Source organism: Planococcus citri, chromosome 1 (assembly GCF_950023065.1).
Source record: "Planococcus citri chromosome 1, ihPlaCitr1.1, whole genome shotgun sequence".
Taxonomy (NCBI): Eukaryota; Metazoa; Arthropoda; class Insecta; order Hemiptera; family Pseudococcidae; genus Planococcus; species Planococcus citri.
The window spans coordinates 33073812-33342284 of record NC_088677.1 but is presented as its reverse complement, the minus strand read 5'-3'; the positions used below and the strand labels follow the sequence as shown (position 1 = coordinate 33342284).

Below are 268473 nucleotides of genomic sequence, written 5' to 3'. Positions count from 1 at the left end.
AATAAAGAGATATATTTGTTTTTAATGAAATACCCGACGCAAATTCATCGAATTATTATGTTCTACTATTTCTTTTCTTTCTCCTTTTTTTTTTTTTTTAGATGTTGTATGATGTTGTATTGTTTCTTTCTTTCTACATAATATATTTGAAATACATTCCAGTATCGTTGTTTAGATTAATTAATAAGTAATTTTATGATTGAAAAAATTAGCAAAAAAAAATATATAAAAACACCGAGGATAAAAATTTGATGTTTATTATTAAATAATTAAGTATGTTAGAATATTATTGTTTTTTAATATGTGTAAATTTTTAAGAAAAAAAAAATGAAAATAAGTGTACGAATTTGATGTGATTAATTTATTTACCATTTTACACTTAACTGTGCAATATATTATGTAAATTATTAGAGATAGTCGAATACCTAAATTTATTTTGTTTTTATGTTTAATGAAAAAAATTGATATTAAATTATTGAAACGTAATGTGGCGTTTTACATTTTATTGCATTATTCAGACAATTAACCTATGAACCATATTTTTATACGTTTCTCATATGTACTTGTAAATACTGGATGTTTTAAGTTTCTGTTATAGGTTTAATTGCATTCATTGTGACTTTTCATCAAATAAAAAGTTGAAAATATACGAGAGTTTGGTTCGTTCATTATGTTTTTTGGTTTTGTTTTTTTTTCAAATTAATTATTTTCTTTTCAACGGTGGGAATTGGGAAAATAATGAAACATAATATTAGCCATTTTTATTAATAATTTTTTTAATAAGATTAAATTTAATAACAAGAAGAAATATATTATTAAATTTGTTACGTCACGTACTAAACTGTAGTCTTGAAGCAATGCACAAAAAAATCTTAAACTATTAAACTCTATCGTAGAATTATCAAAATAAAATACGCTTGAGCAAATTTTTTTAAAATTATAACTAAAAGTAATGAAATTGAAGATAAGTATTTTCTTCTCGCAAAAAAGTTCATTTTCAAATTGCTGTAGGAAGCATCTTCTTCTTTCATAGAAGGTAAGGAGGATTTGGAAATTTCAACAGAAACAGAAAAAAGTGTTCAATTTTTCGAATATTCCATCATTCTTTACTCATTTATTCCTCCAATTAATAAAGCCCTTGCTTTGTGAAAAAAGTTGATTACGGAGGTGATAAGACAACTTTTTTAATGGGAATAATAAAGAATATAATTAATCTGTTTGTGCGAATAAGGTTCACGATTTAATGAAATTTTAAAAAACTTAAACTAATTTTTTTTTGATACATGAAAATTTTTGAATTGATGATTGCATATTCGACTTGAAAAAATGTCATTTTTAAATGAAAATGTGAGGGATATTGATCAGGGAGGAGGGTACTTTTTCAGACAACATCGAAATTACAAAAGCTGCTATTTACTTATTGTAATACATATTTATTGCAAAATTTACAAGTGTGCGAGTGAGAAAGAAGGAGGGAGAAAGTTTGAAAACATATCCAATGCAATGACAAAAGCGTATTAGTTTCAGTTTTAAGAAATCCAAAGGTTTATTACTTATAAGTAGATAGGTATCAAAAATTATTTTTGCTTTGAGAATGTTTTCAACTTTCATTAAATATTACCTAAATTAAATAGGAATTTCAATACCTAGGTGAATAACGAATTGGATTTTTTTTCTTGGGAATTGGGATAGTTAGGTAGGTATTAGGTAACGAGTGCAATTCAGCATACCTTTTAGAAAATTCTATACAAAATAAGAATGAATAAAAACATGAGCATTTTCATATTCACAAGAAGTAGGTCTAGTTTCATAAGGTATCAAATCTTTAAAATTTGAAGTCCTAGGTTTTATTACATCTTTACCCATTTACAATATGAAATTATCAAATATCCAGTATCCATTGAGCAAAATAATTAGATAAATTGAATCATTTGTTTTTAAAACATGACAAATTCAAGTTTTCAATTATACAGGCGACCAAAAAATTAATTGTAGTCCAAGTATTAAATAATGAAATGTAATGGAGCAGTGATCACGTTTTATAAGAGGAGTTGACTTATGAGATTACTGATAAGTGATGAATGAGAATGGTATTGCATAGGTAGGTACTTGGGTTTTTATTTCTTGGTAATTTCATGACACATTTTTGTTTGTCATGTTTTTAAAATACGTAAACGATTCAATTCGTAATCCATACATACTTATGAATTTCAAAATACATAGGTAGGTAAGTAGTAGGTTGGTACTTGAAGTAATATTTTCAATTTCCAATAGTAAATATCACATTTCTTAATTCAGAGTTTCCCTTTACTCTAAAAATGTATTCAAAAAATGTACAACTATACTTAATAATCTCGCGAAAATGCAAATTTAAATTCATTTAATATCTATCATCCTATCATAATCATTTGTATAGTGTAAGTAATACTCCCTCGCAGTACGTTCAAACTGAGAAAAAATTGAATTAAAAATAATGTACATATCAAGTAGGTATAGATCCTATGTAAATTGTAAGTATATATATATAAAAAAAAAAAAAAAAAAAAAAAATATTAAAAGAAGGAACGCATTCTATTTATAAAAATGAGCAAAATTATGTAGAAAACAACTTAATAAATTTTTACATTCATCAAGAAGTAAAAATTAGGAAAAAAAGAAAATGGCGAATTAAATTACACACATCCAGATTCTTAAAGATTCTTAAATGGCGGTTTTCTCCCTCACACCCTGCAAAAAAAGATTTGAAAAATAAAAATGTATTAGTCTTATCATCAGTAAGTAGGTATTTGTATGTTAATTAATTATTTTGCTTCTTTTTTCACATCTACAATATAGCTAAATCATTCGACTACGACTATTTTAAATCTATTACATCGACGAATAATAAGTATTGCGAACTCTAATTTTGAAAACTAACTTCGTATTTGTTAATTAAAGAAGAGCTATGCATAAACGCGTCATCTTGTATAGCTTCGATCCTTTGTATCAATATGAACTTCAACAATGTGTCATTTTCGTACATGTATTGATTATAGTGTTCGGATTTTATATTACATAAATTATGGCAAACGTTTTCCTCGTAATTTGGTCTTTTCTTATATTCGAAAATGACTGAATTGGAAATGATTGATCCGCTTGACACTACTTGTATTGAAACCAGTCCAGCAGCATGTTCTACGCAACAAATGATTACAATTTGAATTTTTTTAACTGCCGCAAACCACAAGCGATTACGTACCAAAAAAAAAAAAAAATGCAAACCTGGACAATAACATCTTAGGACACCTGCTTGTATCAATGTTGCTGGCACCGAATAACTATCAAAAAGAACCGAATAGTCTGATTGGAAATACCATGGGCCAATAATTAATAATTTGGTTCCCCCCTGCAAAAAAAATAATAATAATGTACCTAAATGATTTACGTACCTACTTAAAAAAATGAAAAATAAAAAAAAATGAAGCATGAAAATGAAACTTACTTCACAATAAGACCATTCGGGTGCTAAATCGATAATAACGCAAGGTGATTCATTTTGTCTTGAATCCTGTTCAGATTGATTGGACGCTGATCTATCACCAGATGCGAATGCTGACGACGTATTTATAAAATTCGTCTCCATTTCAGCTGCGTCAAAATTGAACATATTTTTAATTAGTGGGTAAGTCAAGCACTAGGTATGTAGATGAGATGCTAAGGCAGGCAAGTCTTTAAAAAAAAACGTTCAAACTAACTTGAATAATTTTCCATGTGATTATCTTCAATTCTGGTGAAATCTGTTGACAAAGCATTGCTCATATTCACATTCTCAACCTCGGTGGTCGAAGTGTACCTCGAATAAGAATTTAAAAAATTTCCATTCGCATCCGATATCGATTGTGCATTACTTTCGTAAATTGGTTCGCAATGATCCGCATTCTCACTGTGTAAACTATAACACCATATTAAATACGAGACTTGGTAGGTACCTATGTAGAACTTAACACACTCACGATATTTTGATTTAAAAATATACTCACCCATACTGTTGTAATTTTTCGTAAGAAAGTAACGAATTCGTAGAGCTCGACTTTTTTTCTTTCTGAGTTAATTGTATTATCAATTCGTAAAGGCTTCTGTCAGCATTGTAATCCCCATTTTCATAATTGTAGCACTGATTAACGTTCATAATCAAATCGTCGAGAACATCGCCGTTAGGATAGACTTCTGTGTCCTCTAAACTGGTGAAGCTTTCGTCTGGACTGGCTTGATGATGGATTGTGGAATAACTGTTGCATTCAGAACCATCGGTAGTATCACTTTGGTATTTATCAGTAACATATTCATTATCTTCATTTTGGTACGGAATTAAGTTAACGTTCGAGTTGGATGAGACATTTTCTTGAGAGCTTATATCCTACAAACCCAAAATAAATAAAAATTGCATGCCTACGTTTTGAGTAACAAAAACGAAATATAAATAAATAAATAAATAAGTAAATAAATAAATAAATAAATAAATAAATTAAATTAAATTAAATTAAAAAATTAAAAAAAAGAACTGAAAACATTAGAGAAAATATTTAGAAAATAGGTAGGTATGGTAATAGTGGTCAATGAAATATTACTTGTTTATCGTCAATCATTTCGTTATTAGGTACATATTGGTCCACTAACTGACAGGAATAGTTTGACTGATAATGTTGATTTTCTCCGCTGACAAATTCAACATTTGGTAAATAGCCTTCCACTCTCATATCAGTTCTCGAATAATTTGTTAGTATTTCTTTCGAATTAACTGTTTGCATCAACTAAAATAATACAAAATACACTTTATTCGAAATGGTTTTTCTTCTCTTTTTTTGTGCATTTTCCCCTCATCTTTGTACCCAACGTTATGCAGGTACATATAGGAAAAGGTAGGTAAATTAAGACTGTGATCTGTTTTTGATAAAATCATATTGACATACGTGTTCATTTTGTGTTTGTTGTGGTTGTGTGAGTAACTGCTGTAATTGAGATTGCTCACTTTCATTATGATGGGTTTGACTCGAATAAAAAGTAGAACTAGTGGATTGAGTACAAGAACGATTTTCAATTTTCAATCCACTCAGTTTTCTGAACGCCGTCGTTTTCAAAACGTTTCGCTAAAATAAAATAACAATTATAGGCTCAGGTACAAAGTTACAATTTTTCCATCAACGATCACAAAAGTAGGAACAAATTATCACCTCGTTATTATTAACGGCGGCACGTTTTTCTTGTAATTTGGTGTTTAAATTGGATCTTTTGCCTTGTTTTTTGGCCGATGATATGCGTCGTATCGGACGAGTACATCTGGTTGCTCCCATACATTTACGACTTCCACAGCCGCATTCTAAAGAATTTGCCAACGCTGTTCTGACGTAGCGTTGTTTTTCCAGAAGTTGTGCGATCATAGATTCGATGAAAGATGAAACTTGCTGAAATATGATACATACATTTTTTAGCAGAGATATTTGGTCAATTTGTGGTTCCAGTATATTATTCAGATTAAAGATTATGATCTCTTAAAATGTTGACTAATTTTCTTGAAAACCAAAAGTAGAATAATTCAAATAGTTAGGTACCTATCTAGATCTATATAAATAGCTTTACTTACATCGACACGATTCATTTTCAATTCCTCTCTTTCGTTTTCTTTGCTATCTGAAAAAAGTAACGAAATTATTAAATAATCTCAAGTAGGTACAGGAATAAAACTCCCAAAAACTTCTCACATTATCGATTCTTTATTTTCGTGAACAATAGAAAAAAAAGCCAAGCAAAAGCGATGTAAACTTTCACAAGTTATTTCTCACACGGGATGTATAATTTACTGGTAATTCGATGTTAATATTTCATTATAATTGGGGTTAGGGTGAAAACTTAAAACTTTTCCAAACTTCATAATTAATAAGAAAAAAAAGTTGAAAAGTCGGCGTAAAATAATTCACACTGATCATTATGTTTTAATGAAAATACAACAAACCACTGATGTCAAACGTAATCAGCGGATGAAAACAAATACACATGGGTAAAATCTAAATTTAACATTGAAAGTTTTCTCGTTCGAGTTCTTTTTTCAAATGTTTTTTTTTTTTTTTTGAAAAGAAGAACCATTATTAGTTTTTATTTTTATTTTTTTAAAATCATACTTAGCCAAGGTAAAATTTTTTAGAAACGATGTATCGTTTGGGAATAGTTTACCTACCAAGTACATTTGTATATTCGTATTTTTTTTTTTTTTCGTAAAATTTTAATCCCATCGCGTTTTGATGGGATTTCATACCTAGGTACTTTTGTAACCAGTCGTTGGTAAAATTTTTATTTTTGTCGCATCATCGAAGCATTTTTGTGTAAAAAAAAATTAGATATCTCCATAAAAATTTTCATATTTACTTACTTTCTAAACTGGGATTCTCATACATCGGTTTTAATTGTAAGAGTAACTCTTCTCGAGTCCATTCCTTCTTCTCGGTCCAAAACGCAATATTCGGAATAAGAGCTGCTAATTTACTATCATCCGGATACGGAACATTCAGATAATGTACCAAAACTATATCAGGATTCTGCAAATGTAAATTTTCAATTAATTATTGGAGCTAAGATAATTTAGGTAGGTAAGTAGATACAGTGTTATTTTACGAGATTTGTTCCGGACATTTTTATTTCTTACCTGCAATAACCAATAGCATCGGCGATGGAAGGTTGGTAATACGGCTGAATGGACGTAACAACCGTAAATGCACTGAAACAATTATTAATCATGCATTAATCATGAAAAATGAGAATTTTTACAGTTTGAAATTATAAAGTACGTGCGTGTGGGCCACTGTGATACACTCAAAAAATCGGGTATTTGCGGTACAGGTGGGGGAGGGGGAAAGGTTACAAATATGAGATAGGTACAAATAAAACAACAATTTGTATGGATAGCGTGAAGGATCCTCTTCAAGTTCTCATAATGTAAAGCTTCGTAAAATATCAACAGATAAATGAGGAGGGGGAAAAACTGAGACGACTTTTTTTTGGTCTGAAAAACTTTTGAATTTCTTTTAAAAACTTTTGCTCCATTGCTCCAGCACCCTCTAATGTAAATTTTTACGGGAAATATATAATCGCACGACAGAAAAGGGTGTTTGAACGACACCAGCAAACGACAATAAATGCTGTGGTAGCGACAAGTTAGGTCTTCACAACGACAGGTTTTCAACGACAAAATAATGAGTCAGAGCGACTATTTTTAATTATTAATCACGACAAGTCCTCCCGACAAAAAAGGATGTCTAAGCGACAGAATAAAATTTTAAACGACAGAACAATTTATCCAATTGCAAATCTGAAAATACACGAAAAAGCGATAAATAAAATGTTGGATTGGGAAGCTAGCAAAAATACTTACTTAAAAATTGCTCTAAAATTGGTGCAAAAACTGTGTGACAATTTTCAAATGTAAAATGTGAAGTTCCTATGAACTTATTGAGATTGCAATTTGCAGAATAATACAGTACCTTTGCATTCTATGATAATGAGAATTCATCAATTTTTTCAACGAAAAAAATGAAGATCATTACACTTTATATATCATTCATTTTCAAAAACATGGCACGTGACACAAGTCGAAGGACATTTTGTGGTATAAAACCGAATGTACACTAATGAAAGGAGGTAAAAATCTCAATACCAAATGTAAAATGTGATGCTTGCGTAGATAAAAAAAATAAAATAAAAATTATGCCAAAACCGTTGAGAAATTTACTGTGTACACAAAATTTACCACTTTTTGAGAATTACCCTCCTATAATTTTATGAAAATTTATATATTTTTTTTCCTTTTTATTCGATTTGTAACTTTTTTGGTAAAAATATACGCGTTGATGGATTTAAAAAAAATTAAAAATAGACGTGTTAATGGATATTTCTGTCGTGATTTTTTTTTTACTATTGTCGTTCAATTTTTTTTTCACTGTCGTTCAATTTTTTATTTGTCGTGGACATTTTTTATCTGTCGTGCAAACATATGATTGTCGTTTAACTTTTTTTTCTGTCGTTCAATTTCTTTTTTGGTCGGGCATTTCTTTTATTTGTCGGGCCTGTCGTTTAGACCACCTTTTCTGTCGTGCGATTCACCTATTCTGTCGTAACGATAAATCATACCCAATTTTTACCACTTCCGAAGAATTCATCGAATAATAGAATCTAATCCACATTGTTTGAGCGCGAAACGTTCTCTAGAAAATGCTCAGAAAGGAAATGATGAATTAATAAGCCAGGAATGTAGCACAGGTTGAGCGAATTTGACTTCGAGGTTTGGTTTTGTCAAAGACCAAAAGGTTGACCAAACTCCATGTTGAAAACTCGACTTTAGTCGAGTTTCCTGGAGTTGGGGGACAATTTCGAATTTACAAATCTGAGAGAGTATTTTTTGGGCCCAACATTTTCGTGAAGTTGCTCAAAAGTGGTTAAAAAATGGTCGGGATCAAAAAATACCCATTCGAATGCACAGATTTTCGACTTGTAACTATAAAACACGATTCCCAAAATTATAACTGCCTATCAATCGTATTTTTCGAACTTTTTGAGCAATTTTTTGAAAATTTTGAGCCCAAAAAATACCCTATGGACCCCATAAGACTTTTTGATATTTCATATGTTTAATGGGAATCACAATTTAATTGTTAGGAACATTTTTCAATTTTTTTATGTAATTGGCCAAAAATTGCAGAAGTTTCAAGACCTTTGGATCCTTTGGATCCCGAAAGGGACTCGTAGTTTTGCGATTTGGCAGCTATACATTTTGAGATAAACTATCCTAGGGGGTTTCTTCTTAAAAAAATAAAAAAATAAAAAAAATAGGTTAAATTGGTTACTGCACACTCGTGAGATTCCCTTCGTTAGGTAGTAAGCTAATTAGAATAGTACCTATAAAATTTCAGAAAAGTTTTTTTTTTTTACCTACCTATATGTTAAGAAATATTCTTGGAATGATTATTTATTAATGAAAATGGAAGATATTATTCGAAAAATGAAATCTTTTATTGCCTATACTTGATCTATCTACTTTCATCGCCATTTTCGTGAAACATTTAAACCACCAAATTACGATTCACATACGTATCTATCACCAAGTAGGTACCTAACTAGATATGTAAAGCTCGTCTATCAAAAATATGAAAAAAAAATGAAAATGAAAAATGACCCTATTTATAGTTTTATATCGACGTGATAGGTATTTTTCTGTATTCCGTGTACAATGTAGCACTTTACGTGGGTAGGTCTAGGTATATATAAATGTTTAATATAAAATATGTAGTATTTCAGCCGTAAAACAAATTTTGTTGCGGCGAAAAAGGCGTCAATCGCGACTCGATTTTAAAATATACCTACAATTTCTATTTAGATGTAAATTATGTGTCGCTTTGAGAAATTAGCGCTTGAATGAAAACGTAAATTTCAAGCCTTTATGTAATAGCGTTGTAATAATATACGTTTTATTAAACGAAATTAGACGTTGTTACGAAAGCTATTAGTTTCCACATCATATCGGTGATATTCTCTGCTATAAAGCTTATTGTTATCAGTTTATTTAAACCGTCTTGTATGGTATCTAGTTGTAGAAGACTCTGCTTTGCTGGATAGCCTGTGTACATAACAATTTGTTAATTAAAAACCTGTCTGTAGGTTATCGCGATTCGCGAATGTGTAATGGAGGGTATCAGAAGAGCAATGGCTATATACATGGTGACTGAAAAAATAAATTATAAGATACCAAAGAGGTTTCAGTAATGTCGGAATCTATTTATTTAATTAGGTAGTTAATTGTAGCAATATATTAGAAAATAAAAATGATGAAATCATCGAAATGAAATGAAACAAAATCAAATTTATGGACAATAAAATCATAAGTTTTAAAATAAACATGTAAAAATTGATTGAATTTTTAAAATCAACCTATGACTTTAGTTTTATTCAGTAAAATTAACTGAAATACATAATTATTATAACTTTTCGGAAATTCAGAAATTCGTAGGCAAATTTGCAGAATCATTTTGACCATCATGATGAAAAATAAGTCAGGTATTGAGTTACGTTCGAAATGAATTAAAATTTATCACGCGGATGCCTCGATATACTTATTTATTCGTGCCTCGCTCGAAAAATTATTCTACTTTAAGATTTAAGGTACATATTTATAATTAGAATATAATCATCTCACATTATTCCACCGTAAGTACCTACATATCGATCCAAACACACTGTATATCAAGTACCTACCTATATCTTTATATAAAAATAAAAAATAATATTTTCCTCGTAGAGAAAGCGCAACATTGAAAAATACCTACCTAATACCATTTAAGTTTACCGAGCATTGAAATTAGCTCCTGGCGCAGAAATATAAAAAAAAAAGTAGACCGCTTTAATTCGTTAAACGTCGAGTAGTTTGTTAAAATTTCACCGTTTTTGTGAAATTTTATAATATTGACAAACATTGCTCGTATTTTTTAACATTTTCATTTACGCTTATTTACAAAGAGGAAGAGAAGCACAATTACAATTCTTCTTTAGGTTCATAATTTAATTAAAATTCGCGGCGAAAGAAGTTTTTTTTTCTAATGTTTTTTCGAGCTGTCTCTAATTAGAATATTTGTCTTTTGCCAATAAGTATTCTTCCCTCATGTCAAGCTTTAAAGCCGATATATATACCACCTTCATTAACAAAACTTTAAATAACTACGGCGTAACTTTACTAATTAGCGAAGTACGATAATTTAACTTTTTACTTCATAAACGATTCTTACTCTCTCTCTTACGACTTAAGCTCGTTCAGATTAAAATTCAACTCAAATCTGGCGGATCGTAAGTGTACTTATTCTTCAGTTTATTTATGAGAAAAATTCCGCTGAAATGTAACTATAATTACATTTCCAATTTGATGTTAACGAGTTTCGAAGGCCGAAGGGTGGCGGAGGGAAAAAACTTGGATTGTTTTAGTATCTGTGCATGAATATAACAAGACTGATATTGTGACGAGGAAGAAATTTTTCAAATTATAGGTACCTGTTTATAATTTTTTTTTTTTTAAATATCACCATAATTTCAATGAAATCAAACGTTTTATTGTTATCAGAAATATACGCGTAATATCTACACTTTATTCGGCGACGAATTTCCCTTCTCTTGTAACTTTTAAGTCTTAATTACGACTCGTCCCCTTTTTTTTTTTTTTTATCAAAAGTGTTATTTTTTCGAAGGTTTAAAAATAGCCAACTTTATATTATGAACTTACTTTGATTATATAATTACGTGCATCGTCATTCATCGTCGAGGGAAAAAAAGTAGACTCTTGGGAAATAATATCGAGGAATCAATTTTTTTCGATAATTCTCGTTCATTAATGTAGGACACCTTTAACTAAAATTATTGTCTTCATATCACCAAAACTTCAGATACAATAATTACAGTAGGTATCTTTTGATATTTTTAACACAAAAAAGTGTTACTACATTGATAATAGCTTCTTTGTAATATTCGACTAGTGTGAAAATTTTGCAAAGCAATTCGTTTTTAAAGTACTTATTGCTTCATGCCAACGTATGAAGTTTTCTTTCAATATCGTTTGATGTTAGGTAGTTCTCGAAGGTGGTTTTTTTTTTTACTGTTCAACATTATTTATTCAAGTACTTGGAACTTTGATTTTTCGAACAAGTGTAGTTTGCGTTTTAAACAAAAATTTTGCAGCAATCACAATTTTACATATCTGGCTTTTCAGTGTTTACTACTTGTTGATATTTACCTAAGTAACATACCTATCTGGTAATAACAAAGTGTATTCTACGATTCGTTACGTATGGGCTGGTAATTTAACAAGTTATGAGAATAGTTGGATAAGTATTGTGGGTTTATGGTGAAAAGTAGGTAAGTATTTTGATAATAAGTACGATTTTTTGAAAGCAAAAAAATTACATGTACCTATGCAGATTTTTATGATGAAATACATCAACGTAAAATTATATATTTTCTTGTTTACATGAAATACCCAAATATTGACTTTCAGATTCAATAAGTAATATTTTCTCCAAAAATTTCAATTTTCAGTGAAAAAATTTTAAGGACAGAATTGAGCGTTGCGCAGTCATAGAAGTATTTTCTTATAACATTTCGACTTTGAGGATATTTACTAGATCTATAGTTTGAAAAATATCAGCTTGATTGATTTGCTCATACGTATACTGGAAGAGATAAGTTGGATTTTTCAGCTTTCAAAGTTTCAGTGCAGGGCCTTTAGAAATGTAGGTATTCATAAACAGAGAATCTCAAAACATCAGGTGTTCCATAAAAAATATTGAATAAATATAATATCAGCGTAAATTAGCCTGCTGATCCTAGAAATGTAAGGGTAAAAATTTATTCAACCTTGAGAAAACATTTGATTTCACAAAACTGAATAAATTGTAGGAAGGCGGAATGTGATTAACCCTGTGTTTTATGACACTTCGAAGCCATGGTGAAAATGATTGAATCTGATCCTGATCAAGTCTGGTCGTACCTATCCATTCAGTTCTCTCCAACTAGAAGCGATCAAGACTAAACAGATCTGATCTGATAAAACTTTGAGGTGACCAGATATGTAAACTGGGCTCCCTGACGATTTTGATCTAAAAAAAAAGTTTTTTCTACAATTTTAGCAAAAACAACTTTTTTGCAAATTTTTGTGAAAACAGGCTTTTTGGAAATTTTGACCAAACATGAGTCTTATTTTTTATAATTTTTACAAAAAAGTAGGACTTTTTGCAATTTTAACAAAAAAGTAAATTTTTGGAAATTTTGATTTTAAAAAAATCATTGAAGCGATACAGAAGATGAGACTGATGAAGAGGAAATCAATTTGATACCTGATCAGGATGACACCATTAGCGAAATCATTGTAAGCAATAAAGATTTCAAACGAGCATCGGAAGCTGTTATGAAAGAGGTCACAAAAGCAGCAGGAGAATACTGCTCAAAAGGTCGCACCGAATGTGCTGCACTTACTGAATTTGACTCCCGACTCCCAGATGGTACTACACTTGCAAAACCACCTCCTTCCTCCTCTTCTGGGGCAGTTGTACTCGACAACTCGCCAATGAAAAAGCCAAGAGGAAGACTGAGGAAGAAACCTCCAACTGATTTGCAAGAAACAACTGACAGCCAGTCCTCTCAAAAAGAAGACAATCAATCCTCTCAAGGAACATCTGAGAATTCACCTCCTACTCCAACCAAAAAGTGAGGAATACGCCCAAGAAGGAAAAGGAGAGTGATTCTCAATACAACACGACACCGTCAGATTCTCAACAGAATTCAGGTAATAATTACACTCAGGAAGTATTACCTAGTGGAATCCCAGAATCGTACGTCGGCGGCGTCAACCCCAGTTGTAATCACTAAAATTAAAAAATCACAAAACACTCCATCAGACTCCAGATTCGTGGAATCACAGCAGCCAGCCTCACAATCCAAACGAGATTCACAGACAGGGGCATGCCAAAAAACAAGATTTTTTTTAAATTTTTGTTTTGAAATAGCAATTTTGACAAAACATAGGCTTAGGTCCTTTTACAGTTTTTACAAAAAGTATGATATCACAATTATGGTAAAAAAAATAAGATTTTTTTGATAATTTTGATTTAAAAAACTGATTTTTTGTGCAAGTTTAGCAATAAGAACAAAATTTTCTGAAAATTTTGTCCAAAAAATGTTTTTCTGCAATTTTGATTTAAAATATGTACCCAGGCTTTGTGGTAATTTCGATGAAAACAGAAAATGTTTTTTTTTTGCAACTTTGATAACAATAAAACTTAAATTTTGACCAAAAACTAAACAGAAGAGTTATTTTGAAGTTTGGAAAAAAACAAAACGGACTTCTTAATTAGCAACTCTGACAAAACATGGGTCCTTTTCACAGTTTCTATGTACAAAAAAGTACAATTTTCTCAATTTTGGCCAAATAGTTACCTACATTTTTTAGTAATTTTGATTTTCAAAAAAAGAGGGAGGTATTCTGCAATTTGGATGAAAAACAAGACTCTATGGCAATTTTGATAAGAAAGAACCAGCCATTTTAATAAGAAACGAGACTTTTTTTTGGGAGAGTTGACCAAAAAAACCAATCTTTTCTGCAGTTTTGGAAAAAAAACTGAACTTTTGCCCACTTTTGTGAATGTGAAAAAATGTGGTTTGGGGAAAGTGGGTTTGGAAAATTGGTCGTTTGGAAAAATAGCAATCCGTTTTCCATTCGAGAAATGGTATTCGGAGAAATGTCCAGTATCTGAATCCGATCTTTCTTAAGCAGATCTGATGAAATTTTCGATTTTGGTCAGGGTAGGTTCAGATAAGTTCTTAAAAAATCAAACCTGCTCAGAATGATACGGTCCATTTTCTGATGAAAATCTGATCAAATCTAATCATTTCTCTTCTTCAAGACATCTAACTTGAAGAATTAAAAAAAAAATATAGTTTTTTAAACTCGACTCTCGAATCATCCACGTATGGAATGGCAGATTGTTTCCGAAGGCCTGAAGTTATCTACTTAATCTTGGCCTGTTCATGAAAATTAATTTCATTAGGGAAATTGGACAATATCGAATCATTGGGTAGGTGTATCTAAGATTTAAGAATTAATCATTTCTTTTCGACATCTTTACGCTTACATAGTTCACTTAATATAACGGGAGGGGGGGATACCAAATCTGTATCAGCTTAGGTACATGTGGATTACTCGAGCTACGAGTATGATACCCACAAAAAATATGCATGCAATACATTTATAGATATATAGGAAAAAAGAACTCATAAAACAAATCGAGCACTATAACTAAATACTCATCACCATTTATACGTTCTACCTACATAAAAACTCGATACTAAATAACACAAATCGAATTAAAAATACTATAACACATACCTCAACGCCTTGTACTTTAAGCTTCATGTGATCCTCTCTGGTCGTTTTACCATCTTTTCTTTTTTTCCAGCAATATCCATCTCGTCTATATCGTACTTTTTTCCGACTGTACATTAACATCGATCCGCTTTCTGGCCTGGAATTCAAAACTAGCTCAGAGACGGAGTTTATATATTGAAATATTAATAATAAATATATCACGAAATGTACGCTATTAGTGATTTATGTATTTTCAATACCGATGAAATCTGTTGCCTTTTAGTAGGTTTGAAACGACGATTCGTCGACCATTTGATATGATTTATTTTAATGCGAAACCATTACACTTCCCTAAAGTGAAAATATATAAAGTCCTTAAGTAGGACATTTTCTTTTGCTTCTATATAAACAACAATATTTTTCGGAATTTTGCTAAATTCCTAAATTATGAAAAGCCCGGATGTTTAAATATTAGGTAAGAATTACAGAAATTTTGACTTACTCGGTGCTTTGACAATTTTAGGGTTTAGAAAAAAGTATGAGTTTAAAAAATTTGTTCGAGCAGCTGAAATTCTGGAAATAGTTTTTTTTCTGTCTTATTAATACCTATTTTTTCTAGACTTTGATGTATATTAATATCAGTAATTAAGATAGGAAATAGGTACCTACAGTAGATTTTGAGATGAAAACTTTTCAAAAAAAAATTTAGGAAAAGTTCAAAAAATTAAATTGAACTGATGCAACTTGCATACGCTTGTTTTTAAATTTTTTGAACATTCATACCTGTGGATCTCCTATATATAACCTTCATAGCCTAATTTCAAAGTGATTGAACGTGGTCAAAAAAATTACTCTGAATCGAGGTGTACGTGTTGGTATGGTATAATCTGACAGAATTTATTTTTACCAAAAAAAAAAACTAAAAAACTAAAATAAATAATCTCTAAAAAAAACATCTATTTTATCCATCACCCATAAACTCACGTTCAAAAGCAAAACCTAAAAAAAGGGAGTATTAAAATTAGCAGAGTTAAATTTGCTCCACTAATTAACTGGCAAAAGTAATTGCGAATGTTTTTTTTGTTGCGCGAAAAAATAATTAAAGTCGTTAAAGTTTTAAAGTACAGTACACATGTAATAAATATGTTGTAAAGTATAACAATGGTTAATTTCATGCTGTGTAATTCGGAAATTAGCATTGGCGGTAATGTGTAAAAGCCTTACGTGAGTTAAACCTATGACTAGTGTTGCTTGCGGTTGAGGTGTGAACAAGCGACGGCGAAGTAAATGCCACAATGTAATTAGTTCCACCTTACGAAGCAAGCCACTATTGTAACAGTATCCTACCAATATAACAGATAATGACTTTGGCTCGCATCGTTTAGGTATTTGTCGTTTGGGTCTGTTTGACAGGTCTTTTCTTAGTTGAAAATAGCCAATCGTTGAATAAGTTCCTTCGTATATTTGTACCATAAATTTTTAGAATCAGTAAAAAAATTTATAGTGGAGTTTAAAGCGCGATTGTCGAAAAAGCATTGAAAATTGTTTTTTTTCCAATTTTTTCAAGGTTGTGGTAAAATGATCGTGTTTATTGAAATATATGTACTATACATTCTAAAAATGAGTTTTAATTTCAGACTTTTTTACTGTATGGACATACGTACGTAATTTAGAATAAATTAATGACAAAATATTTCAATAAAATTTGATGATATTATTTCAAAATAAGCACATATAGCCCTGCAATTAATTTGATTAGGCACCTCCAGTTGAAAGCTCAAATTTCTCATCAGTAATCATAATCATCACAATATCAATTGTCGTTCCATTTAAGTAAATATCAACGCATCACTGACCTACATTTACCTAAAATAATTTTAGAAATCTCAAATCATAAGCGAAAATCAAAAGGGTTCACCTATAATCATTCAAATATCAAAGTGCTTGCACCTTGATGCAACAATTCTTCCATTAATCATTCGTAAACGATAAATTTTTGAAGTAATAATACGAAAAGCTGCGAAGGTATAGGTAGGTACTACAGTAAATAGCAAAGGGTGTTTTTTTTCTCTATCGTCTGCAAATAAATTATTACGTTCTGGTTTTGTAGTCTAATTAACACGACCCTTTTAAATACTAAATGTCTCGTTTCAAAAGTATTTACCGGTGGAAGTACACGGCTGCCTTCTTAACAATATTTGGAAAGCCATTCATTCTTAACTGTGCACTTCTCTCTAAGTACACGTAATAAAGTAGCAAGCAATTTATACGTTTGCATCGGCCGTTTTATCTTTTTCGCTTCTCGCGCCTCCGTCGTTGTTTCTCATGCAGTTTTCCTTTTTAATTACAAACTGTCTCACTACTAAAACATTCAACTAAATAAGAGACTCGGTTGTGAGTTGTGAAATCTAAACTGTTGTTATCTGTGATTAATAATTACCACTTTGCCAACCTGCATTTAATGTTACCTGTGTTATGAGGTGAAGGATTTTGCGAAGACTGAGAAGAAAAATCCGAATTGATAGACAATTTGATACAAAAAATCAAAAGAGTACCTATTCAAGCGGTCATAAAGGTTTAGGTTTATGAATGTCATTTTTCGATTTTTGGCCAAGTTTTGAAAATTTAAATATTCATCTAATACACTACAAAAAATTTCCCTGCATAAAAAAAATGTAGAATAAGTTGCCTACCCAGTTTGCCGTAAATACGCGTTGTTACGTTTCCACAGAAAGAGGATAGGGGAAGAGGGTATCAATGTTCATGTACAGTACCTAACATCGCAGTTTCATTCAATAAAACTGGTTTGACTTGAAGTGAATCTGTTTGCGCAGTTTTGAAGGTCGTTAAAAGGATATTCAAAATCATTATTAGAAAATTTTGAAATTGAATTTTTTGTGCCACAGCTCAATTTTTAAACATACCTATGCCAAATCCGAAGGACCGTACTTTGAAATTGGAAAAAAAATCAGAAAATATCGTTATCTGTTCTATGTAATATTGGACATTTTCTCAACGTTTTTCAAAAATTGCTCCAAATTAAACAATTCAATGGGATGTTTGTTATTTTATTCTCATAAAAAATTATCAGGAGAATCGTTTTTGAGAATCAAGTAGTAAATTTTGAGTGATTTTGTTTATCTTATACGAATCAGAAAATGCCCAAAATAAGCTCCACTAGGTATGTACTTACTCTAATTTCGGACTCTTATTTTTTTTTTTTACAAAGAAAAAAGGAGAATTATGAGATGTAGTGAATTTTTTTTACTAAAAAACACTCTCGAGATCGACGCTTAAACTCCTCTTTTTTTAAAATGAGACTTCCCAGAGCGTTTAGAAAACTGGATGTGAAAATTGTTATCAAAATATTAAAAATATTAAAAGCATTTAAAATACATCCAAGATTTCATGTTAAAAATTCGTTCAATTATTTTTTTTAAAAAGGTAGGCAGATATTTAAAAACAACAACAACAAATACTGAATGAACGAATAAGTAATTGAATTATAATTTATAACATACCGAATTACAACGTCCTTTGATTGCCATTCTTCGTGTTTTGAAAAATTCAGAAGAAGAGCTAATATTTCCTGTAAGAAGAAAAATGAATAATGAAATGAAAAAAAAAAAAAATTAATCAAGTATATTTAATAGAATTTATCGCTAATTAGTTAGTTATTTGATTAATAAGTACTCAGTGTCTACGGTACATTTCATTCGGGTTGAAATAGTTCTAAAAAACTTTAATCGATTCGAATATTTACTTGTACGTACAATAGTGATATGGTTCGAGTTTTATTTCATGAATTATGGATTGCCTATACTCGCCTTCTGAATGAAAATTACTGAAATGTTTGAGTCTGAAGGTAAGTTCCTGGGTCTAATTCAAAGAACAGAGTACATTTTTTTGGGACATGGAATAATACTTGCAATTACCTAAGTCTGAATAGAGTGGCTGGTTTTTATTTTAAAAAACAAAGTGCAAAAATTAATATTTTTAACTACAGGCTATTTCTCGATCTCGATTTTTAAATTGGAATGCATTTTAAAGTTGTTTGCATTCACTTATGTTCAAGTAGGTATATGTATACGTGAGCAAAACCAGTACGTACTATTTCGATTAATAATTATGGTTCCATAAAATAGGTATGTACTAATTCCATTAATTTGAAAATTTAACGCTTTGTTGCATCTTTTCTACACGTAAACATTCGTGCAAACGTAAAAGCAGAATTACTTACACCGCCTTTTCTCTGAGCAAACAGTACCTAGTTTTTCTTATGGATTTTTTTTTTTTTAGTACCTACAGCTGTGAGAGGAACTCTATGTAACAATATACTTTCAACTTGTTTTACCTAGATTTTTTTTTTGTTTAATTTAGTGGAATTTTATTCAGCCAACTTTTTTATTGTGAAAATTTCGGATTGTAAAAATTATTGTTACAGATTCTTAAATCCATCGGGCCTGCCACAATTTTTATCTCGTGTGAAGTTGAACAAAAGCTAGGTACCTTTTTTGCGAATGCATAAAAGGAATGAATCGAATGCTCGAAATAAATAGGTACCTATCTAAATAATTTTTCTCGGTGACGTAGAAAATTTGATTGACCTTTAACTTGAAAATATAATAGATATAAATACACTTTTAAAAATCAAACTTCAACAGATGAAACTTTCTTCAAGCTCTGAAAATCATTATTGAATTTCTGGAAAAATTTCAAAAATATTAATTGAGCCCTTTAAATTTTTTTTTAAAAACATGACTGATATATAAGACCATTTTAAAAAATAATCCTTTATGAGTGTCAAAGGGTTGTAATCCTCATCCAAGTTAGTAATAATTTGACCAAAACCACTTCAAAAGTATCCAAAATCACTGAAAATGATTATCTCATCACTTCATCAGATTCCATCTTTTTTCCTGGAGAGCGAAATTTTCCAAAAAATTGAAAATAAAAATTAGCTCTTGGAATTGCATCCAGTGGTATCGCTCTTTCGTTTTTTTTTTTTATTTTTTTTTATTTAAAGTTTCAGTGTCATTTAGAATTTACCTATTTAATGTTAGGATAAATCTTTTAAATTATAAAATAGCCCCTCTTATCAAAAAAAAGTAAGTACACCACAAAATTCCAAATTCTTTCGACACAAATTTAAATTAGCATCTTTGCACAAAATTCTTAAACTAATTCTCAATGTATCGAATCTGTTTTTTACAATCACGAAATAGCTGCGGAAAAGTCGGGAATATATATAAAAAAATCTGCCAGAATACGTAACCCTTCGCTAATACGTAACATTACGTACTATAAACTGATGTTGAACTTGATCCTTAAACTTTTGTTCAAGTTATCGCGTTATAAAAACGTTAAAGCTTTCTTCACGCTTCCTCGTCGCTGCTTAACCTAACAACTAATCAGTTCTAGAAGAGTGCCATAGAAACCCACATAGTATAGGTGGGTACGATAAAAGTCGAACTTGAATCGTCAAGTTTGACTAAAAGTTATCGCGTTAGGAAAAAACCAAACAAACAATAAACAATCAAAGAAAGAAGTGTTCTAAAGAAGGCAATAAAATGAAATTCAATACACCACATTATCTTCATCATCGGCAATCGAGAGGGTACAAAAACAGAAGTAAATTGCTTTCTTTGATACTATAGATACGAAGTAGGTAGCTGTAAAGATAAAGAATTATCCTTTGGAAAAACAGCCTCACAGTTTTAACATGTTTCAATCTCTACCTATTACAATGATAGGTAAACTTTTTAAAAACAATTTTCATGCGATTTCAATGCGATTATTACGCTTTTGGGATTATTGAAGGTTAAACGATTTTATATGTACTGTCTATTATGAAAAAGAAAAAAAAATCAATACGAAAAAAATTATCGAAAATACCTACGAGTAAGTACCTACATTTATAATCGGCGTATTTTTAAAATCTACGTTCGGATTTCGTGCAAAAAAACAATACAAGAGGAAAAAACCAACCAAAAGAGGAAATTTTCGTTCGATTGGATGAGATATTGTAGATACCTACTTATGTACCTTTTCCCGCGATGTTCATCATTTGAAATCTACAAGAGGTTTTTTTTTCGTCTTCTACTCACTCAGCCTATTTTGAAAAATACAAATTCTGTTTGAAAACTGTTTTGTTAGCTCCGAAAGAAGAGGTATGTGATGTCGTTAGAGTTACAATCAATCTAATAATAGCACAAACAGGAAATACAAAATACGATAGTATTCTACTCCGGTACTTGCTCTTATTACCTAAGTAACTGATCAGCACGTAACTGGACGGCAAGAGGATTGCTAAAGGCTTCGTTTCCTATTTATTCTCTATTCCTGTTGGAAAATTTTCCACATACACATGCTCCTACTGTTTTCAGAATAGATTAGGCCCTTATCTTAATGGTCAGTTTATCTTATGGCCGTTTTTCCCGTCACGTATCAGCAAACGAACTTCCTCCAACTCTGGTTCTACTTTTTTAATTCTGTATATATTTTTTTTCTCTCCCTTTTTCTTCGAAGCCGTATTCTATCATTCTGTCGACATGTCTCTTAACAATTATGAGGCAGACGATTTTATAGGATGTTAAATTTTGAAAATTGACACCTTTTCGATATACCTATACTATATACCAAGAGGTACCTATACGTATTACGATATCGTAACGTAGATATATTTTTAAAATAGTAAACATTCGTTTTACGAACCTATATTATATATATGTACTCGTAGAATTTTATATAGGTACTTAGGTAGGTACTAGTAGGTACAGATAGATGGTAGAGATATCTACCCACATCGTCGTCGTATCCGCACTTATTAATAGTAGGTATAACACGCAGACAACGACGACCAAGCATCGAAAATAAACCAAAAACGACGCTTGAATTATTTACGTAAACTAAAAAGGACACCCTGTATGGCGTAGCAGAATGTGCATTCATCACTTATTCCGTGAAATAGAACAGCATTTACACTGTTTATTATTCTGTTATTATTCCGGAATAGAAATAAACGAGCAAAACAGTTCTTTCAAGTGTATGAAGTGGTATGTATATATCGAAGAAGAAAGTATATCATGTAATATTACTCTGTTTTAAAGGAACGAAGATTAAAGTTATAATTATTGTCCGAACTTTATAGCTAGATATGGGTTCTAGGTTTTCATTGTTAAAAGTATTGCAGGCCGACAGATGGTTAGACCGTTAAAAGTAAATTTAGTGACCCATTAAAATGTCTTACACAACATACATCGTGTACACCAAGTACAAAATACAAACCAAATGCTTTAAAATGAAATAAAAGAAACTAATATTCGAGTAAGATTATGCAGGGTAATTATTTTACCAAGTCTTGGTACTTTTTGTCGTAGTTGTGTGAAATGCTCCTCATTTTTTTTTTTTTGCCTTGAAAAAATTGTAAACCTGAAGTTATTGGGTAATCGTTTTCAAATATTTATTGGGTAGCTACTTATTTGAAAAATGCACGTGCTTATAGTGATAATAATAAATAAAGATAGGTGGATGGATGAGTAGGGTTTTTTGGTAGATAACTGAGTATCTATGACTGGGTTTTATTATTTTTTTTTTTCTAAATGTTATGTAGGTACCTATAGCTAAGGATTTATACTCAAAATTATCAATGTTTGTGCAAAAATTTCAGCGTAAATGTAACTTACTTCATTTGTATTCCATCGACTTCTCTTGAGCGGAAATTCATCAGCTTTCGGTAAATTCTCTAAATTTTCTGGTAATCTGATGACATCAGGAACTGTAATGAAAAAAGAATAAATTTGAACCACACGTAACGTAACTGGATTAGCTTTCATATTAATGGTATGGTACATTTATGGAGTGGAGAAGGGGGACAAAATGATTTTTTACAGCTTAATGAAGAAAGGTAGTTTTTGGATTTTATGCATTTTCTTTAGAACTACCTACCTACATTCGATATTATTAATGTGTACTTTTTGCTTTCCTCTCACTATGGGTATTATTCTTTTTAAAATTCTTAAAATAGAGGAATTCTGAATGACAAATTTTCAAATTTTCTCCCCTCCCGTCTCCAAGCCTAAAGTTTGACGACGTTTTTCTGCCTTGGCAAGGGAACTTTTGCAACCCATCAACTCCAGATTATCTGAAACATGGCTCACTGGAAGTGAGTATGTAAAGATAAAAATCTGAGAATCGGTTTATATGCTGAAGTCAACCATCCAAATCAATTGCCACCATTTTTGAGCAAATCTGGAGCTTTCAGAAAATATCGACTTCTCAGCAATATTTCAAATTCAAATCGCTTCAGAATTAAGAGTGTTGCAATCAATTTCGACAGTTGAAAATTTAATCTTGTCATAAGTTTGATATTCCAGATCGATGAGAACAGGTGATTCGTAAACGCAATGTGACGGATTGAATACCTAAGTGTATTTTTTTAAGGATTGAAAATATATTTGAAATTCAAGGTCCAAAAAATCAAAAAAACACTATAAAAATTAAAAATAGCGTTTTAACTGAACGCGTTGTTACGTTGCTTCGTTGTGGGCGGAGCTACTACACCAACTGGTTTCTTTTCACTTTTCAGGGTTGTATATGTAAGAAACAAGCATGGCTAGAACACCAGGGTTGCCAGATGCAGGGATCCCCCCCCCCGTAGAGAGATTTTTCGCTTCGCGGAAATCGTTTAGAGTTTTTTTTAGGGATTTTGAATTTTTGAATTTTCAGGAGAAATATTTTCATTTGTCTGGGGGGGGGGGGGTAAAAGGCGAGTAGCCCGAGCTGTGATGGTTCATAAATGTGCCACGTTTACCAAGGCGCGAGCCGAGGGTTGGGGCTGCAGAGCAGCCCAGGTAGCGGGTCTCCCTAGCTTATAGAAACTGATTTTCTGATTTTCATCAATAAAATCACCTTTTTTTCCAGTAAATTAAAGTACCAATGAGATGTTTCCGTAATAATTTCCGAAAATTTTCGAAAAATTAATCCAAATAGCTCAATCAAATTTTCAAGGGTTGTAATTCATCTGAGCTAGTTGTTAGTGTCATTTTGGGGAGATAGGGGAGTCAAAAAACACTCTGAATGTCCAGAAATGAATCGTTTTAGAAATGAAGGAATTTGATAAATTAAGTAAGAAATGAAGGAAATTTCTCGATTCAATTTCTTGAAGTTACCTATGTGCCTAAATTTGATTTTTGGAGCTTCAGCATTGGAGAATTTTTTTCATGGGCCTCGTTTTTCATATCTTCACTTCCTATTTTTTCAGTATTTTTTTTTCTTCTTTTTTTGGCGAGAGTTGAAATGAAAAGGTTTTCTCTTTCATAATTTTGTCTCCACACGCATCAGATACTGAGGCAGGTAATTAAGTAGGTACCTATTGAAAATTGTATCATTATCATAAGACCAATTCACATGCGTAACAAACCCATAACTGAAGATTTTGAAGCTGTTGAAATATCAGAATCTGAAGGCCAAGAAAATATGAAACCTATAAATAAAAATGCATAAATTCCCTAAGGTTTCACAACTCACAAATGAAATGATGGTGGCAACATTATAGGCCACACCGTGTCGATATCGACTATACCCACCCACATCACAAAAGCATTTCAGTTGTTCTTCTTTCACTCATCCTCACTGAATAAGGCATTAGATGACCATTTTAAATTTTCAAACCAACCTAACAATAAACACAAGAAGGTCAGCAATTGAAAACACTTTCAGGGATCAGGATACACTTTGTTGAAACAGTAACGTAAAGTTTAAAAATATAAGCACTCGAATAGATACCGAGGTAAATTAATAAAGAACCTATTTAATCTTCGATAATTACCTTATGTAAGTATTCCTTTGCAATATTTTACTATGAAATAGTAGCAAAAAAACACACAAATTTTTCATGATTCACGAATATCAAACACGTTGAATGTTTCTTTTTTTTCGCTCATCGCGTGTCAGTCGAATAGTATAAATAAAATATACCCAGAAGTATACCTATACCTACCAACTACCTAAATAAGTACACAGATATCTGATTCGGTCACATTCCTATTCTAACAATGTCGAAGTACCATGTATGTACCTCTACCTACATGTAAGTATAAGGATATGGATGGATCATGAATTTCAAAGTAAAACACATTTTACTTTAATTTTCGAGCTTATACATACACAGAGTACGAGACAAGACTACCTTACCAACTATAACACATTTCTCGCAGATTTTATCGAATTAATGAATCATTTACAAAAAAAGAGACGAATAAATTATCTATAAATGCTGTGTAGTGTAAGTATAGTTTCTTATTGAAAAAATTCTAATCGAAATTGTCACCGAAAAATAAAATATAAATAAATAGGTACTCTATTACGTTCAAAACTTCTTCAACAACGCGTTTAATACAGTGAAGCAGAGAGCAATGTTGATAATGACATTCCGTCAAAATATTACCATTTTTCTGTGGCTATGATTGATGTTGTTTCATTTTCTGCGTTTTATATGCATCAACTTGCGAAATGTTGAAGAAAAAATAATAAAAATAGAACTCAGTAAAGAAAACCTATTCTAAAAGTTTAAGAAATCCTCGTGTCATCTTGATTCAAGTAGGTAAATTCTTTTGAAAAATATGATTATTTTTTACGTGTGGAATAGGTAGCTTACCTATATACCTAGTTGAATTTCTGAAATTTTTTTAAAAAATCAATACGTGTGTCGTGTATCTAAGTAAGCATTGAAAAGCACTCATAAATTTCTCCATTTCGAACTTAAGTATTAGTAGATCCTCATAAGATTTGAAATATTTTCAAAACAATTTTTCCAGACCAATTGATCAAAAATTGGGAAATTTTCCAAACGATTTCCGCGAAGCGAAAAATCTCTCTACCGGGGGGGGGGGGGGGGAGGAGAGAGAAATCCTTGCATCTGGCAACCCTGACGTTCTAGCCATGCTTGTTCCTTATAGAGCATTGGGAAATCTTACAAATAGTATTCGCTGCGCCGTACATTTATGTCAAATCACCACTAACAAACCACGGAGCAACTAACGAACTTGCAACTGAGTATGGTCGGAGCAATATTCTGTTATTCGCCGGGCATCCGCTTGGACAATACCACCTATAGTAAAAGGCCTGAGCGCTGAATCGTTATCACCTTCTGACGTCACCACTAGTAGATGACTCGATTGTGTTTACCATTTGAATTTTAACGTACATTTAAATGGCGAGTTCGTGAAATAGAGTAAAACTTTCGTTAAAAACGTTATTAAAATGATGACATTTTAATTAATATTCGTTCTAAAATGTGGTGTAGTGATGAGATATTGTTGTTTTCAACTACTGGTGGTGTTGGATTACTTTATTTTTGTACAAAAGTGAATTTTTCGCGATCTTTTTGTGTTGTGACATTGTGTGATTCGGATGTGTAGATATCTTGTGAAGTGAATAAAAATGAAAACTGATGTGTACTAGTGCCTGTGTTTTACTGGAATAACATCGCAGTGAAATGAATAGTGAACCATATAATCTAAAATGCGTTTTAAATCTGCATTGTGAATACAACCATCCAACTACAATGGATGGATAAGGTTATCTAATCAAGAATCAAGAAACCATCAACATCTCAAACCAATTAGATGATTTTAGTGGGATTTTGACAAGATTCGACGATTATTTAATTATATTTCACCAGTGAGTGTTGTAATATCCGCCAAAAGGTATAATTTTGTCAAGTTTATGTATAACTTTCATCTTTAATGTTGAAAAACAGTGTTGTTTATAACCTAATTTCTTCATTTTTTTTCATTAAAATCATTCCTACATGATCATAAATTCATTATTCATGTAGATAAAATATGAAAAATAAAATTTTCGCAGGATTTAATTCGTTTGAGTGCATTTTTCATTCAATTCTATAGTGTATTATGATATGTTAGATACGTAAGTACTACCAAGTAGCGATGACGTCACAAAACAGCGCTCAGGCCTTTTACTATAGGTGGTATTGGCTTGGAGCGCTAATGTCGCCACCCAATCAGCACAGGACGAAGTTGTTTGTTGATGTTTATTTGACATGGACATATGGCGCAGCGAATACTATTTGTAACATTTATACAATGCTCTATACATTATACAACCTTGAAACGAAACCAGTTGGTGTAATAGAGTAGCTCCACCCACAACAAACCAAGGTAACAACGCGTTCAGTTGAAACGCTATTTTTATAGTGTTTTTTTGATTTTTTGGACCTTGAATTGAATTTCAAAAAAAAAAAAAATTCCAAAATATTCTTTGACATATCTATAGTGTAAAAGGAATCGATTAGAAAAAAAATCACGAAAAAAGGTTCATTGGGAGGGGCTGGGCGATTGGAAGTATATGTTTTTTTTTCAAAGATCTTTTAATATACAAAACAAATATCTATTATAGATTTTGGAAATTTAAACAACAATTTGTGGTTTTCTTTTTTAAAATATATTTTTAAATATGGCACCTAACAAACAAAAAGAAAGACAATCAAAAAAGGAGAAGCTATTAAACTGGTAAACATTTTTATGCCAAAAAAATTGAAGCAAATTCCAATATTCTGGCAAAAAATTACGAAAAAATAAATCAATTAACCATCAGCAGAAAAAACAAAAAGATTGCCAGGTATCATCAAGTGGGCAGAGGGAGGTTAATTGGTGATACGGAAACATATTTAAGTACTATACGGGAAGAGGTGGGCTAAAAAAAAGTCAAAAATATCTGGGGAAAAAATTGTGAATTTCAACTTGGCTTTATGCAAAATTCCTAAACCTCACAATGAGCTTTCGTTTCAAAAAAATTAAAAAATTCGCGCAACTTGCTGGATTTTTGGAGGTTTGATTTCAATTTTTTTTTTCATTTCAACATAACTGTTCAGATACAAGTCACCTGAATTCTATGATGCATTTCCCAATTGCATGAAGTTAAAAAAGTTCCATGACTCTGGTAGTGTACTTGTTTAAGGTTTGTTGTGGAGCATAGAAGAAAAAATTTGAAATCAACATACTTAAATGCCTCAAAAAAAAATGTTAAATTATTTCAGAAAGATGTTAGATGTTGTACAAAATGTGGTATATCTCCCATTCTCTTGATGAAAAAACTCAAAGTTTTAAAACCTAAAACGTTCATTTTTTTAAATTTTTTAATTTTTGGGAGGGAGGAAGGGGACTTAAAAACATTATTTTTAATGAAATTAAAACGACTTAAAATAAAGTTTTCCAACAATTTTAGATTTTTTATTTAAGTAAGGAAAAATAAAATATTATTTTGAAAAGCTCACATTTTTACCAAATCTTCATGAACTAATTTTACTTCAATTTTTCATGACATATTTGCTCAACTCACTCATAATTGAAATTAGATGAACTGAGAAACAATGCAGAGTAATAACAACGTGCCCTAACCTACCTACAGCTTCACTCGTGTTTTTAATTTTTTTCACTCAATCTACAAAGCCTTCCATCTATCCACATGATCTGGAAAAGATTCAAACATCCCGTACTTTCCTTTTCTTTTCCACCAGGTCAAGTTTAACGCTTCATCCAATAAAACATTCGTATTTAAAACTGAAGAGATTTACCTATTAGCATAATTTTATCTTTGTTGAGTGGAAGGGCTCATAAGAGACCAATGAAAATAGAATCAAGATTGGTAGTTAGATGACGCACTACGGTAAAAGTTGTGACAAAATATTAAGTTAGTACGCCTATACCGACTCGTATATCGTCGGTGGCGACTTTGATAGCATCCTCGTATATGTGACTTTTTTTTGACATTTTTTTTTTTACATCACTGGATTGTAGCGCTGAGACAAACAAATCCAATGATGTTAAAAATCTCATTTTAAAAAAAAGTCATAATTTATAGTACAAGGTATCGGAGTCACCGCCGACGATATGGAGATAAGTGAGAGCCAGGTGTGCATTTTTGCTCGTTGAAAAAAAAAATTGAAATCACCCACGCGATTGTTTTAATTACCACGCGAATAACAACATTACTATAAGTAAGATGACGAAAACAAATCATGAACTAAGGACCAAAACCAAAGTAGGTATATGTACGATGAATAATAATGCCATGTTATAAAACAAAGGGTAGTGAGAGATCTGTTGAGATAGATATTAGAAGTAATGGTTTGGAACAAAACAGAGTACAGGGACAGTGGAAATTGTTCACTATATCAGTTTACTTTGCGCGCAATAAGTGCATTCAAGGGATTAAGTGGCTTCAATGTATTATATTATCAGGATAGGAAAAGGCACTGCCTAACTGCAAGCTTCCTATAAATCATTCTAGACCTACCTTAATTCAAATAATCCTACCAACCGCTCCGTCGTATTAGGTTTCACCTAACTAATGCACTTTTCACTATCAAAATCCGATTTAACCCTTCATGTAAAAACAGTATTCCATTTTTTAAATAGCTTTATTCATAACTCGTTATCGATATAATTGTAAATTTATATGTGCTGGAATTTCCACCTACGATAAGCCTAAATTACTTCCATTTTATATTACGAGTGCCTACACCACAACAGCCTTTCAGTCGGTTAGCCTTTTTATATGCATATACGACGCACGTGTTTTCAAAATGGGTTGAAATTCTTACAAAAAACAAACACACTAACCGATGGAAACAGAGGAGAATAGAATTATATCGTAAATATACGCGATTAATACATAAATTCAAAATTGTCGAAGTATTCATGTTATTCGTATATTTTTGTTGTTTCTAAATGTAAAGTGGATTTGATAAGTGGAAGGAAAGTTATAAAAAATATAGGATGTCATTTTTGATTGAATCAGACACTTTTAAAGTATAAAACGTCACTATTAAGTTCCATTTACGATTTTGGTGACATCGTGTATTATTTCAAGTTCAAAAGGAGGAGCGATTTGTATCTTGTACATTTGTGATTCAAACAAGTTTTGAAAAGGGTCTTTTTTCAACTGAGTCGGCTTTCAAAATTATTTTTTCAATTTTGACGATAAAGAAGATGTATACGTGTAGAAGTAGATACCTAATTGTTTTAAAAATTTGAATATCACAACGAATCGAAAACCGTAGAAAAAATAGTTTAATAGCGCAAACTCGGTTTTCAATACGATTGACTTAGAAATAAATGCAATAATATGAGTGAAAAATAAAATAAGAAATCAAATCTGAAAATATATTGGACTTGACTATATGGCTGCTCGTGGAACAGAGTGAAAATAGGTATACGGTTATATCAAGGTCTTAGGTCTCTTTCTGTCTTTTACTCCAACAAACCAATCCTTTTCAGTGTTGGTATACATACACATTTTAATATAAAACGATATGTGTAGGGTCACGGGTGGTTAGTTGTCAATAATTGTTAGTTGTCAAATTGCGTTTTTAAAAGGATACATGAACGCTATGTCCACGAAACCTTCATAATAACTTCATGCTATACCTACTAATGTTCCAACATGCAAAATTGGCAACATAGCTTTTTATTTGGGGATACAGTTTTGAAAAAAGTGATTTTACAGGTGCGAAGTTACACATGTTAAATTGGAACTTTTCGTTTTTAAACATCAAAAATTTGTCAAAAGTAAATAAATTATACATCAATTTAAAGGAAATTTTATCACGGATTCAGTAATGACATGTTTGATTACAAAAAATTTTGAAATGAATAAAAATTTTTGGTACAAAGATGAAAAACGAGAAGTTGTTAGTTGTCAAAAAAGGGAATATTGTTAGTTGTCAATGAGATAGTTTACCAAAATATGCATCAAAGTGGAAAAATATTCTTAGAAAATTATCTATTGCATTATTGAATAATTTTTTTTCCACCTTTCATTCCATAAAACGAATAAAAAGTTGAATTGATGGATTTACCTACGCAAAAAAAAATTCAAAGAATGACCAGTCAATTTTTAAGTCGTTTGTGGATATTTTTTCAAGTATTTGGGTTTATCTAAAAGTTTAGTCCTTCTCACGTGTTATCTTTTTGAAAATTTTCAAAAATTGAATTGTAAGTTTTTTTTAATCAATAGTGAATGCGTGTTTGACAACTTACAACAGGGGTGGTTGTTAGTTGTCACAAAAAAGTATCTCACTAAATCCACCATTAACTATTCATCACATGAACCAAAATTCAATTTTAAAAAAAGAAAACACGCGCAAAGAATCAAGCTTTCAAATGAGCCCAAAACCGCAAAAAAATATTCATAAATGGCTTCAGAAACTTCAAAAAACTTTTTTTTTTGACAACTAACCACCCGTGACCCTACCTATTTAATTTCGAGACACTCTTTATATAAAAGCAGACCTGTTTGTTCATTTTCAAAAGAATGATGTTTTTCTTCGTAATTTTATTGGACAGGTACTTTTTTTATGAACCAACGAGGTACGACGATACATTGTAGAATTTCATTATCAATTTTTCGGTAAAACATCATGCAATAAACCTACAATACCGAAGGTATAAAATTGAAGCATAAAAAGGTTTTTTTCTTTAAATAAATGAAGAAGTATGAAATTCGAAAAAATACGGAATTGTGTACCTACAAAAAAAAACTATTATGTTGGTACACTTGACTTTACAAAACACAATTTTTTTAGACACGAACTGTCTGATCATGCACTGTTGACTTGTATTATAGAACGTAACGATGAAGAGTGGCAGGAAATTGTAGGTAGGTAGGTAACTATCCGCTTTTTTATGATTTCTTATTTCACCCACTCGAGCAAAATCATATTTCCTTCGATGCTTTTTTGAATAAAAAATGCTAAAATTTACATCTTGAAATAAATTACTTAATTTATGTTTTAAAATTATAAAGTCAACTGTAGACTACATGTAGGTACTAATTATTCCATGAATTCCATGTCATTTCAACACCTCGTTACTTAGACAAATTCATTAAATTGTTATATGTAATTTCGAAATTAACTGAACGAATGAATAAAAGGTAGGCATGTTTCACAAATCACCTTAGGTTAGATTCTACATACGTAGCCAGGTATCATGGTTACAAACGTATTAAGTACCTATTTTACTCATCGTATTTGCTGTCATTGACTAAATTTCATTATGCACCAATCACACAGTAATTAGGTATCATTTATCGTTAATTCGTTGTTAAGTTTGTTTATGTTTACATTAAATAAATTTACATTTTGTTTGGAGTGTTGTGTCCTTTTTTGACCCAAATTTCACACATCATTTTCAACGAACCGTTTTTAATGGTTGAAGGTTTAGTATGCACGTAAGTCTTGTTAATCCGATCATTTATAGCCTAAAGTTTTAGCAACTAAAATATACGTATACGCGGTATATGCACAAATTTTATGGTAAATTTTCCTGCCCGGAAATAAATTTTAGTATACGTTGTAGTATTTATTTAGTGAAAATACCAAGACATGGTAGGCCTATAATTATGTTGTAGGTACTATCGATAGAACCAGGTAATTGTTTCGTTGCATTTTTTCTCTGAGTGATAATCGTTTGTTCAACGAAACAATTAATTAAAACAACAGAATTCCTGTTTAAAAAATAAATGAAATGAAATCTTACCTTTGCTTTCTTGCGTATTGCTAACTGCAGCTTCAACTTCGCCATTTTCTTGCTTAGTGTCTGAAGTAGATTTGATCTGCGTGTGATTTTTTTCGCTAACCACTCGAGATACACTGGAGGAATTATTTTTAACGCGATTTTCAACGTTTTGCGCGACGATATTCTGATTTTGTAATAAATTTTGATGGCTAATGGTATTGAAATTTTGCATCTGTTGCGAATGATCGAGTTGTATCTGGTTGAGATCATTTTGTTGTACATTCGAGTCCAAATTCTGTATAATACTCTGTTGCGAATACGGATGCGCGATGAATCTATTATTATGACGTACGTGTCGACCAAAGGGTTTTTCTTCGTGTGACATTACGTAATTATTGTGTTCTTTATCTTCGGCCATATCTATAAGGGGAAATTAATTTTTACATTCGAATTTAGTAACTTATTCGATTTCCAACAAATAGGTAAGTAAAACAAAAAATATAAAAGAGGAAAAAATTAAATTCAATGAATCTAAAATCATAAGGGAGAAAATGAAAATACGAAGCTCTAGGCAATGCAATACCGTTCATAACTTACATTCGATTCAACATATTACAAAATAAAAACAAAAATACGAGTTCTATTACTGCGTACCGCTCAAATACTAAAAAATATAAAATGCTTAATTCAAGAAAAAACAGTCGTTCAGCCGTTTCGGAATTTTTTATTAGAATTTCGTCATGCAAAATTTTTCTCGTACATATCGGCCATGCATGAATATAAATAGGTAGATATATCAAATACCTACCTTATAGGTATAGGTAAATGTTCGAATAATTTCAACTTCCTAAACTCAAAATTTTACCATGGGGCAGATGTATCTACGAGTCAAAGGTGAAACCATTAAATATACCAACAGAAAACAATCAAAGTACCTATGTTTAAACATTTTATGAACGTTTATTCGCAAAAACAGTATCGTATTGTGTGGAAATCTGTTTTCGAAATAGATTGGCACTTAAATGCTCATGAATTACGGTGCTTAACTGCTTACAGATAGATAATAAGTACGTATGTACTATGTAGGTACTTGTAACTTCCAAATTTTTCCATTAATATCAATTAGGTATCAAGATTATTGCATCTACATTTAATATAAAATATATACCTACCCAAATAATATTTATAAGAGGATGAGTAGATTACTACCTTACCTATACCTATAATGAGTGTGTTACCGTGGGTTTTGTATTGATAAGAATTTTAATGGGTGAAAAAAATATTCATTCAAGAAAGTAGTCATTAATTGATACCTATATTTCCCAGAGATTGTCAATTAACCTCTGTGTACTATTGTACTCACCGTTCAAATCAAAAATTTGTACAATAATCTTCGGAAAGAAAATTGAAACATCTCATTCAATAAATATTTTATATCATGAGAATGAACAGAATTTTAATTGACTACCTACATTTTCGAAACCAGATGGACGTAGTTGTGATAAGTAAGTAGGTACCTACCTATATAAAATGTTTGGATAAGTATAAAAAAGTGAATAATAGTATATCTGGCTGAAAAAATTTGATTCGCTATTTAGAGTAAGCTTTGACTTCAAACGAATTGCATGTTTTTAAAGAATCAAGAATGATAGTTCGCATTGCTCAATTTTTGATGAGCTGCGTGATTGTGTAGAGGTCCAAATTTCTTCACCTCCTTGAGTTGCATTTATGGTTAAATTACTGATTACGTTTCATGGAACTCCCTGATGTATTATAAAAATATGTTGTATAGTATGCACTTGTTTTTTATTTAGGTAAACGTCAGATCAGATCTTTCGAGGTCTAAGGAGTAAAAAGGAACCAAGTGCTCTATAATTTTATTTTATATGATTTCTAAACGTCGCCCTTTTCATGAGGTGATTCCCACAATTTTAAAAGCATAAAGAAATCTTAAATTCAGGTTCAAATTTGACCACAGAAATCTACAAAACTTTCTCTTGCAAAATTTCATTGAGTAGGTATTAGAAACTATATTTTTCATCATGCATGACGACGTGTTAAATGTTTTAATTTGTAATTTCATGCATCAGTCAGATTTGCAAAATAATGGAGGGAGGGGGTGGGGATCCTCCCAATTGAAAAACGTTGGGAATTTTTGGGAAATTTGGGGAAAAGTTGCGTGAATTAGGAAAGAAAATCAAAAAATTACCAAAAACCACTGATTTTCAGTCCTTAAATTATAAATTTTAACACCATCACCCTCGCTTCGCTCGAGTTGGATCATTTTTCTTTCCTTTTTTTTCTCTGGCCGGAGTTAGAGGGTAGAAAAATTGACTCCTCGCATCAAAAATGATGTTATTTTACTTCTCAGGAATTGAAAATATTGAAGCTATGAAAATCGACTTTTTGCATAAAAAATAATGTTTTTATGTTTCAAATTGTCAATTTTTCACTGCTTTCGCTCTCGCTTCGCTCGATCAGATTTCAATTCCGCTACAAAAATTTTCAAACGTTTCCCAGAATGAAAAAATCATCTCGAAAAATAAATTCAAATAAATTTTTCCTATCTAGGGCTGAAAAGTACTACTTTTCCAACCTCGCGAGAATCGCTCGGATGTAAAAATAAGTACTTTCCACCCTCGTTCAGGAAAAATTACTTCACTAAACTCGGAGAAAAAGTGATTTTGAACTCGTGTGAGTTGTTCCCCTCACTTCGTTCGGGTCACAAACCTCACCCTCGTCAAAAATCACTTTTTCGGCCCTCGTTGTGTAATATACTATTTCATTTGACATTTTTGTTCCCAAGGTTCGAACCACATCTGGCCAATGGTTGGAAACATTTTGGTGGTGTGGGGGGGGGGGTGTGGGGAGTGTGGAGTAAAAAGTTGAAAATATCTGGCGAGAAAAGTTTGGAGAATTTCAGTATCACCCCCTCCCCTCCCCACACCTCTGGATCAAACTTTAAATTGGTAGATAGATCCATTGTTTTTTTTATTTTATAATTTTGGTCACAGTATACACGTATAGTTTAGATACCGCAATTCAATTTTTTTAAAAATACGTACATTACATATGTAGGTAAAGGCCATAGAAACTTTACTCAACTTTTGTTTGCTCTTTACAAAATTAAAAATTAAATTGATTTTCAATTATTTTCACATTTTGAATTTTCATTTTGGAAGTGTCCACGATGAACCAATTTGAGAAAATCGTGTTTTATTTTGATATGATATCGAAAAGTATAAATCATTTTGATGAACCACGCATCCATATGAAAAGTACCATTTTTGCGTTGGTATAATGTCGTAGCAGTGGGCCGAGGGAAGCGAAAGGGGATGGGATCAGAAAATCGTGTCAAAGTTGAACTCATGAATGTAAAAAATGTTACAATAGATCAATTTCGCAGATTTCTACAATTTTTTAATTTTAGTCAAGATTGCAGAGCTCATGCAGCTTCCTTCCTTCTTCCTCTCCTCCTTCCCTATTTGAATACTAATTGTTTTAGATGGGAAGTTGTTATTGTTCTTAAATCAGAGAGTGATTTGGTTTATTCAAATTCAGCAATCGGTGATATAGGTGAGTCATATTTTTATTTTTTTAAATTTTATTAATACCTACTTGAAATTTGATCGTGCAATATGTTGGATGGGTTGTGTTAATAAGCTTCTATTTGCATACACCATTTATAAGAAATAGCAATTGAAATGCTGCGTACTTATTTAGTCATTTTAAATTTTCTGCGAGGATGTATACAAAAGACTAATAGCATTTAAATATTTCTTCGATAAGAAATTACATTTGAGTGTTATTTTCAGAGTGGTACCTATTCTCTTCTTTTATATGTATTGTTTCATCAATCATTAAAATGAATCAGGCATCAACAAATAATCACGTGACGTGATTAAGTTGGTAAGTAAATGTACACGATTTTTTTAAAAATTTAAGGTTCAATTTGTTTGGAAATTTTCATTTTTTTTACACTTTGCACATATCTACGAGAGTTAATTTCAAATGTGAAAAATTTAGATAAAATTGAATTAACATTCAATACAAAATATCAAACTCAGTTAAAATATTTGAAAAAAAATTATCAATTTATATGAAAAATTTCAGAATGTAATATTAACGTATAGGTAAGCAAAATCTATTCTGTGAAGCTTTGTGAAATTACAAGCTAGCTTTCGTTCGATATAAAAATAAATTACATCGAAGCTGATCTTTATATACTTATTACTTAAACTATTTTCATAATAGGTTTGCTATGCCGTGTTTTTAAGATTGCTGGGTAAAAATACAAGGCACAGGAAATGTCAGCGATTTTGCATAAATAATAAATCTCGCTTACTGTTATAATTGCATTTCTGAGTAAAATTTTCATCAAGTCATTTTTATAACGTGATGGGTAAGTATGGCAAAAAATAAAATAAAAAACTTGATTCGTATAGAAAGAAAGAATTCTCGTAACTAAGCTGATATTTTTATTAAATTATTTACAAAGTATAATAACACTGTGATCATCAAGCAAAAAAAAAATACTCTTCGTAATATTACGAATTTGAAAAAATTTCACGTGGAAAAAGGATTCGTTTACGAAACGCATGTTAGCGTGAAATACACAATGATATAACTGACGTTGGAAATTTGGAATTGCTTTGATTAAACCGTGCTTCGTTAGCACTATACCTACGAGGATGTGTTGTGGAAAATCATTTCGCCTGCGCTAGAAAAACGTGCTTTTGTGCGTGCGCATTTTATTTACATTATTGTGAGGAAATTTTTTCACCTAGGCCTAAATGTATGTTGAATGGTAATAAGTAAGAGCTGGGATTTAATGTCTCTTGACATTTCCGCGTACCTATGCTTAATGTGCCAAAATTTTAATTTCGTATTACGAAGATATGAAAATGTTTCGTTGTAGCAGCTCGTTATTCTTATTGGCAATTTTTATCGATGTAATACGAGTAGGTATAATTGATTTATGCAATAGGATAGGAAAATTTAGCCAATTTCGAGTTGTGTTGAAATTCGCTGAAATGGTATTGGAATTTTTGAAAGTAGGTACCTAGATGGTAACCAACTTCTCTGTCACCCATGTCTATCAGTTTTCAAATCCTTTGTAAGATTTTGAAAAGTTACGAATTAACTTGGTGGGTAATAAATAAATCTAAATTTCCCCGAAGGCTGCAAATCAACTAGAAATGGCGAAACTTGGATTTTAGAAATTGTTGCCTATTAATTATAAAGACGATCTACAGAAAAGAAAAACACTGTTTTAATAAAATTACATATGTAGGTACCTACATCTCTTTGAAAAATGAACTTATTTAATGAAGAATAAGTTTTCAAAAATTAGCACGAGACTGAAAATTTTTTGAAAATAAATTTGGACCGAAACAATCAACTTTTTGCAACTCATGTGAAAAGTGACCCTCAAAACTGTTGGTAATTACCTACTAATTAGAATATGACCTAGAAAGAATACCTACTTAAAGTTGCTGCATGAACTTTATATTTTGAGATTCTAGATTATAGGGAATTTTTTTGAAAAAACTAGGAACAACAATAACAATAGGTACGCCACGTAAATTACACGTAATTTTCTTGTAAATTACTGGTAATTTTTTTGTAAAGTACGGTCCATTTTTGTGTAAATTTCTGGTAGGTTTTTTTGTAAATTACTGGTATTTTTTTATTATTTTCACATTGTCTCAAGGTACTCAACATCAGCAGCCCATTCCTTCAAAACTATGATACTTTGACCAAAAATGATTTCACAGTTCGAAAAGGCATTGCATTTAAAACTTTTCAAGCATTTTGAAATTTTCAAAAGTTGAAAGTTGAACTTTCAGATTGAAAGTTCAAATTTCAAAATCGCGCTGTAAGTGGGAGCTACGTACCATTTAAAATGTTGAAAAAATTTCCATAGATGTACCTTTTGATGCTTTTTTGAAATATTCAAGTTTCGAGAGGGGATCTCTTGATGGAGGGGGAGCACCCCCAATTTTGGGTGAAACTTTGGAAAGAAAATCTGGGGCATGTGATACATTGATTTCTATGTTTTTGGTGACGCCGAACACGAATATGACGTCAAATTTTCGATAGGACTCCATCCATGGCCCCCAGCACCTCCCCAAAGGGAGTAAAAGTTCAAAAAAGTATTTTGTTCGTGCGACACATGAAATATAGTATGTTCTTGGTGACGCTTAACACGAATATGACGTCAGATTTTTGATTGGATCCCATCCACGGCACCCAACAATTTTTCTGGACTTTTACCCATTGGGGGAGGTTCTAGGGGCCATGGGTGAGGTCGACTTAAAAAACTATGGCTATATTCGTATTCAGCGATATCGAAAACATACTATTTCATGTGTCACACGAATGTAATCATTTTTTTTGGTTACCCCCTTTGGGGAGGTGCTGGGGGCCATGGATGGAGTCCTATCAAAAATCTGACGTCATATTCGTGTTCGGCGTCACCAGAAACATAGAATTCGATACATCACATACACCAGATTTTCTTTCCAAAGTTTCGCCCAAAATTGGGGGTGCTCCCCCTCCATCAAGAGATCCCATCTCGAAACTTGAATATTTCAAAAAAGCATCAAAAGGTACAACTATGGAAATTTTTTCAACATTTTAAATGGTACGTAGCTCCCACTTACAGCGCGATTTTGAAATTTGAACTTTCAACTTTTGAAAATTTCAAAATGCTTGAAAAGTTCTAAATGCAATGCTCTTTCGAACTGTGAAATCATTTTAGTCAAAGTATCATAGTTTTGGAGAAATGGGCTGCTGAAGTTGAGTACCTCGAGACAATGTGAAAATAATGGAAGTCCCCTCACCTATCCCCTGAGGAGGCTGGGACCAAACTAATTGTGGGGTTCTTACTTACTGGGTGGGTATATATTGTGAAAAAAATTTGAGCGAAATCGAAAGACATGACTTTCAAAATCGCCTTTTTTTGGTTGAGTTGACATGGAATAACCCCTTTAGTAAATTAGGTAGTTGCCCATGAGCTTTCATAAATAATTGGAAATTGGAAAAATTCTGAGAGTTCCTGTCAATGTACATCACCATGATGAAAGCAAATAGTTACCAGGGTACCTTATATCCGTACGAATTAATAGCAAATGATTCCAGAATTTACTATTGTAAAATGAAAACTGTCGCCACTTTGTTCCAACAGGTTGTCCAAAGAGTTAATTAATGACTTTTTTAAAACAAACCCTTCAAAACAATTATTGTAAAAATGAATTTTCACGTAAGTATAATGCTGTAAGAAAAAGTTTTAGATTTTGAAATGGACTTATTTGTACACCTCGAAAAAAAAAATACAACAAACAATTACCTAAAAAAATATGATTGACTGATTGAAAGAAAAAAGGTTAATTTATCCTAAAATGTGTCATTCAACATATTTTAGGAAGTAATATGAATGAAGTGGCCAATTTCATACTGAAGGCAATTGACAAGTCATTATAAAATGAGTAAGCTTCCAGTTATTGAGGCATCTGGTACCAAGTACCTACTACCTACCTAACTGGTCAATACATTTCCATGATCTAAAGCTCGTAAACCTTTAATTGGAAATGATAAGGATGAAAAAAATGCACGATGCATTTCACATAGGTACCTATGGCCAATCAATATAGTTTGGGTATTAAAACGAAAATCAAAAACATTTCCTACTCGAGAAAAAAAACACGAACCTAAACATGAAATCGGAAAATCATGAACTTGATAGGAAAAAAGGGTGAAAAATATTATCAAAGAATGTAATTTAAAAATAGCATACGGCCGACGAAAAAATAAGTTTGAAGTAGGCTAGACTAGTCCGGTCGATAATAGACCGAATAACAGCAGACTCTGATATTTGTTTCCATCAGATTATTTCAAAATGGCTTTCATGAGCTTTGACTGTTCATTGGTTAATAATGTTGAAAGAAAGAAAACTGCCCTCTTAGCTACGTTGAGTAAATGTAAAAAAAATTTAAATAAAATACATACCTGCACTGCTCCATTGTGAGCGATAAAAATATTTCAAATATTCTATAGGTATAGGTAATCTAAACGATAGTCATCAGATGTTCTCAAAATTCGTATGTTTCTAACAATAAACAAAAGTCTACGTTTTTATACTTTTTGCATTGCTACATTCTCGTGCACTTTTCTATACCCTATAGAATTCATTCCAAATTAAGTAATTATTTTTAATGCGGTAAAAAATTCAAAAATGATCTTGATAGGTATCTGCCATCATCGATAGGTTACCTATTTATCTGTATAATATATTTAAATACGAAACAAACCTTTCACCTATTCATATATTTCGTGGCCAAACTACATATTTTTCAACAACAATCAAAATGGGCATGTAATAAAGATGAAATTAAAATTTCAAGGAAAACTTTCTGGATGTAGGTACCTACTACCTACTTGAAAATACACGCAACATTTTACTATATGGTGAAAACAAAAATCATAATTTAAGCATCACTGCCTCCAAATCCTGTAACTTATAGTCAGCTTATTGATAATACCGCGAGTTTTTAAGCTTTCAAATATCACTTCTAAACTAAACTAAACAAGATGCTTTGAAAAAGGTGAAAAGTTTTATCTATCCAATTTCCAAGGAGAATTTTCGCGTTTGTTTTTTTCATTCATGAAACACGACAATAGAAAAAAAGTGGGTATTTTAATATGAAATGCAAATTTTTACGAATAACGACCGTTTATATTTTTATCGAATAAATCAAATACATTTCAACGCAAAGAATTATACGTCTATCTGGATAGTAAATGAATCAAATAAGTATATGTACATACTTATATTTCAGTATAAGCAAAGAATTTACTCTATCTTGATAGGTACCTACTTTAAATTCCGTCAACCCAGTTGCATTACTAAAATATTAAATTTTAAATTAAATTAAATAAAAAATATATAAATTCGAACTCGAGAAAGAAAAACTTTATAACAAGTTGCTTACATTGTAATAGAACCCTTTTTTTTTCAAGTTGATCAGAAACTCGAGTCGAATATTATTTCAAATCTTGGTGTTAAAGAGTATCTACTACCTAAGCTCTAGATAGGTATACCTAACTCGTTTGCAACGCGGAATTAAGTTGGGTTTTTCATTTCAGTATAATCAGTCTACTATGCACGATGCGATGCTATTATAATGGAACCGAGAATTTTTCAGATCAAAAGAGCTCTTTCACAAAGTAGATCTCATCAAGGCTGAAATATCACTAATGCAATTATTTTATTTTGACTTCAGTATAATTTCTTTCTAAAATGAAATTCATCGAGTTGTAAACGACAGATATATCAGTTATTTTATGAAAATTTTTAATGCACTCTTTCATCGATATAAATACAGCCAACTTGAAATCGCGTATACCGATGTAATTTTTTTCACCAAATATATGACTTACAAAAAGTATTACCGGAAAAATGAAAAACATTAGTTTTTTTACGATACATACTTTCCAAACTGCAATTTCATAAATAAATAAGAAGTTTTGTAATATTAATGTACTATCAATTGAATTTTATTAGCAAAAAATCATTTCCATAAATATTAAATTTACCACTTCCCAGAAGGTAATTATTAAAATTAATTTCGAACGGTAATCGACGGATTTATACCCAGGGACAATTTTTTGAATGGAAAAATGGTCTCGAGAAATAGATTCCTTCTGCTTGTTAAAAACACTTGTACGTATTCGTCAAACGATGATTAAATGTTGCACCTAGATTTTAAAATTTCTCTCTCCTCTCAAAATGACTTTTTTATTTTCAAACTGCACACTTTCAGGAAGATTCCACGATAAAATTTCTTTTCATTTATAGAAATTAAAAAATAAAAAGCAAAAAAACAACGTTACGCACTCTTACCCATATAAAAAAAAATATATTTCTATCTGTTTACTTCCCTCTCCTCTTTCCAGACAAAACAAAAAAACAGTCTTAGGTATCTGTTAAGCTCACCTCCTCTCCCAAGCTCGACGTATTTTCACTCATTAAGCTTTCTTTGTTCATTTTTCTCTTACATTCTGACGAAAAGTCCAAGTTCCTTTTGCCACCCCTTCCTCCTTCCGAATCCAAAAAAACTGACATTAATTATTACAGGGAATTCCTCCCTCCGAAAAAAATTACACTAATCAATTTACAATGGTAGTTTTAACTGAAAAAAACGTACACGACTTTCTCAACGAAGACGATTAAACTTTAGATTATCGCCACTTTCTATTCAATCTAAGAACTTATTCAACTACAACCTGGGGGAATTTCCAGATTTATTCTCGCGAATAAAAATAAAAAATATGAAATACCTGAGTTGAATACAAATTCGACGACATGAAATTACAAATAAAAGAATATAAAAAAAAATGCTGAATCCATTGAAGTGATAAGCTAAAATTTGAAATGTAATGTGTGCCTGGTAAAAATTATATGTTGGCTTCCTATGGCAAGGCTGTTGTGTGTATTGTTGGAAATTAAATTATTTTCAAATGTTGTAAAATCATAAGAAAAAGCTCTTGGCAACGAACTACCATTTACGGTACGTACGTTCGTTTTGATTAGTTTTTTTGCTGTACTTTTTTTTGTTTTATTATTATTATTCTCCTACCGAGAAATATGCAATAATCATGAAAAAATGTTGAAAATTGTTCTATGCCAGATTGTGCCGAGTTATTTTATATTTATTCGTCGTTTTGTTTCTTTTTGGTACAATATCTGTTATACTTTTATGCGACGAAAGCTATTTACGATGTGTAGTACCGGTAGTGTGTAAAAATAAATATGTAGGTCTAGGTAGGTACTCAATCTTTAGGACACACGTCTTTGAACAAGAATATACCTATATAGCACATCAACTCGATGTAGAGACCCATACCTGACCCAATCAACAAGATTCATTCACTCCCCATTATATTAGCACGCAGAGAGCCACCTATTTAAAAGTACCTATTATGAAAAAAATAAAAAATAAAAGTATGAAAAAACTCGAAGGAAAAAAAAGTTATTTAAAAGTTCGTACCATGGAGACCTCGCTCCGCGAATTTTAATTGTCAAGCTTTTTATTTTGGTTCCTCTTCAAGAAATTAAAACTTACCTTTATACTTAAAATTACAAAAAATCTTTTCTCGCAATACCAGAACAAAATCGTGCACTTTGCTTAAACTTTGAAAATATCATTATAATTAATTTGCGTTTAATTTTGTGCATGATGTACATGGTATACGTACAATTCATGTTATAAACTGTGTTACATTCTTCTTTGTAACTTTCGTAACAGGTATTTTACTAAGTACACATAATAAATTGTTAACATTTCGTACAACGAGATTTTTATGGTTTTTCGTGTACTTTCCTACTTTACTGACGAATAAGTACCTAGTATTGTGCTTTTCTTTTACAGTGATGGTAAATTGGTAGAAAAATGGAAAATGAATCGTTCGTGATGAGTTTTTAGGTTTGTTTACTGTTTATCTTGAAAATTTAAGAAGGAAGACCGTTGGCTTGAATTTATGAGCCTAATTTATGAAAATAACCTGTGAGATACCTATAGGTAGGTACTATGAGTACAGAACTTGGCCAAAATTTTATTGAATGAATTTTGTTGTTCAACTTACGTACAAAGTAAAGATTTCGTATTTGATTTAGAAAATAGATGGTAAGGTAGGTATATCAAAATAATAACAAGTTTTTTTGTGAAACCATAAACTTAGAAAACTTCAGCACAGTTCTTACATTTTTCTCAATTCTTGAAGGTCAGTGACCGCGGGGAAAAGTCACCACTTTTAACTAACCTTCTATAAGTCTTAGAATACGGATCAAAGTGATGGTGAAAATGGGCGGGACGAGTTCGGTATACTTTTCACCACCTGATTTCAAATTTTTTATTGCAAAATTCGACTTTTGGCAGTAAAATTACTCCACAGTATTTTTTTTCCTAAAAAAAAGAAAGAAAATGAAATTTGATTTCCCAAATTGTGAGTAGAGTGTTTATTAAAAGGTAAAAAACTTCACGAAACTTATGTCTTCGAGCTCTTGACTTTCCAGTTCCTATTTCCAGCAAGAAAATTTGTTCCACCTCATAATTTAACCTCCAGGATCACCCAAGTGTAAAAAAAACTAAACGTTCAATCTCATCTTATTAGAAATTTCCCAAAATAGTCCAAAATCAACACGTTTTGAGAGCCTTTGATGTTGACACAGGTATAAGTATTAAGTGAGAAGAAGTGAAAATGGTGCCCGAAAATCTCAAAAGTCAAAATGAGCAAATGGATAGCTAAAGGTCTTGGAATCGTCACCAAGAAGTCACTAGAATTCACCAAGGAGTCACCAGACATTCAAAAAATGTTCAAGAGCTGAGTGGGAACATTCTGGTGATTACTTGAACATCCATTAACCAGACATTCAAAAAAAATTTTCAAGAGCTGTGGGAACATTCAAGTGTTAACTTGAACATCAGTTCTCCATATTAAAGTCAAAAAATCACATGGTGACTACTGGTGAATGTGTCACCAAGAAGTCACCAGAATTCAACAAGAGTCAGCAGACATTCAAAAAAAATTTCAAGGGTCATGAGCACACTCTGGTAATTTCTTCACCAACAATTTGCCATAAAAATGAAGAAAACCCACACGGTGACTACTGGTGAATGTGTCACCAAGAAGTCACCAGAATTCACCAAGAGTCACTAGACATTCAAAAAAAATTTCAAAGGTCATGAGCACATTCTGGTAATTTCTTCACCAACAATTTGCCATAAAAATGAAGAAAGCCCACATGATGACTACTGGTGAATGTGTCACCAAGAAGTCACCAAAATTCACCAAAAATCACCAGACATTCAAAAAAAATGTCAAGAGCTGTGGGAACATTCGAAAGATTACTTGAACATCAGTTCTCCATATTAAAGACAAAAAACCACATGGTGACTTCTGGTGAATCAGTCACCAAGAAGTCATCAGAATTCACCAAGAGTCAGCAGACATTCAGAAAAAAATTTCAAGGGTCATGAGCACATGTGGTAATTTCTTCACCAACAATTTGCCATGAAAATGGTGACTTCTGGTGAATGTGTCACCGAAGTCACCAAAATTCACCAAGAGTCACTAGACATTCAAAAAAAATTTCAAGGGTCATGAGCACATTCTGATAATTTCTTCACCAACAATTTTCCATAAAAATGAAGAAAGCCCACGTGGTGACATTGGTGACTACTGGTGAATGTGTCACCAAGAAGTCACCAGAATTCACCAAAAGTCACCAGACATTCAGAAAATTTTCAAAAGCTGAGTGGGAACATTTTGGCGATTACTTGAACATCAATTCGCCATATTGAAGACAAAAACCTACATAGTGACTTCTGGTGAATGTGTCACCAAGAAGTCACCAGAATTCACCAAAAGTCACCAGACATTCAAAAAAAATTTCAAGAGCTGTTGGGAACATTCTGGTGATTACTTGAACATCAGTTCACCATACAAAAGATAAAAACCCACATCTTGACTTCTGGTGAAGCTGTCACCAAACAGTCACCAGAATTCACCAAAAGTCACCTGACATTCAAAAAAAATTTCAAGAGCTGTAGGGAACATTCTGGTGATTACTTGAACCTCAATTCGCCATATTAAAGACAAAAACCCACATCTTGTCTTCTGGTGAAGCTGTCACCAAAAAGTCACCAGAATTCTCCAAAAGTCACCAAACATTCAAAAAAAATTTCAAGAGCAGTGGGAGCATTCTGGTGACTATTTCACTAACAATTCGACGTAAGAATGACAGAAACCCTTCTGGTGACAATCTGGTGACCGATTCACCATCAACATTACCGCATCTAGAATTAATGAAACGTGGCGAATACTCTGAGTTTTATATTTTTTCAACCAACGAGTTTTCTTATTGACATGTATCAGTTTTTAAAAAAAATTGAGAGACCAAAAAATTCTATTCCCCACCATCCATATCACAAGTGATCCTCTAAAGTCTAAACGTGATTGTAGGTAATTTAGATTTGATTAAAAATAAGGGTTCCCGGAATATCAACTATCCAGAATAATATTTTTATCAGTTAGTGCAATTTTTGGATAATTTTGTAAAATTGTTAACCTTACAGAACTCTCATATTTTCTCTTTGGACTGCTGACATTTTTCAAAAATTATAGATCCCATATGGCCATGCTATTCTTAAAAAAAAAAAAATGGAGGCAAAATCGATGACCAACAACGCGCGATATCGAGAGGTTTCCTAGTAAGGTTGAGAAGGAGAAAGAAGTGAAAAGAGAAGGAAGGGGGGGAGGATGAAAGCAGTCACAGACTCTCAAATCTCGCCGTAAAAATGCATTTGGATCTTCCTTTTATGAAACATTCTTAAAACGTAAAAATACATATTCGTATTTACGGCAAACTGGGTAGGCAACTTATTTCACATCATTGTTAGGGTTTTGATGGAAGAGCAGAAAATCTATTGTGATCGCTTATTTTGGTCATTCGTCCTCTTACTCCTCTACCACTTTACTTATCACTTATCAATTCATTTTATCCCAATTTCACTTTATATTTCTCCATTCTCGTACTTCCACGTAGGTTCACATCGGTGCAAATTTCAAATTTTTCCTAAATTCTAAAAACATGTCCGTTTATCAATGATCTGAGGGGGAAAAAAATATCATCATTCCAACGTTTCTTTTGGACATCGCAGACCAACATTCAGAAAACAACAAAAATGAAAAACACCAGTTGAAAATTTTTTTAAAAAATCTCCATAGTTCCGATACGACTGCGCAATCGCCAATATAATAGCCATTTTATGAATTACAATGAGGGATCAGGGATCGGTACCACCACACCATTCGCGCGTTCAGCAAGAAGAATAACATCGCATTGAAAAGTCTAGACTACACAGTACAACCCGACGGAAGAATTTTTTCAAACCCACATTTATACTCGTACCTTCTCCAGACGCTCATCATAGCAAGTTTACGCTTGCAAGAATAACTGTCGAATTACACGATAGTAGAAAAAAAAATGTAAAGAAAATGAAATGGAAAAATTCTTTGAATTTTACATTCAGCTCACTATAATATTATATAGGCCTATATAGATATATATAAATAAAAAAGAAGAAAAAAACGAAAATCTATCGACGACTGAAGCCGCTGACAATGATGTCCTCCTTTTTTTTTTTACCATAAAACAATGCTTTTTGAATCTCTTATCAATTTTCCATCCCCGTTTCTTTCTCGTCATCTCCATCGATTTTCATCCTATCTAAACTCTGAGCGATAGTTTCTTTTCCTGTTCAATGAATCTTAAATGTTGTAGTTTCAGCCGATGTTAACCACGGATGCCCATCTGCTCTCTTTTTCAACCTTCATCCAATTTTAATGCTGAACGTGCTTTCATTTCATATGCAACGGGTGCGCGCACACGTGAAACTATATAGCACATCGTAAAAACTTATAGAAGGAAATAGGACGAACCAAATGCGCATTAATCGCGTATGCATACCTAACATTACTCGTGGTTCTTTGTAACCTTGCTTACGTCTGTTATTTTGTTTGCGAAGCGAATGGCAAAAAAGAAAGAAGAGAAGTAGGTACCTATGAAAAATTTCCAACTCGATGGCAATGAGTGATTACTGTGTGACGAAAAGTCTTCGGGTCAAATGTGAAAAAATTGGCTAAGGTATACTAATTTTATCTCTAGGCAGGAAAAAAATCGTTCCAATTCACGGGTAACTGAATTGTTAGTAGCTATTTTACTTATATAAGAAGGATGTTGTATACGAATGGTTACGAAACAATTAGATATTACGCGACATCATCGATATAAATTCTTTACCAAGATTTAATGCGGAGGCGCCTGCTTGCTTAAGATGTGTACAACTCGAAAATGTAAGAAAAAAAAATCTTACATCCGATAGAGTATAGTATACAGTACTCGTATAGCTTAACTAAAAGGAAAATTTTCATCTTGATGAGAACAATTGTATGTGTTCATTCTGAATGAAATTGTCGCGTATGGAGTTTGCCAATAAGAAATATATATCTCGAAGACTGATCGTGTTGAAAAAACGAGTGGAATAAGTTCGCTTACCAACGAAACAAAAAGAAAAACTGCGCCAAATAAATATCTTTTCTTCGTTTGGGAAATAAAAAAATAAGAATTATTGTGAGAATAGCGTTAAGATTAACGGATTTTCTTCGATTGGCATTTATTGTGGAAAATATATTCATCGAATTCTAATTTCTCAAATTAAAAATAGTATCTACCGAAAATTTATTATTGTTCTGGTCTATCGAAGATACGATATGTTTCCTTCTTCAGATTGCATCGCGTTCTTATTATATGTATAGTTAATCAGACTCGAACCTGGACACTTTTTGTTCGCAGGGTGTTTTAGTAATCCTATAAAAAATTTTGAATACTGTTGAGGTTATTTGATTTATCACAAGAAATTATTTTCTTAGTTTCTGATAAGCAAAGTGGAGATAATTTTGAACGAAGAAATAATTTTAATTTGGATAAGCTCATAGGAAGAGGAAAGGGGTATAACAACGTTCCGGAAAACTGTTGCTCAAGGTGTTCGTAAGGTTCATTATAATTAGTTGAAATGACCAGACATTTTAAAATTTCAGCTTGAAACCTTCCAAACCTTTTTTCTCAGAGCAATTTTTATCAAAATTTCAACCTCTACTTCCGTGGAAAAATGTGCAGATTTTAAAATGAGATGTGTACTTCACCCCTTGTGAAGGGGTTAGAGATGATCTAAAAATTTAATCACAGCGATTTTAGACCAAAAAGAGCTACTCCCCTGAAACCCTCATCCCTCATCTCCAGCAGAAGGAATTCATGAAAAACTTTAAACAGAGTCAATAGATCTGTGGTCAGAAATGGTTCATCTTGATATTTGTGAGAAATGGTCTTCTTTTGAAAAGATTCAGCACTTAGTAATGTAGTACTCGTACTTATTTACGGCAAACTGCATAGGCAACTTATCTTACATCAAATCAGTTCACAACTTTTTCGTTTTTTCATACAACTTATAAAAATCGCAAAAGGAATTCCTTTTCTGAACAATGAATTGAATATTAAATACCCCATGGAACCATAGCAATTTGGTTATTTCCACCTAAATTTTTCCAAATATTTAAAATAATAATAATAAAATAAAATTTTAAAAAAAGTATACTTTTAATAAAAAATTTCCGTCGGGGTACTCGATGTTTCTGCGCACCCTGTACTTGTACCTATAGATATAAGCTCAAAGTATCTATGTATTCTGTTTGATGCAATAAAATACTTATGTAGGTACCTTATTTTACGCCTGAAACCAAACAAAACACTCGTGAAAAAAGAAACTCCTTATCGAAATATGAAAGAAAAGAAACCGTCTGCTACGTAGCACATATTTCGCGTGAAAAATTAGCACCCACCGATATTTGTTTCATTTCATTGATAATTGTTTTCGGTAGAAAAATATACTCGCTAAACGTATACGTAAGACGATATGAGTTGGTAAAGTGCAATAAAGGCTCTGCTTTGAAGTATATAGCAAATAATATTATTTTTGCGCGAGGAAATGAAAAGATATAATTCGTGCTTTTTAACGCTTTATATGAACTCGAAAATGGAAAATATTACGCTTCGCTACACGTTATTCTTCTTTTTTCTCATAAAAATTTCATCAACTTTATTTTATGTACCTAATCGGTAGGTAAATAAAACAAATTAAAATAAGAACATTTGCATGTTTTTTGTTTTTTTATTTACCTAAGTATTTTTGAAATTGATAAAGTTTAGGTTTATAAACGATCATTTATCAATGATAATGAAGAAAAATGTATAACTTTCTAAGGAAATGTGAAAATTTGACGAAATAGGTAATTTAAAACTAAATGTGCACTGCACTTGATTGAAGCGCTGGTTTTGTCTATCTTCTTTCCGAAGTCTTCGAATGGAGACGGTTTAATAATAAATAATTGTTTCTCAAAATGGGCTTCTATGATGAATTCGTATTGCTTTATTTGATACATATCATCACATATGTACCTATATAGACCTAATTTAAAATTCCAAAGTGTTTTGAAAATTTTAATACGTTGTAATAAATCGAATTTTCCAACTCGTGTTATTTCAGAGGCACCAAATTGCTTGGTTTGATTCACACATGATTACAGTTGCTCTTTAATGTTTCGTAATATATGGCGGCTTTATTAAAGCATGTTTTGCTTTTTTCCTCAAAATTATTGCCTCTTATTACCCTGGCCCCAGATTGAATATACCGTATAAAAAGAAAAAGGAAAAATCCTATTTTCTTTGCCAAATTTTAAGTGTTACGATATTACACTCACACATGTGCACATTTATATTAGATATGATTACCGCGATTCTTAGTAGTAAACGTAGAAAATCAAGTCTGCTTTGGCATTATCTATGATTTTTGGATTTTGTTCAAATAATGTGAAATATTTTGTTTTTCTTAAACTTTTTCCTTTTATTTTCCCAGCAATATTAATTTTGAAATTAATGTACTAAACCCGTGTTCAAAGTAAAACTAGAAGTATTCGCCAACAATTGTATCACAAAACGCGCTACTAACGTTCTATATTACTTCAAAATTTATGTGCTTTTCAATGAAAAAAATTCACTTCGTAAAAACGACTCTGTGGTTGCGTGGAAAATTAAATTGTTTAAAATTTGTGTCAATGTGTTTAAATTTTCCCTATACTTAAGTCTATATCAAGTACCTAGCTAAGCCTATAATACGGTAGGTACCTATATGAGTTTAAGAAAAAAATACATCAAGGAGGTATTATTATCAAACATAATATAGGTACTTTGTTAATTCTATATTCACGCCAAAAAATTCAAAATATACAATAAAATCATGCAAATTAAATTATAAAAACAACAAAAAACACCAATCAAATGAAACGAATTAATTAAAAATACGTTCGACATTGTGGAAAAAATTTACACATAACTCGCCAGCTATATAAATTTTTTAGATACCTACCTACCTTATAAAACAGCAAAAATATACAAATTAATATTAATGACGGGTGTAAATGAATTATTTAAATTACAAGCGTTAAATATTCATAAAATCGAACCATTGCAACAACAGAAACGTTCAAGTATTCTTATATACCTACCTAACATTGTCGTTTATTAAAATGCATTTAACAGTTTTCAAAAGAATAAAAATCCTTTTATAAACGATAAGAATGTAACATAAGCGATGAGGATTTCGAGATGAGAAGCTCATCGGTAAAATTTTTTAATTAATCTTCGCTGTGGATTCTCGTCAAATATGACCGTTTATTAATTGCTGTAATTTTCGTTTTGGTTTTCAATAAATTAACTGGCATCGTTGGCAATTTTTTGCTTCATTATACGCTGTTCGCCGGAAAAATATACACATATCTTAACAGAGGTTATTACGAAATCGGAAACAGGCATAGATTTATCTAATTTGTAATAAACTCGTGATCATCTTAAACCTTTTTACGATCGTTAACTAACGATTGAAATTTTTAGGCATACTTTGGCACTAAATGAAATGTACTATTGACTTAATTTCACTACATTTCGTCAACCATTCGCCATTAATTTTATGACTGTAAATTTCGTTGAAAAAATCACAAATAAATACAAACATAATGGTAATGAGTTTATATTCCTTTATAAAAAATGTTTATTGGTATTTTTACTAATGAAGAATAAATATTATTGTAAGCATGTAACATGATGATATTCAACTTGAAAGTTCGTCTTATTGTAGGTAGGTATAATACACATGTTATAATATAAGAATACGGACTAAAACAAATAAATAATTAATAATAATGAATTCCAATAGTTTGAAATATTCTTTCAAGCATAGGAGAGAAAATCAATCTCAAGCTACAAAGATACCTATTCATTATATAACTTGATTACATAGGTAAGATACTGTATAGGCAATACTAGGTGTACTCTTCGTATACGCTAATTATTCGCGGAACATAACGATAACATGAAATTATTGTATTTAACATCGAGTTTCATATAGACCACTTCTACCGATATACCTAACCCACTTGATGACATCATGGTCTGAGTAGTTGAGTTTTGGTTCGAAAACTTTCAAATAACGTACCTTAAACCCGGAAGGCGCAAACGGTACCTGAAATGAATTCCAAAAATAGACTCGAATTTCTAAACAAATATTAGTAAATTCGTATGTAATTTACAACGACGTACTTCAAAGTTCATTGAAATAGGAGGCCTGGTCCACTTCTTTTTAGAATCGGTTTCCAGAAGTTCTATTTCGGCAGAGAGCTGAGTTTCTTTCATACCCGCCATTCTTTTAATTCTGCGATAAGAAATTGATAAGTTAATTTATTGACATAAGGCGATATTTCAGTAGAACGTAAAAAAATATCATTACTTCCAAACAATGGCATTATCGGAAGCTTTATATTTGGCTTTTCCTTTGAGACATAGCAACTGCACACCAGCAGTATTTAAAGGTGTTGGTATTCTAACTTCAATTTTTTGTCCCAACAACGATGGTTTAAACATCGATTTTAAAACCGCTTTCACTTCCATTCGGGTACGTCCGACTTCGCGTACTAACGGAATAATACGGAAAGGAAGTGAAATATCTTTAGTTGTCCGGTACCTAGATAAGCAAATGAGATATTAAAATCGTGATTAATTTATGAATTTTTAACTACAAAAAAAAATGTATAATTCTAAAATATTATCGAACCTCATGAGTTCAAATTCGCCATCAGGAGGAATAAAGCTAATGGAATGTTCGGTTTCAAATTTTGATAATTTCACACACTGATGAAATTGGCAATCATCTATGACTACTACGGGTTTTCCGGATTTGGACGCGTCATCGTTCGATCCGCCTAAACTACCAATTTTACCGACTCCTTTAGAGTCCATCACCAATTTATCGTTTATACCAAATTTACACTCGGGCATTCCGCTTAGATATGATTTCATAACAACACGTCCGGCAACATGAGCTGATAATACTTGCCCTTTGAACAAAATAAAGATAAAGGATACAAACTTAGATTATTAGATAGATACACATTATGAATGTGATCTAAGTAATATACCAACCTTGGGGCGACATTAACAAATTAGCGTATTCCAAGACATCTAGGAAGAGTTCGTTCCGTCTGTATTTGATACCTTCTCTTCGCCAACCAATTTGACCGGTAACTTGAGACGTAATTTGAGATTGTTCTTCTTTACTCTGAGATTTTACTCCTTGTTGAGTGATGAACGTTTTTAAAACGCCAGTATCGCTATTTTGTGGATATCCAAAATCGAGAATTTCTGAAAATATCAAAATAATTCAATAAAATGAATTCTTCGGTAACGATAACATCAAACCAATGAAAAATCACTCACCATCGAGAAGTTCGTAGATCAGAACAAAATTATTCTTGATATTCTCTTCGGTTACTTTTCCAAAATAAGACTGCATTACAGAAACCAACTTGTTGAGAAATTCGAAAACCATGGCTGCGTTGACATTCTGTTTCGTAACCGCAGCTACCCATATGTTGGCACGCTAATAATATGATTTTTATTACAATGACATACTTGATAAAATCCAATATAGTCGAAGATAGAAATACTGACTTTAATATGAAAGAATGAAGTCCTAGCGATGTTAGAAACTGGCGACCGTACTTGTTGTCTGGCGTGAATTACATTCACTCGAAATGCATCAACGGCATTACGCCCTATATCGTCGCGATAAACGCGAGATATTAGAACTTCTCCTTTGTGGTTGTAAATGAAAAGACCACCGATCATACTGAAGGATTAGTTCTGAAAGAATTAAGGAGTTAGATTATTATTACATCATAATATTGTAAAGAATACAATGAAGCGGTCATTGAGATTGATAACAAAACGAGTAGAGAATGGCAATGATATCAAATTAGTAATTGACTACGGACAATGATCTCAATTTAGGCTAAATCATGCCTCTCACGAGCAACGGTTTTCTTGTACGTATTCTACTCGAAACACTCGGTTCAAACATGAAAAACTAATTATGATATGGATTAAGATTCGTATAAACTAGTTATCTCTTACCATGAAATTAGAAAGAATGATGAGGTGATGGGAACTTTCATTTCATCCTGCGTAAAAAGTATTCGTGGATACACAGTTAAGAGTATTCATTCATTTCTTTTATCCACTAGCAAGGAAAATAAGAATTTTATTAATTAAATCAACGCTGAAAAGTGAAAATTACGAATCAATTCTTCTCATAACACCTCAAATACCGAAAAAACTGGGCGTCACAAAAAAAAACATCATCATCACTTTTTGTTGTTTTCTTTTTTCCCTTTTCCGTTGTTTGTGTTGTATGTAGGGCTCTGCGAATAAATTACGTTATTACTAGTAATTTACGTAACTCTTAACCAAAAGTACTGCGAAAAATAAAAATAAAAATCAAATCAAAAATGAAACGTTCAAAACGTTGACATTTTTTTTGAATTTTTATTTTTGAATGAGGAATGAGAGATTCTTTACTCTTGTCTTGTTCGAGTTCGAGATCAGAGTTCGTATTTATTCGAAACCGGAATTCATTTAGATTTTTCAAGAGACGTTCGGCATCTTCGGTGTCATTCATGAAATTCCAACTTGAACTTGAATGCGATCACTAAAAGAGTAGAATCACAATCAACAGTGTACTTTGCACACGAAAAGAAAACCTTTGAAAATATTACGAGCGACTCGAGATGAAGTAGAGAAGAACACGAAACATGTTTATAGTAATTTATTTCAACAACATCGTAATATTATAAAAAAAAACACAATCACAGAATTACTCATTTCTTCACAATTTTCATTCCATGAAAATCTAATCACGAGGCTCATATTCACACAACATCTGAATTCAGGGTTCATCCGTATCACGACTTCTCCATTCCAGGCTTATCTTCGCACAATTTCTCATCGCCAGGCTCACCTTTGCACAGCTTTTGAACCTCTCCAACTTGTTTAACCCTACGAGGATTAGGAGTGCCAATCTTTCTTTGAGGAATGGCTGTACGAAATGCTTCACGCCATGACGCTCCGTTTGCTTTTGCAAGTAATATTTCAAAAACTATTCAAACATATTGAATTAGATTACACATCAATACTTAGTACATACACGTATACATATATAACATAATTACTCATATGTCATTACCATGATTAATAGCCAGGACTGTTCTACTATTTAAGACGATATTTTGTTGAAGGGGTAATCGAGCATGTCGTATTCCGTCCGCTCTTGCTTTTTTAAGACTTAAACCCTGTCAGGAAAAATTATTTAATTAGAAATGAGTTATTGGATTCAAAACAGAGAAGTTTTAAAGTTTTAAACTAAAAACCTTGTGAAGATTATGATCCACAAAACCGCCAATAACGTAAATCTTATCTTCTTCGACATTCTCCAAGACATTTTCCGAATCGCTAGTCAAGTATACGATTTTCTCTCGCTCGAAGTAAAGTAAATATTTATGTTCGTGAATATGAACCTGAAAATTTTTTGAGTAAAATCAATACGTCGAAGATACATAGAAATTCGATTAAATAGTTTCAAATACGAGAAAATCAACTCACATCCCATTTGTCCATGCCATCAATTTTGATAAGTTCTTCTTTTATTTTATCATTGAACGAACAAAGATGTAATTGGACAGGATTAGGAGATCTGCGATTCGCAGAATAAGTACGAGCAATTTGATTTGAACATTTTGACATGTCCTAAACAGCGAAAAAAATAATAAACGTAGAGTACGCAGACGTAGAAATATTACTGTTCCTTTATGGATTTGAAACATTGATGTCAATTTACCCTTTCAGTCATATAATCTCCAAATGATAAATCCAATACCACGGTATGCTTTGATTTACTCTCTGACATCGAATAAACTTTTTTAGTCGATTTGGACGTATTGAGAATTCCCAGTTTGATTCGTTCCTGGCGGTCTTTACGTTTCTCTTTACGACGAGCCCTGAAAATAGAATCCAGTATAGTATTTATTCGAACTAGAAACACATCCATCAAATACTGCAGTGTCTAACTTTCTGGCAGCTTTCATATCCATGTATCTTTGTAATTTTCTTTCTTTTTTCAAAGCTTTTTTCGACGGGCCTTTCTCCTCAGCTTCCATTTCGTCCGGCATAATTGAATCAAATTTATGATCGTCGGGGATAACCAAGTCTGAATATTCTTCTTTAGATAAATCATTCACGATGAGTGAACTTTCTTCGGGAAATTCATTTTTTATTGTTTTATCTGTCGATGCAGCATCGTCTGCTGAGTCACTCAGTGATGGTAAAATTCCCGACATGGCGTAATCTACCGTCCAGTCCTGGGGATCATATTTAATAAATATATGTACATCAAAACATGAAAAATGCAACGCATTCAGTTCGCTACGAAATCAAAACTAAGAAGTATACTTTTTCATATTTTTTACGTCGACAATTAGAGTTACTTATAAATAGAGAAAACAAAGCGTAATACATCAGACCAGCCATTTAAAATCAATAAGTCATCAATAGCTGATACGATCGTTTGTTTTTGAAGGCATAATGAATGAAAATTTACTCATAACATGCAACGTTATCACTAGCATAATTCTATACATGAATCGATCATCTAAGATAAATAAAAACTGACGTACCGATCTGCCGATGAAGAAATCAACGATTTCAGTTCTATCTTTGTAGTTGATCGCTCAGTCAATCGATTTTCGGCGCTTTCGGCATCCTCTACTTGAAAATTAATCGTCTGATGGATAAATTTACAGATGTCTCAGGACAGTGAGTTCAAAACGATCCCAACATGGCTGACTCCCATATATGACGTCACTATCACTGTTTATGATAAGAACTTGTAAAATTTACTAATTTACGCGATTCGCATAAGTATTGCAGGTATTTGTATTGGAATAATGCAATAAATCTAAATGTTTAGCCGTTTTACCAGATTATTGGGTATGCTCTGCACCTGTTGAAGTTGAACTACAATATCTTCTCAGTTTTCTCATTAACTAAACCACTACTCAATGTAGTCGATATTTATGTATTTTGTATGCATAAGTTGAGTTGATGCGATTATCTATTTTGATCCCACTGTCATACTTAATCAATCAAAGGATAGAAAGCTGCAAAAATGAATAAAGAAATATGTATTGAAGAATATGGTTACTCGAGTTGGTGGTAAAATCGAAGTGACAGGGATATTACTTTGAAGTTTGAGATGATAGTTGATAGCTGTGAAAAGTATACAATGTATAGACCTTTGAAGTCTGTTGTATCTACAGTTTCATAAATCCTTCATGAAAATAAATTCATATGCAGAATATTGAAATGTGTCTTGAAAGTTGAATCTCAATTCTCAAAAAGCAAAGTTGAAATCAGATTCAGAATGTGATTTGTGAATCGCGTAAATTTCACAAGTCCGAAGTCCTTATCATAAAGAAACAGTGATAGTGACGTCATATATGGGAGTCAGCCATGTTGGGATCGTTTTGAACTCACTGTCCTGAGACGTCTGTATAAATTTAATTTATTTTCACTGATAAGAAAAATTTTCAAAACACAAAAAACACCAGAATGCACTCGTGTTGCCAGGTAATTTTTGATGATTTTCCATGTAATTAGTGATAAATAAATCCACCAAGAGCGCTAACTGGCTTGATTCTTGAAAAACAGCTGATTACAAATTTCCTTCGTAGGCAACATTGATTCAACTTATCTATATTTGGTAATATTGAAAATGATAATTTTTGAGAAGTGTAATGCATTTATGATATGAAATTAATGTTTTAATGACCATTAGTTCGGTATATTCATTTATCGCTAATAATTTACGATGGTTGTGAGATAGAAGTATTGTGTTTGTGTTTCGGATTTCACTTGGAAAATCTGCGTGGATGGTCTTAGCCGACTCGAGAACGAATTCATCTTTAACCTATATGCTCGTTATGCAAGTACATATTGAAACTCAGGATAGTTTGCATTATTGTTTAAGGTAATACATTATCTTACTAGAATATAAAAACCAAATAATGATAATTTCTATTCTAACACCCGCAGGGTCACACATTAAAACACTAATGAGAAAATGTTCTTGATGTCCTAACGACTAACGAGCATTCCTGATACCTTGCACTCATACGGAACTTTGATCAGTATTGGAAATATCTAAACATCTTCGGTTGTATTTCATAAAACGATTTTCCAAATTATTCGAACGATTTTACAATCTAACATGCTGGACAATTTGATAATTTCTGTTCCATTCGGTTCCAAATAATTACTACACCAATCATTCAGTTATCATATGAAACGAGATAAATGCCATTCACCTTTTATCAATAGTGTCCAATTATAAATTTATAGGCTTTTCAATCGAAATTAACTTCTCGATACATTGTAGTAATGAATCATAATCCCTGCTTAGATTCGACGCTTACGTAATCCTTAATTATGAGTTTGGCTGATTCAGCGCGCGCAATCTGTTAAGAGGAAAAGGTGTGTAAAGTATTTTATGAATTAACTTGACAGCGAGATACAAATTGTGAGTTTCGTGGTTTGTTTCTTGAAAAAGTTGATGTTGTGGGTGTTTGCTTTCTTCATGAGTTGTTTGCAGTGGGCGGGCTACGTTACAGGCTCACATTGATAGTTGAAAACTATGTATTTGCCTTTTTTTAAAATACGTTTTCGAGTCGAGTGCTGGCAGTGTGTAAACAAATGGGTATTTTTCTGGTTTCAAGGAACATAATATAGTACGAAGATGTTCAAAATTTCCTATTTGGACGACTAAAAAAATTATAAAGTGGCTATTTTTGGTCAGTGGAATAATATTCTACATCTGGTGCACCTGCTCTCTTACGTCAATCTAATGAATAATTATTGTAAAAATATTCCAATACGAACTGCAGTTTAGGGAAAACGACACTTGTTCCACGATTCTGCATGACCCTGAAAACCACTTCATTAATAATTGCATTATAAAAATAATGATAATATTGAAATTATTTCAAAATTATTTTTCATTGATCGTTGCTCGTACGTCTAGTCATGATTATTTTCATTTTAGAAAAATTTATCTACGAATTTTGGTCCTGAAATGAATCAAGTTTGCATTTGAGATTGGTAGGTAAGTAGGTAGGTACCTATTTTCGATCTCTCAGAATACTTATTAGATTATTTCAAACAGTGCAACTTGTCAAGTCATATTGGATATTAAAATCACAACATTCTCATTGGTAGGATTTACCTAGCTCGATACGATATTACCTACATTCTTGTCAAATGCATTTGCATTTTTTACCTTCATTCAGCATCATAATTTTAGATGAAATGAAGAAGAGGAGTTGTGTAGCTTGTATGTCGCCACACCTTTTTTTCAACCTTACCTTGCTACCTATACCATTTATGGAAAGAGTGGGCTTTTCTGTGTTCTGTTTGTTGTAGATCTTACGTTTTATCGTTCTTCAGTATTAGTCTACAGTCCAAGCGCAAAAAAGTGTCATTTGAGTTGACCATTTTGGGGGGGGGGGGGAAAGAGTTGGCATTTCGTTAGTATCTTATTAACATTCAAGAAAATGGACATTTCGGATTTTTTGACTGGCACAATAGGGAGCTGGAGCCTCAAAACCCCCATTTTTCGAAGTTGGCGGGGGGAAAATTTTTTTTTTTAATTTGGTAGAGGACACTCTCCCGAGTATAGATATATACTTTTTTTGAGTTGGATTCCGGCACAGTTGCGTTCCAGAACTGCATAAAGGCAATTTTTTGCCAATTTTGGCACTTTTTCACATAAAAACGACTCTGTAGAAGCAATACGGCCTGGGCGGAAAAAAATACGCACCTACATGATTGCATCCATTCATCCCACGCTGATAGAGACCAACTTTGTGAAAAACGGCCGGCACAATGACCCGCAGTGAATTTTCAAAGTTACGCATCTGGGCCATTTCATTGAAAAAAATGGATGTATGACATTTTGACAACGTGACCGTGCGACCTATCAAAGTTAAGGAACTAAATACCAGGTATGGAAATACGCCATTTTTGGTTATAGATTTCGTAGTTTTGACGGTGATGTGATTTTTTCATTTCAGTCTTATAATGAAATTGAATCAAAAAAATGGTGGGAAAATGTTTATTTTGTGTATTAAAATGAATATGAAGTAAAAAAATAACGTAAATTGGTGGTATTATTTATAAATTTAGTCCTTGAAAATTTTTTTCCATATCCAAAGATGGCGTATTTCCATACCTGGTATTTAGTTCCTTAATCAAAGTGGGTTAAAATTTCGCGAGAAAACCGAAAATCTCGATGAAAATTTTTTTTGAGCATCTCATGAAAAATTTGAGCTAAACAATTGTATGAATCATTTCTCAATTAGGTACTTTCAGTCTGTTGTAACATGTGACCTATACAAAATGGTTAAAATTTTGCGAGGAAACCGAAAATTTCAATGAAAATTTTTTTGATTGTTTCATGAAAATTTTGAGCTAAAAAAATTGCATGAATCATTTTTCAAGTACATATGCCATCAGTCTGTTGTAACATGCGACCTATGCAAATGGATTAAAATTTCGCGAGAAAACCGAAAATCTCAATGAAAACTTTTATTGAGCATCTCATGAAAATTTTGCAGTAAAAAATTGTATTAACCATTTCTCGAGTATTTTCAGTCTGTTGTAACATGCGACCTATTTGAAATGGTTGAAGTTTTGGGTAAAATATAAGTAAAGATTTGGATAGATTTTTATAAAAGGCTTATCTCAACAATCTTGAGCCTCAAAAATCTGGTACATTGTTCAGTATTTTCAATGAAATATCCTCAAGATCGCTTCAGTTTGGTAAACTCAACACAAAACGGACACAAAATTTTGCCGAATTTGATACCCCCACCAGGCACAATCGTAGTTCACTAGGTGGCACTGGTGCCGTCCAGTTTATATGTTATTTTATGCTCTGAACATTGACGAACAAGAACCACTCAAGAAAGTCACGTATTGCATCATCCGTTACTCCAACTATTCCTAATCGCCAACCTTTTGACTTACACAATCATTATGTCTGCATTTTCCTACAATTAGTAGGTATTTTTTGGAATATGATAAGTATAAAAGTAAAAATATTAGGTACCTATCTATGAAAATCAGTAAAATCAAATTTCATCAACATCTTGTTGTTTTACATGGAATTTCCAACCCTATATCAGAAGTCGGATTACGTACCTACTTCGTTAAAAATAGTGAAAAATTAATGTGACTCATGGGGCTCAAAATTGTTGAGCTTTGCTTTCTATACATGAAAAAAAAAACTATTCAAATCTTTGTATTTCACGCGAAATTTTAACCCTTCCATATACTTAGGTTGTTACAACAGTTTGAAAGTATTTTAGAAATGATTCATGCAATTTTTTTAGCTCAAAATTTTCATGATTTTGAGCATCTCATGAAAAATTTGAGCTAAACAATTGTATGAATAATTTCTCAATTAGGTACTTTCAGTCTGTTGTAACATGTGACCTATACAAAATGGTTAAAATTTTGCGAGGAAACCGAAAATTTCAATGAAAATTTGTTTGAGTGTTTCATGAAAATTTTGAGCTAAAAAAATTGCATGAATCATTTTTCAAGTACATATGCCATCAGTCTGTTGTAACATGCGACCTATGCAAATGGGTTAAAATTTCGCGAGAAAACCGAAAATCTCAATGAAAATTTTTTTTGAGCATCTCATGAAAAATTTGAGCTAAACAATTGTATGAATAATTTCTCAATTAGGTACTTTCAGTCTGTTGTAACATGTGACCTATACAAAATGGTTAAAATTTTGGGAGGAAACCGAAAATTTCAATGAAAATTTGTTTGAGTGTTTCATGAAAATTTTGAGCTAAAAAAATTGCATGAATCATTTTTCAAGTACATATGCCATCAGTCTGTTGTAACATGCGACCTATGCAAATGGGTTAAAATTTCGCGAGAAAACCGAAAATCTCAATGAAATTTTTTTTTGAGCATCTCATGAAAAATTTGAGCTAAACAATTGTATGAATCATTTCTCAATTAGGTACTTTCAGTCTGTTTTGTAACATGTGACCTATACAAAATGGTTAAAATTTTGCGAGGAAACCGAAAATTTCAATGAAAATTTTTTTTGAGCATCTCATGAAAAATTTGAGCTAAACAATTGTATGAATCATTTCTCAATTAGGTACTTTCAGTCTGTTGTAACATGTGACCTATACAAAATGGTTAAAATTTTGCGAGGAAACCGAAAATTTCAATGAAAATTTGTTTGAGTGTTTCATGAAAATTTTGAGCTAAAAAAATTGCATGAATCATTTTTCAAGTACATATGCCATCAGTCTGTTGTAACATGCGACCTATGCAAATGGGTTAAAATTTCGCGAGAAAACCGAAAATCTCAATGAAAATTTTTTTTGAGCATCTCATGAAAAATTTGAGCTAAACAATTGTATGAATCATTTCTCAATTAGGTACTTTCAGTCTGTTGTAACATGTGACCTATACAAAATGGTTAAAATTTTGCGAGGAAACCGAAAATTTCAATGAAAATTTTTTTTGAGCATCTCATGAAAAATTTGAGCTAAACAATTGTATGAATCATTTCTCAATTAGGTACTTTCAGTCTGTTGTAACATGTGACCTATACAAAATGGTTAAAATTTTGCGAGGAAACCGAAAATTTCAATGAAAATTTTTTTTGAGCATCTCATGAAAAATTTGAGCTAAACAATTGTATGAATCATTTCTCAATTAGGTACTTTCAGTCTGTTGTAACATGTGACCTATACAAAATGGTTAAAATTTTGCGAGGAAACCCGAAAATTTCAATGAAAATTTTTTTGAGTGTTTCATGAAAATTTTGAGCTAAAAAAATTGCATGAATCATTTTTCAAGTACATATGCCATCAGTCTGTTGTAACATGCGACCTATGCAAATGGGTTAAAATTTCGCGAGAAAACCGAAAATCTCAATGAAAATTTTTTTTGAGCATCTCATGAAAAATTTGAGCTAAACAATTGTATGAATCATTTCTCAATTAGGTACTTTCAGTCTGTTGTAACATGTGACCTATACAAAATGGTTAAAATTTTGCGAGGAAACCGAAAATTTCAATGAAAATTTTTTTTGAGCATCTCATGAAAAATTTGAGCTAAACAATTGTATGAATCATTTCTCAATTAGGTACTTTCAGTCTGTTGTAACATGTGACCTATACAAAATGGTTAAAATTTTGCGAGGAAACCGAAAATTTCAATGAAAATTTTTTTGAGTGTTTCATGAAAATTTTGAGCTAAAAAAATTGCATGAATCATTTCTAAAATACTTTCAAACTGTTGTAACAACCTAAGTATATGGAAGGGTTAAAATTTCGCGTGAAATACAAAGATTTGAATAGTTTTTTTTTTCATGTATAGAAAGCAAAGCTCAACAATTTTGAGCCCCATGAGTCACATTAATTTTTCACTATTTTTAACGAAGTAGGTACGTAATCCGACTTCTGATATAGGGTTGGAAATTCCATGTAAAACAACAAGATGTTGATGAAATTTGATTTTACTGATTTTCATAGATAGGTACCTAATATTTTTACTTTTATACTTATCATATTCCAAAAAATACCTACTAATTGTAGGAAAATGCAGACATAATGATTGTGTAAGTCAAAAGGTTGGCGATTAGGAATAGTTGGAGTAACGGATGATGCAATACGTGACTTTCTTGAGTGGTTCTTGTTCGTCAATGTTCAGAGCATAAAATAACATATAAACTGGACGGCACCAGTGCCACCTAGTGAACTACGATTGTGCCTGGTGGGGGTATCAAATTCGGCAAAATTTTGTGTCCGTTTTGTGTTGAGTTTACCAAACTGAAGCGATCTTGAGGATATTTCATTGAAAATACTGAACAATGTACCAGATTTTTGAGGCTCAAGATTGTTGAGATAAGCCTTTTATAAAAATCTATCCAAATCTTTACTTATATTTTACCCAAAACTTCAACCATTTCAAATAGGTCGCATGTTACAACAGACTGAAAATACTCGAGAAATGGTTAATACAATTTTTTACTGCAAAATTTTCATGAGATGCTCAATAAAAGTTTTCATTGAGATTTTCGGTTTTCTCGCGAAATTTTAATCCATTTGCATAGGTCGCATGTTACAACAGACTGATGGCATATGTACTTGAAAAATGATTCATGCAATTTTTTTAGCTCAAAATTTTCATGAAACAATCAAAAAAATTTTCATTGAAATTTTCGGTTTCCTCGCAAAATTTTAACCATTTTGTATAGGTCACATGTTACAACAGACTGAAAGTACCTAATTGAGAAATGATTCATACAATTGTTTAGCTCAAATTTTTCATGAGATGCTCAAAAAAAATTTTCATCGAGATTTTCGGTTTTCTCGCGAAATTTTAACCCACTTTGATAGGTCGCACGGTCACGTTGTCAAAATGTCATACATCCATTTTTTTCAATGAAATGGCCCAGATGCGTAACTTTGAAAATTCACTGCGGGTCATTGTGCCGGCCGTTTTTCACAAAGTTGGTCTCTATCAGCGTGGGATGAATGGATGCAATCATGTAGGTGCGTATTTTTTTCCGCCCAGGCCGTATTGCTTCTACAGAGTCGTTTTTATGTGAAAAAGTGCCAAAATTGGCAAAAAATTGCCTTTATGCAGCTCTGGAACGCAACTGTGCCGGAATCCAACTCAAAAAAAGTATATATCTATACTCGGGAGAGTGTCCTCTACCAAATTAAAAAAAAAAATTTTTCCCCCCCGCCAACTTCGAAAAATGGGGGTTTTGAGGCTCCAGCTCCCTATTGTGCCAGTCAAAAAATCCGAAATGTCCATTTTCTTGAATGTTAATAAGATACTAACGAAATGCCAACTCTTTTTTTTTTCCCAAAAAAAATTGAACTGTTTTCGGTTTCTAGAGCACTTTTTGGTGTTTGGACTGTGTGTAGACTATATGTGTACATTCTGTTGGAAAAAATTAGCTCACGGTGTATCGGAAATTTATCAACGAATCGATTGATTTATTTGGTGTGCACTTCGAATGCATTACGTGCTTATCGTCGATTTAAAAAAATGTGAAGAAAATTTATTTTCGAATCGTTTACACATCAAATAAAGTGTTAAAATGTTTTCTCGCGAGTTTATATTGAACGGGTTCGAGTGAGTGATATGTATACTCGTGTAAAGGAGAAATTCAATACTAGCTAAAATGTGCATAAATTCGATGTATTTTTTTCGTCATTAAATATTAATTGATACGTATATATCTGAAATGTGTTCGTATCAATGTCGACTATCATCCCATCTCAAGTTTTACAAGCTCTAGGTTGGTGATTTTGTCCGTTTACTTTAATCTCTATTTCGAGTAAATTTGTTTTGTAGATATGTATATGGGCAATGCATACGTGATCAATTATCTGATACTGATATTTCTGAAAACCACATGGCTATTAAACCATAATATAAACTGCCTCCCAAAGTATTAACAAAAACCAGACATAACGTACATCAAACGAGTCTCACCTGGTATTCACTTTTAACCTATTTGGCATTTCGCCAGACATTTCGCCAAATGTCACTGAATATCTTCATGCACCCTTTAAATTTGTCACCGGTGATATTCAACTCTCAAGCTTGTGGTGAACAGTCGTGATTGTTCAATGTCTCTTTATCGTTGTGTATTCTAACACTTGCCTGTTTATGTCGAAAAACTGAATCTGATTTGATAGATTTTTGTGAATTGTTAGTCGTATTTTTTATTTATCATTCTGTTCAATTGCTCAGATTTAATTTTATAGACATGAAAAGAATTTAATTGATGGATATTTGAAACGTCTCAGTGAATATTGAAGAAAAATCAATCAAAATTCTAAAGTATAGGACGTCTACAAACTTCAGGGTATCAGGGTTTATTCATTTTTTAAGATAATTTATGGCCTTTTGTAATATTTTTACGATCAAAATTCGCGCGTGTGTGTGTGTTTTTTTAAGAGGGGCGAGAATGGAGAGGAAGTTATTTGAAAAAATTTTATTCAATTACTGAGTTTCTGTTTTTGATAGGTATACCTAATTACCTAGTACTTTTAAAACTATATGCCAACTTTTCACTTCTTTTCCAAATTATGAAAACGTAGATATGAATTAGCAGTTTTGAGATAGAATTTTCCTCCAGGATAGCAAAATTATCTCCTTTCTAAAGTTGAAAAGACCTCAAGTAGAAAAATTGGTGCAAGAGCTAAGATTTCTGCGTCAACTTATATATAATTTTTAGATTTCTTTTTCGTTCCATTTTCGTAATCCTTGATCAGTTTTTTGTCATTTTCAACGTTTCTAGCGTTTGAAGTACACCAATAAGTAAAATTTTTATGTGCTGAATTTTATTTTTCAACATTGACAAATTCTTTAAAAATTCAAATCTTAGAGGGCTGAAATTATTCAGTCTACCTATACTCTATTTTCGATCCCCTGAATTAATTGGTTGCAATATTTTAAACCATTCTATAGGGCCTTCAGCAGATTTTTAAATAGTTTTTTTTTACCCCAGTTCAATTAGATTTTGATGTTTTGATCGGAAAATGGATCTTTGAATTCTTGAAGTTTGCTCAAACCTGAAAAATAAACAAAAAACGGGTTTCTTGTTTGCTCAAACCTGAAGAGTAAACAAAAAACAACTTTTTTTCCAAATTTTTCAAAATTTAGTTTTTTCAAATCTTGATCCTACTTCTTGATGACAAAAATTTTTAAAGTTGATAATATGAACAGTGAATAATTATTTACAAAAGTATATACTCATTCACTTTTTATTATTTTCGACCTAGTTACACTGCCCTTTGGCTAAACTCGTCAAATTTTCATATTTTGCCATAAAAATGAGAAAAAGTCTTGATTTTTGTCGAAATTGCCAAAAAGTGTTATTTCCTTCTAAAAATTGTATAGCTTGTTTGCAAAAAATCTCAAATACGAGTATTCCACTTTTTTTTTAAAAATTGTCCAAAAGTCTCGCTTTGACGCCAAAAAATGTTGCTTTTGTGCTATCATTGTCAAAGTCTCCATTTTTGCTTACATTTTCCAAAAAAAGTAACTTTTTCACGGAAAAGTTGCGAAAAAGTCTCACTTCTCAATAATTGCAAAAAAAGCATCACACTATTTGCCAGTAATTTTTAAAAAGTTTTGTTTCTTTTTCAAGAATCGACAAATAATGTTGTTTCTTCCCATAATCGTTGGAAAATCTTGTTTTTTTGTACCTTAATACAAATATCAAAAATTTGTCAAAAAGTATGCTCACTTTTCTGACTAAAATTCAGAAAATGTGAGTACGAGCCCTGATACCTCTCTTTTTAATATAATTGTCTCTTTCTGAATCAACATGAATCCGCTCTTACCTATCTCAAGAGGGCTGACTCCAGTTTAAATTGACATTACTGTGAAAATCCTCAGGTTCATAGACCTGAAGATTTTCAAGATTATGTCAGTCTGTTGGAATATGTCGACTTATTCCCTATGAGTTCAGTAGGTACTTGTAATAAATATGAAAGGTAATTTATAAAATTATGTATTATTTTTTCGATATTAGTCAGAAAGTGAAACAAAATTGTTTACATATGAAAAAAATGATAATTTATTACTATTCGAAGAACCGCTGTCCAGTTTTTCATTGCTCAATACATTTTATCATCTTTATGGTGTTGAACAGAACAGATAAGACCGTCGAATAATTATAATTATAATATTGAATCTCGATGATGTGTCAGACCTCTACCTACCTAGTATCTACCACCTAACTGTAGATAATTGTGATTCAGTTTACTCCAAAGTAATATCTAACTCTATCAAACGAGCACACACCTCTGCAAGAAAGAAAGAAAAAAAAATTAGAAAAAATGAATCGACGCGAATGATTTCTCACAAAAAAAAAAAAGATAAACAGCGTCTCAGTTCCCTACTCCCGTAGAATTCATTTAACGTAATTTTCAACGCATTAATCATCACTCAATTGTAGGTTTTTTTCTCTTTCTAAATATCAAAATAGTCACGCTCGCAGATGTCAAGAAACATTCAATCATTTCCTGCACGTTTATTGCGAACGATGAAAATTCCTATAACGATGTGATGTTATATTGTTTCTCTGTTATACTAAAACAAAGTTTTCGCGTATGGTTGCAGTTTACGATGTTGAAAATGAAAAAGTTAACCAGCTTCGTTTTGCAAATATGCTTGGCATGTTTCCTGACACAATGGACACTCGCTCAACAATCGCCAAAAGTTGCCAACTGGAATTGCGCTTCGAAGGGAAGATGCGACGAATGTATTCGAACTTACGGATGCGAATGGTGTTCAGATCCGGTGAGTAGTATATACTTTTCTGCGATACAGCAGCCAGCTACCTACGTAATTTGCTTATAATGATTGTCGTCATTCTGCTAATCAGGCTCTAAAAGACAGAAGATGTTCGAAAATTGGAGAATCTGCGAAATGCTCCGCCAATTACATTATTAATCCGATCATTGAAACTGTTGCTAATGTATCGCGACCTTTAAGCGAGGTGATCAAAGGTGATGGCTCATCTTCGGTCACTAGTTCATCTAGTCAAGGAAGTATCGTTCAAGTTATGCCGCAGCTTATATCAATAAATCTTCGACCGAGTAAGAATGGTTTTTTTATAAAGATCTTTGATTGAAATATAACATAATATTATCAAGTTTAGTTTTCCACTGAATTATGATTTTCTAATATGCGATTGTTTGTTACACAGATGAAGGAAATCCTTACCGGTTCAAGGTGTGGTACAGGCAAGCGACGGATTACCCGGTAGACTTATACTATCTTATGGACTTATCCAATTCAATGAAAGATGATAAAGATAAATTATCAGCATTGGGTAGTGAACTGGCTGAAACTATGACAAAAATAACCGGCAACTTTAGATTGGGATTCGGTAGTTTTGTCGACAAGGTGGTGATGCCTTACGTTAGCATCGTACCTAAAAGGTGAGTTCTCACGAATGCTAACAACTGTCTTAGACGTGTTTACTGATTATCCATACGAGGTTAGTAAGTGGATTGTGATCAACAGCAGGAAATTTCCAAACACCCTAGGATACGTTTTTGAAAAAATTGTTTCCATTCTTGAAAAATCTACTCTTTTATAATGTTCATTTTACTTGGTGTTAGATTATTACAACCATGTGACGATGATAGAGATTCTGAATGCGTAGCTCCGTACGGTTTTCGTAATCACATGTCTCTAAGTTCCAGTCCTGATTTCGCCGTAAGTTTTTCTTTCACGAGAGAACAAACGGAAATAGTAAAATGAAAATTCAAACAGTTTAATTTTAAATGTCATCACACGCACACTTATTTCACGTAGAATTGAAATTGTTTTTCGTGAATTGTTCCTATATTGAATACTTGTGGTTGAAAATGTGCTTATTCTTTATTTTTTTCCCCCGTCCATGTGTAAATAATTGTCTTCGTGTATGATAAATTCGATGTTGTGTAAATAATACCCGAGTTGATCCGAAAGCTTTGATTCGTGTAGTCAATGTTTTTAGTAGGTAGCGAAGAATAGTACTCGTAATTTATGTTTAAAACGCATGCATGCAAAATTAACTATAGTTTAAGCGAAAAATTTCTGTTGCAAACGATTGAAAGGTGTGAAAATTGTGTTCATTTTATACCAGAAAATCAAAAGGTTCTGTTGATATGAATACTGTGAATGGGACTGGGAGGGACTAGGGAGTTGTTACAATTTGATATTGTAGAAAATTGCAGGAACTTGAAAGTTGCAGCAAAGAAAATGCACCTATTTGGATCATATATTACCTACCTAATTTCTTTTGTAGAATCATATTTTTATTATTATTGTTATCAATGTTCGCTTTAATGTTTTTTCTTATGTATTTTCGTCTACTTTCGCTAAATAGTTGAATGTTTGTTCGAATAATACGTTTTTTTTTCTTGAATCACAGTTTAAATGAACCTTGCACAGGTTGTGCTGCTCCTTATGGCTTCAAGCATGTAATGCGTCTAGACCAAAATACAGATCAATTTTCTGTAAGTTTCAAGCACTAGTTGTAATGAGTTAAAATATTAATGTATCGGAATAAGTTTAGGTAGGTATCGACGATTTCTTGGAATTAATGCCCGAGAAAGCACTTGCAGAAATTAACGTATTAGTGTAGGCTACTAAGAAAACGAATATGAAAAAATGAACAACATTAGATCGATTTCACACTGGTGTAATATTTCTATGCTTTAAAAAAATGCCAACTACCGGGTTCGATTCTATCCCTATTCCGATCTGAAGTTTTTGCATAGGTACTAGAACGTTGGCTTGAACAGATCGCACTTGAAGTGATCAACAATTCGAAGTAACTGACGTTAGATTTTATCGATTACGAGTAAATACGATTTCCGTAGTTTAACAAAATGTATAAAAATAATTGCCAATGTTGATGTTTAATACATTTATAATGCTTTCAATGTGTATAATACACTCGAGTGTTCAATGTTGGCTATTTCTAATGTATAAATTTGATAATTGAAACACGATCGCATACAAAATTCATTATTTGAAAATAGCACGACTTCCACGTATAGTTGATTTAATTTCTCAACTCATACTGATCGATAATTTTTGATGAATTTAGGAACAAGTAAAATCAGCCAACGTATCCGGTAATTTGGATGCTCCAGAAGGTGGTTTTGACGCAATTATGCAAGCTATCGTTTGTCGTGAACAAATCGGCTGGAGAAATCAGGCTCGTAAATTATTGGTGTTTTCTACGGATTCCTCATTCCATTATGCTGGTGATGGAAAAGTAAGCGTTTATATAATCAGTGAGTTTTAGTTTGTACCTACATGTTTTAATGTGTGTTTTGTTTGTGTTCCTTAGCTGGGTGGTATAATAAAACCGAACGATGGATGTTGTCATCTTGATAATTCAGGTCTTTATACGCATTCTACGGTTCAAGATTATCCTTCTGTGTCGCAGGTACAGCGTGAATTTGATTTTTAAATTTGCCGCGTTGTTGTAAACGATACCTACCTAATTCAATTGTATGATGGTTTCAGATCAATGCGAAGGTGAAAGAAAACTCGATTAATGTGATATTCGCCGTAACAGCTGATCAAATTGAACTGTATAAACAGCTAGGAAATCACATAGAAGGCTCATCTGCCGGAGAATTATCATCAGATTCTTCAAACGTGGTCAGATTGGTGGTAGATCAATACAATGTGAGTTGTGATATTCGCCTATAGTTTTATCTCGTGTAAAAATGATTTAGTCGATCATTCGATTTTTTTAATGCATCGCGATTATAATTTTTTTTTTCAGAAAATCACGTCGAAAGTTCAACTGAAAGAAAAAAATTTAGGAAATGATTTCAGAATAAAGTATTTTACGAAATGCTTAAACTCGAATGGAGCTTTGATGGAAACAAACGAGTGCAGCGGTTTTAAAGTAGGTCAAACGATCGAGTTCGATGTTGAATTGGAATTGCTCCGCTGTCCAGAAGGTAAGACAGAATATACCCGCCAATTTCAAATTTATCCTGTCGGAATTGAAGATGGCATGACCGTTGAAGTGCATATGATATGTGATTGTAATTGTCAAAATCCTGGTCATCCGGTAAGCCGAGCACGCGCAGATTTAGTCTTTTATTCTTTATACGTGTTACTTATTTGTGATTTCTGTGTTAGTCGTACCAAGAGAATTCACCCAAGTGTTCCGGTAACGGCGTGTTGAAATGTGGTGTTTGCGAATGTTATCCCGGGTTTTCTGGCGACGACTGTAGTTGTACCTCGGGTGCGGATAAAACCGATAAATGCCATCCGGTCAATAGTACTCAGCTTTGTTCTGGTCGAGGCGTTTGTAAATGTAATAAGTGCGAATGTGAATCGTACAATGGGAATGAGGTGAGTAATTATGATACAATGTATCTCTGTAGCTCGTCTCCCTCTATCCAATTGAATATTACGTGTCCTTGAAGAGAGACCTCACTTTGAAAAATAATGATTTTACCACTTGTGCATCATTTCAGACCTTCTACGGCGAGTTTTGCCAGTGTAATAATTTTGCTTGTCCTCGTACCGGTGGTAAATTGTGTTCTGGATTGGGAGAATGTGTATGTGGTAAATGCCAGTGTTTCCCTGGTTGGATTAATGAAGCGTGCTCGTGCGAAAACAGCACTACGAATTGTATTCCTCCTAATGGAAATGAAGCGGATACTTGTTCTGGTCACGGGCAGTGTATTTGTAATAAATGTCAGTGCGATCAAGCTGGAGGATACTCGGGAAAATATTGTAACAAATGTCCTGTAAGTAGAAATACATACATTTGTTTAATGGTTGATTGTATATGGTGAAAGAATGGTCACTTATTTTCGTTTTTTTTCAGACGTGTAATACTAAATGTAACGAATTGAAAGATTGTGTCCAATGCAAAGTACATCAGTCAGGCCCTCTTACGCAAGAGCAATGTGACAAGTGTTCCTATAATATCACTGAAATAGATTATTTGAAAGGTATGATGCCAGATTTTATTCACCACTCGACCTACTTCAGCTCAGATAATTCATTCGTGGTTTTTTTGTTTTATAGTCACGGACGAAGATTATTTCTGTTCCGCTTACGACGATCAGGACTGTAGATTTACGTATATTTACGAAGTAATAGGAAGCCAAGTCAACGTTCTTGCCCAAAAGAATAAAGAATGTCCTCCTCAAGCTCGTATTCCTGGTACGATCTTATTCGTATTTAATTTCATAAATCAAATCATCTCGATTCTACATATAATCGTGTTCGTTTTGTACAGGTGTGGTTTTCTCTGTGATATTGAGCATTGTACTGATCGGTTTGGCATTCTTATTAATGTGGAAATTCATTACTTCGATGCGAGATCGAAGAGAATTCGCGAAATTCGAAAAAGAACGTATGATGGCGAAATGGGACGCGGTAAGTTATTTGTTGCTATCGATTCAAAAATTGTCATCTATTGACCACGTCTTATCTTATCAATTATAATTTCAGGGTCAAAATCCCATTTACAAGCAAGCAACGTCTACGTTCAAAAATCCTACCTACTGTGGGTCGTAAAAATTTGATCAAAAGAGTTCATTAATTTTAATGGTGCTAATTTTAAAATTGTTTTATATTTGTGTTCCTTGAAGATGAATTTTACTATGTTTATAATCATGTGTAATTCATGAAGGTGTATTCTTAATGATTTAATCTTTTTATCTTCTCGTTTGTGTTATAGTATTATTTATTATATATTATTCGGTGTTCGAGCGAGTCTCAAGTCCGCTTAATGATTTCAAAATTGATTTCACTTTAAGTACTTAATAATTGAACTTGCATTTAACTCAATTTAAAAAATTTACCTTATGGTTTGACCAGCTTCCAATACACACCAAATATTTTAATTTATTATTACAAATTTTTAATCGTTTTCATTTTGACTAGTTTTATTATGTGTTGGTATATTTTGAAAATTTTTTGCATTTATTTATTCTTTTTTTTTCACTCTTGATTTTTATTTTTGTTTGTTTCGGTTTTGTAACATTTGATTGAAGTTATTATCGATGAAAACGTGTTTGTGTCGCTTGCTGTAGCGAGGAATTTTTGTTATCGAATGCCATTTTTTATTATTCGAGTATTTTATTTATGTAAAATAACAATTCGCCATTCAAGAACTCAATATTTATTAATGAATAGGGTTTTCTTAGTTGCATACTAGTCTTAAATATAAATCGCGTATTTTTTTTCTCATTTTTCTTTTTTTAATTTTTAACATTTGTACATTTTGTGTAGTTATGTAACAATTTTACTTTTATTATTTTTATATTGATTATCGCGCCCTTTTCATTTATTATTAAATTTAATCGTAAAAGTTGTTATTAAAAGTGCCTTAATTATTATATCATGTGGACGTCAGTCATAAAATATAACGTTTTTACATACGCAGGAGATTTTTTCACTTGGATAAATACGAGATTACGATTAGGTAGGTATGTGTGTTTTGAAAAATACTCTGCTTCGTTGCACTGAGTTATCTGCCATTCGTCTTCGTTCCTATGGAAAAAATTTTCGAATGAAACGAATAAAAATGATAACCATTGTCCATTTGTCTACTATAACTCCGGGCAAATGTTCTTTTTTTAGCCTATCTGTTGGAAAACATAATTTTTCTGTTTGTTCCCATAAAAAAGAAACGAATTCATTTTCTAATCTTTTCATTTGTAAGGGGTCTCGCTTTCTGAGCAACTTGTCCGTTTCTATTCATTATCATCGCATTGAAAGTTCAAACACCTGCTGTGAAGTTGGGCAGCGAGGAAACATATGTTCGGTAAGCCTATTCTCTGCGGGTGAGTTGAGGTCAAAAATCGAGCTATTTTTGCTTTCAGTTTGATTCTAATTTTCAGAATTATCGGTCGTCTGAATTTTGTAATCGAAATTGAAAATTTCATCAACTGTGTAACAAAGTACCATCAAAGTTCGCGATTAGATATTCGAGTTTTGCAAATTAAAAGTAGTACAGTACACCTGCACTGCACGAGGATTATTTTTTTCTGGACACCCGGTATACAGTACGAAGAACTTGCGCATTTTGACAAGCAGTACACAGGTGCGCGCGCCGTATTTTTGCGACTTATCAAATGAACACTAAAATTTACAATAATTATTATCTTCTTTGTTGTTTGTTTTTTATTCAATATTTGCGTTATAATGTTCGCGTCAATACAGGTTTAGAAAATTGAGACTTCACGTTTATGGTTTAATCGACCATCCATGAATTTCACGTACTTTTTTTGTGTGGTGTATGATAATACCAGGTATATTTAGTGTTGTGCTGAAAGCTTTCAACTTTCTTACCTTACCGTCGAGTGTTTTTATAATTGCATTCGCGAGTGTGTTTGTATCGTATTTTTCGATAATTTGCAATATTGCAAGTCATTAGACATTCCGTTAAATGGATTTAAAGAAACCGTTTAATGAGGGTTATCAGTTTCTGAGAAGGATATTTACATTTTCGAAAAAATGTAACCAGCGACAAGAAATCAGCAATCCTTTCAACAAGTACGAATACTATATTTACAAATTTCAGAGTATCGTCGTCTGGGAACGTCCTGTGCAGACTTTATCATGTCTTCTGGTCATACAGTTGCTATTTTGGTTCGTATTTCAACTTCTAATATTAATTCTTTGTAAAGTTGACCGAATATATCCAGAAGGAGAATATTTCAACCCAATTGTACTGATATTTATGGTATCATTTTTTGCTATACTTACAGGATGGTGGTTAATTTATGCTGGAAATTCTACGGAATCATTTTCACGTTACTGTTGATCTTCTGCACTCATGATGTTTGGACGGAGAAGATTTGGCCTGAGATTAGAGTCGCTAAACCTGAGATGACCCCATATCAAGATAACTGGATTTCATCCAATCCTAGGTACAATACGTTGTTATAATTTGTATGTTATCTCATTAATGAACTATATTGATCGATTAACAATCATCAACATCGTACCACTTCGTAGAAATCATTTATTACATCGTTTAATTAATTAATCGTACGATGTGTTTGTGTTTATCGAATAATCCTTTCATATTTCTTTTTACGATGTTCTTACTTATTATTGCTAATGTTTTATTCCAGGATCCTGAATATAAACGAGCTTAATGAATACTTCAATAAATTTATGATCCATTTAAAAATGACTTTGGTTAAACTGCGAAATTTACGTAATTCGTATCCGATGTTGGTATGTATGAATTTACTATAGGTAGTGTTTTTTTTGTTACTCTTTTTATAAATCATGTTAGACCGGTCGCGAGTAAATTGATTATATTTAGTTGACGAAATTCTCGTTCTCGTGTATAAATTAAATATGTTTACTTTTTTTTTTCGAAAATTGCTTAGAACCTAACGATGAAATTATTCGAACAATGTACCTAGTACCTATACGAAAGTTGAAATGGTGTGAACCGTATGATTCATCGTCGTTGAACCAAAGCTGCGCAATTTTCCAAATTGGTATTTCGCGATTGGTCTATTCATTTCAATAATAGTGCAACTTTGTAATTTTGTTTTCGTCTCATCGACTGTATTATCTTTGGATAAAAACAACTTTCGCATGCTCAAGAATTTGAAAACTTTCTGCGGTAATGACGTCAGTGTTTCTTGTTGAAATTTGTTTATCAATTTTTTTTTTCTTAAAATGAAAATACCTACGTGATAAATAATTGATAATTACTCATTGTGATGACGAGATGAGTTTTTCTTTCATTGTTCGCAATAATTTTGTCGACGAGAATTTAATAATGGCGAAAATCTATTTTTTTAAATTTATTTAGGTAGGTACATTTGTATGCTGAAACCTCAACTCATTAATATTGTTACAAGTTCAATATTTTGATGTGTACGAGAAGAAATATTCGTCGAAAATTGAATAACGTTAATGAGAATATACGTACTACGTAGACGTACACCATCCGTACATTTTTACGTAATTATGAGGAAGAAAGAACGAATTGTGTACGATACCTCGAAATTTCGATGATGCAAAATTTACAGCGTTCTACTCAGTTTGATGTAAACAAATGATAGTGTTTCCATGTAAAACTGTAATTCAAATGAAAAATGAATGGGTTCGATTAGGTTAGGGAAATGTTTCTACTCGAAGCATTTGTGGAAAGAGGAATGCAATCTCTGTATTTCTTAAGTGGGTACAGGTAGTGAAAGAAATACGTAAAATCACTCTTGATTGATTCAACATTGCTCCTTGATCTTCTTACATTTTGAGCTAGGTACCTATTTATTTCAGGTCTTTCGTAAAATAATTGAAATTCTAACCGAACGACAATCGATGTATCACGAATACACCGCCAAAAATTACAAATTATAATTTCGTCCTCTTAGGCTTGCAGTTTTTACCAAGGTATTAATTAAAATTGATTTGATTTCAGTTTTGTTCAACTCTCAGCTTTGTCTTCGGCATGCTAACCATCGTGGGTTGCACCATTTCCGGCATATGGTTGTTGTACGTATTGGTAATGACGGTATTTTTATCGCCGGGTATTTACATACACGTGCTACCACCATCTTACAAATCAGCTGCAAAAGAATATTTGAACATTGTTTGTCATTTGTTGTCATCTGGTACGTTCCTTTTTGCCCCATTATAATTTTTTTGTTTGTCACCTCACGTATTGATTTTTGAAATATGGGGTACTAATGAAGCGATCATTTTTCCAGACGCTGCAGTCGTCGATAACGACGAAGATGAATATATTCCTAAAATGTCCAAAGAGAATTTAAAAACACTCGACGAAGCTTACGCAAGTGTTTTTCACGTCGACGACAGCGAATCCAGCAATACTGCTGCTTTCCAAGGTGACTGTATTTTCTATTATGTAGTTTATCGCTATTAAGTGATGAGAATGCTTGGATATTGCGGTTAGTCTGGTTATCGTATTGGTTTGCTTATGTCGATGAGAATTAAAATATGTGTTCATATTATTTCATCGATCGATTAGAACGAATATTTTATCGAATTGATTACAGAAATGCTTAAATGAATTAGTATTATTGGGTACATTACTGTAGTCTGTAATACTATAAGTATAGTAGGCTTCCAGAATAATATTTCAGTGAAGATGAATTTCAACTGCGTAGTAGGCTATCTTGTATAGTAGTTAATTTTTAATATCGAGTCTGAATATTTTAGTCCTATCTACAAGGTGTCCCAAAAATAAAACTTCTTTCTATTTATTTTAATTGGAAGGAAAATTGTTTGCTAAAAATATGCCCTAAAATTGCATTTTCCACGGCTCAAAAATTCCGGACTGGAAATCGAAACGTCTCGCCTGTACACGTAAAGTACTTATGGTGGGAGGGGTATGGAAGCCAGGTTGAAAAAATTGAGCCATAATTCAACTTGAAGTTGTTGAATTAGTATTAATCCAACTTTTTCAAAAATTTTGATGAAAATTGGAGATGGGGATTCTTGTATGCTTGTTGAACGAATTTTCTGAGTCATACTGTTGTTGCTTTCGATGAGATAAAAATAAAATTTCTCGAGTCGATTTTTAAAAACCTCATCTAAAAAAAATTGAATACCTTTGTAATAATATCTTATCTTGGTCGTATTTAATCAATGATACCGGCGAGGTGAACCTTTGAGACATACTGTAGAACTGATATCTCTCGTGATTCGGGCTTAGTCTGGTTATCTGGTTTTCAACCAATCTACTGCGTTCTACGCTAGAAACTCCTTTACGATGAATCATCGTATCGTATACCTGATAATACGTACATCAAAGTACCGTTTCGATAACTTATTTTTATTTGTTTGCAGATTCTTTGGTTTCTGGATTGACGGCGATGCCTTCTTACGATGACACAAGCATCGATGGATTCGCAAAGCACGGTATCCTAGACGAGGACAGTATTAAACAACTCGATATCTCCGATACCAGCTCGGTATCGTCAGATGTATCCGAGAGTATGAAATTTCAAGGTAGTCATTTCGATCATGGCGACGACGAATTCGATACTTCCTCGGACGATAATGAGAGTGCATTTATTCCGGATGTGGCGTCCTCGTCCGTTCGTAATTCAAATAAAGATAAACACCCATCGCAATCTTCCGATGTACTATTTAGTAGTCTAGTATCGAAGTTAACGTTGCCCGGTATCAATCAATTAGGCAGAAATATCTTGACCAACATAATGCCATCATCAAAGTCCACCAGTTCACAGAATAAACCTACCCAACAACAGCAACCGAATCAGTGCAGTACTGATGAAGAATTTGAAATCGTTAACGAGAGTGATATTAATTAAGAATTCAAAATTTTCGATGTGTTCTGATTTTAATCTACTTTTTTTTTCTAATGTTTTATTTTCAAACTAAAATGTGTAATAATGATGTAATTTTTAACAAGATCTTAACAATGTAGATGTTTTTTTTTCTCCATTTTGAGTTTTGAAAAATGTAAAAAAGTTTGTGTTTTATTTAGTAATCAAAAATACTCATTACCGGATGTTTTTGAATTTTATGTAGGTTTTTTTCTTCTTTTTTATCATCGATTGTATAATGCTATATGTGTACATGTAATGGCTTTATAGTAGATTAATAATGAAAGTTGGATGAATGTAATATAATTTTGTAATATTTTATGTTATTCGTAATGAATTCTTATTTCTTATATCTTTCTCTCTTCCCTTCAGCTCCTCCTATTCTGTCTCCCCTTTTTCTTTTCTTCTTTTTCGAATAAAACTTTATTGCAGTAAATGTTGTGATTGTGAATTTTTGTTCATTTTATGAAATGAAATAAGTAGGTACATGTTCAAAAAACTGAGTTCTTCGTTTAAAAAATTCGCACAGACCTACGCTTCGTTGGAATGTGTTTCATCGCCTCGAAACACTCGATTATGAATTCTGTGTACCTACTTACTAGTTACTACAAACAATTTCGTAGTATAGGCTGACGCAACGAAAACAATTTTTACGTACAAAAATAATTTTTCTATTAATTCAAAATGAAAACAATATAAATACATACCTAGGAATAAAAATTAAAAAATAAATAAAATAGACTCTTTAAAAATATTTTTAAACAATGAAGAGGAAGAACACCATGATTATCAATAACGCTATAACAGCGTTGCCATCGCCACCAAAGATTCTTCTCATTTGTCATCTTCTGTAAATAAAATCTAAGGTAACTTGAAATTACTCAATTTTAGCATGAAGATAGAAAAATTTAAATTTACTCTTTTGAGTGGCATTGGTGCTCAATCCATGTTCTGCGTCGTTTTTCATCGTCGTATTGAAACTTTTCCAATTCCATTCGGCAGTCTTTTGATCGATAATAATTTTTAACGCGGCGATTCTTTGATCCTTGTTGGTTTTCCAATCCGCGTACTTTTCATTGAATGTATTTTTCCATTCGGCCGAACTCTGTTGCCTGTTGGTTTTCCATTCGGCGGATTTTTGTTCCATGATGGTTCGATAATCTGCGACTTTTTGTGCGCAGCGTTCTTTGTAATTCCTTAATCGTTCCATTTGTTCCTAGAAACAATAACGTGAGTTCGTAAAATGGTATTATAATAAATTGATCATAATTAATGAATGATGAGCAGCTTAAACGACGAATTTATGATAGGTACCGACTTTTTTGAAAATGAACCCATTTCCTCCGGTAGTAAATATTTATTTGGGACCGATCGGTTTAAACTTTAAAATTTACAAGGGAAGATAGAAGGGTTTAAAAAATATCACTTCTATCCAACGGTTTCTCAAAATTATTTTTAGATTTTTTGCATAAATTATTTTTAAACGTGTTCAAGCCTTCCTGATGCCGCGGGGAAGTGGGGTCGTTTTCTCATCTTAAAAATATTTTATGATTGTAATTTTATTGATCTATGCAATTTTTGACCTAAAAATCACAATAAATTTTTCAATGCCTAAGATTTGATTTTAGGTTCTGAAACATTATTAAATTTTTGTGGAATTGAAAATATTTTCCAAAAAACATTTTCTACCACTTGAATATACTTGAATTTCTTTCTCGATTCTCAAAAAATTTAATTTTAAAAGGAAAAGGTGCAATTAAAAGAATGCAGAGCTTTTCTGATTGTTATAGAGAATACGTGACGAGAAATTAGAGAGATACACTGTCACCAATGAATAAAAAAAAAACAGATTAATATCAAATTATTTTTGGATCAGAAAAACTCAATTTTTTACCTTCTTAAATTTCAGAAAACTTCAATATTAGGTAGGTATTACTTATTTGTAAGCTAATTTGAGTCTGAATTTAAAACTTAACACGCATGATGTTATGATATCTATGTATTAATTCATAAATACTTGCCTCAATTTTACGACGAAATCCTTTAATGAATGGAGAATTGCAACTTTATTAAACTTTTAAAATAATTAAACGTAAAATTCGCACGTCAATAAACAATGTGTGGTAAAGTCACTAAAAACACAAGCAAAAATACTACGATAAAAGGCAATCTGAAAACATGAAATGAAATATACTTTTGTATTCTCGTCATCCAAAAGTACGTAAACACTCGATATTGAATAGAGCAACTACCTACCACTGTGAGAAACGAGTCGTGTAATGTTTCCTACGCATTTCATCATATTTTAACCTAAGGATTTCAGGCAAGACTCGTCAAGACGCCTTCCACAAACAATGCGAAGAGTGAAAGTTGAAATTTGTACTGAAGATTTCCGAAGACATCATTCTTATCAATTTTTCATCATTTTAACAACAATAAAGGTTTTCATTTTTAAAAAAAGAAGTTCATAGGGTAAATATTTATCCTCTGCATGCACAATTGCACATGCCTAACTGCAGCCTTCTGAAATTTGGAAGGATTGAGAGCGCAAATATAGAAACCATTTAACCATAGCTACAAAACACTACTTTTTTCTTACAAGAGAACCTCTCGAGGCGTCTGCCTACGATTTGTACGGGACCTGAAACCCTCATAATCAAAATTTCAGCTACTCGAGTTGAATTTTTGTCAATTTTTAAAAAACCCAAAACGATACTAATTCAAGCGATTTATGCTTGAAAAAAAATGGAAATTTATTCACATAAAACGATGAAAATTAGTCCTGAAACTACTATCAACCCCTCGAATCCGAATTTGAAGCCTCCAACGCAGCGATTAATCCAAATTATTGAAATTTTCCAAAAGATGTGGAAATTAATTTGGACGGCTAAAAATCGAGTTGTGGATTATACTCGACTTGTTCTACGATTTTATCCACACCTGTGCCAATTTCCAGGCGAGCTGCTCCCCAAATCCGAATTCCACAGTTCCTATAGCCGTTCTGGAGCCGTTTCATAGCTCGAAAGTGGGAAATTCGGATTTTGGATTGATTTGAGCCTAGAAACAGTGATTTGTTCGAATTCCAAAAATTTCTATTTTTCTACTTGTTTCCTTGTACCTAAATGCTAATTGGAAAATTCCACTCAATTGTTAATCGAAGCAACAAGTAAGCCAAATCACTTCGAAAATTGTTTTAGGTCTTGAGATCAGAAGATAAATAATAAAACAAATCAGAATATAAAATAAAAAATTTTATTTTATTCACTCGTAGGTAGTTTAAAATCCGGCAGAATTTTTACTTCAGACATTAAACGAGAAGGATCAACAATTATAATAGAAATACCTACAACTATGATGAATTTTTAAAAAATATTATGCGATTCGATTTATCCGTCTGCAGTCAATGATAAAATCCTCAGGAGTTCGGTAATGATGCTAATAATAAATAATAAAAAAATACATACATCTTCAATATTTTCCATCCTAAAACCGCGAATTTGGGAAGAAAAAAATTAAGATATAGGTAATACTAAGTCGTAGACTTTAAAAAAAAGTAAAAGCGTTAATTTCGACATTTTTTTCCAAATGATTGAAAAAAGGTTCAATTCTACGTTTGAAAAAAACATCGTAAACGTATAACAACAGTATCGAAACCGTAATTAATAAATAATTACACAAATTAGTAAAATAATCAGGTATTTTCGGTTACACCATGAAATACGGTGGGAGTATATTTGAGATCGTTGAAAAAATGCTTGAAAGGAGTAGATTAGCTCAATCGACGAATATTAATTCAATTTCAATCTTTTTTTCGCCATGCCGGACGACGGCGCTTGTTGTAGAGCCATAGCCCGGAACACCTCGGCGATTAGATAAGGATGCGATTGTATCAACACCTTCCACGATGCCGTATCTATCACCTCGGAAGCGTGAGAATTGATATATTCGATAGTTTGAGCTTTGAGTTGCTCGGCGTTATGCAAATCGGCTAAAATGAGGATATTGGCAGCATTGTCTGTTGTCATACTGCCACATAGAGCTTCTTCACACATAACCTTTAATCTTTCCAAATCGTATTTATCGGCGGCCGCCAGTAAACTGTCGGCCATCGTGGCTAAATTTTGAACCTTGCCGGTATAAATGAAACGTAGCATTTCTCTGAGTACTTCGTCAGTTACATCCGTAATGACCACTTTGTTTAAGCGTTTTTCTTTCATATTATGTTCAAACATGGCAGCAAATACGGGACTTCGGGCTGCTAAAATGGCTTTATGAGCGCGAAATTCTTTGCCACCGACAGATAATACGACATCGGTTAATTTTTGATCTTCTAACAGCACACCGAGGTCTTGTGAAAGTTTACATTTAGGCACTCTAAACTGAACGGAATTCGTTTGACCAGAAACATTAACGCAATCAGCTAACACACTAACTTCGCAAAAGATTGTCAGTTTATCATCCGGCAGTAGACCGTTGGATTCGTCGAGCAAGAAATCGCGCCTAATGAACTTCTTGAAACCCCAATCTTTGCCTTGCACAAATCTATAAGCTCTTTGACTTTCCATAGCTTTCGTTTCTTCGCGTCTAGCGTTTAATATCGAGAATTTAAACTTGGCTCTGATTTCAGACTTGTTTGAAGCGACTAGCAATAAATACAGCGAGATGTAATCTTTACTTTCTTCGTCTAAACCTTTAGGGTTCACTCGCAAACACCATTTCAATTTATCGTTAGTGCCAGCCGAAAAGACCGATGATTTTAAAACTTCGCCCATTTCTTCGCGACAAAAGCTGAAATTGTTTATCGTCCACATGTAACTGAATTTCGAAACTTTAAGCTGAGTGTAACACCAGTTTTCAACCACCGGAGGTGTCGCTTCGTTCAACGTAGGACTTGGAATGCGGACCGGAACTGCAGCTCCTGCACATAAAACAGTCACGTATTAGTTTTAGTTGGAAGAACGAATTATGATATTTAAACTGAATGAAATATGATCATTTTAGAGCAAAAGCGTTCGATATATTCATACGCAGAATCAAATCAAATCAAAACTTGAAAACGTGTATCGTTCGAGAAGAGGTATCATTTACATTGCAGAATTCCGGACAGTGTATGAAAATATTGTTCGCGAAAGCTCAATTCCTATGTTAGTATAGTAACTGAATAGAAATATACAATACCACTAAAACCGTTGAAGCTGCTAGATGATGGAGAAACATCATTCATTGATGGAATATAAAAAGAAGCAGGGCTGTGAGCAGGAAAGTACATCGCGTTTTAACGGATTAAATAAAGAAATAATTCAGCGTTCACATTTTTCAGAATGTGAGATGCATCGCGACACTTGAATAAAATCAAAACGTAGTATGTAGTTGAAATGAATTATTTAGTAATTATTATTTAAATAAGACTCGTAAAGTACACCTAAGTACACCTTAAAATTGCTGATATAAAAACAATGATAAAAAAAAGCATCGCAAGCTCAAAGTTCTCTCGATTCTAGCGCTTCAAGAATTACAGCGGGAAACTAACGTACTAAGTTAAAGTTCAAAATTTTTAAAACAATATTTTTCAATTTTCAATTTTTTCTTTGATTTTTTTGATTTTATAAAAAATGCGTAAATTTTTTACAAACGATTTCCAATGAGATCTTCGTTTTAGAAGCTAAATCCGAATTTATTTAATTATTCCCATGAAAAATCAACGAATAACGATCACAAAACGAAACGAATTCATGAATGAAAACAAAAACAGAAATCAAACCAAAAGTCATAAAAATTTCCACCGAAAAATTTTTGATAATCAAAAATCTGAAAGCTCTTTCAAAAGTTCAAGATAAGTTCAGAATGCAGATTTGTTGCAAGATTATCGTCATTTAGGAATTAGTATACAAGCTCGTACCTCATCTGTTCTCAATTCGAAGGCTCAACTAATGGCTCATCAGTCCGAACGTGAAACACTCTGACAGAAACTTGATTAAACTTGATGATTTTCATCGTTTTAGATAGTTAGTTTTTAACCATGGCAGGAAATTTCTGGCGAAGTTCGCACTAGTAAGTATCATTTTGTTTAAAATAACTAGAAATAATTTCCCTCGCAATAGGTAATCTCTTGAAAACGTTCTATTTCAGCCAACAATGGATTTTTGACAAACAGGATTTGATTCGAGAAAGACAACATGACTTGGCTATTTTGACAGACGAAGAATACCAGAAGATAATCATGTTCTTCGCTAATTGTGAGTTGAATTTGTCTCTTATTTCTGATTTTGTTTCTAATCAAGTTTGTCTATAGGCATTCAATATATCGGAGAGCAGCATAAATTACGCCAGCAAGTCATCGCCACTGCCACAGTTTACTTTAAACGATTTTACGCTCGTAATTCATTGAAGAGTATAGATCCCCTGTTGCTAGCTCCGACGTGCATATTTCTAGCTGCGAAAGTAGAAGAATTCGGAACTATTTCGAACAACCGATTAGTTGTTACTTGTACAAATATGGGTACGTTGCGGAATTAAGATCAACGTATGGAATTTTATAACTACATCCTATAACCTACATATTTACTGATGTGAGTGGAATTTTTCAGTGAAATCTACTCAATTCAAGGGAATATATTCGCAAGAGTATCCTTATCGTGCGAATCACATATTGGAATGTGAATTTTATCTATTAGAAAATCTAGATTGTTGTCTTATTGTTTACCAACCGTATCGTCCATTATTACAATTGATTGGAGATTGTGGTCACGATGATCAGTTACTGTCTTTGGCTTGGAGATTGATTAATGACAGCCTAAGGACCGATGTTAGTTTACTATACCCGCCGTATCAAATCGCCATTGGTAAGTTGGGTGTGTAGTTTTCGGTTTTTATGCTTCCGATCTCTTTGATATTGACTTTTTTGGCAGGTTGTCTTCAAATTGCATGCGTCGTGCTCCAAAAGGAAGGATTAAAGACGTGGTTTGCGGAACTGAACGTTGACTATGATAAAATACAAGAAATAACCAGATATATCGTGAATTTATTTGATTTATGGAAAGACTACGATGAAAAAAAAGAAATGCCAGGATTATTGGCTAAAATGCCTAAACCGAAAACTCAAAGTAATCGATAAACCACTTATATCACATTATGCTCCACGGAAAATCCAATTATAAGCAAAGAAGGTTCTTCAGTCCGTTATGTTCGGTCTTCAGTCGATGATGCGATGAAGGGAAATGCGGCTTTGTTTTGACCGGCCCCTATATTTTTGCATGAGGACTCGCAGTTCAGCAGTGTGGTTATTTTATGATTAGAATCTGCTTTCAACGACTGTTAAGAAATTCGTCTCTGATTTTTTTCTCAAATCTTGCGATATATTTTTAGAATGATTGTTTTATTCATGTTTAGAATTAAGAAATGTTTTATTTTTCGATGTATTTTTTTATACCGTTTGATTACATAGCGATTGATTCGACTTGTAAATGGTTATTTTCTTTATAATGAATTATGTCCCTCGACCCCTCGTTCGCTACATGTTTTGATGAAAGTTGAAAAAATCAAATCTTTCAAAAGATGAAACGGAATGCATGAAATGCATTGAAATTGACCATTCAATTGAATTAGAAGTCACCTATGCTTAACCCAAGTGCATGTCAATTTAAACTTCATCGCCTAAAACAATTTATAATTCTGATTTTAGAAAACGAATCACGAAGGAGTAGTATATTAGGCTAGCACTTTAAAACGAGTACTAAGCTTATTGAAGCTTTCAATATCCATATTAGATTCTAAAATACTGAATTCATTTTTATATACCTACTCGAAAAATCCAACAACAATATTCAATATGCGATTTAAATTACCAATTCTGACGTGAACGTGAAAATGTGTGTACGACAGGATGGTCGATGATTTTTATTTTATTTTGAAAATTGAATTCTCCTGTAAATACAATACTATGCAACTCAAAACACAACTTAAAACCTCCTAAAACACTTTTCCAACGCTATCTGTTATGCAAAGAGTGAAATAAAATAACCCGAAGAGAGAGAATTTCAAATTTACACTTTTTCATCGACACATATAATTACCATACCTCGTATCGAATAATGAACGAACAACTGAGATGAAATACAGTATTAAAATTTATTCTGAATACGGTTAAAATAAATTAATAGTCAATCGGAATAATTATTACAGTTTTTTAACACTATGAAAAAAAGAAAACAAAAAATGGAGTAAAAAATTATTGCGAAAAAATAGCCCATGAGAGTATTGTAGCATGGGTTGTTCCTATCTGTATACAAAGCACCATTGATCTGACGCAAAGTAGAATGGAAAGTGCACACAATATTTGAATATTTTTTTGTAGGCTGGAAGCGGGCGAAATAAAGCCAATTTTTCACACGTTTTAAACCTAAAAGATGAGGAGAGAATGTTGGTGAATCAAGCAAATAATACGATTTGACGATGAATTTCAGCTTAAAACTAAACTTAATTGTTCTACATACAAATCAACTATTGCCCCCAGCAATGATAGGTTTCTTCTTTCTCATCTCTTCATCCATAAGTGCTTTGGCTTGACCGGCGTTTATAACTGGGTTTCTAATAGCTCCCATCATGGATGGATGAATCATGTTATGCTGACCAGCTCTAATAGGTTTGGCTGATGAACAGAAAAGAAAAAAATATTAATCATTGATCAAAATTTTTCAATAATCGATCGTTTCAAAAAATGAATATTTTACCAATTTGGGCGCTACGTGATCCTCTGGTGATATTTTTCTGTCGAACGGCTTCTTTGATACGATCAACTTCGTACTGATATCGTTTGCGATCTCTCATCGCTCCTTCTTTGGCTTCTTTCAAAGCTGTTTCCAAAGCCTACGAAAAAACAGACATCTTGGATTAACGAATTTTTTCGAAAACCTAATTGAAAACATGACGAATACGCACTTTTACTCGCTCCATCGTAGCACGCAGACGTTTCTCCAGTTTAGGCAATTCGCATCTAAGATCAGCGTTATCACGAACTAGTTGTTTATGCACCTTGGTCAATTGATCTAAATTATTTTCTAAGAAACTAATCTTCTGTTTCTGCGCTAACGAGCCACCATCATCTTCATTTTCTTCTGTGTTACCAGATTTCTTTATTCTAGATTGAATATCTTGTACGAATAATTTCCTAAGATTATGTAAAGTTTGCAGCTCTTTCGATACAGTGTCTTCGAGTCCTTTTAGGTCTTTCATAGCTTGATCGTGTCGTTCGCTCTTCAACAAAAGCTCTTGAAGTTTTTGATTTTTATCCGCTTCTTCTTGTTTTAATTTCTCGTAGTCGAGTTGCAGCTGTTGGTGAGCTAACATGTATTTTTGACTGGTATCTCTAAGTTCGTTAATGAGAGTCTGCTTTTCGCTAATTTCGTCTCGTAATTCGGCCACTTGTTTGTGATGAATGCTGCGCAATTGATCCATTTGTTCTTCTAAGGCTGCCTTTACTTTGCTAGCGTTTTCTTTTTCTTCTGCTTTTTCTTTGGTTGAAGCGGCGTGTACTTGTTCTGAAATGGAAACAAGATGGCATAAGTGGCTAAATCTATTAGCGCGAAAATGCCCGTCATAGCATTAGCATCCAACCAAACAACTTACCAGCTGCTTTCATTTTTGCACATTCTTCGCGTAAACCATCAATATTCTCTTCCAATGTTCGTTTTTTATTTTCAGCTTCGCGCATCGATTCTTGTAAAGATTTCATACGAGCTTCGTGTTGTGAAATAAGTAATCGACATTCTGCCAGTTCCTTTTCGTAATCAGTAATCTATTTACGAAAAAAAAAAAAATCATTAGTTTATTTTCCAAATGCTGCAACTGAAGCGTAAGATGAAAAATGGCATGACTGGAAAAAATGACCCAGTGAAAAAAATTGGCAATGACTAGACATAAAACAAATTCTTGCCAAATTTTTTTAAATTACCGCAAACAAGATCAAGAATTTAGGTTAGAACCTTGTAAGTTGTAACCTAAATTTAATACAAAAGAACAGTACCCGGTACCTGTCGTTCATTTCAACAACGATTATGAAATTACAAAAATTCGGAAATTTTTCAGTTATAGAGAAACTTGCCTTTTTGTTGGAATCAGTTTGATGAGCTTCTAGCCCTTGATACCTCTGCACCAAGTTTTTCACTTCGGATTTCATTTTTGAAATATATAAACGAGCGACAGTGAATTCTTCTTCTAATTTACCATTTCCATCGGTGACCAACTGAAAAAATAACAGGAAATGAACGGATTAATAACACGAACAAAACAATCCCTCGAAAATATTAAAGTAAAATTTTACTTTGAGGTCACTATCGGTGCCGAAAGTAACGCCAATTTCAGCAAGATCCTTTAAAAGGTGAGTCAACATTTCAGCAATACGACGTTTTTGATGAGTAGACATATCTTTCAATTGTTGTAATTCCGACGTGGTCGTGTTTAGAGCACTCTAAAGATTTGAAGAAAAAAAATAGGCAATAAATAACAGTTTGTAGAGTAAGGCGAGGGATGCGAATTAGAAAATATACCTGTTTGGTGGATAGCTCTTCAGCCAGAGTTTCATTTTCCTTGTTTTTCGTTTCAACTTCTTGGCTTTTTTGGTCATAGTTAACAGCCAATTCTTCCAAAGCTTGAAGAACTTCTTTTACTTCTTCTTTAGCACTTTCGTTTTCTTGAGTAATACGATTCATTTCTTGTTGCAGAAGCTCGTAGTCTCGACGAGTGGAGGCAATCAACTAAATAAGTCAACTCTAGTTAGAAATCTGTCTTTTCTAGAAAATTTTCAACTTAGAATAACCAAATACGTACTTCCTCCTGTTCTAACATCTGTTCTTTCAATTTTTCGACATATTGACTGGTCTGGTTGATTTCTTCGTCTTTCTCGTCCAACTGTAGGTATAAACGTTCTCTTTCTTCTTCTAATTTTTGCCTTTCTTCGTTTGATAACGAACCGAACATAATACCAGCTCCAGGAGTGGCAGGCATCGGCAAATCAGGCACTTTAAAAAAACGAGTAAATTAATACGTACATTCGTGGAATTGATATGAAAATCGATGAAAAAGATTCCATATGTACAAAAACAAATATACCATTGGGTGGATATTGACCTTTAACTGTTTCAATAATACTGGTTACAGGAGTCGAAGCTTCAAGAGGTTCTTGCAAGTTGACCTGTTCATCTTCCTTGACGGTTTCACCTCTTCGCCATCTGCAGAACATAATTTTTGTCAAATAAACCCAATATAATCAGGTGACAATTATTCAATCGCTGGTTGAAAGCTCACCTGCTAATTTCTGATTCCAATTTTTCGCATTTAGATTTGAAACGATTGCATTTCTCGCGTTCCCTTTCGAATCTTCGTTTCCATTCTTCTGCGGTTAGTTCTTCATTGACAGTTACGACATTCTTTATAGTTTTGGCTCTAGAAACAAAAACCACCGATCGTTATTAGAATTTCTTTTCGTATTTCCAATTTCTAGAGACTTATTGGCAATAGTTCAGAATTGGACGTTAGAACAGTTTCAATATGTAATCACAATTAGCTATTCGAGTTCGGACCTAAATTATTGCCAATTGGATAGATTTCTGAACTTTATTCCAAAACGTTTGACTCGATTTTTACATAAAATACTCACCGTTTACCAAAATCCAAAGTAGATTTACTTTCGGCTTCGTTGAAGGATGCAGGTGAGCAACAAATGATGATAGTAGTACGAGCATTACCACCGAGAGATTCTTGCAGAATACGCGTCAATTTAGAATCTCTGTATGGTATATGAGTTTTATTTCCATCGGCAAGAGCTGATATCACATTACCCAACGCGGATAACGATTTATTAATATTTTTCGCTTCGTCTAACACCGTGCCTTCCGCGCCAGTTTTACTGACCTGAAAAAATACAAAGGTAGAGTAGAAAATACGTAAAACTCGACACCGATTAAACACTAAGATTATAACAAACCTTTTCACTTCCAGCTAAATCGACGAGGTAGAGTTTGCCAGAAAGTTTCTTCTCGTTTTCTAAGTTCTCTTGTTTTACATTAATTAAGAATACGCTGTGACTTCTAGAACTGTGCTCGTTCATGTCTGAAAGAAATAATCGAATAAGTATCGAAGTAATCACAACGATAGGTATTAAATTATAAGTCAAAAAAATCCAGTACTTGTGACAGCTATGTGCCGGTTAGCTTTTCCTTCTTCGATTACTTCGAAAACTTCTTCGGGACTAGAAACAAAGCGTTCTGTGGCCCCTTTGACGAAAGGTACACGATTTTTATCTTCATGTACGCTCAAGTTGACTTTAGATACTGTAGCAAAAAATATACATGTAATTTGAACCTTTCTTCTAAACCAAAATACGCCTAATTTGCTTCCCTTACCGTCGAGTAAATCTCTAATTTTATCCATGTATATTTCAAAATAGGAAACTTTAATGTGGAATTCTAGGTTCTCTTCCATAGCGTAAATATGGTTAAAAATATCGTTCACTATCCTAGGAATGATGCCCTGTTTAGCAGGATCTCCGATAACGCCTTCCATAGTATGTGTTTTACCGGACGAAGTCTGCCCATAGGCGAAAATAGTACCGTTATAACCGCAAAGCACATCTGAAACAATCGATCGAATTTAATATCAATATGGTAACGCGATGTTTTCAAAGCGATGGTTCAAAACGTACCTTTGACGATTGATTTTGCAGCTTCACTGTAAACTTTATCTTGAGATGCATTTGGCTTGAAAACTTTATCGAAAAGGTAAACTTTACCCTGAATCAGAAATAAATTACATATTACAACACGAATACGCCAAATATACGAATAATTTGCATCGCTCGATTACGTAATGTAAAACAATCCAAGCAATTAGAAAACATTGACTAGCTTGTTGGAAAATGGAGCACACGAATGTACTCCTACGTAGACCGATACGTTTACATTTTCTGAGTAAGATATTGAGAAATACTAAAGCGATTCTTCGTTATCATCATTATCACCAATTGAACAACGTTTAATGATACTCAGTCAATGTAAAAAATACGTATAACAAATGGGAAATCAATACTACGTGAGTATAACAAAGAAAGTATCTGTTGATACATTTCGGTACCGCAGATGAATGTGAAATAGAACGTAGGTAAGCTCGTATAGTGAAAATATACTTACGCCGATTGATATACAATTTTCTTCGGGTCCAGAAGGAAATTTTACAATAAATTTTGACCCAGCTTTTTCTTCGGAATCGTTCAGAGGTCTAAATCTACATACCACTTTGATGCTATCTTCACCAGCATTTTCACGTTCCCTTTGTTCACCCATTGTTTAAAAACTAATAGTTAATTGAATCACAGTAAATATGCTATCAATAATTAAACATTTTGAATACTTTACGTCAATATATCGCATTATTAATCATTAAAATGATACTAATACTAATACCACGAATTAATGAACACTGAACCGAAACGAAATGACGAATGATTCAGAGTTGCAAACGTACTCTACCATGTTCGAAAATTCTTTCACCATTTTCAGTCTCTCTTTTTGGTTGCACTATTTTAACCGAAATAACTATCGGAAAAATCAGTTCGGTAATAAATTCTGCAACAAATTTTGAACAAAACTATAAATTTATAATTTCATTGGAATCGTAAATGTTGAAAAATTCGTAATATTTCCAACACCATTGTTGATTCTTTCATACTGATTTTTTGGTAACACTGTTCCATTCTCGTAATGTTATTCGTTGATTTTCACGCTGATGAATCAAAAGGGTTCAATTGAATGAATACGAAATGCAATGCCTAACGGGAAAATTATTCCTTCAGTCTGCCTCACGAATTGTAGCGAAGGAAAAGCGAAGAAAACTTTCCACCATCTCTTTCTTTTTACTCGTTTAATGTTGCCACGAAATAGTTTAATAGTTGGATAGCGTGAAGTTGAATGTAACTGGTAGGGAGTTCATTTATTTTGCTGAGAGAAAGCAATATAAGCTAACTATTTGTTTTAGGTTTGGCGTTAGTTCTTTTTTAATTTAAACTTTACTCGAGTAATATTAAAATTATAATGACATGATTGCGTATCATAAATCTAAATTACTTAATTCTCGAAACTTCGAAAAATTATTTTTGCTGGATTATTATTTTACTTAACCCAGATTTTCAAATACCTAAAGTTTGGTGAATCATAACATAGGTTATAGGTGCAGTCTTTCGGAAAGAACCATGTAGGTACTTGAGTTTATGACTCATTTTACATGAAAAATATTGTCACATATGTTCGTTCACTCATTCAGTTTAGAAATAATTAATTTTGGTGGCAGAAGAAAATAAAGGGTCGTGCGTAAATTTAGAGTGAACGGAAAATATAAATAAATAAAATAAAATTACCAACCAATATTTCAACTACTAGAGAGGTATGTAGGATGGTACCTACTACCTACTTGTCTCAAATTCAGAATAAAATTTCGGATTTAAATTTGAATTGCTTCACATCATTTCCTTTCCTAGAAATAAGATTGATCAATTATTGATATTGTTGATGAAATAGGGATTCTAAATAAGTATTTTCGACGATTGAGCTTAGAACACTGCATGGAAGTCGAAAATATAACGAAGTAGAGAATTCTAATCGTACGAACAAGCACCAGGCAATCATAAAATATATGTATCGGTCTAATTACCCACTTGGCACCATTGAGAAATGTCTGTAGGTAAACAGACATTTTTTGAAATAATGTTTTCATAAGTTAACGTTGCGTGAATTGTGAAAAATAATCATCTAACTGAATCCAGTGTTTGGTAGTGATGATTTAATTGATTTTTTGAACAGATTTATTAAAATTAGATCTTGAACATCATTGAATAGTGGGACAAAAGCTTCAAATGATTTGCTTTTCATGAGAATTTTAAATTTCAGACTTTAAAAAATGTTTAAGAGAAGTGATTTGATTGAAAGAAGGCAGTTGTTGATTTTATTCAGTTTCTAAATTTCAGTCCAAAACTAGATGCTTGAAAAAATATTCAGGTTTAAAATCTTGTGTTAAAATCACTGCTGCAGTTTTGTTTTTCCAGGAGATTTTTTTTTCGAAAAAAACCTAGCTTATAGTGTGCGTTCAAAATTTATTTCTCAAAAAAAAAAAAACTCCTAATTATTGATTTTTTAGGCTTCATCTTTGAAAGGTATAATTTAATATTCGGCTCAAAAGCGTATTTTTAAAATAATTGCTCTATTTTAAGCCAACAATTTTTTAAATAGTAGCTTTCAACTTTTCCATTTATTATGGAAAGTTGAGCTTTTACCTAAAAACTTCAACTTCAAGCTTCTCAAATTTTAATTACTGAATCCGAATCCCCTATCTGTTTTCGTCTTCAAACCGTACGAACAATCTATTTTTATTTTAACCAGTCTTGAATTACGTGAGCTTCAAAAAAGGGTTCTGATTCTGATCTGAAATATGATGAAAGTGATGGAGCGTAAAAAAATGAGAAAGACGCGAGTTGATACATTTTCAAAACAAAAAATGACACAATCGTTTCATTAAATCAACTTATATATTTTCAAAAATTTACAATTGAAAAAAAAATACATAAAAAATTCAACTTAGTGTATTTTAAACATTGTTGTTTGTAACACAGTACTTAATACTTTGCGTAGCGCAACAGAAAGAAGAAAATTTGGTATAAAAAAGGATATGTATCGAAAAATTGATAAATCTTACAAAAATTCAAAAATAACAAAATAATACACAGCATAAAAAAATTAACAAGGAATACCTCTGTCAACGATTACTTCAACGGAGGTTAAACTGATATCATTACGTTCGCTTTCTTTCGAGTTGCAGAATTCAGATTCGTTACAAATCTCAGGACAAAGGTATTTTTTCGTTTCGGTTTTGTTTCTCGTATCGATTCCGTTATTACTATTTTTATAAACTGTTTCGTTATCAGAGGGTAGGATGACGTTTAGACACGATTTCAGAGGAAAGTTATTTAACCACGGATGATCCAGACATTCATCTATGTTTATTCTTTGGCTGTTGAAATAAAAATAATCGAAATTAATAAAGAGGAAATTTTCCAAAATTTAAACCTAGATGATCGATCGATCACTTACTTTGGTTCAGGCATCAGTGTGACCATTATGAAATCTCTAGCATCATCGGAAATGTTACTAAATAAATCTTGTGGAAAAGATAATGCGCATTGTGTTATGTTGCAAAAAGTTTCTTGTTTCGTGTCTCCAGCAAATGGCGAATATCCGCTTAACAGCACGTAAGCTAGGACTCCAACACTCCAGATATCCGTTGCTAGCGATATTGGCTCGAAATTTAGAACTTCTGGAGCTGTAAATGAATATAATAATATTAATATACCTCCATGCAGGGAAACAATCAATTTTTGTAAAAATAATCAGAAATTTTCCCTTGAAAGGGAAAACTTTCAAATTATGAATGCCTTAAGTTTAGAATTCGAAAACATTATTTTATATTCCATCTTTAAGCTGCGTTTTATATAAAAATAACCATTACTGTCAACATTTTCATAGGAAAGGTTGATTATAATGTATTTTTTTTTCAAAATTACAACTTTTTACTTTTTTTTCTTCAAAAAATATGTAATTTTTGGGATTCCTGTGAAATAAATTAATGGCTACTTTTCAAGTCAACTATTTCATCATATTCAATGCCTAATAATTTTCAAACGGTTTATCTCGCATTCAAAGTACCAGCCATTTTTATCATTTCCTCAACATGAAAAATATCAAATTAATATCAATCTGTCTAATCTGTTTAATTATTCTCTCAAAATCTGACATTTTAATGAAAATTCAATCAAATCGTACTCGATAAAACATTTTTTCCAACATTCTGACGAACTGTTCTTATACATTTACCTAATAACTTCACTGAAATCTTTTTTTCTATGCACTAAATTTTTCTATCTCGTTGATTCTTCCTTTACCCTCCCTCCACCCCATCTCCCCAATATCCACACAGAAATAATGAAATCTAATTCGCTGGTTGGTAAAGTAGTAATGAATGTGAAAAAGAAAGCTCGTGGAGCTGAAAAGTTGACTATGTTCTTAAGCACGTTCATCAACTTGAAGCACTCAAGCGAGTTTCTACTTTTGAAAATCGCAAACTCGTAAAAATAATGAAAAAGAGACGAATGAAAATAATGTGCAATTCTCATCTTTAAAAACATCAGTTTTTTCAAAGGAATGTGTACTTATTTGATTTTTGTTACAATAAATCAAATTTTTTCAAATTTCGATACGAATATTCTTTCTAATTAATTAGGTATCGTTCAATTTATAAAATTTAGATTTAAAGCAACATCACCGTCGTCGTAATATTCGATTAATGCGGCCGATTTGATTTATCAATATCGATAACATCTGTTAACTACTTAGCTTTACTCGTGTATTGAACTTTTAATGAACAAATGCTCGAATAAATATAAATATTATCTGCACTCGAGTAAGATTAATACGGTGCATCGTTAATTTTTAATAAATCATTTCATTTTTTTCAATCCGAACTCTAGGGAAAATTCAAACAATAACACACCGTAAAAAATAGATACTAACCGACATAGTCAGGCGTTCCAAGTATTTCTCTCAACTCGACGCCATTCTCGATAACTCTGGATATACCGAAATCGCACAGTTTGATATCACAATGTGGGTATGAGGACGTTATTAACAAATTTTGAGGCTGTAATTATGAAAAAAAAGAAAGAAATAATTAGTATTACGAAGATAAATTACTCGTTAAGGTAGCTGAAATCAAAATATGAACGTTTAAAAAGAGGTTACCTTTAAATCGAGATGAGCTATGTTATTCGAATGTAGGAATCGAAGACCTTTAAGAATTTGTTGCAGTACGTGTACGACTTGAACTTCTTCTAAACCGTCGTTAATATCTATTACTCGTTGTAATTCGCCACCGGCGACCCTAGAACATTATGGAATTGAAAATTAGCTAGATAGTCGAATTATCGTATATAGGTTACAGTATAGTTGTATGTATCTTAGCTTACATTAACTTAGTACGTTCTAAAAAAAAAAAAGGTTCAAAAACAAAAAGCATACAAAAATTTTCTGGTACTAAAATCAATTTTTTGAATTCCGAGAAATTTTTTAAAATCAAATTCGGGCCAAAAAATTGAAAAATATCAAAATTTCACCTGATTGAGCTAGAACGCTGAAATTTGATTTGTATTCTATTTTCAGGTTCTTTTTTTTTTTTTTTTTGGTGTTTATAAATAGATTGAAAACAATTTCAATAATTTTGGGCAATTCTGAAGCTTCCTATGAATTTTTGGAAATTTCAATACTCATAAAATTTTGCATTATCAAGCTAGATAGCAAAAATTTTCAATCCTATAAATCAATTTTGAATCGTTCTGAAGCCTTCGAAATTTTTGTGGAAATACCAATTTTTCAAAAAAATGTCCTAAAATTGGTCCAAATGAACTTTAATAGCTTGCATAAACACGAAGTATAATTTTTTAAAAATTAATACGTCCCTTCATATCGAAAAAATTGAATAATTCACGTGCCATTCAATGAAAAAATGACTGACATTTGGTTAACTCTTTGATTTCAACCTGGTGAGACATCTAGAGAAAATTTTGAGCTTCCATTTTACAAAAGAAAAAGTTCTAAAATTTGTTTAACTAAATTTTGCACAATTTTTCCAAAATCGATTTCTACCAGTTTAATACTATATTTTTCTCCAGGTTGATGATGTTAAATTTAGTAAAATTTCAATTCCCAAAATTTTTTCAAAGACTCTCGAGTCTAGAATTGCAAAATACTTCAATAGCCAGAATTTCAGGTGCCGAAATTCATTTTCCGATTTTTGGCGAATGTTTAAAAAAATTCAAATCGTATGGGCAAAAAATGGATAACATCGAAATTTTATTAAATTGACCAAGTACATAAATTACTGTACATAATGATGATTTTATGATTCTCCTTTCAACTAACGTATTTTTCTGAAACCCATCCTTTAAAAAAAAACAAAAAACAAAAAAAAAACAATCTGATGTCTGCTGACACTTACTTCTTTTCTAATTAGAAGATTCAGTTCTTTAATCAACTCTATTTCGGGAACTTATCTCGCCTCAAAGGTTCTACTCAAAAATATTTTCTATTTCACACATCAAAGGCAACTTATCGCCTTGAAATTTTAAAAATGCATCCATGTACTACCAGTGCTATTTATGTTAGAGACACATTAATCAACTTTCACTTTTTTCAATACTTATTCCATGTAAAAGCCTCACAAACCTTTGAAGAGTCTAGAGAGTACCTTGAGGAGGTCTATTGTTTGGTGTAAAATTAACGATACAAAATACGTAATACATACATTAAAAAAGCTGGAAACTCGAATACACTTACAATTCAAGTACTAGAGCCATTTCGGTTGGCGTTTCATAAACCTCGTGTATATTTACAATATGGCCGCAATTTTGAGCTAATTTTAATACAGCGATTTCGTGACAAATATCATTTCTTTGGTCCATTGATCTTCTTCTTTTGCGAATGAACTTCGCCGCGTACTCTATGCCAGTAACCTTATGAGTGCATTTCCGTACCGCTGCGAATTTCCCTCTGGAAAAAAACAAAACAAAAAGAAACATTACGTTAATGTCTATTTGCAACGAACATATACTACAAACAAAAAAAAACGAAAAAGTAGGTACCAAAAGCTCTTTCCATGAAGTACCTGGGCGTACCCAGCCTACGTCAAGTTTTACAACTTACAACAATATAAGAGGGAAAAAAGAATAAAAGTTGGAAACTTTTCAAGCCGTATGCGTTTTATGACTCTGCAGTTTTCATACACAAGGTATGAAAAAAAAGGGGTTCCGAAGTCGAAGTGGGTAAAAATTCATCATAATTAAGTTCTAGCATCAGATACCTAGTACGGCACGTAGACATGTACAACAGCATTTTTAAAAGTATGTGCATTTGCACGAATGCATAAAAAACGTACAAAATACAAACTTGAAAAACACGAGTTTCAAAGCATATTTTTTTCAGAGCTTTATTTGAATTTTGAACCATCCATTATCGTACATGAGTAATGACCCATCTCTCAACACATACATCAGGTATTTTATCATCTCAAAAAACTTTTATCGTATGAAACCGGGATGTGACTCCATTACGGTGATATCATGCGAAGGGAATGCGAATAATTATACGTGTATTTCATCTATTTTATCTATAGTTTTTCAGTCACTAGACACGAGCATAAATTATAATACGCGAGACAGGTAGAACAATAGCGAGTTAACTGCGAAATACATTTTACTGATAAACACTTGATACGAAAAAATTTTGTTTATATTTTTTAAATTCTGTACGCTTTGCTTATGATTCTTTTGTGATGAAGAAATGACAAAGAAGCAAGGTTAAGAAACAGAGTGACATCGATATCGGGGAGAAATATTGGAAAAATTTTTAAATGATGAGGTGTGTATTATTGATTGTAATTTGTCTGTCTAGGCAACGTACATTTATAATGAACCAGACTACAGCGAAAAATAATTTTCTTTGAAAATGAAGTAGGCAAGTATGGTCGATGGCATGTTTAGATCGGAGAAAAAAAGCAGCGGGATCAAATTTCAGTTTATGAAGGACTTGTTTTGAGCCAAACATTCATTTCGGAAGTGATACTAGGACGATTTCCCCCCTCTCCCTCCTGAAAAATTTGAAATACTTCAATGCTGCAATTTTTGCCGAAATTTAGTAATTCAGTAAAAGAAGTTATTATAATATTGTCATCTCACAAATAAAAAAACTGAATCTTTTTTTAAATAAAAATATCCAATACTTAAATATACAGGGCACGTACTGTCAAAACCCCTAATTTCGGACAGGGTACGTAATTTCGGACACTTGATGTTTTCGCTATTTTATTGATAAGAACTAAGGGTACAAGTAAAAGTGAACACTTCTTCTATTAGTTTAGATTACGGACAATCTCCCTGATGTAAGAATTTTCATTTTATGCTATTTCTTTGGTCATTAAAATGGACTTCATTAAGTGCTTCATATAAAGAGTGAGGAAAAAGTTATTCACGGCGTCTATTCAAATGCTTTCATAACCATGAAAATCGCTCTAAAATATTAAGAAGTCACTGGTAATTAACAATAAAATTCATTCCTCAAATTTCACGTTTTGTTTCTAGTATTTAAATCCTAAAAACTGAAAAAGTCGCGAAACGGATCATTATTTCGGACACTTTGGATCACGCATTACGGAGTTTGGAAGGGTAACACTGATGCACTTGCAAATGTGTATTTTTCGAGTTCGACGGTATTTTTTTCAAGTGTTTTTAGTTTTGATGAAGAATTGCACTATTATTTCACTCATTTTCTAAAAACCATACTGAAAAGTACAAGATCTGAGCCGTAAAATCATCAACAAGGAGTTTGATAAGAAATTGTTCAATGTTACCAACTTATTTTTCTAACAAGAAAGTGTATAATGAGAGTGCTGAACATTTCCTTGAAAAATCTTTTTTTTCTACATTTCACATCATGATTCGAGCTGTTTTTGATTGGAGTCGTTTTTCAGGGGTAAATAATTTCTTTTTCAACTAAAATTTTCGAGTTCCCACGTTAAAGAAAAAGTGTCCGAAATTAGGGTACCTTGGATCTAATTTCGGACACTTTTCGAATTCAAATTAAACAAACAAAATCACGTAAAATTAATAAATTGATGCTCAAAAACTGTTCACACGGTGACATTCTATGAGAATCTGAAGACAAACACCAAGTTGAATCGCTCGTTTTAAAGCCTTTTACGAAAAACGTGAAAAAGGTGTCCGAAATTAGGGGGTTTGACAGTACTCAATTTCTTTCAAAAAAAAAATGAATTTTAGTAACCAAAAAAGCTTGAAAAAGTACCTAATCAAAAAAAGTGAAAAAACGAGAGCAAAACATTATACCTAATGAATAAAAAATCAGGAAAAAAACCAGAACATTACGAATTGAAATGTTCTCGTTTTTACTTTTTTAAAGTTGAACTAAGTAGCCTATATATTTTGCAACTTTTTAATAAAAAAGTGAGACCGTTTGACGATTTTTGGCAACCAAGTGAAAATTTTTGCAGTATTCAGACAAAGAAGACAAGTTTTGACAAAACGCAAAACTTTGGCAATTTTAGCAAGAGAAAGGGCTTTTTGACATTTTTTGGCAAAAAAGCAAGGCTTCTAAACAACTTTAAGAAAAAATAACTTTTAGAATTTTTTGCAAAAAAAAAACATTAATTTTCAGCAACGTTGATAAAAAGTGAAAATTTTTATCAAAAAACAAGAATTCGAAAATTTAAAATAAACGGCATTTTTTTGGCAAATATTGATAAAAAAAAATGCCTACCAATTTTTCAGCAATTTTTGTCAAAAAAGAGGTTTTTTAATTATTTGTTGGTAAAAAAGTGAGACTTTTTGTAACTTTTGTCAATTTTTGAAACAATTTTGGCAAAAAGCAGAACTTTTTGGAAATTATTATATCTAATTGTAAGCAAAAAAAAACTTTTTGAGAATTTCTTGCAGAAAAGCGAGACTTTTGAGTAAATTTTGGTGAAAAAGTGAGACTCTTTGACGATTTTTGGCAACCAAGTGAGAATTTTTACAATTTCGGACAAAGAAGACCAATTTTTGACAAAAAGCGAAACTTTGGCAATTTTTGACCAAAAAAAAGGCTTCTAAACAATTTTTGAAAAAAAATGACTTATAGAATTTTTTATTTTGAAAAAAAACAACAATTTTTAGCAATTTTGATAAAAAGTGAGATTTTTTATCAAAAAGCAAGAATTTAACCATTTTAACAAAAAGCAGAATTTTTTTGGAAAATATTGATTTAAAAAAATGCCTACTTATTTTTCAGCAACCTTTGTCAAAAACGCGAGATTTTTTTCGATTTTTTGAAACAATTTTGACAAAAATCAAAAGTTTTTGGAAATTGTAAAAGCAAAAAAAAGTTTTGACAATTTCTTGCAAACAAGCGAGACTTTTGAGTAGATTTTGTTAGAAGAAAGAGACTTGAAATATTTTTTAGCAATTTTCGTCAAAAAAAAAAAACGAAACTTTTTTGCGACTATTTGCAATTTTTGGAAAAAAGGTGAGATTTTTCATTAAACTTTCGTGAATTTTTGGCAAAAACTAAACTTTGACAATTTTAGCAAAAAACAAAACTTTTTAGAAATTTATTTCCAAAAAAATGATGCTTTTTTCACAATTTTTGTCGAAAAATTAAGTTTTTTTTTTCTATTTTTTGGTAAAAAAGTGAACATTTCAGGCAACTTTTAGTGAAAAAAAATATAGACTTTTTGGAATTTTTTGCAAAAAAATAGACCAGCATGAAAAAATTGAACTTTTGAAAAATTTGTTTTATTTGGAAGGACATTTTCAAAATGTAAAATGAATACTATAACCCCCCCTTCTCATTTTCACAAAATTGCTAAAAAAAAAAAACTTTTTCAATTTTTAAAAGAAACAAAAAAATAGTCAATTGGTTTTCACTTTTCATAAACAAAATACTCTTTTTTTTGGTATTATAATTATTCAAATATTTTGACGTTCACAAAAAATGAAAAATTCTGAAAAATTGAGTTTCCATTTTTCGCTCCATTTTGATGAAATGACAGAATTATTTGAAAATTCATGAAAAAGAAGGACTTTTTCCTGACTTTTTTGAAAAGAAGGACTCGTAGGCTAAAAAACAACCTTTTCCTGACCTTCTGGATCGAATGGACTGTTAGACAGTAGACACCCTGCTTGAGTGATCTATGAGACGTGGAAATCTGACATGCAAATTTTGCCTAGATTTCCCTTTACAGTATTTCAACTTTTCAGCCTCATTCCATTTAGAAAAAGCTCCCCAAATACAAATCAAATCACGCTCAAGACCAAGTTTATTGAACTTTTCATCCAGTTTAAACAATAATTTCTTTTAAAAAATCCATCATACGTCAATTCATCTCTCATAATTACCCAAATTTCGACGCATTCGTATTTTTCATCTCGAAAACAAAAAAAAAAATCAATTTCAAAGAACACGTCGAAAATACATACAAAACCATCAGAAACACTTACAATGAATTTTTACTCAATCATTCAATCGAACAGCTAATACTTATTTCGTAGTCTTCATCCAGGTATATTTTTCATGACAGGATTTCCTTTTATAAAGTTAACAAAATTTACCAATCATCCAACACGTAATTCAGTATTAATTATCTACACTACCTGAACCTATCGATATATCGTATTCAATTACGCGCTGTCGCGCTTCGTTGTATGTGAAATTAATTTTTACACCAATCACGTAAAATTATCAAATACATTTTACATTTGAAGTATACTTACGTATAATATATGTATTGATTAATGTAGTCATGTTCAACACCATGCATAAAACGTAGTTTAGCATAATTGTTTTTTTTTTCTTACTTAATATACTCGCTATCGTACACAAAGGATATTATACTTTTTTTTTTGTTTTTTGTTATAAATCGAATATAGAGAGACGTTTCTGCGATAACATGTCACCAACGAGGCGTAATTATTATTGCGTTGAACTTGAAAAAGAAAAATGTGCAGATTACGTACATCATATAGGATGGGGAGGACGACGTCTCGACGCTAATTTATTTTTGATTTTTTTTTTTAGCCCGTCGTCATTTATTCTTCGGCAATAAGGTAGAAGGTAGAGGTACCACAACTTATACCTATCCTATACCTACTATAGCAACATCTACATGCATAAGAAACAAAAGGGCGAAGACACGAGATTATTAAGCAATTTTCCCACACCCACGATCGTTACACCTCGTAATTTTCATCAAATTACACATTAAAAAAAGAGGAGAATATACATCGACGAGAGGCTTAAAAGCGCCATTATCGCATCACTGTTTTTTAATTACACATTCCTACCGTCGTCGTTCGTCGTGTCTGTTCCGTCTCGCGTAACATAAAAAATCAAACACTCTTGTGAAATTTTTTTCCACATAAGGATTCGAATTATACTACACGAGAGTCGTAATAGCCACCAGAGAATCATTCACCCTCGATCGCATCCAAAAATAATACCACGTTAACAGCATTTCATTAAAAACATCCACTTTATACTCTTGTGTATTATCGTACATAGACGACGATACCATCCGCATATTCGCCTCTCTGTCTGGCTCCGTACATAAAATTCGATATTATTCAACCGATTTAATCGTAAAACTAACCATTTTATTGAAAAACCAAAACCGTAGGGAAATTCTGCTCGTACTTTTAAAATATTACACTCTGGAAAGCGAAAAAGTATCCTCTTTTACGTGATACGCAGACAAGACACTCGTACACGCTATAATTTTATTTTTATTACTTACTCGACGTACGAGTATACATATAAAAAATGAAGGTAAAACGACGCGACGCGATTCACGTACTCGTACACGAGGAAATTTTGGTCAAGTAATAAAATAGCACGATCGTACTCGTATTAGAAATGCTGCTACGAAATAGCCCTGGGAGAGTAGCATTTTTCAAAATCGTATTGGTTTTTCTTATATTTATACACTTCTGTACCCAAATCTCCGTGTGTGGTGCTTCTTTCACATCTTGACATCGTGTGTTTATTTTCCTCTCAGTCGAGACATCTTCGTATATATAGTCGTCGCTTAATTGCAATTCAAACCATAAAAACGATACTTTCATTAATGAAAAATTAAACCGTCGTTAAATCATATGCCCTAATTTGCACTCGATTTCCCGATCATTTCCCACATACATAACGGCAAAACTGTTGATGTTTAATCAAACGGGTACTACAAACTTGCATACGAGAAACGAGATTATTAAAAAAAAAAAAAATGAGAGAGTTATAACTACCGAGCCACCTTAATAACTTTAAACGACTAATAAAACAGACTGGCTTACTGGGTAATATTGAATTATATGTCAAGTATCGTTTGATACATCCGTCTCATCGACGAGTAAATTTCGTTGCAGTGAACGTAGAATTATATTAGCAGAAGAGAGAAAAAATTTAAAACAGTTCTTACTTACTCTTGAATTAGAGAGAAAAAATGGAGAAAAACGTGGCTTTAAATTTTAGGTTTAAAAGACGATGAAGTATTTCGTTCGTGAATTTTAATATCGATTTGTGGTCTATTTCTGGGTATTACATTATCGGTTCACTTTCATGCCACGTGAGAAATACGCGAAGGTCTCATAAATATCCAATTACGGTACACCGTCGCGTCGTCGTCTGGCTTTTCAATTCGAAATTTCTAAGAACAACGTTTAAAAAAATTGAAACATTTTTTTTAGCTGAAAAATAAAAACTCGAAGCACTCAAAAACTCCATCTAAAATTTATTAGCTCGGGTCATCGACTACCTCCTAATTTTAAAACAAAGTTCAAGCTGGTAACGTACGTATATAAAAGAAAGATGAAACAAAAAGACGAAGACAAATTTGAATAACTTGAAAAAACTAAAAAAGTCATAAAAGATTCTAAAAATAATTAGAAAAAGTGACCCAATCACAAAAAAAAATTCATCAGTCATGAAAAAGTGACTATAGTTGAGTAAAAAATAATGACCAAATAACTTCAACAAAAAGTAAAATTTCATACTTTAAGCTATCACCAGGTGGAGGGGAGGGAGGGAAGTTAAGCATTGACCTAGTTTTACCAGATCTTTCAAAAATATCAACCAACTCACACACAGCAAGGTAGAGGGGGCGGGAGGGGGGGAGAAAGAGTCAAATTTTTTCAAACGTCATCAGCTGCGAATTTAATCAATGAATTTACAAACTTGTGCCGGATGTTTGTGAAACCAGAATTAGGGGAGAATGGTTAGGATAGTTCGAATTCTGAATGCTCAAATCCCCCCCCTTCTACTCGATAGTTAAACTATTCCCAATTCAAAAAATATTTCAATTATAAAATTGAAGTATGTGCTCCAATCATATTTGGAGAGTATCAGCATGAAGAGAAGAACTCAGACAAAGAAAAGTTAAATAACTACCTTTAAAATTTTGAAAATTAGTATTTCAGCCACTTTTGGACATTTTGGCTGATTTTTTTTACCTACCTCAAAATTAAACAATGTACAAAAATCGAATCCCAGAAAACATTTTTTCAACATATGTAACGGAATTATTTTTGAAAAAATCACTACTAGGTCACTACTTTTTTCAACCCAATTTTCAGAAAGCTCTCCACTCGCCCCTCCTCCCCCAAAACACACACAAAGCAAAATTAACAAAGTCAAATTTCTCACAGAAAAATTTTCAAAAAAATTGAAATTGGAAGACAAAGTACATACATTATTTTAATTTCATCAAAAATAAACTTTTTTTTTACAATGATTTAAAAGTTTTTGTTGGGCGTTTGAATTTTAACATTTTTTGACTACCTTTTTGACTAAATTCACGACTTTTTCACTACTACTTTCATTACCTGTTATATATCCTCTTTTACCCAATGAGGCTCATTTAAAAAGTTTTTGAAAACAGTGAAAATTCACATTTTTTCGACGGAAAAATTGAAAATGGATCTCGGATAATCTGGAGAAATAGGGACATTTGGAAGGGGTTTAAATGTTCAAAAATTAGAAAAAACAGAACTTCTTTTGTTCTCAGGGTGTCTAACAAAACTTCCAGACAAAAAATCACGACTTTTTCATGACTTTTTCATGATCTATTTTTCACATTTTTACCGCATGAAAATATCCCTCCCCCACCCAAAAAAATTGAATAACATGAAACTGCAAGGAGATCGAACATTGTAGCCATTTTTTACAAGATTAAAAATTCTGTTTTTTTCATTTTTCTGATTTTTTGAACACATTTTTGATTTATTGATTTTTTTTTTTCATTTAATGGACTTCTTAGAAAAATTTCCAAGTTTGTTTCGAGCAAAATGCTTCAAATCGGAGTATTTTCAATTCATCAATCAATGATTTTCGAATAAGAAAAATTTTAGTAATTTTCAAAAACTTCGGGATACATAATCCTCCCCCTTCCCACCATCTACAGTTATAGCTGAAAAGTCACTATCGTAATGAGATGTCTCATGTTTGAAAATGGAGGAAACAATTCATAATTTTTTGGTAATTTTTAGAAATTTTAATGCTTTGTTAAGCGTTTGTAAGTACTTACATCATTTTTAAAAATTTTTATCGTTTTTTCGTGCAATTTTTGCAAAATTTCACAAAAATTTTCTTCGTTTTTGGTTATTTTTAGTATTTTTAATGTTTTTACTGTTGTGTTTCGAAGAGGTTTTCGCGATGTTTTGTGTATTTTTTTTGACTAAATTTTGTTTAATTCAACTAAAATTTCATCATTTTTGATAGACTTACAGCGAATTTCATGCTTTAGTCGTGATTCAAGACAATTTAAAGAACTTTTGTCAAATTTCAATGAAATTTCACAACTTTTGAATAATTTTTAGTTATTTTTATGTCATTTAGATTAGAGTGTTTTACATCATCACCTTCAACTTGAATTTTGAAAGAGATTTCAACGATGTTTTATAAGCATTTACTTCAATTTTTTATGCAAAAATTTTTCAAATGAGGGAATGTGGGTCCAACAAAACTCAATTTACAAGCATACGTACACTCCTTCTTATAACTGAAGATGAACGCAAATTCTATTTTTTTTCTACAACTGTTCGAATCTTTAACCAGGAAGTAATCATCGATAATTCGAGCAAGATCGAGATCCAACCTTCTGACTAATTTGTTCCACCCTAAAGCCATTTTTCGCACTTTTATCAACCTGCCTTCTCATAGCTCATATTTAACCAGACTTGAGTAGGTACTAACAAATGCATAATGCAGACAAACACAAACGCAAATTCGAACATTCAAATAACTCGGTCGAATCTGAAAATTTTCACAACAACACCTAAAGAAACTGAAGAGTAAGTAAGCGCTGAGAAACGGTTAATCCGTTATTTGTATTTCGTGGCCAACGATTCTAGATCAATAGTTCGCCTTGTTGAGCGAAACACGCTGCTGTCTATTGTAGGATCCGTTTTCCGCCGCGGTCCGTTTTGAAGAGAGAAAAAACGCGTCCATTTAAAGCGTGAACAAATTAAATTCTTTTCAACGCTAATGTAAATTGGCGTGTAATTTATCGTAGCCTATGCTCGTAGCGCGTATTTTGAAAAAAAAAAAAAAAAAAGGTGAGCATCGCGACGTCCAAACAAACCGCTCCAATGTGCTTATCTATGGTGTCTTGGCGAAGCTGTATAACTTGCCGCGACGTTTTTGATACGCTACATAATTCAACCGGTTCTTATGACACAAATAACATGGCCACGGTCCTAGTGAGAAAAATATCTACACCGTGATATAAAACACTCGCGAGCTGGTTAAAATTTCTTTTTAAGAAATAGAATAAACGGATACTAAATACATGTAATGTATGCGGGTTTACTAACGCCTGACTTCAGTTACCTAGTACATACAAGTCTACCAGTACATACTACTTACAACTTACAAGGTGGAAATTATTAGATTTCGCGATTCGCGACGCGATCCGACACTTCATGAAGAGTTGTGATATGTCGCGTGCGAAATGCACTATGTACGTGCTCTTCAACAGACTGACAAATGCGAGGTTTCCATCTTCCCTTTTTTTTCTGCGTAAATATAGCCTATGTGTGGTGTGATATTTAGTTCGATGGTTGCAATTTGTACACGGAAAGGACTCCCTTATCCGGGTATAACACAGCTGGTTCTACATGGTGAAAAATTAATGGCAAACAGATGTTTTAGATATTATAAATACTAGGTATACAATTATACACATTCGAGCATCCGCATCTTGGATTCCGATTTTTACCCACATCGTATCCTATCCGATCTCACATATAGAAGATCGACGATCAGTTTTGATATTTCGTTATGAAAATATTGAGTTACATTATCTCATTTGAATTTTGGTTCAATACAAAATCATGGTTATGAATCACAATAAATTGGCAAAGGATCGAGATCAAGCTGAGATACGATCAGAGCAAATGAAATGGAATCTTTTCACATTTCATCTCGATGGAAAAATAATGCAGACCATGTTCTCAATCAAGTTGAGTCATAAGATACCTACCCATATATTGTAAATTCTTTCAATTTTTTTCTCGTTAAAAAAAACTGTGTGCTGTTTTGAGTTTTTCAAATTTATAATAATAATTTGCATAATCAATTTTCATGAATTTTGAAAATGTTTAAAATAAGTAGGAGGCTGTGCTTCCCAAATTTTTGAAAACCACAAAAATTTGCCCAAAATGAATGCTTCGATTTATGGCATAAGTGCCTTGGAATAAAATGTGTACGAGAGGTTCAAATGCTCCCAAATTCTTTCAACTTTTTGGAGCACTACAATTTTTTTAGAGCTAAAAAGGTCATCGTGACAGCAAATTATTTGCAGTTCAATTTCATACTCTACTTTTAACTCACCCAACTCGATTGGAGGTGGTTTGAAGCCACTCTGAAACCTTCAAAAGATTTTTGGATTTTTCAGTTTTAGATAATTACGTATTTTTAAAAATGACTTAGATGAAATTCAGCGCCAAAAATCCAATTCTCAAAATCCATTTTTAATAGTTCAAATCAACAACTGTCTCTAGTTTTTGTTTTATTTTGTGTCTTTTTTTTTTTTGAGAAAATGAGGGGATGAAATTTGAACTACTCGTATTTTCGACCATCTGATATGATATGATATGTAGTGGATTCGAGAGTTCTAAAGCCTATAGCAGAATTTTGGATTTTTCAATCCCTCCGCCTTCCTCCCCGAAAAACCACATCAAAGAATATAATATTTTGAATTGATAAAAACGTCATGATTCATGAATTATTTTTAATTTCCTCGCCCAGCTGTTATACGTACCTACAGTTTCTGGAAATCTAGATCAACATTTTTTGATATTATCTCCCATTTTAAAAGGATACTGAATGAAGAGGGGGAAAAAGAGAGGAATATTTAAAAAATATAACTCTATTTATCTGTAAGAAATCCTCGATAATTTCAAGATTTTCTAAGGAGAGCTGGCAACCCTGGCACAACAGCAAATATTGATAAAATAATGCATTTTTACAAAATACGTAATCGATTAAGCAATAAATTGAGTTCATCTTAAAATCGACTGTATTAATTTTAATGAATCGAACGGATATCGTGACGGTCAAATTTTTTACAATTAATTTACATGATTGATTAATCTGATTCTGGTTGACAGAATTACATCTTGAGAAATTAATACATTGAAATACATAAATACATAGGTTGTAGTTCGTTATCACATCAGTAATCAAATAATCAATCAATTAATCGTAATAAAATAAAATGATCTCTTAATCACCCACACAAAATGTAATTTCAGTTCTGAGAGAACGTTGCTATCGATTAATCAAATTCAAATGAAAACGATCGATCACTAATCTTTCTACATATAATATATAGTATCAACTACTTGTAATTCAATAAATCTCGAGCGAGTATCTAAGGTAAAATATCTCCCCCCCCCCCCAAAAAAAAAAATTATTCAAAATTTAATTCTCAATTCTTCTGGGGAAAAAATACAAATTTTCAAATTTTATGTCCTTCAGTAAATACAAATACATATGTAATAAAACAGATCAATTTTTCGAAACCAAAAATATTAGTATTGAAAAATTAACCATCACACGCCTAGAAAATCATTCGCATGACTTCACTTACATTATTGTATTTTTTTTTGCATATGTACGAGTATCATAATAGGCAGTCCAAAATATTCAAGTATTTATTAATTTATTCATAGAGAAGAGCGCCTTCAAAAATTGATCAATTTTTTTTGAAATTTTCAAAATTGTACCAGGCATGTTTTACACACTGATTTAAACACAAGGTCATATTATACTCGTACGTAGTACTATAAGTTCTAGTTCTTTGTCTATCATACATTTTAGAAGAAGCTAAGCGCAATTTACGATTTTGATATGGAAAATTTTTTATCATCGTATCATTTTGCAGTAAGCCAAGTTGTAAGCCTTAATCCTCGCGTACAATTTTTTAATCGTTTAATTTCAAACATTAAATTTCACAGCTGACACTTCAAGCCCCTCTTACCCTCTTGATGCTCTCTTATCACATTCCAATTCCAATTTATCTCGAACCCGTATGTGTGAAAATGCATCAGCCTGCAGCCTATAATATACTCTTCTATGGGTGCCTCTTCAACTTCATATACATAGCCAGAGACACACATTTATAACTGAAATCGCAATTGTAAAAATATTAAGACAAAAAACACTCACACAGAGATACAAATACAAAAACGAAAACCGTGCTACGCTATCGCAGCACGATTCGCTGATAAACCTACCGCGAAGTAATACGTTTTTTCACATGAATAATTACAATTACGGTAAAGTAGGCGAAAACGATCTGCTGAAGGTATAGCGCTCGTTATTTTATATTACGCTATAAGGTAATTCAGAAAAGTAGTTTTAGATATCTTGTCCAGCAGTACACCGCGCGATATATCTAGGTACGTCTCTGTATTAAAACCTTAATCATCATAACAATCGATGATCGCAGCCTCTTTTATGGATTTATACACAACAGCAGCTTATTCGGAAATATTTTTAAGAGTAAGACACGCCACAGCCACAGCCATAGCCACCGTGATTAACTTTCGTATCCTATAAACCTGATTCGAATGTCAATGCCATAATGCGCCGAGAGAAATATTCGCTTTTGACTACTGATCATCAATTAGAAAACTAGACCGGCTTCTCGTGCGTAAAATTTATTCGATTGACGATATTTTAAATTGTATAGTAATGAAATTATACTCTCGACAAACTGGCCGATTGCGATTGGAGTAATTTTTGCGGTGTATTTCTCCTCGTTTGAAAAAACGCTCATTTAAAAATGATTTTCACAGTGAGCTTGAAAACAGTGGTCAATTCAATAAGTTGTTGTGGATCTTTGCAATTCACAACAATGATCTTTATATTTACGTCATAAAGGTCGTACAATATGAAATGTAATGTCGTCAACATCTTAGATTTGTTTTTTGACTGGTGGCATCAATTGTGATGGGTCAAATTTTTTTGAAAATGGAGAGTTGTTGGCGATGGTATATGACTTAGACTTTTTATCGTCCAATACTTTGAAAAATTCAAAAAAAAAAAAAAAAATTGAAAAACTTCTCGCTAAAAATCTTGCAAAATAAATTATTTTTATAATTTTTTTTGAAAAAATTGAAAAAAAAATTTGAAAAATTCAGTGAGAATGCAAACAAAACAATTTTACTTTGCACTTTTACTTCAATTTTGGAGATTTCAAAAATATGTATCAGATTTTTCAAAACTCCAAGAAAACCGTTTCAAAATTGATCTACGTAAATGCCACGAAAACACTAAAAATGACTAGAAATTGATGTAACATTGCATAATTGAAGTAAAGGTTGGAAAAAATATCCACAATATCGGAAAGAACGTTCAAAATTACATAAAATTGATCAAAACCGTATCGAAATAGTATGAAAAAAATTGCATAAAATACCACGCAAATTACTCAAGTTTACTAAAAATTGATCAAATTTCAGTAAAGTTCAGAAAAAATTTGGTAAAAACTGCATAAAACATGTATTGAAACTTGTTCAAATGACACAGAAACAATTGAAAACGACAAAAATAAATCATCTCGAAATTTGAGCAAAAAATACAAAACCACTTTAAAAATGATAATTTCTCTATCACATAATGTCGTTTTAAAAAACTTACCTACCAAAAATTTACAATAAAATTTTTTTTAGGAATTGAGTTTCTCTTTTCAACTAAGGTCATTTTCAAAAACCACTCAAAGGAAATCTTAGAAAACAAAACCACTTTACTGGTCATCATTTTTCAGTTTTCTTCCAACGTTGTTTTCAAAAACCACCCTGAACTGATGGATGATGACAATAAACAGCTTAACGAGCAAGGATACTCTTACTAGCTAACGCTATTTTCCAAAACTTACCCCTAAATAAATAAATACCAGAATTCAGGATGTCCACTCATTTCTGGAAATAATTTTCCCTGACTTTTCCAGGTTTTCCAGACCAATTTTTCCATTTTTCTAGACCTTTTTTTCAAAATAAAAAAACTGTATTTTCAAAAGTAGGTACCTACCCCTCTTTTGCATTAAAAAAATCTCGTTCTTCAATACGTTTGATTCCAAGCTCGAACTAAACGAAATTACCCGAACGACGCGAGGGAAATTTTTTCCAAAATGAATACAATAAAACTACTAGAATTATTAAAAAATTACAGATGAACACTTTCAAAAAATTCCCTGACTTTTGCAGGTTTACCGGGTTTTCTATGAAGTGAGGACACCCTGAGAATTAACAAAACTGACGAGGAGCCCTCAAAAAACTGCTCTGAATGAATACCTTAAGGGACAAATTCATCCTGAAATTTCGTGACAAATAGGTAAAGAAGGAGGTATGTAGTGACATTTTGATAGAGAATAAAAATGAGCAATTGACAAAATCTCCTAATCAAAACATAATATAGGACTTCTACAGAATTTTTTCAAAATTTTTGCAGCATTTTGAATACAATTTTTCTCAGGTTTTGAAAAAATCAGATTTTCTATTTTAAATTTCGATAAAATTTTTATGATTTTCACCCCTTCCCCCATCTCCCCATAAAGGTAAATATAGCACTCTTCCTTAAATCATGATTGGTTCAAAAAGCTGAGTTTTTTCACTAAATCATTTTTTTGGTTTTCTAATTCCAAAAAATAAATTGGAGAAACAGTGCAAATTAAACGAAATTTTTACGAAAAATGCAGAATTTCTCAGCAGCTGTTTGCGGTTTTTTTTGTATTTTTTTTTTTCATAACTTTGTTAAATACAGGACTTTTTTATTACTTTTAAGGCTAACAGTAGTACTCAAGAGACAACCTGTCATGCACACTACCATGTGTATACTTTATTTAAATTCGAAGAAGGGGAAATGTTCGACAACCAGATTTTCATAATCATTATTGTCTCACTTTTACAATCATACACAAGTCCAATGGCGTAACACTTTGATTTGAAATTTGAAAAATGACATTTTTCCAATGACCAGTTGACTGAACAATCAGAGTAGGTAAGTAGGTATCCATTTTCGCGCCAAGACCAAAAAAAAGAAACATTCCGTTACCGAAACAATCGTGCGTTTAATTTTAGATAATAAGAACTTAACACAGTAAAAAAAAAGAGAGAACTATCTACATTGTTGAAGAGTGAAATTCATAATTTCAATCGACAGCCTGCCTGCTGCCATTTATTATACCGCGGCATTGTCATCTATCTTTTTTTCAAATTACCTATCATACGAGTCGGTTGAAACATAACAAAAATCATACGCCCCAATTACCAAATCGATTAAAAAAATCACCAATCACGTGCTGTTGCATACTCATACCTTATTACCTTACCTACATACTGAACGATCGTATACTTGGGCAGAATACAGAACAGAAATGCACTACCGCGAATGAACAAAATCCATTACAAAATTTTCAAATAAACAATAGCCATAGTAGGGTACACTGGGTATCAGTACAATACAATCAGATATCATAGTACCAAAACTGAACAATTTAAACTAATTAAATATGCGATTTATAACTCGAAAATCGTGTAACGTTGACCATAAAAAAAAAGAACAAATGATAATGAAGTCGTGACTTCAAACAATCCTACCTCCATAGCGAAGCGGTAACCAACTTTTAATTTTTAAAGATACTGAATCACATTTCGAAACCACTAATTGTATTTGCATTAGGTACATAAGCTTAATCCCGTGTATATGCCATGATAATGTACGTACAACTATGAAGCACGAAATTCTACAACGTGTTTTCTCTCTCTGTTTTCTTTTTTTTTCTTCTCTTCTTTCTACACTCAACGAGCCTATTTACTGTGAGACAAACTCTGGCTATAAGTTGCTATAAAACGAATAGCTTGTTTATTTTAAAAGAACGATTTAGTCGAACTAATTACCTAAATATTCGATAGCGTCGTTTTAATCCTTTGTTAACCGTCATAATTCACCACTTATTACGAAGAGAATAACGACTTGTTTCAGTTTGTTTTGAGAATAAAAATGTTTATACGTACATTAATTTTTTTTTCTCTGTCTGATGTACACGATGTAACAACTATCGTCATATATCAACAAAGGTCTTGACCGAATGAAATTATAAATTGGCCTAATTTTCATCGTTTTGTTTTGGTTTTTTCAGATGACCGTGGAAGGGACACGATTCTTTACACGTGATTAAATCGTATCAAAATTGACCCAGAATACGAGTAGAAATGCGTTGGGAAAATTATTTGTTTTTCCATCTATCAAAAATAATAATATTGGAAATCTATAGAAAAATAAGTAAGTTTTCACTAAAGTATGCTTCAGTGATTATTTTATAGATTTTCAAGTGACTTTGGTGACAGATTTGAGTTTGGTAGAATGTTTCTCTGATTTTATCCTGCGGAGCGATTCTTATTGAATTTCGCAGTCAGATAAATGGGTGGCCAGCTTTGAATTTGAATCATTTCAAGGAGATACGTGAGAATGAATCATATTTTTATTCCTTTAATTAGATTTGATCATCAATCTGTGACCTTTGATTCTAATGTGAATAAGCGATAATATTTTGATTAATAATTTAGAATAAAAAATTAAAATTTCAATTCTCTGTTTTTTGGGAGATTTTTGGACCACGGCCTGTAAAGTATCTGTAAGTACTATAAAACGTTATGTCCTAATAAGCAAAATTTCCAAGCTTAAAGGTCCATTTATAACCTTTGAGCAATTTTCGGAAATTTATTTTTCAAAAATTATTTAAACCACTGAAATTGAATTTTTACCCAGTTTTCTGACTGCAATTAGGTCTCTACTTCAAATTTAGATTTCTACAATTTGAAATATAGCAGTCAGATTTTCATAAATGCAGCTGTTATTTTCAGTTTGTAAAGTCCAAAATGAAATTTTGAAGCCCAAGGTTGACAATCTTCCCCTTTTTATCAACCCTCTCCTCCCTATCAAAACTAATTATAATTCTTCCACGAACTGAAGACAAAGTCCTCCTAATAATAATTAGGTAGGTATGTACAATTAAATACTTGGGAAGATAATCGTTTTTTTTTCTAATCAGAATTATTCTCAGTCATTCAATTAAAATGGAACTGACTATTTTCATTTCGATGAAATCTTCTTAAAAATTTTATACTTAATTCAATCAGCTTATTCCCTTCTCTGCATGATACAGACGCATTGCAAAGAGCCCCCGTAATCAAACAAGTTCATTTTTCATCCAGAATTTTTTGCTTCGTTTTCTTAAAATAACCACATGATGTGATCAATGGGCGAATACGCGTTAAGCAATTCACTTTTTAATACATATGCTGGACCATAGTGTACTATAGAATTATACCTACACAATGTACAACCTTCCTGCCAAACATTCACATCTACAGCATAAAGATCCTCGCACAAACAAAAAAAAAGAAAGAAAGAGGAAAGAACACATGTTAGAAACTTCACCATTAACAGCACAGTGTTGGCCCGATCGGGCGATCGCGTTGAATAGCTATATGTATAGCTAGAGAGCTACATTGTCAACCTTTTACAAATGTACACCTAGAGACCTACTTGAAACTCGAAAGAGAGGCTTACAATGTTTGCAAAGATATTCGAATGGAGAAAACGTAGGTATCCTTAGTAACCTAAACTATCCAAAGTGAACAATTTTTGTAAGAGGAGATCGAGTAGAGAGGTGTGTGATACGTCTTATTTTAACGGTTTTTAATCATTTTATTTACTTATTCTCGTTTCCGATGTTTGGCAAAAAAATTAACCTACCTAAAGACTTTCTTTTTTCTAGCCACACTAAACATATCAAAGTAGTAATTTTCTTTACTTTCCAGATAACCGTAGGAAAATTTTATTGAGAAAATTTCCAACTTATATATTCGATGTTTAATCACCGTATCAATGATAGAATACGATAAACAGTATAAACAAACAAACGAAAAAAGAGAAATCATTCGACATTCGAAGCTCCAATTACCATCAGATTGGCAACTGCCGCCGCCATCCATAGGTATCATTTACAACCATTTCACAAAAATCAAAATAAAAACAATGCTACACCGTGTCATCAATACCGAAAAATTTTTCACATCGCAGCTCAAGATTTCAATCACTATTTCCTCGCCGAATGGCTTATCTATGAAGTCTATATCCGGTGGAATCTTATTAGAATATCTTACACCTTCAATTGTGTTCGTAATTAAGAGATGGTTTTTCAAAATGTCTAGATATCTACAGCACGTAATCGAAACTATTACACGAGCTGATACAGCGATACGTTCAATATTCCCAACGCAAACGATCCTTAAAATCCTTTACGTGAAAGGAAACCTTGATTGGTTAAACATCGCTTACTTTTTCATTTTCTTCTTTCAACAATTACGACGAGAACTTAGCGTCGTTGTTGTTGTCAATTGTAGGTCATCAGATATAAAATCAAACGCGTAATATAGGCTGACTATGAGTTCAAAGCAGATATCTCACGATAAATGCGCGAAAACGTCCGCTGCCGGTTGCTATAATCGATGATAAGTAGACCTACAGTGTGGATGATAAGTTCTAACCTGTGTTTATCAATTATTCTTGTTTTGAATAAAAAGAGTGCAATGATCTCCCACAAGTGGGATTATTCAAGAAACAGTTCATGGTGTTTACTTGGAAGGCTAAGGAATTCGAATATTTTCTCAATGAATTTCACAAAGTTTAACTGACAAAGGAACCTCTTGATTAATCAGTAATTATTACTAATTATGATGAATAAAATTCAAAATCTTATTGTAAGAGCTAAATTCAAAACTCGCAGTTAAAATTTCAATGATGTGGTACTTGGACCAAGGGCTACCTTTGAAACCACTTTCTATCCAAATCCCTGACGAGGGGGGCATTTCATGAGATTCCCTAGTTACAGAGGTAGGATTTTATCAAGACAAGCTGAACAATTTTTAAATGGAACCAAAAAAATTTCTAAAGGGATAAAATAAATGAAAAATTCCGAATAATTGATTTTAAAAATGGAAATAAGCAACATTTTTTGGCAATTCTGACCAAAAAAAAAAAAAAACAGGAAAAACCAAAAAAATTGGCGGGAAAACCTGACTGAAGCATAGGAACTCACAGAGTAGCTTGCAAACAAAATTTTGAAATTGACCAAAAAACTATAAAAATAGGTAGATGAAAAAAAATAAAATGACATGATTACAAAAATCCTCGCTCCTGCAGGTCATATTTCAATTTCAATATTTCAATCACATTTCAAGAGGTCCTACTTTGACAACGGAGGGGAAATTTCCACACTTCCAGCAGCCCAAAACCTTATTTTATTTTTGAAAAACCTGAACTTTGACAATACACTTTTTCCTACATTGACCGAAGTCGACCTCAAAAGGTAATTGTGATGATTGAGGTAGTACCATAAAAGATTATCTGATCGGCAGCATGTACTTTTCGATATTTTATGTATTTTTTTTTTTGAAAAATTTGAACACCCTAAAAAATATTATAATGCATCGAAATAAGGGCTCAAAAGTGATCGTAGCAGAACAGTGACCAAAAACGACACTTTCTGGCGTTATGGCTGGCCATTTGGTTTCATTATTTTATTTACGCAATTTTTGATCAATTTTGTGAAATTCAAGACTCATAATAAGACCTTCATCATTTTATGCATTCATTCGTAAAAAAAATTGATGTTGAAAAAACATTCAACATCAGGCATCATTAATTTATCATCGTTATTGCCATCAGGTGGTTCAATTCCCCCCCCCCCCCAAAAAAAAATCATTAAGGTATTTCGAAAGAAAAGCAAAATGTACCAGAAGTTTTTTTTCAAATTCCAGTTGAACAATTTTTTTTTTTTTAAATCTATCATCATACTCATAGATCTTACGACTGAATTTATCCAAAATCATTTGAAACCACTTTCAAAGGAGCGCGATTTGTTCGAGTATTTCATTTTGTTTCATAACTATACGATCGAACTACACCGTTTTTATAAATTTCTCAGGCTCGTGATTTTTAAGACACCCTATACGTAAGTCAGAAAATTTACTCCCCGCATGGAATAAAAAGTACAACGACGCCGACGATTTTAAACCGTATGTAACGTGAAAAATGGCCAATTTCACGCTTTAGCCTTTCTTCCCCTCCTCCCCATTCAACAAGGTACAACCTTGGTAGGTGTTACGCTGAAAAATTGTTTGGTTTAACTTCCTACTCTACAATAGAGCGTAAAGATAACATCGAAAATTTACGCACTGCATGTATTCGCATATGTACATCTATTTGTACGCTGCTCCAAGAGAAGGCCACTAACTGGTCAAGTATCGCTACCTTTTATATAAACACGTCTATCTATAATTTTTGGCCAGCCAATTTTTCATCTTTCTGTCACAATATTTTTCTGTTCATTCGCGTTAAGTAGTCTAACGCTGTATATTATCTCAAGTTGTACGTAGAAATTTGATATTTTAATTAGCACGTATGATCAAGTCCTACGACCTAAGCGAAAAATTTATATTCTTCGAATGTAAGTACCGTTCACCTATCATTTTGTTTCCTGTTTCGAGTCATCGAAATTGTAACATAAGGTATTGTACGTGCGTAGTGTGTACTATATTTTTATTTCTAACACATAAGTACTTACACGGATCCCAAGCCATCAGGCCACCATTAATACACGCGAACTGTAATTTTTTTTTCAGTAATTACGTAACATGGACCGTGGTTATAATCCATGCCTGCGTATAATTCACCAATTTTCGCCATCTATGGTGTCCTAAGGTCAGTTTTAATTTAATTTTAATGCCGTGTACCGAACTACTCGTACACCGATGTAGGTAACGTTCCGTAACGTTATAGCTTAATACAGAGTACGCATTTCCCATACTTCCCATTTCCTCTTCTTTTTCCTTCCTTTATATTCCTTATTTCGATGACTATACGACTTGAATTCGTCGCCATCTATTACTTGTACTCTTCTTTTTCACGCGTTCAATGAACGGACATACATTTAAAGCTCGTCATATTACTCATTCCCTAACGAATTTTAATCCGTTCTTTTTTTAGAATAAAATACATAGTGACATTCCTGCATCATCGGCATACTACTATCGGAATCGACAAAAGAATTTTTAAAATTCATTACAACCGCACTCGTGCTGCACACGCGAGTTCTCTCGCACATTCGAAATACGACAAAAATTCGGATCTACACGAGACAAATTAAAATAGAACTCGGTACGTTAATGATGTTGATGGAAGATAATTCCGGAAAACAGCATTTTGATTTTACGTTAGGAGCTTTTGATTTTTTTTACGATAAAAGTAGGTATTGTGAATTAAAATATAAGAGACTGAAACATTAAAGATTTTATAAAAATTTTCAGAGTTCAAAGTGGTGAACAAATTTTTTTAAAAAAACATACCTAATTACAAAGAAAGCGACTGAATGTCACTTTAAAAATGAAAAATATAAAAGTAACTACTAAAAGTTCATAAAAATCTGTTTAAAATGTCATTAAATTTTCCAAAAATTTCAAAAAGTATCATGATTTTTTCAAAAAAATATAATGATTATTTTCCAAAAACATTTTTTACACTGATATTTTTTTAAAAATGAAGTCTGATTCAGTCTTCCCATTGAGAAGTACTCGGGAGTCAATTTCCAAAAACACGAGATACAATTTAGCAGAAAAAAATATTGCTTTTACATAAAATAAATCGAAACATGCATCACAGAAGAACTAAAAAATAACTTGGAAAATTGAATAAAACAGATATTTCCTAATTTGAAAAGATCAATATACTTTCTCCCTTTCTCCATCCACTCTTCAGCGTAATATTATAAAAAAAACACACACACACGAACAAAAGGTTACGCAGGCCATTACAAAATAACCTCTTTCAAATTGTTTTCCACCAGTAGCAGAACATTACAATATACAGTAATTATAATAATTCAGGTATAGAGAAATTTTAAAATCACCTGTTACGCGCAACCTGGGTAGGTGTTTTTTTCATTTTCAAGCAAACAATACAGCAGAAAGTTTTTTCAATCATCTCGATTATACGTATTTCATTCATTAATTTTCGAATTTACGTATATTCACCTTGAGCTATACGTACACATATGTACTACGTTACGTATACCGAAAAAAATGAGCATTTTTTTGTGTCCAGGATGTAACGAAAAGACATGAAGAGAGAAAGAGACAGACACAGAGACGACATCATAATACGTGAACGTAATACAAATTCAATATCACGCGCCATTTGCATATTTTTACCAAGAAAAAAATGAATACTCGGGAGGAAATGAGTTTTTCGTGTTTGGTAACAATTGTCAATAACTTTTTAGAAATTATACCTCTCTACGTACGTCCAATACGTATTCACACGTTTCGACTAAATTTTATTTAGCCCGAAGTTCGTATGAAAAATTTTATAAATATTGACCAATGTTTTCGAATAACGGTATAATGGTTATTATTAAATAAGCTAATTTCCAGGAAGCAAAAAGAAGAACAAAATAACCGTATTTTGAGTCGAATGTACTTAACTAAACAATGGATCATTTTTGTCGTTTTTAAAATGGGCGATTTTTTTTCGAGGTTATTTTTTAATTATTACGTTGTGAAGATCGTAGATATGAGAAAGATTGGCTAAGAAGATGAGCAAGCTGCGTAATATGAGAAAGGAAAATCATCAGATATCGGATTGATTTTGATATACATATTTCATCATTTTCAAAATTTATATTCAAAAATGAAACCTAACACCAGATTTCTTGAATTTGAATTCTGACAGTTTTGAACAAATAAATATCGATATCGATAATCGATACACGCAATTCAACCTGAAATTACTGAACGATTCATTTTCACTTTCATGATCAAAAATGTATGTACTTTCGATTAATCGCCATCGTTAATTTCATTAGCCTGGTTAATTTATCGTTTGTACCTCGAGAAAAGTTTTCATTATCTTCGTACTAACGACCAGATGAAAAAAAGTACTTTCATCCGCATTTTGACGATCAAAAAACACGTGAAAATCAAGCTAATTAGTATTTCAATTATCCGTTTCGCACAATTTCTTTCACTTTTTCACGTTGAACCCCTAAAAATACTGATGTATTTCATTAGTATGAGTAAGTACGTTTCAAAGTGCAGTCTTTTTCATTTTTGAGTTTTAAACAGAACACATTCAATAGTCCTGAGCGCAAAATGAGTTCAATTACTTTGCTATCTCTGAGAAAATTATTACTGTTTTCTAAAGTTTCAAAATTATTGCAATTATTTTGAAAAAATTTACGTTAAACCCAATAAGAATAATTTTATGCAAAGGTACTATCAGAAGACGATTTTTCCCATTTACGTATTTATTTATTAATTTTTTTTTTTGAAAGAGGTTTGTATTTCCATGTATTGTAAACCACTAATTCAAAATATTACACTCAATTATGAGATAGACTGTATTAAAAACACCTGAGAAAATCCTCAATTCACAAAGTGAGTCTTCAATCGGTGGAGGGAGAGCACTTATTTTGATCGAAGCCAATCAAACTTCAAAGGACAGTAGGTATCGTATATGCTTGGCAATTATATTTGCGCGCCAAATTCAAATAAGCAACGTAAAGAGTTGTTCGCTGAATAATAATCTTGCCTCACCTCACCAATTAAGACAAGATCTCTTCGTACAATGAAAATAATGAAAAATTACTTGCTTACTCGAAGATATCTTCATATGAGAATGTACTCACCTGAAACAAAGAAAAATAATCGTGGATTAGTTGGTTTTAATACTCATTTCACAATAATTTATAGGCTATTATAATTAATTAAATTACACACTGGCAAAAAGCATAGATTCCTGAGCAGGCGAGAGAAAATTTTTAGATGAATGAAATTACGATTAGGAAAGTACATATTTTTCAGACGTTTTTCCAGAAAGAAAAAATCACAATTTTTGATAATTTCAGAGTACAATTTTCGACCTTTTTTTACCTTTTCAAATCATACATTTGATTTCTACCTGCAGTAGTCCAGATGACCAAAAACTTCTACAGATGAAAAGAGTAACTACAAATGCATATCTGAATCAACGTTTTAGAGGTTCATTTTTCAATCTTTTGTGAATTTTTTAAGATTTGAAAAAAAAAACTCACGCAATCAAGAGAACAATCGAGCAAAAGATTAGAAATTTCATGTAAGTAACTTGAAAAGGCTTCAAATTATGTAGATGCGCATCAAAATGGCACAAAAAAATCCACTCAAGAGTAGAAATCCTTCAAGTGCCTGAAGGCTCGTTTTAGTCACTTTTCCAGAAAACTCAAGAGTGTAGATTAGAATTTATTTTTTCCTCAATTTTCTCAATATTTGATGAGCGAGATCCAGAGCAGTTCCAATAAGGAACACGATTTCTGAACTGGTACTCAAAAAATTTCAGTTCCACCATTCCACCAACATCCGACGTTTTCAAATTTAGCAACATCGCTTTCAATCGTTGACCATATAGAAAAATGCAGCAATTATAACTTATCATCGAAAACGAAATTTCAATTAAAATAAAATCCATACTTAACCTACGTAGACAAGATACTTAAATCGCTTTCGATATCTATTCAACTATTACTAAAATACTCAACATTTTTTCAACTCGATAAGTGAGAAAACTTTCGCATTCTTTCTGAAAATATACGAGAGTATAATACGCTAAGACGATAAGAAGTAAGAACCATTAGCTGCATTCCAAATTAGTCACCCAGGTAGATAATGCAAACAAAAAAATATGTGAAAACTCTACTCGAGATATCTACTTCACGAAGTTCTTCTGGGTACTACTTATTTGATTAAGCCAACTTTAAATTTAAAAAACGCTCAGAAATTTTTTTTGACGAGCCATTGCCCGCAGTATGTTCAAGGAGAATTTCGCGAACCCCCACCAATCGACGAGGCGAAGAAAAAAACTGGTTTCCATGATGGTTTTGCTGCTATTCTACGCAAATTTACATAATTAAATACGGATCGGTCGCGTTTTTTTTCCAATTTCTTCCACGTCGATGTTGAACTTTTTTCTCTCTTTATGCAACGTTATCAGCTGTAATATCCGGAATTGGGCAAGTTTTTTGGAATGTTTTCAAGATTGACGTTTGGGCCAAAAAAATCAGGCTTTTGGTGACCTTTAAAATTAGAATGATTGGTAGGCGTGAAATACGCGCGCGCGCGAATTTTTACCAAAATCACACGCAGTACATGCGTCTTATTTGAATAAAAAATCGCCCAAAACCGTTAAAATCATGAAGCGTGTACACATCTGTCGTCGCGCTTATTTATAAACAATTATTACATAATGTATCCGGAAGCGATAAGTAAAATTCAACGCTAGCGCTAAATTAACACGCCGCAACGTTGAAAAGAAAAAAAATTCGCATCGTAAAAAAGAAAAAAAAATAATCGTCAAGGTCAAGTACACGACTCGCTAGACCCTTCTAATACAGAGTAAAATGCAAAAATCAAATGGCGGAACTGATACACTCGGTCCAGACCTACCGCAGAATAAATACGCATTGTACAGATATAGTTAATCGTCTTCGATTACATTTTATCGACTAGAAATCGATCATTTTTTAAAAATCAGATCACGAATCTTCGATTAGTTTTATATCGAATCGATCTACTCGCCCAGGTAAAATACGTCTAAATAAATACACCAGGAATAAAATCAACAGAAATCACAAAATCGGTACTTTCGAGTTAAGTATAAGTAGACGAAATAAAAGCAAACAATTTAATCCCAGTCGTAATATTCGAAAACTTACCGACGATTCGTAATTCGTGAACGATCGCGTAAGCAAATGACCAATTAGGATCGATGACATAACGAATATTTCGTCAAATTATGCAAAAAAAAAAAAAAAAAGGTCATTAGCTCGATATCAGCGAAAGGAAATACAAGAAATATCATTAGAGGTATTCGATGTAGGATTAGTGATTCGAGAACAACCTCGTAGGCTACACAAACTGAAACATCAACAAATGGCTTTAGAAATCTTGACAGAACAATTGAAAAAGACTGATAAAGAATAGCACTCTTTTTTGTCAGGTGCAAAATACAAATAGCTTATTTAGAAAAGACCTGGGAAACCAAAACAGGATTTAAAACCTCGATTCCTGTGTATGATTGATCGATTTTCGATACAATTTTCGAAGATTCTATGATGTGAAATTTATAAATGATAATTTTACGCCTACCAAAATTAAAATTTACTAGGTCAATAATTGACTTCTTTAAAATCTCTATGCTGAAGTTTAAAAGAAATTGCAATTTATTTTAGTCAAGATTAGCAATAAACATTTAAATGATCTCCTTCCCACTTCCATTTCAAAATCAACCTCAATTAAAATATCACTTGATAAATAAATCTCATTCTTATTCTATGTATTTAAAACATCTAGTATTCTACCGAGACACTTACCTACGTTTGTAATTTATCAATTTTTTACCCAGAAGCCATTTTATGAGAAAAAGAGAGATCCTTTTCAACATTAAAATAATTGGGATGAAATTAGATTTGTGAGTTGAAAAACCTATATCTCTTGAAGAAAAATTTTACTTTGGAACTCTATTTCAATTATCATTTGATCATTGAAATGTTTTCAAAAAAGTTTTCTTGCTGACATAAGAGCTCATTGAAAATGGGTGAGGGGAGGGGGTGATTTTATTGTCATCTTGAACATTTATCAAGACTTTTTCAACATTTTTCATAATAATTCACTTTTTCTTTCTCATCTTCAAATCTTCTTCATGGCGGTTCTGCTTTGAAATTATCAACAATTCAGAAGTGTCCCACATTTTTCGAAATTGCAATTTTTAAAAAAATTTACTCCAAAAATATTTTTAGAAAAAATTCAAAATTCCCCCTTTATTCTTTTCAAACCATGTACGCGTACTCGTACTTCCTCCCTATTTCGACTACCTCAATGTAAGGTATACTTATCGTCACTATGCCTATATTTGATGCCTAACCGAGGATAACAAATAATCTATAGAATTCTGGACCTAATTTGGTTGCGACGAAAAACAAGCAAACGAAATATTACCTTTATTGGCACAATTTAATCAAAACATAACCCTTATTTGATACTCCTAGTATACGCGTCGTCATTCGTCCTTCTACAACAATACGAAATTCAAACGCAATCGAATTAAATATTTCGACCATCTGATAACCTACATCGTTACTCGTTAGTCTACGTTTACGTTACGTATAATAATTGTCAAATCAAAACTACCAAATTAGCACGATAAAATATTCGCAATGTTATTGCCCCCGCATTATTGACATGACGTATTCTGTATACGAGTAATCTGTATACGGATATACGAGTCACATCGAGAACCCAATTTAAAAAACTCGAAGCGTCAACCAATTCAGTTCCGGAGGAGTTGTAGAAGACGTACGCTTACTCTCTTACACTGTAGAGATTTTTTTTTGATTCGTAATTATCGTTCGATGAACGCGAAGTACCTACTCCTGACTCGTTTACATTTATTTTTAATCTGTGGTAAGATTCACGCTACGAGGAAAAAATTACATCCGAAGATGTTTTGTTTCGTATGTGGATTGCAATGCGCATCCATCTACATACGTAGATATAAATCACATAATATACGAGCATTAATACGACATTTCCTTTCATTATACGAGTAATTATATTTCTTTCCAGTAGAGCATTACGTACAAACGCAAAAATATGCATTTCAATGACGAAATCTTTGATTATCTTTACTTTTTAAAAGGTTCAACGTGAAACAATGTAAAAATATTGGTAAAAAGCAGTGGCATGGTGTAAGAAGTGGTGGAAGCGAAGATCTTTCTTCCAAGGTGCACAGATTTTAAGGGCACAACATTTTCAAAAATACTTTACTTACACCCTGTGGTTGATGACTGATGAGAAAGGTTCCACAATTTTGTTTTTCTGATTTTTCTTCATGTGGTCCTTGGTTTTTCTGAACAAACAATTTTTTGAGACATAATTTTCAAGAAATCAACATAGGGCTCGTACCTACTCATTTTTTTCCAAATTAAAAAAGCTTGAAAAAGTAAGTAACCAAAACAGTGAAAAAAAATGGACAAAAAATTTTTATGCACTGCAGAAAAAAATCACAGAAAAAAAACAAAAATTTACAAAAAAATTAAACTCGATATCAACTTGTACAATTTTAGTAAAAAGCAGGACTTTTCGGAAATTATTGTGAAAAAAAATATTTTTTCGCATTTTTGCCAAAAAAGTTGGAATTTTTTCAAAAACCCACAGTTTTTAGCAATTTTTGACAGAAAACAAGATTTTGATAATAATTTTAGCAAAAAGTAGCAATTTTTGGCAAAAAAGCGAAACTTTCTAGCATTTTTTCTAAAATTCAGGAAATTTTGACCATAAATTTGAAAAATGCAAGACTTGACAATTTTTGCAAAAAATGGATTTTTTTTAGAAACTATTGCCAAAGAAATTATATTTTTTTGCAATTTTGAATTTTTTTAAAACTTTTTAAAATAAGTAAAAAATTCGAATTTTGAAAATTTGATCAAAACGACTCGCGAAAAAAAGTGTTATTTGGGTGTTTTAATCCGCTGAACACGAATCCGGCGTTACTTTTTTGTGAAAAAGTACCATAAAGTTGGTGAAAAATCGTAAATTTTGCGATCCACCAATTTTCAAGGCTAGGCAAGAGGCTAAAAGTGGTACTGAATTTTGAATTCAATGGGTGGAAGAGGTTCAGAAGTGGCAGTGGTATTGCACAACCGGTTACACTACCCAAAAGTGACAAAAAACCAAGATTATTTCAAAAATTACCATACTTTGAGGGTCCGTGCTCTTAGCCCACTGAACCACTAGGAGACTCAAATTTTTTCTGGGTAGTCTCCCACTTAAAGTTGACTTTCCCGCCAATTTTAGTAAAAATCCAGGATATACACATATGGGGATAATTTTTTTCCTATCACCCTATTCCTATGGTAAGATGAATCAAAACAAATATATCTCAGATCAAATGGGGTGGATGGGATGATTCTATTTTGAGATTAAAAAATATATCCCATCCCATACAAAGTTTGAAATCCCCACGTCAGGGATCTTCAAATAAAAGCCATTTTCCAAAAGCCACAGCTTTTGTAATTACATACCATACCTAATTACCAATACGTTATCCGCAAACACTCCAAATCGAATAAAATTCGTTGTAAATACTTCAAATAGTACGCGGTTAAGGAAAGGCTTAACTGCATTTAAGCCCTTACGATCATTCGAGACTAATTCAACTATTCAATACCTCTTTTTGCATTCTATCGAGAAGCACAACCGCAAGAACCCGAAAATTCCCATCCAAAACACCTTCCTCCAGTCCATACGTAATAATTTGAACGAACTCCAAGTACGGATATGTACGATGACCTCTTGCCAGCGTTCTGCGATGATGAATTTTCTCGAATATACGTTTACATATACCTACGTCCGAGTACAAAACGAAAACAATACCAAAAAAAGAAGAAAAAACACAAAACTGGACAACGACATCGCGGGACACACACAAGAGACAGAGACAAGACAAAACAAGACAAGAGTAAATTGGTCCTTGGAACGTGACGCGTATACGGTAAGTTCCCAAATGAAAGATCACACAAATTTTCCGCCCTAATTTACCTAATACGACGACCTTTCAGGTATATAAGATAATAAAAAATTGGTTAAAATGATTTTTTAACAAAACATCGCGCGCCATTCAACATTGAGATCGAGCAGAACACGTGGGTTCTTTTATTACACACAAAATGCGTCATCGTATATTTCGTTCTCTCATTCTATGTATGGTAATGTCTAGGCCAAGAACTCAGCTCGCTAAACAGAGTACAGAGGTGATCTGGTATACAGCGTTACCATTGCAAACAGTCATCCTCCAATAACACGTTCGTTTTATAACGTACAACTACCGCTGCTACCATACCAACAGGTTATATTCTAAAATAAAAAATAATAATAATAATGAGAAAACAGATGCGTAAATTTTTTTCCCTTTCCTTCTTCCCTCTGCTCTGCTCACTCTGCTCAACATGTGTACTTGTATACGCTGACTCGGTACACGCGTACATCGCACATTACGTACCTCTTTTGTGCAGTAAACCGGCTTCCACATACTCAATCGTGGTCGTAGGTATCGTATAGGACATAGGTATACTATAGGTAGATTAGATACATACAAAGCTTTATGAATATTGATGGCTCGTGCATTTTATCAGCGACTAATTTAACCACCATCCTTGGCAGGTGTACTTAATCGAATCTCTACTCTTCTACACACATAGAGTGTCAGAAAACTCTCGAAACTTGCGCGAGATGAAGGAGGCGGTGTAATCAAATTAGGCATTATGAAAATGAATGAAGAAAAATACCTCGATTACAAAACCCTTACATATTTGAAACAATGGTTCGGTTTTGGCATAAGGTATAAAGTAATAAACAGACACATACATAGACGTATGAACTTATACGAATAAAGCTGCCATGTTGTAGGAGTATACATAAGCCTACATGTTCCATTACACATCACGACAAAATCCGTCATCATTTGCTTTATTTCATCTGCAATGCTGGTTAATTTTGTAACCGCAGCTCATTGCATTAACCAATACCGCGTGCATTTTTCAACCATCTTTTTTTTCCTTCTCCTCGCCAGATGTCAGAAATTCTTCCAGCTAATGCAGCCCCCTTCAGCCAGCCCTGTGGAGGAATTTAATTCCAAACAATGAAAGAGTAAAATTCCTCGAGGATTACGTACAAACCAATTCGCACTGGTTCGTCGATAACCATCATCATCATTCGCTGAACTAGGCATCTGCCAAAAATCTTTAGCTTCTTTATGGTCTTCTTTACACCAGACACGTTGCCAATTTCAATATTCATAGGAGTGGCGAGTACACGTCGAGTACATATACCTACATTATTATGTTATGGAATATACCAGTTTGGCAAAATCAATCATTATGTACTACAACTACCGACGACGTCACGTCTCTGACAGAGCAACTTTTCCCCCAGCATCGCCCACCTCAACCCCCCCCCCCTCTCACCATCCATCGCAAGATGTGTAAGGTGTAACTCGCCAAATTCTGAATTAAAAATACCCAGGTATACCTACTACAATAACTTTTGAAAAGTTGCTTTTTCGTGTAAATTACAAGCATCATAAGAAAACCGCGACGAGGAAATAGTAGGCAGAGATCACAGAATACATACTTATCGAAAAAAATCAAAATATGTTCAAATTATACGTACGATGCACTTTTTCGTAGAGTAAAATATGCAAAAAATATGCAAATGCGGTAAAAATACAGGTTTCAAGGCGCTTTTTGTTGTATAAATCGAGGGAATAAATTTTTTCAAAAATTATTATAACAAAATTGTAATATAAAAGAAAATAACGGGCGTATATTATCATTTCAACATAACAAGTCGACAGTTATTATAAAAGTAAACTCAAAATAAACCATAAATTTTTCATTCTTGCAATGTTATTTTAATATGAAACGTTTATTCTCGCCGTATCAATGTTGCTAATGTTTAGCCTCAGTAGAAGATGAACAAGTATTTAAAATGCGTTTTCGAAGATTAGAGGGAAAAAAAGAAAATGGAAGTCGAAGTGCTAAAAAATAAAAAACTACAGACTTACTTCAAAATTTCAAAATTAAAATATTTGACCTACTACAGCATCCAAGGAAACTTTGGAAACAGAGATCCGAAGGAAGCGGCCAGGTCCCTTGGACTCACTAGCTTTCAATCAAAGGATGTACCATGTACCTTCAGTTCTGGCTCTGAAGAAAATTATAAAATGCATCACATGTTTCTCTTTTTTGAAAGATAGCTTCTGAGAGGCCCATCCAAAGATTTCAAAGAACTCCTGTATAGTATAGCCTGTCTCTGGAGCCTCTACTCTGAAAACTCTTCAAGCCTCCAGATGCTCAATTTTCAACTGAAATAATATCTAGAATACCACGACTTTGGCTCCTCAACTTCAATCAAAAGGCATTCGCCTTCTTTTCAATCACAGATCTCATTTTTATCATTCTCCCAACATTTCAAACAATGAATAAAAAGATGACCAAAAGTTCAAAGCTGAAAGCTGTTATGGTGTAAACAGAACAAATTTTAGAAATAGGTCAACATCTGAAAGTTTTAAAGCATCAATAATTCCAGTCGAAAGATTTTTTGCAAATATAAATCTTCAGAACTCAGAGAAAAATCGATTTGTCAAAAACTATAAAAAAAAAAGAATATTTGTACAAACTCTAAATTTTAGTTTTTCTTGATTTTAGGGATTCCAAATCCCAAAAATTTTAGTTTTGAAACCTTTCGTTTCCAGTGAAGAGTGAAAGAAACTTATTTTTGTTTTAACGTCCCAGAGAAGTTCAACAATATATTTCAAAAATTGATGGTAGGCACATACATGGGAGAAGTGTGATATTAAAAAAAAAATCCAACTATCATCTCCACATAAATTTTTTAGAACCCACAAAGGAAGCATTTAAACACAACAACACTGAAATTTGTTTGAAAAAATTTCTATTTTAGATACAATAAAAATTTGTGTAGGATACAAAAGGGCAAAATTCGAATTTGAAAATGAGATGAATTAAAAATTAATAAGTTTTCAAAATTGGTTATGAAATTTTGATGCAGCATAGAAAATAAAAGTTCCGAAAATTTCAAAATGATTTTTCCTCGCGACATTTAAGCCTGTTTCATTCCAATTTTGCCATAATTTGAAAATTTTTCTAGTGAGCTGCTGAAGTTGTCAGAAAAATGGAATAAAATGCTGTGTTTTGGGGTATTGAATTTTTCTTTGGTCAGTCCAATGGAAAACAATGAGAGGAAAATAATCGAAACAATTTTTACGTAGCTATACGTAATAAAATTTTATAAGAAATTATCTAGGAGCCCAAATTTTTTGATATTTAGATCCAATGTAATTACTTATGTCCAACTATGAAAATGGTAGTAAAATCCAAACAAAACTTTCAAACATTTCTTTCTCTAGATCAAAATCAGCGCATCTTTTTCCAATAACCTAACAGAGAAATCATACTAATAAACGCTAACAATTTTCTTTCGAAATTTTTACACGACAGCAGAAGATTTATTAATCATCCATCGACGTGATTCAACGTCAACAAACAGGAGCATTTAACTTTCAAAATACCACGTCGATAAACACACATAGAAGATACAGAAAGAGAGAGAGACAGAGACAGAGAAAAAACAATGAAAAAATGTAAAACGTTTGCACGTAAGCAAACATGAGCATACTTATTGCAGAAAAGCTGATTCATTTTTAATTTTCTTACAAAGAAATAATAAATAATTCACCTCGAATTCCTGCAAAAAAAATAAATATCGACGATAACACAACAACCAACACTTCAATAGAATGACGGTGGTGAACTCTATAGTATAGGGAAATACAGAAAGTAAAATCTATCATAGAAAAATAGCAAGACTATGAGTCCAACTCGTGTATTTTTCTGCAATTGACACGTTCGTTTTTAACATCGCGTGTACTCTAATCATGCGTACCTATATGAAACTAACGAGGCCAAAAAACTCGCTTTGGTTGACCGTGATTCGTGTAAATTATCACCCAAAGATTAACTCACATCGCGGTATAGTAATTTCGCATGATCAACTTTCGTCGCTAGTCTGACTCATGCAGGTAGACGAAATCGATAAAAACAAAAAAACTATTCCACGATAAGGGGGATTTTCTTTTTGATTAAGAATTCTTGGGTGAAAATAATTTTGAAAAATGTGTGAAAATTAAGTGAGAAAAGAGATGAATTTATTTGCCTAAAATTCCGATTAAATTAACCGTTATTTCTATTTAGAAATGGACTAGTTCTGACCGGATATTATGACTTCGTTACTGAACGAGGAGCTAATTATTAATTCTCGTTGCAATGTAATATTGTGATATAAATTCTCAACTAAACTGTCCGTTCGCAACGACAAAATAGTGACAGAAAGTTTATTTGCATTATGTATTTTCGAGGCAATTGCGACGCCAAGTAGAAAACAATTTTAACCCTTTAGGGTTAGCGTTCACAGGAAAAACAGCAGATTTCGAAAATGTACATCAATTTCAAAATAAAAATGTTGACATTGAAAAATATCAGTTCACAAGCTAAGATTTTTAAAAAAATGTTGAAATTTTTTTACTAGGTACGTTTCAAAATCTCTTTAAAGTAACATTGTTTTCATTACAGTTTCGAAGAGTTGAATTGGGCAAATGCATCATTCAATTATTTTCTCTCGAATACCAACATACCAACAACCTGAACATGAGCAGAATTTGAAAGAATTCTACCAATTTTCCTGATCAAAATGATTCAGTTTTAGTTCGTATTTATCTAACTAAATATACCTTCGTAATAATTTGAATTATTCCAGATGACGATTTTGAATGTAAATCTGTTCGATTCCTATCTCTCTAAAAGTATCGACATTTTGATTTAAATTTTTTGGTAACCGCAAAAATTTACATTTCAATCGAGATTTTTGAGCAATTCCGCCGATTAAATTTTCCAGTACTTTGACCATCAGATTAGACTGCGGTAAGGTCGAAAGTACCAGTCAAACTATCCTGTTCGCCAATTCCGGACCAGGCGAAAATATTTTACATAAATTTTCCTTCCCAAAGCGCAACTTGTAGCATATTCGTACATACGAAAGCTGAAATCTCGTGGATGTCCCACTTATGGACCGGTTTTATATAGACTAATGAAACTATACAGTTTTAATACCTTAGTCATGTATTTTGTTGGCGGTAAACTCAGGCGCGCGACATAAATGAACTAGTAACTTTTGAACTCGCACTATCTAAGCGTATTTTATATTTACTTATAATCGTTTTCTGTATTACACATTATATAGTAAACACTAAACAGTACAGTACAGTACAGTACGCTTATAACGTGTACGTATGTACTTTTTCCACAAATAAATTCTATACGTTTTGACCCAAAATAAATGGCGTTCCTTCGAACCAGTTAGTTTGTACCCCATAAATCATATATTATACATTTCACACAGTTCTTACAACTTTTGTACGTACTTCCATCTCACTGAAAGCGTATATGCAGCCTATCTCTATACGATTATATGTACCTTTTCTTGACATTCTACCTGCGTATCGAAATGAATAGATATTTCGTTACAACTTTTAAGCTCGTTGTGTGTACTTTGAAACAGTCATTGTCTTCTTGCTCATTGTATAATGAGGAAATATTTTTCTAACCGTTACCGAGGCAAGACCAATGTAATATATTTAAATAAGCAAGACAAATTATATCTATAAGTGTTTCAGAATGAGGGAAGAATACTCTGTATTACAGTGTATGGATGATTGGATGCACTTCTCACATACGTTTCAACATAATTGACAAAAATAGAAATTATGACTGACGTCGTTATTCGTCCTTATGCTATGTAAATCTCTAACCAAAATAAAAATAAAAAAATAGTTTTCTATTTGAGCTGAAAAAAATTATGATTACGAAGAAGTGTTTTGAGAAAATGCTTCAAATTTTAGTCAGTTTTGAGGGAAAAAATTGAAAATGTTAAATCCATCATGGTCACTGAACTTCAATCTTCTTCTAATAAAAAATAATTTTACAGGGATCGAAAAACCAAAAACTTGAATAGGTGAGGAGGGGATATCAAAAAAACAACCCACGAGTCCTTTCGAAGTTTCATTTGAAAAATTTACAAATAATTTCAAAACTCTTACAACTTGATAGATAATTTTACTCAAACTGACACACTATTGTCATTCTCATAAGTCAAAATTAACCTCCTTTGGGTTACACAGAGCCTTCAGCGAGTTATCGTGCGATTTTCTCCAGGAAATTCAAATTGCTCTGGGAAAGTCAAAAATGAACTTCAACAACTATAATTTTGGTTTTTAGGAAATGACGAGTCTCTGGATCACGTTGAGGGCACTACTGGAAATTTGAAAAGTTAGTTCAAAAATAAAAACTTACACAAAGTATCCGAAATTTCTGTAGAAGAAGTAAAAATGAAGAAACCATTCACGACGGTTTAGTTCGTTAGAAAAAATTATACTAAGGCTCGTACTCAATTTCTTTTCAAAACAGTGTTATATTTTCGCAGAAAACCCCACAAAAAAAACAAAACTTGACGTTCTAATTAAAATCTGATGATGACACTCAATAATTCGACAATTTTAGTAAAAAGCAGGACTTTTTGATGAATATAAGCGAAAAAGTGATACATTTTTACAATTTTTGCCAAAAAAAGTGAGACTACTTCATCGCAACTTGTTGGCAAAACAGAGAGATTTTTTGAAAATTTTTGGAAAAAAACTCTAACTTTTATGAATTTTTCGCAGAAAATTGAAAATTTTTGGTAAAAAACGTGACTCTATTGCAATTGTGACAAATGGTGTGACTTTTTTATATTTCCAACTTAACGCGAGGCAACGACAATTTAACCAATACCTAAGGCAGGCTTCTTAGCAAGATTTGGCAAAATAACGACACTTTAGCAAAACAGTGAGACATTGGCAATTTATGGAATAAAATGAAAACTGCTCACAATTTTAGGTAAATAATGATATTTTTTAGCAATCCTCATAAGTCATAAAAAATTAAAAGCTGTCCAACTTTTGACGATAAGCAGGACTTTTTGGAAATTATTAGCAAAAAAGTGATGATTTTTCGCAATTTTTCCGAAAAAACAAGTGGCAAATTTGCGAAAAACGAGACTTGCTGCGGTTTTTTAGCAGAAACCAAGACTTGGATAATTCAAAAATTTATCAAAAAATCCAAAAATGAACCTTCAGCATCTCAAGATTCCAATTAAGGGTTTTTTAGATAGGCTTATTCGGTCCAACTCGGTTTCGTTTACATTAAAACGTATTAGTTCTAGGCAGAATGTTCAATTTTTAGATAAGAAGTTGAGGGTTTGCGACTAGAAGGTAAAGACCAAGTATATGCAGCTTCAGCTTCACAATTTTTGATCAAATTGCCTCTAGCTCTGGCTCTGCCTTCGAAAGAGCTTTAGAAAATCTTTCTAATCCCCCCCCCCCCAACACCAAATGAATGAACCAATCTATTCGTCCCTTTCTATATTTCGAAAGAATTTACATATTTTTTCATCAATTATCAAACTAGATTGAAATGATACAGGAAAAATTGATGATATCTGAAGAATGTTAATATGATACAAACGAATAAAAAAATCTAAAAAATAACAAATTAAAAAAATTCTGACATTTTTTCTCTAAATTTTACGAAACAATTTTAGAAGGAATACTCACACGAATGTGTTTTTACACCGCAATCGGTAAATTAAACCAACCATTCACCTCATAATGCATCGAACTTTTTCCACTGATTAAATCTCACATCCCCTCCCTAAGTTCACACAACCGTTACTCGTATCCCACACGACAGAAAAAATTCCAGTCAAATGTACAAAAACAATCATCTTCATGATAAATATTTTCTTGGAAAATTTTTCAAACTGATCGACGTCACATTAGGTAAATCAGCAAATACTACAACGATTTTATCCAGTATACTTAGCATTAACAAACATGACTAACACGTTGTTAACAATTACGTTACATTCTCCAAACACCCTGTAAAACGAGCAAATTATCTCAATTCTATAATAACGAAGGTTATTCTTTTGCCGTTCGTAATGTCTGTAGGTATAACCGTGTTTACTATGAAAACAATTATTTTATAAAACGCGATTCTCGTCTGGTAAAACGACTGCCATATTAATCAAACACCCACTTTCCAATTATACATGCTTAAATTGAGTGAAAAAAAAACAACAAAAAAATAAATTGAAAAAACTGCACAAACGCGAAGCATTATGAAGGAACTGTGAATCTGGAGAAAAAGTCAATTCTGTAAGATTTATATTTCGTCATGTCGTTAATCTCTCACACGTATGCAATGTGTAATGTAGATCACAGAAATTTACGTGTATAATGTAATTAAACTGGCATTTCGTTTCAGTTTTCACAATTTATATTATTTTATATTACCTACATACATACGAATACGAATGCGGAGAAGTTCAATTAAAGCATGTGGGAATTATTATGCATCATTGTCTCTATGATGCATTTCAACAAAATTTAATAGCGTCTACGTAGAACAAGCCAGACTAAACGAACTTGTGTTGGATGCGGTCACAATGTTGGAATCTGATCCTTAAAAAAATTATTACAATTTTCCTTGAAAAAAAAAATCGAAATTTTCTCGAGACTAAAATTAACCAGAGCATAAGACTTTAACATTCCAACTAATGATTGTCTACGGGCCTAGCGCAGATTTGTTAAACAAACGAGGACACCTTGTATATTGAATGTTATCAATTCAACTTTTCTACAATGAAAATACCAAGGGAAGTGGAAAGAGTTGGCAACACAGGTGGATGGACAGTACTACTCGTAAAAATAACACATGTAAAAGAGACAAAAGACAGAAAAAAAATCAAACTTTTTTCCTTCATTGTTTTCCGCGTACACACATCAATGTACTTTTTTTTTTTTTTTTGAAAAGAATGCTGATACAATGTACACGCGTGACCGTAAAAATTTGCTAATAAATATCCGCACGTTTAATGTACGATACATAATGAACAAGGCGCCATCGTATTAGAACACCAAGACAATGAATAAGTAGAAGTACATTACGAGTACACCGCTAATATAGCGTGTAATTTTATTATGTACGTATTTGTTGACTTTTTTCACTTTTTACGCAAACTACATCACCGGAATACATTGAAAAATGCAGACGAAAAAATTAAAATTACGTCACGTGCAGATTTTCAATAAAGAAAACATACGTAAAATTAGCTAAATAACCGACATCGATATCGATTAATTTCATCGATAGCAAAAAAATCAAATGTCAAGTGCGAATGAGTCTGCGCCTGCGACCTTCATCGCAGATTTATATTCCACTATCACTCAACTAAATGAGGTGAAATATGTTACTTAATAATTTACGGCGATAAATGCGTATGATAACTCGTATGAATAGGTTCCTGAAATATTGATAGAATTGCAATGCCATAAAAATTATTTCAACAATTTCCATTACGTACTTTGTTAATTATACTTTTACATAATATTGGTATCTATGTTGTATTTGAAAACGATTGTATTAGAATTAGGTATAGACAAATAAGCAGCAAAATAGTTTTTTTGTTCGAGTTTTCAGTTTAACGTTTCTGCTTTGAAATCTAGAAATGAGCGAATTAACAGCAGCAACTCTCAAAATTTTCTATTTAGGTGTTGAACGCGTTTTGAGGGTCACTTCAGACGAAACGCTAGAAAAAATGTATTTTTTGGACCCCAATTTTCAAAACAATACTCTAAAATCATGAAATGTTCGATTGAGCAGCTGCAACTCTGACAAGCGAGGTATCCAACTGGCACAAACATTTTTGAAAAAGACGAAGCCGCATCGGAAGATCATACAAAAATATATTACCAGCAAAAATTTTAGGTGCTGAAGTGAATTTTTCAAATTTTTTGTAAATCAAATGAACAAAAATTGAAAAAAAAACCAGAATTTTATCAAATTGACCTAAAAAACTAAAGTTGGTATAAGCCCTATTTTAGACCGATTAATTATAAATCGATTGGAAACGGTTTCGAATCGTTTTGAGCAGTTTTGGAGCCTCCAGCAGATTTATTGAAATTGAAATTTTCAAAGAAAATTTACCAAATGAAGTTGAAAAGCTAAAATTAACTCTATATCCTAATTTCAACTTGCTGAGTCAACTGGGGGCGGTTTCAAGCTAATGTGAAGCTTCCAGATACGTTTTTGGAATTTTTGATCGCGATTGGTGCTAGTTAGTGACCCACTAGGTTGATTACACACTACAGTTTTTCAAAATCGACGTGTGCCAGTTTATGCTTCTAACCAATAGTAGATACTCGAGTAGATGAACAAAAAATGTTATTATGACAAATTGCTTATTTTTAAAATTCAAAGTGCAAATTTGATTAAAAGTTTCCAAATTTGGAGTTCTCTAATTTTTGAAAATTCTAAATTTACAAATTGTGTTTGTCCCGTCATTAGTGAATTGAAGAATAGTTGCACTAATTATTGAACTACGAGTAGAATAAAATTAACCAACTTTGAAAAATTTAACAAAAATAAGAAAATGCTTGAATCATTTAAATGAGTTCCTTACCCAATACCCATCAGTACTTTGTATTTAGACTATTTTTGGCTGTTTTGACCCAAATATAATTTTTAAAAATTCAATAAAAATTGAAAAATGGACATTAGCATCTGAAATTGAGACTGGTGACGTATTTTTGCATATTTTAATCAGAACTTTCACTGAACTCGAAATTTTCCGCTCCCTTTTGAATATTCCCTCGTAAGTAGGTAGATTCTGAGAATCCGTGAAACAATACATATATCGACCATTTGAAAATTTTTTTAATTAATAATGGGAAACTTGCGAGCCAAATGCGAGACATTTTTTTTGTTATTGTTGAATTTTCAGCATAACTTTCCAGCAGAAAATCTGCTGAATAGTCAAATTATCAAATCTAGCTTAGATATAGCACAACATTTTTTAAAACTGAATGAAACTAAAATCACCGCGATATCACAATTCAATTCACAAGGCTTTGGCAGAATTAACCATAAATCTCGCATATAACGTTATTAAATTTGTGTGAAAAAAATGTATACCTAGTTATGTGATCTGGAAATTAAGAATTGATTTTTTTCACTGAAAAATACGTCATTTTTACATATTCAGTGGGAAATAAGTCATTTTTAAATTGAAAAACTAATGTGACATAAAACCGATATCACAAATTATTACAAATAATTCGTTTCACGATCGACGTCAAAAAATAAATTATTCTTGGAAAAGTTCATCGACAGTTTCTATATAAGTACATTTTATATAGTTATCATTCAACTGCTCTCATCAAACCTCGCAGAGAAAAAAATTGATTTGTCAATTTATTGGAATTTTATCTTCATTTGCATACTTCAAAAATGACTCAAAACTCTGGAAAGTCAACAGCTAGTTCGTATGTGCTATGTGATATATTTATTCTGAACTAATATCTTGATAATATGACAAATCATTCGAATGAATAAAATTTCGAATATATTCTCCAATCTTCTTTCCCAGCTTTAAAATTATACCAAGCTCAATTCACCTATTATCCCTGACGAACCCTCTGAAATACAAAAATTCATCTCTCTGATAAAAAACATCAACCTCACAAACCAAATCTAACCCCCCCCCCCCCCAAATAGGCAGAAAATTATTCTCCCAGAAAATATTACAATTCGGTCACAATTCTATCTTTAATTCAATGCACATTCAAATCACACAGATTTTTGCAATCATTCCAAAGGTTATAATCGTGAAAAAAGGAGGCAATGTCGTAGCACATTACATAACGATGCTCGTTGATTGCGTCCAAAATCCACGAATGTAAAGTTACAAAGTAGGTAATTACGTGATTCTCGAGATAAAAGTAATCGGATTATCTAAAATACCATCAAGTACTCAGACATCACATGAAAAAAAACTTCCAAGCGTTAGGGTCAATTAACACCGTCACATTCCTTAACCACATCCGTGTATATAAACGCGAAAAAATAAACGAGTAAGTGAAGAGCAAATCGTCCAATTATGTATTTCTTGGCGAAAAAGTAAATTCTTCCAGAAAGGTGTTGGGTACATTACATACTCTACTTATTTTTACGAAAAATGGAAACAGAAAGTTCAAATCTGGAGTTGATTTTTAAATCGAATCGAGTCTTCGAGTCGCGTCCCATTATTGGGCCACAATTTTACAAAGAAAAATTTTGGTAGTTAGCGGCGTTGCCAATTTTCATGATTATCTACTGTGTTTCAATTCAAACTAGCACATGAAAGTAGATCTTGAAAATGATGGGAAACATTTTACACATAAGTATGATGTTCATTTCAATACCGATGATTAAATTTGGGAACACTAATTCACGAGGCAAACATATGGTACATCTTCATTAATCAAGTCTCAAACAAAATTAGATATGGGTAAAATTATTTTTCTCATTTCACGAAGGATGTATCAATTAGCAGACGTAAATTGAAAAGCAATCCTAATGAAAGTTGGTTTGAAATTTTGCTGACAAAACAAAAAAATCAACAACAGATACGCCGACGGTTCAAGGTTTAAAAGTAATTGATTCGGTATTGATTTCATTTACGTTTGAAGAAAAAAATAAGGCTTCTTTTTACCACGTAAATTCGGTCATATAGTAAATAGGTACCCATTAATGGATTTGAAAATTTGTCTTACCTGGCAAATGGTGTTTGTTCGACATGATAGTAGTCTGTGATCTTCTCGGTTTTAATCAAAGTTGACGCTAGACTCGGATGTAAACTTAGAAGTCCTCTGCATTCGGTATTATAAGATATACCGTCAGTAAATGACATGGCAATATGAAATTTTCAACTGATTCACTCGACGAAGAATTTCAATTTGTTAATCAATGACATTTTTCAAATTCGGACAAGCTGCAATTTATTACAAAAAAATATGTTAATAAAGCAACAAATCAGCATCGATAAGGATTTATCTATAATAAACAATGATATCAAATCAGACAAATGATCATGATTTACTAGTCTAGAAGCTAGAATATTTTGAATTTCCGTTAAGATTTTTATTTATTTGATGGCCTTGACTGCGTTCCAATATTCAAATTTAAAATATTAACCGATTTTCCAATTTCAGTGTGTTTGGGAGTTGATTCGATTATACCTACATTCAAACTGTAGGTACGTTTTTCCACTCTCTGTTTTTTTTTTCACCAATACATAAATCTCAAGAAGGAAGTGTTAATTTGTAATACAATAAATTCCAATGTTCATTTTACATAAAAATTTATGTGTTAAGATAATGCTTACTCGTACTTAGTTTACGCCTAACGTAAGTGTTGAAGAATGTTCATATAAACACATCACCAATCAACTAAAATTACATGAAAACTAACACGAAGTTTCCGTTAGAAAAAAAATACGTTTTGTTAAGAATCGACGTTTATCACTTGAAAAAAATGTTACCTCGATAACACCACGCACGCCATGAAATCAACGCGAAAATTTCTCATACTATTTCCAGATCAATGATCAATTTTTAGAACTAATAGGTATGATTATCCAGAAAAGAGTGTTACAGAGTGTAATGAGTCCTACAATGAGTCATGTTCATATCAATATCAATATCAATAGTTTTATCATAGAAATTTGTAGAAAAGGAAAACGCGGCGACAAAGCTAGAAGCTCGGAATACTCGGAACACTGAAACTGAAAAAGGAATCAACGTGAGATAAGAGGAAATCGCGATTTTTGTAATTTTTCCGAACTCATATAAAATTATAAAAAACTGAATTTACAAAGCTCAATAAAGGAGATCTAACGATTAAAAATATTAACGGGCAGTGAGTGTTAGTTAACATACTTCCAGCTAAACGATTTGTAAGCGCCAAGGTAGTTGATTCATTCACAAAACTTACTTTTCAGGGTGTCTCGTCCTCTTCAACCACGAGTACTTTTTTTCGACTATTCTTAATTAGTAAAATTACGAAAATTATGAATTATACACACTGTTTATAACAACACGCACAGCACAATTTATTTCAAACACAATATTTTAAACGTACACTGAATTGACGACGTCGCTCTGCTAACAAAAACAGGAAATCAATCGCCTTCCGCCATCAACAATCATTGTAATTCGTATTATTACATTAGTAACGAACCTAAACAAACCTGTTTTTGATCCAGTGATAAATTACAAGGCAGCCAACATCAAAACGAAATATCAAAATGGCGATTTGATTTTGTAGGTAATTTTTTCATCTGTAGATGAGTAAACGTGATTTCATTGAAAAACGAGAAAACTTTGCGCGGTGCCAATAAAATTTTCGGCGTATTTTCAAAATATTTATTTTTTTTGAAACTTGATAAATTTTTATTCAATTGTGAGATTGTGAAAAAACTATGCGAATTATTACTTCAATATTTAAAAATACTCAATTGTTGCAATCAAAAAAAGTTCAGCCATGTTCAGATTCAATTTCAACGTCGAAAATGATTCTGATGTGCAAGATCCCAACGTAGTATCTTCATCAGACAACGAAGAATCAAAAGTATGTAAAGCACTCATCAAAATAATATCATAGTAATTTACAAGTACGAATCGAATTTGAAGAAAAAATAAATCATTGATTTGTAGAAAGATTCAAGCTGTATTCTTGCCAATGAAGTGGTTTCCCCTGAGAATTCATCATTGGATCAGTATTCATTCAAGCCCATCAGTGTGGAAAGCTCTCATTTCATGATTCGTAATTTTGAGACTGAAGGAGATAAAACTCAAGAAGACGAATTTTTGTCAAAATTCTATTCAACTTGTGACGTTACGCCGTCAGTTTATGAAGGTAATAACAGCATGAACACGTAGATACAGTTTTAACCTTAACTTACCTATGTTTTATATCATACGTCCATATTTTAGGCGGATTGAAAATTTGGGAATGTACCTACGATTTATTATTATACCTCATTCATAACGATATCGAATTCAGAAACAAAACCGTCCTGGATTTAGGCTGTGGCTGTGGCATATTAGGAATATATGCTGCTCAAAAAGGAGCTAAAACCGTTCACTTTCACGATTATGTAAGTTGAATTCCAAATAAATTATTTTTTTTTCATTTTCCTCTTATATATTTTTGATGAATTTTGTTTTTCAGAATATCGATGTCCTGAAAAAATTCACCATACCGAATGTTACCAAAAATGAAATCAAATCGAGTACGACTTTCGTTGCAGGAGATTGGAGTTCGTTCTGTGATTTAGATTCTATTCAGAATACAACTTACGATTACATTTTATCATCTGAAACGTTATACAATACAGCTAGTTACAGCAAATTATCTGGAATTTTTTCCAACAAGTTGAAGAAGAATGGTAAAATGTATGCTTCTAATTTATTCGTAGACACTTTATTTCTCAGGAATCAGTAATTTTAATTTCTACTTCTTTTAGACTTTTAGCTTCTAAATCATACTACTTCGGAGTCGGTGGAAATACGAAACAGTTTCTAGAATACTTAGATCAAGATCAGAAATTCGAATGGGATATCGTGTGGAAAAATTCTGAAGGTATACCATACCTATATCGCTATTTTGTAAATTTTATTACATTCTTTTTAAATTTTCATATAATTGTGTATTTTTTCAGGCGTACAGAGAGAAATCATAAATGTGACATTTCGTAGTGTTTCATCTTGAATTTTTTTATCACCATTTCCTGACGAATTGAAAAGAGTGTTATTGAGCGCAGTGAATAGAGTAAAGGAAGCAAGAAGCGAATACTAATTTTATTGTAATATAATGAAATCTAAATACGTTCTGCGATATATTGGTAACTATAAAAGTGAATCAGAAGCGATGTCAAGAAGGGCTTCCGCTTCATTAGCTGCTTGATTTCCTGTATTTGTGCAAAAATGAAATGAACGTTGTTTATTGATGGAATAAATGAATTTTTTGAAATCGATTCTTATACGATCTAGTCCTTTAAAGAATAAGTACTCTTACCGGAGCCTGAATTATTTCCGTTCATGATATGATACGTGGCTGCTGCAAGAATGCTCGAAATCCCGATAAATGCTGCTAATTTACCCCAATTATTTCCCAATTCTTCATCTTCTTGATCGTTGATTAATTCATTGGCCATGCTTGACTTTGTTGAAGATATTTCTGTGTCAGAAGTCCCATTCTGGCAAATATTATCGTCACCTTTCAAATAAAAAATTAAAAAAATGTCATTGGTTATAACTTGTAAAAATTCTCAATACAGCAAGCTAAAAATAAGAATTACAGTATTTATTAAATAAGGATTTAAGTACTTTTAAATTTACATACCTTTCTTTTCTTCGTCCTGAAGTTTTTTTTCGGAATTTTTAGGATTAGAAGACATTGTGAAATTACTTTTTAATATTATTCTGAATTGATAAGAATTCACCTAGGCAAATGATGAGGGTCAAGTGTTGAATTTCACTAGGGTTGGGGTATAATTATGGATAATGAACTGGTTTCTAGCCCGTAATCGGTAATTGCAAACAGTGGAGAAGGGAGTGAAAGTAGTTAGGTATCTTGGAATCTCATTAACTCGCCTTTTTCAGTATCTCTTCACCATTTGTTTTATCAGGCATTCATTTTCCTGTTCACCCTTCATGACATTCTCCCCGGTCTTGATCGTTTATTGCAAAGCTTCGTCGTCTCACAGTTTTAAAAGTATCCTTCATTTCATAATTATACATAAAAATTTAAAAATAATTACCCTTTTATTTGACTTTATTTCAGTAATTATGTTGGTATTGAAAAAAAAAACAAATTATTAAAAAATATACATAACTCAAAGTTTATGAAAATGCAATTTTTAAGAAAAACTGGCATCGTAATTCATTCACAGAGCAGTAATGCATTTCTTAAATAACAATAATATTCACTAATTTTATTAGGTAACTAATGAGAAAACAAAAATTCATATTAGAAACAATTTTTTGAAATGAATATCCAACTTCTTAATGACCAATCTCAAAATCTACGAAAAATCTATTCAAGTGTAGTTTACGTTTAGGTAGGTACTCTAAATTACATTTCAGTATTATTTTTAAAATTTTTGTAGCTATTTTCACCAGAAGGAAACTTTTTTTCAAGTATAATTGACCTAATATTAACTACTTGAAAGTTCACAAATGCTATTAACATTCAGCGAAATGATTAGCAAAAAAATAAAATGGAAAAATCGATTAAGTATCCGAAAATAAATCAAGAGAATTAAAAATGAGAAAATAAAATATCGAGTCAAAATGGAATTCAAATAAAATGAATTTAAAATTAAGATTTATTAATAATTAATTGATTGGCGATTATAATTAAACAAAAAACAAAAAAAAATAGAAAATGAACAACAATCTCGTTTTTAAATACTTAATGAACAATGGAAAATTATGCATAAGTTCTACATACAAAATGTTGACACTAGAATTTCCAGGTCCGTTCTATTCAACTATCACATGGTCAAGAAATGAATAACGCAAAATTTTATACAAAAAATTCTAATATTGTTAAAAGACTAGAATCGTTTACAACTTACTCCTCGAAGTTAAAATGAAAATAATATTAATATAGGAAGAAAATTGAATTATTCATAAAAGAAAGACTTCGATATATAAAAGTTGGTAGGTAATTCAATAATTTTCTTAAATGAAATAAATGCAAAAAAAATAATAAAATTGCATCTCGTAACGCTATTACTGTAAGTAATTGGAATTCTAATTTATCACTAAGCGTAATTTTTTGTATTTTATTGCTTGATGAATTTATAAGCTCGAAATTAAGAAAAATTACGGCAGATGAAAAAAGTTGATAGGTAGGTAAGAAACGTAAATTGTTTAGAGATCTTGGATCTGTAAAGATTTTGAAAACTGATAGGAAAGAAAATACGAGTTGATGCGAATTATCGTTCGAATGATAACCACACCAACTGCACAGTGCACATTCGAAAATTAAAACTTGAAACATAAAGAAAATTTGATTTCGAATTTTGATTCGTTGTGCTCGTTTATTCTCACACCAACATATTGTTCTGCGAATTTATTCAACTTCTTAAAGATCGAGCATATTCGGCAGAAATGAATACATAAGTGAAATATTTGATATGTTAGGTAATTGAAACTGTTAATAAAAGAAACGAAAAAGAAGAAGTAGGTAGGTACCTATAGAAGAAATATTACGCGAATCTATATGATAAGTAAATACGTAAAAACAAAGCGAAAAGGAAAAAAAATGAAAGGTAATTATTACCTAAATACATATTATTAAAATCATCAAAATAATGAAATCTAAACGCTACAAAAAATTGGTAATTATGAAATCAACTAATAATAAGTTGAAAAAAAATAATTTCAGTCAATGAAAATGAAATCTAATACAAATAAATCAGAAACGCTAGAGCAGAGTTTTTTGTACATTTCTAGAGTATTAAAATATAAGAATTTCTCCTATGATATGAAGAAAAATGAAAAATCACAGTAATACAAAAAAATTAAAGAGAAGAACGGAATTTCTGTTTTCATCCTACACGATTATTCAATCTCATTGAGGGTCGTGACCTCCGTTTCTCAAGCCTGCTTTTTCATCCGGTGGAATCTGTTTGCGAAAACAGTCGTCCAGAAAAGCGCCCATCGATCGATACAAATGTTTTTTCACGCCGTTTAAACTGTGATTTTCATCCGGATAAATCTACAGTACAAATTTGCATATTTATAATAACAAAATGATTTTTTACTCATTCCATCTCGTATATTGATAAACGATTACGAAGAAAAATTACCTGCTGCCTGTAAACAATCCCTGCTTCGGAAAGAGCTTTCGCTAGTAACATTGATTGTTGTAGGTGAACGTTATCATCAGCTGTGCCGTGAACCAAGTACAACATTCTATCTTGCAAACCATTCAGTCGCTTGGTTAGTTCGGCGTTGTGGTATGCTTTATAATTTGAGCTGACGTTTGGCATTCCTAAATATCTTTCTGTGTATGCTGAATCTGAAAAAATCAGGGGAAATGATCTGATGAAAAATTTTATTGGGTAGAGGAAAATTAATTAGTAGTTAATTGGTCGAGTTGAGTCTGAAAAAACTGGGAAAAAAGGATCTGATAATTATTTTATTGAATGGGAAAATGAAAAAAAAACGAAATTCGAAATTTATGATGGAGGAAAATTAATTACGGGTTAGTTGATCGAGTTGGGGCCCGATCTTCATTTAGATAAATTTTTGAAAAATTGAAAGACGTAATCAGTTCAGATATGAACGAAATCAACGTTAGGTCTCTTACCATATAACTTCCAAGAGACTACTGGCGACACAGCGACACCACAATTGAATATTTTTTGCTCAGAACTCGAAAGTAACATCGTTGCTATGAAACCACCATAACTCCATCCCCATACCGCCAATCTTCGACTGTCTATAAAATGCAGCTGCTCTTGCAAATATCTAAAAAAAACACATACACGTTTGACGAAGTACAAATAGGTATGGATACGCCTCATGTCGGGATTATTTGATGAAATTAAATCCTTACTCGATAACTTCCAACTGATCTGCCACCTCAACGGCACCTAGTTTCTTATAAATTTGATTCTGCAGTTTGTAACCTTGTCCGGATGAACCTCTTCCATCGACTTGAACAACAATATAATCACGGGCACTGGCTAAATAAGAAGACCAATCCATTTTCCAGCGATCGGTAATCAACTGAGTCCCCGGTCCTCCATACCTGTATAAAGGAATAATAAAATATCAAAAAATGTCTCCATTTTTAAAAACTAAAAATCACTTTTCAGATTTCTTCAATTATATACTCACACTTGAAGTACCAAAGGATAACGAGTAATTTCTTGTTCTTGCAGAGCAGGCGGTAAATAAATTCTAACTTGAGCGGTATTTTCACCTGATATGATGATGGGAAATGTCTTTATCACAGGCACAGCTAAAGATGATACTTTTTCCTAGAAAAGTAATTTAAAAAATAGCATTTCTTCGATGGCTGATCCTTCATTTCTATCTCTTTTCTTTTTTGAATAGGTAAGATACTTACATATAATTTCGTGTTGTTTTGTAAAACGAGTAATGGTTTTGGAATTGGTACAGGGAAAGAGGTATTCGAACTGAAATTAACATGTTTATTGTTGGTAGCGTAGAGTGTAACTGTTGGAATTCCAGGACCCAAACATTCCAGCAAGAAGTACGCCATGTTGGTACTAAATAAAACATTGTGGTAGGTACAAGGCTTGTAAAAAGGTTCTGGATCGTTATAGGTATCTGTAAATTGAGAAAAAGTTCATATTAATCACTAATATAAATTTAAAAACTCGTTCAATATTTGCAAAAAAATTGTCTAAAATGTTTAAATCGTGGATTTAAATTTTTCTGTTATCATAAAAAATTGAGCATTCAACTCAAAAGTTCAGTTTTCAACTTTCAAGAGTCTAAAGGCTGAATTTTTAGTCTCCTATGTCAAATTTTTCAAAGCCACACAAACGGATTTGCTCCAAGTTCAACCAGCTATGAAAAATGTGCTTGCAGTTTTGCAAGAAATCGCGAACAAAAATAGATGCCAAATAAATTGCATACTCAGTTCGCCGTAAATGTGGCATGCTGTATTTACCTATTTACGGCAAACTGAGTATGCAATTTTATTAACACTATCAGATTGTTTTTTAAGACCTCTTCTATTCTATTCCATATGACAAAGACAAAAATAAATTTGGATCTTCCGATTTTGCTCGATTTTTGAGGGCGATGACTTCAAATATCCATCCATTTATTCACACACAAAAAAACTTTGACTTTTCTCACTTCTTCTTCTCACTTGTACGTATCTTGGAAAATCTGCCAATCATCGAAAAACACTCATCGGCAGATGAAATATCCGATTCGAAGGCTTAGAAAGATACTTTTTCCACCTGTCAAGTTTCATAAAAATCAAAGAATATCACTCGACTAACTTTCCTCGTTATTAGCACCTTGTGGTTTCAGTCTTATTTCAATTTTTCCGCACGACACCAACTTGTACGTTCGAATACCTATCTATTTTTGTAATTTCGAATTGAAAACATAATCAAGCATAACGAAGAGAGCTTTCTACCCACTGCCCTAATATGGCTTATAGGAAAAATCTTTTCATCGTACTAAAGCGACCGTCCATAAAATCGCGACACTTTACGAACAACCGCAAAAGCAAATTCTAATCAAGCGTGTATTCGTATAATATCTAGAAACACTGCATGACATTTCGCAACGCAGTGGGTGTGTATTATCGTGTTGAAAGAATTTTTATTCCTCTGGTTTTAATCCTTTTCTATCTATGCCAGATGAATGATAATATCATTTTTTTCCTGCCCCATTTCCGATACATCTCACTAAGTATTCGATCGAATAGGTTTTATTTCAACTCGATGCTTACTTTTTTTCTTCTTCTTCATCGTTTCCAAAGTAACCGAAGACTGGGTTGTTTCCGCGTTCAACTCGTCGTCGTACATACTATCGAATATAGATATGTATTTTAAAGTATGGTCGTGTTTCGTATGAGCATTTTGAGCTTTAGGCCTGATTCCTGGAAGCGCTGGACATGTCAAACATCGCGGAGTAGATACAGTTGTTTCTTTAAGTAAAACACTACTTATGGAAAATAGATGCATTTCTCCAGGATTGTCGGTTCGTACTCCGAGAAAGTACCTACGCAAATGACAAGTAGGTAAATGCGAGATTATTAATTTAATTACGATGGATTTATTTAACCGAAATTTTCCAAATGCTTACACTAATTGTAAAGCGTGGTCCCATGCGATAATTTTATTCACAGTGAATTTTCCCAACGTCAATGGAATGATACTTTTACGAGTAACGTTAACGGAAACTATATGTCTGTAGTATCCGTTCGGAGCATCTTGAACTGGAGCGAGAATTAGGAAAAGGTTTCCATCAGGACTGAATAGAGGAGGATCGGTGATTTCTATCCATCCTTTACCATCGCCCAGAATTCGATGAGTCTGCAAAATACACGAGAATATTTCGTTTCAAATTTAATGAATAGGTATCCACTTTTTCATTTTTGTTCTGCGAATTATTCAAACCAAAGTAGGTATCTATATCTTTGAACATGATAAAATTATTACACTTTAAAATTTAATTACCTCTTGACAATTCCACGATGGATGTTTACACAATGATATAATTGAGATGTTTTGAAGCCGGTTCATCCATACAACAGATACTTCATATCCATTCACCCAGGTGGCAGCGCTGATGTAGTAATCTCTAATTCGACAAAAATATTGATTATTTTTCAATAGGTACCTACAGCTGGAAAATTTCTACGACTATGAGTCCTAGTCAACGTTTCAGTCAAAATTTTTAATCCTTGTCTTATTATTGAAATCTAAATTAGGATTTTGAAGGATTCTTATTTTTATCGTTGGAAAATTATCGAAAAATTTGATTAATATTAATTCTGAAAACGATCTTTATCATTACCTATACTTATTCTTGGAGTCATTAGGTTTTGAAAAGCTTTTTCAGAGATTTTTTTAAAAACATTCCTTCGGCTTTCCAACTTTTTTTTGTTGATTTCATTTCTTGCTCTATTGAATTAATAATAGGAGGAAAAGTCTTCTTCGTGACCTCTATTTGAAAAATGTTGACGATTTAGGGGTTTCTGAGGGGTTAGTTCAAAAAATGAAAATATATTCCAGCCAAATTATCTTGAATACTGTTTGTTTACCTTTTTGTTTTTACACAAGAAATGAGTGGATAAATTTACTTTGTTGAAAAGAAAATACAAAAAAATCTTCGGTGAGATTTTTCAAATTTTAATATCAAAAAAAGTAGATCAATTTCGAGACACTTACAAATGAGTTTTCAAAGTTTTCTGTTTAGCAAAAAATTATAAATGCGTAAGAATTGCAAGGCTATCGCCCCCTCTAAATCCATGATATTGTTAATTTTTTAAGCAGAATTTTTCAATTTTTTTCAATTTCTTTCGTTTTTTTTATGATACTTATTTTAGATTATTTTTCCTTTTTTTTTTTTTTTTTTTGCATAACGAAGTTTGTTTTGAATACTCAAATTTTTTATAGGTACCTACTTCAATAAGATATAAAAACATTAAAATTTTAATAATTTTTTCAACTAACAAGGGAACTATTCCAGATGTTTACCTCTAATTTGAATGAGACTGAGATTCAAAAAAAAAAAAACCAAAGCAAACAAACAAAAAAATGTATACGTATATTATTTATGCAGCAAAAACGATGAAAATTGGTCCTGAAACTACCTAATATCTACTCCTCGAAAACTAATTTCACCATCTCAAGCCATTTAGCACCTTCCATCAAGATTTTCGATTTCTCCAGAAGGTGGAAAAATCAATTTGGGCAATTAAAAATTAAGTTGTGATTTGTTCTCGACTTGCTTAGCAAATTCGCCCACATTTGAGTGAATTTCCAGGCGAACATCTAGAGTGTGACTTTCTGGCCAGCATATAGATTTTTTTTTTTAAATTGAAGAAAACACTCTGATGTCGAAAATAAGGCACAAGGCAATTTTTAGCTGTCCAAATTAATTTGCTCACTTAGGTACTGGAAACATTTCAAAATTCTGGAGAAATTGAAAATCGTGCTGGAAGCTTCAGAATAGCTGGAAATCATGAAATTACATTTGGGAGCTAGTTCCAAGATTAATTGTGACTATTTTTTATTGAAAATTATTCTTTTTTTGTAAAAAAAAATTAATTATCTACCAAAAATAGTCGATTATGAATTGATTATAAAAAATTCAAAAATAATTGAAATATTATTAATTTGGGCTACTGAAATTTTGGTTATGAAGGTTTCAGACCACGTTCCTTCTAAAAATTGTGGTCCCCTTCAAATCGAAGGCGGAGGGAGAGCCGAAGACATCTTGAGAGGAGGTTTCCATTTTGAGAAAGTAGGTACCTACCTACCTATTATAATGAATCATTTTTCTGTAGTTTTTCTCTCGTAGGTAGTCGACAATTTTCAAAAATGTTTCAAGTAGGTAGGTAAAACTCTATCAAAAAAATATTTTTTTCCAATTTCCAAAATTTTTGATTTATTTATCTATTTTTTGAAATATTTTTCGACGTATTTCAAGTTATGCATATGCTTGCTTTTCAAGCTCTTCATGTTCAATAATTTTTAGTCATTTCCACAATTTGCAAACTCTAAAATTTAAATACTTGGGTAAAAAATTTTCATTTTTTCAAATTGAAAAAAAAATGCAAATTCATAACATTTTCAACAATTCTAAATTAACCCCTCGAAACTGGGCGTAAAAATCCTGGCAATTATTACACGCCCAGTATAAAAAAATGTAAAAAAAAAGTCCGAAAAAACAACAAAAAAAACATATTGTCATGAAAAAAAATATACCAACAAAAAACATCAGGAATGATTCAAATCTATTCGCGAGATTAGCGCATTTTAAGAACTACAGCCTAATGTCCTCCTTCAAATGCTACGATAGGCATATCTATCTACACAAATGTAAAATGTTTTTCCGTCATTAACATCTCAATAATCGTGAAACGGAATTTATAGCGACCAGAACACTCGCCATTGACTAGGTATCATACGTATAACAAGCTGCGTTGACAGGGATAGAATAGGCAATGAAATAAATCTTCACTTACAGCGTGTACAAGAATTCCATCGGTGGTATTAATGGCCTTATTTTAATATTTTTCAAATCTAAAAAATCTGCTACAAATAAACTCGCGACAGGATTATTAGTTCCAGCCTGAAAATGAATTAACGCGCCACGTTAAAGGATTTGGCTCAAATAAGGAATTAAAACTTGATTTCCATCGTGTATACTTACTTTTGGATATCTAACTTTTTTAATTTTAGGGTACAGATGGGTATTGGAATCGTCTACTGTTCCGTACCATTGGTAACTTTGTTCTTCCACAGCCGAATCGTTAAAACTAATATATAATAAGCGACGCCCATCAGGTGAAAACCACAAAGCGGTATTGCTATTCAAAATCTCCTCTGAAAATTTCACAAATCATAATCCCCAAAGTTTGCATACAGTAGAGTAGGTATTACAGTATTAGAAATACCTTCTATAGGTATAAGTAAGTCTATAAATAATATAAATGGCTGTATCTATCTATATGTACCTTCGTATAACCAGTCAGGTACACCATTATAAATTAAACCAGGGGCAGCGTCCTGGGTAACACGGTAGACAGTTTTGGCACGGGGATCTGGCTTGTAGTAAATATCGTACTCGTGCACTATAATTAAAGCTTGTCCTTTCGGTGCCCATTCGACGTGTATCATTCTCGTGTACTCTTTACTATTCCAATGTATTAGTAATGGAAACAGTTCTCTGCAAAAATTTGCAAAATGTTAGTACGTACATACATACTACATATTTGATTCGGGAAAAGGGGAATATTTTTTTGCTGTTTTAATTTCATACGCGATAACTTCGCAAATAAAAAGCAGAATTCCGGCAAATTCATATAAACGCCGAAACTCGAAGAGAATTTTCAACTAGAAAATTTATGAAGCTGTTTTTGAACCGGCGAAAAATGAAAGCCAACGTTATGTACTATGAAAGGTGCCTATAAATTTTGTAAAAGGCGAGTTTGCGCAGTTCGCTCGAATACGGTAGGTACTCGTTTTGGATACTTTATAACACACTCGACAATTGTTCAAGCCTCGCTAAAAAATCTCATCAGTACGAGTAATGTACCAAAATAATTAAGTTTGCACGAGAGCTGTGCATCAAGTTTTAACGTGCTGATGTATGTATCATTAAAATTCTAATATGAAAGGAAAGAGCAGTGTTACCCGTGCAATTAAAAAAACCCAAGTAGGTAATGGGTATACCTACCTACCCATCAAGTAAATACCGAGTAAAGAACAAATACTCGCTATGTTGGAAATTTCACGCTTCGAAAATTTAAATACCTCTACGATACATTCTAGACAAAACTTCAAGGCGTATATTTTGATATTGTGGAATTTTTATGGCGAATTTGACCTATTTCATATTTTTGATAAAGAAAACATAGTAAAGTGCTTATGAACGAGTAAAAAGTAAGTACAGAAGAAAAGTATACATCGACTAGGTAATTTTATCTATAAATTTATTTCCTGCTAATTGGATAAATGAACAACCTACCTAATTTTATATGTGGCGAAATGAATCACATTACCTATGTCAACCAACTTTTAGGGATCTTCTGTAAACTAGTGAATTTTTTTTAGGAAATGAAATTAATTTTTTATGAAAGAAAATATGAATTTTCTCGTGAAAAAAAATGTGAATTCTTTTGCAAAAAAAATGTAAATTTTTAATGAGGAAAAAAACATGATTTTTTTGAGAAAAAGAATATTTTTTGTAAAAAAAAAAAAAAAAAAAAAAAAAAGGATTAAAACAATGGGGGTAGAAAAATCAAAAGATGACGAGAAAAGTGAACGAATTAAAATTGAATAAACCAAATCACTCACTTGGATTTTATGTCATATAACGAATAATCTGCCAAATACGAATAACGATAAAGCTGAAAATCAATAAAAAGGTTTCAAAGTCGGTATGTGTGAGTAGGTATTTTGGAAGGTAACTTTTCACGAAAATAAAGCATAATTAATTTACCTTTTGTACATTATGAACTAATAAAATGTATTGATGATCTGGTGACATGGTAAATCTTGTTGGGTTAATACGTTTCTGAAATTAAAAAATTAAAATATTTGAGGCGTTATTATTTGGTAAGTTCAAAATTTTATACCTATTACAGGCTATTAATACAGAACTTACAAATGTTGTATTCGGCATCACTATATTGGAGCTTAAGTCAGTTGCGTTCAGAATTATTATGGAATCGAATTCGTTTTTAAACATAAATCCATCTCCTAAAATCAATTCAGAAAACTTAAATTAACATAGATGTCGTTGCTTCAGCTTTCAATAATTTAAACATAGGTAATCATCTGTCATAAATTATAATTTTTCATTTCACCGCTAGCAGTGAAAAATCTTAAAATATATTCTCGTAGTAATCATACATAAATTTTCACATTTAAATTCTAAAAAAAAATTCTCGAACTGAAAAGTTATCTAATAATATTTTAAGGCCTCCAAAAAAATATTCTCGATTTTCAAGCTACAAAATATCCTACTCAAAGCATTTCTAAAGAGTAAAAAGTAACGTGTGGGTAGATTTACAAAATTTATATTCTATAGTCTCATCTCGAGTCGAAGTATTCGAATTAAAATTCGTTAACGTTCATAACCAAGTAAAATAATGCTCGGTAATGACCTTAGAAAATTCATGAATACCAAAAAAAAAAACAGGCATTTAACTCTTTTATAATGCAGAAGTGTCACCGTGGTTATTATTCTGACGATTTTTCTTCCCCTTTTTGTAACCTGCTATGTAGACCTACGTTATTAATCACTTTTTTAAAAACGATGTATAAGTAGGATACCTGGTTATAAAAAAAGACGAATGAAAATACCTACATACTTGGGTGTGTTTAAAAAGTTGACTATGCCAATTCCCACGTTTGAAAAGATTTTTTCCTGAGGTCTTTTAATTTGTTACTACATAGGTAGCTTTAGAAAAAGATATGAAAAAAAGTTGATGTGTAATGAAACTGCACTTACAGCAAGTTGCCATTCAAAAAATAAAAAAATATGTGGAAGAAAAAGAGGGGGTGTTGTCAAAGCACTAGGTCATATAGGAACAATAGAACATGTTTTGAGAATTGAATCGGTTAGAATACAAGGAACCAAGAAGGTACATTTTTTCGAATTTCACTTTTTCACCAATATTCGTGTACCTATATTGAAGCACGTTGGATCGACTGTCATGGTCAGATTTTCGCGGAAATGCCTGGAAGATGTATGTAATTTGGCAACATCGTATTAGCGTTTTGAGTGTAAAAATAAAATTTTGTCAAGAAAATTTAAATTTGACGAATTTTTTGAAAAATTTGTTATATATTGCGAAAAAATATCAAACAACTTCGAAAAGTATCATTTTTGAGATTTAAACGTAGGTACTTCTGTACCGAACATTATCAAGTTGTACACGAATAATAAACACATAACGAAAAAATTACAGAAATGAAAAGAGCGACTGTATTGGTAGGTAATTTACATTTTATACTCAAGAAAATACTTAAAAACCTGTGTATGTGACGGATAGCCAAGTTCAATTTCTCAAACGCATTTAGATGATGTGATAGCCAATAGGTGAAGCAATTTCAAAGTACAGAGCAATAAAATGAAAAACCAACTAGAATGATATGGCAGTTTAATAACAAAAACCAAGAGTATCAATAAAATCTACTTGATAGTTAAGATATGCAACATAATATATGGCTTTGTCGTTTACATTGCCATTTCAATGAAAAATTTCCCTTTTATAGTTCATCGCTATTTCATTTTATTTATTGCTAGTATAGGTAGGTACCTATCTATTAAATATTTGTTTAAAGCTTTAGCCAGAGAACTTTTACAACCCGTTAACTCCGATTGAGTTGAAATTCGGTTCACAGAAAGAGCAGAACACTAAGGCCCCGGAACCAAATTTAAAGCTGCCATAGTTAATTTTTCAATTTTTGGCAATTTTTTTTACAAGTTGAAAATTTAAATTTGGGGAAAAAATTTAAATCGTTAATTTTTGCTACAAACTTCCCTAATTTATTCAAAATGTCGAATTTATGACAACCGATTTCTTTCGGACGATCGTAATGAAAAGAAAACTGAAGTTTTAACCACGTAAAATGACATTTAATCCAAAATTTTTAGAGATGAGAATTGAGAAATTTCATCATTCGTCAAGATATAGACTAACAAGAAACCACCCAATGGACATACACACATAAAGATTGTCCCCCAGATACGTGTAGTTATTTTGAAAAAATACTTCAGTCATGCTCGAGTGGCTCACTTACCCGAAATCCACGATCCGTTAATCCTCAATGGTATTAAATCATGGCCGATGATATCTTGAAGCTTCATCTTTTGCCCTTTTCTACTAAACTCATTATTCGGTGGCGTTAAAAGGACAACAGACATCACAATCAGCGCTAATACTGCCAATATTACCAGTAACGCTATCAAGATACCGCGCCAGTTCCTCTGATTTGGATTACTTGATACGAGATCCTGAAAATATTTCATCATTTTTTTTTAGCTAGCGCACAAATTTCAATGTTTCATTAGCAAAGTGTTTTAGAAAATTGAGAACGTTGGTTTTTCTTTTCGAATGTGTTTGGAATAAATTTATTTATTATGGTTTATGGCGATGGCGTAAGAAGTTTGAATAAAAGTAGTCAGACTCCCGAATGAAAATTATTCGACCATGTTATTTTGAAATTGGAATTCATCGTTTTTACTGTTGCTTTTATGTATTTTTTTTTTTTTTAGTCTTTGTTACACGTATTCTTTCAGAATATTGCATTAGATAGACAAACTTTTTTCTTTGACTATATGGACTATTTTTTATACACCTACCTACTTGACAAAAAAAAAAAAAAAAATGGTATACTATAATTTTTGGCCTATTCGATTGATTACCTGCTTGGTCATTGTTTATAAATGCAAATTTTAATCAAATTTACATCCACGAAGCTTTGAAAATACATTCCTCACATAAGCAAGACGTGGTTTGTTCGCCTTATTCACACATGACAAAAACTGGGTAAACGCGACACGTCAATAAGTTTTTTCTCAAACAAAGGTTCAGTAAACATAATGGCTTACTAACGCCAAAAACTATAAGTCATAGAGCTCATAGAGCTGTCAATGGGTAGGTAATAATATATTAATGTGATAGGTATACTTTCAAAAAGTTCGAGCGACACGTCAGCAGCATTATGACAGCCTTTGAAAAATGATAAGCATCCAAAATAAATAAATAAAAAAATAGGGTCAAGTAAACGCTGACAAAATATACCTGACATAAAACCTCTCCTCGGCTCTTATACGTACCAATATGGACCATTTTATCTGAGAAACTAACATGGTTTTCGGAATATAAAATTACAAAAAAAAATGAAATTCATCGTTGACTCTTTAAAAATTCAACTCGTACCAATTAAAAGTGACTATATATACGAATCTTCTACCTACCAAAATGTACATGATTACCTATTTACAATCGAACTCAACTCCGCATAGGTACAAATATTTTCAAAATAAAGTATCATGTCTATTGAAAAAAAAAAATCGATTCAATTTACTGCGTAGAATAGAAATGAAACAGAGCCAAATTTGAAATTCACCACTGTTTTTGGATCGTAGCCAGAAAATTGGGAGAAAACGAGGCTTTTATTTTATGGCGGTTCATTTGAAAAATACCATTTGGTCAATTCACCGCAAGCCACGAACAAAGGGTTAGTATAGCTAAGAAAGATTTTAAAAAGGGGAACTATTAATTACATTTATGATTTCTTATTTAAATTCGCCGGGTGTACGAAAAAGATACACTCGAATGATTTTGGCAACGAGATTTTAATTATTTCACAGGAAAATGTAGTCTTTTGAGAAACGTTTCAAGTAGTGGGTAATTATGTAGATATTTATTTTGCTATAATTATAATATAATGAGTTACGCACTGATCAATAATGTGAAACTGAGTGTAAGAAAATTTGCACTATAATAACTTATAATGCATTTGTAGGTAGCCAATACCTACTTAACGCCATTCGAATACGTACGTAGGCGGATATCGATATTGTTTGAATAAGCTATAAAGTAACTCTTGCACAGGAAACAGGATTAAGAGCAACATTACGAAGAGTACAAGTTTGCCTCAATAAAATGTAGGTAGGTACTGTACTGGTACCTCGTGTACAAAAATCGATTTCACTAGTGTATGCCCAGTATAACCATCATATACACACACAACAAAAAACTACGAGTACCGACAAAATATCCTCCTTTTTCAAAAATTCACAATTTTACCCACTTCGCCAAAATTCTAAAACGCGAGCTTTTATTTCAAAAGTTTCGCGAAAATTATGCTCATTTCAACTGGTGTGTTGAAATTTATACGTAGTTACGTTTCAAGGTTAATTATTTCTGGAAAGTTAAAATTTTTGTCAAAAATACATACGCGAATTGCGTTGCAATTTCGGTTTTGAAATGAAAAAATGGAAGTTTTGGGATGGATTTTATCTTGAGATGAATGTAGAAACGAAAAATGTAATTTATAAACTGTACCTAAAGCTATTAAAAATTACATTGCGATAAAATTAAACAAACACATTTATTTTTAGGTAAATTTCAATGTTGATAGTTCCAATGGTGATCTTATATTTTGAGAAAAAAAATCTCCCCTGAAACATGATGTCATTAATGGAGTTTATTGAATAGATTGATATAAAGAGAAGGAGGAGAGGGGTTAAAAGCTGAATAAATCTCTTCAGACGATTATGATTTTATTACATAGAAAAATCCAGAAGTTTGTTTCTCGAATTCTTAAATTCACATTCTACAGTTTTTCAATTTTTGTAATTTTTTTCACTTTATGAGCAAAAAAAAAGATAGGTGACTAGAACTTTTCTCTTGGAGTAAATACAGTTTCACGAAAAATTTCAATTATCGTCCAGAAAGGCAGAATACTTTTTTTTTCTAACATTACATTTTTTTTAAAATTGCCAAGTTGACCTTTTTTTAACATTATATTCCACTAAGGAAATTTGTGAATTAAAAAAATTATTTGTATGTATTTTTCATCTAAAATTCGCCAACTATTTTTTTTGAAACTTTTAATCACTATTCCTTGGAATCCTCGGATAGACGATAGTTTTATATTAAAATTTAACCAAGATAGATATTACAGACGTCCTTTGAAACCACTCAGAAATGTTGATATCTGTAGGCATTTAGATATCAAATTAAGAAATACTCGTTGACTGGAATTTCATGATAATGATAAAATGCCAGTTACCATAATTATTAATAAAGTGATACAATGACAATTTTATTTAAATGAACAAAATTATGTATTTTGATCATCGTTATGAACCGATGTTGTGAACAAATTGCTGGCTCGTCACTTTCAAAAAAAACACGATGTAGTTTTATTTTTATAAAACGAGGGGGGAGGATACCAATACCCGGAGTAATTTACGTGCTAAAATAATTTTGTGATTAGAACAAATAGTCAAACAAACCAGCGCAAAATGAAATTTACAGTTCAAAATTTTTTGAAAAATTACCCAAAACGATTGAGTTTGCGTAATGCATTACACAAATGCTTCAATTTTGTTTGCCTCACAGAGTTTTCGAAATACTTCTTGAAAAGTTCAAATCACTTTGCAGGTATTCAAAAAAAAAATTAATTTTAACATTGCCCAATGTGTTTTCTACAACACAGCTCTTTTTAAAATCTTTCGACTGGCGGCTACTGCTTCAAAATTGAGCCAAAAACGTTCCTTGGAAATCAAAATGGAGTTTAAAATATCTTGTGAAAATTAATATGCAGACAAAAAAGCACTCCATGGCATCAAAATGGAATCAAAAGTGTTCCACGGAAATTGAAATTAGTCAAAAATAAACGCTCTATGTAAATTAAACTTAGTGTCAAATGTCCCATAAAAATCAAAATGGGATTGAAAACGAATATGGAATGTGTATTGGTGTGCTTTAGAGGAACTTGGTATTTTTTTCACCCACAAAACAGAAACTCAAGTAAGTATGATGTTCAAACCATTGTCGTTTTTTATAAAATACAAATTCCTATCCAAAGCAAAGTTGAATTTCCATCGTTCAACGCTTCATCCTAACTCTACTCCTCCCCCTCCTACCACAAAAAAATTATAACCAAATTTGAATTCCATGATCTCGATAGTACACCAATCCATACCTACTTACGTCACACATACTCACTAGAAAAATTTTGATACTCTCAAGTTTTCCATGCTTTATCCATTCTCTTACAAAAAAAAATCATCCCTGATTCAAATTCTAAGACTTTAGAAACATCTACCCCAGCACATGAAGGCATTTAAAATTTAAATATTATGTACCTACTTTCTTTCACTCCTACTCCAATAAATATGTACATTTTCTCTCACTTGAAAAATTTTCTGAATCTTCGAAATTTTCGATCTCGAATCAATCTTTTGTTCATAAAACTACTCTACAAAAAGTATATAAGAACCTCAGTTTGAAAAAAGGGTCGAATTCGTCTACCACGACTACATCAGCTCCTTTGTCGAAGCAAAAGACAAAAAAAAAAACAGATTGCTTTTGAAAGAACTTCATCTTTGAACTTTGACTCGAAAAGAAAACAAACACATTTTCCAAAAAAAAAAGAAGCTAAAACCCCCGATAGTTTTATGGGGTAGAAAAACGATCATTTCTTTTTGTAAGCTCGTTTACATACAAATATACTCGTACCTTGGTATCTGTAATACCTGCTATAGTATAGTTGGTTGTTTTATTCGTCAGCATTTTTTGACGTAGGTAAGTACGAGTGTATTTTTTGCGACATAACGCGCAAATACATATAATCTTGGTGCCTAGTTTTTAAACTTTTTTTTTCACTCCGTTGTAAAAAGTTATCCGAGGTAATCGGATAACTATTTTGAAAACACAGTTCAACGGAAAAAGGTTAAGTTTAAAACCCTAAACTTTGTGTTTGGATTTGTATCAGGTATTGATTTTCAGTATTTCTTTAGAATGGTCGTGTGTAAGCGTAAATTTGAAACCGTTTCATTATATTTCAGCACAAGAGAAATTCATCCCGAAAATACGTACTCGTACATCTGGACGTAACACGTAATACAACAACTTCTTTTAAACATATAAATTCGTCCTTTTCTTTCTCTTTATGCCAAAAAAAAAAAGAGAGAGAGGAGAGAGAAAAGTATGGGACATCGTATACGGTGTATTTTTCATCAGCCCTTTTTCCAGTATCTCTAATACACGGTCCTGAAAATGAGACCTAATTTCCGCGAGCAGCTGTAACGTTAATCCGGCGGCGGCGACGACGACGACGACTACGACGGCGGGCGTTGTGTAAAAATGTGACCTAAAACACGACTCATGCTACGATAAATTGCACTGCTCGAGCTCCACATTTTCTGCAGCATGGGGCGCTATGTACCTCTTTGATTTCAAATATATAAGTATTGTATAAATATATAGGCGAATGTTTTTCCGATGTTTTATACATAAATTATTCATCGAAAATAAACGCCGCGCCGCCTCAGAGCCACCGCCATTTCAAGTCTCTCTCGTCGGAGCAAAATAAATAATTTCCAATTCGTACCACGATGATAAAAAATATACCTACGAATCTCTCGTTGAAATTCTAATAATTTTTTATCCATCAGAGAGAGATAGGGGAAAAAATCGCACAAGAAAAACGCTTCGATTCGAACAACAAACAATGAGTGGTTTTTAGTGGTACTATTATTTCTACCGTAGATATCATTTTCACATTACTCGTCGAGAAAACTCCGCGCCATCTTTTTCTTTTGAGGAAATTTTTACATTTTCACCCTGCCTGGCGGCTTTAAAAACCGCAACAACGAACACGTTTCAATTTTTCATTTATTTAATTTCAACTTTAAAAACAATCAACAAATTCGCCAATGCTAAATGAAGATTAGTCTTGCGAAAACTTTCTCCTTTTTTTGCGCTTTCGCAAACATTATTAAGTTGTGAAATGTTGAAATACCGTGAAAACTCTACACGAATACCAATTTACCGCCTGCTTCAGAAATACTCGTACACTTTGCTTCGTTTATTCTCGAATCGCTAGCTCTTTGTTAAATAAATTGCCGTCCGAAATTATTTTTCGAAATATGTACGGAAACGACTGCCAGGCTATAGGGGTTCTTTTCTCCCCGACGACGCAATTTTATTTTTAGAAAACGTTTTAAAACCTTATATTGATTAAATTTTAAATGGAAAATTGGCGGAATTGTTGGTCGAATAATATCCGCACAAAATCAATAAAATATACTACAAATATGCAAATAGAATTAATGTTTTATTAAATTCATTTTATAATTGATGCGATTAAATTTCGTTTATTTGCCGGTTTTCATATTCGATTCCGGGGAGCGATGAAATGTAAAATGTAAAATAGTACGAAATTTGTGTTTACTGAGGCGTGCTTGAAATTTTTTTATTTCTCCGAAAGTTGCGGGCCAGAGTCTCGCAAGAGTGGACCATCACTCGTCTTTTTCGAAGGGGAAAAAAATGTCTGGTTTGGGTCCTGAAATTTCGCCATTCAAATAAAGATTAATTTTGAGTTCATTTCAATAGTGAATCAATCAATTTGAAAACTTTTAATTCAAGTTTGTCCTTTCAGTCTTTAATTCAAATTCAAATTCAAATTCTTTATTTGAGATACATGCAGCAATACATGCAGCAGCATTGCTGCCATCATATCACGTTAAGCATGTTGAAACAAAGTACGGAGAAGTTCTGTGCGGTGGTGGGGAGTTCTAAGGTTACCTCGTGATCTGGTACTGTGTGGATGGGTCATTTTTGGAAAGGTTATAACCCCAGTATAAACCATGAGAGATAGCTTATGTCCAAAGTATATTGTGATATTGTAGTGAGAATTTTATTATCAACAAAGGTGGGCCTGCATGTTTGTCTTAGAGGTATTTTATAAATTGTTCTTATCACACGTTTTTGTAGTGTGAGAATTTGCTTGACATAAGATGCATTACCTCCCCCCCCCAAAAAAAACTACCCCATAGGCCATTGTAGAGTGGAATAGTCCAAAATATGCAAGTCTGAGATTTTTTTTGATTTGTAATTTGGTGTAGCTGAAAGAGTAAAAAGTTTATAGATGACAAACGACAGGTTAATTTATTGAAGTATACATCCCATTTTAAATTGCATCGTACATCAACCCCCTACCCGGTTGGCAAAACGGCATTTTTTAGACAGTGCATCTGAATAGGGATATGACCACATATCAGTCAGAATGTATTTTCTGACTGCCAAAACGCCAATATCTGACTGTGGTTCTGAGTGTAGATCTGACTAGTCAGATCCACCCTCAGATCTCCACTCAGTCTTCTGACGAGTCAGCGCCATCTTAGAATTTCAAAAAAGTACTTGTTTCTGATTGGTTGATTGTAGTCAGACTGCGAATCTGACTGCCAAAACGGCAATTTCTGACTGCAGAAATGAGTATAGTCAGACATCACCAGAAATGTGCCAATCAGGTAAGAACTTTGCAACACTCCAGACATTAGGTAGAGTTGAGAGAGTTTCTGCTACCAGGTCTACCTCCTTGGGGGTTACATTGAAAGGCACTGTTGCTGTTTTTTCCAAGTTCAAGCTCATGCAATTTGCATTAAACCAACAAATTAAGTTTTTGAGAACATATTCTGTTTTTTAAGCAGTGTGTCCCAGTTACCACCCTTTAAAAACATAGTTGTATCACCTGCAAACTGTGTTAGAAGTGCATTAATATAAGATCACAAATTGTTAACATAGAGAATAAACAATAAAGGTCCAAGTATGGAACCTTAGGGGACTCCTTTGTCTATTATTTTCTCTTCAGAAAAGGTTCAAGTCTCGCTATTTTGGATTTTGGCTATTTGTACTCTATTTTCAAGGAAAGATTTTAGCCAACTGTGGACTGGACCCCTTATCCCATATTTTTCCAACTTTCCCAGTAGAATTCTGTGGTTCATGGTATCAAAAGCTTTCGATAAATCACAGAATATTGCCAATGGATTTTCACCCTCTTGGCCAGTTTGGAGAATTTTGTTCAATAAATTAAATATTGCTTTGGTGGTGTTTTTTCCACAATTGCCAAACTGTGTTTCACTTGGAATGCTGTATGTTGGATGATAGGAATCGTATCAGTCGATTATACAACAGACGCTCAAAAATCTTTGAGAATACTGGTGTTACAGAGATGGGCTTGTAGTTGTTTAAAATTGATTTTTCTCCTTTCTTATGTACAGGGGTTACAATACTTGATTTCAAGCTGTCTGGAAATTTTCCCTATTCTGTAGAGTCATTAAAAAGTTCAGCAAGTAGGTATATGGGATATGTAGCAATTAGCTTCTTTGATAAGGCCTACATCTAAACCATAACTATCCCTTGAGTTGGAATTTTTGAGACCTTGTGTGACATTAGATACTTTAACTGCAGAAGCTGGTAATGGTAACACAAACATTGAGGAATCATCAGCTGGAATAAGGGATAATGGGTCCAATGTTTGAGAAGAATTAAGTATGTTATTTGCAACAGTTGCAAAATGTTGGCTGTATAACCTACCCTATTGACAAAAATTATGCAATAGCATGTTAAAACGCACGCTTTTATGCATAGCACAAGCATGCGTGAATTTGGACTTTTTTCAAAAAAAGCATGCGATTCAGCCTGCAAATATCATGCATAATATCAATGTTAAAGCATGTAGAATGAAATAAAAATTGAAAAATTTTTTGCCCTGGGCTGGGATCAAACCTGGGACTCACAGTTTCTAGTTTTCTGCGTTACCTAACCCACTCAGCCACTTAGCTGCTTGCAAAGAGTGGAGTTATTTCCCCATAAACGTTTGCACTTTTTGGACTTGGAGAAAAATTTAATAAGTTCACAATGCACAAGCATTTATGCGGAAATAACTTCACTCTTCGCAAGTGGCGAAGTGGCCGAGTGGGCTAGTTGACATGGAAAAATAGAAACCCGCGACTCCCAGGTTCGATTCCCACCCAGGGCAGAAATATTTTTCTTTTATTTTACATGCTGTAACATTACTTTTACGCATGCTATTCGCAGGCTGAATCGCATGTTTTTTTTTTGAAAAAAGTCCAAATTCACACATTACGCATCTGCACGCCTGTTTTTATGCATAATTTTGTCAATAGGGTAGCCATGTCAGCTGAGTTGGTATATTTGGTGTCTTGAAATGAAATATGATCAATGGTTTGTTTGCAGGGTTGATATGAGTTTATTATCTTCCATGTAGTTTTGCAGATATTATTTGAGACTGCAACTTTGTGAGAGTTTGATTCTATATTTGCCCAATTGATCAATTTTTTATATTCCTTTTGAAGGAGCTTGTATTCAATTTTTTTCATCTTCAGACCCACAGAATTTCCAATTTGAGTAAGATTCTGATAGTCTAGTTTTTAGGGTGTGTATTTGGGTTTGGATACTATGAGGATAATGTAAGTGGTTAAGGCTATGATTAGTGTAAGTTTGAAGTGGGAAAGATGAAGAGAGTGCAAAAAATTATCAAAATTTGTTTTAGAGAACATACGTTTTTTCAAAGGAGATTGTTTTGCTGTATTAACAGATTTTTTGACCAGTTTCGAGGATAGGAATGCACTATTGTGATCTGATATACATATGTGGTGTATCTACCCTGGAAGAAAACTCAGATTTTTATTCGTCCACTCGACTAATGATTCGATAAATAACACATTTTGGGAACCCCTGCCTCAACTTCAGAAGATTATTCGAAAGGCCCAATCAATGAATTTTTAAAGTCGTTTTTGCTTTGGAAAAATAAAAGAAGTGCAAAGGATACTCTCCCTGCTGCGACCTAAAAAAAAAGTGCATCAAAGTGTACCCGAAAGCATACTCCGTTGCTTTTTAAAAAAGATCGTATGAAATTCTACATGTTAATAAAATTGCGTAACTGGTTCGCCGTAAATATAAACGAATATATTGTACAGTTGTAGACCTCTCTAACACTTTCTAACATTTTCTAAAAAATCAAAATATTTTCATTGAAAATATTACATTTGAAACGATTTTTTCATCTTTGATTCTTTACTTGTCACGTGAATAAAAAACACTAGAAATGGTGAATTTTATTCAAACAAAGACGACGTTTTAAAACGTCCCGAAAAATTGTTTTAAAAAAGTCATTTTTAGTGGATCTAGTGGGTTAGATACGTAACAATCGTCGGAACTATTTTTTTTAATACACCAATCTCATAAACAATTCAGACGATTTTTTTCCTCGTAGTATAAAGTGAAGGATTAGTACCCAATTTGAATTGAATTCTTTCAAATGGGCACATATTCCTCTTTTGAAAATTTCAATTTTTCGTACTGAAATTCGAGGTTTACAACGTGAAGAAAGTAGGTTGAAATTATACGTATGAAATCAGCAACTTTTACGTCAATTTTCAACGTCATTACATAATTTTTTTTATTTACTCTCCTTCACCTAACACTTGAAAAAAAGTTCCTAAATGATTCTCGGCTCGATTTACGCCAAACACCAACGCAACGCATTGAATTTTCTATTTTTATTATTGCTAGACATTGATACCTATTCTAAAAATATTTTCAATAAAAAAATACTTACGTCATCGTCGAAATGGTCCGGATCAGACATGTCGTTTATATCACAATCACTTTTTCATTAAAACTGATTTAGTATTAATGTTTTTCACAACGAGTGAAAACTGGAAACAGCCTTTACCTATGTTGGAATTTTTGGAATTTTCTCACCTGTAATCATAATTGAAAAAAAAGGGTTAATGTGTATACCAAATAAACGGCCAGACATCGGGTAGGCAGACAATTTTAGAAAATCGTTTAAGCTGATCAATGGTTTTACTGGTCAAATAACATCGTTTCTAATTAAGAAGGGTAGATGGGTGGCCAGAGAGGTGCAATAAAACCTTACATTTGCGGTGCTCGAATTGTGCAAAACATGGGGCATTTGGCCAAGTAAATTTAAATCGAATAATTAATTAATCGACCGCACTAATTCGATTATTGTTTCGAAATAAAAAGAATTAAGAATTGATTCACGATGAGTAGGTAGAGGCAGCTTTTGAACAAAATACGAGTACCTACATCGTATACACACAAACATGGCTATAAAATCTAGGCGAATCGTGTTGTTGGTGTTACATTTACATATACTACCCTAATGAATATTCAAATTTTAAATATTTAGTATAAGCCCCCCTCCCAATCCATTCTATTACACTCTGAAGACGACTTTAGCAACGTATACGCGAGTATTATAAATATATATTAAGTAGTCTTTTTATAAGTGAAAGATGGGATAATTTTATTCGTTAAAATACTCGTACCTATACGAGTACTGTATGAACAAGTGTAGGCTATTCTTGAAAACGAGTACTCGTATTTTCAGCCTTTGAAATTTCATAAGAGGGAAAAAATTAACATCAACTCGAGCCAAGCACGATGAAAATTTCTCGTTGTAGTTTAAGCGAAGAAACATGTCTGAAATAAGATACGATAATGGAGCAGAAGGGCGAAACCGACAATTTTTTCAAGTAACTAAAATGTATACTCATCTAATGGTGAGTTTCAACACACATGTAGGTCGTATATTATGATCAATAACTTGGGTATTAACTACACTTTACTCAGCATAGTTTCGTCCAGAAACACCAACTAATTGACATTTTGTTACTCAATATTTTTCAAATATTGGAACTATGAGAATATCAAAACTTGAAAAATGAACTGCCAGATAACAGCAAATGAAGAGTGTATGAAATAAGTAGGTATTATTTTTCCCTGATTAAAATGAAGCAGTGATTATGGCAACTTCACAATGAGGAAAAAATGTTTAAAAGATAATAGCAACCACTTGATGGAAAATGTCTTTGTGCTTATTAAATAAAGATAAGTACGCGGAATACGAAGAGAATGGTGCTTCATGTTTTGGTTTCATTCATAAATGCAAAACACAGAGACGGATTATTGAAACTGAAACCAATTTGAAAACAATCACCATACAACCCTTGTTTATTGAAATAAGAATTGAGAAAAAGTTTTACGTCATTGTCGAGCTTTTAATTTGTTATTTGAATGGTTTAGATTTTACCATTTTTGGATGTTTTTAACTTACGTGTGAAGTTTTTAATTCATTTTGTACAATAATAAAATAATAAAACCGCGGATTTTTCAAGAAACAAATCCAATATTTTCGTTAATACATATAATTTTTTCTACCCATTTTTCTCTACAAAGAAGGGATGCTTTTTAATTTTTTGCAGTAAGGTACAAAAAACTCACTTTCATCAGCATGAAAGTCGATAAGTATCATCAATGCATGGAAAGAGATAGCCATACCCCTTCCCCTCTCCAGTCATTCTCTATTTTCTAATATTTCTTCGTGGTTTTGTTTCTCAATAATGAATTTCGTGACATTAATTGAGAACTTTGCTTAAAACGAAACAGAATTTCAGTTTTTCCATCATCTTAATTAATTAAAAAAACGATTAAAAATTCATCTAATATTTTTCATCTTCTCAAATTGTTGTGGTTTTTCGTAAATTCAAAGGTATTTTACCTGCGCAAAGCCAACCTTTGGCTGGAAACACCATTTTATTCTTATAATTTTGAGAAGTGTTTTATTATTCATGTATTTTTTCATGTCACTGTTTTATAAGTTTCAAAGAAGGAAGCTGGAGAATGGAGAAAGCAATCAAACCCCTTTTTTCTTTTTATAAAATACAGTTGAATGTTTCCAGTTATGTAGGTACTTACTTAATACAGGTAACTTTATAAGGAATTAGCATTTTTTTAATTGTTGAAAGTAAATTTTTTGAAAAAATAACCTTTGGATTATTTTTTTCATTGTTGTAGTTTTTTAAAGACTTTTTTAGTAAGGCAACCTAGAAACAAATAAAATATAATTTTATTGATTATTTTTTCATTATAATTTCAGTTTTAAGGGTTGATAAGTTTCGTCGCCTCTTTGAACATTTAAAAACTCACTGACTGCAAGTGCTTAAAATTTTTTAAATTATTGGCCAATTATTTTTAATCACAGAAAATATGTAGCAAGTACATTCATTATTATTCATTACTTAGATACAAACGAAAGATCCAGCAGTAAAGTGGTTATTCAAAAGTAGTTTAAAACTTATGAATTGATGAACAACGCAGTTTATGCGGGTAGTTTCTGGAAAGTTAATCAAAAATCAAACTAGACGGCTGAGACAGCTCATAATTTTTGAAATTTGACTTTTAAATCCTCGTTTTTTTGTCTGCTCGAACATATTTTTTAAATCGTAGTACCTTACCAACGTACCTTATTCCTTTTCATAAGAAAATAAAAAGTATAATAGAAAGTCAGGTTTAAATGAAGATGAAAAAATTCATTATTTTTTTTCATAATTCCTCTCAAGATCAATAACCCATCGAGTAATATTATTCTGTAGGTTCCTACAACTACTATATCTGTCTATTTCAAAGTTTGAATGGGCTATATGGGCTTAGAAATTAATTCCCGGAGCTATTAAATTTGAGATTAAATACTTAGAAGTCGAGAAAAGGATTCGAAAGAGGTAACAAAAATATGATGAGAAGAATTTCAAAAGGCTATAGGTACAATAATATTAAATGAAATTATTGAAAAGGACACGAACCGAAAATTAATTAGCGATGGACGAAAATGTGAGGGGAAATGTTCTAAAAAGTGTGCGAAATCAATCCTATAACAATTTAAAATTAGGATAGGTACACCTTTTTGAATTTCAAATCATAGCTTTTTATATGTATGTAGGTACGTATGCAATATCACTATATTAATTCTATTTTCTAAACTACATTTTTCTTTTCAAAAATTAACATGAAAGCGTTTCGTTTTAAGGTTTGTAGCAAGTAAATCAACAAGTTTGATTTTTTTCTGAAAATGCACCAAGCTCAAAGTGCACTTGGATTTTCATGAATTTAAAGTACCTACACGTATTCAAGTACCATTCATGTACGCAAACGTAGATTATATAATTTTTCAAACTCACTTATATCCATTTTAACATTAATACATAGATAAGAATGTGACAAGCATTTAGTGTTTCACAAAAGCACCTTTTTTTTTTGAAATCGAACGAAAATCTCGAGTGTTTTCGCAATTACATTTAGACAGATAATGATATTTTCCCGGTGACAAACTGTCCACAATACAAACATGGTCAAGCATCAATAATGAAAGTGATGAAATGGAAGGACACACGAAACACAATTGTCATTAATAATGCACCGTCATTCATGCATGTTCACGAACAAGTCCACCTACATGTTCCCAGACGCTTAATTTTTTTCCACAATTGATTGATAACACACGTGTATACGTACGAGTATAAAAGTAACGAATTTCTTTTGTTAAAATCGATGGTTTGATCTAAAATTCAGAAAAATTTAAGGTATTTGTTCTCGTAGCTTTATTCGTTCAAATGCAATAAAGAAAGAAAACACGTTTGAATAAAAAATAAATCGAGATGGTTATTCGGAATAATAACAACGTTGATTTTAAATTACGTGGGCTGAATGTCACCCAAAAAAAAAAGAACACCCCGTAGAATACACAAAAATTTGATTAGATAGCGAGAAAGGAAATAAAAATTGAATTTCACAAGCAGTTTTTTAAAAAAAATTGCTCAAAAGCGAATGAAAATGCACAAAATTTAGTCTAAGATACCTGTATCGTGTACATTATTTATTATTAAAAATTAAAAATAACCAACGATGTACTTACAATTACGTTGTATTTGATTTCGCAGTGTATGTTTTTAAACGTGACCGAAAAAAAGACTTCATTCGATTACGAATTAATTTCAAATTCGGTATTGGATTAACACGAAAAATGTTGACGAACGTTTACAAGTGAGAAATATAAAAAGTTTTCGTAAATACTCAAAGCTAACGACGGTTTCTGGCTACAGTGTTTGAAGTTCACCCCACCATTCCGAACTTCGTCTTTTCGGCGCAGTCACCGTTAATATTGTAGAAAGCTTCTTCAAAGGTGCGTCGAAAACATGATTCCTCCCTCCGTTCGGCCACCGTATGATAATGCGACTGCTTTTAAGGATTTGTCATAAGGTCAGTTTCTGTAGCGGGTAAGACTAACTTTTTTTTTGAAATAGGCATTCGAAAAAATATCATTTTTTCCTGAGTAGGTATCAGATACCTATAGAAAGTTGCGTATGATTCTTGGAAAAATAATTTTCTGCGGAATGTATTATTTTGTTCTGAAAAATTGAAATGAAATTAGGATTTCAAAATTATTAATGTTTTTATAGGGAAAAAAAAGCCTATATTGTAATAAAATATCACATATTTTTCTGTGAATAATTTGAAAATCGATGGGAAAATTGTCCAAGTGACTTTTTAAAAATAAAACAAATAGGGTTTTCAAAATAGAACAATTCATTTTAATGATGAAAGAAATGAGGGAAATAAGATGAAACTTTAGTTAAATTGAAATAAAATGTAAAAATTCCAAATCATACAATTTCCTAATTTTTTGTGAATTTACTTCATTTATCCCCTACGCACATTTTCTGCTCACAGGGAGTCGATCTGACGAGTGGTTGTCCAACTTGAATTTGGGATACGTATTAAGAGCAACCCTAAAAAAGTAACACTGTTGAATAAGTTGTCTACCTTGAATATTAAAGGGACAAATGTCCTTTAATTTCAAATACCAAGGTGAAATTTTTTGCCCTTCATATTTCAAAAAAAGTAAGAGAAAACGTCATACAATTTTTTTAATGTTTTTGAAAAATGTTTGTCACTCCAAGGCGCCCTTCTCAAACAGAGGATGTCTCTCACATTGATTAATGTACTGCCTACAGTTCAGACAAGACCATGCAAACGTAAGTAATATACTTTCATCCTTCTCCTTCTCCAACATTCTAATTTTTTAATTTTCAATTTTTTTTTAAGTGGGAAAGTTTTGAATTTTTGTAACTCGAGCCCCCACAGTCTAATTTATATACTTACTTATAATGCAAATTACCATAACAGATTAACTGAGTTGCTTATTTTTTATCAATTTTTATTTTGGAATCCGATTTCTGAAGGGAAAGCGTGACAATCTTGTCAGATATCACATAATATTTTCTTCAAATAAATCATTCTGGCTTCATGGTGAAATGTTGTGATAAAAAATTGATTTTTTTGATGGTAATAAACAGGGCTCGGATTTTTATGCTGGAGCATATTTTTTGTATGCATAGAGGATAGGGAATTTTTCAATTATCTCCACGATTCATGAAATTTCAAGTAAAATGAGCCTAATTCGTTGGAGCATATTTTGGCATATTTCACCATAAAAGCATATAAAAGCATATTTTTGCATTTTTTAGGGAATATTTTGGGTTTTTAGAGCATATTTTACGTTTTTAGCGGTTTTTAGGGAATATTTTGATCAATTTCAAATTTTTGCATCACATTGATATTTGGATATTTTTCATTTTTTCCCCGCAAAATTTGTGAAACTGGCAGTAGTTCTCTTGTACCTACTTATTTTTTTCTGTTCATTTTATTTGTTTTTTATTCCTTTAATAATGAAATTAGAATTTTCTTTTCGTGATTTTAAAATGCTCTGTTTTGCATTTTTGTTCGTAAATTCTTGGTATTATATGTACAACAATATTAGTAAAATCGTATAGGAATTGATTTTTCCTGTAAAACAATGCCCATATCGTTAGGGAATATTTTTACTTTTTAGAGCATATTTTGCCATTTTTTAGGGAATATTTAAGCGCATATTTTGGGTTTTTTAGGGAAAGAATATCCGAGCCCTGGTAATAAAAATACTTTTTGAGGAGATTTTTTCATCATTTACAATATTTATTTTTCATTTTTTCTCAATGCACCTACGAATTCAAGATCAGGTAATCGTTTTTTACGATCCATTTGTTGGTGGTTTCAGTTCAACAAAAAAATGTAGAAAAATGTTTTCCAGCCATATTTTTCCATCTTCGTATTCAAGAACCAGTAATTTCATTAATAAAAATTAAATCTATTTGTATATCGGGTTGGAAAAGTTCGATATTTCAAGCTCTTACAACACAAACTTTTATAGGGGAGTGGAAACAAAAGAAGTTGTAAGTAACTTACAAAGTAAAATCATATATCAACATTCAAGTCGAGTTCTCACAAAGTTATCCCTTATTCTATTTATTACATATTTTTCAGCATTAAAATAACGCAGCAAATTGCGACCAAAAAAATCCATAAAAAATCACAACTCTTTGCAATAACAGATTAGAAAATTAATTTCATTAATTTGAGAAGTAGTGATCTGATTAAAGTGAAATTAATTCTTAAGAATATGATATTAAAGTATCGCGATATTCGCCTTCAACCTGACAAATTTAAATTAAAATATGAATAAGGAAAATTAGCAATTTAATCGTTTCATCTGAGCCGGTGTTCAAGTTTCTATCTTTCCTGTTACAAATGAAGAAAAGTTGCCAGTGCCAACTCGCTAGAAAGGGTGCCAAGTTCAATTTCATACTCTATATTCCGTTTTTCATTTATTTGACCAATTTATGGCGACATATTACGATAAAAACTCCACTTAGTACTTCAGAAATTCATACTCTCAAAGTTTAAAGCCCATTTTTATTTGGAAAATATTTGAATATTTAGCGGCTTACTTAGGTTACAGATGGAGAAAACTGACAGAACGTGAAATAAAATTATACTTTTCTACATTTTTGTCGCATATTTTCGCGGCTAAACTTCGTATAGGTGCCTAGAATAGCTCAACGTTTCAACTTTTCTCGATGTTGAATTTTCTTTCCAAAGTTTGCGTTTATTTTCCTGGTAAAAAATACGTATACTTTAATTTTGGAATATTTTTATAAAAGAGGTTTACACGAGATAGAGTGCAAACTGCAGATAGCAATATTAAAAAAAAAAAAATGAAGTAAGCGCAAGTAACGCACATTTTAAGGAATTATTTTCTTTCGACACCATAATAAAAACCAGCTCTGAAAAGTACGAATAAGAACAATTAACAATTCAAAATACTGCACGAGGTAAGTAAAAGGTATCCATTGCATAATTTTTCAAGGAAAAACATTTTTCTGTTGAAATCAAAGAAAGGAAAAATTTTTCTACGCAGATAAAACGCACAATACAGCTTGGAAAACGTATACCTACCTATCTAGCTAATTTCAAATATTAAAATGCGCCGCGAAATGGAAAAAAACCTCTCGCTTTTATATTAGGTAGGTAGAGGTACTGGCGTATAAAAAGGAAATATTTTCAATTATCAGCAGGTGGAAAAAATGAATTTACACGATTCAACGACGGTACGAATATTGTTTCAGTCAATAAGCTCATTGGAGCGAACAAAAAAATAATAATTTAGATTTACTGAAAAAGCTCAACGTCAGCTTTGAAAGCATTGAAAACTGTGATCCATAACAAACATGTACAGTTTCTGTTTTCTAAAACACGCGCATTTATGCTTGAAATAGTACAAAAATGAATGAATCATTCGTACAAATTGCTTATAAATCCGAATAAGCTTTCTTTAGTGTAGAAAAATTGCCATGAAATGAGATACGCTTCTATACATTCCCATTCGAGTACAAATTCTGATTTTTTATTTCGCTATTCGAGACGTCTATTATTGTCAATTATTTATATTTTATTTCGTTATTGGTATTAAAATTAATCATTTTTGTCGACGTTGCTTCGATACGAAGCAAAAATTTTCCAATACTTTGCTCTACGTCTCGCGTTTTTTTTTTTTTAATCGTCGTATAATCAGAATATGTAAGGCTCGGTTCGCTAGTTTAACATAAGCTATTTTTTCCAGCTGCATTTATCTCGTGTAGGTACCTACTTACCTACTGTTGCATTAAATTGACTTCACTTGTGACAAAGCGATATAATAAAATATAGTTTCAGTAAGGAGCAAAATCTTACCTACCTACCTGTTTTACTCTATTTGTAATGAAAAAAATCGAAGCTTATTCAGTTATAAATATAGCTGATATCGGTAACGGAAAAAAATGCCAACAGGGAATAAAAAATTCTGCGATAAAAAGACTCGGTGAAATTTTCAGATGCAATCATGCATTAAATCCTCCGCATGACCCTACCATTCCAACTGCTCTTAAAATAGTGAAAATTGGAATTAGCCGGCATTAACATTTTCATCTTTCTCGCTAATGACAGCATCAATGAAAAAAAGTTATCGTGTTGTAGCCTACTGTCGATATACATATATTTTTCATTGAAAAATCTAATTAAAACTCGAAATAAATTTTCCTCGAAATTAATTTCGTTATCGCCATTACGATATTATTTATTAATATATCAACGTAGCTCGCGCTTTCAATTTAAAAATATCGTCAATTTAAATGAAAATTTCAAACGTTCTGAATTTCAAATAGGTCATTTTAAATGTACCCTATTCATCCGTTATAATAAAACAACGATTCGCGCTAATTTTAATATATCACATAATAACGAATAAACCCATCTGGTGTAAACATATTATGATATGTCAAAATTTCAAGCGTTCAGTTTTTAAATGTTTAACCTAGTTATATTATAATCTGTTGTTTTATATATGATTGAAAATGCTCATTGAATTATCCTTCATGGTCCCTCGCCTCTTTTTTTCTCAAAAAAATTAGTAGGTACTACAACTCCTCAGTTTTCCTACAAGGGAAACCGTTGCTCACTAAAGGAGGCCTGGAGCATCCATACTCCCTGATATTCACCCTATTGACAAAATTATGCATAAAAACAAGCTTGTAGATGCGTAATGCGTGAATTTGGACTTTTTTCATAAAAAAACATGCGATTCAGCCTGCGAATAGCATGTGTAAAAGTAATGTTACAGCATGTAAAATAAAAGAAAAATTAAAAAAATTTCTGCCCTGGGTGGGAATCGAACTTGGGACTCGTGGGTTTCTATTTTCCCGCGTCAACTAGCCCACTCCGCCACTTTACCACTTGCGAAGAGTTAAGTTATTTCCACATAAATGCTTGTGCGTTGTGAACTTATTAAATTTTTTAATTTTTCTCCCAAGTCCAAAAACTGCAAATATTTATGGGGAAATAACACCACTCTTTGCAAGCAGGTAAGTGGCCGAGTGGGTTAGGTAACGCGGAAAGTCCCAGGTTCGATCCCCACCCAGGGCAAAAATTTTTTCAATTTTTATTTCATTTTACATGCTTTAACATTGCTTATTTACGCATGATATTTGCAGGCTGAATCGCATGCTTTTTTTGAAAAAAGTCCAAATTCACACATGCTTGAGCTATGCATAAAAGCATGCGTTTTAGCATGCTAGCGCATAATTTTTGTCAATAGGGCAGTGACCACGTCTACATACCTGTTATGCAATACCTGGTGCTTTGTGGAATCCAAGAGCAATTCTATGCCCCAGTCAGTGCTGCCAGTGTGGGGGATCATTCTCCCATACAAACAATATCTTGACATGCGTATGAACCAACACCTTGTGATGTTGAGACCAAACTCATCTCCTCTGCTGCAGAAGTAATGAGAAGAAGCTTAGGAAATATGGCTTTAAAACAGCAGTTGAGTCCAACGGCCTACTCACACTGGAGGAAGCCAATGAAGACATATTTCTACAAGGGCCCTCCTTTGCACTAGCACACTGTGTTAGCCAAGACCTCAGAATGTCTGCTGGGATAACGAGGGACTTTATCCACCACTTTGGAGGTGGAGAGATGCTGCTGACCCAACCACACAATGTGGGGGAAGTGGCAACTCTAAAGTGTAAAATCAAAGGAATAGTGAGCCAGGATCACTATCACCACATAATATTCTGCATCATCACAAAAATCCACTACTACGACAAACCAACATACCTATATGAACTTCTGCCTTGGCATCCAAAATCTTGCCAGGGAATGTACTAGAAGAAAAATCAAAAAACTCACTATCCCACGGATTGGATTTGGGCTGGACTGTGAGAGAATTCAGGTAGATACCTATCAACATCAAGGTGTGTAATTGGACCTCCCCCAACACCCGCTCTAAAACTAAATATTCTCCCCAAATATAACTGATTTAATTTAATTTACATTGTATATCTAATGAAAGTATTGTATAGCACTACCCTAAGCTGAAGGATGGAAGAAACCTCAAACCTGTGGTATGTGTCCATCCTCAGCATTCAAAATTACTCCAATTTTATTCATTATGTAAGGTGGGGCCAAGTGTTCCCACTTTCACATATAAGAAATCATATCCTTTTGGACAATCCTGCTCTAGGAGATCTCTTTCTGAGGTAGTTAAGGGTACAGTGGTGCCCGGAGACCTCCTAGGCCTACCCCTAAAATGGAAAATGGGTCGTGGGTTGCTCCAAATCCGCAGAAGGGGTGAATGGGCAACATCCTAGGGTGACTACTCCCTCAACCTCAAAGTGGTGGGAGCGATTCTAGGATATTGCCTAGGAGCTCTGGGCCTTTGGCCTGGTGCAGGGGTCAGCAGACCCAACCAAAACTGGGGCCCACCCACTCACCACGGCTCCAGGACTACTGGGTGGCCGAACCATCCCCTCCCCCTCCTAGTTTTAAGCAAAATTGAAACACTCTCAATCTCGGCTTAGCTTAAGTTGTACCTAGTTTTTATAGCTAAATTTTAGTATTAAGTTTGTTATTTAGTATTAGAATTATCATCACCCTCCCACCCTAAATTTAAGATTGTACTGGTATTATTCCTAAAAAAAACAAGGGAGGTGCTTCAACTTGCAGAACAATTTTTGAACAGGACAAAACTAAATTGAAAGAGCATGAAAGAATTCATCACCAGCTAAAATTTCAGATGCTGCAGTACCTAGGTACATTTTTCGATTTTTAAAAATCTTTTTTAGACCAAAAATGAGAAAAAATCAAAAGTTTTCTAGATCGACACAAAATGCTGAAATTTGGTTTAAAAAATAATAACTCTCCGAAAATGGCCAATTTTGGATTTTTAAACGTTCACTAAAAATCGAAAAACTGAAATTTTGATTATGAAGATTTCAGTCCATGTCCTTTCCAATTTCAACAATCGCCATATGCGTTTAATAACCACCACAAGTCTTGAAATTTTGTGAAAACATCAATTTTATCTGCTTTTTTCTAGTAAAAGCATAACACCGCCAAAAATTCGCCAACCATCGTAATTTCATTTTAAAACGAATTTGCTCGACGTACAACCTCGTCGAATCGGATATCCATTTTCATTTATTTTGTTATGTTAATTAAACAACAGTGTAAGATTTCAAACGATACGTATAAGTATAACGCTTTAAGATGAATAACCCCTACAATTATGCAAGATTAAAACCAGTATCGCTAACCGAAGCGTTATTTTAAATTCACACGAACATCCGTGGTCCATCTGGTCCAGATGAAGATTCGGGAAACGATCTTACCCTTTCTCGTTACATCCTCGATGCGGCCAGCAGCATTATACTGGACCAGATGTTTGAACGGAATTGGAACACGTTCTCGATGTAAATTATTTCTTCTTAATAATTGTTACACCTCCTGCCTATATGTGCGAGATACCAAAAGCGAAACTAGTTCTTGCGGTTTTTCTAATTTAGGGGTAGTGTAAATAGAAAGTACTCCGAGTACAGATTTGTACAGAGGTAAGAAAGTAGCCTATTTCTGTATTATTTCAAAAGTGATTTAGAAAATATCATACACAGTTTTCTTCAATGAACAATCCCTATGCCTGTGTTTTTGTTTACTTTATAAAATTAATAAAAATAGGACTCGTGTAAATGTGTTAAATTTTAAGCCCACGCAAGAAAGTAGACTTAACAAAGAAACAAGTAGGTACCATCTCAGGAAAAAAACCGTTAGCGATGATAAGATGTGTATATGAAAGTAATTTTGGACAAAAGTGAATTCTTTTTCATGGTAATTCTCAGCTATTTTTCCAAGTTGGAGAATAGGTTAACAATGAATTTCATCGCCATAGAGAAAAAAGAACACCTAACTCACCTACAACGATTTTCATTTTTGATGGATATGGTTCTCGAATCAAATAGGGGATTAGGTACGTAGCTAGGTAATAGGTATACACCCGGTGCTTACATTATGCAAATATTCGAGCATTGTTGTTGCTTTTCTTTTTCCATTGCAAAACATTTGAATAAGTTTCAGTTACATATACCTAAACAGAGGGCATGCAGAATTTTCATTGCTTTTTTAGTCAACGTTTCGCTATTACTCGTAGACTATAATAAACAATTGTCTCTAAACTTGGGATTTTGGTGAAAATGCAAAAGTTTGCGTTTTATGTTCTTATGCAAAAGTGAAATGAATGAGAATGAGGAAGTTTTCGTTGCAGATAGTAAATTATAATACCAACTCGAAAAGGGCGTACGATGATTTTAATCTAAATTTTCAAAAGGGCAATACAATTTTAAGTAATAAGTAATAAAAATAAGTGAAAATTTTTTTAATGCGTTCAATATGGAAAAAGAAGCTTTGACCGATAAAAAACAAAAAAATAACCGAGATAAAATAACTGCACGTTGCATAACGTGAATTTATATTAACGAATTATACCACGAGAAACGCTATCGATAAGTTTTGAAAAATAAAAAAAAGTCCTGAAAAAAAGTTTTCCAACTTGCGATAACTTACTTTTGATTTCACGTTTATGTTTTTCCCAGTATCTATTCCAAGTTAACAGTCCTTAACAAAACATTAATCAAATTAAATAAATCGAGCGGCTCGTTTTGTCTGAATGTTACTCGCTCGTAAATAGGTGGTATCTTTTTAAAATAGCATTCTGAAGCATGTATCTAACGTGATTTCGATGGAGAAATTTTTGTCGACGAAAGTTCAATCTACCAAAAGCATTTTCAGTTTGTAAACTAGCTGCGATGCTTTTAAGAAAAATGCAAAATAAATTCGATATTCTATACAGAAAAAGATTATATACCTATTTTTAGCTTCTTCGTTGATACTTTTTTTTTTTTTTTGGGAGTCCATTTCCTGTATTCGTGAACGCGTCTCTTTGCGGGTTTAAGTACTCACGCGCTTTGCGAATAAAATTTCGCTGTTTGTAAAACAAACATTGTAGTTCTCGTAGCGGATATCCTATCGTCTTTTACTTTTTTGTATACAGTTTCACGATTCTACGAATTGTAATTTTTTTTTAGAAAAAATTACTTATCTCAATTTACTTTACAGAAGAGTACTAGGAACGAAAGTGTAGGTACGAGACGAATTACTTGTTAATGTTGTAACCGTGTAGTTTTTGTAGTTACTATTTACGAGTAACACAGGCGTAGGTACCTAAATACTTTAGTTGAAAGTAGGTATATGTGAGCCGCCAGAGGAGAGGGTACTTCCCATGGGTAACCTTACAGCACGGCGTTCAGTTTCCCTGAAGTAAACGTCTGTTACCTCATTGAAAATTCCAAGCGCCGATATTGATTTTTCGATACCGGGCGAATTTTCAAAAATTCAAATTTGGGCCAAAATAGAGGAAAAATCAAAATTTTACCAAATTGACCTAGAAATCTGAAATTTGGTTTTCACTCTATTTTTGATTTCACGTGTGGATTGGTGATGGTATCGTACTATTTTAGAGCCTTTAGCTGATTTTCGAATTCTTCAGTTTTCGAAAAAAAACCTGTATGCATGTAGATAGGTATAGTGCGAAAATGAAATTTAGCGCTGATAAACTCGGATTTATCTTTCTTGTGACTCATTGGATCAATTTCTGTTCATTTTTTCAATTTTTTTTGTATCTGTTCAAATTAAAAATTTTCTTGAGTGATTAAGTAGGTACCTAGATTGGGAATTATTTTTGAAAAAAAAAAAAATGGAAAAATCGTCATTCTCGAGCACGTTAATGAAAAATGCTAAGATTTGGAATGGATTTGAACCGAAGTAAAAAGATTTTGAAAATAATTTGCCTAAATTGATCGAACAATATGGGTCACAAAGATGGTAAATCCGAGTTTTTAGGTGCTAATTTTAATTTTTATCCCACTTAGAAGAGTTTTTTCAAAAACTGGAGAATCCGAAAATCCAGCGGAGGCTCTAGAACCGTAGAACAGTTCGAAACCATCACAAATTGATCCGGGAATAAGTCAAAAAAAAGGGTGTAAATTAAATTCCAGTTTTCTAGATCAATTAAGTAAAATTTAGATTTTTTCCATTTTTGACGTCGTCGTTTCCTTATAAGATGTAGGCCTGTTGGCCTGTCTGCTATGGTGTGGAGCTTGCTCAGGATGAGTTTGAGGTATCGGTGAGTTTCCTCCTTGGTCTCCCTCTGCATCTTTTCCCCGTTGGTGTGTATTGGAGGACCTGTTTTGGCGATCTTGTTTCCTCCATCCTTTTGACATGATTTCTCCAATCTTTCCTATACTTTTTTATCCTCTTCATGACTGGCTTCACTCCGAGATCTGCTGTTATTTTCTCAGATGGGACTCTGTCTCTGAGAGTCATCCCTGCGGTTCTCTTCATGAATTTCATCTCTGCTGCCGTTATTCTTATTTTATCAGATTTCTTCAGTGCCCATACCTCACTTCCATAAGTCATCATTGGTATCGCGAGGGTATTGTACACCTTCAATTTTGTTTCTTTTCGCACCTTACCAAGTACTTCTCAGGGTCCTATTTATCAGTCCCTGGACTCTCAGGAACTTAGCAATCCCTCCACCAACATCTAGGTACTTCTCCCTGGTATGGTATGAATATGATAACATGTTTCCCAGGTATTTGAAATTATTGACCTGTTCGATGATTTTTCCATTTATTACAATCTTGCTTCTTACTGGTTCTTTTCCTTTGAAAGCCATTGTTTTCTCTCTTGATATTCTCATATCATACCTTTCCAATGTCTTTGTTAGATTGTACATCGATCTCTGTAGGTCATCTTCTGTTTTGGCTAGTACTGCTTGATCATTTGCAAATAGTACTGTTGATATTTCCTGTCATCTGTCTGTTTTGATTCCTTTTGGCTTTTTTGATCCAGATTTTAATTTTTTAAATTTACCAAAAATCTAAAAACGAATTTCAGCACCTGACATTTTGGCGGGTGGTGTACGTATTTGAGGTCCTCTATCGATTCACTTTTGTCCGGTTCAAGATGGATCGCGAAAAAAAATGTTGGAGGATTTCGATAAAATTTAGTAAGACTTTCATTTTGAGTTGAAAGTCACTCAAAAAATTTTTGGACTCAGGAGGTGCCCAAAGAGGGAAGATATGAGTTCTCAAAGATAGGGCATTTTCAAGGGGATCGTTATTTTTCACCTTTACCCGTACACAACCTGTTTATAGGAAAATGACCCAGTCCCAAATGATGTCATTGGGTAAAAATCCAAAACCACTTTCAGAGCTCTACTAAACAGTTGAAAATTTGCAAATCGCTTATTTTTAGGCAAATTCGTGTTTTGAAATTTTTTTCTTCTCAAATACATATTTTTCGCATTAATTAAGCTAAAACATCAAAAGATATCATTTATGAAACTGTTGAAACGTTTTGGAATATAGGTACTGAAGTGGATGTAAATACGAATTTTTTGGTCATTATCGCCAATTTCAAACAAACTGAAAATTTTTTTCAATTTTTTGGCTATTGTTGGCAGTTTGACCAAAAAGTTGGCTTAATTGCCTTTCGAAATATTTCCAATTTCTGTCGATGAATTTTTTTCAAGTAAATACGTACAAATAAATCAAAGCAAAAGGTAGGTAAAAAAATAAAAAGGTTATCTTCTTTTGGCCGGTATAGAAGCATCAACATTAAAACAGTTTCTAGTGGATTTTTTTCCAAAATAACACACTTAAAAAAATTTTTAACGCATAGATGCAATGGAGAATGCGATCTTGGCTCTAAAGCTCACTGAAACATTTTTTAAAGCGAAAACTATTGCTGTGAATCTTGAAAAAATTCGCTGCATTGTAACTCTGCTTTTCAAATTGTAAACCAATTCTCTCCAATTTTTAGAGCTATATCTTACTTCTTTAAAAAAATCACTGAAAAATTCTCAATACATTATGAAAATGAAATATTCCATTTCGTATCTTAATTCATCTTGTGCAAGCGGCTTATGTAAAGTATACCGCGATAGGAGCACCATACATGAAAAATTGAAAAGTTCTACTTCGAATATTTTGAAATGTCACAATATCAAACACCTTTTGTTTGGTAGAATACCTGCCTAAGCACCGTGGAAATAATTTTAATTTCATTTTCAACCAAAAAATATGGTAATGCAGAATCAAAATTCATTCGTCGATTCGAATTAAAAAGTTGATTTCCCATCGTATATACAGCAAGGCGAACGTCGAAGTACCTACGAATATTTTGAAGAAATATAAATATTTTTCTACCCCCGTATTCCATTCATGGTTGAAAATTATTTTTGCCGCTAATTTGTTATTCAACAGCTGAAAGAGATTTCATTTATGTAAGATGAAGTTGAAAATCGTGAAATCTAATACCTAAAATCGATAGTCAGCGCGCAGAATTGCGTAAAACCCACCGAGAGAAAATACGAGTAGTTTAATGGTTTGAAATGTTTATTTAAGTACATGTATCTATCTTCCTCGAGTAACATGCCATGAATATTGAAACCGTAACAAATCGTCGAATTGCAGTCAGATATTTTTCCATGTATTTAATGTCGCGCTTCGCTGAATATCCCAACAATTTTCGTCATATTTTTTATCCCCAAACTGTCTGAAAATTATCGTAGCAAAAACACTATATGTACTTACAGCTAAACCTATCTAGACCAGTAATCCTGAAAAACTGTCGCGCTATTTTCCTATCTTCGTACATTCGATCGTTTAATCGAAATACTGCCTAAATACGCGAACGAGAAAAAAAAATTGAACGTGCTGGAAAATATTTCGAAATTCAACAAATTGTGTTGCGCTGGGCTGAATAAGTTGTAGTGGATGAAACCATCTGCCTAGTTAAGAGGAATGCATTCGTGGATATTGATTTTCTGCGGGTTGGAATAAACCGCAGATGTGTGCTACGATGTTTCGCAGACCGCTTCTCTTTTTTTTTTTGCATCACTTGTAATGGTTTTCGTTTTAATGTATTTTTTTTTACGCTTTTTGTAATACTTATCCTTTGCTATAAAAGTTTTTAGTAGGGTGGGTCACAAATTATTTTGCTTTCGTGACATACATTAATAAGTATCCGAACATATGCGTTGATTTATGGGTAGAAGGTTACGAGAGCAAACTCAATCAAATCATAAGCATAGGGTTATCCAATCTGCAAAACCTCTGCCCCTTTTTAGAAATATGAAAAAATTAAGCTCAGGTTTTCTCTCTGGTCTAATATTTGTACGAAAATTTTTAATTCAACTTGAAATTTAGGTACAATTGACTTTTTCATGATTGCTGATCGTTTGTGAAGAATTTTTGTTCATGATATTTTCAATTTTTTGACCATTTAATTCATATCGAAGGAAATATTCTCTCAATTTCAAACTGCTTCACTAGAAATCTTCTAATAGGTAAGTGTTGTAAAGATTAAGTGACGTTAAGCCATCAATTTCTTGAAAACAAGTTTACCTATAGGTACCCAACCAAAAACACCCCATGTGGTCGGCAGATGAAAAAAAAAATGTGGCATATCGTTTGTTATGGTTTTGGGAGTGATAAATCTGAATAAGTATCATGTTGGGTTTTTGATCTGATTTGATTCGAATCCTCCAATCCTTAGCAGAAGTGCCTTAATTTGGTTCAAAGGTGGGAAAAAAGTGCTAATAGCATGTGACATACCGTTTCCAAAGGTTTTAAGAGGGTTGAGTCAAATTACCAACTTGTTTGTTTGTTGTTGATTTTTTTTCTTTTCATCGGAACCTTTCAACCCATATCATAAGCACCTACCTAAGTTTGGTCCAAAGGTGAAATGAACGTGTATTCGGTTTTTGGAATCACTCAACTTTGATTTTAAAAAAGTAACCGATATCGAATTTTTCAAAATGAAGTTTTCTCAAAAATTTCCCAAATTTTGGCTTTTACAAGCAAGTAAGTACATAATAATACCTAAGTATTTTTCGAATTTAAATAGATGCAAATTTATTTTCTATTACGTGCGATAATATTTTTTCAATAATAGCCCCACACAGACCACACAGTTATTTTCGAGTGTCGAGTGATGAATGAAAAAGTGCTGAAAAGGGTTCTTTGCAAAACTCAAAATTGTTCTTTTTCAACCTCTCTTCTTCCCTGCCTCTCCAAACACGTAACCATTGAAGGAACTTTTACACATCTTTCAGGTAGGTAAGTAAACGAGCGCTTATTCGGCTGCGGGAACTCTTTATAAAAAATTGCAAATTCTAAAGAAAGTGGAAATCAGCGTCAGTGCGGTGACGTCATCGCTGCTTAATTTTCTTCCATTGGCAGGTAAATGGGTTAGTTTACTCGAAAGAGCTCTTGGTGGTGAACTCAAAAGTAGAATTCTTTGACCAAAATATATGAAAAACTAACGAGATCTTCATCTTATTTTTTCTTTTTACCTTTAAACTAGGTCAACTTGAGATTGAAAATATCGAATTTTTTCCACCTTTACCTGCCATTTAACGTATAAATGGTGCCATCTGGGGAAAAATTTACGATAAGTGATGCTTTGTAGAAGAAATAATTAGATATTTTTTCCGTATTATTGGGTTTCGAGTGAGACTGATATAGGAAAAGATGAACAAAGACAACAACTTTTAGTAAAGTTTACGCAATACTGGAGGAAAAGAAAAACAAAAAAATAGACCAAATTTTGAATAATCTCGAGTATTTTTTTTTTTGTAAAGTTAACAAGGCAACAATTTTTCTTTTTCTTTTTTGGCAAACATCCATTTTGAAAATATTTCTATAAATCTCGACGCGTAGTTATAATTCAAGATTTTCAGTAAACTTAACAAAGAATTCGGTTTAATTTTTTTCAAAACAATTTTTTAATGCCCTAAACCTACAAACCTTTTTTTTTTTTTAATTCATGCCAAGCGTAAAATATTTCTACATAGAAAAACCATGTTCGCAACCTTTTCTCAATACAAGTAGGCGTATTATTACATGTAGTATATGATGTTAAAACCGCGAAGAAAAATTAATTTGCGCGACGAGTCTTTTCACAAGTCATTTTTTTCGGTGCTTTTGTTTATGTGCTATTTTATTCTCATGTTTGTAAAAACATCTGAGGAAAAAAAATACTTCGTAAGGAAAGATTACAACTTACGCAACGAACCGTGGGTCGATTTAAAATTGTGTAAAGTTTTACTTGCCGCTAGTTGCGGAAAATCTGGGTTTTTTGATCCTTTTGTCGTATATACTACTAACTACCTACTGCGGGAATACTGCGACATTTTTTTCTCTCATTTTAAAGCTCCTTTCCAACGTATAAAATGTATATTTAAAGAAATTTACCAGCGTAAGTATATATCTCTCGTATATAAACCTCTATTACAGACGTTGACATTGTTGATACATTCCCTTTCTCGTTAAACAAACTTTCGAAAAACTTTTTTCTTCATGTTTAACCTTGTAGTATGAATCGTTTTCAAATAATGAAGTCTATCGAAGCAAAACATTTCCTTTTGTTTTCTCGTCTCCTCTTTTCTTATAAATCTATTCATTATTATTGCTTCGAATGTACTTGAAATTTTCTAAAAGCTGTTCGAAATTAATTTCAAAAATATCACATTGTTGCGGATTAAAAAGGATTTTGGGAATGTGACTTTAGAAAGGTGAAATGGTGGAAGTGGTGTTTTCTTTTTCAGCAGTATAATTTTTTATGGCTTTTTCATCCATAGGGTTTATCTATTTGATTCATGTCAAAATATTCCAAAAAGTGTGTATCTAACTTAGTTCAACGTATTATATGATTTTGAATGCATCGTGATTTTTTTTCAAATCGTAAAAATGAGTGAATATTCCGTTCATTTTGAGTTTTTTATTCAATTTTTTTCTTCATTTTTGTTTTTTTTTTAAACCAGCAAACAATTTTTTTGATGCAAAAAATCAACAGAACATATCCTTACAAATAATACAGACAACTAAGCCACATTTTAGAAAATGAATTTCATTTTAAAATTTCCTGCGAATTAAAAAAATTTCAATTTCAGCCCAATTTTTAAGGAAAAAATATCAAAAGTTTTGATAAAATTGAGACAAAAAGGTAATGTTTGGTTTGTACAAGCCTTACTTTTCATTTTTCAAATCAATTGGTAGTGAATTTGCACAATTTCAGAGCCTGCTTCAGCAGATTTTTTAATGTTCCTATATGTTATTGAAAATACCTACTGAATTAAAATTTAGCTTTTTTCATGATAGGTAATTTTCCCAAGAATAACCCTCCTATTCTGCTCCGAATTTTGCAACAAAAAAAGAAACTCTTAAGCCTATGTAAATTATTGTACCCTTACCTTCATTTTTGTGCTTGGTTGACTATGACGAAGAGATTTAATAAAAATGAATGACATACGAGTATTCTCCCAAAGTCCAGTTTTTTAATTATTATTTTTTGGCAATGTTAGGTCCATTTAAAAAAATCATTTTGTCTAGTTTTTAAAGAGGTGAAACCCAGTGATGCCCTTTGGCACCCCTGCAAAATAAAGACTAGCATTTGAGGGCAAAATAACAATACCAAACTCCGCCAACGTAATAATCACCTAAATGCTTCATTTAAAAAAATAAATCAACGTTTCTATATTTGTTAATCTGGAGTCTGCATTTTTCAACCTGAATAAATAATACTGGCAGAGTTCATCCCCAAAATAATGAAGAGTGACTTGTTATTAAGGTGACAATGTAGACAGCAAAAACCTGTTAGAGCACACGAAGGAGCATCATTTAAATTCATCGCTACGTGTGCAGTCATCGCCAACCCTTAACATAGACCTGTTGTCTTTAAAATGGAATATTTTTAAGACTGTTGTCTACCTATTCTATATAATAATACTTGTTTTGCACTGAGGATCATAATAAACAACGTAAAAAATTTAATCAAAATTCCACCTTCTTAATTTTCAATTTTTTGAAAGTTAAGCATGGCTTATACCTACTCACAATAATGTTTTCCATCACTTTTATTTTGTTTTTGAATCCTAGGCTTATCTACTATTAGCGTTAGATCATGGAAACCCAATTACTTGTATATTTTTAATTTGGTGTTTCACCCTCCCTCCTCCTCCCAGACAGAAAAATGTTGGCAAAAAGTTGGGTGCGTTGAAAAAAGTTGGAAATTCGGGTAAAGTTGGGAAGAAGTTGTGTAAGCGGTGGAAATCAAATAATTACAAAAAACCATGGGTTTTTACGTCTTCTTAAATTAGATTGATCTTTAAATTAAATTTTTTTTTATTGATTATTTTGGCTTTTTTCTAAGAGTAAAATATCAGAATTTGGACCAAAAAAGCTTAATTTTGAAAGTTACAGGAAAAATCAAATGAAAAATTATTGAGCACTTGCTAGTGTGGTTCAAATGTAAATTCTTCAATTTATTTGAAAAAATGTGCTTAAACACCTTTTTTAGGGGTGCCTAAAGTGGGGGCTCTAAAAAAAGGGTTAAAAATTACGAATATACAGGGAGCTTAATTAAACTTTTTCATCAAGATAATTGAATATATACCTCAAAACATTACGTTTGGTGCAAATCGTAGGTTTCTAGTTTTCCAGGGGTTCTCAAAATTTCGAAATTGCGAAAAAAATGGAAAATTGGATTTTTGAATACCAGCGGAAAATTTTATTGAGCTCAAGATTTGGTAGGATGAAGGTCTTTCAGATATTAACGAACTTTAAAAAGCTTTTTAGCGAGGCTCAAAGGGGTAGATTCAAAATGGTGGTTCCAAAATTTTACAAAAATCACCCCCCCCATTTCTGCCCCCGAGGTCCGAAAATAGGAAAATCACCTCGCATAACGTTTATCGAGTTCAAACAGATATCTTACGCTAAAAATTTTTTTGAAAATAATACTCAGTGGTTCCTAAAATTCTTTTTGTAATCACAACTTTGGGAACCCTTGGAGCCAAAAAAATGGTCGTTTTGGGTTAACCAACCACCGATTCGTATTTTGGATATTTATTACAACATTTTAAGAATGGTCTAGTCGATAACTGTCAGAGGGCCAAAAAATGGCCTTATCGGGACTCCTGCTTTTCCACAAAAAAATCCAATGCATTTCAATCACAACCGCCAGGAAATCCCAACTTTTGCTAAAATGCATATCAAAAAATGTCATATTTTTCGTCGAAAATTCGAAATAGGTTCTTTTTGAAAATGTAAAAAATAAAAATCATGTCCTAAAAAAAATGAAGAATGGTGAACTTTCGAGAAATTTTGCCCCCGCCTCGCGCGAGCCTTATTCTTATTTTTAAAAATGTTATAATTTCCTGGAAACTAAAAATGCGAAAGTCATGAAAACCAGTTTTTTGCAACATCAAGAATTTAAGAATGATATTGTTTTACGTTTTGAATTATCAATTTTTTACAGGTTTTGCCCTTGCTTTGCTCCCGATAGATCATTTTCTTTTTCTTTTCTCTGGACAAAGTTTGAGGATAAAAAAGCTATCTTCTCAGATCGAAAATCCAACCTCTGTGGCCCCGCTGTTAATCAGCAAAAGAGAGTATGAGAATGAGTCGCAGAGTCGAGTGTAAAATGATCCAAGCATCTCATCATGGTCCTGCGTCTGTTTCCAAACCCTTTAGATAAAATCTTCGTAATACGCGTACAAGACTATTATCTCACTTGATTTTTCAACAATCAAAAAAGATGCGCTCGTAGTTCAAAAGTTCAAATCTAGACAAACGTTAAGCTTGTTACAGGTTATGAGAAATTTTCGAGATCGGAGTAGTCCGATGTTGGAATATAGTAGGCAAGGTACTCGTACATAGATGCAGCTTCATTCAGATACACAGAGACATGGGAATGAAAACAAGATGCCATTCTGACCTCGTGGTCCAGCAGTCCAGTTTCCAGCGCGGCGTTCCAGCAACCGGCAGCATCCTGCGCGGTGTTCGGTATTCCACCCTTTTATAATTTCACTCATCTCCTGCTCTCGGTACAGTTACGTGATTAAAACTAGTTTCGCGCCTTCATCTCGAAATGGGAACATGATGAGGAAAATCTGGGGGAGGCAGGACCATATGTGTACATTGAAAAGTTATTCTCAGCGGTCTTTTGTTGTTGGTGTGAGATGACCACGTTAATATACAAAATAACCCTTTATCTGTGTAACTGAAGATACAATGCAGTGTGCGATCTCATCTTACTTTCTAGATCGTTATATAGGTTGACAGCAATATGTACCTACAATGAATCAATTTCATATTTTTACGTTGAAAATATTATGTTCGTTGAGTTCGAATTAGGTATTTGCATGGGTATTTACAAAAAAATATTTTAAAATCATTGATACTTTCTTAGGTAGGCACTTCCTTATTAATTGAAATTTTACAGTTGAAACAAAAAGAATTTCATCGACTATTTTTCCTTCTCAGTTTTAATTTAATGCGCAATAAACGAAACGGACGAATGATAAATTTGATCATAATTGAACGTGTCACTTCAAGAGGGGCATAAGTTCACTTATGTCCTTTTTGGTGCGACAACGGATTCGTGTTCCCTGAAGCCTTGGCAACATAATGAGACCCCGCCCACTTTCCAAAATGATTTTCTCGTAGAGTAATGACGTTTTAAAACCACGAAGTCCCTAAAAATCACGATGTTCGACCATTTTGACATCACCACATCGGCACCGTAGATATTTTTTTTAATTTTTGAGAAAAAATTTTGTCATTTTTTGGCGTGTGATTTTTTCGTCACAGGGCGGGTATCGAAAAAAATAACCATGACGAAAATTGTAGAGGATGAAACAACGAACATTTTCGTATAAAAATTTTCAAATTTACCTTCTATACACAGAAGTTCTGACGTCATTAATACGAACATGTCAAAAATACAGAAAGTCACTTCAAAAAGGACATATAACTTTGAGTTTTAAAATTGCTCTGGAGAAAAGAGAAATTTATTTTGTGTGATGAGCGAGGTGTTTTCTTGTAGCGAAGACATGAAATTTTTAGAATACAAAACGTTTCCGGCTGAATTCCCAACGTAAATACGAAATAAATTCCACTTAAAACTTCAAACGCGATTTCCCAAAATCGCCATTTTTCTCTTATGTCCTTTTTGAAGTGACACGTTCAATTTCAATAGGAATTATGTAAATATAAAAGCAGATGAAAATAATTTTTCCAGAAAAAAAACACCCCCATTAAATCATAATACACCAGAGAAATAAGTAATGCAAGAGTAGGTATTTGAAAAACTAACAAGATGAACGTATAAATCTAAAATAAAAGAAAAAAAATATACGAGTACCTACCAACTTTGCTAATTTTTTATACGCAAATAAAAGATCAAGCAACGCAGCAATTTTAATTAATTTACGATTTTAATAAAAGTCGAAACTGCCGACAAAGCAGTACACAGCGAGTCAGCGAAAGAAAAAAGTTTTTAAAACAAAAACAAAAATCTTCAACAATGCAACTCGCACATGGTCGAATAGGTATACCATAAAAGTAGGCATTTTAATTTGAATGTTGATAAACAACGAGAGTTTTAGAGATGAGTTTCTCATTTCGTAAAATCCAATTAGATACTTATTTTTTATAAAGTCCTCGGAACTACGATCGATAAATTCTTAAGATTTTTTTAATAACGAAACAATATTAAAAAATTAGATAGGTATTTCGATATAATAAAACGCCAATAAATAATAGTATCGTCTTGTTACAAGCAGAGCATTACATTGTTATGTTACAACTCACTAGTCAATAGTGCTGTAGAATGCTGGTATACAGTCCTATAGTTTTAATCTAAAAGTTGCGCAAAGTTTTTTAATTTAACTTAATAGGTACCTCAATTAAAATCAAAAACTCTGCTTATAAATTTGACTTCGTTGCTCCAGCCAAAACTTACTCCGAAAATTCAATTTTCAGCAACGTAAAGATAAATATGACCAAACAGTGTGTGCAAATTTTGTAACTTTTTTTCATTTTTTTAAGCATGTTTTTGAATTTAAAAGAAATGAGCCCGAAGTTGTCGTTTTATTTTTATCTCGTTCCTCGTAATAAATTGTAACGAAGGAAGTGAAATTAAATTTTTACCGATAAAACCACTTGACCAGGATTCTATGGCCATACTATGTCAAAAATTTTTTTAAAATTTGAAATCAAAGTTAAGAAATCTGTAAGTGAAAGTTTCTTCTTTTAAATTTTGAAAAAAGTACAATTGTAGACACATCTGAAGTCTTGCCATTAATTCCTAAAACGAAAGCTATGGGTTCTGGAGCTGCTTTATGAAGGAACAATTTTGACATGCAATATGTGATCTGCGTAGCCTTGCCATACCTAATTTCTTAAGGCAAATGAATGTATTTTGATGGATAATTGTTGAATATGATATACATATTCAATTTGCATTTTGCACCACGAAAATAATGAAATTTCACCAAAATTATAGGCAAAATTCAATCCACCGATATTTGGTAGTTTTAAATGATTTTGACGCTTCTTAAAATACATTTTTATACCATTTCAATATGTTTCAACGAAGTTCTATGTAATTTTATGTGAATTTCGACGATGAAATAATTCAAGGAAAACTTTAAGAGTCACTTTTTATTCGAGTGACCATTTCGCTAAAATTTTTATGGTTCATATGTTTCAGGCACATCTTTTTCTGATTTCTAATGGTGAACTGGAAAACATTCTTAAAAGTATGTCGAGGGGTAGATACCTATTCCAGATCAACTTTCAACTATCAGTAAATATTATAGCAGGTCTAGGTAGGTACCTATATCTTTATAGTCGCTTTTGTGGATAGTTTCTTTTTTCAAATAATCGCGAATGTCTCGAAAAGGTCTTTGACCTATTTATACTTCTCAATGAGTTTCTGTCTCGTAATTCTTTTTTTTTTCAATCTGAATTCATTTTAAAATTATCAATACAGCAGGAATTCTTTCCTTTTTATTGAAAACTTCCCATCGTCTTTCAAAAGCCAGAAAATGAGAACGCAAATATGAATAAATAAACGTTTAGTCGTTGAAAAGCATTGAAAAAATCTACAATTCTCAAATTAATAAATCTGGATGAATTAAATCCGCGTCATTAACTTGATTACACGCCAATGATTTATTTCAAATTGAAAACTATAAGCAAAGCAAAGAGTCATTTTGTAAGATACGAATGAAATCGCAACTTCTCAGCGATTTTTTTCCACACCACGGTTTTCAATTCATCCATCCAAAACGCCAAACTCTTTAAAACTTTTTTTCCAAGCCCTTATCTGAGCGAGAGAAAAAAAAACTACGATAAAATTAACTTTGAAATTTTCTTTAAAAAAATCTTAATTCTTCAGAAAAGCCATTGATGTGTTTCTCCTCCTTGAAAAAATATCCTTTTGAAAATCTCGGCGAATAAAAACACACGTATGATATTCATTCGTGTATAAGATTTGTGTACCGTTTGATCATAATGCCCATCCCTTTCTAGAAATCCGTTTTAAGGAGGAGCGAAAACCCGAACCCTTCTATTTTGGCACGTAAACTTGACCTTTTTATGCAGCTAACCCGTTACACGACTACTTCAAACTGAATTAATTAGCTCGGCTGAGAGAGAAGAAGCGAAAAAAGAAGGAAAACACTCATGTCGAGACAATTTTACTTTTCAACCTTCAGTTTAGTTTTGAATTTTGAAAGAAAATTGTCATCAAAGTGCATACAAATCGTTGATAACTATATTCGCGCGATGGTGGAAAACTTCTGAGTGCGAGTTTTTTTTATTCGCGTGTTTTTTCAACTTGCTGCATTATTCGGTTGAAATAATTGGAATATCTTTCAAAGTTTATCTGAATATTTATAATTAGCTGGCTTTTGCGAATGCTCTTTTAATGCATGCGTCTTTTTTCAGCTTATTCGTGTAGTTCTAGATGAAGATAATTTCTTTAGATTAAACTTTTCACGCTATTTTGATCCGAAATAAAATCAAGTGCTCTTACAACTCGTGTAAATTAAAACTGAAATTTTAAATAGGTATCTAGATCGAGTGTGCGAAAAAGAAATTAAGAAATCGAATCTAAATTAAAGAAAGTTACGCTTTGAAAAGTTTTTTTCATTTTATTACTTCGCCTTACAGAAAGAAAAAAAAGTAGCGAAATAGCATTTTATTCGAATCTATCGAAGTATTCGCAAATTGTTTATAAAACGATTAGTCGACGAGTGTTTCGATAGTTTGGGGAAAGAAAGTTGAAAAGTTTTAAAAAATTGAAGTAGTCCGCTGCATGCTTATACGCTTTCGCTTTCGGCTTTTTAATTTTAAAAATCGCTTTATAATTTAACGTAGAATTAGTTTATTAATCATTTCTTCTTTTTTTTTCAAACATGGACGAATGCGTGGTGGAATCGTCGCCGAAACGAATGAAAATTTCAAACGAGCCAAATCTAGGCGCTTTGAATCTAACAATAAATTCGGAATATCATCGAACGACACTGGAGAAACCCAGCGAACAAAATGTCGATAACAGGAAGTTCGTTCAAACTAACACACTCGAAATGAAGAAGAAATTTCAACAATGGGTTTTGGAAACGTACAGAGATGCATCGAAAACAAAAACCATAACGGCGAAAAAGTACGAAAGAATTGTGAAAACTCTTCGTGGCGAGATAAAAAACTGCGCGGAAAACTCGAAATTTCGATTCTGGATGAAGTGCAAAGGGTTCAAACTGGAATCCGAAGGGGATAATAAAACGCTCTACGTTTTGGATAAAAAGGTAAATTGTTTTTTATTTTAAAAAAAATTTTTTCACCCAATTTAAAAATCATGTTAGCTAAATGGAAAACAACCATTAATATTGAGATAAAATTATCGTCGCGAGTTTTTTTTTATCACGCCTACGTATCTCTATCCAGGCTTCTTGCATTAAGAATGGCTTAAAAATTTAACCCATTTTGTGAATTTATAACGTTCGTGTAATTCCATAAGGATAACATTTCAATACTAAAAGTGATAAGTTACCTGTTGGAAAAATTTTTCAAAGCGTCTTATATATAATTTCTTTTAATTCTACGTAAAAAAAAAAGAAACTTTAACGTATAACTTTACTGCACTAAAATGTCTTCGTATATGATAAAATTCGTCGTAATTTGTTTAATATGCAATAATAACTTCTGTGTAAAGGCAAATTTATCATCCACTTTTTCGCATATTTCAAAACTATTATTCGAGTAGACCATCTTCACCCCCTCTTCTTCATCTCTATATCTTTCCTTTCACTACAACATCTGTGAAAACCTTATAAAACTTCTTCGTTCGGGTGTTTCGAATTTCGATTCGAGAAAAAAATTTGTTCGCTTTCACTGGCTGTATTTATTTATTTTCTTAAAAACCGATACGTTCTTCGAGACGATGAAAAATAATTACCGTTCTATAAACAAGGCTTTCTCTTTAATGCGGCGACGAAAAATTAAATCGAAATAAATTTAGAAATAACCGCAGGCCTTTTTCAAAGAAATCAACTTTTTTACGCAAAAAGTTTTCACGTCAAGACCACAATAAATCTTTTTAGCGATTGGTTGGGCCTGTAGCTGAGTAATTAAAAATTAATACCTACTTGTTGCTGTTTATAGGTAAAATATACGGGGGTATAGGCAATTTGACATAAAAATCGATTCTGTTTAATGGACAGGTATGAGCATAAGTAAATTATACTTCTTTAGATGTTGGTTTTTAACGTCGTTGGTTAAATTAATGAATTCAAATATCTACAATTTTTCATGAAAATTTATCCATGTTTAAAATTCAAAAATTCTTCAAAAATCGAAAAAATAATGAAATTTAATTCAAAATTTGGTAATGGGTAATTCTCAAAAAGTAGTAAATTTTGTGTCCACAGCAAATTTCTCAATGGTTTTAGCATGATTTTTTTTGTTGGTCCATACAAGCATCACCTCCCTCACATTTTACACTTGATATTGAGCTGTTCAGCCCCCCTTTCATTGGTGTACATTCGATTTTATACCCCAAATGTCCTTCGACTTGCCTGTCTCACACCATATTTTTGAAAATAAATGACTGTTATAAAGCGTTATAAAATCCTTTTTTTTTTTTTGGAAAAATTGACACATTCTCATCAAGTCATCATCATAGAACACTAAGGTATATTATTGTGCAAATTGCAATCTCAATAAGTCCATAGGAAGCTCACATTTCACATTTGAAAACTGTCTCACAGTTTTTGCGCCAATTTTAGAGCAATTTTTAATTATTTTTGCTGACTTCCCAATCCAACATTTTTTTCTCATCTGGTGAGTGGCTGAACTGGTTCACTGTTCTCATAGAAATCTTACCCCGCACCGTTTTTTTAAAGCCCTACTTAACAGCTCGTTCTAATCGTATTAATCTGTGAAGTTTTGATGTGTGGAAAAAAATATGTCCTTCGGCTTGCCTTTTTATTTACCCTGATGAAGCCGCCAAAAACGATAATTGAGAAAGGGAACTTATTCTACATGATAAGTACACATTTATTACGTGTTAAAAATCAAATAATGTCCAGTAAGTAAGGCTAGAAACAAAAAAACGTTGAGATTGTTCTTCGGCTTGTCCAAATTTCAGACAGCCGTACTTTTATCGCGCTAGTCGAGATATTACACGATAATACAAGCAAAATTTGACATTTTCCCCTCCCTACACCTCGCCACCACCCCCACCAAAAAAATTAGTCCAGATTCGAACTTTGTGGCCTCAAAAACATCATATCGACATATTACGCAATTATATAAGCAAAATTTGACATTTTCCCTCTCCCCACGCCTCACTCCCCACCTCTAAAATAACTCCAGATTCGAATTCTACGACCTCAAAAACATATCAATCGTCACATTACCCATCGATAAGGGTCGAATCCTAATTATCGCCGTTTTAGGGGGGGTCAGGGCCCACACCGGGGGGATTGAATTGAGGCCAACACTAGAAAAGGGATCTGGGACACGTATACAAATGATTCCCACTTGAAATTTTCCAAAAAAATGATTTTAGTTTTTCAAAATTATGCATATCAAAATTGACTTTTTTTTGAGAATTACTCAAATGCATTTTCTTGGCGTTTTTTTTTTTCAGTTTAAAGATTTTGCTATTGTAGAGGGAAAGGAGGATGGAAAAATAAGAAAATAAAAATTCTTGAGAATTTTTTGTTAAAAATCAAACAAACTCACACAGGAGCCCATGATTCAATCTTTTTATATCTACTTGAAAAAAAATACATGACCCAGTTGAGGGGCTGGTTCAAAAAAGCGTCAATGAAAATTTTTTCAAAGCTTCAATGAAAGCTCAAGACCAAGTTTTGGAAACAAATTCGATTTAAATAAACAAATCGAGTACCCGAAAATACGATGGATTAATTTCATTTCTCGAGATTTTTTCTATAAAAATATTCAACCAAAGTGTCGAGTTCAGCTTTGACATATGTAGGTGCGTTCTAAATGAACCCTTCAATTTTCAATTTGATCCGTCAAACTTAACGAGACATGCACCTTAAATTTTGAATACAACTAAGCGAAACTCCTACATTTTCACACAGTTCTTGTTGCTGTTTTGTTGCATTTAAATTTGCATATTGTTAATAGGTTCGTATTTATGCCTCAATGTTATTCTATTACGTACAAGTTGGCCTATTAGTCACATACCCTTCCCCTATAATAATCAGTTTCATTCTTAAGCTACCCTACCCAACTAACAGGTTTCATTATCTAAAGTTTACAATCACATATTCTATCGCCAATCCATTTTGAAAACGTGTTCATGTTTTAATACACCTTATTCATCATACTTTTTTCTTAATTTTAAAATATACAAAGGCCTACAACCTACTGATAAATCCTTGAGCATCCAAAATTGAACAATTTTACCAAAAAAAAGTGAAAAATAATAACATTACTCGTAATATGGTGCTTTATTTTCACTTTTTTCGCATATGTATCTACTTTTTCATTTACTTGGGCAGGCATTTTTGTCACCTGATTTTCGTGCAAAATTCATATAGGATAGTCAGAAAGACAGATGTATTTTCGATGATTTTTTTTCTGAGAAAATTCTCGCATTACTCTCGAAGTATGTATAGGTAATTAACGTGGTGTTAAATTTGCGCAGAGCAACATCTTTAGTGGCGAACTACCATTAATCATTCATGTTATTAAGTTTAGGATAGGTACTATATTGAAAATTTTTCGCAATAAAAATCTTGCCAGAATTGGAAAACTTTTGAGGTGAACGAGGTCCTTTCATTTATGGCGAATGTAATTAGTTTGCATAACAGTAAATTAAACGCCATAACTTTTTTTTTTTTTGATACTTGCGTCGCGTCATATCCAACTTTTAAACTTATTATCAAAACTTAGGAGAGAAACATTTCGCTAAACGTGCTCACTTTTAGTTCGCGCCAACTAAAAACGATTTTCCGCCATGTAAAAAAAAAAAAGGTGGGAAAACGTTTTATTTTTTTGTAAGGGAAGAAGGTTGAAATTCTTACAATGTGATGCGAGTGCCTACCTATATCTTGGAATATCGATTTTATTCAACTTCATTAATATAACATAAATTATTATTAAAAATGCAATATGAATAACAACCAAGTAGGTACCTATACCTACGTGTATAATGGAAAAAAATCGCTAAAAAGTTATTTTATGAATTTTGGCCAAGTTGAAAAAAACCTCATTAATTTTAGGTACCTAGGTACCTATATTTTTATTTACAAAAATATTACGACGATAGTACGATGAAGTAGCCACTCTATACATAATGGTGTACAGCTATAGAAATTTTAATTACTGAGTAAAGTTTTAAGGGTTATTTCTGGTACAAAAGTTAAAACTATACCAAAGCACTATCGACTAATAATGCGTAAGGAAGTTTACAAAATGTTTGTGTTGTTGGCGATGGTCCTTATTTTCATAAAGTTCATAACGAAAATGGCAAGATAAGCTGAGTTTAGTTTGGTTTGTTCCGGTATTAAATTTTGCTTTATAGTCGTGATTTTCAATAATTCGTCCTTTGAATACATTAATATAAAATATCATTCATCTCTGGGTAGAATTAAACCATTTAAAAGAGCTATTTAGATTTCCGCTTGTTGGTAAATTGGTATAGAGGACAGGTAGGTAGGCATTTAAAAAAAAGTAATGAGGTGAAAAAAGATAGGTATGCTTAGTAGATTGGAAAAAGTGTGATACTCGGTTTGTGAACTACTGAACCCTTGAAAATTAATATACATCCGAAAGCCAAAAGCTATTTGTTTAATGTTGCAAAATAAATAATTCCCTTCTTCTCGGCTATGTAGCCATACTGTTCACCCTTTTTAAAAAGCTATAATTCATAATTTTTAATTTTCAGAAGATTACGTGTCATGAATTTGTAATAAGTTGAAAAAGTGTTATAATTCAAAACACTTTAAGATCAACTGAACTGCGTTTATTTGAAACAAGAACGCAACGCAGTTTCGCTATATAATTTTCTCTTCTTCTCTCTGTTCCCTCTTTCTGTCTCTTTTTTTGATGATAAAAGCCCTTTTTATGTCAAATTACAGCTTAAAATGTTTTACTAGGTATAAAAAATGGAAACTGACATCAGATAACCGAATGGAAAAATGGTCTAGTTGAACTTTTTTCATTTTATTTCATCTCGTAAGCTTGACCATTCCAAGTCCCAAGATAATTTGTTGGAAATATTTTATCCTAGGGGTTGAAAATAGTATTTATTGGTGTAAGCTTATATCAAGCTACACGTACGAGTAATTTTCGTGTTACAGAATTTTACTGACGTATTAATCGTGAAAATATTCGAATTTTTTCAATTTTTGATAAAAATAATAAAGTTTAGGAATTACTAGAAAATGGAATGAAAATGGATATTTCATTTAAATTATCGCGATATTCATCTAAATGTACATATATTTTCCAGTCATGAGCTAGAAAGCATTTTTTTCATTTTATTTTTTTTTTAGAAAGAGAGTTAAAGCAATAAAATATCTTCTAAAAATCACAATATCATTCAATTTTTTTCGAATTTTTCGTTAGTTTTTTTAATTCTAAAGAAGCATTTGTGAGCCTGGGTGCCAACCTCCAATTTCTATTGTGGCAGTTTTCCAGGTTTCGGATAAAGAAAAATAAAAAAAAAATAAAAATGTCCAAGAATACCTACACTACTAGACTAAATTTCAAAAATCCACTGGAGGCTCTGAAACAGCTCGAAACTCTCATCATCATTTTAATTTAATAGGTTAAGTGATTGAACTAAAATTTGATCTAGAAGGATGAAATTTGGAATATATCCTATTTTCAACCTGCCAAATCGATTAGAAACTGTTTCAAACCATTTTGAGCAGTTCTGGAGCTTCCAGCAGATTTTTGAAATTTGAAATTTCCACAAAATTTCATCAAAAGCAGTTGGAAAGCTAAAATTTACTCTGTAAACTAATTTTAATGCATTATGAAGAAGACTACCGGTAGATTTCAAGTTGTTTTGGAGCCTCCAGCGACTTTTTGGAAATAACCGGAGCCTCCAGTAGATTTATAAACTCTCAAAATTCCCATAAAATTTTACCAAACAGAGACATCCCATTTTTGACATTATTCTGAGGTGGATCGCAGGCAGTTTCAATCCATTTTGGAGCCTCCAGTAGATTTTTAGAATCTTCTGTTTTTCAAAAAATGTCACAAAATCTATCCGAATCAACTTTCGGCTTTCCAACTCCATTTGATGAAATTTTGTTTTGTAGAAATTGCAAGATTCAAAAATTTACTGGAGGCTCTAGTAATTTCTAAAAACTCGCTGATGTCTACAAAACAACTTGAAATTTACTTGCAGTCGACTTCATAGTATATTAAAATTAGTTTACAGAATGAATTTCAGCTTTTCAACTCCATTTGATAAAATTTTGTAGAAATTTCAAGTTTCAAAAATCTACTGGAGGCTCCAAGAATTTTCAAAAAGTCGCTGGTGGCCACAAAATGACTCAAACCCACCAGCAGTCGACTTAATAGCGTGTATAAATTGGATTGCAGCGTTAATTTCCGCTTCCCAAAACTTTCTTTTCATGAAATTTTGTGGGATTTTCAATTTTCAAAATGGCAGGATTAAATTTTCTCCCGCCAAATTGATTAAAATGTTTTCAGGAGAGATTTGAAATCGCTAGAGGAAAATAAACTCCTGCTGAAGACATGCTGGAGGGTCCAGATCGAGTCAAAAATACTTATTTTTAAAGTAATTTTTTGCAAAAATTGACGATTTTGGATTTTTGTTTTGAATTTGAGGTTTAAAATTTTTGAAAAAATGTTATTTCCACTCTGTCACCTCGAATTTGTGATTCATCTGCCCTAGTCGATTCGGAATGTCGAACTTATAAGAATAAATTTTCAGCTGCCGCAAGAGCAATTTTAAATCGCCGAAGAAAAGTAAATATTTTTTTTGTTTCATTACAGGACGAGGGTATAAAATACAAGAAAGTGGCCATCGTTGAAAATTTTTTCGACATCATTTACAACGTACATGTGAACGAAGGTGCTCGTGGAATTCAACATGCTGGTCAGAAACGAACTCATAAATCGGTTAGTTTGATGTTTTGAATATTCATTTCTACTTTCAAATCATCTAAAGTACCTACCTAACACTATGTTAGTTTGTTTTGAATGTATCTGCGCAGTCTTTCAAACAATTTTTTATTTTAAAAAGCTCGAAATTATTCATATTTTAAAATAATTCGCAATCTTTCATCAACTGCGAAAAGTTTTTCATTATGCTGACGTTACAGCTAGTTATTCAAGTTTTATCAAATGTAGACAGGTATTCCCTTAACTTATAAAATATGCAACACTTTTTGAGGCAGTCAAAAGATATAGCATAGTGTGCTTTCTCAAGGAATAATTCAACATTCCTATTATTAGCACGAATACACGAGTAGGTATGGTAAATTTCCCGAAACTTCAGGCGTTCTATTGCAATTACTGACAATGCAATTGTACTGTACGAGTAGGTAGTCTACAACATTCAATTGTACCTAATTTAAATCTCATGTTGTGTATTCCAGATCACCGAAACGTACGCTTTTCTGCCTCGAGAAGCGGTAACGAAATTCCTGTTATGCTGCGTCGATTGTCAAAAACGAATTACCGAAGATCGCAAACATTCGCCATTAGCATCATCGTCATCGTCACATGATTCGGCATTACAGAATAGCGCAATTAACGATACTTCGAATTCATTAAACGAACTTTCAAAGAATAAAACCATTACGCGAGTTGACAATAATATTTTCGAGTGTTACCCTACTTCGAAAACCGAACCGTACGAGAATAAATCAACGGACGTATCGAGTAGTAGAAAAACATTTGAAAATAACAATAACATATTTAACGAAACTAAAGACTGCATTGTAACTCCTAATGTAACCATTAACTTTAACTCTAACTCGAATGCTGCTGATTCAATTACGCAACAAAATACTCTAATGACACCTATTTCTCTAAATGACGATTTTAATACCGACAGAATGAGAATTAGGAAACGTAAACGAAAATTTACTAGAAAAATTGTCAGACCTAGGGTGAATGTTGATCCATGTGACGTGACGTATGATCCCAGAGATTCGGTTGATTTTCTCACCAGTACTCCGCGTGAAAATTGTGATATTGAAGCCAATTTTGCAGCTTGTCGAGCAGAATCATCCAACGATAGTTTAATTCAACGGATGCAACCACCGAATGAACAAGTACGTTTTTTTTCTAAATTAAAATCTAAGCAAATCTGTTCTTGATTGAAAATCTAAATATTACACGTGATTATGCGAGCCAATTTTATCAATGCTATCAACCTTGTGCTTCTCTTATATCCGGTATTTGGAAACTAGTATCATAAAAGAAGGGGATGTCCACCTGCGTTCTTACAAACTTTCAACCCTAATACAAAAATTACCGTCCATCATACCGAATAACAACTTGACCGACGAGTTACTTCAAATCTTTAAGTAGGCAAATCTATTCACAGTTATGTGCTTTGAGTTGTCGCTTCTCAGTTTCGTAAGTTGAATTAAAATCGAATAGCAGAAATTCAAACATTCATAGGTGCTTAAGTACTTACTTATTTTTAAAAACCAAAGTGAAAACAAAAATAAAAAATTTTTATAAAAAAAATAGGTATATAATTTTTTTTAAAATTGGCAAAAAATAAAAAATTGAGAGAATGATATATTTTTTTAGAATACCTATTTAAATCAATTTTCCGCAATATTTTGAGGAATTATGGCAAAACTTTATCAATTTTCAACATGTTTCACTTCAATGGAAAAAATTTTGAGAATATGTGAAATCTTTTTTGTGGCATGACGATTGAAATTTCTGAATAATTTACCTTATTTATTTACACCTTGTGTTGTTTCATCTTTGGCCTGCAGAATTTCCAAGTAAATTATCAGATCATTTATTTACACGTTTCATGTTTAGCCTGCAGAATTTCCAAGTAAATTATCAGATCGCTGTTATAGAATAACATAAGAAATATTGATCTTTTTTATCATGTAAGTTCAAAAAATTGCCAAAAAATTAAATGATGAAAAAAAAAACAGACTCGATCTAAAAATCAATTTCATTCTATGGAGTTTTTCAAAAATCAAGTACGACGACCATATGCAAACAGATTAAACTTTTTATTAGGTACCTAAATATGATTTCATCGCAACCGTAAACTTCTGTTAGGTAACCGTAAAAACCTCGAAAATGAATCCACATTACTCGCAAGAACAATTCATAAAATCATAGGTACATACCTACCTGTAAGGTTATCAACATTTTCCACAAAATTCACTGTTGCGCACTCGGAAATAGCGGATATAAAATATTTAGAGCTTTCGACAAAAGCTTATTGAAGCTATAGCAAGATAAAGAGAAAGCTGCGGAGCAAAAATACCTACCGAAGTTTCATAACATCGTCTAGAAATCGTATTAAAAGTCCGATATAAATAAAGGTAAAAAACATAATCTTTTTTACTACGTATTTTTTTTTTCAGTGCATGGAATTCTTCACTCAAAAATTCACCGACGACGATGTGAAATTCAATTTAAGCGAAAACATTGCGAGATTCGATGCGATGGAAAGTAACTCGACAGAATGTACCAACGAAACAACACCCGAAGAGAAATCAAATTTCAACATTTCAACAAAATGCTGTCCCTATTTAAGCAAAATCTCGGAAATTATTTTTAATCCTGTTAAATACGCGATATCCAGAAAAAGGTAACGGTACATTAGATAAACCTCGCTGATTACTGTATAAGGTTTTCGCGTAAAATTTCATTAACGAGATACCTAATTATTTTGATCATTTAGAAAAAATTGCATATCTATTTCGAACGAAGAAGATTTTTTGGAACAACAAGCAGGTAAATGAGATTATTATAATTACGTCGAATACTTAATAACTTTGGAATTTGGCGGTACACTTGGTTATTTGCGAACTTAATGACAATATTCCCGTTGTGATTTCAGTTAATTTGGTATTAAAGGCTCAAGAGCTAGGAGCTGTAGAAAGTAAATTAACTGAAAATGAGAAGCAACAGATATCGCAGAAAGTATACAACTTGAGGATTATTAGTTTTTTTCTAAATTACGCCGCTGATTTGATGTTGAAATCGTTGGCTCATGAAATTTAATTTTAATTAGGTCAATTATTGTTTTTTGTTATAGAAAATTTTTTATTTTTGGAAAAACTGAGAGGAAACATTTTAAAAATATATTAGATTTTTTTAAATGTAGGTACCTACTGACTTTTTCATTTTCTGGTGTTTTGGTTACTATTTCTTATTTTTTTTATTTTTTAATATTGTGATGTTACTTGCATAATTTGAAATTCGAGAAAACGACGTGTTATTCAATCGCCAAAGACAAATGATCCGCATAATTATACCTAATTACATAAGAATAATATTCACTGATTCCATGCGGAAAAATGAGGGTAAAAAATAAAGAAAATAGCATCATTCGATATCACATCGGACGAATTACGTTACATGGAAGAAAATGACCTTCGAGATCGAATGAATTTACTTGTCCCTTTAAGTATATCAAAATTAATCCGCACCCACTCAAAGTTCAACACTCACGTGATTTTAGATTTGTTGCATCATCCGATGAAATTTTGGAAAATGTGACCAAAACACTCTTCATATTACGTATTAGAAATATTTTAATTAAAATTTCACGTTTTAGTACAACTTCGTTATCGTTTAGTGCTTTACACATGACAACGACTTAAATTACACAAGTTGCTTTTGAAGCACGTATACAATAGACTATACCTACCTACATTTTTTTTCTACATGATGAGCATTCCACTCGACTAATAAGTTTTGACGCGTGGAAATTTTACCCAAAATGTGAAGAGCTCTGAGAAAAGATACCTAGATAATTATCTAGGTACGTCTTACGATATGTACGTCTATATAGTGAGTTCAAAATTTCAGACGCGTTTTACTTTGAAATGGGTAATGCTATCGATCTGAATCTTGTGAATTTATTAATGGCATTGAGCATTCAGATTTTCAAAGAAAAATTCGATGACTTTTGTTTGAAAAATGATAATCTTCGACCTCTATACATAAACAGGGAAAAAATAGGGAATGTCCATTGTTTGATTTTGAGCTAAAATTTATAGAGCAAAACATGACCACCTCTAGCAACAAAAACAAAAGCAACAATCGAAAAATTAAGATCATCGACCCAACCGAAGGCATTTTAACAAAATACCTCAAATTTGGGACTTGAATTCAGTTTGAGATTAAATTAGAGAGAGGGAGGTCGACCTCGACTCAAAATTCGTGGGTGCCCAAATTTTTAGGAGGGGATGAAGGCAGATGAAAAAAGTCGAAAACTAAACATCAATTGGAAAGAAATCAAAAAGAGCAAAGTGGATTTTTTTCTATCGAAAGTCAATGTTTCAGTTTTCAGAGCTCTTCATAAAATTTTTATAGGTGAATAAAGATCAATTTGAATCTGCAGAAAAAATGTCTGGTAGTTTAATCGATTTCCAAATTTAAAAAATAGAATAGTTTTGTTTAGACTCATTCATAATTTTTCACCTTTACAAGCAAATGTAATGAATGGCTTATTTTTGTCAAAAGGGGGTAAGTAAAAAAAATTGTCAAAAAGTCCATAAAATGAACAAAAAATTGTCGTTATTCTTGGTAACAATAAAGTAACCTCACCAACCCCCTCCCCAGTACAACCTTTAAAATGTACAGTTAATTTGTTTTTTAAAAAGTAAGTAGCCATCTAATTTTTTTAATTAAAAAAAAACCAGTTTTTTAGAAAAATCATTTTGGAAACATTTTTAAAATACAATTTTTTGATTTCTTTCATGCCTTAATTTTTTTTTGAACCCCCCCCCCTAACCCTCTGAGAACATTTTTGCCATGCTATTGTGTCGTGGAGAATCACATCATGAGATATTTTTCTGCTTTTCAAGTAGAATTCATGGTAGTTACGATGAAAGTACAGAATAGATACTTTTTTATTCTTCTAAAAATAAAAATTGAAAATACACTTTTTCAACAAATACCACAACGTTATGTTGATTTATGATGTCAAAGTCAAATCCCTTTTTACTATTGATTCAGCAATGAAAGCTTGATTTCTACAATACCGTCCAGCACAGATAGAAGTGGGGGAGGGGGGTTTGAAACAAAACTGAAACAAGCAATATACCCACTCCCCTTTTCTTGGAAAAAATAATCTTAAAATTGGAAAAATTAAGATCTAACTTAAAAATGGTTTAAAATTATGTGTGTATGTGTGTTTTTTTTGTTTTTGTTTTTTTTTTTTTAAATGTAACAAAAAGAAAAATTTTAAAAGGTCACTTGTTCGGCAATTATAATTTTTTTTGTTTTTCATCTTTGAAAATCAATATTTTTTCCAAATTAATGCTCCCTAAACGATTGGTAAATAATTTTCCTTCACGAAACAGAAAACTATTTACCTATTTGTTTAGTAATGATAAAATTGCCAATCTTATTTGTGGCTCTCCTTGAAAAAGTTGAAAATCATCTTACAGGTTCTCCACGACGACCGCATAAAATTTTTACTGAAGCTTTGAAAAATAAAAATGTAAAAAAATCAAGATTTATTTTTAAATTTCGAAAAATATTTTTTCAATCCTTTCAAAATTTTGAAATGAAGGGAAGAGGGAAAGAATTATTTTCTCTCTGGGACACATTCATATTAGAAATTCAATTTCATCTTGAGGTAGGTAGAATTTTTTTAGTAACTGTTAAGAATTAATTTTAAGATTGGAAAAAAGTGCACAAAAATTTTTTATTAAAAAAAAAATTGATAAACGTAACAGGAATTTTGGCTTAAAGTAGGTACCTAATACTTTTTTATGTTCCCTTATTTGTTGTGAGTTCACCAAGACTGCAAAAAAAAAAACAGTCAAACAGTCATGCAGCAAAATGACTCATTTCCTGGGGGGGGGGGGGGGGAGGGGACAACAGTAGCAATACGTTTTGTATTTTTTCATGCTTTCATAAATTTCTAATACTTATTAGTAGGTAAGGTACCTATATAGATGTATAAATATAATTTGTTTATTTAAAACATCAAATTTTTAAAAAATGAAAACTTGAAAAAATTTGTGATTTTATTTTAAGAATGCTATATAATAATTAATTAGATAATTATAATTTGAAATATGACTGATTTTCGTTATTTAATTCTATTTAATTATTGTGATATAAATGCGATTGAACAATGTAAGTAGATTATTTTTTTTACACAACGAACAATTGCGTAATAAAAAATTAAAATTAAAATTTTTGCGATAATATGGAAAAAATTTAACGATTTTTTTATTTTAATTTTACCAATTACATTTGTCGACCAACTCGCTCGCAGATATACTTATTCATATCGCAAAACAAAGCATGCTCAAATTGTCGCATTTTCATTGTTTCAATTTCAAATATATACGTCGCGGAATTTACGTCAGAAAACAGTTGATTTCGTTAAAGTTTTGCCATAATGTACAATTTTCAAATACTTCATAAAGAGTGCCAAATAACTCGATGCAGTTTCTTTCATCACGTTGAGAACTTCGATACGGTTGAATTGTTTTCTCTAAATGTAAGGTAAAGTAAAGTACAAAATACTTGTAAGTATATTTCTGTAATACTTATTGCTCCGACTCTTTGTCTATTTTCAATTTTGCAAAACTGCTGATTGCCAACAGCTAATATTCCGGGCTATAAAAGTTTATCGAACAATTTGAAAATTGAACCTCATTCGTAGAGGAAAATGTGAAATGTAAGAATGTTTTTCTATCGTAGTACCTACTTTAGTAAGTAGGTATCTAGATGAAAATATGCGTCATTTAAATAGGAAATTCCTTCTCTATATCTTGTGAAAACATAAATATTTATTCTATTTTCCTATGATATCATCCACTATATAAGTATATTACCGATTGGAATTTATGCATTACGATGGAATTTAATTCTTACCTAAAAAGTGAAAAAATTCAAAAAAGAAAAACACATATTCTAGGTAATTCTGACTAGATTTGCATAAATTAAATGCACTCTTCTTTTCACACCTAATCATATACAGTAACAGTACGACGTCATAGCCGATGGGTGACTCTCGGAAACATGTACGTATAGATAATCAATGAACGCTGAAGAAGAATATGTTAGGCTAAAAAAAACGTTACCGTAATAACAATTATTCGACCGAAGGTAAATCGGATTAACTTGGTTAACTTCTAACGTAAGTGACTCATGATACATCATCTTTGCATCCAGTTTCAAATAACCCAGCACAACTGGAGGGTAGTGGTAGTGGCAAGGAATTGTTAACAACCTAGAACTACTCAGCCTACCACCTTTACTCGATCGGACTTGGAGTTTGTGTACGCGTGATTTAAAGTACCCGTTGTGCAGTGATCGGTGCGGTCGTACGATTAAATCGGTTTCAGTTTCGTGTATTTTTTTTCATCGCAATTCGATAAATTCATGCGCGTTGGTGTTTTGTGAATTGTGCTTGTGATTGGATTCGCCACTATTCAGCAATTCAGCAGTATTTTCACAAAAAGTAAGCGATACAGAAATTTTTAAAATAATTTTTCGAGCAATTATGATAAAAATTTTATATTTTTGCCATAATCGACTGTAGTTTTTGGTTATGCTACGAAATATGAAGCAAGCTAATACATACTTTTGACATGGATGGAACTTCTAGAGCTTGTTAAATAGGTATCTACATATGTAACGAGATTACGAGATGTGGGTAATAAAATCTCGGTGCAACCAGTTGCTGGTGATTTAATAGCTCAGGAAATATTTCTAAAATGTTGACCACCATACCTACATAAATTTAATCTAGTAACTGGGCTAAAGAATGGAATACTTTATGAAGGTACATCTATGTAGATCCAAACGTTGAATTTTGAATGTTTCTTTCATCAGGGTAAATGTCGCGAGTACAAGAAATGTGGTGATCTGGGCCCTGGGCGAAGAGCAGTGAAATTGATATTAATAAACTCTCTAAAATAGCCATGGTTCAATACCTGTGAAAAAAGTATTATCTATTGACGCTAAATAAAGAATGAAATCATAATAAGTGGAAAATATGAATAGATAAACAGCAACACAATAGTTTTAGTAAATAGGATTACACGCTACTGGTTAGGTACGTTTCAAGCGATGTCAAGTTCGATGACATAACAAAGAGAATGAATGGAATGTGTCTCCTTGCGACAGGTTCTCGATTAACACTTCTTATTTTACGAGCAAATATTGCAGAAAAATACTAATTACGTGGAAATTCTTGTGAGATTTTTACAGTGAAATGAGTTAGGGCTGTTAATTTATCGTAATGGAAATAGTTGATTCCAAAAAAAGATGATTTTTGAGTTATCCAGAAATGACAAATTTTTGGTTTCGAGTACTTTTTACTCATTTGCTTCGTGAAATTATAGGTTATCTCATTTTTTATGCGATTTTATAGTGGCCAAACACAGGGTAGCCGACCGGCCAATACGTAATGTTCCAAAAAAAAAAATCATTCAATAAATAACTGAACTCCAAAATCGAATGGACATGCAGAAAGATACAATCGACATAGTCTCAGTGCATGAGGACACTTCTTCTCTCATAACCTCAATTTCTTTTTAAACCCAGATTTGTTTACATTTTGTGGTAGGTCTTCAAATGCCATAGGACCTTTGAAGTAAATGAACTTGGAGAATGATGCAATCTGTAATTAGTATACTTAGTACATGAGGCTAATTCCCTTCTTTTCAACAACACCTTGCTTCTGAGAAGCAAGAGTCATTTTTTCTATTCTAATCATTTCTAGCTACAAAGTTCCTTATTTACCTTAACACTTTTCATCTCTAATGAAGCAACTATTCTTGAAATCTTGAAATTCATAGATTCGTTGACATTTTAGCAAAGACTCGAGAATGATCCCTCCCCTCTTATCTACGTAATTATCTTTAATATCACGCTCCAAAATTATTTGATTTTTCTTAATTTTTTCGTAGGACTGTTAATTTTTCAAAAGTATTCTTCGATGAAAAAAAATGAGATTTCAGTTAGAATTTTTACCGAGAAACGATTGATTTTTGCAGGAACTCGAATGGATTTGCAAAAAGATACATACAAGTACAATCAGACATGAGGATAATTTTCCCCTTCATCACCTCCTTTCATCCATACTGAAACAAGTGCTCTTTAAATTCATATTTTTGTTAATATATTTGGGAAGTGCAGGGGTCGTCAAACACTACAACTTTTGAAGCAAATGAATAAACTCAAGCACAGACAAAAATTGCTGCATGAGATTGATCTTGCTCCTTTCACTCCCCATAATGAAGTGATTGTTCTCACAGTCCAGATTTGTTTAGAAAAAGTTCTCAAATTCCAAAACTACTGAAACGAATGGATATGCAAGAACATACAAAATGGATGGTTATTCCATAAAGATGACTCCCTCCCCCCTCATCATCATCATCATCATCATCATCATCATCATCATCATCATCTCATTTCACCTCTTATTTAAAAACAAAAAAACAAAAAGAAAAATAAAACACAGTTTTGTAATACTAATATTTTGAAAAAAAAAATCATCAAATACTGAATCTTCTGCAGCTGACTCCCTCCCCCTTTTCCACCTTAATTGCTTTCCAACCTAAGATTTATTGGTATTTTCGGAAAAGGTCTTCAAGAAACAAATTCATTAGCAAAAAATGTCATCAAAAATTGGTGCATGAGAAATTCAGGATTACATCCCTCCTCTTCAACTCATCCCTTCACTTGTAATGAAGAAACTACCCTTCAGTGCCGAATTCATTGAGAGAAAGTCTTGAATTCTAGAATTTTTGATGAAGCAAAAGATGAAGGATTTGCTAAAAATCATAATCAACAATCGGTGTATTAAAATGGTTCCTTCCTCCTCCTTGCTTATCTTACACTTTCATTCACAAAAATGAAGCTTTCTTGGGAGAAAAAAATTTATTTTTCTGGCAAAACTTTTAATAGGTACCTATTTCTCAAAAATCGACATTTTCTGATGAAAAAATTGGGAAAACCGAGAGCTTTATGAATAGAATGCGAAAAGAAACAACATTGATAAGCTTTAAATTTTCCACGTATTTAGTGTAGTTTATTTTTTTTCATGAAATTTTGTTTTGTTGAGTAAAAATTATCAAAGTTAAAGAACCGATAGTTTGTGAAGTAAAATTTGACATTTTCCCTGACTTTTTTGTCTCACAATATTCATTTTAAAAAAAAAAAAAAACTAAGGATCCTATGGAAAAAATGAACATGAAACAAAATTGTAAAACATAAAATTTCCCACTGCAAAAAAATATCTGCAGAGAATCACCCTCTCCCAATAGTATGATTCTTTACATATTTTTTTTTAAAGGAAAATAAGGAAGTATACTTAGTCACATTTTTAACAAATATTTGATCCCAAAAACGGAAAATTTCTGAACAGTCAAAAGGCACGTATCTTCAAACAGGTTATTTTTGGAAAAAATAAATTACTACCTAGTGCTAAAGTTGGTAATCATTACTAGGTATAATAATTACCACTTTTTTAATCTTCGATACGATTTAATGGCCACTCGTATCTTCCAAAAATACTAATGAAAATTTTTTCTGAATAATATGATCCATCTTCGAAAATTTTTTCGAAAAAAATAAACAAATAAACAAAAATAAGGAAATGCTTATTTACATTTAATCGATTGAAAATACAATTCCAAAAACGTACAATTACACGTTTCCAAGAGTCACGTGACTTTGCGTCGACTGGTTTCAGAAGGAAAAAAATTATACGAGTAACTACGTGCGCCAAACCACAAATCTTTAATCATTTGCCAATTTTTAAATACTATTTAGGTAATGGTCAGTAAATAAATGAAACCAGGAACAAACCAATATGCCATTTTGTTAATTTGTAATTCAGCACAAACAACAAATGCTGCAGTACACCGCCGATACAAGTTCAAATTGTGTCACATTTATCATGACACTGACAAAAAAAATCGTGGCGTTGAAAGTACCAACCTATTATTAAATGTATTATTATTACCTATTTATGCATGATTTTCGTTCAATTGTTTACGATTCTAGATCATGAGATAATTAGGAAAGTTCAACTGGGAAAAAAATACCATAAAAACCGCATTCTATAATTGATACCTAGGTATACGTGAATTGAATTATTTACTTTTTGCACGATAATTGTTTTATGCTGAGAAGATAATATACCAAAAATCAAAGTAAATAATCAAGTTTGAAGCTACTACGAGTAATAGGTAATTAAACGAGAAAAAAATCCACTAAATTCCATTTCGATAAAAAGTCTATTCGCGAACCTATAATTTGTTTATTTATTGCGATTCCCCTCCCTCTCCCTCTTCCCCTTGAAAAATCATCGTGATTTTCAAAGTACATACTACGTACCAACAACGAGAGTAATTCAGTAGACCTAACCAGTTCTTTATGATACCCACGCAAGTCGCAAGTTCTCTTCTACTACATACACGTGATATATTTTCACCGATGCCATTTCATTGGTTTAACTACACGTACATTATCATATTACATCAAAATGGTCGCCTAGTTCGTGAACGCAAAACCGGATTCGAACTCGAAGGTTGTTTTCGGATGTTGCGTACATGTAAAAACCGCGGTAATTTCTAATCTAGATCTTGTGTAATATTGTCTCAACATGAGACGCAGACTCAAAGATACTATAGTAGATGCTTAAATCACGGCCAATATGCGGTCCAATTTTCATTTTCCATCTTTATTTAGAGTACCTACTACTCGATTTGACTGAACATATTTTTCCCATTTCTTTCTCGTAGGTACATTTTTTCTCCTAATTCATTTTATCATTACGTCATTCATCATAAATAGTGACGTAATATATAAAACAGCGTGTCGTTCTACGAACTTATTTGCGGTAATTCTAATAGATACCTTTTTTTTTTCGTCGAAATTTCCTCCAGTGCATGGGTTTTCAGTTGGTTGGTATCATTACGACAGGTGAGTGAAAACAAGAGTACCTACTTATGTTGACTTGGATAACTTCGAGTGTGAATTCCTACATTAGAACTGCGTGTTTCCTTATGGTCAAAATGATTAGTTTAGATGTCTCGTATAGCTTCAATCTGTGTCATTCATCATTTATGACATGTCTCATGAAATGAGTCACATTTCAATCTGAATATTTTGCACAATTTGAACTAAAATGCATTTTTTTGCACATTTCATGATTTTAAAGTATAGGATTATCATTTTTCAGTTTTCCTCTAATTTTTGGTGTTTTCGAAATTCTGTTTGTACGTAATTAGCCACATTTTCTAGCAATAACAAAAGTGGGTATCTGTGATAAAGTGATGAAGAAATTCGAAAATTTTTGAATTTTTGACCTATCTCGATACAATAAAATTTCAACTCCATACCCCCCCCCCCTCCTCCTCTTTGTAAAATGAAATACAAAATCATTTATCTATGAATCAAATTTCATTTTCTGATTCCACATCACAACAAGGAAATAGAACAAAATTCAAACAAATTGAATATTCTCGATTGGTAAAAGATTTTTTGCAACATGCTTTTCATTTTCATTCATTTTTTTGAACAATTTCTTCCGTCCAAATGCAGAATATCTATTTTGAAAAGCAAACTTTTCTAATAGGTACAAGAAAAGATTTCCACATTTTGGATAAATTGTCGAGAGTTTGTGGTTAAATTGTGGAGGGGAGAGGGGGCATTCTTGAATTTATGTATATTATTTCAAATAGAGAGATTCAGAAAGTATAAATGTACCTAACTGAAAAAACATTTATAAATTTTTAATAGAGTGTTCAATTTGTCATCTTTTTCTTTTTCTCTATCTTCTCATAACCAAGAATAAAATAAACTTCAAGAAATGAAAATTTTTTGTGAATCTCGATTTTTAAATTATTCAAAAAAAAGTTTTCGCCATTTTTTCAGCACCATTATTGGATTCATTTTTAGTACATATTTTGATTTTGATTTTATCATATTTTGTCTCTGTTTTGATCAAGAACTTTGAAAAAAAATGACCAATTTCCAACACTTTGAGTTATATAGAAGTTGACTTTTAAGGTATCAAGTCTGACTTTTGAGAACTTGGAAAAAAATCAATGAATTGTTGAAAATTCAAAAAAGATTTCTGACTTTTTGTCAGACTGTTGAAAACTTGAAAAAATTTCCTCGAGCACAGTAAAGATTTCATGAAAAGCTCATTTTATCAAGATCACAAAATATGTAATTGTATGAGAATTTGCTACTAAAAAAAGTTGTAAGGTTGATTAAATGATTGAGTAGGTAAGATATAGATAAGTTTAAGTAAATAAATAAATAAATGCGTAATTCGGATTCTAGAAGTGTAAACATGGCACCTAAATAGGCCTACGTAATAGACCTATCAACCTCTTCAATGAAATTAAACTACGTTTAAAATTGTTGCCACCGATTAAATTTCCATTAGTTTTTCAATGAAGTGGATTCACGATCATGGATCTGCCGGGTAAATACACTTATTTGGTCATTGAAGGATTTCCCCTATGAAAAAAATCCCCGACAGGTCAAAAAAAATATACGAATGATTCCGGATAAATTTTAATATATGCCAAGGACGCGATGATTGGGCAATACCAGTTTTCGGATGTTATTAAATATTATTGATGAATTGAAACACAAGTAAACAAACATGCGGTGAATAAATTCCACATTTCGAAGTATGCACTAAATAATTGAATAGGTAGTACCTAGTTTTATTAGGTACGAGTTCTGTGAAAGAGAAAGCACTAAAATTACTGAATTACGTACTTTTTTTTCACCCCTAAGGAATTTAGTCTGGGTGTCTTAATCTTATTTAAACTATTGGAATTTTTTTCAATGTTGACGAGACCACTAATGCCATCGAGTATTAATGCTGAAAATATCTACATATGTAAATTAATACAGGGGTTACGATGCACTTCGAAGTATTCGGACTGAAATCGATACCTGGAAAAGTATTACCTATCTGTACGTACTAGTATAGGTAATTACCTAATTTGTATGATTTCATTTGATAATTAGAAAAGTGTGAGTCAAATTTTTTCGATCAAATATGTAAATGTCAACTAGGTAAATTGGACTGGAAAACCATGTAGTGTGACCTGTAGGTATAAATTTACCTATATGTTTCAATGACCCGAAGCGTTAAGTGTACTACATCGCTTCAGGAAAGGTCTTTAATGTCACGAAATAAAAATTTAACTTCGATGTATGTATTTTTACTCAACTAACATAACGATAAATAAAAAAATTAAGAAAACAAACAAACAGCAGAAAAATGAAAAAATAATAAGTACCTACCTAGCTTATCATTTTGCAATCATAGTCAAAAAAATTATGAAATTAAACATTGCCTATTAGGTACCTAGATATACAACTCCAGTCATTCATTTTTGTGTCTGCGATTTTAAAATACTCCTACTCATACAGACAAAAGCATATATGGGTAATTTATTATGTACCTAAACATTTAAATGAAAATGAAATTTGATAGCTTTAAAATGCATCACTTCTGACCTACAATGGAATGTCGAGATCCGAGACACGAGAAATATACGATGTGATTCCCATTTTTAGTGATAAATACTCGTAGTAGAAGGTACGAAGAGAATCGTATAAAAACAATTATGCAAGAGAAATATAAAACTTTCTATTTTTTTTTTTTTTTTTGAAAACTTGAAACTAGTTTTGTTATTTACTAGTTTACCCTTAACATTGACCGATTTCAAGGTCACCTATTTGATTATATCATTGTAGTATTGGCGCTAAAAGAGAAAAATTACTTGAAAAATGTAAACAGATTAGTACCCATGTATTCGTACGAATTTCTCATCATGCATTAAGAATAGGAACTTGTAGTAGGCATAATAAACATGTTAACCGGCTGAATAAAGTAATGATGTTCACAAGTTTTTTCGTTTGTTTATTCCTAACGAAAGTAAAACTCGATTTTCGAGTTTTCAATACCAATAATATTCTAGATTATCTACACGTATTTTGATAAATTAATTGAGCTTGGTTGGAATCTTCTTTACTCTTTCCGATTCCAAATTGTACGAGTTTGTTTTAAAATTGAATTTTTCGCGAGTTAATTATTCGTATAGTGACGAATAATTAGAACATTTATAATTTTATAAGATTTTTTTCGCAATGAAAAGACTCGATAATTTATTCGAGAAACTTCTGAAAGCTTTTGAAAACATCGCGTTCTCGAATGAAATTAAATTTTCCTCGATAGTTTTAGTTCTAATTTCTTCTTTTTCAATAATTCTCTTTTTCTTTTCTACTTCATTTGATTTCTGTTATCATAATTGGTTTATCACTCGAGTTTTAATTTTGTTCTATACTGAAAATTATTTAAAGAATTCCAATAAAAGAAAAAAAAAATAATCATCTCACCTGCTAACATCCCAAATAGTTGAATTTTAAAACCACTCAATATTCGTGTATTAGATAAGATTTGTCATTGAAACCTTTCTTCGTGAATCATGAAATTTCCAGTAAAATGGTGAAGAGAATGTTGAAAAGTGATTATTATACGATATTTTGCGTTGAAAAAATACTTATTTGCAAAATATTTCAACACTTTTACCATTCAGAAATTGTCAAATTAGGTATAAAAAGATTGAGATTGATATTTTTATTAACAATAGGTAATTATATTGAAAAAAAAAAAAAAAAAAAAAAAATTATTAATGATAATTACTGACTCTTTCCTTTACAAAAAAAAATTAAATAAATTGATTAAATTAAAATTAAATAATTTTATATAGGGATAAAAACGAGCTGTGAAGTGTAAACAAATAGAAAAGTTTAAAAAAATTGATAAATCAGTATAAGTATCATTTGAAAAAGTGGGAATAAAATACATATAATTGAATGACCAGCTGGAGGGGAGGAGAGAGGGTTTAATTGAAATTTCAAATATATTTTTTAATATCTGGCCAGAAGAAGAAAAGCAAAATTAAAAAAGTAAGTTGAATAAAAACAAAATCTCATTATAGTACTTCAAATTTCATTTTTAAATCTAGGTACCTACCTATCATTTTTAGCTATGCAGCGGACAATATGTAATGATTACATTATTGATCATGATTCAGACATTTCATGGATCCAATTTGACCCTTACTTGACCTGATCTGGTCTGACCAAAGTTTTGATATGATTAGATCTGATCAGATCTTATTAATCAATCCAACAATTTCTCAAAAAAAAAAAAAAAAAAAAAATCGAAAAAGAGAATATTTGCTCATAAGAACTGAGGTACCTATTGACTTATCTAATTGTGAGTCTGAAAAAAGAATGGAGAATAATTTTTAGCTGGACCCAAAGAATTTTGGAAATTCCTCTCTAACAAAAATATCACAACTGACCCGCTTTAAAAAAGATCCATAAAAAATTAGCGAATACAAATCATTAGAATTAAACCATTGCTTCGACAACTTAAAAATTGAATTGACCTCCAGCTAAAAACATGGAAACATTTTAGCGTCCTAATTTAATAATCTTTCCAACATTTCATCATCAAAATTTGCTTGGGGAATTTGAATAAGTCCATTTCACTTGGAGCCTTCATTCAAAAATATTGACATCCATAATTATTTAAATGAAAAATAAAGATCGGTCGTTCAGATTGTGAAATTTCAATTGAAAGAATTTTCGATTCACTCGAATCTTCATTTTAAAAAGCGCCAAAAATCGTTGAAATCGACCATTTGACTGGTATATAGGTACCCGAGGCAGTGCTCCTGCAGTTATAAATTACTTATTGTAATCGTGCAAAAAATAATATAGGAGTATAATGAGTTCATTAACGAGTAATAAAGATAAAATTATTTATTATACAGTTAAAATATGGAATTAACATACTTACATATATTTGCATCAGTATATCGTGATTTATGGAGCTAATTTTTTAACGAAGTCGAATGAATACGGTGACGTTGCCTTTTAACCTAAGATATAATATTAGGTAAATGGGTAAATGCACACTTAGGTACCAATTCGAGAAGTCGGTCGAAAATACCCGATGTGTTATAATTATCCGCACGTTAATTGTTTATTTTAATGTCACTGTTTCTCGTAATTTTTAAAAGGGGAAAAAATGAATAGGTGTACTAAAAATTACTCAACATAACGTGAGATTTAAATAAATATCAACGTATACCTATGTACCTATAAATCTTAATTCATCGAACAAAATTTGAAAGGTTTTCATTGAAAATGACAACGTGATTATTAATAAGTTCGGCAAATTTTCGTCTGCTTTTCAGTTCTCGTGTTGTATAAGTTAGCTGTACAAACTAATCCATCAAGTTTATAGTTGAGTATATCTACCTAATACTATATTATAGGTAGGTATGAATTTCATAAACTTCATCATAGGTTCCTCTCTATCTTCAACCTACGTCAAATCACAACGTTAAATAAGATGGCAATTTCACCTTTAACACGACCAAGCGAAGCCACTTACGCTTATACGAATACTTCAAAAAGCTCAAAATAGGTACCTATCTATATCTCTCAGTGAAAGTTCCAACCACCACAGTATACTGTATTGAACAATAGATAGGTATCCTATAGTGGAACCTAATAGAGAATTCGACAGACAGTCGAATCGAAAATTACGGTAGCTTGGTAAATGAACTAATACGGAACAATCGAGTGCGAAGAACTTTGAATTTCCTTTGGTTAAATTTATCATAGCGGTATTAGAAGATTAATATTCCGCGCGAACAGTGCTCGTACTGCGATGCAGACACTATATCATGCCTTTAGGGTCGGTAAGTTGTAACATGGAGTAGCTTGATTCTAGCCATTATATAACCTGAATCTGACTTTTCTCTTTTGTTCGTAATGATAAATACTATTCATTCAGAATACAGAGTAAGAACCGTAATCACATGGTGTGCTCCAGCTGGGTTACTGCGCTAAAATTACAAGAAATTTATTCAGCCATAGTTACGAGATGAAAAAAAAAATTAGTTTTTTTTCCTCTCAAAAAAAAATGAGAACCGTTAATCGAAGTTTTATTGTTTTTGATGGTAAGTGCAGACAGATATGAAATATGTAGGCGCATAGTGGGATGAGTACGTACATCTTAATGTGATTTTTAAATCTAAAAAAAATACCTTCGCTGATGATGAAAGCATTGAAAAGTAATGAAGAATTTTGATATTTTTTTTTTGCAACCATCGTTGGCGAGAGGGGGGGAAAAAAAGTAAATAAAGACATATTTTACTCTGTACGTCTGTTCGGTTTCATCTGTCACAAAATTTTGTTTAAAAATTATATAAATTTTAAGGAAATCGTTTTTTTTTTCATCTTGAAGGCGAATTTAATTTACCTAATGTAATCTATATGCAAATCTTCACTTCCGTTCACACCTGGAGAAAAAATTACTCTACATAAGTAATTTGATGAAATTTTCACTACCTGCATAGGTTAGAACGTCACTAGATATAATTTCACCTCCTACCTAAAATTTCGTAAAATCAAATAGGTTACAAAAATTTTTTAATTTTTTCGAAATTTGGGGCTTATTAGTGGTGCTGATAGGTAGCTGGATCATATAAATATAATTAAAATTCGGAATGAACACCTATGATTGCTTTTTCGATAAAAGCTCTCTTAGTCCTGCAATAAGCCTCCAAAACGTAAAAAATTGAATTTGTGGTAGGTATCGGATTAATGGAAAGAGGGGGGGGTGAGCGAGAGGAGAAGAACCTAATGAGGAAAGGTGGTACAAAAAGACCAAGAAAAATGCACCTGGTTCAATATTTTACAAACACGAAAAATAAACTATAAATTATTCATAAAAAAAAAGAAAGAAAAAGCTACTAACATATTTCCAAATTCCTTTTTTCAATTACCTTTTCATTGAAATTAGGTAAGTAAAAAAAAAATCAGCTGTAATTAATTTTAAAAAATTATAGGTAGAAATATTTTATCTAATCGTTAGTTTATTGCATGATTCGTGACATTTTTTTTGTTGAAATTTCAGTAGACAACTCAAATTTTTTGACCTAATACTTTTATGTAATTTTTTCATCATTTTACTTTTCTCTAGAAATATTGTAAGTAAAACTCACCAATTTGTTGGCACTTCAACAAACATTTTTGTAATGAAATCTCTTAAACTGACATTTCAAGGAATAAAGCTCACTTTGCAGAGCACTTTTTTGACTATGAGATTTTGGTGACAAAAAAAATTTTTAGAAATCGAAAAAGTATCACTTGGGATTTTTCAGATCAATCTGAAAAACGCCGGGAAAAAATAATAATTGTAAATAAAGTGTGTCATTGGCAAATTTTAAAATCAATAACTAAAAAATTTACAAACATTTCTAGTATGGTTTTAAAATTCCCTATTAAGAGTAAGTTAAAGGGTAATTACCTAGGCACTAACTTTTGGTGAAAAATTCTTTTTTTTACTGTTTAATTGATTAGTTTTAAATTGGCATCACTTTTCCATCAACAATTCAAAATAATCTGTTCTTTTTCTTGGTATCATTGAAAACTGCGGAATGTAACAAATTTTATTTTGTAAATAAAAAACCTTTAGAATATACAAATTAGACTACAAAGTTATCTTAGGAAACCGGTTTCGCAATTTTTGTTATGCTGAATTCAGTTATTGCAACGTCCATCATAAGCCTTCGTAACTGCTGCTCAATGAAAAAAAAAAAAAACAATAAAATATTAAAAACCAAAAAATAAATAAATAAAATAAATAAATAAATAAAATGCTAAAAAAAGTAAATGAAAAATTTGTGAAACCTTGATCGTATCATTGTGAAAAACTATTCGAATAGGTAGGTATATAACTTTTCATTTTGGCAAAATTTGAATTTAAAACAAACACAGAAAAAGTTCGAAAATCGTACAAAAACGAAAAAAATCACTTCACTGCAAAAATTATTAAAAGTTGCCTACATTACAATTCGGACTCCCAAAACAATTTGTCACTGAGATCCTCTCAACGAAAAATAGCGTTTATATTTTCACATCGCGAGTAAAACATAATCCAACATAAAGTATAGCCAAAAAATATCAACTTTAGGGATCGAAAGATTATTAAATTTCAATTCAAAGTTTTTTTAAATTAAAAACACACGTTCAAGTTTCAACTCATTATAAGCGAGGGAAAAAAAGCTGATCAAAAAAATTCAACAGTTACTCACCAACTTGACATTTTTCAAAACAATCTAAAAAGCTAGTGTTGAGATAAGTCCGACCATCACTGCCACAAAACGGTTCTCTTCCGAAAATATCTATTTCACAAGTTTTAACGCACGGATCCTTAAAAACTGGATTCATTCCATTCTGTGGTGCTGGGGAAGCAGAAACACCAGCCAAAACTGCAAGCACCACCATCACAAAAGCTGCAATATCAAAACATTTTGCGCGGCATTGAAAATAATTCAATTCATAACTATAAGCTCATTAAAACAAAATAAAAATTATTCGTGCACAGGTAATTTAATTAAGCACCTATTGATAAGAAAAAACTGCAGATAATAATTAAGTAAGACATCACTCACCGTAAACTTTAACGTTGAAAAACATATTCGCAGTATTAACTTTTCTTTAAAAACACAAACACAAAAAGAAGCTATAGGTATTCCACCTTGTATGTAACAAACAAATTCAATCGAAGCCAAATACCTAATGTTTTTTTTAAAGCAGACTACGTTACTTTAAAAAAAATTGCGTGTCTACGCGTCCCTTATCAGAAAAATGTCTATGGTTATCGATAAAAAACCCTACAAAATGGCTAATTCAAAGAAAAACAATACTCATCCAATTTACCGAGCGATGTTAAGACGCACATTCATTAATATCGTGATAAAATTAATCAAAACTCGTCAATGAACACATTAGGCTTGCTAAATTTCTTGTTGTTTTCGCTTTTTACACTCGTTAAAATTTCATTAATTGAGGAAAAAAGTAATTGTAATTACGTAGTAGTGATGATGAATCCACAACGATTTCATTAACAACTAAAAAACGTTCTAGTTCATTGGCGAAAACATGGTTTCAAATTGAAGAGAGAATATTCGAGACGATTTTTATTCTTCATGACAAATTAGCAGATTGATTTCCAAAAAAAAAAAAAAACTGAAATCAATCAGTTAAACTGCCTTCGTGATTAATTATTAACAAAAATTTTCTTCATCAAGGGCAAAAAAATCGGAACATGAGGTGATTACTGTCCACTCATCCCCCCTCCTCTCCTACTTCAGAAATTTCATCATCTCTCAGACAGGAAGAAATCAACAATGAAAAACTAAAACTGAAACTGACCCGATGTTATTGTTTATACGAGGTAGGTATACCTACCTATCTTTATACCCACCAAGCACCTTATTGTTTCATCATTTTATTATGTTTTGAAATAGGTATAACGAAATAATACCTATACTATTAAAAGAAACAAAAATCGAAAGTACAGGGTCATCGATCGATCCCGGTACTCTATGATTTTCAATTTCCTTTTTTTTCGCAGATAAAGAAAGGCAAGTGGTAATAAGTACATTTTTTACATGGTTTATTGCATAATCGTTGAAACACATGAATCACATTTTCCTTAAGCAGCATAGTCCAATAAATACGTAAAAGAGAAGCACACGAGCCACGAGTTTTTATTTTTACATGATTAGCTACATTTCTGGTTACAAGGTCCTATATTCTGATTCCTATATTAGTTGACTTGTTATTTCTACGAAAGAAATGATACATCGAAAAAACGAAAAATTGCCTACCACAATCGACCATTGACCTTATAAAACGAATTATTACCTATTGTTTATTGATGTCATTTTAAAAACTCAAACAAAATGGCCCCAATTTTTAATATTTTTTTAAAAATTTTGTAAAAATCATGACTTTGGAGAAGAAAAATCATACCTTTATCTACGTCTCATCAACTGTGTATAATTTAATGATTTTTATAATTTCAATACTTCAATCTCGAAAAATCAGTAACTACTTTCTTCCTGGTGGTAAATTTTATGCTTTGCAATTTTTTCTCTCCATTTTTCTTCAAATAAATTTTTCGTGATGAAAAACAGTAGATTCTAGTTGAACTTTCCAACTTTGGCTTACAATATCTCAAAGGAAAAGCCTCCTGCAGAAAAATAAGTCACAATCTGAGAAAATTTGCTACCAAGTGCGTAAGCGTTATTGACCAATTAAAAAAAGCTCGTTTGTAAAAATTTGAATCCTTGGATAGACATCGAATTGTTTTGAAGTACCTTCCTTGCTCTAAAACTTTCACTCAAATTCTTGCATTGAATTTTTCAAAATGATTGAGAGGTGTTTTTTCACTCATTTCAGGGTTTGATACTTACACTGAAAATTCTTCACCGATTTGTAACAAAATTATGAACAAAATGAATTGTACGTAAAGTATAATAATATGCTTTCTATTGGAAAAGTTGACAATTACAGCATGTAAAAATTTATATTTTGCTACGTATATTAAAGCTAATTTTTAAACTAGATTGAAATGTCATTCGAGCTAATCGGTTTCACAGTTTACGTCATCTGGTTGAAGGGTTTGCATCGACCATCATAGGCTTTTGTAATCGCTGTCCAATAAAAACAAACAAAACATTATAAATACAAAACTAAGAAATAGATAGCCTGCCTTAAAAAATTGTGAGAAAAAAAATTGAATACTAATTAAATTCAGTTTGAAGGTAATTTTTTTAATTTGACCGAATTGGAATGCTTTAAAAAATATATCAAGCCATAAAAACTTCCAAAACAAAAACTTTAGAAAACTACACCGTGATCACAAATTATGCGTTAAAATACACTATTTGAAAATTCTCCAAAAACAATAAAAAGTCAACTGAAATGGCTATAGAAATTGCATCATTGACCAAGTACCTATGTACTTTGAAGACATGATTCTTATCGCAAAATAATTTGCTATTGTTTTTACACCCCAATTTGAAAACAATGCGATATATAATTAACAAAATAAAAACCCAATTCTGAGGATTGAGAAGTGAATTTCGATAGATACTAAGGTTTCAAAAACACACATTTGATAAGTAAAAAGCAGCAAATTCATACTCACAAATTCCACACTCTTGAAAACAAATTAAAAATTGTTCGTTAATGTAAGTCCAGCCATCAGTTCCGCAAAATGTAGTTCTGCCAAAAATGTCTACTTTACACTTCCCCACACAGGGATCATTATAAACTGGATTCCTCGCTGGTAAAGCAAAAGCACAAGCCCATACTGCCACTATTACAAGAGCTGTAATAATAAAATATTTTCAGCGATGTTTAAAAAAAAACCAGGTGGTTTTAATAATTTATAAAAAAAATCTAGGCATTACTCCACTTACCGAAAATTTTCACGTTGAAAATCATACTCGCAATATTAGTTGAAGCTTTTTTAAAAACAAAAAAAATAGGTAAGGTACCTAATCCGAATTGTAACAAACGATTAAATCGAAGCTAAATAATCTTTTTGAAAAGCAAACTACGTTACTTAAAAAATTGCGTGCCCACGTGTATTATCACTATTATCAGAGATAGTCTACGGTTTTTGATACAAAATCGCCAAATTTATGGAAAAAGAATAGACTACCCAATCACCTGATTGAGGTATCTACCAAGATTATGACGCCTTATTCACTGATATCGCGATGAAATTTATTTAAAACTATCGATGTTCACATTAGGCTTACAATTTTTTTATTGTTTCCGGTCCGGTTTTACACTCGTTGAAATTTCACATGATTGAGGAAAAAATTGATAATGATTACGCAACAGTTGTCTACGATTTTATTAACAAATGAAGACGCGTCCTGGTTCATTGGCAAGAACATGGTTTCAAATTAAAATGGGAATATTCGAGACGATTGTTATTTTTCATGACAAATTAGCAGAGTGATTTCCAAAAAAACCATACATCAACTTACTAAAGATGATGAATTACATGACGCAATCAAATCCCTAAATTTCCCATCGAAAAACCTAACCCTTCAAACTTCTTTTTGCCTTTTATTTTACTTACTTTTATTAATGTATTAAAATACGCGAATATTCAAAATACAGAGTCATCGATCGATTACGATGCTCTTTTGATTTCTCATTTCTTTCTTTTTCTCAGAAGAAATCTGTCGAGTAAAATGTAGGTAATACATTCTTTACATATTAGTTTATTGAATAATCGCCGAAACATATGATTCATATTTACCTACGCAATATGCATAGTCCAATAAATGCGTAGAAGAGAAAAGCACGTGTTTTTATTTCTACATACCTAATTAACAACACTTCTCGTTACCATTACCAGGTTCTTTATTTCGATACCTACCTATATCACCTGATTTGAGATTTCTATGGAAAAAATGATATTATGGGAAAACCAAAACAGTATCACAATTGACCAATGACCCAGCAAAACATTGAATTATTCTTACTCATCACGATGGATTGGAACTAGAGATGTGCACTTTTCAGAAAAGTAATTTTGGTGAAATGAAAAGTGAAAAGTTCATTGAAAAGTGTGAAAAGTTGTGAAAAGTGTGAAAAGTAAATCATGTGAGTCTCATTTTAAAGCTCTCTGTAAGAGCTTCAAATTGATGTATTTTTTACATGTCTAAAACACACAAAAAAACAAATCATTTTTTTAACCTACTTAATCGAATAGTGGCAGTTTTGAGCCTTTCTAGAGCCTCTAACATTTTTGGGTTTTTCAGTTTTGAAAAAAATGTTGTGAAAAATATCAAAAATGGGTGCTGAATTGCGAAGGGGGAGGAGTGGAGAGAGTGAAACTTGATATTTGACTTCATCAATGAGGTCAGTGATCTCTGATGAGTAAATTGATTGGTCACTCGCTTTTTTTTATAGTAAAAACTGAAAAGTGAAATGAAAAGTAGGAACTTTTCTTTTCAACTTTTCATTGAAAGAAAAGTACTTTTCACTTTTCACTTTTCACATTGCACATCTCTAATTGGAACAAGTTTTCACCTCAAAAAAGCTCAAAAAATGAGCACTTAACTTAACGATCTTTTAAGCAAATAGGTACCTATAGGTAGGTACTTACACGTTTCTAACGTTTCAATTCCATTTTTGATGATAAGCAATGACAATGACATTGAACTTTCGTTTAAATCGGAAGGTAATTCCCCTGTCCCCCCACTCCCCCATTCATATTCCTCAAAAAACATTTTATTTTGTTATCAAATTTTCAATATTTTCGTCTGGCATTTTAAATAACCGATTATTGCTCAATTATGATTATTTTATTTTGTCTGATCTTCTGTTCAGCTGATATTTTTAAAAATATCGTAAACATTTCCTTTCATTGATCAACAAATGGTCTCAATTTTTCACATTGTTGAGTCATTTTAATCGTTGATGATTTGTTATCAATTTCTTGTCGTTTCCATGTTTTTTCAACAGTTTTCGATTTTTACATGAAGTAGTCCTTCTAGTAGGAAGAGAGGTTGGGTTATTCAGGGAAAATATTGGAAAGAAAAGACAACCTCATGCTAATAATATTTGATTTTTAAAAATCATTAATACGCTACTTTTTAAAAACACCACATTTTGAAGAAAAAAAAATTAAAGAAATAGGAACGGGTATAGATACTTATAATTTGGTCATTTAAAAAGTTTTTGTAGTATTCAAAAAAAAAAATTAAAACAACTGAAAAACACGATTAAAAAAAAGAAACGGGAAAGAAAACTACAATTTGGAAAAAAAAATACAAACGAAAAAGTGATTTAATCTAACAAAAAGTACATTTAAAAAATTTTAATATTTTTTCTGCACTGAGAATTGAAAATAATAAGATACTTACAAATGGTTTGGAAAACATTTAAAACACTGGAAAAAATTGCTTGAAAAAATATGAAAAAAATTTTACTTAAAAATTTTCAAAGAGAAAAAATAATTCTACCTGGCAAAATGATAACTTTATTATAATACCATCGCTTCAAAATTCAAAAAACCAATGAAAAGAATAATACAAAAAATTGAAAAAAAATCATGATGAGCGACGGTTGAGAGAAAAGTGTGATCAGTCCAAAAATGAGTTTTTCGCGGTTTTCTCCAAAAATATGTCTTCTTCTATAAAGAAAATGGCCGTGAACAAAATCGCTCTACTTTTAAATCGAAAAGGTTCTTATCACTTTTCACGTAGGATGATGGATGAGTTATTATTTATGCTGTTGATGAATGTCCTTGATTGTTAAATGTTAAGCGCCGTTCAATTTGAATAAAATAGTGAATTTGAGGAATTTTATCAAAATTATCGAGAAAATGCTGTAATTGGGGTACTCGGACACTTTCATCTTGAGCCTTGAGCCCTTGAGCATAAATCTAGCATTGATTTTTTCAAAATAGAATTTTCAATATGTACTTAGGTACTCAAAAAGGGCAAACAGACGATAGAAATTGATAAATGAATACCTATAGCGTTAAAAATAATTAAGAACGACCTCATTTTAAAAATATCTTGTGTAAAATGTCTGAGCTATTTGTGGATAGAAAATTTGAGAAAATGGAAAGATGAATTTCATATGATATTTTCTTTCATCATGAAAAAATGAAATCAGACGAAACTGATATGTACTTAATTAAGTTACATACCCAACAAAGAGTGCTTTGTGATCTTTTTTTTGACATACCTACATCTTTTCTTGATTATTCAGCAAAGAAGTCATAAACAGACATAGGTAAATTTTCTAAAAAGAAAGATAAAATGCATCAATGACGTATTTTTGTTGTTTTTATTAATTTTCAGATTGATAACTAAGTAATCATTAAAACACCAGATTTCGAGCACCGACTGAACACATTATTTTAGTTCAAATTCCAATGCTTCATTTTGTATTGATAATGGCGTTTTTTTTCTTCTCCGAAACCTACTCTTCAAATTTCACATTTTTTTTCTAATTTCTGCGAAAATATTCCCTTCTACAACCATTGATATAAAATTTCGAACCTTTCGTATAAAAAATAAAATCCCCGAACAAAAAATGAGTATGTTCTGCCTTTAAATTATAGCCTACTATATCGTCAAGATCATCGAATAAAATGAATGATTTCCTGAGTCCTCCCCAGTCTCCATGCCACATATGTGACCTTGACCACATCGACGAAAAATACAAGGCAAATAGCAACGATTATATACAAACGGTACGGTGCTCAATTTGGGATGATGTACTCGTACCATTGATGTGTCTCTATAATCGAGTAATATTCCATCATTCCATAGTAACACGCGTGAAACAAACAAAAATGTGTACCTACCTAGCTAAATAAATTAAAATTAAGCAACATTGGCAAATAAAATACTGTTAAATAACAGGTAGATAAAGATACTACAGGTAGGTGCAATTGGAGCCGCATTGTTAAATCTCTTCATCTTCATAAGTAGTACCTAGGTTTGATTTTACACGCGGGTATGACCTATGGTGAGAAAATATGTACCTACAGCGGTGTTTCAAGGAATTCGCAAATAACAGGAAGATCTTTACCAGGTGCTATTTTCGGTACTACGTATTTATGACTAACAGACTCTACCTAAGGTGTCGACTGTCGTGATGAAATCGTCCTCTACTTATCATTTAACTACTTCGGTTTTGCTTCGCGTATTCTTGTGGTTTCAGTGGTACTGGATCATTGTACAAATTACATTGTACTCGCACGTATCGTACCTCCTATTAGGTGAAATAATTCAATTCAAATTGATTTTAGGATTTGGCTCGAAAATTGTGTGATTTAATTTGTTAATCTCCTCTTTGTCAGGTAAATACATTCATATGTAAATTACTCAATACAGATAGGTACCCACATACGCTAGAGGGAGTGAGGTTGGGAGCTAAAAATGAGGATCCACGTTTTGAAAAAAATTTACCACGAAGTAGGAGTCCTTCTTTTAATGAATTATGAAAGGCAAAGTCTTCTCGATCAATGATTCAGTATGCTTCTTATTCCAAACATAATATACCTCATCGTAGCAAAACTTTAACCATAAATTTGAATCCTCCAATTAGACAGACTCACTCCCTCACTCGACTGTAATTAAATTAATAAAATGCATTTCGATCAAAACACCGATAAACCCACAAAAACAGGAAGTTCACCAGAGTTCAATTTTTCATCGATCTTTCGCGAAAAAAAAAAATTACCAGCGCTAAATGGAAATCGTTCATAAGTACCAATGGAATTCAATATACCTAATGATAATCCCATCGTATGTAGAAAAAAATAATCAAGGAAGCAATGAGCTGAGAAATTGAGCGTCAATTTTAACATTGCGTTAAAACTAGACGACCGTGACGAGGTATCATATTTATTTATAAATTATGCGCAGCGCAATATAATATCGAAGCTTCTTACAACCAAATCATCGAGTGATTATCGTACCAAAGAGCTTAATGACGAAGTATCCAGTAGGATCGATCATTTAACTCCGTACCTACCTAGGTGTAGGTACTAATAAGTTGGAACGAACGAGAGACGATTAAATACGAATTAAAAATAATAAAGTACCTCAATTTATGCCCCAAATCGTTATCTTTAAATTAAATAATCGGTATACTTACGAGTACATTCGAAAAAGAAATGCCTTAGCCATATACCTACCATATACACGGTACACTTTTTATAAACCGGTTGATTTGTTACGTTCACGAACAATAAACGGTTTAAAATGAATTGTTAAGTAGGTATAATTATAATTAACTTAATTAAAATGCGAAACAATTAATAATCATCGTTCGTACCTACGTTCCAACAAACGTACAGTATGCTATAATTTTTTCCTTATAGCCTGAAACGAAAATACGAGAACGACCTAAATCAGATTTTTTTTTAAAAACACATTTGAATTCGTAAAATTGTTTAACATGGATTCCATAACGTGATGATATTTTTCCAGATTTCATCACGTTGAAATTATTTTTTTTTTTTTTTGTTAAATTAGACCGAGTTGGTAATCAAAATCCACTCAAATACGTTGGTCATTATTTAGAAAAAAAAAAAAAAACTTTCCCACTGTGAAACAAAACTAATGTAAGTTTCGCCAATTTCTGAAAAACAATGCTCCAACAGTGATTCTAACGCTTTTATATATTGACAATGCTCGAATAATAGAAAAATTTTTTAAAACACACGTGTGGAATTCAACTCGACTTTAGTCTTGCGAATTGTCTAATGTGTGTGTAATATGCCAATACAATGCTTTCGTCACAATCCAACGTCTCACTTTAATTAAAAAATTATCACATTAGCGGTATTGTTGGACTTCAATTACAACATGGCCCCTACAGTATACCTAAACGCGACTCGAGATAATTCATTTCGTAATTTATTTGTTCTATTTTTTCTCACATTTAAATTGAAGATTTAAAAAATTTCAGGTGTACAAGCAGGTACATTATATGCAACGTGTGAGATCCATTTAGAATTATACATATCTCGTAAATTATGAAATTCGACAACTTGTACGCAATACGTAGGCTTTTTTAACGCATGTATAGCTTTATTATAATTTTTTTTCTCCTCCAAATAATACACATGAAGGCTATACATAGTACATGTGTATGGTTATGTAAGTCGACAAAACCATCAAATACGTAACGTGTATCTAAATGAGGGTACCACCAATGAACATGTGACGATGTGAGTACACATTATTATAGGTACGAGTACATTGTACTAACCTAGGCACAGTTGATCTTATACGATAATACCCTGGGATCTGAATTTTTATCGGTATCGATCAGACTAGAGATCTAAATTTGAACAATGTGGTACAGATGACCAAAGCAATATATTACACTAGGGCACGAGGGCAGATGTATGGAATGCAAGCAAAATATGTACTTACATCCGATGGCAAACTCTTTCAGATCAAATTTGTTATTTCAAAATTTTCACTCAAAAATAATATTATTCAAATAAGGTGGCAAAAAGAATTTTATGAAATAAAAATCTTAAATATTACCATATCATATGCATTTCTAGCATTCAAAATTATGCAACATCAGTAGCTATACATTATTCCTGGACACGACTTTTAAATCAAGCCCCAACCCCCGGCTCGCCAAAATTCACCAATTACAAAATCGATCACATATGGTCGCTGCTTGATGAACCTGTCACCAAGAAGTCACCAGACAGTCAATTAGAAATTTACAAAAAAAAATGTTTTGGTGACTTCTTAGTGACTGACTCATTAAAAGTCATCAGGATTCATCGAAATTCACCTAAGTAGTGAAAAGTCGATCACACATGGTCACTGCTGGAAGTACCTGTTACCAAAAAGTCACCAGATAGTCAAATATGAATTTTCTATGTTTTGATGATCTCTTGGTGACAGATTCACCAAAAGTCACCGAGTTCAAAATTGATCATAAATGATCACTGCTTGATGGATCTGTCATTAATAAGTCACCAGACAGTCAAATATGAACTTTCTATGTTCTGGTGACTTCTTGGTGACCGATTCGCCAAAAGTCACCAAGATTCACCGAAAGTCACTAAATATAAAATCGATCACTTATGGCCACTGCTTGATGAATCTGCCACCAAGAAGTCACCAGACAGTCAAGTAAGAATTTTTTATGTTTTGGTGACTTCTTGATGACTGACTCACCAAAAGCCACCAGATATTCAAATATGAATTTTCTATGTTTTGGTGGCCTCTTGGTGACAGATTCACCAAAAGTCACCAAGGTCAAAATCAATCACAAATGGTCACTGCTTGATGAATTTGTTATCAATAAGTCACCAGAAAGTCAAATATGAACTTTCTATGTTCTGGTGACTTCTTAGTGACAGATTCGCCAAAAGTCACCAAGATTAACCGAAAGTCAACAAATCGATTAAGAAATTGTCACTGCTTGGTGAATCTGTCACCAAAAAGTCACCAAAGACAGTCAAATAGGGATTTTCTATGTTTTGGTGATTTCTTGGTGACTGACTCACCAAAAGTCATCAAGATTCATCAAAAGTCACCATGTATAAAATTGATCACATAATTATGATCACTGCTTGGTGAACCTGTCACCAAAAAGGTCACCAGACGTCAAATATGAATTTTCCATGTATTGGGTGACTTCTTGGTGACTGACTCACCAAAAGTCATCATTTTGTTTATTTGATGATAGGTGAATAAAATGCTTTGCAAATGGGAAATTCGGCATCGAAAGAAAGCTCAAAGTTACGATCGTTCAAAATAATGCATTTTTAATTTTTTAGGCTCAAATTGAAAAATTTCGAATTCTAAATGTCATAACGTATCTACATGTCATAAAATTTGAGTAAAATCGGTTCGTTAGGAGACTCAGAGCTGGAGAGCCAAACTTTTCTCCGGATTCTTTTAATAGAATTACAATATAGATAGATGGAAACACTGGAATCATGAAAAAAAAAATCATTTCTACTTTCAAAAATGCTGAATGTTATTCAAAAACAATTTGGTGCAAAATAAGCCGAAATTTTTTAAAAAGTTTCTTTTAAGGAACTAGAAAGTTTTTGATTTTTTCTTTCCTGAATAATATAATAACCTGTATATTTATTCAACATTTTTTCAGAGAGGCCTCAGACAGCCAATTGGCAATTTGGCAAAGTTTTATAGCGAAAAAAGTGTTCAGTCGGCATTTTCAAAATTTCCAGTCGGTATTTTTACCACCTACACCTTCCATTTATAAATCAGTCCGAATCGTCTCTGACCAGACACGCACTGTGGTGGCTTTTTTCAATGGGTACCAAGTTGGCAAATCCAAAAAGGCCCTCTTTTCATCGCATACTGGGGGAGGAGGGAGAGAGGGTGAGACGATGAAACAAGTAAAATGAGATTTTCATTTATCATTCAGAATTAGATGTAGGTATAAATTGATGATAATTAAAATTGAAAATTCAAAAAACAATGATGATGAAATGATGAGTAAACGGTCAAATCATCTAGATTATCTGTTGATCTTCATCACGGATGAATAAAAAAATAAAATTTGTTATCAAAATTTAATATAACAACTACTCAGAAATTTGTAAAATTTATTTGACTTTCGAATTTCCTTGTATTAACATGATCATCCTCTCTTCTCTCTCCCTCCTAAAAAAAAAACAAATAAAATTGTAAAATTAAACAAATATTCTCGAGTGAAGGCAACTTTAATCATTTGTTTCAAATTATCAATCAAAACCTTGAAAATACTAATTCGTATAAAATTTGCATTCTCTGTGCAAAATTTCTCACATTAAAATATACGTGCTCCATGAATGATTAATTTCACAACATTGATGAAGGTACATACTCGTACATATCTACACAATACATCTCATCCTACTCTATGAATAATTAGCCTGCAGTGTTCACGAATCAATATATTCGCATAAATTGTACAGCACATAGGAACTACACGAGCTGCTATTAAAAAATATTTTAAAAAATCATCAACGTTTGTAGCAATTTTCTGCAACTTTTAGAGTTTTCTTTTCCAAATATGTAATAAGGTACGGTGCGGCGTATGGTATACAGTCCTACGTGTAGCTCTTTGATGGAAAATACCATACGTATAGTTTAAACCTTACGGGCTTAAAGCATTTTCAAGTTTCAACTTATATAGCTTTGAAAAGGACCTCGACTGTCACTCATGAGCACGTACAATTTTTCTCCCACGAAGTGAAAAGATTAGTAGCCTACACGACAGTTCAATAGAAGTTATAAATAATAGACAACTCCATGCTGCGGCGTTTTTCTTTATTTTCATTATAGAAAAGTTGGATTTCAAATATAAATGTATATTTGAAATTGATTTTTCTCTATCGATCAGTCGTGTATGTAAATGAAACGAATAAAATTTCCTATTCGTGAAAATTCCCGAGGAAAGTATTTAAATACTTGGAAAATTTGCTCGTATATTACTATCTACTTTGATTTTCTCGTATTGAAAAAGTGATAGGTAGGTAGGTAGGTAGGTAGGTAGTAGGTACGTGTAGTTTCTACGAAAGGAAAATAACATTTGGTAATAAATCGAATAAATTGTCACATCTGTAGCGCAGCATACATTTGGTTTGAATTACGTATAAATTTATTCTTTATCTACTATAGGTACCTACCTACAGTTGCCAGAATATTAAACTTTCGTGAATTAATATTTTTCGATACATTTTTGTTACAGAAAACGATGATCCAATTATCAACTAGCAGTTCCCAATAAATTGAAATCACCATGGACTTATTCACTAGAAACCATCCGAATCAACTAGCTATGCTGGGATATCGTGAAAAAGTCGACAGCATAAACGAGTCTAATTTTTATAAAATGATACCAGTTAAAAATGAAACCAAACACATCAAAAAGAATCTATCTCCGAAGGAATTTTTAGAGATGTACTCGTTACCGAGAATCGTTAAAATCACACCGGAAGAACCGATAGCTACCAATGAATCCTGTGATCCGTCCACTTTGCTCAATAGCACATTGCTACTGTACAAGCAGTACCAAAGTGGTAAAATCGAAGCCAAAAAATATCCAGTGGAAGGTAGCCAAAAGGAGATTTCAACTGTAGTCATTCCTGATACATACCAAGGTAAAATTTCATCACATTTATGCCAGCGAATCGTCTAGTAATTCTGTATAGGTATTAGGTACCAGTTTATTTACATTATTGATACGGGCTTGGTCTGGCAAATTTCATGAATGAAAACAGTGAGCGCATACCTACATAAGTATATGTTCCGAGATGACTAATCGACGATTACCATACCAAAATTTCAATCAGTTTTAAAAGCAATGTGAGATACACAGCGTTCACTTTAGCAAGCATATTTGAACAAAATCAAATTTATTGTCAAGTTTTTAAATATTTTCACTGTCGTTTTGAAAACAATGAGTACATAAAACATGTTTTCATTTTTTTTAGGTTGGTTCAGCGTCATGACTGAACGTGGTCAAGTGAAAGCAAGGCAATACACGACAGTTCAACGTTTAATTACAGCTCAAGTCACCGCATTTTTAATTATCGGCCCGGATGTGATCGGATATTATCAAAATTACCGAAAAACTACAGGTATTGTATTTTACTTTTTTCGAATGTGTGTTAATCGAGGGGTTCAGGAGGCTGATATTAGTGATATTGAAAAAATGCATTCAAATTCGAAATTAGAACCTTTTAAAATCCAGCAAACAATAGGTCGTATGAATTTTTAGACCTTTTTTGGAATGTGGAGGCTCAATAGTGAAGCTCAGGAGGATTATTTTGAAAAAATGAGTTGAAATTCGAAATTTCAATTTTAAAAGCACAAAAAACATGAACATGACCTCTTTTGTGGAACATTATAAAGTTCTTCAAGTAAGTTCATAGTCTTGACTCAAAATTAAAGACGCTCGAATTTTGAAAATGCTGCAAGCGCCTTCAATTTTGGGGTTAGGCAAATATTGAATATACCTAATCCAAATTGTAGAAATTTGAATGCTTTACAAAAAAGGTATGTTCATATTTTGCCTATGTCTAAAATTGGAGGAGGCAGAGCACTTTAAACATTTCGATCAATTATTGCTCCTTCATTTTTGAAGGAATTGAAAGCATCATTTTTAATGGCCCAATCGAAATTCCGCAAATATGGTGCCATCAGATTCGATCTACATTTGTAATATTGAAGGAATTATGTAACTTCCAAGAAGCAACATTAACTAGCCCAGAACTTTGACCCCTCAGTTTTCAGGTCTGCAACCCAACTTTGGGGATAGGTAGGCATAATATTCGGCACTCGTTTCGGAACACCCGGTATAAAAAATATTTCGAGAAAAAGGAAACTCGAAATTGCTGCATACTACATACATTGGAAATGCACCACGCTAATTTGAATTCAAAGGGCACATTTTTTGTTAACATCACTTTTGCTAAATAAAAACTTCAAAAACATATCAAAAATTTAAAAGTCAATTCTCTCGTAGACAATTCGTGCTGCGATTTTTTCTTCAAAGTTGAGGGAAACAAATTGCACCATCTTGATTAAAAAGTCGATAGAGCACAGTAAGCAATCAACATAAAATTCTACTCGAGTTTCTTCCCCGGTACTTAGGTCCCAGAGTGTATTTGAGCTCCCTCCCCCTCTCACCAACGTTACCACGCAATCGATAGTCAATATTTGAAATTCTGTATTACCTACCTAATTATTTTTAGCTAAATATTTCACAACGTTTTTATTTGATTCTAAACGAAATACTTATATTGATTTTAGACGGAGCTAAATCCAGATATCACTACATAAAAACCACCATAAGCAGCGGACAAGTATTGAAATTATTAGCTGTATACGAAGACATCGCTGAGCAATCAACACGTTCAAAACGACTGTCGTGGCCTTTACTAGGTTCAAAACAACAAAGCACGCAGTACGCGCAATGCATGACAATTAGAAAACAAGTTGGTACCCAATACTTATTTCAATATCGTTTACATTGGCTGCGCATATGGATGATTTTCAAAATATGGTTTTGAATATCTAAAAGGGACGAAGAAAGGAGAAAGGGGGGATGAAATCGAATTATATAGGTAGTCGACCAGAAAAATACAGACGGAATGTGAATTTTAATGAAACGAGAACATGAGAAACTATAGGAAAATCAAATTCCCTGCGAAGCAAAAGCACGAGCTTTTTCCAAAAAATATTTACGTACCTATGTTATCAGTTTGAATTAGGGGGAAAAAGTCGAAGAAATTTTCCAAATTAAAATTTACGAATTGTCTTTGGTAAGTAGGTAATACCTACCTATAACAGTATGAATTTCAAAAAACAAAAACATCAAAATTTGAAACGACGAATCGAGTGCTAAATCAGTCACCTATTCAATATTATATACAAGATTTTCAAATGATAATCTAATTATAAATTCATATCGCGATAAAATGACACGCACAAATCCTGACGTAACCGTACAGTTACCTTAAGAATGAAATTTTTGACACGATTTGATTTGACATACCTAATAATTGAGGTTAACACTATTTCAATGTCTATTATCGCCTACAAATTGAAATCGAAGCTTGAATAATAATTCGCGAGTTCTAAAAACAGAACTTGGACGTACTAAATACGAGATGAAAATTAAGGATAATATTATACGCGGCGAATTATAAATACGTAGGTACTTATTTGGTACCTAAACGAGACATCTTGAATAATAACCATATAAGGATATCGTTCACGCAGCTAGATCGATTAATGAATCTATTATTTTTTATCTTACAGATCGTGTACATACCGATGACAACGCATGGATATTTTTACGCAGTTTCGACCGCCAATAATACCGCAGAAGATAATGTCAGTAAAGTGTATCAGATCTCTAAATTATTACAAGTTTTCCCTTTACCGGTTCGAGTTTGTAGCATTTATCCTCAAAAAATTAACGGTGAGTATCAAACCAACTCGAATAATTTTGAATTTTTGTTTTTTCAAGTAGATAAACTGAAATAAAACAATTAATCGTAATTTCAGGTTCCATTCTTTTAGAGAGTTATCATAAAGAAGACGTAATGCTAGCTTGCGTATTAGACGACAAACATAATATCGGTTCGAATAAATTCAGATTTCTGGAAATCGACACGAATTCGAAGTTCTTCGTTAATCGAGTGCCAGACGAACATCGCCTATTCAAGAAAACACGCGTTCAAAAAGCATTACGAAACTGTCATACGGATAGTGAAAAATGGTGTCAACAATTGAAAATAATTCATCACATATACCCGAGCAAAAAGCAACCAGTCGATAGCAGCAGTAATAGTAAACTTAAAAGAACGAGGCGAATTTCTCTGGGTGACAAAAAGACAGTAAAATCAGCTTCGTTTAGATATTCGACGAGTTATGGAGAAGACAATACAAATAAAATTATGCAAAGAGCACCGTCGAATATGTATAAACCAGTTTCACATACACAAGCGCCGGCGCCGCCGCCGCCGCCGCCGCCAGTTTATCTGAATATTGCTTGTAAACCGAACGAGGAAAATTGTTCGTCTTTACCTATTCAAAAATCACATAGGACTATTTTAGAGAATGAAGTTTTACAATGTATATTACAAAACCAAAGACAAAACGAACAAAAACACACCGATCGGTGGGAAAAATCGTATCATGATAGAGATCGTCTGAAAAAATCGGCCAGTGATAGTAGTTACCTTAGATTCAACGATCAATTAGTTAGGGTTACCAATAACGATCGTAAGATTCAAGTTACCAAAAATAATTATAACGGAGTTAGCGAATGTATAAATATACCTAAGTACCAAGATCCAAAATATAAAGTAGTCAAGAAAGAAAACAATTTTTACGAACAGAAAGTTTCGCCTGATCAACCAATTTACAAAACACAAGTTACAGTCAAAATAAACGATTCGTATTCCGTCGCTGCGGATGCACTCAGGTCTAAAAATGGAAACAGTACGGATAATATTTACGCAGAAATCGACGAATATCCACATCTCATAAATAATTATCCTATTTATTCGAAGAATGTGTGTTATATTAATGATAATTGCTCTAATTCTTTTATAATTGTTCCTTCTACCTCAACGGTTAATGTTTCGTGAAATTTTTATAATTTTTTCCATATAAATTCATAAAAATGTCACTATTTTTAATCAAACATCAAGTTGAAAGCAAATTTTTGAGTTTTAAGGATCGATTTTTTTCCGACCTACATTAATTTACTGAGTGCTCAATACCTAAAACGATATCGACTGCAATGGAATGAAATTAAATTTTAATTTTTAATAATTGAATAGCATTAAAAAAAATAGTTTTGCAATTGAAAATAAAACTCATAGAATTCTTATTTAAAAATATTGTAAAAAGATATGTACTTGTAAAAATGAATATCATTTTATATGTTTTATTTGTATGTATAATTATTATTGTATATATTGTAATAAAAAAAAATCACTTGTTCTCTTTTATTCGGTTGTTGCTTTTTAGGTAAGTAACGAGACATTGAGATGTATAAATGCGTCTCAATTTCCACGTGATCCGAATACTTTATCCCATTCTAAATACTGATTAAGATCAGCAGTTGAAACACTAGATCTGACAACTTTTAAAGCTGAAATGAAATCTGATAAATTGACTGGACGTACCTACAGGGAGAAATAATCAGGGATTAGTTCGATTTGAAAGATTAAAAAATATCGTATTCATGTCATACCTGATGTGATTCGATAGAACTAATTTGCTTGAAATCGATGGATCTAATTGGCCCAAGTGAAGCTTCTTTACAAAGATTTTGCATATCTGCTCCAGAATATCCGTCGGTTAAATTAGCGATCTCGTGGATTTGCTCATCTGTCAGATCGTTCTTTTCTGTGCTCATTAAACGATTCACAATTTGGCATCTAGCCTGAATTTAAACCTCACATAAGTACTAATTACACAAAAAAAAAATGAATTTGTTGAAGTTATCGTAGAGTTTTCTTACTTCAAATTCTGGCAAAGGAATATAAAGACGTTTAACGAGACGTCTTCGCGCAGCTTCATCTAATTCTTGAGGACGATTAGTAGCACCGATTACCAAAATACGGTCTTCTTCGTGAGTTGTTGCTCCATCCTTGAAAATAAGTAAAAATATTTGAATATTTTCGATCAATTGTGACGATAACAGAAGATCAATTTATACCAATTGAACAAGAAATTCAGTTTTAATTCTTCTAGAAGACTCGTGTTCTGTTTCGTTTCTTTGACTTAGTAATGAATCAATTTCATCAATGAATATCACCGCAGGTTGATGGCATCTATCATGAAAACAATCGTATTATCACTTGTAAATATTCCCAAAAACGCAATCAACAAAATATCTAGGTAGGTACCTTGCCACCGCAAATAATGTTCTAACTAATTTTTCACTTTCACCGATCCATTTTGAAGTTAAAGATGAAGCACTTATACTGAAGAAAGTAGAGCTTGATTGTGACGCAATGCATTTTCCTAACAAAAAAACAAGTCATTTCAGAACATAAATTCATGCAAAGAATACCTATTTGGTAAAATATAGAAAACCAACCGATTAATGTTTTTCCAGTTCCTGGTGGACCAAATAGTAGTATTCCTTTAGGAGGTCTTCGTAATCCGGTAAAAATATCAGGACGGAGCAAAGGCCACACTACAATTTCCTAAAATGCGAACATTTTTTAAATGAAATAAAATGTTATCGAATGCATGAAGTGAAAATTGATCGTAATTACTTGGATCGTTATTTTAGCAAATTGAAGACCAGCAATATCATCCCAAGTGATCGGACTACCATTATACATGATTTCATTTCTGATCAGTTCTATCATTTTAGGATCTAAATTCTTTAACCGTTCATCCTCGTATGTTGGCGATTCTGAAAAATCTTCGGAATTTTTTCTACGAAAAGTTTGAAAAATTATTACATGAAAAATAAAATTGTCGATTGAAAAATTATTGTTGATACTAACGTTGGTTCTTCACTTTTAATTGGCGGAACAAATTTACTGTACACAGTTCGTGGACGTCCTCCTAATGATTTTTTGATCAATGAAGCTTCTTTTGTTTGGTTTGAGTCAGCGGCCGAACTTCCATATTTTTTCATATTTTGTAAATTCTGTAATGTTACAATTAAATTATTGCCAGTGTTTCATTGAAGATAAATACGAATCTTCCGCCGTTTTGATCAACCCACCAATTCTTTTTTTGCGGTAACAAATCCACACCCTGACTCTCCAGAATTTCTCTGATCACTTCTTTCATTATTTATAATCACTTTGGAAGTCTTCGATGAGAAATGAGAGTTACTAGAACTAGATTCATCAACAGTTTTCTTAAACGAATTTTCTCTCCTGTAAAGAAATTATAACAATTAAATTGTGCACTAAATTTAGGAAAGAAACCATTATGGAAGGTAAAATTCAACGTACTGTTGATTCGATGAGATACTTTTGTTGATAAACTGAGGAACTACAGGCTTACTACCACATTTGGGAATTTCTTGAGGTGTTGATTCTGATGGGGAAATATCTAAGACTTTAGAACCCATAATACTATTCATAGTTATACTTGAAAGATTGACGACTCACTAATTTTATCCTTCAAACTGGAAAAGATTTTATTTGAATTCTGTTCATCAGCATAACTTGTGCAAAACTGCGGTACATTCGTGATAACATTTCGATATTTCTGAGGATTCAAAGAACAAGTCCATTTACTACAATCTGCGGGGGAAAAAATCGTATAATTTAAGACGTAAAAGTATGTACTAACAAAAAATTATAATCAGTGTTTACCGGACGAGGCACGACGAGCAGAACCACTTGTGCTCACAGCTTTCACGTATGCAGCATAATTATTCAGTGAAGACCTATCGTCAACTTTCGCAGAATATTCGGACAAATCATCATCCAGCAAAAAACAAGCAACATTTCGATCGTCACTGGAATAAAAATAAAAGTGAATGCTGGTTCATAAAGTATCAATATCATGAACATGAGTAACTAAACAATCTTACTTCTGTAATGAGTAATGGTAATTCAGTAACACTTGAGATCTTTTACTAGCTAGAGAAGTAATGTGATCGGTTGAATCTTCTTGAAATTTCAATTTTTGCGAAAAATGAAGAAAATTTGTATGTTCTGCATTCTTATCAATAGCAAACGACATGACTGGTTCACTTTCTCATTTCGAAAAGCTAAAGTGAAAATTACACAATATTGGTATAATGAGCTTCTAAATACGAAATTTTAAGGTTTTGAATTGTCAAAAAAACATGAAATTTCAAAAAGTACTCATATAAACTTAATAATGAGAGAAAAGACCATTACTAGCTACCAGCTGATAAAAAAAACTTTGAACATTCCCGCGTAAAAGTTGGGTTGAAAAGTGGGGAATGGACGAGGGACGAAGGGAAAGGTGTTTGATGATGTGGTCGTGGTCACGGTGATTGGTGATGGTATAGTGATGGACTAATTACTAGAGACTAAGGATACTTTTCGGCATCGTGTGCTGTCGAGTGCTTTCGGTTACGCTCGTTTGACTTTATTCTTTGTAATGATTCAAGTTCCCTGTTCCTGCTGAGATTTTTTAATTTTAATTAAAAATTAATTGTAATATTCGAATATTATATTGTCTTTTACGTATTCTTCATTGTATTTTTTGTAGAATGCAATTTTTTGTTGCTCAATAATATACTTTGGGTTAAATGCCTTATGTGAGCACTTGAGCAGTTGGAAATCTGATAAGATTTTTTCGATTTTGACTTTGACTGATGTGATATCAATCTTCTTTTGAAAAACTTCCAAGTTCCAAATGTTTGTACAACAACGTCACTTCTGTTAAAGTTTTACATTTTCTTCAAATTGAATTCGAAAGACTAGTATCATCACAGCTGTTTTTTCTTTATATTTGCCATTTGGTAATGTTCGGATCGGAAACCAAGTTGTCTAACTAGAGTACAAGACTGTCGACGAAATTATGAAACAGATTAAAATTCAAAAGAAACAGGACTAACACGAGTTTTATCATTAAAATACGTACAATATTCGTATGAAATAATATGATTATGAAAAAGAAAGATTTGAACAAAAAGGAGTGGAAACAGGAGTTTCATCTTTGATAAGGAGAATATTTCATTTTCATGGAGACAAGTCAAACGAGCGTAGCCGAAAGCACTCGACAGCACACGATGCCGAAAAGTATCCTTAGTCTCTAGTAATTAGTATAGTGATGGTGATCCGACCTCGACTCGGAAAGCTCAGGATACTCAGGACGGCTGGAAAAATTTAAAAAGCTCTTTCTGCAGACAATAATCATTTAAATTTATTGCTGGACCATAAAATGATGCATTCAAAATCACTCACCACACCACAAAAATAAATAAATAATTTTCAAGCCGTGAAAACTGAAAAAATTATCATCTGAATTCCCGAACCACTCAACAGAGTGTAACAGTGTACTCTACAAAATTGTAAAACATAAACACTAGTTTTTGTACCACAAAAATTTCATATGATTTTTTCCCAAGTTCTTTACGAAAAAGACATTATTGTTTAATTATTATATTTCAATAAACTTAACACGTTTTATAATGATCACATAATTTCCTTTTATGGACAAAAACGGCTTAAAAAATATTGTTCAAATTGTTGTGTTCCTTCAAAAATATCACGAAAATCTCATCCAAAAAAGAAATCATTCGATCAAAACTTTCGATTTTTTTTGTTTCCGTTTTTGTTTTTGATGAGATTAAACAATGCACGCCTTGTTGCCTATAGTATTTTGTTACCTGTTCTCAAATTAAAAATTTAATTATCGCATTGTGAATAATCACCTTATTTCAATCAAAGTGTTAGCAGTTCAGTTTCCTTTGTTAATACGCACATTCTTCATTATAAATTCTGTTGGTTTCATCTCCTTCGATTCATATTAACCAGCGGAAGTGACCGTACTCGATATCACTTGAGTATCTTTATTTTCGGTAAGAATATGTAGTTACTTTTATCATTTTGATTTTGATGAATATCATAATTTTATCACTATCTGCGTATCAAAACACTACTAAAAATCGTGTACTTTCATGAAAGATTCATACGTATGACTATGTGCATCTTCATTGCAAGAATTCTAGAACGTTAGATAGAATTAGCTCAATGTTATCGAAATTCATAACTTACATAAAGTTTTCATGTTTTCCCAGCGTTATTGTATTATGTTAATGCTCTGACTGCTTCATTTTAATCAAAAGATGGCAAGTATCGATGCGGAAATCATCCCTTCAACTACGAATCACGAAGAGTCTTCTACTACTAGCGAAAATGAGATCTCGACAAGTTCTGTCATAAACGCCGAACAAACCGACAGTCGAGTAACAGATCCAGACGGAGCACAAAGTGTGAGTTGATTATTTGTCCATTTATTGCTTTTGTGCTACTTCGTAGTGTATTTTTAATTTACAATTAATGATTTCAAATTGTAGCCGGCGTCCAGTACATATGCCGATTGTGAAGATCAGAATGATAACTCCAGTTCTGAAAATCAGCCTTTAAATTCCGCTAAAGAAAAACAAGATCAAGTCGGAAATGATGTGATCGTATCATCGAATAGTAATGATAAAAAAGATGATACTGCTGTTGATAAAGTAGACGATAAAGTTGCTCATGAAACAGAACCAAACAACAAATGTGAAATAAATAACAATAGCAAATGTGATGATGACGAAAGTGATTTGAAAAATGAATTGGACAACACTGTAGACTTGACTGACGATACAAACGATGAAGAATTACCGAAAAAAGTTCTCAAGAGTACTGTAGAAGATAAATATCCTGATATTAGTGAAAATGAAGATGATGTTTATGCAGAAGGTGAAGATATCGATCAATATTATGATGAAAATGACAAAAGTGATTTAGATGAAGAATTTAGCGATGACGGAAGCGATCAGCAGGAGAAAGATCGTGAAAACGGCGACGGTGAAGAAGGAAACGAGGTAATACAAATTTTCTATTTTGAAATACGACGTACGTGTCTATTATTCAAGGTTGAAATTATTTTTCGATTAAATCTTACAGGAAGAAATCGTCGTTGAAAAAGAACTTGATGACGATGAAGATCGCAGAAATCCTCAGTATATACCAAAGCGAGGTTTTTTCTACGAACACGATGACCGTACTGTTGTCATCTCGTAAGTATAATTTGTTCATTTACTCGATTTGTTAAATTTCACTAATGCATTATGCAAATGTAATTATATAGTGAAGATGAAACCTCAGAAGGGGCTAAGAAGGAAACAGAAGTTAAAGAACAAGAAACTAAAGCTAAAGGAAAACGCTTTATTCCTGATGGGCGGTGGCAACATGATATGTATCGAGAAGACGAACAGAAACCAAAAAGCTCTCAAGAACTGATCGACATCTATGGTTACGATATCAGACATGAAGAAGCAGCGCCCAAAGCTCGTAGACGTAGGAAATACGGGTAAAAGTTTTAAATTCTATCTCATTTAATGCGATATTAATTCGATTGAATCGTCTTACTTACATTTTGTTCGATTTTCCAGTCGTGGTCCTAACAAGTACACAAGAAAATGGGACGATGAAGGAGCTTACGCCAAACAAGCTGCTGCTAAACCTTTTCGAGGTCGTAATAAAACATCGTTCAAGAAAGAAGATTATGATCAAGAATTTCCCACCCTTAATGAGAAAAATGAGAAGAAAACAAGCAATACAGATCAACGAACTAAGGAACCGTCTTCCTCAAAGAAACAGTATCATAGTGAACCACCACCTAAATACGAAGATGGTAAATATAAAGATGAAAGAATCGAAAATCAGAGGTCTTCCTCCGATCATCACGATCGACCAGCGCGTAATTTCTCCAAACGAATTCCTAATTTTAAAGAGCGGCCGAATTTTACTCCTGAGCATTACGACTCGATGGAATTCAAGTAAGAATTTATTTTTTCGTTAGTTCATTTTTTTCAATACTTAAATGATTTCTTTTATCGTTTTTATTTTTATATCTTTATCAATTTTCTAGACGATTGCAGAAGACAATTAGAAATTCAAATTATGTACCTAACAATGATAATGTGGTTCGTAGTCGTGGTCGCGGTGTTGGCCATGGAAAAAATATCCGTATGTCGAATAATTACGAAGAAAGTGGTCGTATGCAGTTTACTCCGACTAATCGTGGTAGATCAAAAAGATTAGAAAGACCGAGTCAACATTTTTACCCTTCAAAACCACAAGTGCCAGCCGAAGATATACACGTTATCACCGAACAAATATCAGCAATAGACATTGAACCTAAAAAGCTGAGCTCTATCAATAAATTACAATATGGTAAGGAATTCATTTTTGCTGTAGGTCATTCAAAAGAAGAAACATGCGCCAATTTTCAATTACCAAGCTATTTTCTTCTGTATTACGATATCTATTGACTGAAAAATTATCTAAAATTACTATTTGTTTTCATAGGAGACTCAGAAAATTTGCCATCTAACGAACAATCGGATGCTCTGCTAGCTTCATCGAATGTTCGTAGTAAACGTTATTCGCAACAAAGGCAAAGATTGTTACCAGAAATGAATAAAAGTAATCCAGCTACACTGGCTTTGCAACATCAAAATTTACAACAAAATTTGCAGCCAATTACTCATAGCGTCCAAAATATTCAAAATGTTGCGGCTTCTGGTTTATGCCAATCCTTGCCGCCAACACATACGTCGTTATCATTAATTACGCAGAATCAATGCGCACCAGCTCCTCAAACAGTAGCTGCTCCACTTTCTGTTACACCTGCTTCAATATCTAGTAATTCGTTAGCAGTTTCCGCCTCTCTTATCCCATTATCCGCCCCGCCTTTAACAGCCTCCGGACCGGCGTTAAGTGCTGGCGCGCCGCCATTGCCAATAATGGGGTTCTTTCAACATCCTCAAGGTATGATTATGATTAATTTTTGTTTTTTTTGCTCGTCATTTTGGATGATGATTTGATGAAGTACTTTTACACCTTTTGTTTTTTTCTTAGCAGGATTTACTAATCAAGCAACTCCAGCGCAGCTTTATCCCAGAGAACAGACTGTTATGGGAGCTCCATCAAACCAACCCGTGCAGTTAGTAGCTTTTTTACCGGCTTCGCCAATTTTATCTAATACGAATCACTCGCAGTCAGCCCCACCGCCACCTCCACCTCCTCCACCGCCCGGGTTTCCGACTACGGTGATGAGCTATCAACAACCAAGCCAAGCTCCACAGAACACAGCCTCCTTCAATTCTGAATCGTATTCAATGCCACCGGTAATTTCAGAAAAATCATTTTATTTCGTCGAAGATGAGTTGAAATAGTATCAGGAAAATATTTACGGACGTATTTCTCATCTCCGTCGTGTTTTTCATTTTTCAGGCAACATTGGCTCCAATTCATCAGCCTCCAGAAGTATATCAATCGCGCGGAGGAGTTACTTATTATAACACAAGATCGCAAGTTAAACCACGTTCTCCTCCTCCACCAAGGGTTAAAACAGCAATACCAATAGTTCCTCCGCCATCGAGTGAATCTTTAAAATGATGTTAATTAATTTTTTCTCTCTTATACATAGAAAATTCAATAATTTTAATAACCGATTTCAGTAAATATAATCGTTAGTCAATAGTTGTTTTTCATTTTGCCGGTCAAAACGTATGCTTGAATTTGTAATATTTTTTATCTCGATTAATCGATTTTGTTTGATAATATGCGAGCGCGGAAGTGCTTGTTTTGTTATTTTATACGACGTTTCGTTTTACATATACTTATACTTACATTGTGTACATTCGTCTTATATTTTTTTTTTTTTGGTTATTTATTCTGCGAATCGAGTTTTAAATTTAATTTAAACGTGTTTCGTCGTAATTTAAAGAAAAAAATTGAAGTAGTGAGAACTAAAGGTGTATATTTTTAATTTATTATGTATTTTAAAAGTTTATAAACGGACGATGTTTCACGACAACGGTAACGTGGCTTAAATGAGGTCTTTTTTTTACTTTATATAAAATTTTTACGAATTTTAATTTAATTTATTCTTCTTTTTCATATTTTGTATGCAGTTACCTAATTATAATTTTTTGAGAGCTATTATGTTATTTATTTTCGGTTGCTCTTTAATATAATACTAATTAAATTTCCTATAAGAAAATCTCCTTTATTACCAGCATGGTAAAAAAATAAAAAAGTGTTTTATTTCAAGTGAACTCATTTTTGTCAAGACTTGAAGAGAGAGTGAGTATAATCTTTCCATCAAAATAAATTAAGTTGGCATGAAACAAGCACAGTCCAGTGGGTTGAGGATTTAAAGTTATTAATACCATGATCGACTTTTCACGATTTGATGAAAGAAAATTCTTGGTGAAGTATCCATTACTTTTCTCCCAATTCGAACATATATTTTACATTTATAAAATTACATTTAAAAGAGTTTATTATAGAAATTACTAGAATACTTCACGTTGATTATTTTACTTTCAACTTTCAAATTTTCGTTTTTCACATCACAGGTAAATCAATTATATATGTAGTAAAAATTGACCAAAAATCGCACAACCAAACAAGTTGCTAAGGTAACGTCTTCAGCAGCTTTGGGATATTCGATTACGCAATTCTTGGTTTCTTTTCCGGGGGAGGTTTCATCGAAGGCGATGTAACAGGTTGTTCTGATCTAGGGTCATCCCTGGACTCGTGTTTAATTTCAGCCCTACCACTCGTACCGGCTGGTTCTTGTTTCGGAGCTGGATTCTCTACCACATTGTTTTCAGCAACTGCAGGTGTGACAGAATTAGAACTGCTGCATGAAATTAGACAATTACATGACAAGTACTCACTTTCCACAGTAGGAGGTTTCACGATGGGAGGAGGGAATCGACGTGTCAACTCCATCAACAGCATGTCTACTCTTTGGCGTTGGAAGTTAGAGCTAGGCTCTTCTTTATTATCTTTTTTGACAACGCTACCTGGGGCGTTGGATGGCGTCTTGACATCCCACGAATACCCTTTGGATGGCTGATATTTGGTAATTCCGAATAAATCATCGAACGCCGATTGTAAATGTGAAACTGTGGTGAGCTGCCCACGAAACAGATTTTAAATAATATGGACATTCAAATAGAAAAATAACGTAATAATAGTACAAGACATGCTTACCAGTCTGGAATTCACCACAGATATGAGATCAGGAGCTTGATAAACGGTTCCAGCAATGATATAGTAATCTGCTACGGGTACTGCTTGAGTAGGAGATGCTCGATGTTGTTTCCGTATCACGTATAATATAGGCTCTTGAACGTGCAGCAGAGTGTACTCCAATCCGGTCATATTTCTGCGTAGAGTGATACAATAACACGTATTAAAATTTATATATATACATTTTAATAACTGCAATAAGTTACTTACACCAGCTGCTCCAGACTCATCCTTTGCATTTTGAGTGTTTCATTATTGCAGGTTCGATCATAGAATGGATTGCTTCTTTCGGAAAAGTAATCCAGAACGTTGGATGAATTCACCAAGGGGACCCAAGCACTGTCGTGCCATGATATACTTAAAGGGTTTTCATCTGAAACAGAGTGGAAAAATTACTACAAATTTGAATACATTGGTTTCAAAATACCTAACTTTATATTCACTCGATGACTTGAATACATACTCGGTACACAGGGAACTCTTCCTGGCATCATACTACACTACCATAAACTATTTACAACCATAACTCAACCATTTTAACTAATTTTAATTGCTTAAATTTGATAGAAAATCAAATTCTAGGATAAAAATATAAGGAAAATCTAAGAGAATCCATCGGCGAACATTTTTATCAATGTTTTGAAACTCGCATCTGGCTGTAGTAAAAATTCCCTTTCAACGTAAACAAAAAAATTAATTTTACTTTTTTAGAACAATTCTTCACTAAAACGTATTGAAAAATGATTTCAAATATTTTATTTTTAAAAATTGTGATTTTTCATTAAATTGATTAATTATTTTTCCGCAGTTTATAATTATTCATGTTCTTGCTTTGGGAATTTTTTCCCTTTTTATCATGCTCAAAAAAAAAAGACCATTGGCTGATGTGATAACAAGCTTAGTTTAGTTTCCGGAATTTGATTTGATTTGAGGATAATTTGAGGTAAATCACGTTACGAAGTATATTAAATAACAATTAATTCTGCGCCAAACAATATTCTTCGTCCATTTAATTAGATCCAGTCGAATGCTGTGCTAGTTTATGTCTCTTCGCCTTCTCGAACATGCTCCTACGAAGCCTACTGCCACAAAATACTAGGAAGATTTGCTGTAACGGATTGTTTCTTCAAATACGGTATACACCTCTCCGTAATTAGTACCATTATCACTAATTATGTATACTTTAATCATGTACGCTTTAATCTTAATCTGCGTATTGGCGAGCTACTCCACCGCGTTCCAATCAGATAGTAAAATGTACTCCACGTTAGACCAAACATCACCCTGTGTCTTGCGTATGAATGGTACTCATACATTCGGCTGTACTTCACCTCGTCAAGGTAACAACGGCGTTCTGCACGTAGTTCGTAACGTTACAGACTTTCTATGGGTGCTGAATTCATCTCCTATGGATTCGTACACCGTCCTCATCAACAACGATATGTTCACTCGCCAATACCTCCAAAAGATGAACGCCAGTTCCAAAATAAGTGGCATTTTACTAGCTCAAGATCAATCACGTTCCGAAATCAAACCTACATCACCGGAAGATACTTGCCCAAACCGATATTCTGGCTTAGCCCGGCGTGAAAACATGTGCGAAAAACCCTGGAATACCATCGGTACCGGCATACTGCTAGAGAGATGGGATATGCCTATATTTTTCACCAAAGATAACGATACTATAACCCAGCTACACGATTGCTTTCGCCGTAACGCTCCTTATGACGAATCGCAGACATCCAGGTCGTTGTGTGCTTTGCAATTATCATCTCATATGTTCGGTGCAGTCGATTCCAGAACATGTTTACGTCGTAACGCCGGTACCTTTAATACAAATCCTATCACGTACTGCACTGAAATGGGAAATGAAAACATCTATCTACCGATCATACCGTTGGATAAATTCAAACCTACTCCTAAATCGTACGTAGTTGTCGCAGCTAGATTGGACGCTACTTCCTTCTTCTATAAAAACAATCCGGCTTCTTTATCAGTGGCCACATCGTTGACTACGTTAATACTCACAGCTAAGCTACTCTACGATATGACCAAGGGTCAAGATTTTAGTAAATACCATAAAAACGTCGTATTCATGTTGTTCAACGGCGAAGCTTACGATTATATTGGATCCAGTAGAGTTGTCTATGATTTGAAAGAAAATCAATACCCGTCGCCTGAACATCCTATTTTAATAGATGAAATCGATCTCTACCTCGAGTTATCGCAATTATACAATTCCGAAGAACTATATTACCATAACACACCCAATGTTTCCTCATTTATCACTAGCTTTAACCAAACACTCAAAAAACACAATTTGATGTCAAGCACGAGATCAACACTACCGTCATCTGCTTTGCAGAACTTCTTGCTAGTAAAGAAGGATTTTCCAGGTGTGTTGTTGAGCTCTTACAACGATGAATTCACCAACAAATATTACCACAGTTTATTCGACGACGATTACAATATAAACTACAAATACGTTGGTAAAAATCAGACCGTTCCTGATGACAGTATTCAATCATTCGTGGCGAACTTCGCTACCTCATTAGCTGCCACCTTATACCAGCAGATTTCCAACTCTACGCCCAATGCTTCAGCTACTATAACCAAAGAAGAAGCTGATGAATTATTGCACTGTTACGTAGACACTCTATCTTGCGATTTAATTAAAGAAATGGGCGCTAGTAGTTTCCTTCCCGAAGATATAATCTCATCCAAAATCAAAGGAATTGATTATTACGTCGGCGTAATCACTAAACAAACTCAGTGGATTAACGTGGCCACCCAACTGTTCCTCATCTTTTTCTCCAGTTACAAGACTAACTCGACCAACTACGAACAGTGTGCCAATCTTAATGCTTATTGGATACCGAGTAAAAATATCTGCTTAAAATCTGAGCTCAACGTCACCGCTGCGTTTAGTCCGGCGTTTGTTATAGAAAATTACAATATGACTTCTGGAGAATATCCCACCTGGACTGAATCTCAGTGGAATAGCAATAACATCAAAGTACGAATGTTCATGCAACCGTCTCGACGCTACGAATGGTTGGTTTTCATCGTCGGCATATTAACGTTTTGTGGTTCGTTTGCGTTCACGTATTTGGTCAAAAAGAATGCCAAAGAGTTATTCGATTATCCTAATTTAATAAGTGCTTCCAATATATAAGGACAATGCGCTGCAAATCGAATATTAGAAGTGATACGTAAGCCTGCGGAAATGGGTAATTATTGGAAAATGATTAATTATGACCATCAGAAAGACGATTTATTACAAGTAATGCTCTATGGCTGTAATATAATTCATAAAAAAAAGTCTCAACATCGATACTACTGAGAATTAAAATAATTATTCTAGTCTTGAGAAATACGCTCGCCAGTATTAGAATATACCTAATTGAAACGTTCGTAATTTTTGTTGTATAAAAACATTTGTGATTTTCCTTCTTTCATTTTTTTACGTAGTTATGCGGACATACCTACCTATTAATTTCTTTATTTTTTTATTTTTTCATTATTCTTAACTTGTACTCTATAACAAATTTAATTTCATTGTAATACCTATCTGTTTATTCGATTGTAATTCGATTTTAAAAATTAATACATTTTTATTTACGTTGATTCAAATTATTTTCTCTTTAATTCGAAAAGAAAGATAGACAATGAAATTAAATTTGTTGCCCTAGGTGTAGATAAGTTATATCAAGAATTATTGCCTAATAGGTCATTTTTTCTCAATTTTGCACAGATATGGCAGCAACTACGCGAAAAACGCCGATAATAAAAATACCCAATTGATGAAAACACAAGATACAGTAGTTGAAAAAATACGTAAAAGATTTCCACGTCTTAGCGCCATGTACGGTTTGGTTTATGGAGGAATGCGGGTAAATTATCATAAGTTGCAATTCATTTCCAAAATTTATCAATTTATTGAAGACCTTTTTAAACTTAATCAGATTTTTTTTATGATAGGGGATTTTTGGCGATTTAAAAGAGTGTATCAGAGTCTCGAATAAAATTTCTGAACACGACAGTTTGGAACCTTTGACTTTGGAAGAGTTGGAATTCATTTATAATTTCAAGCGCAACGCCAGGACATTGTTACCGATCGTGGCATTGGCAGTGTTACCATTTGGAAATGCATTTATTATACCGCTCGTGTAAGATTTTAAAATTATTTTATATCTATTTTTTAGTTTAATAATTCGGAGCGATCGGGGCTGAGGTTAGAGACTGCAATCGAAAAAACTGAGCTTTGAAAGCGAATCCTACGATATCATCAATCATCTCCGGCAGAAGCTCAGACAATTGACGTAGGAAATAGGAATCTAGAGACCTACATATAATTGGAAGGGGATGTAAAGGAGCGTAAATTTAAAAATGGACTAGATCCTAGTTCTTCCTCTCCATCCATAAAGATACAAAGGAAGTGAACATCGTGATGGAATAACATGTAAAAAGCTTTTTTTCCAACGCAGATATTTCAATCCTCGTAAAAGAGTCACTTACCATTTCTGGACCGAGCATCAAAGAGCAACGTTTCCTGTCGAAGATCACAAAGATAGACTTGAACATCGAAAAATAATCTTAGAGTAAGTTATTTACCTTCACACGAATTTCACTAGTTCGCAAAATAATCAGATCTGCAACAAGGGTCCTAGATTAGCACATGTAGATTTATTTGCCTAGGGAACTGATCAAAGTTTTTCCACAGCTATATGAAGCAATGTCCTAGAGGTCGAATACCCGAAAATATCTCGAATGATTGGCATAAGTTGTTAGCGAAGTTGGATTCTGGTGCTCGTCCCGAACTATCAGAAATCGCGAAAGTTTCCCCAATGTTTCATCGAAGGGGACCTTTTTATTTCCAAACATTGCCAAAGTCTCATTTGGTAAGTAGCTGAATACATGAATATGAATCGATGTGAAATTGTGAAGTTTTAATCTTAATCGATATTAAATTGAGCATACTTGTTGAGTTTGTGCCTGGTTTCAGATTCATTTAGCTGCTACGTACGGTATAACTACGATTTTTTCTCCAAAGCAAAAAATGATAAAGTTTGCGGGATTGGGTATGCTTATGGATAAAAAAATTATTGAAAGAGGCGGTCCGAAAGCGCTTTCCACTGAATTAAGATCTAAGGTAAGTTTTTCAAGGTATTCAGATTGTTTTTCAAATATGCCATTTTGCTTATTACGCTAAAATAGGTAAACTTAGGTATAATAAAAGTGATGAATTTTTAAGATCTTGAATTTTGAAATTTGGTTGTCAAAAATGATAAGGGTCCTCGTGAGAATCGTACCATAAAAATCGAATCCAAGATTAACTTCTTTTTTTAGAGATTTTCTGAACTACGAAAAATTGACTAAATTAATATCACTCATACATTGAATCAAAAATTTGTGATCTCGAATATTTTTTCAATGATTAGTGCTTCATTTAATTCACATTTCATGTTTTAATATTAGTATTTTTGATCCTTTTTTCGCTTTAGATATGTTACATGAGAGGCGTAGATTCGATGAATATGAGTCCTGAGGAACAGATTGATTATTTACAAAAATGGATCAAGCTCAATGCCAAGATAGATATGTCTAATTATTCGTTATTGTTGCATACACCGATTTTATTGGGTTATAATGCCGGTCACGATGTACTGCAAAAGAGATGATAGTTGAATAAATTATTTTTCTAGTTTTCATTTGAACTGGACTCATTTCAATTGAATTTTTACCTTTTAATGAGGAGATCATAACGGCATACCAATCAGAAGGCTCCCTTCCGATAAAAAAATTGGGATACGTGAAAATTCTTCGAAAATTTTTAATTTTTGTTGGATTTCCTTTTGAACAGGTCAATTTTTTTCTACATAGTCTCTAATTTTTTTCCTGAAAAAACTCCATCGGTGCCCAGCAATGAGTATTCGGAAAATATTGTAAAAAATGTTACAAACCAAGTTTTGTTTTTTAAGTTGTGAGAGGTTTTATATGGGTTTTATTCTACAAAAAAGGAACCAACATTGTTTTAGGGGGACAAAGGTATTTTCTTGAAAAAGAGGTTGTTTAGAATAATTCTGACACGGATATGAGGAATTTTCAAAAAATGTTTACCGACTTTGATTTAATTTCTTCAACTTTTTAAAATATTTTTTTGCTAGTTTTTTTTTCAAGCAATTCTCAATTACTCCTGTGTTCATAATCCCTTTTCCAATTTTGAACTGTTTTCAAGTATTTTTGGGGAAGTTTTTCATCGATTGATTTGATTAGATTAATCTAATGATACGTATTTACGGCAAACTGGTTATGCAAGTTATTCTACACTTTTATTTTGAGTGATTGAATATTTACGGCGAACTGAGTAGGCAGTTTATTTTACATTAGGTAGGTATTTGCATTATTCTCCCATGTAAGTAAGTAATTATTGTTCAAAAGTGAACGTAGTCGTAAAAGTGCGATGGAAAAGATAAAACTGTGATAGAGACTGTCACTTGAAAGAATTTTTTTCAAATTTTCATCGCACGTCATTAAAACAATATTGTTAAACTGCAATAAAAACGTTTAAAAAGCATTAAAATAATTTAAAACTGCCAAAAACTTGATGACATTTCCTCTGAATCAAGCAAAAAAGTTCCATGAAAATTGCATACGAAAATAATTAAAAACCATTCAAATTCTTTAAAATGGTCAAGCTTCGTTGTATTTTAATAATTTTTTTGATAATTTTGAATGCTTGTTTTTTTGGTTTTTTACAAATTTTTTGGTAAGTATTTTATCAATTTTTGGTAATAATACTTTTCAAATGTTGCTTTTGGTATCTAATGTAATTTTCAGTAACGGTAACGGTAATGTTCTAATGTTTTTTTCCTGTTTTTTTTAGTATGTTTTTACATCAATTTAATACGTTTTTATTGCCTTTTCAAGAATTTTTGGCAAATTTCACCAATATTTGATCACTTTATGGAAATTTTCTTGGTTCCAATAATACTTTTTTTTGGTGTTCTTATAATTTTAACGTGTTTTTAACACTTTTTCATGAAATTTTTGTCGAATTTTATACGGTAATTTTTTCAACTTTGATGTCTTTTTCGCGTTTGTAAATTTTGTCTACATATTAATAATTTTTACTGATATTTTATCTTTTTTTTTAGAGAGCGAGTTTTTACATCATTTTAATTTTTAACACTTTTTCATCCACTTTTATCAATTTTATTGAATTTTCATAATTTTTCAGGTGATTTACAGTGTTTTAAAAATGAAAAGAAAAATTACCAAAAACTCATGAAATGTTGGTAAAACTGTGTAAAATTTTGCAAAAATGGCAAAAAAAACATCCCAAAATTTTTTTATAGGACAAAAAAAATATTAAAATAAAATAATACGAATTGAAAAATGAAAAATCCAGTTCATGAGTAATTTTTTTCTTAGCATATATTGTTTAACAAAAATTATCCAAAATAAAAATATCTACATTAACAAAATCGCACTACAGGTTTTAATTCTCTACTCAATTAACATTGTTTTACAAAAGCTACCTCAAATAAAACTATATTTGTATTGAATATCCCTTCCTAAAGGTAAATGATTCTCTTTTCGGTTAACGTCGTATTATTTTAAAGAGAATATGTACTACAAATACCTAAAGCTTTTAGCTATTTTATTTAATTTTTGGCATTCCTTCAATTTCAAAAAAAATTGAGTGCCTTTTTTGAGTAAATTCTTATTTTATTTCTTCAGTCAAAAAAAAAAAAAATGATTGTTAAGAACAAATGTATACTTACTCAAGTAATGATATTTCGAATTTTTTTTTATGAACAGACAATTTTTAATTCTAAATTGAATTCACTTCGAAAAAAACACCTGCAAAGTGGCAAATAAATTTGGCACATAACCAGGGAATCATATGAAAAAAATAAGAAGGATATTAAGCATCAATTGAGTAGATAATAAATGCATGTAAGTATAATTATCGAATAGGTATCAGAGCATCATCTCTAACCACAGGTATAAATAAATTGGACCTTTAGTAATTCGTTACTTTTTCTTTTTCTCGTACAAATTTAATGCAACCATCTCGTAAACGACATTCTGATTATTAAATTACACAAGTAGGTAATTTGTCGTCATTTTATAATACTAAGTATATAATTTTTATATTCAACAAAAACTAAACTTGCGTGTTATCGAAGATAGCAACCAAAAAACGAATTCATTTCGCGAATGCATTTGCATATTATACATTATACTGTTTACAATTAGGTACCCTAGGTCTATATTTTACGTAAATAAAATTGCATCTTACATTAATACGCGGAATATGTATGCAAATACCTAATTAATTAAAATTATTAATTATCGTTATTACAGGAATAAATAATATTTTAGGAGACAAACGCAAAAGTTAATAGCTACATGTTGTCGCTTGATAAACAGATATTTTCGTTTTTATATTAATTTCGAAACAGCTTTTTTTATGTAAATGTACCTGTTATGAATTGGGTAAGTAAGTAAATGTTAATTTAATTTAAATACAGAATTCGAAAAAAAAAATACAATTTACTCGTATCTAGACTCTATCAAAATTATATGAGCAAAATAAAACTCGAAAATTAATTTTTTTAAACTTATAAATCGAAATTTGAACTACGAGTAAAAGACAGCTATGAGAATAACATAGGAAGTACACATACTAGGTACAATATGTGAGATTGGTAGTATTAAAATTGATGCGTTTTTTTTTTTTTTTTTTTTTTTTTAATTCAACTTGGAAGTGAAATAATTCAAGGCATAGTTTTAACTTGTCAATATTAGTCAATTAAAATGCAAATTTCTAATAGAGGAAAACAAATACGGCTTCATTATCAAAACGGCGAAGCATTATTAATGTTCGATTCCACCCTTATTTTTTCACAAACACTCGCGTAAAAACAAAAATATCACTTCCGTTTTTCATAGAGACGGAAAATCCTGGTTCGCGGTACGTTATAACTTCGCGTCCAATTTTTAAAACCGTTTGCTGCCTTCACCATCGCGAAAAAAAAAATAAAAAAATAAATAACAAATGGGAAAAGATATGTTGCTCTCGTTTCTAGCGTAATTTATGGCTGACCACCGCGTGTACCACGAGAATCGGATAATCATATTTTTAAAAAAATGAAAAACAAAAATAATAATAATAAATATGAATACTAATTACACGTTTCTAACTAACCGGATACTACATTACCCATTGCTTCGTCGTTTCATTTTAATTCCTTTAAATCGTAAATTACCATTTTATCCAGCCGATACATGCCCTTAAATTCTACGCTTTTTTTCCTACCTAATTACGACTAAACGTAAGTGGAATTGACCTATCGACAATAAAACAAACGACCATTTTTGTTATTTTTACCCACCGAACGTGATACGATGATTCAAAAAATGATGCTAATATGATAACAAAATATTTATGATGGTTACGTTTTTTTTGTGTTTTTTTTTTGCATCGGGTACTTTTACTACCCTATCTCGAACGAATGTTTAGGTAACAAAATGTTACGTAATGGAATTTTAAGCAGAGATGTCTAATTGGGAATTATGATTTTTTTTTTCAAAAAATGCTGAATGCGTAATTTGTCTCGCGGAAATGCATTTTATCTGCTTTGAGGGAGCACACAGGTATCAAGCGACTAGTTGGAGAATTTTAAAATCAATTTCCCTACATTTTACAATTACTAAAGATTCATCTCCCAATTTGATTTGAGATTAGACAATTAGCAATATAACGTCAATCAGAAAATGTTAGGTTCATCCAGACCTCAGGCCTGCTAGTTTCAGAATGGGAGGGGGAACCCCCTTGCAGGAATAGAGCATAGTTGGACCAAGTTAGAGCAACCCCCTTCCCCCTTTATAAAAAAGACTTTTATTAGAAGGACTGGTGAAACGGTAGTCCTACCAATTCAACTAAAATAATTATTTAAAAATTATGTTAAAGGATCTAGCACCGATAGAGCTGTTTTGAGTACTCAGTCCCGATGTTAGAGCACTTCTCTTTCTCCCCTCACCCCAGAACAACCTGTTTAACCTCTCAAGGCCATCTATCTGCCTGTTTGACCACTCAAAGTCACCTTGCCCATCAGACTCTCTCAAGGTCATGGGTTCGTTGGTCTAACCTCTCAAGGTCATTTATCTGTCTGTTTGGTCTCTTAAATTCGTCTGTCTGTCTATCTGGTCACTTAACGACATTGGCCCGTCTATCTAGGTCTATCTGGACTCTCAGGATCATTGACCTACCTGTCTCGCTTCTCATGATCATCAGTCTGGCTTTTTGAGGTCAATGACCCGTCTTCCTGGCTTCTCAAAGTCGTCTGTCTTCCTGTCTAGCCTCTAGAGGTCATTGGCTCGTTTGTATCTGGCTTTTCAAGGTAGTCTTTCCGCCTGTCTGGCCTCTAAAGGTCATTGGCCCATCTGTCTGGCCTTTCAAGGTTATCTGTACACTTGTCTCGGGTCCCTCCAGGTCACTGACTTGCCTATCTAACCGTTTAAGCCCATCGTCTGTCTGGCTTCCGAAGGTCGTCTGTCTGTCTGTCTGTCTGTCTGTCCTCTCAAGGTCATTCACCCATGTGTACCTACAAAAAAACAATTTTCACCTACTTTAGTACAGGTTCAGGAGAAAGTAGGTAGGTATGTATGTATTTGAGAACAGCAAATTGAATGAAAATTGGGTGAGCTACTTGATTATTTACGTCTTAGGTACTTACCTAATTTTTTTTTTCTTTAATCTACGGAGAATATTGTTGTTAACATAATTTTTACTTTATTTCAAACACGTAAATTTTATAAATTTTCAGCTCATAAATTAGGTAGGTAAGTACCTATGTATTTTTATTTTTAAGTGCCTTATACTGTTAGAGCGTGTATATTACCCATTGATTTTATGAAACTTTTTCCATTAAAAAATAGGTCCATTTTTTTCTAGAAATCAAAGGTGAAGTCGGAATTTTCTACATAGGAATACATTTAAATAATTTTAGTGATATGGGCAAATATTGGGTAAATTTCTATATTGATCGGGAATTTGGAGAATACAATGCAGTTCAGTTACTTACCTAGTGATTTTTTATTATGTGGAATATATTAATGCACCTGAAAAAATTTCCTAAATGATATTTTCGAATTATTTTATTTTTGGTATCAAATTTCTTCTAAAACCTTACAAAATTCAAAAAAAAAATCACCAAACAGTTTGAACAATATTATTTTCAATACATACTATAAAATAGTAACAAAAAACAAGTAGGTACTTGAAGATAATTTTAACGTAATGATTTTTTATCGTCAAGTAGGGTATTATTTTCCATATTATAAATATTAATATTATCGATACCTACGTGTACCCAAATATCTACCCTGTGGGCACGTTTGGCACTCAGGACGCAATGCCAGCGTAAAAGTGTCAAAATGTGACACTTTAGTGTCAGATTTTGGCACTCAGTGTCAGATTTTGGCACTCAGTGTCATATTTTGGCACTCAGTGTCATATTTTGACACTGGCACTGGCACTCAGTGTCATATCGTGACACTGGAGTGTCAGGCACGGGCACTCAGCGTCATATTCTGACACTGGCACTGGCACTCAGCGTCATATCGTGACACTGGAGTGTCAGGCGACGGAACTCGAGTGTAAAATGTTGGCACTGGAATTTACCTTTCAAGTTCTTACACTCGTAAATCGGTACCATTGTTATTATTGATGTACCTTTTAGTTTTTTTCGTCAATATCATCAAAATGTTTCTTTCATGTCAGAAATTGAGATAAAATGTCTTCCGCCTATTTTCAATTTAAAAAAATCTCAAAATCTATTTTCAACATGAAATGAATTTTTTTTCAATTTCCGACATGAAAGCAACATTTTGATAATTTAGACTAAAAAACGATGCTTCAAAGCAATTTTTGGAAGAAAAATTAGGCTTTTTGGAATTTTTTTGCAAAAAACGACAATTTTTAATTATTTTATGGGAAGAAAATGAAACTTTTCAGTATGTTTTTGCCGAAAAAGTCGGACTTTTCATAGATACTGTGACGCCAATTTTTTAGCCATAGGTATTGCCAATTTCAAACAATATAAAAAAGTTGATAGGAAATCAGTTGTTTTTTTTCGAAATGTTTTTCAAAGTTGGCGATATTATAAGTTATACCTATAGCGATTTTTTTTTGCAAATTTTTAATCGCTCAGAAGAAATAAATGGCCTAGATCGACTCAGAATCTCAAATACTATCTTTTGAAACCGGACTATTTTTCCTAAAACAGGTTGGGTTAGGGGCCAGAGTGGAAAACATAAGAATTTTTTGAAAATTCTCCCTGTTTGAGAACCAATACCCTTCTTCAGAGCAGTGGCGTAGCCAGGATTTTCTCAAGGAGGGGGCAAAACCAGATTTTTAGGCATGAAAACTTCGAAATGAAGGGTAATTTTCTGGAAACCTATCATCAAGTGTGGTGATTTCATGAAAATGAAGGCAAAATTACTGCGAGAGCGAAAATTTTTAGAAAAAATGTGTCTGAACAACAAAAAAACGTCCATTTTTGCATGTTTTCTTTCAAATTTTCGCTCGCAAGGGGGAGGGGCATGGCCCCCTTCGCCCCCCCTTGGCTACGCCACTGCTTCAGAGGCACCTCCAAAATTAAAAATTTTTCTAAGCAAATTTCAACTTAAAATGGAGATCTTCGGTGAATTTTCTCAAAATCTTACAAATTTTTTTTTTGTGATCAACATATCAGAAAGAACATCACTAATAAGAAATGAAAGTTTTAAAATTTCTTCATTGCGTAATAATTACTTTCTTTTCAAAAAATGAAATAAAATTTACAAAAAATTTGGAATTCTCATGCTGACTTGCTCGTTATTTTAAAAAAATCTGTTTTTTGTTCTTCTTGAAAAAATCTCTGATTTTTAAAAAAAAACTCAGTAGGTACCTATTTTTAAAAAAAGTTTTTAGGAGCAGCTTTTCATCATATTATTATGTTAATTTTTTTTGAATATGTGAAAAATTTGCTTTGAAACCTTATTGCAACTTTTTTCACAAAAAATTATCAGTAATTTTTTGTTGAACATGCGCTTTTTCAACGAATAAAACTTCGATTTTTTTTAAAAATAAGTATTTAAAATTATTGAGCTTTATACTATTTGAAAATTTTGATTGAAAAAAATTTTTTTAATTGGAACCTTTCTAGTATTTTTTAGAAAAAAAAGAATAAAAATCAAAACTAAATCAGCAGATAAGAATTTCTGTAATCGGATATTATTTTAGAATTAATAGGTACCAAACTAGTAATTTTCAAAAAAAAATAATTTGTGTAAAATTTGAGTGGTGCATGCTCAAAATGAATGAGCAACTCACATTCTTTTTGCAATAACCAACTAAGAGTCACTTTATCGCGCTTACATATGTCTCACGCGGTGGCGTAATCGGTAAAGCAGCGGACTGACACGCGAGGAACCCAGGTTCGAGCCCAGCTGGTGCCGGAAAAATTTCGAGAAAGTGATGCAATGGTGTGGAAACGATATTTCTCTCGTAGCCCTCTACCAAGACAACACTGTTCAGAGAATGATCAAAAACGACAGAAAAATATGAAAATTACATAGCTTTCTCAAAATTTTTCCACACCGGCACCGGCACTGGCACTGGCACTCTGACACAGTGGCACTGACACTGGCACTCTGGCACTGGAAATTGGCATTGCGTCTCAGTCTCACTTTGACGCAATGTCAAATACTGGCACTAAAGTGCCAAACGTGCCCACAGGGTACCCTATCTGATGCGAAATTTTGAACAATCCGAATTTAAAACAGGCCCAGGTATACGAATATTGCTAGTTAGGTACATTTTAACAATTACTCACGAATAAACGTAAAGGGTTCAGAGGGTTGGAACCTACCTATACACAGTTAGTGCAGTTAGGGGATGTTCTTTATGAACGCATAGCCAGTTATTAATCCCTTTAAGTGTTTTAATTGTTAAGCTTAAAATCCCGAGACAGCTCGAAAACATCCGAACCACTGCGAGCATTCTATCTGGTGAGATCACAATACAGCATGGAAGCATCATTTTTGTTCATGTGATGTTTCTCTAATGTGCAATGCATTGTTAAGTGCTACATTTTTTAATTTAACATGTAGTGTTTGGTTATTTTTCGCTTAATGTGGTAGTTTGTTTTCGTTTAAATGACGTGAAGCTTTTATAATTTTTTTTTTCGTGAATTTTATTCCATTCTTGTGCATACTCATTTCATTTTTGGTAAGTATACGTGATATGTTTGTTTATTGAAATTTATTATTTATCGTGTTATTTACAATTGTGTTATGTACATGTGAGTGAATTTTGTTTTGGGTTTTGGGGATCGAAATTTTCAGTAATTTCAAAATAAGTACAGAAAAAGTTTTCATGTTTAATACCATCGGATGAAATATTTGATATAGGCTACATTTAGTGGCAAAACGGGTAAAAAATGCATTTAAAAAATTACAAATTAATACCTATTTGTCTCATATCCTGCTAAAATAATATTATAGGCATCTATCAGTTTACTCCAATCAATTAATGTGAATAATATTCAGAAATTATTTCTGAGGTTTTTCTTTTTTTTTTTCGCCGGATTTAAAATTTTTGTTATCTATTCAACTTGAACAGGCATAAACATGTTTGATGATATACGTCTTTGATCGTAAGCGAAGAGCTGAGTTGTCTTCCTACGGAATTGAAATTTTTTCACTTGACCACTTTTTATTACAAAATAATTATTATATTTTTTATAACTGATTTTTAAAAAATCAAGCTCAGGTATACCTACCTATAATGGAAGCTGAATGATGAAAATTTTTCATTCGGAAACTGAAAAGATTTGAGTACATATTTGATATTTTGGTAGTTATTTAAATGACAATACCTAATACAAAATTAATCTTTAACATCCTTTTTCGTGCCTGTGTGTTTTTTTGCCTAATATTACATATACGAAATTAAATCAATAATCGAACATTTTTACATAGTTTTGATGATAAAACTGATTTACTTGGCGTACATTTTGAATAAAATTACGAACCAATCAACATACCTGATTACCTGCCTACTGATGAGGTATATATAAATTTAATGAAATTCTTATGGAATACTATAAATGAATTATTTGAATTGAACAAACACTTTTTAGCAGAAATACATTAAACAATATTTAAGACCATACCCTTAATTTTTATGATAAATAAATGTAATTGAAACAAAAATACTTGATAATCCAGGTAAACAGAATAAGGGTAGGCAAAGTTACAAGGTATAAATATGGTCAAATTCGTTTTTCTTACATATGAAATAGAATGACAACATTATTAAATTTCGATCATTACATCTTATTTGAGATAGAGAGAGAAAAAAATCGTTTACAAAACATACCCTTAAATTTTTTAGCAAAGCTTATGACCAATTATAACTTTGAAATAGGTATGATAAAAGTTTCCCTGTGGAGGATGGAGGAATTATAATGCTCATGGCGTACATTTTTACACATTCTTCCTCTTTCAATTTCTAACTACTGTGGACAACATTTTAGCTGCTGAAATCATAACGAAGAAGAAAAATAATGATATAAATATACGTACTTAATAAACTTTAACTCGTTCAGTTTACTCTATAGGTAGGTATCAATGTTGCCAATTAATTTTTTGAATAGAAAGTGTCACGTAAGGATATCCATTCTCTATCTTCACTGGTAATTCTTAAGGGTTTTTTTTACTTAGTCATTTTCATTTACGAAACAAAATTATACAAAAACAATAGGTACCTACCTACCTACCTATATATTGATTAATTTGAAGGAAAAAAAACAGAAAATCGAAATAATTTGATGTTTTTTATGAGATAAAAATTTTTTCACTCAATATATAAAGGTCTTGAGATCTCGAATTGATTTTTTTCATAATCCGAGCTGTCAGAGATTAATTTATTATCATGCCTCGAATACTGCGCAGCAGTTTATTTTATTATATTGAGACGAAAATGAAATACAAGCTACGAATTTCTCTTTGCTTTGTTTACACGAATTATACAATCCTAAAGGGTGAAAATCGAGGGTTTAATTAATTCTTTACAATAATGAGAACCTATCTGAAGAATAAGTAGGTACGGTATCGCGACAATAACCTACATTAGATAGGTAGGTGTACTGTAGCGTGCCTACTCGGATCGACGATTAGGAATTAGGATATTATAACCAGCTCTGAAAACCGTCTTCATCTTCATAGTAGAGTACATAGTACATTTAGACCACATAATGAAATAATAAGTAGCATTTTCCAATTGCTCAATAAAGGTAAGCGATTCAATGTTTAAATATTTATGTCGACGCTTAGCTAATTTAACAATTACTTTTGCTGTAGTTTTCGTTTCATATCACGTCTTCAACTAGTTATCAACTTATTCTAAAGCAGCTAAAACTGGTTAAACCTCGCGCTTAAGAAAAATATATAATGTAGGTATTTCAACAAAACGGATAAACAAATTGACACATGTTTATCGCACTGGAAACGAAAAAACGCAACCACTAATTTCGTGTAAAAAAAAAAAATTATGCACCGGTGATAATTTTGAAGAAAAAAAAAAACGCGAAACTAATTTTGTGATAATAAAGTCAGCTTTAATTGTCCTATCAACGTTCGAAAAAAATAAATGCAAATAAACGAACACCACCGCGAGCAGGGATGGGAAGGATAATCTTGAATTAATTTCCTTTATACAAGACGACCGACACGCGGTATAATAACGAACTCTTTATTAAAAATGATATAAGACTAGATTTGTTGATTTGCAGTACTCTCGAGTCAGTAGGTAGCCTAATCCATTAGCGATCGTCATCAAAATGAGCATTATGGTTGTAATACGGTGATTATACTCAATTAATCTTATCCGTTTTTACATAATTTATA

At 32.2% G+C, this 268473-nt stretch overlaps 19 protein-coding genes and 3 long non-coding RNA genes across 33 annotated transcripts in view; 10 read left to right on the top strand and 12 right to left on the bottom strand.

Moving 5' to 3' along the window:
- Positions 1 to 716: 716 nt before the first annotated feature.
- Camta (Calmodulin-binding transcription activator) lies at positions 717 to 37102 on the bottom strand. Its single transcript, XM_065344014.1, has 17 exons — positions 36812 to 37102; positions 32488 to 32886; positions 22609 to 22700; positions 18445 to 18512; positions 14945 to 15080; positions 6677 to 6748; positions 6404 to 6569; positions 5621 to 5667; positions 5211 to 5441; positions 4950 to 5126; positions 4608 to 4790; positions 4020 to 4396; positions 3735 to 3931; positions 3482 to 3627; positions 3262 to 3385; positions 2918 to 3174; positions 717 to 2727 (listed from the first exon to the last, which is right to left on the bottom strand). Exons 2-17 carry the CDS (start codon positions 32882 to 32884, stop codon positions 2701 to 2703), a joined length of 2697 nt encoding a protein of 898 aa, XP_065200086.1. The 5' UTR covers positions 32885 to 32886; positions 36812 to 37102; the 3' UTR covers positions 717 to 2700.
- A 15051-nt stretch (positions 37103 to 52153) lies between these two features.
- AP-2mu (adaptor protein complex 2, mu subunit) lies at positions 52154 to 54827 on the bottom strand. Its single transcript, XM_065344001.1, has 8 exons — positions 54608 to 54827; positions 54146 to 54337; positions 53912 to 54074; positions 53618 to 53836; positions 53250 to 53532; positions 52926 to 53159; positions 52739 to 52850; positions 52154 to 52661 (listed from the first exon to the last, which is right to left on the bottom strand). Exons 2-8 carry the CDS (start codon positions 54320 to 54322, stop codon positions 52527 to 52529), a joined length of 1323 nt encoding a protein of 440 aa, XP_065200073.1. The 5' UTR covers positions 54323 to 54337; positions 54608 to 54827; the 3' UTR covers positions 52154 to 52526.
- A 456-nt stretch (positions 54828 to 55283) lies between these two features.
- Positions 55284 to 57989, bottom strand: LOC135831489 (tRNA methyltransferase 10 homolog A). 2 transcript variants are annotated; one of them, XM_065344006.1, is made up of 9 exons: positions 57767 to 57989; positions 57504 to 57684; positions 57202 to 57394; positions 56597 to 56886; positions 56367 to 56526; positions 56132 to 56275; positions 55900 to 56046; positions 55716 to 55821; positions 55284 to 55628 (listed from the first exon to the last, which is right to left on the bottom strand). In XM_065344006.1, exons 4-9 carry the CDS (start codon positions 56863 to 56865, stop codon positions 55435 to 55437), a joined length of 1020 nt encoding a protein of 339 aa, XP_065200078.1. In that variant the 5' UTR covers positions 56866 to 56886; positions 57202 to 57394; positions 57504 to 57684; positions 57767 to 57989; the 3' UTR covers positions 55284 to 55434. The 2 variants fall into 2 exon arrangements, with proteins under 2 accessions (XP_065200078.1, XP_065200077.1); XM_065344005.1 differs by lacking the exons at positions 57202 to 57394; positions 57504 to 57684; positions 57767 to 57989 and adding an exon at positions 56978 to 57179.
- Positions 57990 to 58282: 293 nt separating this feature from the next.
- LOC135831485 (integrin beta-PS-like) lies at positions 58283 to 74568 on the top strand. 2 transcript variants are annotated; one of them, XM_065343999.1, is made up of 15 exons: positions 58283 to 58553; positions 68768 to 68947; positions 69033 to 69246; positions 69357 to 69591; positions 69775 to 69871; positions 71253 to 71423; positions 71499 to 71597; positions 71678 to 71842; positions 71943 to 72236; positions 72308 to 72523; positions 72649 to 72924; positions 73005 to 73131; positions 73208 to 73345; positions 73422 to 73561; positions 73637 to 74568. In XM_065343999.1, exons 2-15 carry the CDS (start codon positions 68774 to 68776, stop codon positions 73700 to 73702), a joined length of 2412 nt encoding a protein of 803 aa, XP_065200071.1. In that variant the 5' UTR covers positions 58283 to 58553; positions 68768 to 68773; the 3' UTR covers positions 73703 to 74568. The 2 variants fall into 2 exon arrangements, with proteins under 2 accessions (XP_065200071.1, XP_065200072.1); XM_065344000.1 differs by lacking the exon at positions 69775 to 69871 and adding an exon at positions 70572 to 70656 and having other exon boundaries at positions 58284 to 58553.
- Positions 74569 to 75255: 687 nt separating this feature from the next.
- On the top strand, positions 75256 to 79909 carry LOC135831487 (reticulophagy regulator 1-like). The gene is made up of 6 exons (XM_065344003.1): positions 75256 to 75781; positions 75901 to 76062; positions 76270 to 76375; positions 77580 to 77772; positions 77869 to 78006; positions 78971 to 79909. Exons 1-6 carry the CDS (start codon positions 75579 to 75581, stop codon positions 79456 to 79458), a joined length of 1290 nt encoding a protein of 429 aa, XP_065200075.1. The 5' UTR covers positions 75256 to 75578; the 3' UTR covers positions 79459 to 79909.
- Positions 79910 to 81493: 1584 nt separating this feature from the next.
- On the bottom strand, positions 81494 to 84939 carry LOC135831488 (speckle-type POZ protein B-like). The gene is made up of 2 exons (XM_065344004.1): positions 84652 to 84939; positions 81494 to 84391 (listed from the first exon to the last, which is right to left on the bottom strand). Exons 1-2 carry the CDS (start codon positions 84740 to 84742, stop codon positions 83262 to 83264), a joined length of 1221 nt encoding a protein of 406 aa, XP_065200076.1. The 5' UTR covers positions 84743 to 84939; the 3' UTR covers positions 81494 to 83261.
- Positions 84940 to 85251: 312 nt separating this feature from the next.
- Positions 85252 to 86929, top strand: LOC135831490 (cyclin-C-like). The gene is made up of 5 exons (XM_065344007.1): positions 85252 to 85524; positions 85603 to 85709; positions 85766 to 85972; positions 86061 to 86315; positions 86382 to 86929. Exons 1-5 carry the CDS (start codon positions 85493 to 85495, stop codon positions 86585 to 86587), a joined length of 807 nt encoding a protein of 268 aa, XP_065200079.1. The 5' UTR covers positions 85252 to 85492; the 3' UTR covers positions 86588 to 86929.
- A 652-nt stretch (positions 86930 to 87581) lies between these two features.
- Positions 87582 to 92948, bottom strand: Khc (kinesin heavy chain). 2 transcript variants are annotated; one of them, XM_065343997.1, is made up of 17 exons: positions 92655 to 92948; positions 92171 to 92258; positions 91872 to 92099; positions 91656 to 91799; positions 91454 to 91578; positions 91127 to 91380; positions 90775 to 90912; positions 90580 to 90698; positions 90298 to 90488; positions 90018 to 90224; positions 89792 to 89938; positions 89573 to 89713; positions 89098 to 89266; positions 88411 to 89009; positions 88203 to 88338; positions 87966 to 88120; positions 87582 to 87871 (listed from the first exon to the last, which is right to left on the bottom strand). In XM_065343997.1, the coding sequence occupies exons 1-16, from the start codon at positions 92805 to 92807 to the stop codon at positions 87969 to 87971; spliced, it is 2991 nt and encodes a 996-aa protein (XP_065200069.1). In that variant the 5' UTR covers positions 92808 to 92948; the 3' UTR covers positions 87582 to 87871; positions 87966 to 87968. The 2 variants fall into 2 exon arrangements, with proteins under 2 accessions (XP_065200069.1, XP_065200070.1); XM_065343998.1 differs by having other exon boundaries at positions 90598 to 90698.
- A 2074-nt stretch (positions 92949 to 95022) lies between these two features.
- Positions 95023 to 143495, bottom strand: LOC135831477 (serine/threonine-protein kinase 17B-like). Of its 2 annotated transcripts, none has more exons than XM_065343990.1 (7): positions 143290 to 143495; positions 142071 to 142288; positions 98898 to 99110; positions 97308 to 97446; positions 97080 to 97206; positions 95604 to 95832; positions 95023 to 95523 (listed from the first exon to the last, which is right to left on the bottom strand). In XM_065343990.1, exons 2-7 carry the CDS (start codon positions 142205 to 142207, stop codon positions 95250 to 95252), a joined length of 1119 nt encoding a protein of 372 aa, XP_065200062.1. In that variant the 5' UTR covers positions 142208 to 142288; positions 143290 to 143495; the 3' UTR covers positions 95023 to 95249. The 2 variants fall into 2 exon arrangements, with proteins under 2 accessions (XP_065200062.1, XP_065200064.1); XM_065343992.1 differs by lacking the exon at positions 143290 to 143495 and adding an exon at positions 142682 to 142836.
- A 158-nt stretch (positions 143496 to 143653) lies between these two features.
- On the top strand, positions 143654 to 145333 carry LOC135831479 (histidine protein methyltransferase 1 homolog). Of its 2 annotated transcripts, XM_065343994.1 has the most exons (6): positions 143654 to 143925; positions 144012 to 144213; positions 144291 to 144454; positions 144529 to 144752; positions 144824 to 144939; positions 145019 to 145333. In XM_065343994.1, the coding sequence occupies exons 1-6, from the start codon at positions 143839 to 143841 to the stop codon at positions 145066 to 145068; spliced, it is 843 nt and encodes a 280-aa protein (XP_065200066.1). In that variant the 5' UTR covers positions 143654 to 143838; the 3' UTR covers positions 145069 to 145333. The 2 variants fall into 2 exon arrangements, with proteins under 2 accessions (XP_065200066.1, XP_065200067.1); XM_065343995.1 differs by lacking the exon at positions 145019 to 145333 and having other exon boundaries at positions 144529 to 144745; positions 144824 to 144945.
- Positions 145140 to 173063, bottom strand: Dpp10 (Dipeptidyl peptidase 10). Its single transcript, XM_065343981.1, has 20 exons — positions 172874 to 173063; positions 168713 to 168858; positions 158348 to 158561; positions 156204 to 156298; positions 156039 to 156113; positions 155894 to 155946; positions 154552 to 154763; positions 154248 to 154420; positions 154060 to 154166; positions 151544 to 151667; positions 151170 to 151399; positions 150814 to 151085; positions 149446 to 149669; positions 149214 to 149356; positions 148930 to 149124; positions 148681 to 148841; positions 148178 to 148389; positions 145702 to 148086; positions 145375 to 145575; positions 145140 to 145267 (listed from the first exon to the last, which is right to left on the bottom strand). The coding sequence occupies exons 2-18, from the start codon at positions 168740 to 168742 to the stop codon at positions 147940 to 147942; spliced, it is 2667 nt and encodes an 888-aa protein (XP_065200053.1). The 5' UTR covers positions 168743 to 168858; positions 172874 to 173063; the 3' UTR covers positions 145140 to 145267; positions 145375 to 145575; positions 145702 to 147939.
- Positions 173064 to 194858: 21795 nt separating this feature from the next.
- Positions 194859 to 210166, top strand: LOC135831476 (uncharacterized). The gene is made up of 6 exons (XM_065343989.1): positions 194859 to 196918; positions 203622 to 203747; positions 204227 to 204907; positions 206201 to 206427; positions 206521 to 206573; positions 206680 to 210166. The coding sequence occupies exons 1-6, from the start codon at positions 196529 to 196531 to the stop codon at positions 206841 to 206843; spliced, it is 1641 nt and encodes a 546-aa protein (XP_065200061.1). The 5' UTR covers positions 194859 to 196528; the 3' UTR covers positions 206844 to 210166.
- Positions 210167 to 210338: 172 nt separating this feature from the next.
- LOC135831473 (uncharacterized) lies at positions 210339 to 241743 on the top strand. Its single transcript, XM_065343986.1, has 6 exons — positions 210339 to 211272; positions 236964 to 237375; positions 237709 to 237855; positions 239030 to 239214; positions 240041 to 240203; positions 240290 to 241743. Exons 2-6 carry the CDS (start codon positions 237015 to 237017, stop codon positions 241375 to 241377), a joined length of 1944 nt encoding a protein of 647 aa, XP_065200058.1. The 5' UTR covers positions 210339 to 211272; positions 236964 to 237014; the 3' UTR covers positions 241378 to 241743.
- On the bottom strand, positions 223320 to 224794 carry LOC135831481 (uncharacterized). The gene is made up of 3 exons (XR_010556184.1): positions 224339 to 224794; positions 223979 to 224179; positions 223320 to 223462 (listed from the first exon to the last, which is right to left on the bottom strand). It is a non-coding gene; the product is annotated as an uncharacterized LOC135831481 (long non-coding RNA).
- LOC135831482 (uncharacterized) lies at positions 226202 to 229516 on the bottom strand. The gene is made up of 3 exons (XR_010556185.1): positions 227159 to 229516; positions 226885 to 227067; positions 226202 to 226387 (listed from the first exon to the last, which is right to left on the bottom strand). It is a non-coding gene; the product is annotated as an uncharacterized LOC135831482 (long non-coding RNA).
- On the bottom strand, positions 241127 to 245548 carry LOC135831475 (fidgetin-like protein 1). 2 transcript variants are annotated; one of them, XM_065343988.1, is made up of 14 exons: positions 245532 to 245548; positions 244305 to 244484; positions 244084 to 244229; positions 243877 to 244011; positions 243718 to 243802; positions 243483 to 243639; positions 243259 to 243404; positions 243022 to 243187; positions 242841 to 242949; positions 242647 to 242764; positions 242457 to 242571; positions 242259 to 242387; positions 241989 to 242180; positions 241127 to 241920 (listed from the first exon to the last, which is right to left on the bottom strand). In XM_065343988.1, exons 2-14 carry the CDS (start codon positions 244454 to 244456, stop codon positions 241798 to 241800), a joined length of 1773 nt encoding a protein of 590 aa, XP_065200060.1. In that variant the 5' UTR covers positions 244457 to 244484; positions 245532 to 245548; the 3' UTR covers positions 241127 to 241797. The 2 variants fall into 2 exon arrangements, with proteins under 2 accessions (XP_065200060.1, XP_065200059.1); XM_065343987.1 differs by lacking the exon at positions 245532 to 245548 and having other exon boundaries at positions 244305 to 245459.
- Positions 245549 to 246042: 494 nt separating this feature from the next.
- LOC135831471 (protein CASC3-like) lies at positions 246043 to 250407 on the top strand. Of its 3 annotated transcripts, none has more exons than XM_065343983.1 (10): positions 246043 to 246269; positions 246537 to 246683; positions 246768 to 247280; positions 247363 to 247475; positions 247547 to 247768; positions 247851 to 248237; positions 248330 to 248634; positions 248770 to 249231; positions 249322 to 249590; positions 249697 to 250407. In XM_065343983.1, the coding sequence occupies exons 2-10, from the start codon at positions 246537 to 246539 to the stop codon at positions 249859 to 249861; spliced, it is 2583 nt and encodes an 860-aa protein (XP_065200055.1). In that variant the 5' UTR covers positions 246043 to 246269; the 3' UTR covers positions 249862 to 250407. The 3 variants fall into 3 exon arrangements, with proteins under 3 accessions (XP_065200055.1, XP_065200054.1, XP_065200056.1); XM_065343982.1 differs by having other exon boundaries at positions 246489 to 246683; XM_065343984.1 differs by having other exon boundaries at positions 246044 to 246269; positions 246489 to 246683; positions 249325 to 249590.
- A 282-nt stretch (positions 250408 to 250689) lies between these two features.
- On the bottom strand, positions 250690 to 252140 carry LOC135831480 (mediator of RNA polymerase II transcription subunit 6-like). The gene is made up of 5 exons (XM_065343996.1): positions 251972 to 252140; positions 251719 to 251881; positions 251470 to 251644; positions 251151 to 251391; positions 250690 to 251087 (listed from the first exon to the last, which is right to left on the bottom strand). The coding sequence occupies exons 1-5, from the start codon at positions 252000 to 252002 to the stop codon at positions 250921 to 250923; spliced, it is 777 nt and encodes a 258-aa protein (XP_065200068.1). The 5' UTR covers positions 252003 to 252140; the 3' UTR covers positions 250690 to 250920.
- Positions 252141 to 252384: 244 nt separating this feature from the next.
- Positions 252385 to 257219, top strand: LOC135831478 (LETM1 domain-containing protein 1-like). Its single transcript, XM_065343993.1, has 7 exons — positions 252385 to 252643; positions 255263 to 255401; positions 255490 to 255677; positions 255996 to 256109; positions 256232 to 256409; positions 256514 to 256660; positions 257013 to 257219. The coding sequence occupies exons 1-7, from the start codon at positions 252573 to 252575 to the stop codon at positions 257187 to 257189; spliced, it is 1014 nt and encodes a 337-aa protein (XP_065200065.1). The 5' UTR covers positions 252385 to 252572; the 3' UTR covers positions 257190 to 257219.
- Positions 252643 to 255135, top strand: LOC135831472 (nicastrin-like). The gene has a single exon (XM_065343985.1). It carries the CDS (start codon positions 252683 to 252685, stop codon positions 254681 to 254683), a length of 2001 nt encoding a protein of 666 aa, XP_065200057.1. The 5' UTR covers positions 252643 to 252682; the 3' UTR covers positions 254684 to 255135.
- Positions 257220 to 265656: 8437 nt separating the features above from the next.
- Positions 265657 to 268473, top strand: part of pdm3 (pou domain motif 3) — a 40199-nt gene continuing 37382 nt past the window's right edge. For 3 of the 4 annotated variants that reach the window (XM_065343956.1, XM_065343955.1, XM_065343954.1), the window contains exon 1: positions 265662 to 265792. The gene's annotated coding sequence lies outside the window, so the exon portion shown is untranslated. Of the gene's footprint in view, positions 265793 to 268473 lie in introns of all 4 variants that reach the window. The other variant, XM_065343957.1, reaches the window with a different exon arrangement.
- LOC135831469 (uncharacterized) overlaps positions 266259 to 268473 on the bottom strand; it is a 75468-nt gene continuing 73253 nt past the window's right edge. Inside the window, exon 4 of the long non-coding RNA XR_010556183.1 lies at positions 266259 to 267104. This is a non-coding gene — a long non-coding RNA (uncharacterized LOC135831469). The remainder of the gene's footprint in view (positions 267105 to 268473) is intronic.

Bases quoted from the DNA above. Each gene is read 5' to 3' on its own strand.
- Camta (XM_065344014.1), bottom strand. From the start codon at position 32,884: ATGGCCGAAGATAAAGAACACAATAATTACGTAATGTCACACGAAGAA. The intron at 15,081-18,444 runs GTATGTTATAAA...TTTGAATTCCAG, and splicing joins TCAAAGGACGTTGTAATTCG to GCCAGAAAGCGGATCGATGT. The intron at 3,628-3,734 runs GTTAGTTTGAAC...ATTTTGACGCAG, and splicing joins TCACATGGAAAATTATTCAA to CTGAAATGGAGACGAATTTT.
- AP-2mu (XM_065344001.1), bottom strand. From the start codon at position 54,322: ATGATCGGTGGTCTTTTCATTTACAACCACAAAGGAGAAGTTCTAATA. The intron at 53,160-53,249 runs GTTCGATAATAT...TTGCTTATCTAG, and splicing joins GGCGAATTTGAACTCATGAG to GTACCGGACAACTAAAGATA. The intron at 52,851-52,925 runs GTAATGATATTT...TTCTTATCGCAG, and splicing joins GATAATGCCATTGTTTGGAA to AATTAAAAGAATGGCGGGTA.
- LOC135831489 (XM_065344005.1), bottom strand. From the start codon at position 57,055: ATGGCTGGTCTGATGTATTACGCTTTGTTTTCTCTATTTATAAGTAAC. The intron at 56,887-56,977 runs GTATACTTCTTA...TATGATCCCCAG, and splicing joins GACGTAAAAAATATGAAAAA to GACTGGACGGTAGATTACGC. The intron at 56,047-56,131 runs GTGAGTTGATTT...AAAAATTTTCAG, and splicing joins ATGGCATGGACAAATGGGAT to GTTCATATTCACGAACATAA.
- LOC135831485 (XM_065343999.1), top strand. From the start codon at position 68,774: ATGTTGAAAATGAAAAAGTTAACCAGCTTCGTTTTGCAAATATGCTTG. The intron at 72,925-73,004 runs GTAAGTAGAAAT...GTTTTTTTTCAG, and splicing joins AATATTGTAACAAATGTCCT to ACGTGTAATACTAAATGTAA. The intron at 73,346-73,421 runs GTACGATCTTAT...CGTTTTGTACAG, and splicing joins TCCTCAAGCTCGTATTCCTG to GTGTGGTTTTCTCTGTGATA.
- LOC135831487 (XM_065344003.1), top strand. From the start codon at position 75,579: ATGGATTTAAAGAAACCGTTTAATGAGGGTTATCAGTTTCTGAGAAGG. The intron at 75,782-75,900 runs GTTCGTATTTCA...CTATACTTACAG, and splicing joins GTCATACAGTTGCTATTTTG to GATGGTGGTTAATTTATGCT. The intron at 76,376-77,579 runs GTATGTATGAAT...ATTTGATTTCAG, and splicing joins GTAATTCGTATCCGATGTTG to TTTTGTTCAACTCTCAGCTT.
- LOC135831488 (XM_065344004.1), bottom strand. From the start codon at position 84,742: ATGTACTTTCCTGCTCACAGCCCTGCTTCTTTTTATATTCCATCAATG. The intron at 84,392-84,651 runs GTATTGTATATT...TTTTATGTGCAG, and splicing joins CAGCTTCAACGGTTTTAGTG to GAGCTGCAGTTCCGGTCCGC.
- LOC135831490 (XM_065344007.1), top strand. From the start codon at position 85,493: ATGGCAGGAAATTTCTGGCGAAGTTCGCACTA. The intron at 85,525-85,602 runs GTAAGTATCATT...GTTCTATTTCAG, and splicing joins TTCTGGCGAAGTTCGCACTA to CCAACAATGGATTTTTGACA. The intron at 86,316-86,381 runs GTAAGTTGGGTG...CTTTTTTGGCAG, and splicing joins GCCGTATCAAATCGCCATTG to GTTGTCTTCAAATTGCATGC.
- Khc (XM_065343997.1), bottom strand. From the start codon at position 92,807: ATGGGTGAACAAAGGGAACGTGAAAATGCTGGTGAAGATAGCATCAAA. The intron at 90,489-90,579 runs GTATATTTGTTT...GTTTTTTTAAAG, and splicing joins AGGTCAATATCCACCCAATG to TGCCTGATTTGCCGATGCCT. The intron at 90,225-90,297 runs GTACGTATTTGG...TGACTTATTTAG, and splicing joins AGATGTTAGAACAGGAGGAA to TTGATTGCCTCCACTCGTCG.
- LOC135831477 (XM_065343990.1), bottom strand. From the start codon at position 142,207: ATGTCATTTACTGACGGTATATCTTATAATACCGAATGCAGAGGACTT. The intron at 97,207-97,307 runs GTAACCTCTTTT...TCATAATTACAG, and splicing joins TAGCTCATCTCGATTTAAAG to CCTCAAAATTTGTTAATAAC. The intron at 95,524-95,603 runs GTAAGTGATCGA...TTATTTCAACAG, and splicing joins ACACTGATGCCTGAACCAAA to CCAAAGAATAAACATAGATG.
- LOC135831479 (XM_065343994.1), top strand. From the start codon at position 143,839: ATGTTCAGATTCAATTTCAACGTCGAAAATGATTCTGATGTGCAAGAT. The intron at 144,753-144,823 runs GTATGCTTCTAA...TACTTCTTTTAG, and splicing joins TTGAAGAAGAATGGTAAAAT to ACTTTTAGCTTCTAAATCAT. The intron at 144,940-145,018 runs GTATACCATACC...GTATTTTTTCAG, and splicing joins CGTGTGGAAAAATTCTGAAG to GCGTACAGAGAGAAATCATA.
- Dpp10 (XM_065343981.1), bottom strand. From the start codon at position 168,742: ATGTCTGATCCGGACCATTTCGACGATGAC. The intron at 154,167-154,247 runs GTAAGTATACAC...ATTCATTTTCAG, and splicing joins AAAAAGTTAGATATCCAAAA to GCTGGAACTAATAATCCTGT. The intron at 151,400-151,543 runs GTAATTAAATTT...TGTATTTTGCAG, and splicing joins CATCGTGGAATTGTCAAGAG to ACTCATCGAATTCTGGGCGA.
- LOC135831476 (XM_065343989.1), top strand. From the start codon at position 196,529: ATGGACGAATGCGTGGTGGAATCGTCGCCGAAACGAATGAAAATTTCA. The intron at 196,919-203,621 runs GTAAATTGTTTT...GTTTCATTACAG, and splicing joins TCTACGTTTTGGATAAAAAG to GACGAGGGTATAAAATACAA. The intron at 206,428-206,520 runs GTAACGGTACAT...TTGATCATTTAG, and splicing joins TACGCGATATCCAGAAAAAG to AAAAAATTGCATATCTATTT.
- LOC135831473 (XM_065343986.1), top strand. From the start codon at position 237,015: ATGGACTTATTCACTAGAAACCATCCGAATCAACTAGCTATGCTGGGA. The intron at 237,376-237,708 runs GTAAAATTTCAT...CATTTTTTTTAG, and splicing joins CATTCCTGATACATACCAAG to GTTGGTTCAGCGTCATGACT. The intron at 237,856-239,029 runs GTATTGTATTTT...TATTGATTTTAG, and splicing joins AAATTACCGAAAAACTACAG to ACGGAGCTAAATCCAGATAT.
- LOC135831475 (XM_065343988.1), bottom strand. From the start codon at position 244,456: ATGTCGTTTGCTATTGATAAGAATGCAGAACATACAAATTTTCTTCAT. The intron at 243,405-243,482 runs GTGGGTTGATCA...GTAACATTACAG, and splicing joins TTACCGCAAAAAAAGAATTG to AATTTACAAAATATGAAAAA. The intron at 242,765-242,840 runs GTTGGTTTTCTA...TTTTTTTGTTAG, and splicing joins AACTGGAAAAACATTAATCG to GAAAATGCATTGCGTCACAA.
- LOC135831471 (XM_065343983.1), top strand. From the start codon at position 246,537: ATGGCAAGTATCGATGCGGAAATCATCCCTTCAACTACGAATCACGAA. The intron at 248,635-248,769 runs GTAAGGAATTCA...TTGTTTTCATAG, and splicing joins TATCAATAAATTACAATATG to GAGACTCAGAAAATTTGCCA. The intron at 249,232-249,321 runs GTATGATTATGA...TTTTTTTCTTAG, and splicing joins GTTCTTTCAACATCCTCAAG to CAGGATTTACTAATCAAGCA.
- LOC135831480 (XM_065343996.1), bottom strand. From the start codon at position 252,002: ATGATGCCAGGAAGAGTTCCCTGTGTACCGA. The intron at 251,645-251,718 runs GTAAGTAACTTA...CACTCTACGCAG, and splicing joins ATGAGTCTGGAGCAGCTGGT to AAATATGACCGGATTGGAGT. The intron at 251,392-251,469 runs GTAAGCATGTCT...TTTCGTGGGCAG, and splicing joins CTGTGGTGAATTCCAGACTG to CTCACCACAGTTTCACATTT.
- LOC135831478 (XM_065343993.1), top strand. From the start codon at position 252,573: ATGCTCCTACGAAGCCTACTGCCACAAAATACTAGGAAGATTTGCTGT. The intron at 252,644-255,262 runs GTATACACCTCT...AATTTTGCACAG, and splicing joins GGATTGTTTCTTCAAATACG to ATATGGCAGCAACTACGCGA. The intron at 256,661-257,012 runs GTAAGTTTTTCA...TTTTCGCTTTAG, and splicing joins CCACTGAATTAAGATCTAAG to ATATGTTACATGAGAGGCGT.
- LOC135831472 (XM_065343985.1), top strand. From the start codon at position 252,683: ATGTATACTTTAATCATGTACGCTTTAATCTTAATCTGCGTATTGGCG.